The sequence below is a fragment of the Poecile atricapillus genome, chromosome 2 (assembly GCF_030490865.1).
Source record: "Poecile atricapillus isolate bPoeAtr1 chromosome 2, bPoeAtr1.hap1, whole genome shotgun sequence".
Taxonomy (NCBI): domain Eukaryota; kingdom Metazoa; phylum Chordata; class Aves; order Passeriformes; family Paridae; genus Poecile; species Poecile atricapillus.
This window is the reverse complement of record NC_081250.1, coordinates 119,885,528-120,173,885: the sequence shown is the minus strand read 5'-3', so window position 1 is coordinate 120,173,885 and position 288,358 is coordinate 119,885,528. Positions and strand designations below refer to the sequence as shown.

The 288,358-nt window shown below is 36.5% G+C and overlaps 2 protein-coding genes across 2 annotated transcripts in view; both read right to left on the bottom strand.

Moving 5' to 3' along the window:
• Positions 1–85,206, bottom strand: part of C2H8orf34 (chromosome 2 C8orf34 homolog) — a 147,693-nt gene extending 62,487 nt beyond the window's left edge. The window contains exons 1-7 of the mRNA XM_058832672.1: positions 85,138–85,206; positions 61,567–61,714; positions 60,462–60,593; positions 51,728–51,856; positions 37,837–37,865; positions 31,591–31,760; positions 27,597–27,763 (exon numbers count right to left, since the gene is read on the bottom strand). Coding sequence (XP_058688655.1) covers positions 27,597–27,763; positions 31,591–31,760; positions 37,837–37,865; positions 51,728–51,856; positions 60,462–60,593; positions 61,567–61,714; positions 85,138–85,206 — 844 coding nt within the window. The remainder of the gene's footprint in view (positions 1–27,596; positions 27,764–31,590; positions 31,761–37,836; positions 37,866–51,727; positions 51,857–60,461; positions 60,594–61,566; positions 61,715–85,137) is intronic.
• A 26,678-nt stretch (positions 85,207–111,884) lies between these two features.
• Positions 111,885–281,038, bottom strand: PREX2 (phosphatidylinositol-3,4,5-trisphosphate dependent Rac exchange factor 2). Its single transcript, XM_058832482.1, has 40 exons — positions 280,630–281,038; positions 236,509–236,580; positions 236,311–236,433; positions 234,305–234,409; positions 231,465–231,566; positions 229,582–229,743; positions 222,018–222,151; positions 219,888–219,991; positions 212,832–212,981; positions 210,063–210,207; positions 208,712–208,812; positions 204,903–205,006; positions 203,528–203,577; positions 202,928–203,003; positions 202,068–202,140; positions 200,799–200,941; positions 200,554–200,646; positions 199,178–199,326; positions 194,520–194,605; positions 192,172–192,308; positions 188,946–189,063; positions 187,912–188,096; positions 186,871–187,032; positions 182,992–183,214; positions 182,434–182,641; positions 177,292–177,471; positions 174,504–174,598; positions 172,473–172,555; positions 172,054–172,144; positions 170,686–170,814; positions 167,480–167,521; positions 164,669–164,886; positions 161,944–162,046; positions 160,239–160,382; positions 156,012–156,126; positions 143,008–143,074; positions 140,805–140,995; positions 129,197–129,299; positions 120,063–120,130; positions 111,885–117,234 (listed from the first exon to the last, which is right to left on the bottom strand). Exons 1-40 carry the CDS (start codon positions 280,768–280,770, stop codon positions 117,189–117,191), a joined length of 4,821 nt encoding a protein of 1,606 aa, XP_058688465.1. The 5' UTR covers positions 280,771–281,038; the 3' UTR covers positions 111,885–117,188.
• Positions 281,039–288,358: the final 7,320 nt, after the last annotated feature.

Sequence of the window (288,358 nt, the reverse complement as noted above, 5' to 3'; positions counted from 1 at the left end):
TTCAATATGATGTGAATTCTTGCCATACTGTTGCTCATTTACAAACTACAAATTATACCTAATCTAAAGAAATCAAATCCATATAATCCAAACAAACTAAACAACAGGCTATCAGAGAGACAATTCCCAAGTAATGTGTAGTATAACTACAATATTTATACAATTTGGAAGTTTTAACAGAGGATTTCAGGTTCTCCAAATATATTATTCAAGCCACTTCACCAATGCTTTTTAACACATCAATAGAAAATCAATATTCAAAGACAAAAAAAAATAGCAACTGCTCTGTGAGACCTTAACAATATATTTCCCCATTAACCAGACACACATTTAGAACAAATTTCACTAAAAAAGTATTGTTTTTATCAAATCATTGAGTGACTATTCCTAAAAAAACCCACAATGATAAATTCAGCCTAATTGTTTGTGACTGACATAACCCAGTTGCCACCCATTTCCTGAAAAATATCAGGAAAACAAGTTCCTCTCAGAAATATTTAAATATGTCAAAAGATTTTTCTGTACCTCTAAGGACATCCAAGTAAGCATGAAAAGCATTTCATAAAATCCCCCACATGGATACATTTCCCCATTCAGCCAAATGGAGAAACAGGTCTGGAAAGTATTGTCAGACACCTTGACATGTCTTCTCTATCCCCAACATCACTTAGAGTACTTCTGCAGCTAGGTGATACTGATTGAGCAATTAAATCTGTGACATTCTGAGGAACTGTCTCTCCACAGACCTTAACTCACATTTACTTTTAGTCATTTATACTCTAAGCAACTGACTGAGAGTCTGAAACAGGAATTAAATTATACATAAAGCTCCTTTGTATACCTAAAAATGACAATGATTCACTCAGCTTCTGAATATCCTAAATAAAAATAGAGTAATCCGCATGTCAAGAAAAAGCATTTTCCTGTGATGTGCCAAAGTAATCTTTAAGAGATGAGGCAGGTGAGCAAGAGGAAACAATTCCATGAAAGCAAGCATTAATTAGGTTGGACTGTATTCTCTACATGTAGGAGAGAAATTAGGACTTTGGTTCAAATGTGTGAAGGAAACAAATGTTTAGTCATTTCTTTGTACTATAACAGGGAACTATCACAGTGAATGGCAAGCTCTCTGTAGGTATGTGCAGGACATGAACCCAGGTCTCCTGTGTCCATGAAACCAGCTGATTTGCCTTCAGGTGCTCTGAAATCTACATGCAACAAGAGGAATATTTCTACATGAAAACTGTAAAACATGCACATGGCAAGCATAGCTTATCTTCTCAATCCCAAAGCTTCATTCTGTTCAGTTTTCAGTTTAGTTAAGCAAAAGATTACACATGAGAATAAAATTAGAGAGGACAAATATGTGACTATCATTTATTTTATTATGAATTATGAACAATTTTGTTCTTTTATAGTTTCATTTACACCTTTCACCTACACTTTTCAAGTTCTTATTCTTGTCATATTGAAAATAAAACAATCTACTTGTAACTTCTGGTTTTAATAAAATAAAGGGAGAAAATTTTTTTAAGACACAATTGGATTTGTCTCTCTGCATCTGGTTAAAAATCAAAACTGACAAATCCTATTATTCACATATTTATTTATATTTAATTATTCCCAGGACTGTAAAGTTTCTCTGAAGAGAATTAAAAACAATGGAACTACTATAATTCTTTTTATTTCTTCATTATTGGATACTTCAAAGATACATCATTTCTTCACAGCAAAGAAATTTGGGCTACATCAATATAACCTAGAAAACAGTAAGACAATAAATGAAACCCTTGTGTTCCAAACTCCTTCTGTTACAAAGGCACACTGTAACCTCTACCATTTACTCCAGGAATGTACAAACTTTATGCATTTAACATCACATACATGCACACAAAACCTATTAAATTTTAATTTCTTTTTCAGATGCTCAATATCTCAATGTTTTGCTAACTATTTCCATCCTCATTTTACATATTCTTCCAAAGGTGACTCACCATCTTTCTTGCCATGATCACACTCCCTCACAGCAAAACCTTGGCTTTATATGCATCGGTGGCTAAACTCATCTTTTACTGCAGTGGAGCCAGCACTTAACTCTTTTAAGTGTAAGCTCCCTGTGCTGCTTATTGTTCAAAGACCTCAAGGACTCAAGGAGCAGTTTCACAAGCAGTTTAAGCTAAACAAAGTCTGTGCTGCCACTGGAAGAGTCAGACCTGCTTGTCCCACAGGTCAATTTCTCCATCCTTATGCCAGCAGCCATACTTGTGTGGCCCACAAGGAGCAGGGCCAAGCAGCTCCTCTCTGAAGGTTCTCTCCTTCTTGCTGCATTGATTTTGAGCTCAGCTCAGGCTCACTCAGCAGTATCTTCTCTGATGGTTTTTCCTCAAACATGGACCCTCTTAAACAAGCAATCAGAAAAACTGAATTTAAAATACAGCTTTATATTTGTTTTCAACTCAGCATCTATGATATAATAACAGTTAACTTAAAACAGGGTAATATCTTGTTATTTAAGTTCAAACAGAAGATACCACCATAAAGCAGCTTTACAGAAAATAGCAATATTAAGTCATCTTAAAACAGAATTTTCATTTTCCTTGGAATATGAAACTGAAATCCTATAGCCAACAATTTGAGGGAATATTTGGTATATATTAGAAATTAATTTTAGGATTTAATTTTAATTTAGGATTTTATTTTTATTTATTGATTTTACTTTAACAGGTCTTGCTTTGCATTTAGTTTATGCACAAATATTGTATGTATTATCTTGAGATAATTACAGTAATAAAATACAGAGAAACATACAGAAATTGCCAAAACTTTCACAACTCCAAAGCAAAAGGTTAGAAGATAAATTTGCTTCAGAAATTGATATTCAGATTAAACCAACACACCTGACTGCAGGAAAAAAAAAAAAAGTCAAATAAGGAAAGGACCCCAAAAAAAGAATCATGTACAACAGCCTCCAGTGCCTACTTTTACTTTTTACAACTCCATTGCAAAATTATTTAATATCAAAGATAACTTGGATCCTTATATTTAAATCTAGCATATTTCCTCTTTCTTGCCTCATCTTTGCCCATGGCCATGTTTTGGTTTTGTTTTTTTTTAATAGACTTATTACTTAGTGTATTCTTATTGTACTTGTCTCTCCCTCACCCTTTTAGTCCTCACTAACTATGCACAGGGTCTGGTACCTATTTACCATAACTGACAAGAGCCTTCAGTTGAAATGCTCCTTTAGGTTATTTTTTATTTATTTTCCAGCATTACTATTTTGTGATCTTACAAAGTGATGCATTCCTATTTTGTCATGTTATAAAGTGATTGTTACCCCAATTTTTCTTTTCAATAAATGTTCTGTTTGTGAATTTCTCATATCCTGAATACTTTTTGTCTTCCAGTCTGCCACCTCTCTTGAAATATAGCATTCACTACATTTTGCCCTTCTTCATAAATGATACATTGATAGTCAAAATGTCTTAGATATAATAACACCTACTGCCAGTATATTCACATAAAAATAATGATGTCTTCATGGCTGCTGGGTCATTAAAGAAAATGCAAGAACAGGTGCCGGGAGTACTTTTGAAGTTAGCAGGTGCAGCACAGTTACTGCAGTGAACTTGCAGACCCAAGGTATTGTGTACCATGGTGACCCTGTGAACCACAGCAAAGGCTAATGAGACTCGATCTGCTCAAAATGCCTCACACTTAAAAAAGATGGCACTGACTTGGTATCTGACTTGGAGTGTTTAAAACTATCTTTCTTTTTTTTTGCAGGGCAGTCACAACTTTTACTGTAGTACTCCTAATTTTACCTGATGTTGTATGAAGTTGTATCCTGTAGTTTCTTAAGACAGCAATCAAAGCAGACAAATGGAATACTTGCAATTTCATGTGGGCTGAAGACCTGCGTTGAAGTGTAGTTATTTACTTTGTTTTCAATCTCACTCTCTTCTAATTTTTATCAAGGCTTTTCAAACTGCATTTTGAGTTCTGAAAATATCAGAGGAGTTCCCCTTCTGAAAACCCACATTCGTTCCTTTTGTACTTAGCTATAAATTACCTCCTACTTCACTCTGTTCTTTCTCTTCCATGTCTATTCTTCCTCTGTCCTCTTTTTTTATTTTAGCAATTACAACCGGTATTCCACTCCCATTTAATTTTATAAAATAGAACACTCTCATAAGTTCTTCATGTGCAATACACCAAATAAAAAGAATGTCAGGCCAAACAACAGCTTTTTAGTCTAAGTTTAATATCCTGTTTTCAAGTAAGAACAGGTAACTTAACAAATAAGTTTGCATTCTGCCATGTTATTCACTGCTTTGCATATTATTTGCTGCTTGCAGCATTTATAGTTACATTTATCTTCTAAATTTTAAAATCAGGCTTGGACTTGGTATCATGTTAAATGGCAAAAGCACACACCTTGCAATATATAATGAAATCATAATTCAGGCTGGCAGGGAAATTAAAATACACAAAAAAAAGGTAGAGTTAGTTACTCTGTAAGCCACAAACCTAATGAATCTTGAATTCTCAGGGATTTGTGTTACATCTCAATAATTCCTTCATGCTAATATCAGCTGTTTCCCTCCATATTTCTTAGAGTATCCTCTCCCTAGTAATCCTGCCCACCTTTCTTCTTTTCCTCTCTTCCATTAACTCAAACAGCTTGTCCCAAAATGCTTCAGCAAATCAGTAGATGCTTTGTTTGTTTCAGAGCCATAATAGTGATCAATCCGCAGTGGTAACTCTTTACCTTGTACTGAAGTTTCAGGATGGTACTAATGATATTGTCTTCTAGCCAGACACCAATTCCCAAGGAATTGAACGAAATTTCCTGAATTAGAAAACTGTCAGTTTCAGTTGAAATTTGACACTAGATTTAAAAGGGCTAGAACTCAAAAAGTTGCACACCTTACAAAATAATCTAAGTCCACACAAAAACAGCCCCACTGGAAAACAGGGCTTAAAAATTTATCAGGTGAAAAATAATGTACAGGGGATATCACTATCAGGTTACATCACGCTAAAATCACTTGTGTTACTGTGAACATTTTCCCCACTGAAATAAACTTTAGGTAAAACGTTTCCTTTTTCATCAGTTTTCAGTAGTTAGCAGTAAGCTTTAGTCCTTGAAAATTCGAATACATGAAGTCTCTGGCAGACTCACCCTGCCTCAAGTTGCTACCAAGAGAAACCATCTTTCCCTCCTGTGCCAGACAGTGCTGCTCTCCTAGGCAGAAACAGCTTTCCTTAATGCACTGGGCTGAAAACAACAGTGATTCACAAGCTGATTTACAAGCAGATCAGATGTCTCTGCCTTGAGGGCTTCCATATCTATTAAAGGCACAGGGCAAGGCAGATGGCTGAGGGTGGCAACAACTCCAGCCAACAATCTCCTGCGGCAAGTCTGTCAGAAGCCAGACAAGAACCAATTTATACTCACTAATAATTTTGCATGCCCTTTTTCATTCCTTCTCTAAACTGCTATCTATAAAACTCTTCAACTTCTGTCTTCAGAAGTTTCCTCTCATTTTCCTGTGTCCTTCCTTTCTGCTGTATCTGCTCTGAGATGAGGGTACCTAGAACAGAAAGGCTTTATACCAAACTGGGATGGGGATAGCTCACTGGATACGCAAAGGAACGACTGAAAGACACTTGAAAGCAGGATATCCAGCACAGATAATGTTATTATTTTGACCTAATGGCATGGGTCAAAGGTATCTGCCTCCTATTATGTTCACAGCTGTTGTGGGCCTGCAAATATATCATCACAACCATTCATTCTAATTTAGTTGTCTGAAGAATGTAGTAGTAGGACAAATCATTCTTTCTAATCTGTTCATGGACATTACTCAACCACAAAACACATCTCATATAACACTGTTAATTTTTAAAAAATTCTTTACTTGTTTTTGGCCCTGACCATCTTGGATATTTTACAATAATGCTATAAATATCACTTCTCTTATCACCTACTTTCCATTAAACATAACATTCTAATACAGGTACTCACTGCTACTGGATTGCTAAAATAATAAATATTATAACGCTTAATGTATTTATTAATTATTATTTTTTTCCACATGGGCAGCTATTAGTCCATGACAGCACTTTATTTTTCATTTTATGACTACCTTATCTCCTTAGTATGCTTTTGTTTGAGGTTTTGGCAAAAGTTTTTTATGGAAGTCCAAGTAAGTCATCCCTGCTAGTACCTACTAGCCAATATTTTGCCAACACCTTCATGAATCATAATTACACACACTCAAAAAGGGAAAGATATTTGTACTCAAGGCTAGTCACTAAGAAGATCCCCTTTTTATAGCTAAGAAGAAGAATAATAAACTTGAAATTACTATGAACACACACCTTTGAAAAGCAGAGAAAAATCCCTCATACTTAAATGGTTAATTTACTAAATATTGAGAGAAAGAGAAGCAGTATGTAAATATTTAGTGTTTAAGACCAATATCAGAAGCAATGTTATAGTTCACATCCTAACAATATATTTCTTATGAGAAGTTCTGAAATATTTATATGGAAACTCCTCTGATGTCTTCTTTCTCAGAACTGAACTTAGTAAGCAGCTAACTAAAAATTAATTATACTTCAAAGGTAAATTCATACAAAAATTTAAATGCCACTTTTAAAGTTGGTCATACTCTGAAGCAAATTTTGTAATAAATTAAATTTGTTTTAGTTTTAATGCAAAATAAGCACTTACTTAAAAAGATTATATTTTCTACTTTTACTACACAAGATGCTGGTTAATAAACAAGTACTGGGCTCCACAACTTTTCAAGTAAACGTATATGTTCAAAGATTATCAGTGTGAATTAATGACACTGGGGCATTGCATATCAGCTGACACAAAACGGTTATTTTACCTATCACGAAAGAGATGCTAGTAACACTAAAGAAAACACCTTCACTATTCTTTGAATTGCAGGGTGAAAAAAAAAAAAGGATTCTGATATACACCGACAATTATTTTTAGTTAGGGGAGCTTAATAAGCCAACAAAATAGAATTGAACTTTTCACTATGAAACACTGAATACAATTATATGTCCTTGAATTCTGCTAATCGTGATTATAACTAATCTTCATAGAGAAGTTACTTGAAATGCTGCATAAATGCAACATTACACCAACAAGTGTCAAAGTGTAACTTCTAAATTCTCAGAAATTTTATGCCATGGCAAAAATTATATTAAAGAAATGTGGTTTTGCCTTGCCTTCATAATTGTGTCAGAACCATTCCTTATATTAAATGGTTTTGTAAATGCTGGCAGCTTTCCCTTTCATGCAGCTTGACTCCACCAAGAAAACATTATCTATTTCACAGCCAAGAGCGTTCATTTGGTATTGGGCAGACTGCCTTTAAGAAATTATACATGCCTAGGGGGTACAAGCACTATTTATTCTCTAAATTTCAGCTCATTTTGTTAACCAAGCATGCAAAAGGACAATAGCTCAGAGCCCATCCTGTTAAAATATGTAAAACCACAGACAGAAGTATTTGCCATACTGTTAGTTAAGCAATGCCTTTCTGGAGGTAAAAAGACCACAAGCTTTTTCACAATTGCACAGCTGTTCAGGACCACTGGAAACAGGAATCTGCTTTGATGATCGCCAACAATATTCCAGATGCTCATTCCTTCTTTTAGGGAAGAATAATTCTGAGATGACAAAGATGACTTTGGTTTTACCTTCTCTGTATTTTGAACATGATTCATGCTAGTTCTAGTTGAACATTATCAAATATATTTCAGCAACAACTGCCTTCACACTAACAGTGGAACACTGATGTTCAGATGTCCATGTTTCAGCTATATTTGAAAGTACTACATAATTAAGTTTAAGCCTATTTAATTCAAAAAAATACCAGGTTTGCTGGTACCTACTTGGTGGTATTTCTACCCAATACAGCACAGATTTACACCAGCTTTTTTTACCCAGCACCAATGATTTTGGTAGGAATTCCTCGCAAATGATGAAACCTACTTGTTGCTATCACACCAGCCTGGGAAAGCCTACTGAACAGCAGTCAGCATCTGCTCTCAGAGTACAAGGATTGGGAATTTCCAAGGAGCTGGAAGCCTGCAGTTTAAAGAAGCTAGAGCTCTAACCAAAGATCAGGTTTACACACTGCACCATGAAGTCAACATGGCATCACAACACTGTCCCTTAACTGCAGATTTGGACATACACCATGCCTGAAAATTCTGAGCCACTCTGAGTGAGGTGGCCCAGGCCTGTAACTGCACAAGCCACAGAGGGGCTGCCCCTGAGCCACAGATCTTGCAGGTCCCAGCAGCTCCTCTGTGAAAATAACGTTCCTGTTTTTCCACCACTAACAGTTATGGATGCTAACTCTGAAACAGAGAGCACGTAGAAATTGCAGGCTGCACAGCTTCTCAGTCTTGCCTGAGAAAGTGGCCTGGGAAATCATAAGGAGGAATTAAAACAATCCTCAGAGACAGAAAACAGCCTTGCAGGTGCTGTTTGTCTGTTCCTTGTTTTCTTGCAGGAAAAGGTCGAGGGGTGGTGAGCCCCACTGACCAATGATAGTGATGTGTAAGTTTACTAACCAATAAGAGTTTCTTTTCTGTACTTTCCACATATCGGTCTATAAAAAAGACCTGAAGTAATAAAAATAAACTAAGAGAAATTCTCCTGATTGACTCCTGAGAGAGTCTGTGTCGTTCATCTCGCCGTTCCTAATAGAGCGACAAACAGTAGCTGGGAAATTGTCAAGAATGCCATTTTCAGCAGCCTGCAGCAGAGGAATCAAGCATCTTCACACAAAGAGATTTAAAAATTCCTTATTTGGAACAAAACATTTAAGAAAATAATAATGTCTGCTATTCATTCCACCTCAATATTCACACTTTTTTTTGAGGCGTGTCTAAATAGGCATGTGATTCATACATGTCAAAATTTCAAACCTAAATTGCAATTTAAAAATACTCTGCCAGTTTCAGTGACCCTCTGGGTACAGGAAAAACACAAAAGAAAGATGTGAGTGCTTCTCACAGGAAATACCCTACCCTTTTACTGGCAACAAATTATGAGAATGCTGCAACATTCATTCTTACACTGTAATTCTTGACTTCAAATTTGTAATATTGTAACAATATTCACCCTCATGGCAATGTATTATTAATACCCTATTATTTGTAACAAAAAGAAGCAAAATCCTGTAGTCACAGAAAAAACCCCAAATATTAGGTTAAGGAAATCGGGATTGTTCAGTCAGGAAAAGAGAAGGCTTTGGGGTGACCTAACTACATCATTCTAAGTACATGAAGGGAGCCTAAAAGAAAGATGGAAAGAAACTATTTACAAGAATATATAGTGACAGGACAAGAGGGAATAGATTTAAAATAAAAGAGGGTAGATTTACATTAGATATTAGGAAGAATTTATTTTATGTGAGGGTGGTGAGACACTGGCACAGGCTGCCCAGAGAAACTGTGGCTGTCCCATCCCTGGAAGTGTTCAAGGCCAGGTTGGATGGAGCTCTGAGAAACCTGGTCTAGTGGAAGGTGTCGCTGCCTACAGCATGGGGGCTGGAACTAAATGATCTTTAAGGTCCCTTCCAACCCAAATAATTTTATTATTCTATGATTACATATACATACATATATGTGCATCGCAGACTTTTGCTGGAGATTATTTTAGGTCATTCAAATAAATATATACTAAACTTCATGTGGAAAAACGGACATTTATTTTCTGAAAAATAAAGAACATGACTCTGCAGATTTACTTCACCCATCTTCCTGAAGAAGTATCTTAGGATAAAGATGCTTGTGAGAAGTAAACCTTCAACTCCTGAACAAGAGTGTAACTGTTTTTCATTTTCTTATAATAATGATGAATATATGCGAAATCTTGTTTTTTTCTTATTTTTTGTACCTCTCAAAAGATTTCCAAGGAAATATTAAGCTAAATGGTTTTATTGTTTCTAAGCATAAGGATCACAAAAGTATGTCGGCTCATGTTAAGACAATTAAGTATCTATTTTACCAAGGAGTTGTTAGACTTCAGACACTGAAGCAGGAATCCAAACTTTTGTGGCAAGTCATGAGAACTTCATTACTATCAGACATCTTATTGTAACTTCTGTGGAAAACACAATCAATGTGGCATTCTTGTAAGAGCTTTAAAACTTCAAATTTATCCAAAACAGTAAAAGCTTTTAGGGCTAGCAGCTTACTCTGCCTACCATACAGGGACAGTGACAGGTGCATCCTACCTGGTCAATACCCTACCTCCACATCATACATTTTTTTCAAAGGCTCTAGTATTGAACAGCTAATCATTTTTGTTCTACTGAACAGCATTGTTTCACCAAGCATCTGAACTCATGGCATGCAGTGCAAATGGAGAGAAAAGTGAAGGATGGACTTGGTTGGAAACAGACACAGAGAACAAGAGCAAATGCAATAATACATTAAAAAATTATATTCTAAGCATATATCCTAACAAGGAGTTCAAATGACATAAGCAATAGAAGCCTAAGCCTAGTATTTCTCAAGTTGTGATTAAATGTCCTGCCATTTTACATCTATTCATACTTTAAAAAAAAAAAAATTAGTGCAATGTTTGATAACCCACTTACTGAAGACAGAGCTTACAAAGGGATTGCTCCTTGAAAGTCTTCCAGAGTTGTCGTTTTGTCACAAAGTAAATCCCCATTAATTCACTTTATTTTTTGCCAGATAAATTACAATTATATCATTCTTTTTATCTTGCATTCTTTTCCTGCTTATTGTAACTCAGTTCAGTTAATATATGACATGCCCCAACAAAATAATCCACACTGTTTTCCATTCTGCACTCTTATCTCCCAGGAATTACAGTTCAATTGCATCACAGACTCAGGTAAATATTCTCTAGAGTAAAGTTTAAATTGAGCTAGCGATCATTTTCAATAGCAGTACCTATTTATGCAAGCCTACATCTGTTAATAATGATCATCATAGGCTTATTAGATATGATCTCTCAGGGAGAATATGAGCAATGCCTACACTCTAGGAATAGATATTATTTAAAGGCATCTGTTGAACAGCATTAGCTTGTTTTTTCCCCTAATCTTCTGTGTGGAAGTGATCACTCACACACATATATACACGCACACACAAAAAGAAGCATCTATCATCACTATATTTTACCCTGTAGACTTTTAAGCCTTTTATTTTCATAGAGCCAGGACTTTTATTAATATTTTATAGAAGAACCCCTTAAAACGTAGGTGATTATATCCCAATGCTCTGTTTCCTTTTACAAATCAATTTGCAAAACAAACTGTTTTTTCCCTTATAAGATAAAAAGAAGCATGAGTGGTTTTTTTTATTCAAACCACAAGTTCTCCCTTCTTTCAACAGACTTAAATCAGTCAATTATTTGAGACAAGCTTTTGTATAAACAAATCAAATAATAAAAAAATTTGAGTTGCTAAAATAGTCACACATTAAACAACTTGTCAGAAAAATGGTGTCAGGATTAGAACCATTTAAAATTCAATTTCCCCCCAAGATTCTAACAAAATAAAAGGTGTGCTACAAACTGAAAGTATGAATTAAAGTCTGAAAAGAGAAAGCAATACATACACAAGGAAAAATTTTCTTTGCTGAAAGCTCTTTAAACCCATTTGACCTACAACCTCTTAGAAGAAAACAAATTCTGTTTTAAGTTCAGTAGGAGGTGTTTGACAGCAGCTGTAGCACTAATTTCTGATTTTCTATACTGATCAACATACACTTCATAAATAAACTGCAAAAACTGCATGTAATTTTAATCAAAACTTAAAACAATCAAATTGTCCCTATTATTCCAATGCAATGTCTTTTGAACACACCAGCTGAGAAGAAGTTATGTTAAGAAGTTAAGATGAGCAAAACTCATCTTAAAGATAAAGTATCAAATTGGGTAAAATTTTAAACTGAAGCTGGAGATACTGAACCTGTTTTTTAGGTTCTGTGCATTTAAATTTTCTTTCCAAGAGTTTACTTTTCTGTTCCGTGCACACAAGGTATTGTTAAACCTTATTGTGTGATAAACATTTCGTATAAATAATATCAACATTATAATGAGGAAAATTATAAAAATCACTGCAACAAAAAAAGGAATAATTCTATTAATTTTGTGGCAGGAGGATGAATGAAGGATGACCATTTTGATGATGGGTTTCACGTATTTTTTGTTCCACGCTAATCAGTTATTTTAGCCTGATACAAGTAACTATAGTTTTGTACATGTGTTCAATTAAACACATTTTATGACATACACTATGTCACACTCCTGATCTATAAATCATTTTCCAGCACCACTTAAATGTCACCATTGGCAAGTCTACTCTTAACTACATGCTAAGTTAATTACAAATGTAAAAAAATTAAATTCAGTTCAAATTCATCACAGCAACAAAGTTTATTCTTGCAAAAATGTAACTCAGCAACCATAACTGAACATCAGCAGTTCTTCTCCTTCCTACACATTTATTCCCTCCCCATATCTAAATAACTGCTTTGCCAGCAGATTTACAAAAATTGGGATAAATTGCATATACAAGTGAACAGCAGTGGCAGTCTTCATGAGCAACAATTGTTGATATGTTTCTATCATATTTTGACAAGCGTTGCTCTCTGAGTTCACTTGCTTCTACATGAATCAAGATGACACAAACCAGATATTCAGAATTTGTACAATTAGATGAATCATGTGACAGGCTTACAGGACCACTGACCTAGACTGGGAAATTGGGAAAAACCCCTCACATATTGTTAAAAAGGACAAATTTGTGCAGTTTCAAATAGCCACTATAATGCAAGTTAAATGGAGGTCCGTAATGCCTAATTTTTTTAGCTGAACATTTCGGCATTTCTTGATTACACAGAAGAATAAGATGTTTGCTTTCTCCTATGAAAATGTAACTTTTTAATTCAAGGAGTAAAAACTAAATCTAATCCTCATTTTTTTCTGTGCGTTAATTCTATTTGATGTGTATTTCTATAATGATAGTTTTAAAATCCATGTTCATTGCAAAAAAAATAAACAAAATAAACAAACAAACACCAAAAAAGTTTCTGTGAACCACAGAACACTAATTAAAAATTGTTTATCAGCTCTTGCAGTCACATGCAGTCTTCACTGTGAATTTACATGCAACTCTTAGTAAAATAAAGCACCTATTTTATTTTGATAACTTCTGAATGGAAAAATAACGCTAAAGGTTTACACTGTGCCCTTTTTCGTCCCGTTTTCTTGCCCTTACGGTATTTCTCTCCTGCAACATGAAGCCCTTTGCTCGTCTTTTAAAGAGATTAAATCTCATCTAGTTTTAGATTAATCAACCCCTAAGGAAAAGCGCCAGCGCCCCCTGGTGGGCACAACTGCGCTCTGACAGCACCGGCGCCACTCCGAAACCTCAGCTCAGCGACACACACATTTAATTGCCTTGCTGCTTGCGTTCATACTTTCTAATCATCTGCGGAACTAGGCCTGTAAACTGCAGAAGCACTCTCTTGTTTACCCAAAACGTTCACTTTTATATCCGTGTTTTTACTACAAAATACATGGAAACAGGTTTATGAGGAATGCAACCTCTACGCTCTTTACTTTAGCGGCTTCTTTCGCAAAGTAATTAGAACTAGTAAATCACATTTATTATGTTGGCTTGTTATTTTAAAATAAACTGAAAGGTGTTGTAGAACACAAGAATGACAGGCTGAACCTGAATGGTCCAATCCTAGTGCAAATGGATGTAATAGTCCACACAACGTACACAAGTACAAAAATGCACTAAGGAACAGTCTCTTCATTTTAGTGAGGCTGCTTGCAGGGAAATGTCTGTTTCCAGTGCCATTCCAGTGCCATTCAGAGTTTTGCACAGTGTTTAACACTGCAGATTCCTATAAAGTCTAAAGTAATCAGACAGAATTCCCACCTGAACATAATTGCCATGCTATAATTGCAATTCCAGGGTAAACAGCAATAACAATATCCCAGTCATAATGTCTTCAGAGTCTAAATCTTTGGTGCATAATAAAGACATCGTTGTAGCACCAATGAGAAACAGTCCCAAATGTAGAGCAGTATATCTGAAACCAGTGTGCCAGAATTAGTTAATTCAGGAGCCTCCCAGTCCACTTCTGGAATTGTGTTCACCTCTGTAGGCAGAGTGTCTGAGGTCACATCTCAGGGTTTTCATTGAGGCATATGCCAGGTCATTGTACCTATTTCCAGTGTATTACAGGAAACATTTCCTTTCTGGAAATGGAAAGAAATTCTTCTGGGCTGTCACAAGTGCCAGAGTTGGTGCTGAGGAGTACTGCAGAATTTGAAGCCTATCCCAGTCATTCCCAGAGAAGACCATGACTTTCTGAGTAACTCATTTTGTCTGTCCAAATACTTGTACTAGAATAATACTCAGGATATGAGGTAACTTTGCATCCAAACAAAAACCTTTAAACAAGGTTCTACTGAATTCATTGAATTGTATAAAATTAATGGGGACCTGTTTTTTTTTTAATAAATCAGTGTAAAGCAAGCAAAATCTTAAGATTTGGCCAATACTTAAATAGAAGATAGCTTTATTGTCCCGTTTTTTAATTATTGATTTGAAAGAAATATTACTTATCCATCAGAAGTTTCTTCTGCCTTTGGATTATTTATTTTCTTAAACACCATTAATCTCATCAAATTTGACAAAAAAATTAAATGTTTGCAAAGTCTGTTTCCATTTTAAAAAAATCTAAATAAATGAATATAAGCCCTAGCAATGTTAGAACAACACTAATGAAGTTTGAAGACAACATAAAATGAGGCAGAGGCTCCAAATTATCCTAACTAGGCTGTGCAGTAGTAGAAAGGGACTAGATGTTTCTGCCTCTGGCTCCCACATGCTTTTCCTAGCACTAGTCTTACCTAGTTCTGTAGCTTCCTCTCACTTCCCAAGATGTGAATGCTGTAGTTTCTCTGCAGACTGCAGCAGTGAGCAGTGTGACTCTGTATCTCTGTAAGATACTAAGACCTCATCTCTCACCTGGCTCAATAACCAGGACTGCTTTGTGTGGGCCACTGTAACACCTCATTTGAATTTATTATATTCATTGCATTTTAATAAACACTGCCTCCTCACCCATGTCATGGTCTAATGCACAATCCATAGTCTCTGTCAGGGATTTTGGAGACATGAGGGTGTTGCTGATTGTCTGTAGAGATTCTATCTGCCTTCATGCGTGTTTTTGTGATGCTTCCTTGCACCAAATATACCTCTATTTTATCACCTTGTACACTACCAGATAAAGTTTCCAGTTGTACCAAAAATTTATTCACTCTCAGTAAATTCATTCACTCTATTGACTATTCACTTTTTTTTTAATTTTTCATTAGGATTGTTCTATCTGGAGTCATCAGTTACTTTCATCTAACCTGAAGGAACTGTTTCTTTCTTCTATTGAAATATGGGTTTCTATCACACAGTCTGGGATGCCTCCAGCTTTTGCCCAAAGGACTCATTTTTCCATCTACCTTGTCATTCTCCTATTCCACCAAAAAACTCTTAGGTGTTTTTTCAGTTAAATGGGAAAAAATTATTACTTCTACTAACTTTTACTCATAGCATTTCACCTCCTCATTTTAACTTCCTGTTACTGCTCTCACAGCTGCTAAGCTACTTATCAACCTTTAAGCCTGCTACCATTTTTTAAAATTACTTGTTCTGAAGAGAAAGCAAAAATTGGAAGCCGTGCACTACCACTTATTTAGATCATTTCAGGCAGGCATTTCAGTCCACTTCAAAGGCTCAGGAAAGGTAAACAGTGATAATGGGCTGTAATTATTTGTCTAGGTCATTTTATATTAACTTTCTATCTGTATAATTTTAACTATTTTGGTGTATCAACTTCTAAAATGTAGCACAAAAATATATTTACTTCTAAGTGGTTAACAGGACAATACCCTTCAACTCTCTCACCTGGTTTTCTTCCTAAGCAAAATCAACATTTTTTTACCCCCATGGTTCTGGAAATAACCATGAGGCTTGACAGAATTTCAGCAATACTGAGGGCTCACACAATTCTCATCAGTAAATGCATGTCCCTTCTGGATGACTGAACTGGTAATCAGCTACTGTTTAGTTAGAAGTGCAGCCTGTACTACGAATACTTTTCACCATATTTGAAATTGCCTTTTTATGTTAATACAGATGTGAGAGGAATAAGGAAATACAGCAATCATTCATCATGTTTGCATGACAGATATAATTCTTATACAGGTTATCTAAACAATCTAATATTTTAAACCCCTCTGCACGTCTTCTAATCACACATCATCCTATTTCATTAGCTATCTTACTTTCCCTCTGAAGCCTAGATATAATCACTTTGTCTCAGTCTGTGTGTTTTGTTTGGTAAAACATTTATTTGCACAGTAGTTTACTCAGATATAGATCAACATTAAGTTTCTAATGATCTCATTTTGAGTATATTACACACAGAGTACAGCAAAATTACATGTCATGGCCATCTCTACACTGGCAATTCACTGAATCGTTCGGGCTCAGAGGGGCCTCAGGATGTCTAGGGCTCCCTGTCCTGCTCTAAGTAGCATCATCCAAGATGCTTAGGGTTTTACCCAACTGAGTCTTGAAAACATTCAAGGTCAGAGACTCCACAACCTCCCTGGGCAATCTGTTTCAGCAATTATCCATACACAGATTTTTTTCCCCTTTATATTTAATCAGAATTTTGCCTGTATCAATTTCTGCCCAGAGTCACTCTCCTGCTGTGCACCTCAGTAAAGGGTGTGGCTCCTATCAGCTTCAACCCATAGATAGGATTCCTTTATAAATACTGGACAATCTTAAAAGGGATGTCTCCCGCTTCTAGCTGCTAGACTTGCTGCAGGATAACTTACTCAGTCTCTTTGCTATCACAACTTATAGCCTGTACTTAATTTTTTTTCTTTTTTTGGTCTTAAAGTAATGTATGAAAACACAAGCTGTAAGAACAAGCGAATGTGAAAGGCATGGAAAAAGCAGCACCTCTTCTTCTTTACTATTTGCTTATCTCAAAACTGTAATACCCCATCACATCAAAGTGCATAGATCTGCTGCAGAAGTTGAAGCTTCAGGAAACATGAACTTCCCATTTGACCCACATTTCTGTTCATGAGGTTCTGCCATTAAAAAAAAATAAATTAAACAGTCTCAAGGAAAAAGAAAAATAAGGCTCTATTTTTCTATTTGTCCTCCTAACTGTACTATCACTTCTTTAAATCACTTCCTCTTATTTCATTGTTTTACTCTCAGTAGACTATATTACACATACATGAGATATCAGATGTTCATTGTTATTTTTGCTGGGAATACTAGTTATACTGAAATATCCCACTTCTGAAGAAGAATGTGTTACTAAAGCTGCTATATTATTCTCCCACCCAGTTACAGTACTTGTCAACTCCAATTTCATTTTGTTAGGTTTCACACTAAAAAATGGCAGTTTTACAGTCTGAAAAAAGGTCTTACAATCCAATTACTTCTTCTCAATAAAATCATACACCTAATTCTCAGTGTCTTTCTCATACTTACAAATCCACATGGCAAATCTGTGAATCTAAGCCCAAATAATTAACTACACATTAACAACTAAGTGATCAGTTTTCTGTATTTAGTAACAATGGTAGTGTCCAGTATAACACAGACATTTCAGTCTGATTTCCAAAGTAACAACCAATCAGCACTCCCTAATTACCTCCTGCAATTCAGAAACTTGTCAGAGTTTGTCAGTATCTTTTGAATAGTCCTCCTATTAATTCTGCATCAATAAACCATATTGACAATTGTGAATTATACCAGTTGGTAAACTGGGTGTCAAGTCTCAGCACATGCTAACCTTACAAGCCAAAATTAAAAGACTTTTAGTAACCCGTTATATATAAAATGTACTGAGTACACAGCAATCATCAAAAGACATTTTTTTGAGAGAGAGACAAATGACAGCAATTAGATACCCGATTTCTCATTACTATGACGGCATGCATTAAATCCTACCCACAGCCTCATTCTAGCACTACCAGCCTTAGGACCAGCTCCATTACATACTCTGCCAGAAACTGAAACAAATTTCACTGACCTACTGAGACACAGAAAGATGTAGAAAACAGTAAAGTCTGAAGAAGTGACTCTTTCTACTGCCACTGATTGTTCTGAGCTGCTTGGGCCTTGCACTACTTTGAGTACAGCTATGTATTTGAACCACACATTTAGCTTTTATGATTTAGCTTTCACTTTTAAGTAAGAAATTGAAACATATTGAGCCTTTTCAGGGTTTGCCACCTAAATGCTGACTCTTATCTTTAAGACTAGGACACAGTTCTGTGATTCTCAATTTCTGTAATAAGTTGAGGATATTATTTCTCAAAATAATCTTTTGTTCCCTTCCAGAATCTATTCATACATGGTAGCTGTAGTTCTCATATAAGTGATATCTATCTACATTGAGATGTAACATTAATACACCTTCTCCTCTCTTTCTCCTTTTCTTTAATGGCAGAGGAAGGAACGTCATGAGCCCTCAGTTTAATATATAATTTTTTAGTTTCTCCCAAAATTCTCCTAAAAGAGTCACTGTGCTCCACTTAAGAAGCATATAAGCTTATGCCTTGACAAGTGCCAACACAATTCCACTAAATCATGTGAAATTAAGCTTCTAATGTTAGGAAGCAGCAAAAATTATAGGTTTTGATTATGAATGCTTTCTGGTGATCATTTTGCATGGCATACATTATCAGCTCTGGAAACAGACTAAATAATTTAAAATCTAATGCTTAACAGAAGCCATTAATATAAAATAACATCAACAGAGAAGCAGTAATCAAAATATACTTTAATATACTAGTTAGGAATAAAGCACAAATAACCTATGTCTCAAATGCATTTGGAGTGCCAAACTCAATGACCAAAACCAAATAAAACAGAAAACCAAAAGCAAATACAGTATAGAATATTGGGAAACAATACACGATAATACTTACATAAGTAGACAAGATATTCATAGTGTTTCAACAGAACTGTCTTTGTTTTGGGTGCATCAGATTCAACAAATAGTCTTTTTCAGAAATTTCATATACTTTCCCCCAACTGTACCAGAATGCAAAACATCTATATTCAATCAGAAATGTAAATAAATCCCTGTTTTCTGCAAATGGCATTAAATTACAGTTTCAACAATTGTAAAGGTTTCATCAAGTAATTAATGCATCAGAAAAACCTAATATGAATTGTTGAAAAAGGTGCTGTGGCGTTCTGCAGCACATGGCAATGGAATCAGTTTTTCTACATGGATTTCCGACACCTTCCCCTCAATAAATTCTAGTTTAGAAGGATGGACAAAAAAAGCACATTTTAAAGTATTTCATTCATAGTTTTGGCTTGCTTCATTTTGTTTCAATTCTTACTTTGTATTGCTACATATGCCAAATTTTGTCCATTATTGTAAACTGCATTATGATTCAGGTTGCAAAACCTAAGAAATACTCTTGCAAAAAAAATTTTATTTGGGTTTTTGGGTATTTTTTGGAATTTATGTGTGGTTGTATATACATATATATATATATGTATATCTGTATATGAAGTATATATATATATATATGTGTGTGTGTGTGTATGTATACACATATAAAAGTAGATCTCTATGGCCAACCATGAAAATGCTGCTAAATTTGTACTTCACTGAATTTTCTTGCTGGCAGTAATTATCTTATTCTAATCAAATTATCTGTATGTAAAATAAAGGACAATTATTCACAGAAGTTGATACTTTAGCAATTCAGAAAAACATGACACTAATCAGCCACATCTTAACAAGAAAAACATATTTAAGGTCTGCTGTGTTTGGATATAATTTCTTGCCTTCACACCCTTGTCTCACAATATAAATTAAATTCACAAATATCTCTTTGAATAAACCCTCTCCCTATGTATTACTTGGACAAACAATCCCCCTTCGATGAAGCAGTTTAAACACTAGCTTTATGGGGTTGTGATACCCAAAATCCAGTAATCATAGTAACCCTCTCTCTGCTGATGCCTCCCTGGATTGTCTGGAAAACTCAATCCTGCTCTCCCAGCACAAAAACAGTGATTTCAAATGTCTTTAACTGAATAGTAAAGAACCCTCACCAGAGCTCAAAGGGTTCCCCTGGTCTCTTTTGAATCTCCAAGTGAAGAAATCCTGTAATTTCTTACTAAATTACAAGTTTGACTGTTGTAACTGATTTTTTTTCTTGCTTTCTTTCCCTGCATGCCCCAGATAAGAGAATGCAATTGCTCAGGAGCTGGCAGCAGTTTAGCACACAGACTAGTCAATCAAGCAGGCCGGATCTCCCCACCCAGCTTGTGGACTCCAACATTCACATCTTGAGCTTCAGTGCAAGCTAAAGAATATGTGCTGAGTATATGAGGATGCAAGTGCCAATTTCTAATACTGGAGAGTCAGCACCTTGACTAAAACAGATCCAGGCACAAAAGTAATTACATCCATTGCTGCATTTCCTTAGACATATTGCCACAGAATGATTTCCCCAGTAAGCCTAAACTAACCTGAGTGTCCTAAAGAAGTACAAAGTAGTTTGGACATCAATTTATCTGGCATCCCAATTTTACGGATGACACAAGACCAGGGCAAGTACATAAAGATACTATATCAATATGCAAATGTGAGAGGTTAGTAAATGTGTCACACATCTACAAGAGCAGCCAGAAGGATCTGGTGAAGTACAGACCTGTTAGCCTGATCTTGGTGCCAGGGAAGGTCATGGAGCAGATCATCTCGAGTGCCACCACACAGCACATGAAGGAAAACCTCAAGTCCATGGGGATCAGGGTCACACAGTATGTTTTTATGAACAACAGTGTGTGCTTGACCAACATGATGTCCTTCCACAACAAGGTGGCCTACTTACTAAACAACAGAAATTATGTGGATGGTGTCGCCCTGGACTTCAGTACTTGACACCATTTCCTTAGTATTCTCCTGAAGAAACTGGCTGCTCACAGTTTGGGTAAGTGCACTTGTTCATTGAATAAAAAACTGGCTGAATGACTGGGACAGAGAAAGGTGGGGAATGGAGTTACAACCAGCTGGTGGCTAGTCACCAGCGGTGCTCCCCAGGGCTCAATATTGGAGCCAGCCCTGTTTAATACCTTCAGCAATAATCTGGATGAAGGGATCAAGGGCAGCCTCAGTCAGTTTGCAGATGACACCAAATTGGGCAGGAATGTTCTTCTGCCAAAGGAAGGCTCCGCAGAGGGATCTGGACAGACTGGATTGATGGCCCAAGGCCAGTGGTATGTATGGAGTTCAACAAAGCAAAGGATTGGGTGCTGCTTTTGCAGTCACAACCACCCCACTCAATGCTACAAGCTGGGGCAGTGTGGCTGGAAAGTTGCCCAGTGAAAAAGGGCCTGGGAGTTACGGTTGATAGACTGAACATGAAACAGCCGTGTGCCCAAGAAGGCTAATGGCATGCTGGCTTGGATCAAGAGTAGCACAGCTGGCAAGAACAGGGCAGTGATTCTCCCTCTGCACTCAGCACTGGTGAGGCCAACCTCACATCCTGTGTTCAGTGTAGGACCCCTCACTAAAATAAAAACATAGAGGTGCTGGAACATATCCAGAAAAGGGCATGTGAAGGGTCTGGTGTATAAGTCTAATGAGGAGTAGCTGAGGGAGATAGGGTTGTTTAGCCTGGAGAAAAGGAGGCTCAGGGTGACCTGATCACTGGTACAACTCCCTGAAAGGATGCTGTGGCCAGATGGGGGTTAGGCTCTTCTGCCACATAGCAAGTGACAGGACAAGGATCCAAGTCATGCCAGGTGACGTTTAAATTGGATATTAAGAAAAATATCTCCACTGTTGTTTAGGTAGAGGTTTAAGATAAACTCTGGTTTATTTTACAAATTATAAATTAATTATATTTTAGGCTTCTGTACATCATTAAATTCAGTACACATCTATTCCTTGATAATTAATCATTCCTTTGAAGATTTTTTTATTAGCTCATGTAACTCATTTCAACTCAAGAGAAGCTAGTATCTCTAGCTATAATTTGTTTTCTTTCTCTACTTTCCCTATAGTAATATGAAGTGCAATCAACCTCATTTTCAATCCATTTTATGCTTATCTAACCAGCAGTTGCAACAAGTGTTGCAATATGTGACTAATTAGTTTAATAATTTATTATAACATTACAAACACAGTCTTAACCAAACCATAGAACTTAGCTTACTGGAAGTTATTATGAGTAAAAATTCTCTTTAAACATCAAATACCTCTAGTATCAAGCATAGTAAAATGCAAAAGCAAGATTCTATTAGGACTTTAAACACAAAACCCCCCTTCTCTGACTAGCAAGTTAAAGCTTTGCCTGTTCTCAGATCGACAGATATTCCCACAGATGTTTCTGTCTCTTAGCAAAGGGCCATAAAATGAAGTGAAATCAATGAACTCCATGAATGACATTAAACAGACCAGTATATTTCTCTTGCTCAGTGACTTTATACATTTCCAGACAAAAAAGTCTGAATATGGTATTTGCGGAACTTTTACCTCAGAAAGATATTTAAACCCACACCTGATGGAGCCTGAGTGCTCTTCTAGAGGACATCTGTTAAACACACACCAGGGCACTGTATCTGCCATTGAAAACTTTGCAGTGTACAGCACAGACAGCCTCTACATGCAGAGAAGGCCTCCTGTCTCCCAGAGGTGTCATTTTCTGTACATTCCCTACATAGCACATGCCCATTGGTAGTTCTGCTGATTTTCCAATAGTTTTCAAAAACAGAAGACTCAGTGAAAGGGAACATTAAGAGCAATTCATATGTCTTTCTCCCACACTATCATTCTACTTAAATCATAACAGAACTGGCTACAAGCCAGAAAACTGTTCTGAAGGTGAACTACAATTCGGATTATCTTTCCCAGGGCTTTGTGGTCTCTTTCCTGAAAAATTATGTATTCTAGTCACATAATGGAGAAGGTTTTGTTCATCTGGGAAAGTGAACAAAAAGGAACAACCTTTTGCTAGTATTAATATAATTTATCATGCCTAAGAGTCAGTTTCCTGCATGTTGTCAAAGACCTTCAGGAACCAAGGAAATCAGGAACGTCTGTTAAACCAAAGAAAATGTACTGAAAGCACTGCAGATTGGACACCCTATCATTAGGGGCTCAGAGGCTCCATAGAAAAGCAATATAGATATTTAAGGGGTAGACTACCAGACACTGAGCTACAATCTCATCCTTCAGACACATGCAATATCCACTATATTCTATTTATCTCCTCATGTTATAAAATGTAAATATATCACCAGACAACATTTCAAGTGTGTAAAAATGATTAAATAATTAACATTTGAAAGCTCTTATAGAAAAAAGAAATTCAAAAGATTAGAAGAAGAGTTATTAAAGCAAAGAGAACACATCAGGTATCTTCCAAAGCAATAATCAAAAAGTTTATTACTAATTGAAGTCCATTTCTATCTTTAGCGATTCTGGTTTATTACTGTATAGAAGGAATTACACACAATAAACATGAAGCAATCACTGAACTTTCACTTAAGACTTATACATTATGGGAAAAAAAGCATTATTTCTGTGAAACCAGCTCCAAAGAAAAGAAGAGATGGTTTTACAAGTCCTGATGCTCCAAACTCTAAAGTTCTGCTCAAATATAAGATTCTTTGTATTGAAATCAGAGAGGCTCTTCAGAATCATACAGACTGGTATATGCATCAATTGCAGGAAATCAGCTCCAGTTATCACCACCTTTCACTTCAACCATAGTTGTGTGAGTGAGCTTCCTGGGTACCCTTTGCAGTGGTGCTACAGAGTTAACTACTGCATAGGATCTGTTAACACATCGTAACACTTTTAGTACTGTGAACATACAGGAAGATTGCGCAAAATCAAGAAATTGCTACTTGAGCATTATGATTCAATATCTTGGAATCATGGAATCATTTAGGCTGGGAAAGACCATTAAGATCATCAAGTTCAACCATTGCCCTACCACTGCCAAGTCCACCACTAATCCATGTCCTTGAGTGCCACATCTACATATCTTTTAAATCCCTCCAGGGCTGGTGACAGTCATTTCCTTGGGCAGCCTGTTGAAATACTTGACAAACCATTCCATGAAGAAACATTTCCTAATATTTAACCTAAATCTCTGCTGGCATGACTCTGTGGCCTTGTCCTATCACTTGTTACATGGGAGAAGACAGAAAACTCCACCTGGCCTCCTTTCAGAAAGTTAGAGAGTGCAATAAGGTCTCCTCTGAGCCTGCTTTTCTCCAGGCTAAACAACCCTTGTTCCCTGAGCTGCTCCTCACAGGACTTGTTCTCTATACTATTATGGTGTAAAACACAGAATGTCTTTCTCATCTTCCTTACTTGCAAAAACTTTAAGAATGTATATCTAAGTCCAAGTATGCTACAAAAATCCTTATACTTTTACTATGAGTATGTTTATGCACAGCAATACACTTAATAATATTCTTACACTTAGTCAAAGAATTGATTCTTTCAAAACCAAACGAGTCATGCTTTGGTGACTGTATAATCACTATTCACAGCAATTTCAGGGAAAGTAACAGTTCAGTCCTCTCCAATGTAAATCAGTGAGATATTGAGGGAATAACATCCTTCCAAAGTCTCAGTGGACTTCAGCCAAATGTGAGAGACAGCTTAAGCCCAAATGTCATAGAACTCCAAAATGGCTGCAGAATATCTGAAAGAACTACGACAGCTCCTGGTTAGATTTACAGAACACAATACTTGGCATCAGGATGTGTAAAAAAACAGTCCCTTGATATAATTTTGTCCCAAACATCAACTGCATTTACAAACACATGTGAATTAACAGTTACAGTTCTCAGCTTTTTGAAGTCAAGAAGATCCTTTCCACTATGATGTTATCTGTCACTAATCTATTTCAGCCACCTGCCTAACTGAACACACTTAAAAAGTCAGCATGGGAACAGCCCTCCTATGCATCTTATCTTATACATAAAAAGTGATAACTGAAATCAGAATATAGCCCTGTAACATTCTTTTTCTTCTTTGCACATACATTTCTTTTTAAATGGATAATAATGTAATAGTTTCTTTTATTCAGCATATGAAAGAATTCTAGCTAAAACCTTCATTGACTCACCTAGGAGATGGAGGTTTTTTTAGAGCAAATATGCAAAAAGTCAGCTTCATGCTTTTAATATCTAAATAAATCAACCAAACTCTGGAAAAGGTTCACTTGAACACACCTAAAGATGGATGTTTGTATTCTGCATTTTACATATAGTGTACACTTTAAATTATCTGCTATGAATAGTAGAACTGTTTTCCCAGAATCCTGACTTAGGAGCATGAAATTTTGTAATTTTTTAAGAAAGAGCTGAATAAACAAATAATACTGAACTCTGGAGAGAATGAATCAAAGACCTATATGCAATAATGCCATGCAATTCAGTGATGGCAGAAAGCCATGACTTGAAATTAGTTGTACTGCATATAAGTTGTGTAAAAAGCATCAAAGCAGTTAATGGGTTAATGCGGTATATAACAAAAAAATCACAGTATCAAACAGTTACTGACCTCGAAAATATAGCAATGAAAAATACCTATATTTGCTCTTAGAAACTAAATTCTTCATGTTACCTTCAAAGGAAAACTAAAACATCCTTTCCATGTAACACAGCCTCAAATTTTGAGCAGTTCTGGAGAATGTAGCCTAACCATTATATCAAATATAACACACATACTGTCAGCAAATTGCAAAATGAGAATTAAAATAAAAGCCAGTTTCTCAAAAGCTCAGCACTTTAAATACTAAGATGTGCATACTGAACTTTCTCTCAGTGATTGTTACTATAACATGGTAATATTATAACCACTACAAGCATGGCTTCTCCTCAAATATGTCAGGATTTTGCCTCAGAATCTCACATGAATTTATATAAAACCCTACCCAAACTGGAGGTCCTGTTTGTCAACTTTCTTAGTTTTAAGCTGATTTTGTATATAAACTTAGACAGTTTTGATGAACTGCAGGACAGAAAAATATTCCAGGTTTTGTATGGCACAAAACTAGAATGAATTCTTACAATCAAGTACTTATGAAAAAAACTGCAAAACACTAGTTTGTACATAGATAATTTTCTACCCAAATGTCAAGACACTAGAAAATTCCTTTATACGGTCTTCTAGGTTCCAAATACTTTCAGGGATTCAAGTGTCTGGAAGAAAAGACCTGTACATCTATTGGATACATTTTGCTCACTATCTGCACAGAAATTAACAAAATGACATATGACATAATATATGTCATAACATATGACATAAACAATGAGTGATCCAGGCCATTCTCTTATTTCTTGTAAAAAAAAATATGCATGCATCAAACTTAAAACTACTGAAAAAGAAAAGGAAACTTTTTTATTAATTCACAATTAATTAAGCAAGTTTTTTTGGTTTTTTTTACCATGTGCATGGTCAAGCACTGGAACAGGCTGCCCAGAGATGCTGTAGAATCTCCATCTTTGCAGAGAGTGAAAATGTCAAAATCCACTCAGAAGAACCTGCTATGGCTGACTTTTTTTGAGGAAAAGGTTGGGCTAGATACCTCCAGCAGTCCCCTCCAACCTCAACTATTTTGTGTTTCTTACTATAGTAAGGATGCAACAGAAATATAGAATGCAAAAATAGCAGTATGTGTTTTACTGATTTTAAGATTAAGGTCCAACCTGAAAAAAAATCATGCCATAATTCATAAATTCAGAAAGCTTAGTTATTCTGAGATCATGATTTTCCCATGCTTTGATCCCACATTAAGTTCAATAGAGCAGAAATTGTGAACAAATATTGAAACCCATGGCTGCCTTTTAAGCATCATACACTGAACTCTGAAAAATAGCAGAAAAGAAATTATTAAGTACAATTAGAACTATTATTAATTAAATACAATTAGTAATTCCAGGAAAGGGAGCCAGAAGCAAGCATCAAGTCTTCTAGAGTGCAATTTAAGATTTAAGATACAATACAGTCTAGTGGAAAATTACAATCAAATTCTCTGAAGAGGTTACAAATTCACATTACATAAGCTTTGTGTAGCTAGTAAGTAAAAAAAAATCTACTGAAGTTAAAACTGTGATACAGCTAAGAAAAAGAAGAACCAGATGAAAGACAGCGAAGCTGATTCTATTCCTTGTACAGAAATACATTCTGCAAGTAGACCCTGGGAGGGATTTATGTAGGAAACCAAATTAATTACTTTAAGCACCTGAGGTGTTTGATTTCATGGAATTTTGATGCAGCTGGGACTTTATTCACACACATTTATGGTCTTCCTTACATTTCTCCTGAAATTTTCATGTTAAGCCCTACTGAAACTTCACACAGCTGCTGAATACTTTAGCTTCAAACACAGGCAGCAGTTTCTGACTAATCTCTGTTTGATTTTTTATAATTAAAAAATTCAGAAAATACACATAATTTTTTGCAGTTACCCAGTAGTTCCATTGCATCGTCTTCATTGTCAATGTCTTCTTCCGTTACAGATGGAGCTGTACTTTGAGCAGAATCAAAGGAGTCCTGAGAAAGCATGGCAGCCAGCAGTTTCTTATGTTGCTGCTGTTGATGTTTCAATCCTTTGGTCTTTGGCTCCATTTTTAAGCTGTGAGGGAGGAAAGCACAACTTTCTCTTACGGGTGCTCTCTTCAAAATACATCACTCATTCCCAGATCATTGGACGTCCTAAGACATTTTGTGTTTTCAGTTTCTAAAGTTTTGATTGAATTCGGCAAATTTCCCATTGCCTTTATGTGCACTAATCAAGTCTAAGTAAGCTACATATACAGAACAACAAGTCAATTAGTAATCAGTAAGGCATTGATACATAGCAAAAAGCTGACAACAAAGACCTGCTCCCTTGAGTGGTTTTGATACCATTACCCCACAGGATTAAGGGGATTAATTGTTATAACAATTATCCTGATTTGTAGAGTTGTGTCTCTGACCTAAACAACAGAGAACTGGAATTGCAGAGATGTTAGAAGGGCCTAAGGCAGGACTTGCTACAGTTTGCCATTTCTGATTCCTTACTGTATCAACATAAACCAGTCAGAAGTTTGGTGCCCCACATGAGCGTACCACCAACACCTCAGTCTTTACTGTCCTTACAGTCTGTTGCAGGAAGGCAGAATTGCTGCAAATGTATGATTTTTAGTGTAATCAACAATTGTTCATTTCTCCGGCAAAGATAAACACTAACAAGACAAAGTGCACCTTGGAGATGAAGAACAGGTTTTGAGTTTAGGACATCAGGTTATGGATGGGGCCTCTGCAAGCTCAAATTAATTTCACACTCTAAGAGACAGGAGTATCATAATAAAAACCACTCAAATTCCCCATTCTGTACATACATTATGCCTGGAGGATGATTCCCAAGAGCCTTGCATCTTCTCAGAATTCCTCCAAGAAATTTTTCATATAGAAAAGTGTTAACAGTGACTTGGAAATGAGTTTAACCGTATTTTCACGGAGTTCAATTTCTGAAAGATGAGCTCGGTACCAGCAGGATTGCCATCAGCACTTTCCTATGGTCTCTTATCATTAATACCTTGCCTTTCTTCCTTACAGCAGCAACAGACAGGAAAGCCAGTGACAAACACAATCTTTCCTCTGTAGCAATCCAGAACATAAAGGACAAAAAGGTGACCCTTCGTCCATTTGAAAAGACATCACTAGTACAGCGATCTCAGACTGGCTACATTGACTTTCCCAGTCAAAGCAATAATGACACCTGTCCTTTCAGTTGCTCTTTTTTTCCCCTTTTTTTGAGTTACTGGGCTGGGCTTTCAAATACGACATGTCTGCTTCTGTTGTTCATCATCACAGGAATGCATGTTTTTCAGGAGGAAATTGTGGTTCTGTCATACCACACCAATGGCATCTACTCTACCAGTGTCAATGTCTAATCCTTTGGACATTTATATAGTGTTTCATATACGTACCTTTTCCTTATGTTTAGTGACAGGTAAAACTAAACATATGACCTGGAAATAATCGAACAATTACAGTTTTGACTTTCCAATTCTTATATTTTAACTGAGTATTATAATTATTTCTAAGAGTTTGCTGGCTTATCCCATAAATCCTGATAAATAGTGATCAATAACCTATCATTCTTTATTAGAAGTGTTGCTAAATAAAATTTACCAATATAAAATTTGAAACATTGAAGTGGATTTTTCAAACTGCCCTCTCTTTCATTTGCCAAAATGAAACTTATGTTTACAAAATGTAACTTAACTATTTAAGGCTACATTAACTATGAAGTAGATTAATGAAATATAGATGACATAGCCAAATTTCTTTACAACTGATAATGTCACTCTTTTGAGAGCAAAACATACCGTTCCCACTATTTCTAGATGTACTAGTTATTTGCTACATTAAAACTAAGTTACTATTATCCAGTACTTGCCTCATGCATTTGATTTGCGGTCAATTCCAAAATTCTGCCAATAGCACTTTAACACTAAATCAGACCTTGAAACAACTGTCAGTTATTAGTGAACTATTATTAAATATTCAGATTAACCTTGATCAACATGGGTCTTTTAAACTTCCATATATTGTTGGCATCAATTTTAGTATCACTACTGTCTTGAAGTTCTGCAACTTTATGATTCCTTTGCAAGACTGCAAACACGGTTTTTATAAATGCCATACAAAAGCTGATGAAATGCTAATGAATCAAAGAATTATCCCAGACATAAAATCAGTCATCCAAATGTAAATCCATATGCTGCATGTAATTTAGTAGTTACTCATTTCCACTGAAGATCAGTACTCCCACTTAGCAATACATATTTTTCAATAGGCCTTCAGCACTTACTGCACCTAAAAACAGAGATATCAGTACCCCACGAGTCTTTCCTGGCATCAAGTTCCCTATAGTCTCCTTATTCACACACCAGGCAACATGATTTTGTCATGATACTCAACAAGATTCCTCAAATATTATTCTCAAAGCCATTAATCACATTTTTAATTACAGCATTAGCTGTGAGGTTTCTCACAGCTTGTACCACTCTACAAAGAGAAAAATGTGCTGCTTTGAATCATCTCTGTTGCTCAGAACTAGACCTCTGCTCCCTTCTGGAAATACAAGAGAGATGCTTATTTCTTCTCTTTCCTATTGACAGACGAGATACAATATCCTCAATTTGCTCTGAAGCATGGAACAGGTCTTTATTCAATGCCTTTATTGGACTGCTGAATAAGGAAAAAGAAACTCAGGCCTACACAATCAAACTGCAGTGACAGTTGCTGACTCTGTTATTTTCCCAGGAACTGCACTGGAGAGATGCAGAGTCTGAGTTGTGTTGGTTCCCATCCAAGATCTGGCTGAGGGATCATTACTACATGCTGCTACCTCTTTGAAACAGTAATACTCACAGCCACCCCCACAATCTAATTAAATGAAGTACTCATGGATAACAAATATTCCCAAGATGTGAGGAAAGTTAATGAATGCAGTCTGTAAGAACACAGCTAGTGACACACTAGTTGCGGTGTGACCGGGACGTAAATTCCAATGTAGAAGGCTCATGGAAGAATATGAGGAAATACCTTAGACCTTTTCAAAGGGAAAGCAGAGTTTCTGCCTTCTAAAAAAAGGAAGAAAAAGGTGTCTGCTGCAATCAAAGTACTAGTTATAACCTAGGTGATCTGCTGCAAGGCTAAGGGAGAAACATTGGTGTTTAAGCCAATTAACAGAGGCAGTGCCAAAGATTTACACTTAAAAAGAAAGACATGAATCCCTTTAAAGCAAGGCTGTGAGTGTTTAACCTTCTGTGATAAACATATCTTTAAATCATGTCAAATGGGCTCCTTGTATTATAATCTCTTCCATGTATCTGAAGCACAAACTGTTTCAGTCAAGCACAATAAATCTTCAGAAATTATTTACTGCAGAGAACAAAACTGTATCTTTGAGCAAGATTTGTTATTAACACCAAAAAGCTAAGATGTGAAATGAAAATGAATTTAGGAAGTCCTGTTAAAAATAACATAGATACTATTGCCCTTGTCTATCTCTCCCTTAAATTAGAAAATCAGATCTATCACTAAAGTGTCAAGAGGATTAATAAATAGCTACTACCAGCCCTGGAAAGATGGGTATGGAGGGTATGAAGTATATGAATGAAGCTATACATCACAACATTATTACACAATGGACCCCAACAATGTCCAGATACACTTAACTTTTCACATAGGAATAAATCCAAAGGAATCCAAACGGTATTAAGTTAATCATATATAAAAGCATGAGAAGAAAAAAGTCACATATTAATAACTTGTATTTATTCTGCATGTGCCCACACTATGGCATGGGAATTCAAAAACTATGCACTCTGCCCTCAGAAATGAAATTTTTGTAAGACAGTTCTGTTTCACAAAATATAATTATTCTAGGGCAGATCAAAAACCCACCTTCCTCCAGGACTGCTGCTATCCTCACTGTCCCACTGCTCATTTTTATTTCTTGGTATTGGTGGCTGCAGCATCTCAGCAGCCAGAGGGTCTGCATCATTCTCTTCACGGCCAATCCATTCTCCAATCACACGAGGTCTGAGAAGGGGGGTGTTAAAACCTGCTGTGTCCTGAAAAGCAGTAAAAATAAAATAAAAGAAACAATGTACTATTCTCAATCATAGATGTAAACAGAGAAAGAAAAAAAAATAATTTAAAAAGTACAAAACCAATACATTGCAGTATCATTTCAGAGGACTGCAAAATTGCCAGAAACAGTAACAGACTAATGAAAAGTTCCCCATTAACAAAATTCCAATAAATAATTCTGTACCCTGATGCTCTGATGCCTCAAATCACTCATTTATTTTTTTAATTGCAACTGAAAAAAATCACTTTTTTTTAATAAATGCCCAACTCGTAAAACCTTCAGTGTGTCTGTTCTGCTAAGCAACATGAGGCCATTTGTATAAAAAAAACCAACCAAAAGACTGTTGTAGATTAATAGCATTACTCTTATTTGAATTATGAATTAATGCAAAACTAATAAATACATCTGCATTTTGCATTTTAAAAATAACCCTGCTGGGCCTTACATAATGTATCTTTCTATTCTGAAAATGGTATTAACATTTGAATAAAATGCATTTCTGAAACTATTTTTAACCACTTACTGGGGGACAATAAACTGGACAGGATTACAAGAAGCAAACAAAATGTAACTGACACATTCAAAACAATAGCAATAACTTGCACCATCATATTAGGGATTTAGATTAAAGAAACAAGTTGTCCTTAAATTGTATGAAAAAGCATGTTGATGTAGTCAATATCTCTGTTTTCAATTTTACTAGAATGGTTGTAGATAAAGGGTCATGTATAACAGCACAGTCAAACTAAAAAACACACCTGTATATCAGAAAAAAAAATAAATATGAATTTATGGGATAGGAATAATTATTTTTCTTTAATTAAATTGTCTATAGGCTACTAAAGACATCAAACACAGTGTACCTAATTAGAAGAGATATATTCCTATCATTTAATGAGTGAAAATTATAGGAAAGCAAATCCTTGGCTGTTACCTAACTTAGTGCCTCAATAAATATTCCTGACATAAAAGAATGCTTTCCAAACAAAAAGCACCTGCAAAAAGTACAGCACACTGACTACATAGCCTAGAAACCATATTTTCTCTCCTTCCTAAAACAAATCACTTTTGAAATCTCCTCCTAATTGAAACAGTAAAAGCAGTTTGAAGTAGAGCCTCTACTGAAATGAAAGTAACAAAACAAAACAAAACAAACAAACAAAAAATACCTGCAAAGTGCTTTCAATATAAATATATTTAACCTCCTCTGGCTAAATGCTGCAATTTTGCTGAGGACAAGAACCTCTATTTTGAGAGTCAAATGTAACCCAGGCTCTGGATCTGACTCATTCACCCTTGCTCTTTTGTTTTGCTTTCTGCAATGTGCCTGTGAGTGCTTTACTACACTCCACTCCCCATACATCTGCTCAGATTTGTTCATCACTTGACTAATTCACTTTTACGCAATGCTTATTTTCTGCAAGGACCACTGAAAATTGAATCCATGGCTTCAGATGTTTTAGGATACTTAACGACTGGTGTTGGGGTTTTTTTATGTACCCATAAATGATTTGTGTGTCTATTTGGAGCCGTGGCATAGTCAGGTAATGTAGACTAGAGGACAGTCACCTCTGCAGGCTTGACAAGTGTAACTTGTCACAGGAGTGACAATTCTTGTGAGCTTAGAAAAAAAGATTATCTCACTTCCCATAATGCCTTCATTACACAAGGTGCTTACATTAGTTTAAATATTAACGATCCAGCCCCTTTTGAGGTTTATTCCTGTTTTAGCTATTTTATCGCTTCTCTTTCTCCCTAGAATAATTTCTAATAATAAAAATGGTTCCTAGAACTAGTTAGTTAGAATAACTTGCACTGTCAATCTTTCTAAAAGCTTTCAGTCCCTTAAATAAAAGTGCAAAGCACCTAAAAATTTGCCTGTAAGTTTTTCCTCACACCACACGCTGCAAAATCAACACATCGATAAGTAAAACATGAATTCTGTGACTGTCCTTGCTATGCTAATTTCTTTCATAGGCATTTTAGGGATAAAGTAGCAATTTCATATTCAACAGAAGTGTAATTTACGTTACATAGTCGTGCTTTGCCTCACTGTATCATCTTGCTTTCCTTTTTGAATTGTGTTAGATTAGTTAGATTATGGTTTCAGTGACCTAATTTACTGTCCTCTTTTCAACTATATAAGCAGCCTCAGTGAAAACACTAAATGGAGAATCAGAGATAGCTCTGTTCAGAATACCAGGATGTTTATTTGGCAGTCTATTTCAAAGACTGCAAAATATTGAAATGAAGTATCCTGTTCTCAAACAAGATTTTATAGTTTTGGCTGTTTTTTTTTCAAATAAACTTTAGAATTTTAATTGATTTCAAATTTATATTCACCCATAAATAACAGAAGAGATTGACAGTAACATTAGTGTGCAAAGAAATATTTTCAGTACAGGTAGGTATTTAATCAGCACTGAAACAAAGAAGACTATTTCATACTGCAGCCCAGGTACATCAGTGACTACCAATTTGACATACTCAAACTTCCTTTATGTGGAGAAAAGGAAAAGAAGGGAAAGACTGACAGACAGCTGATTCTCCTCTTCACATTGGGCTGAGATGTGTTTGCTGGATGCAGCCTCTACCCGAGAGCACAGCATTTGTGTATCCATTTATTTATGCTTCACTTAAAAAGCTCAGTATTACTATTTTCGGATATGGAATTTGAGGGAATCTCCGTTGTGAGAATTACTTTGGGATGAGAAGAAATTTGTTTATTTTTATGACTTGAGAAGAGTTGTTTCCTCTATTTTAATTGTAACCTCTTCTCATTTTAGAGTGCTACTTTCAAGAAGAAAGTATGCCCTATACAGCATAGAAATTTTTTACTATTAACATTGAGGGTCAAAATCTATTATTAATTTTGAGATCTTCACTTGGGTCTAACTCTGGATCTCTAATACTTGTCTCCCATTATTAGTGTTTGAAGTGACTGAAAGATATTATTAGGAATTCCAGAAAAATGTCACAATGTTAGGACAAGTATCACTCTTCATTGTTTTTCTCTAGAGTTTTTTTTTCAGCCTAGAACTCTGTGAATATTAAAAAAAAAGGCAAACATCCTAGCTCTTCCTTGTTTACATTAAACCCTTCACATTATGCATGGAAGTGTGCAGTTTCCTAAAGTCCTTCAATAGTTTCTATTCAGTGGCAATGAAGGAGAATCAGTTCAGAAATTTGTATATCAACTCTGCATTTTAGTTTTAAAATATGTGACTGACAAGGCATCCTTTAATTTCTTTCCTTACACAGTGTACTTGCAGTGTCAGTTTCTGACTTTACACAGCTTCCATGGCCTAGAGACAGAGGCTGAATCATCAACAGAGACAGAACACCAAGTTCTGCAAACTTGAAGTAAATGAAAAAGAAGATAATCTCTATAATAAATCTATTTTAATTGCAGTATTTTTAGGATTCTTTTGGCTTTTTTTGCAAGGTTACTAGTGAATCAGAAATTTTAAAAGATTATGTCAAACTGAAAGATTCTATATTGACTGAAAGACTGACTTTGTGTGTTGCCTGTATTTTCTCTATCCCTGTCTTGGACAAAAGCTCTAAGTACTGACTAAAAGATAATACTAGCAGATGTTTGACAAGAATCCATTTAAATTAAACACTCTTTCACAAAAGTGATTCAGAGCAAACTGGTTTTCCAAATTCAAATGCTTGAGTAACTAAGCAACTAACTAATTAACTAGATTACTTGAAGAAGTTACATCAACCAACAACGCTGATTAAAGTACTCCCCGACAAAGGCAACTAGAGGTTAGTGAAACTGGAGAGAAATATTTTTTTTAAAAAAGACAATCAGAAACAAAAATAAACAAAAATAAAGAAACATACACATGCAGTCTCTGTTTTCTCTAGGTTCATAATCTAAACCACAGATAAAACAGTATAGTTATGAACTCTGTCATTGTCTTAGTTCCCCAAAATATTCCTGTTCATTGGGAAAATAAAGCAAGGAAACTCATACATTGTTTTATATGTCTCTCATAATATCTATGCAATGCTGATGCTTTAATGGATTCCAATGCCAAGTTTGGCCATGCTGTTCTAGACCCATGCACATGATAAGTTTAATTGTTAATTCAAACCCCAGATGAACATTATTTCAAAAATTATTCTGTGCTGCCACAGTTTAGATAAGGAAGTTCTAGTATCAGCATGTATAAGAAATTAAAACTTGACTACATTTATACCTGAAAAATAAACATCACGTGTGAACACATCCAAGTGAAATAGAAGCAAATTCTCTTTTTAATGTTAAAGCAACTATTATCAGGTTTTCTTTAGCTGCTTTTGGCCCAAGACAAATAATAAATGTAGAAACAAGTCACAGGAACATTTCAGGAACTATATTGGGAAAGGGATCACTCCTAGCAAGCAAGATTCCACAGAATGGTCCTGGCCATGTTTATATTCTTAACACAGATGAGCTTTTATTTTAATTAAAAATAATTAAAGGGTCAAACAAGAAATAGAAATTAAGTTAAGTAAAGACAATGGAGATAAAAAAATCATTCTTCTCTAAATCTATGAGGAAAGCCTGTTGAGCAGTATTACACAAATTACGCATGCTGAAGAGTTTAATTGTTTGGGATTTTATTTCTTGTACAAATAGCTTTTGACTTCAAGAACATTCAATCTATGAATGTATAATAATAATAATCTATTAATGTATATAACCTAATTCCAAGTTTTATTTCAAAAAATCTACCACCCTCCAGTTTTAAATTATAAAAAATAAAGTATATAGTAACAAAAAAACCCCGATTCTTCACTCAAGCTGGATCCTGTAGAAATTCCCCAACTCAGTTCTCTATCTCAGTTTTTCACAACGAATAACTAAATTTAAAAAACATGAATGTTTTTGGACAAGACATCATAGCTTAAAAAACCAAGCAAACCAACCAGAATTTATTTGCAAAAATGCATATGTAAAAAGTATGTGATACCAGGGTCTAGCCTAAATTGTCTTTTTCCTCCCTCCAAGAGTACCAATGACAGAAATAGAACAAACTGAGTTCTTCATAAGTATTCTTAAAGGTGAGGGTTCTAATGGAAGGATTTTCTAATTGTGTTTACCATCACTTCTGAGCCCAGTTATGGAAACAGTGGGAAGACTTAAGCCAGAGTTTGGAAACGGCAGCCACAGATGCACTTGACTGCACAGTAACATTTATCAGCCTTACCTAACTGGCCTTCCAGTTCAATGCAGTGAAGGTATTTTATATGTACCTATGCCAGAAGTATTTGTTTTCACTTTACCAGCAGAAATGAAAGTCATTTAAAAAAAAAAAAAAAGTGCTCTATATCAGGTATTATTCCTGTATCTTATATACCTTTTGAACTCATTTTTCTGACAGCAATGGTTTCTGACACCAAGAAAACAACACAAGTTTCTTGGCACTAGAAGCACACTGCTGATCACTGCTGAAAAGCAAGAGAAAAATTGGTTCTGTTTTCATAAGTACTTAAGTAAACCTAGCTTGATTACTCTTTCAATGTAGAATTTATTACATCTAGAACTAAAATTCATGTTAACTGCGTAAAGTATCAAAAATGGCCAGAACAGACCATTTTTGCATTCAGCAAGGAGGTAAAGACTGATATTTAAGCCTTGTGCATTCCTGTGTAAATCTAGGCAGTAAAAATAATTTCTAAATAGTCTCACAAATCATATCTGGGAATGCAGAACTCAATTTCATGAATAAAAGTTATTCACGGCTAAATGTTTCCCAAAGTACACAAAGTAATCCAAAAGATTGTATTAAGCAAAGATGGTGTCAAGATCAAAAGTATTTCCATGGTCTCATTAAGAGTCTCTTAAATTCAGTGACTTTTTTTTTCCATACTTGACAGCCCATCCTTGCTCAAGATTTTAATGTATCTACATATACTGTACTTACCCATATAGCTTTCCATACCCAAACTTCCTCTGAACCCAACAGAACAGATGCATGTATGCCGGGACAGTGGCATGTGCCTTATCATAATCATCTGTCTCTTTGTACTGCTCACTACACACCTTTTATCAATCTTACCTTATCGAGTTCATCAGAAATAGCAATGCCTGAAAACAAAACAGATTAAAAAAAATAAATTAGAAAAATGCTTTCTATGCATATCTTTTACTGTGGTAAGTAAAGTTAAATCTGAAAACTATACATACTGTTCTCTGCATGCTGCTGTACCATACAATGTATCATATTTTGTTCCATTAGTGAAATTGCCTGGAAAGAATAGACTCTTCATTTTCCTCAGCTGCAATATTATCAAAATGACTTTTCAAAAAACTATGGAAATGAACATGGCAGATGTGCCAGTAAAGTGACAACAAATTTAAGCATACTTCTATCTGCTTTCTAAAATTAAATCAGCAATATCAGATTTACCAATAGAAACATTGTTATGCAAATCTCACCCTGACCAGCATGCATAACACATTATGCTGCAATTACAGGGCAATATGGACATTTCTCTTCTCTCTTTCTTCACAATACAAAGTGGAAATGTTCCTTTAGAACCAGGTGGAACTTAAGAGAATAAAGTAAAATTTCTCAATAGAAAGCAAAACATTTCCTAAATCCTCTGAACAAGAACTTGTGTATTTGCTCATCTTTTCTGCAAATGCCTCCCCCAAGGCTTCCCTATGCTTTTTTCCATCATGTCACGTTTCAATTATTTCTATTCTGTAGCATATTAAATATGGAGAGTTGGTCTCAGAATTTTTAATTTTTCACAAACATCAGTATATCACATGGAGTGCTCAAGTCATCATATACATAATGCTACCATGTTGAAAATTCTGCTGGATTGGAAACAAGCCTCTCCTAGATTCTTATGAGATTTGATAGGAAACATTTCCAGATTAGAACTTCAAAAAACCAAAGAAAGGTTCTCCTGGAGGTAAAAATAAGTGAAGTACCCATACATAGGAAGAACACACACTTGAAAATTGTTTTCTATCTCATATCATGTTATCAGGACACCTCCTCTGACATAATGCAAGAGACGATATTGCAAAATATGTATTATCAGCTGAGTAGTGTGTTACTCTTTCTAAAATCATACTAAAGAGTCCAGCAGTATAAACTAATATATAAACATATACATATATAACTCTATACTATTTGGTATATCATAACTACATTAATTCTCTGGGGTTTTTTACTGTGCCTTTCATCAGTAACTCTATTTGGCTAATTCTCAGTTTAGATTAATTCCTTACAGCAATTTCTGTTTTTAAAGGAACAAAGTGCGGAACAATGTGCTAAGAGAACTGCAATTGTAATTCAAAGACCTCGTCAACACATCAGAAATATGGCAGGAGTTAAATATATATTTATAGTAATTCAATAGTACTTAAGTGGATTAAATTGAAAAAGTTCTGTTTTGACTAATCCTTCCATCCCTCACTGCAATTAACCCATTTTTAATAACTTCAGACTATTCTTTAGCCCAGACACAACATTAACACCCATAGAGTATAATAACCAGGTTGCATCAACCAGACTTGAGGGTGTTATGAATTTCTTCAATCCCAAATTAGTATGTTCTAGAGAGAAGATAACTGCACTCTTGTAGGTAGTAAGAAACTAATTCAAGCTTCTTTTCACCTAATCTTTGAAAGCCTGGCTTCCATCAACCAGCTCTCCATCATATAGATGCATTTTTCATAACCAAGGTCAATCCATTCTACAACCACATATACTGTCTAAATAGTCAAACTACTTTTTCTCAGCAATTTCCCACAATGTTAATATAGTTTATTTGGTTTTGATACAGGCTTAATTCCTCATATTGAAGATTGGTACCCTTTTCCTCTGCTTTCACATATCCCTGTGAATGGGTATTTGTAAGTTGGGAATGGATGGAAGGGCAATTTTATCTTGTATTGACTTGCCTCTTAAAAATACATTTTTTAAAGTATGGTAAAAGAAAATATAAAAGGCAATCCTGTAATTTCAAAAATCTGTTCCAAAAAATAGCAAATGCTTTTTACTACCCAATTGCCTATCAAAGATCAGCCTATCAAAAGTACAAAGTAGCAAATGGATAAAACAGTACACACTACTATATTTAACCTCTCTGATGAAATTACATATAAGACATAAAATTTTAAAACATCCATAATCAAAATGAGCATGTTTTTAGTAAAATGTTTTGTGTAAGTCCTATTGCTCCCTAGAACTTACTCTCAATTTAGAGAAGAGACTGAACTGAGTAATTGAATTGACCAGAATGCCTCAAATTTCTTCTTTACTAAATTGGAAACAGTAGCAAAACATTAAAATGAACTGTATTTTTTAGACAAGCATGTAGAGAATTAGCAGCTTCTGAGGACATGTTGCCAAAATAAAATTTTATGAATTCAGAAGTCTGTGTTCTTTGCAATCACAGAATTAAACCTGGAAACTCTTTTTAGCTCGCCTTCTCTAATGTGGGATCAAGAGAAAAGAAAAAGGATTCTGGGGAAGAAACATTTTAAGGAGCTTGATACGAAAATTTTAGCATGGTGATTCTTCTGGAGGTGGTATTTACCATGTAAACACAGACCTTTTTGTTATGTCTTGAGCCTCATTAATATTAACAGCACTCTTTTTGTCTCATAACACAACTCCATTAGCAGAAACTAGGATAAATAACCCCAAAAAATGTTGGATGTAAAAACACTTATTTCATTCTAAGACACTACTACACCGCAGTTAGTGTGTGCCCAACTCTTAACAATTTTCTTTGCAATTGTTAAACTCACAGAATGTCTTGGCTGTCTTTGAGAGGAGAGGATTTGCATCCTGTGTGCAGTAGACAGAAAATCCCAACAGCAACATCATTTTTGGGCACAGATTTCAGATGGAATAATATGCATTCCAGCCTTCACAAAATAACTCCTCAAAAAATTAAATCCCTTGCATATTTACCATAATATTTAAAAAAAAGAAAAAAAATAACCAAAGAAACCTTAATCCCATGTCCTGAGAACGCAACTAGAGATAGTCACCATTATTGTACAGAAGTATTAAGGATATCTGTTAATTTCTTAACCGTTAGCAGACTAATGACTTTTCAGTAGTCAAATACCTATTTGTATTGTCAATTACTTTATTTTTCAAGTAATACACTGACAACTTAAAATAGCTGAATTTCTATAAAGAAATGATAACAAGGGTTGCTATCTCCGGTTCATGTAATTGCTACTATTCAGACATCAGCATTTTTCAGAAAGAAAACCCTTTTGTCACTTCTTTGTACTGGTGACAAAAAGTAATTTATTATATTCTCTGCATTTTCTATAATTGTTTTCATTTACCTTTTATGTACTCTAAATAGGAAAACAGCATTATAAAATCACAGAGTACTAGAGGCAAAGGGAAAGCCCATTCCATGAAACTACTAAATGAAAATATTGCAGTTTTAAGCAAACCATTCATAGATATAGCCAAAATGTCCATACACTAAAAATTTTTAATTTGACAATTTAGTCACTTCTTCAAACCGTAACCTTTTCCATCAAAACTTAATCCTAATCACAAAAAACTCTTAACACCAGAAAAACTGCCACATTTCGCTTATTCAACCTTAAATCTATGGCTTTGTTAGAATAAAAGTTACAATGAACAACTATTTCTGACTTCCCTGAGCTCACAGCATTCAAAGCCTGACTCTGCATGATGAATGTAGAGAATGGAAGTTTTAAAGTTGCAGCATCACTGCCCTGCTGCAAGATACCAAGCAGCAGATAATAAAGTGACTGTTAAAACTGCTCTCCTGCCTTTGTTGGGAGAGGTCTTCCAATGTCAAAGGCAAATTCTCCAGAAATAAAGGAGTATGCTTTACCTTTTCTCTTATAGCAGCTGCTTCTCACAGACAATGTTTGCCATAGTTTCATATCATAATGTGATTGACAGCTATGCAATAGATCAACCTTACTAACCATTCCAGCTAAAGGGGTGAGAAGTTTGCTTCCTACCATCAGCTACGGCTCATGGACAAAGTTTAATGTGGTAATTATTTAGGTAGCTAGCTGCCAATTTCATGTCTTTAAAAAAATTCTCCCTTTTACAAGTAGTTACTGGTGCTGAAATTTGATCAGGCATCACAAGTATCCATCCCACTCAGTTGTCTGGTGAATTACTCAGACAAATTCAGGGCACTTGCTTCTACTTCAGCGTGTAACAACCCTCTATGCTGTAAGGGAGCTGAACAATGAAATAATTGGTATGAACATGTTTCCACAGTCCTTCAGAAATGCTCCACAGCCACAACTACTGCCATCTCTGATCAGCAACAAATCTGGAGAGGGGCTGTTAATGCTAGCACAGCCTCTCTCAACTGGAGCACTCATTCTGTCACTAGCTTAGGTTTTGAAGAGGACTGGAAGAACAATGTACTGTCTGATTGCAAGAAAGGTTTGGCATGCTATGATTCAATGAAATATATCTAACAAACAATGTAATAATAATGTAATTTATTAATACTTATTATGCTTCAATTACTATTAACATGTCTACTTTAGGTAGATTGCCTAAAAAGTTTATCTCACGCTGTATTAGCCATTTACCTTAGAGATTTTTATATTTAAAATACTAAATCAGCTGTTTGTCATGCCTCTTAAAACTAGCATGGATTATTAAAACCATTGCCTTACACGGCTATCCTAGATTTCTGTTCCCAGTCTTCTATTCCTATGACAACCTACAGCAGCACAATGGTAAGTATGGAGATTAAAGATGTAGATCAGTACAGTGTTGTGGCATCTTCTTTGATGTAAACACCACCTTTCAAAACATTTGTATCATATTTTAATAAAATAAATCCTTCTGAGTCTAGAACAAGTATCTTCCACAGTACAGGTTTTCTGCTTAGGATATTCTGCTTCATTTCTAGCTTACCAGGAAATGAAATACCTTTTAAATAAAACTGAACATTGTTAATAACAATTCCATGTCTTTATAATGACTACCTTTTGCATATGCCCTTCTTAGCAGTAGATTTTTATTTATCCAATAACTAATGTCTCCACTCAGTGATATTATTTCTCTCTGAAAAGTGATTTTTAGACTTTGGTGTTCTCTATTCAACAGCATAAAATTAATTTTCAAAACAAAAGGCACCACACAAGTTCAGGTCTTTTTGAAAAAGAGCAATTGATGTCATCTACATGGACTTGTGCAGGGCATTTGACACTGTCCTGTACAACATCCTTGTCTCTAATCTAGAGGGACATGGATTTAGTGGGTGGATCTTTCAGCACATTTGTTGCTGTGTGGTGCAGTTGACATGCTGGAGGGAAGAGATGTGATCCAGTGGGACCCTGACAGGCCTGAGAGGGGGGGCAGCTGTGCCAACTGCATAGAAGTTCAACCAGGCCAAAAACAAGGTCCTTTACCTGGGTGAGAGCACTCCCCAGCACAAGTACAGGCTGGGCAGAGAAAGGATTGAGAGCAGCCCTGGGAATAAGAACTTCTGAGTGTTGGTAAACAAGAAGCTTGACATTACTCTGCAATGTGCACCTGCAGCTCAGAAAACCAGCCACACCCTGGGCTGCACCAAAAGCTGTGTCGCCAGCAAGTGTTGGGAGGGCATTCTCTGGCTCTACTCCACAATTGTGAGACCCCATCTGAAGTGTGTCCAGCTCTGGAGCCTCCCAAAAAAGAAAGGTATGGACCTGCTGGAGCAAGTCCAGAGGAGGGTCATGAAAACACTCAGAGGGCTGGAGCACCTCCCCTATGAAAACAGCCTGAGAGAGTTGGGGTTTTTCAGCCTGAGAGAGTTAGGGTTTTTCAGCCTGGAAAAGAGAAGGCTCTAGGGAGACCTTATAGCACCTTGCAGTACCTAAAAAGGGGCTACAAAAAGCTGTACAGGGACTTTCCACAAGGGAATGTAGTGATAGGACAAGGCATAACAGCTTCAGACTAAAATGAAGACTATTAGGAAGAAATTATTTACTGTGAGGATGGTGAAACAGTGGAACAGGTTTCCCAGAGTTATTGTGAATATCCCATCCCTGGAAGTGTTTCCAGGTTATGCGGGGCCTGGAGCAACTTGATCTAGTGAAAGGTGTCCCAGCTCATGGAAAGGGGAAGAACAAAATAATCTTTAAGGTCCCTTCTAACTCAAATCATTCCATGATTCTATGAAATGGCATGATCAGATTTACAGTAGCTTAAAATCTGGCAATATTTTCATATGCTATACTCACGTAAAATTACAGATCTGCTGCTCTGGTAAGAATGAAAGTTTTCGGACTTCAGAGATATCTACCATTTTTGCTTTTATATGTGGTCCTTAAATAATTACAGGAAGAAATAACACAAAATAAAATTTTGTTGAGGGACTTTTTAAGACTTGCATTTATCTAAAGGCATAATGTACACCTGAGAAAACTTATGTGCATCCAACTGTAAGAAAATAAAATGCTACTACTTTAATGTATGCCAGACTACCATTATTTAACTCAATATTCAAGGAAATATTTATGCATTTTCCTAAGCATCCAGAAGATGGCCACAGAGCTCCCAATAGCCAGTTTTCCTACCTGCCAAACAAAGCTTTCTGGATTTGACACATGGCTTTTGACATTTAAAGTTTAGACATACTAAGACAACCTCAATGCAACTCTGACTAACTTGTCAAAATTCATTCTCAGGATCAGTCTAAGCCAGGGAACTTCTCGATGGCTGGACTGTCAACCTCATAGTGCATATCACAGGTTCTGTAACAAACTCCAGGACAGAATCAGCATTCTTATTCTACCATTATTAATCCTGCAGCTTTGAGCACAAACACAGAAATATTGTATCATGTATCAAGTGTCCAGCAGTCCACTGCCCCAATGCACTCTCCAAATCCAAATTCTCAAGGGAAGTTTATGTTCCTCTTACTGGTGGGACAGGCCATCTAGGTATGCTTGCATTTCCCATGGCAAAACCTTGTGCCATATTGCAACAGGCAGCACTGTATGTTCTAGTCCCTGTACCTGTATGAACCATGTATTGAAAACAATGAAAACTGAAACTATTTCACACCATTCTTGGATTATATACGACATTAAATGGTTGCACTGGTTGCGCCAAACAAAGTATTCCCCTCCTAGAAAAATTATACAAAAACCTAAAAATCTCACTCATTTCTGTGCAGGAACTCTAAAATATTTTTGTATTATGACAGTATTGACTGTCAAAATAGACATTCTTATATCATTCTTTTACCTACAGAGAGTCATTTCATCACTTTCAAAACTTATTTCCCCCACTAGTAACTCAGAGGTTTTCTGTGAAGGCATGTTGAAATGAAACCTCAGAGTACCAATGAGGAGCGTATGTCAACATATTATTAAGAAACTTTAAACTTTTTGTAGTGGTATCTATCTTGAACAAGGATAATATTCCTCCCAACACTTGGTCATATTAAAACAAGAGAAACTGTCACATCTTCAAGGCACCAACATAGGAGCACAATATACATCTTACAGTTACAATCTAGAAAACATGGATTTAACCCCTCCTCCTCATACTGGCTTTAAAAAAATAAAATTATTTATTAATTAATCCTTAACAAAATAATTTCTGCTTCAGACTTGCAGAATACCTATATCCAAATTTCTGAGCCACTCCAATGGAGAATACAGGTTTCAGGATTAGGTTTAATGACTAATGAATTATGCAAACATAGAAATAAAATGCAAAGTACCCAACAAATCTCTTGTCCCAGAAATTCTCCTAGGCCAAGGTCATCACAGAAGAGAATAATCAAAAATTAAGAACTCTTTAAGGGAAGGTGTACACTGCAATAGGTGGGTTATGACGGGCAGCCCATAGCATTCAGTAGCCAAGGACAGTCATAGCTCATGTTCTGCTGCTCAGCAAATGCCAACTCCCTTGTACTAAGAACTAGAAAGTTCCATATCTGAGATGACAGTCACACAAATCCCAATTCTGCAGTAGTATTAGAGAAACTTTTAGCAAGCCAAATACTAAAGAAAAGAACAAGGTAACTCAGAAAGAGACTCTAGTCTGAAACGTAAGGGAGGTTGGATCAGAGTGGCAAATAGCTCCACAAAGGTGATTAAAACATCTGCAAGAAAAGTAGCAGTAATCTCCTGTCCATACATGCCCCAGTTTATAATTGAAGAGTAATATTTATGCTCATATTGTTCCTCTTTCAATCTCAGAAAATATTACTTTGTATTATTATTCATACATCATACTAAAAGCAAGTGGATTTTATGAGCAAAGGCAGTATCAGATAATAGCCGTAGTACTGAGATAAAATTATCTTCCTTAAAGGTTTGATTGAGCTTATCTAAAAATGTTGATCTCAAAATAAATCACAAGCATTGATCTCATGCAAGAATAACATGATTTTAAAGTTCAAACTGAAGAGAAGAAGGGAAAAATCCTCTACGTGATGACTAGACTTGTGATTCAGTTAGCAGAACACATTTAAGGCTAGATGATCAACAGATAATAGGGAAGTCATCTTTATAGACCCTGTGTCAATTTTAGATCATCGACTATATACAACTGAAAAATAGTGACATGTTATATCCTAAAACAGTGCCCCTCATAAGGCAATTAACAAAAGTCTAGTTATGTGTCCTAAAGATATCCATTTACAGTTAAAGCATCATGATCACCACCACCAGAAATGCCTGGTTTCAATAAATTTTAGTGGCATTCAATTGAAATTCATTTTCCACAACTGGAATGTAAATCATTAATAGTTTCCTACAGTGTAGAAGCTTCTAAATGAAACCTCATTCTAATGTGTTTGTCAGAGACTGCTAAATACATTGAAGTAGCTCATGATGTATATATAAAGCATCTCACATCCCACATACTCGCAGGTTCATCCACAAAACTGAGGACATGATTTTAGCAGTTTGTTAACATATTGTGATTTTGTTTAGAACTTGTTCTACCCTTCTAGTTATGAGATTTCTACTCTTGTTGCCTATCTTTCCTGTAAAAAATAAACAGAACATACACTCTTACATTTTACTATTTTATATTTTTCTTAAAGAGGTAAGATTGTGCTTGCCTTTCTTAACACAATTCTAAACAACATTAACTGATTCTAACATTATGAAAAATAACTTTGAGATATTCTGGAGGGACTTGGAGATTTTTCATTCTTGAAGGTATTTAAGATCCTTGAAACCTGGCTCTAAGTGAGCCTGCTTGAGCAGTAGTGATGGACTGGATGCCTTTTGGAGGTGCCTTCCAACCTTAACAATTCTGTGATTCTATAATTCATTATGATTTACAGCAATATCTCCTACTAGATGGAAAACCATGGTTTTCTTGTTTACTGATTGTTTACTGATTAGTCCCCTTCAAAATTAAGAAACAGAAGAGGATTTTTCTCTTTTTTTTTTACACATAGATACCATTGTTTCTGGGATAACCGGAAACTGACTTGGATTGATTATCAAACAGTTTTGATAAATGATAACTTATTACCATTTTTTGCCTTAGAATGTCAACTGAATCCAAAGCATGACAAATTTGTTTCTTCCCCTCTGACCTGAAGTGTATACCTGACCAGAACAAGCATTCAAACACTACTAACAAAATGTCAGTTATCTTCACTAAAAGGCTATTTGTGATTATGAAAGAGTACCTATCTCATAGCAGAAGATATTTTTTCATCAAATACAGTTCCCAGCACCTTCAATACACAAACATTTTCAATATGCACCCTAATCCTTAATTGTTCATATAAAAGATGCAAAGTTGCTCATAAAGTATGCAGACTTCTCACCTAATTGCAGCATGATCTCACTAATTTAGTCCTCAATTTCCCCCTACTCAAAACTTTCATAATTCACTGTTTTCCATATCTTGTTATCTATTTTTTCATCCTCAAAAAATGGGGGAAAGACAAAGGCATATTCATTAGCAAGATCCTTAGCTGTACAGATTTTAATTCTGTTTAAAGGCAAACAGGCCAGAAGGTGAAATACAAGAGCATACATTTGAAACAGGATGGAACTTTTCTTCCTTTTGATCAGCACAGGAAGAAGCATGACAGCAATCAAGGTAGGAGACCTTGCAATAAAAGAAAATTAAACATGCACAAGGGAAATGCAGAATATTCCTGTAAATTGCTTTATAAACCAAAATCTTCCCTAAATAGATGACTTGATAGCTCCAAATCCGGTTCAATGACATACAGATGATTGAAGAAGCAAATAAAATCCAGCTCTCTCATGTGGGTAAGCCTCTGAAAAACGGTGTATTTAAATCAGCAAGCTTCCCCACAATTGGACCATAACTACAAAAATAACCTTCTCCAGACTCTCAAAACTATTAAGATACTTTTAACTCTGAGTGTGAAGTCACTTGGTTTCTAAGACCTACTAAAGCACAGAATTACTCACTCTTGATAGGGGTTGGGAGAAAGGGTCCAAATAAAACCAAGTTCAGTTTTTATCACTAGAACTGAATATAGAAGAGAGCAGACATCTAAGTGTCTGAGTGTTACCTTCCAAATCTTACAGGCAATTCTAATCTTACATGAAGTGCGCAAGTTTGTCTCAAAGCAGGTTATCTAGACTGCATAGCAAATGAAGCAATAGAAACTAGAATTTATTTCACAGGCTAATGTCAACTGCCTAACAGGCAATCAAGTCATGGAAATTCACTAAAAGATCCAAAGCTTATCTTTAAAATATAAACAAATTCCAGGACTTGATGAAAATGCATTTAACTTCAAACATTTCATCTTATGTGTCACTCTTCACTGTTAAAATACTGAAGAAAAAGAGAGAGGGTGCTGTAAAAAGCCATTAATAGTACATTTTGATTATTTGTGTACTCAGCTGTTGAGCCCATTGTCTGTCCCACACCACTTCAAAATAAGATTAGTACCAAATGCAGCACTAAACTCATGGCATGCTTGTGGAAACAAAAGCACTAATTAGACTGCCTGAAACAAGCATCAGGAGAGGTAGACATGGGATCTTGTGATGGCTTTTCTAAAATTCACCACATGGGATGTTTGTTTGGGTACAGCATAGAATGAGTTTTATGCACCTTATACTTTTAAAGTCCTAGACCTATTAATTGAAGCCCTCTAATATATTTCCTATGTGCAATCTACATTCTATCTCTGTGAGAACAATAAAATTAATTTATTTTCAAAATTCTACCTTTTCTCTATTTACAAAATTTTCACATTTTTCATTTTGATTTTTTAATACCATGCTAATATTTAAGAAATAATAGCAAAGGGGTTTTTTTAATTCTTGAAATGAAGTGAAAATCAGAAGTACAAAACTGAGAAACAAGGGCATACAGCTTAGAATTAATCTGATACGTGAATAAGTGTTTAAATTACACCAACAAGTAAAAAAGGTTAAAGTGCAGAGTAACTAACAACTATAACAGAACACAAAAAGCCATAGGAAAAGATACTATAAATACACTAGAAAAGGAGAATAAATTAAAATACTACATCATGTCATATTACAGTATTACATCAAAGAGAAGGAAAACAAGTAAGAGATGATACAAAGAATTCCCAGTGTTCAATACTTTCCCTGCTTCAATCTTTGCCAAAAAAAAAAAAAAATCAATTGCAGCCAGATGCTTAACAGTAGCGGTTTTAAGAGGAAAAACTGCAAGCCAGACAAGGGAAGCTGAAAGATATGTTGGTGATTTAAATACGTTCAAGTTAGCAGACTCTTGTGAAACTCACTCTAAAGCATTTAACTGAAGAAACCTCTAATCCATTAGCAACTGTCTCTCAGGAACATAGAGGACAGAAAAGGGCAAATACATATCTTTTAAAAAGAAAAAGAGAAGATGTGGGGAACTACCAACCACCGAGTCTAAATCAGACAACAGCAAGAATCATAGACAAAATTGTTAAATAAATTATGTATCAACATCTAATGGAATAGAAAGGTGATAAGAATGAGCTGACATGAATTTATCGAGAACGAATCATATCAAATTAGTCTAATTGCATTCTCAATTGGGAAACTTGCCTAGTGGATAAGAGGAAGAAGCAGATGCAAAATACTCCAGCTTTTAGACTCTGTTTACTATCCTAGATTATGCTTCAGTGAAAAAAAATTAGAGAATTACAATCTACGTGAAAACACTGCAAGGTAGAATAACATCTGGTGGGGAAAAAACACACTTACTGAGTATCTTTCAAGGGCTGGTTGTCAGATCTGAAATGGGATCATGAAGAGGTCTGACAATATTTCCATTAATGATCTGGATGAAGAAATAGAGAGCACATTCATGAAAGTGAATTATCACTTATTATCATGCTGCGAGTGATTTAAAGCACTCTGGGGGATGGGATTCAAATTCCATATTATCTTGACAAACCACCAGAAAGCATCAAGTACTAGCAAGAAACAGTGAAGAATGTTTCATTTATGAAGTAACTATGAAAAACAGCCTCCAACAATGGTGATCAGGTACATTCAACCAGTCCAAGTGTAGGACCCAGAAGAGCTGAAGTTTTCCACTCCAGTTAGAAAACTGTGGGGCAAGGAGAGGTACAGAATGCTGCAAAATTTATTTTAGATATAAGGAAGTATAGGTATTGTTCTAGGTAAAAGTGGAAACTTCACAATATTCTGAAGGAAAGACAAAGATGTAGGACTGAAGAGTGGATTTAGGCGTTAATTACTGAACTTTCACATCTGATTGGTTTGTGTCTCCAGAGAGTGACTAAATAACCCTTTCTGAAATTCAAAATAATTGTTTCTGTATCTGTATATACCTTCCCTACAAGTCTCTAAAGCACAAAAGCTTGAAACCTACACTCACATCCATCACAGTCAGGCAATAGTTAGGCTGCAAATAAGAGATGTTGAGCAGAGTTGGTTTAGCTTGCTACAGGCAGATAGACTAATTTACTAGAAAAGTATTTCAAAAATCTCCATAACTATACCACTATAATACAAGTTCGAAAATTGCTCAGAATATAATTGTGGTGATCAACCTAAAACATGTGGGAGAGTGTGATTTGGGAAAACTAGTTTTGGATATTTGGTACAATTTGGAAAAATGCTAAATCTCAAAATTCTTTACAAAACAAATCTTCCATTCCTCATTTAGCTCTATCTCTGACCTCACTATCTGTAAATTCTCCAGTGAATCAAGAACTGCCAGGAATAAAAACTTAATGAAAGAAGGAATAAACGTTTCTCACACAAGAATCTCCCAGATCATGCCACATCTAGTTTTCATGTACAGTTTCATACTTTAAAAATTGTTAGCAGTATTTGCTCCCACAAATGTATTTCAGAATTCTCTTCTACAGGAAAGAAAGCAAAAGGAAAAGAAAAAAAAAAGAAAAGAAAAAAAGAAAAATAAGAGCAGCTATCTCTGATTATATCCAGTAATCCTCAGAGCATTACAATACTGTTTACGGGATAATATATGGGGTTTATTATGAAATAACTGTATTTCATGTTTCTGAATATTTATTTGAGATGCTTTAAAATATTTTAATTTCTTTTGAAAACTAGAAGGTCAAAGAAATCAAGGATACAAAACAGCTAAATATTTTTCAATAACAGGTCTGAACTCCATCAATGAGGTAAAGGTCATACAAAGGTTAATCCCATTTAACTACCACACAAAGGAGCAATCTCCCTGCTGCATGTTCCCACCATTTTCATTGAACCAGCCTCTTGTGTTGATCTCTTTATAAGCTAATTCAGCTCAGTAAGCTGGCAGAAAACTAATGTAAGAAAAAAAAGTGCAGGGGGGTTGTTTCAGTTTCCAGGAGAGCTCCTGAATTATCTCAGATAATCTGTATACCTTATCAATGGGAGTGTAACTGCTGATGTCAATGACCTTGGTCTTCATTGAATAGAAGACCAATTTCCTGAAATATATACTTCCAAATTACAATTCAGGCCGCATGGTTACATTAAGAAACTAAAATCAAACAACTTACTGCGAGACAGATTCTCAAGGGCTTTTCCAAGCTTTTTGCTCTCTTGAAGAATATGATTTAGTTCATCAAAATCATGGTTCTCCGGTTTTGTCTTCCAATCCCATTTAGGATGCTCTATTGACCTTGGCACTAAATATACACAGATATATAGATGAAGTTTAGATTTGGTACTTCACACTCCTACAGTAGAAAAAAATCTGCACAGTGAATTTACAAGCTCAAGTATCTTCGGTGGAAATTATTTAACTATCCTTTACTTTAACTGCTGGAAATACTTCCTTTGGTCAATGTGAAGTAAAAGTATCTATGAACAAATGCATAACTGAATTATTCTTGCAACTGAATGAATTGGTAAACAGGATAATTAACATTTAATAATTGAATTATTACTAAGGCAATTTAAAAAATGTATTTAAACTATTGCACATGATGGTATTTCATTTACAACAAAATAGAATTGTGTGGCCTAAGGGTCAATAAGAAAAAACATCAAAACAAAAATGAGTAACTGGCTTTCCTAGTTATTTTATCAAGAATCAAAAAAAGTATTTTAGATATAGCTTCAAAACAACATTTTTCTTTTTCAAAAATATCATAAAGTGTAACACATTTCATAAAAAACAGTGAAACAAAGTAAGTCCTTATCATTCATGTTGTACAGCCTCTAATCTTCATTTCACTACCTAAACAAACTCAGCCTTTGGGAAGTACAGACCTGAGCTTATAATCTGCTGCTCATTATCTATAACCAAAGCCTTTAATTTTGAAATAACACTATCTCAATTGCTAAGTTTACCTACAACGAAGAGGAGTGTCTGAGATATGTAGAACACACAATGAACAGAGCTTCACTGAACAATGTGAACATTTTGAACAATTTGTAGAAATGAAAACAAAAACAATGCTGTTTCTAGAACTGCAGTTTAACATGTTCTTTTTGCCAGTGTTCAGAAGTAAGTGAGCTTCTGTTTTGCCATGAAATGCAACAGTTGGGTTTTCTCCAAACACAGCATTACCATACAGGTATGAAGATGATGATGTATAGTCCACCTTTTCACCAGAAAGGACGAGTTCTATTTTTACCAACCACCATTTACCACTCACTTAAAAATAACTTCAAAGAAAAGCCTAAAATATGTAATATATCCTCGCCAGCTTCTAAATTGTTGTTTACTATTTTGACAGCTGTCAACTAATGTATGCTTATAAACATCATTTTCACTACATGCTAAGAAGACAACTAACAGACTCCTACAGATTGTGCTAAAAAGGTGGTTTTGTGATAATTTGGAACTTCAGAGTGCTTTTAGACATCAAGTCTGAAAGCTATTACAAAATGTTTTAAATAACTGGATATTGAAATTTGCCTTAATGCTGACTTCTCTCTGTGTGAATATAGAATCTGCTCCACTTGGCATCAACTTCAACTTTCCCTTGTGGAGTTAAGACAATAGTCACCTTTTCCAGGTAAAGAAACGGGACAAAGTTATGTTCAAGTCTTTCTTTCAAAAATTACATGATTCTACCTCTTGCACCAACTCCATAAACCAACTCATCTTCAAAACAGGTATCTATAGAGTCTGACAATCCAGAGTATATCCTGATCTGTAGCACTCAGAACCTGGAACCTGACTATTAGGGAAGTTAATATATTAGACTGCAATTACAGACATTCTCAAAGACAGAAGACAAAAGAGACATTTAAAAAGACCTACAGAGATAAGAATTGAAGGAAAAGGACACAAGAACCCTCAATAAGGAGAAGGAAAGAGAGAAGCAAGTTGGAGTGTCAGAGTCTTGTTCTGCTCTGTGCTTAAAAAAGGCAAGTAATATATTTCCTTCTCAGGACAATGGAAATAATGAGTTACAGTGGCTCCCAGTAAATACATACAGGCTTTAAGGTATTAAAATATGTGCAGTCTCTACTCAGATGATCAGCTTGTAATTTCTGTTGATACTTAAAAATTTCAAAGATTATTTTATAATTCCCTGGTTTAAGAACTGCTAAGTCCAAAGTTACATAAATTCTTGTGCAACAAAAATTGACTCCATTCACAGACCGTAGCATGTGCAAATTAAACAGCACAACTTCAGCATTTTTCATCCTTTTTTTTCTTATTTACAGAAAACAAAATATTCCACCTAGTATTTTTCAAAACTATTGCTAACTGTGAATATAAATTTTTAATAAACTGGAAAATAAATTCTATAAAGAGTTCTATCTATTTTCACCCACCTTTGTTTTACATTGAGGTCACATGCTCCTTTTGAGGCCTTTTGCAGTCATCTTACCGTCACCCTTCTGTGTGCTAACAATATATTCTACAGCATCACTCAGTAACAGTATGACAGACTTTTCTTTCTATGTTTATGCTGAACTTAGCACATCAAAAAAATCTCACAGTACCACCAGAATACAAACAGGAAACAACTTAATATAGTAAAACCATATAAAAAGATAACTGAACCTTGGAGCTTCCAGGTTGCAGAAGATTTCCACAAGCCGGAATTTGATACCATATCAGTTTGAAACAAAACCAATTTTTCAAATTAAACCATACAATATTGAAGCAAAATTTGTCATGGGACAGAAGCTGGATGAACTAAATGTAAGTTCTACTTGACAGTTGTGGAGCTTCTAGGATCAGCAACTGCCAAGTATATGGATCAACTCACATCAGGTGAGAAAGAAAGTCTCAAGACTCTTGTTCTTGAAAAGTAGAGACACTTGCTCAAGACAGTGATCTGGTTGCTAATTTCAGAGAAATGTCTGACAAACACAGGAAGCTTGGACTGCAGCTCACTAGATGGATAGTGGGAAATCAGTCAAAACCATGATGGAAATTTACTTTTCATGCTGGTGTACAATCAGCTGTGCTCTACTGAGCCATTCTATACTTCAGTGAAAAGATATGCTTCAAAATAGATATGCTGTAATGAATTATTTCTATGTTTCAATACAGTTTGTTTCAGCAAGGATTTGTCTCATTCTGAGGAATCAAAACAGAGGGGGAAGTTCAACAGAATTTGAACTGACTAAAATTTTGTATTACTTCTAGAGAAGATGTAGTTCTTCCTACTTACCCAGTCTTTCAAATAATGAATAAAACAATAATGAACTAAAACAATATCTATTTACTAGCATCATGTGTCACACGTCTGTTCTTTCAAGTTCATTTTCTTCTTGCTTACAGATTTTTTTCAGAATATAAACTTGTATCTTCTCAGCTGTGGGATCAACAAGCACTGGTAATTTTCAAATGAATGGCTTTGTTGGACGCATTCAGAACCGTACAAATACCACATGACCCTTCGTAGGAATATTTTCAAATATGCGATCCTCCTCTATGCATGAAATCTGTCATTAATCATTTACATGCCTGTGTCACTATACACTTAGCAAAATCCTTTCATTATACTCTGACCTTAATCTTTATTATGCCCACTCATTCCACAAAATCTTATCAGTAATTTCAAATCTCTTATCACATTACTCATCTCAACCTCATCTTTGTTATTTGAAAGATTTATTTAACACTTCCTCTTGAAATTATTTGCCTACAAGTCAGATGTATTACATCTACATTGTAGCATTTGTATTGAATGATGTAGACCTTCCCGTTATGGAGCTGGGAATTCATTATCTCATTTTAGGAGACTGGACAGATACAGTTGCCAGTATTTCTGATTTTTTGGTGGTGTGCCCTGGCCATAAACGCACATTAGATTAATTCACAATCGTGTTATGAATTCTGCCATAAATCAGCACACCTTTATTTTCTACTGGATGATGGTTCAAGATCAGTACTGGTTTTGTCTACCCATACAAGACTTTTCAATGCATGATTTGCAGACAAAATCAGACAAGTTGCTCATTAAATCCAACATTTCATTAATGCATTTTATGACCATCTTACATCTCAAAGAACAAAAATATGTATAATATAATTGAGCGCAAAATTACTCATGCATTTAAATCTAGTAATAGCATTCAGATTTGAATTCTTTGGTGATAAATCCAAACTGGCTTACATATGTCTTTAGTTACTGCTTTAGATACTACAACATAGTATCTGGATATTAAAAGGCTAAAAGATTGATGGCCTACAGTCCTAGACTGACCGAGAGCAACTAGAAGCACACAACATTGTACTTGCATGTGGGATGTGATGAGAATGCTGAAATGAAGCAGCATGAAAGGATAATCTGTGATCTGATTTGATATGGAGGTGGTGAAGAGATCAACCTACTTTGCCTAAAAGTAGCTAGCTGGGAAACAAAAATCTGTTTCACAAACTAGTTTGAAATTTCCAAATTTGTTTTTCTTCAGATACAGACTGTGATTATTTAAACATTGAATTTATATACCCACAAACACCCCTAGCTCCAAGCTTCTTCCTTGCCAGACAACAGCAGCTTCTGCTTAACTCTGGTTTTGCACACACCAAACAAGTGGTCAGACGGCTTAGATATTAACACTTGTGTGCTCCAGGTGCACCTGAGATCATAACAGGCAGGTGAGAGTGCAGGAATTTTTCCAGTAAAAAAGTTGAAAGCATAAGGAAGAGACATTTGTGCAGGAATAACCTGCACACTGCAGTCAACATCACTCTACTGAAGGAGAAAATATATTTCCCAATTAAATAAATCAAATACTCCCATGTTCTCAAAGATTCATATTAAATGACAGTTCTGAATAAATGTGCAAGTACGGGATCATTCGAACCAGACAGTCACAAGACACCAAGTCTGAAACAGAACATAATAGAACTGATCGACTCCATTAAATTTTGGGTTTGTTTTGGCAGTTTGGGGGGTGCGTTTTTGGATTTTTGAGTGTGAGGATTTGTTATTTTCTTTTAAACACAAATCTGAGAGTAAATCTTTAGGTCTCAGCTGGTCCAAAACTTTCTGTTTCTCAGATGAGTCCTTACTACCTCTTTGGAGATGCTTTGGGAAAAAACAAGTGCAAGAGGTAGAAGCTGAAGACACAAAACAAATGGAATATAGTGTGCACATCTGGACATAATTCATTCTAAACACTCTTGCTCATCTGTGTAGTTGAAGGGGTACATGGTACTGCTGATTTTGGCATAAACCAAAAGGAAAGAAATGTCAAAAGAATATTTAGAAAATTAATCTATATATACAGATTATATCTATATCTATAGAGTAATATAAGAATATTAAACTATTTAGCAGAAAGTAAGAGAAACAAGATATGGTAAAAAGGCACATGTCTGAAACCAACCTCTGTGATAGCAACTAAAACAAAATGTAGTTCAAATACACAAAGTATTTTCAAAATATTGTAGACATAACTAATTGCAGGCGTAAGTAAGGAAAACAATAGGATTAATTAAAATTTAAATAAACCAGTGTTATGGAAAAAAAAATGGAAGTGCATAAACAACAAAGCATGGAAGCAGAGGATAATTAGGCCGGAAAGGACCTCTTCTAGACTGACCTGGTGCCCAAGACTGGTCCACTGAGGGCAAGTTGCTCAGACTGTTCAGTTCAGTTTTAAATATACCCTGTGATGGCAATTCCACAGGTTCTCTGGACAACCTGCTCCACTGTTTGACTGCCCTTGCAGTATAATTTTTGTTTCCTCTTATCCTTTCACTAAACACTATTGACAAATCTGACTATGCCTTCTCATCCATTCTCCAGCATATTAGTTGATGGTAATAATGAAATCTCCCCTGAGCTTTCATTTCTTCAGTATGACCAAACCAATTTCCTTCAGCCTTTTCTTGTCCATCACATGTTCCAACCCTGTCATCATCTTGGTGGACCTCCACAGGACTTGCTCCAGTACACCACTGTTTCTCACAATGTACTTCAGATGCCACCTCAAAAACAAACACTGCTGGCTCTACTCTTGCTACTGCAGTCTGGTATGCAGGTCATCTTCTGCACTGCATGAGCACATAACCACAGCTGGTTTGTATTCCAAGTCCTTGTCCATCAGCATGCCACATCTTTTTCTGAGAAGGTACTTTCTAGACACACACATCCCAGTTTATACTGTTGCTCAGGGTTATTCCATCCATGATGTAGGATTTTGAATTTGCCTGTGTTGAACTTCAAGAGGCTCCTCTCAGCCCATTCCTCGGTCCTATCCCTCTGAATAGCAGTCCTACTATCCAGAATACCAATAACTTCCCACAATTTGGTCTCACCTACAAATCTGAGAGAAATACTACCCCATCATCCAAGACATTAGGAAATTCTCCTAAATGGCATCAATCTCAGTAGTAGTACCAGTCCCTTGAGCATGCCATTAAAGACATTAAAGATATACCTTCCAATTGGACTTTGCACTGCTAGTCACAATCCCTTGAATCCACCAGCTGAGTCAACTTTACATACATCATCTTAGTCAGATCATACATCACTTAGTGAGTCCATATCTTATCAATTGAGTCATAAGGGTACTACAGGAAGCTGACAAAGGTTTTGCTAAAGTCATGGTATCAAACATCCATTGTTGTTTCTTTGGTTACAGTGCCAGTTATTTCACCTAAGAGGACAACTGTGTTGATCTGATCAGACATATAGGGTCTCATAAATCCATGCTTGGTGTTCCAAATCACATTTTCCTCCCTGTGACTAGGAACACCTTCCAGGAAAGTTTGTTCAATAATCCTTGCAGAGGGTGAGGTTAGGCTGATCAGACTGCCCTTCCTCAAAACGAATGAGGTATTTGCATTTTTCTAACCATCAGGAGCATCCCACAATCATTATGACCTTTCAATGATGACAGAATGGCCTCAAAATGATATTAGTCTCCTCTTTCAGCACACCTAGAATCAATCCCATGTAGTGCCATGTATTTATGAATACATGGCTGCACTAAGAACACCCCAATTCTACCACTTTTGTACGCAAAGCTGCACTCCCACACACTGTTTCTAGACTTGGGTAGCTTGAGAGTAAGTCTTACCAATTGAAGAGTATTATTAAGTGTCCTTCAGTCCATAAGGACAGATCCTTGACCCCAGTCATCTTATGGATGTATAAAATATTTCCTTGTTTGGCATGAGACCTGACAGTTTAGAATGCCCAACCTCCTCTTTGTCCTTCTAATGTGACAACCTAAGGACCAGCAAGCACAAAACTTGTAGTAGGCACACATTTGAGGGGAGTGATGTGATGTCACCCCCCATCTGGGATAAAGACAGAGAACTCGAGATCTTTAGGAGATGTCATGAAAGCTATTTGAGACATATCACAGAGTCTGAAAAGCAAGCACAGGGCAGAAGGAAGGAACACAGTATGATGACAGGAACATCTCACAATACCTTTTGGCCACTGTTTCTAACAGTGGATATCTATAAATTGCTGTTATCCAGCAAATCTTGAGATTTGCAGATTGAGTGACTATAAGCATTTATTTGAATGTCTCTATTCTCAAAAATAAATTAAAATCCACATGCTTCTTTTGAACAGACTTAAAAAATTCATGTGCCCATTGAGAGGTACAGTGGAATTTATGATCAAATTTGAGTGTTTTTGAAGCAGGGAATATGCTTCATGAAGATGAAACAGATAAGTGTTCCATTTCTAGAAAAAAACAATCCTGAGAAAATCCTGTACAATGGGACACATCTACCTCTAAGATCCATTTTTACTTGTTGCTGTTATTTATTCTCAGTAAAGAATGTTTCATAAACATACAAGACTATGAATCACTCAAAAGCACAGTATTTATATTGCATAAATTTATCATGATTTACTTTACCTATTGCTGTGTACTATTTTGACTTAGTGAGGTCACTAGGCAATATTCCTTTGATTCCTTTGAAGTCTAGACTTTCCCATCTTGCTTTTAGAAGAAAGACAATGAATTTTCTAATGCAGCATACTATATCTCTGTTCTCATCTGGTACACCTAGTCACACTCAGAGTTATAAAGATTTGGCTATTATAAAAATATCAAAAAGCTACAAGAGTCAATAGAAGTAAATATCATTTTTCAATTTAATTTGGAGAAAAATCTTGTACAAACAATTCCCTGCATGCATAACTATATTTATATATGTATGCATATTGTAGATAAATTTATTAGTGAAAAAAACCCAACATTAAGAATCAAGCTTAAAAATTAGATCTATTCAATAGCCAGTACCTAGGAAGCATATCTCATTAAGGCTTGTTGTCTTCATTTTCACTAATTTTTTACAGGTAGCTGACAATATTCTCTTCAGATGTTCTATTTCTACTCCACCTTTTCTTTTAGTGTACATTTAGATTCCTTCAGCAATTCTCAGAACGGCACACCTGCTCTGCTGACACTACTGCCATACCTTGAACAGTATCTGTTCATAATGCATAGTTTTGAATTGCCTGACACACACAAAAAAATCTATTAGGACTAATATCAACAGAACAGATTTTACATGTGCAAAATGGCAATGTAAACTAAAACATCAAACTATAATAAGTATCCAAACACAAAACAGTTGGTGCATGACACCCATATATTAGTCTGGTTTTTAATCAATCTATCTAGAATTCTTTTCTATCTACAGATGACAACACAGGACATTATAAAATATTCATAATTCAAGTGAGATTAAGGTAAGAATCAAACTCTTCTAACACACATATATATATAGACATTTCATCTGCTCACAGTTTGCTTTCCATTTTAAACCTTATCCAAACAAAAAACAGACCACAGGTTGGAAAGTATGCACAAATTACTAATGTAGTGAAACTTTCTTACATGACTTGGACTCCGGTGATGGTGGAGAAATGTTGGACACAGCAAGGTCGCTCTTTGACTTTTTAGGCTTTTTTGCATTTACCTGCCAAGGCTTATCATAACTTCTAAAATCTCTTCTTGCTCCTTTATTTTCTGTTAAAAGAATCAAGTTAGATAATCATAACATTTGTAGGATCATTTTTCAAAGACTTAACAAATAATTAATCAAAAAAAACCCAAGGTATATCAATCCAAATTACAGACAGCTCTTTTTTTTCCCTCTTATTTCTTATTTCTTTTATATTAATTTTATTTATTCCACTTTTTAAGTATTAAAACTTAGAAATTATTATGTTTTTAATTCAAAAAAGTATATTTTTTGTTATGAAAAGGTCGTTAAGGTCCATGTTACGTACATGTTTTACTTCCTGTGTTAAAACTGTGTACTTGATATAAAACGGTTGATTTGTCAGTAAATTAACACTTTGGCTATCAGCAACTATTTAGGCTCTATAGTCAGAAACAAATCATTAGCCAATTTGTAAACACAAAACTAATATTGTAATAGTAGCTAGTACCAGAATAAGAAAACCAAGACTTCTACTTTACAATCAGAGCAGATACTATTTCAGAATATTTTTTTAATGCTTCTGAAGATTTACAATCATAAATTATTCACACTGAAGTTTATAAAGAAGCATAGCATTTTCTCATTAAGGGTTGGGATGATAGGTATATAAAAATATGTATTATTGAAAAAAATACCTCAATAGAAGTTAATCTCAGGCACAAATACACCATGGGAGGAAAAAGGAAAACAAAGGAAAAGGACAGCAAGGGAATCTCTCTCATTGAGACTGGGACTGTTTCCACTCTATAACTCTGATCTATAACTATGATCTATATAATCCTCATCTATACTCCCATGATATATACATAGGCTGAGCTGACAGACAGCAATGTATATCAAAATTCTAATATCTGCTGGACAAACAGAATTTATTCTGCATGCTCAAAACCATAAAGCAGTACCTGTTCAGTAGGTACATGTGCATCCAGGAAATCATGGACATAAATGTGGCAAGATGATACTGGAGACCAGCCCCTTCCAGCACACAGAACATACCTGATGTTTCACTCTCTGCCCAGAGGGCAGCAGATCCAGACAATGTTCTCTGAAGCTGACCACGGTTTCCCTGCTTGGACTGAAGATGATCAATTAGAAATGGGATTGGCTGGTCAGGTGTCTCTGTTATCAGCTTGGTCATCAACTCCTTTAGAAAATTAAACCAAAACAAAAAATTAGTGAGATATTGCACCTAAACTAATCCTGTAATTACCAAAAAAAACCAAGCATTTATAATAGAAATATTTGTTTTCAAATTCGAAGTAAACAGCTGGAACATCAACCTCCTCAAACTACTGCTAGCTCTGTCCTACGAGGTGGTCATATGTGAAGTGTTCTCAGCCTATACAGGCTCTTATCCACCGGAACATAGGTTAAAAAAGCCAAACTCTACTACCTGTTCGTATTTACCCCAAACAATAATACTGTCCATTTATCCACTCAGAACCAGCACCTCTTCAGAGCTGCAAGTAGCTCTTCTCTGACCATACACCCAAGTTTCTTATTGGAAATTGGAGTGTCAGAAAAGTTTGAGATTTTTTCATCTCATCTAGACTAGATCAATTGTCTGGTTAAAATATGCATTCATATCTGGGAACTCCAATGTCTGATCAAACAGGTAGATGGTTTTTAAAGCAAGTCCTCGAAGATACTATAGTAGAAATAAACAAATTTTTTATTACACTTTTGCAGACACAGATACTAAGCCAATGTCAACAGGAAAGTGTCTTCTATGCCACCCATTGGTATTATCCAGTTGCTGGTCTGCACCTTGGCTGTGCAGGTCTGCAGAAAAAGAAACACCATTATTGCTGCTGGGGTTCTTTCTGGCTTCCTAGGTATGTAACACATTAGGAATCCAGAAAGAAGCTGCGGCTCTGCTCTGCACTTGTGCTCTGAGAGGAAATTAATGACTCAGGGCAGGTGAGGTGACCCTGAAACCCATGTAGTTCTACAGAAGATCTGTGGCTACTGCTGCAAAATGAAAAAAGCTCCACAGAGTAAAAAGCTACAGGAATGTACAGCAAAATGAGAACAAAACAGTAACAAACAAAAAAACAAACAAAAAAACCCTCCCAAAACAACTAAATTATTCAGAGCATATATTCTCTCTTCACCTATCCCCAAGCATAAACCTTAACACAATTTATACACACTTAAGTCTATCCCCACTTCATCTTTTCCACACACTTCCATTTAATAAAAAAATTTTCAAATGTCAGTAGTTACTTAGCATTACCATCAGTTAAGTGTGTTGGGAAAAGATACTTCAGAAGAAGTATACCAAATAGAAGTAAACATGAATCATTGCACACAGGATTATTAAGGCACAGCAAGTTCTCTTTGTCCACAAAATGGAAAAAATATGCCCAATACGGCTTGTGAAGTCACAATCTTCTCTGATGTAATTTTTGATACTTATCCACAGTGAAATGAAAAACCCTGTGTGCTTGGTTTTGAACTGGAACTCCATAGGGAGAAAGTAAGCTACTTACTAATCTTATAATTGTTGAAGCTATGGAGTCTAACTTCATCTAGACTGCCTCTTGCCAAGGTACGAGAAACCCTCCGATACACATCATACAATAAAAATTCAGAAATTGGAGTAATTCATATTTTAGTTGCTTGGCAACACTAATAGCAAATTTTTATTCTTTTCCCTGCCAAAATGCAGAATTAGTGACAATGGAAAGTTGTAATCTAATGCTTATAATGGACCACAATAGCTGTAGAAATTCCACTGCAGAGGATTCTATTACCAAAGGAAAAGCGCCACTCTGTTACTGTTACTTGTTACCAGGCTGACTTGAAATTTAAATAATTTCTCAGAATCACAGTTTGAATTTTTTTTGCTTAAGATACATTGTGATATTAACATAATATTGAAAAAGGTAATACAGAAAAAAGAGAAATTTTAGAATGGCTGCACATCAATATAAGAGAATTTTTGATTGTTGCCATAACTGAGTTGCCTGTAGCAGAAAGAAATGGTCTTTAAGTAAAAGAAACATATATAATAAAACAGATTACAGGACTCCTTACCTCTTCTGAGATGTAGCAATAAACCTAAAGATCAAGGTGATGTGTAATTAGATCCTATTAAAAAGGACCACTTTTTGTACCTACTGTTATACTGATAATAAGACCTGAGTGATACAGAGGTCTGTGCTGTCCCAGATAATAATCATCCTATCCTGAGACAGCAGTTAGAAAATTTAAAAGAACTGTAGAGAGAGGCTACTTTTATCTGGAATAACAAATGTGTTGTACCAATCCTGTATACCTAAAGTAAAAAAAAAAGAAAAAAATATTTAACATTGCTGAAATCCTCATAAACTGAAGAGTGTGAAGTTCAGAAAAAAAAATACTTATTTGTGTAATAAGCCTCAAACTAATTTGCCACAAGCACCCTCAGAATGTCATTAAAAGAAAATGGCAACTTAAAATTAACATAAAGGCAACTCAGGTTACAAAATCGGACATTTAAGGAAGACAAAGCACTTTGCTACAAGTATTCCACTGCAAATGAGGAGAAAATAAATTTTTAGGAATCTGCTTCTCAAGCTGCTTCAAGCACAGTTTGGAAGCAGTCTCAAATTTATCACATTCTATGGAGTTCCTGAACTGTGGACAAGGGATAAAGAACACCTCCACTCCAATAACAATAGCTTCAGACATATATTCTGTGTATATTCACATTCACATGCTGAAGGTGTTATCTCTCTTCCGTATCCTTCTGCCTCACACACTGTCAGAGACATCCCAGAAATATGATCACAGCTCCATGACACTCACTGCCTTTTCCCTACTACCAGTTTCTGACACCCAGTTCATCAAGGGACACAACTCCATCTGCTCAGCTCTCAACCTCTGCTCTTCAAGCTCATGCTTCCTTTGAGGCTTTTGTCATCCCCAGCAAATTGGCAATTACATGGAAATATGCTAGCTGCCTGTGTTCAGTTGCTTGGTTGTGCCATCAGGTGGAAGGGTTTGAAGGGCAAGAAAAGCTAAAATAAAACCAAACCCAAGCCACCCAACAAAAAAAAAGGCACAAAGCTTCACACCAACATTAACTGTACAAAGTGAGCACTCACACACACATTTCTCTGGAGGTGAAAAGATATTACAGATCAGGAATGTCATCTAAAGGGTATTCTCATTCTAGCACCATTCTCTAGCAAAACTAACTAATTTAAATTTCTGATTCAATGATCCAAAGCTTATTTGATGATCTCATCTGTTGCTCAGGTGACATCTTAATAGACAGTAGGAATAACATACTACATGGCACTCTAAATATACTTTCACACGTTTGAAATGTCTTTTTTAAAAAAAAAGATGACAAAAGTGAATGCATTAAATAAGAAAAACTGAAGCATACAAGGTACAAAAATAAAATTCCTTTTTGGTGAGCAGCAGTCTGATCTGACTCACAGTGTGCTAAGTAGGCAAGAAAAAGAAAAGGGAAAAGACCAACTAGTCTCACTGAAGACGCCTCTGCATTAACAGCACAAAATCACTGAAACTGAGATTCATTTTTTCATGAACAAATCATCAGGTAAGTTTCAACTCTTCATAAAAACAGAAATGTAGGATACATAAAGACAAGTCTCTTAAAAACATTAATTATGCTTTTCACATTTCTAGCTCAAATTTCTAAGTTTTCTAAAATTCAAATAAGGCAAGTTTTTTGTTTTGTGCACAATGTGCTTTATAACAACAAATAAAAAGCCATGGCAGATTTGGTCTCCCTGATGCCAAATGAACTGTTCACTACCTATAATCTCTCTCCTCCTATCTTTTTTCTACTGTTATGTCTTCCTTTCACTCTATGTCCTTTCGTCTCTTCTATCAGTGGACTCCACAGTCTCTTCCTCCCAGCTGTGTAACAACTGAAGAGGCCGTTCAGAAGTCAGTAATTATGAATTCCCTGTGCACCCTCAAGACACACTGGAGCACAGAGAAGGGGCCAAAGGAAACTTCCATGGTTACTACAGACTAGAGCACTCAGATGAATACATCAGTTTCTGCTGTTTCCCAACTGTATTGCCCCAAATTAGGCTCTGCCTTGTCTGAAGGCAGAATGAGAAAGAACAGCAAAGCGATATAAGCTCTTTCAGTTAACTGCTTCAAGGATTTTACCTTGCACTACACTAATCAGTTCTTCTTTCTTCATGCCCTGTAAAGGTATCTTCATATGCTTCTACATTCACTAGTTTTATTGAACTATGTTACTTAGACTCTTTAAAAAAAAAACACTTTAAAAGTTCATTTGTGGATATTTCCAAGAGAGATTCATGCACGTGTAATGAGGCTGTAAAAGATCTTGAAAAAAATACCAGGTCTAAAGTAGTAGTTTAATATATTAATTATTTATAAGAAATATACAGAATTTATAAATAATAAGAATTCTTTATATCTTTCACTATTGTGCTATCCTGAAGTCCTCTATTAGTTGTTCAATGAAGGCTCAAATTTTAATTTTCTTGTAAGTGTCCATGCATTTAATACAAATGAAACAGTCTTCACAGTCTATTAATCATAGGCCCAATTACAAGAAAGTCCTAATTAGCCCTGTCTAAATGTACCTATCAGGTTATTAAGTTAATTAAGAGACATTCTATCTTGCCCTGGTAATTGGTAACAGTAACTACACAGCAATCACATTTTAACTGTACAGACTTTCATAGATTATGGCACAGCAGGCACAGATTCTGGCTGTGTTACGCTCTTTTTTTCATGGATTAAATTAGAAGTTTAAATACAATTAAATACAGCAAGTCTTCACAGCTATGTCAGCAGTGACTTTGTCAATAAAGAAGTCATGAGAGGCTAGGTGTCTCCCAGGTGACCAGCCAGAGTATGTCCATTTAGGATAAGAATTGCTCTCCTGGCTCTACTGACTTATTGGAGATACATGCATTGACTACAGTGAAGCTTGGACACTTAGACATCTAAATTTAGACTTGCTAACCCCTTCATACAGGCTGTAAATGAACAAAGAAGATATAAAATTGAGAGAAAACTTGTGGAAGAAGAATAGGTTTAAGAAACTTTTTAATGACTGAGACTTTTTTGTTAGAATTCCATTTTGATTACTGCAGTAACAAAGCAAGGAAACAACAATAAATATTTTTAAAAGTATATTTTAATATTATTCTTATTGCCTAAATTAAGAGTCTGCAATTCTTAAATGAGAGCAGAAATGACGGCTTAAATGACTGCTTCTACCAAAAAATATTATTTTCTATGGAAATAAATGAAAAATATCAGCATCCTTCCTTTGGAAAATAACCAGGCATTAAATATTCTTGAGCAATTTTTAACTAGAAGTAGTAAAATCTCATTACAAATTATGATCAAAATGGACTTCAGCATATTTTACATTCATGAAATGATCATCACATCTGCCTATAAAATAAATTATTCAATCCTATACAAATTTCCACTTAAATAAAATTCACATGTCCGTACCATATTATTTGATTCAAACCATGGTAGAATAACAGCTGAGAACAAATAGTAGTCCTATCCATCTTGCTCATGAAAATATTCAGACTTTTACCTGGAATTGACTAAAAAATTTTCAATCAACACTCTTTTTTTCAAAACCTCACTGATACCATTTCAGACAGCTTTGCAGTTAAATTTAATACCACACGACTGTAGTACACAACATGGGAATACAACCCACAGAGAAATTCCTTTGGACGTAGAAGGAAAATGAAAGTACAAAGCTGATATGGTGGCTCTGATGCTTTGGTGCAAACAAAATTCCCCTAAAGGTGGCATTGCTGGGGAAATCTATGGTATGGGACTAGTGGCACAGGTGACATTTCATAGAATGAGAATAACAGGAGGAAGTCTGAAAACAAACAATGAATAGCTATCTTTCTTAAGTGTTCATCTACTAAATATCTGTACCAATTCAATAAGAAAAGACAAGTTTTGGGGGCTATGTTACTAACCATTTTTTTAGGGGGACTCTGGAGTGTAGAATGGAAACAGCAGACAATCCTTCACAGATCATATTATCAGTTTCCTGACTTGGATGAAGTAGCTCTACCTTAAATGATTCCAACTCATGCTTGTAATACTTAATAAAATATGCATCATTGATCTTACTTAGGAATGAATGGGGCCTGGTGGACAATTTCAAAGTTTCACTGAATAAGTTCATGACACTTTATCAAACTTCACCACACAGATTATAACATGCAATATCTATCTGAATGTCTTGCTGCATCTTTTCACTTATTAATCCTTTGAGGCTTTTTCCTATCCTAATCTTAGTATTTCAAATATCATTGTCCCAAATCTGCTTTACCACTCCTGAATTCACAAATTAGCTTCAAACACCAGTTTATGGCTTTATTGAAATATTTCCTTTCTCCCATTCAAGCATTCCAAGAATGCTATCAAGAGAGAAGTCACTGCTCCTAGGTTATTCTAAAGCATTAAATAATTCTCAGGGGAAGAAGGAAAGGTTAAAGACATGCTCACAGAGATGCTAACCATGACAACAGTTATCATGTTTTCTCCCATAGGTTAGTTTTCAAATCACAAAGATTTCTTATGATAGCTTATAGTTCTTTCTGCAATCCCGTATCTCTGCATGACAATCTCACACTTGTGGAATTATGCCTACCATATCTTTATCTGAACACAGCAAGGATTTATCAAATGAGAGTAGTTCACGTTATTGCAGAAACACTGTAAGGTTTCCCTGAAGCGTAATTCAGCAGCCTACCTCAGTTTCCATCCACTCTATCAACCTCTGAAACTCTGCCCTCAAGGCATGCACTTCACAGTTCAGCCAAAGAAAATGAAAACTGCTTGTTCTCTGAAAGGTCTGTAGGATTTACATCAAAAAAAATACTCATAGATAAAGACTAGGAAAGACTATTACAACCTGGCTTAAATTACAGCCATAAAACAACATTGACTGCACATCAGTGCCTTACCTAAAAGCTAATTCAATAGGCGGGAGCTGATCTTCCTCTGATCAGCTGAAGTAATCTTATTTCAATTTCAAGGTCTAAGTTCCACCATGTGCAATGACTCATTACTGCAACTGTTAAAAAAAAAATCTCATCATATTTCCAGTTTAAGCTTCACTGACTTAGCTTCAACCTGTTTGACATGATTTTTTTTTTTTTGAGGAAGGGTAATTCAAGAAACTAAAGTAGAAGGTATTTTTGTGGCTACCTCTGGTAAGCTGACCCCAACCAGCAGCTAAGCATGCACCAGCCACTTACTCATTCCCACCCTCAGTGGGATGGGGAAAAAAATTGAGCAAAACCAAGAAAAAATCACGGGTCAAGATAAAGACAGCTTAATAACCACAGGAAAGAGAAAAAAAAAAATAAAAATCAAAGAACAAGTGATACCGAGGCAATCACTCACCACCTCCCACTGCCTTACCAATCTGCAAGCAACAGTTATTTCAGAAAATTTACTCCCAGGTTTAATTGCTGAGCATGACATTATAAGGTAAGGAATATCTCTTTGCCCAGCTGGATCAGCTATTCCAGCTGTGTCCCCTCCCAGCCTGTCCCCACCCTGGGCCTGCTTGTTGGTGGGCAAGAGGAAAAAGCCTGTGCTCAATCACTGCTAAGCAACAGGTAGAAGACCAGTGTACCAACACTGTTTCAGTCACAAATCTGAAAAGCACCAACATACAGGCTTATTGCGAAGAAAATCCAGCCCCTGTCAGACCCAGTACAGTACTACTGTAGAAAGGGTTATTAAAGTTTTATAAGTGGTGATCAGGAAAGAGCCATATATGAAAAAAACAATTAAGGAGTTGACTCAGCAAAGCCCTAAGGCTAAGATATTCTGTATGCCTGAGAAATAAATAATTACAAAGCCATGGGCATGCTTAAAATGCCCTGATGAATTAGACCGCTGCTCTGTGACTGTAGAATTACAAACACTCCCTTCCTTCTTTTTGGAAGCCTACCAAAAAAAAAAAAAAAGTAAATTAATGTTTTGAAATTTGATGGAAATCCTTTCAATTGCATCCCATGGAAAACTTTGATAATACACATTTTAAAAATGTGTGCAGCAACCATTGCGCTTCCCAGGTGCTTTTCTTTCTCCTCCCAAACACTCCCCCAGTAACTCTGCATTACTACACAATTAGATTTATTCAAGGTATACAGAAAGATAAATGTGAGATGATGTTTTAAAACATTCTACTGCCCAGTGTGTATAGCCAAAGTTATTAAACATTCTGTGTAACTTCTATGCCTTAAAATTATTATAAAAATTGATTTCATATTTTTTCTAATCTTGACCAAGCATTTTTAAACTATTCACATGGAATTTCAAATAATAACCAGCAATTACAGTGACACAAATGGAGAATGTGAGTTACCAGAATCCAGGGTGGGGAGGTTCTAACACAGATTTAATTACCTGGACTTTAGCTGCCTAAAGAAATTAACCCCAAGTTTGCTCCAGTAATGTTCACTAAACAAATGTCAAAGAAGTTAACAAATGCTCCCTGATTGTTAGAAATTACTTAAATCCTGTCATTTGGAAAAGTTCCTTTAGTACAGCAACTAAACAACTACAAGCAATATGCAGTATAATTACAAGCTTTATTCATACACTTTGAATAGATTATTATCTATTCAGATACACATCTTAATTTCCTGTTATTTACCTGTGAGAGATTAACTTGGTCTCATAAGAGTTCATACCAATGTTGTAATCAGCTTTTTAAATAGACCTAATCTTTAATATGCAACAATACATCAGAGATTTCTGAACTGGAAAGGTCAGAATTCATTGCCATGGAAAAATCTGGAAAGGAATTTTCACCCCAGCAAAATAAAAAGAGTTTTTTTATATTTGTAAAACTTATAGACTGCAATTGTTTCCAGAACTCTTTAAATAATACTAACAAGAGCTTTTTATATAGCATTTGAAGAAGACAAAGAGGCTGTTTCACATGTAAGGTGTTGCTTGATTGACTTAAAACTACTTGTATCTTATTTTCACCCCCCACAGGAGAGGTCTAACTGAGTTGCCCATCACAGGTAGCACAGGATGTGCAGTATGGTGTCAGGAGAACCACTGCAGACTCTGCAAGCTCCCAAATGCTTCTCAGAACACTTAGTCACGTTCACTTTGGTTCCACACTGCTCATACTCAGCGCCTCTCTAACTGTAAGTGGAAAAGTTTTTTACTATTACAAGTAACACTTTTATATTATTTCGACCCATGTCCGCTTACATAGAGATGAAGCTTTTGCTTAATTAACACACTTGAATTTTGCTATTTGAAAAAAAAAGAAAAGCAAAACCCACAATGAAATTGGAATGAAGGAATCGGTCTCTTTAAATACAAGAACACAAGAATATTTTGCCATGCAGAAGCCATCAGTCCACAGATGTAACAAAACTTGATTATAAATGCATTAATAATATTCTAGTAAATATTTAAATAACCATGTTAACTAATAGAAAATAAATATTGACTAATTTGTTTTTATATTTTAGGGATCTTCCCCCATTTTGTGTACTATCATCTATTAAATGTTACCACATGATATTTGGAACTATTTCATTTCTAAAAGATATCAGTGTACCTGAATCTATCTTCAGCCCCAACCAGGAAGACACCTTAATAAATCCAGTTCAATTGAAAGCAAAATCCACCTCTGATAGCTTTCATATGGATTTTTATCATACATCAGTTAAGCCAAAACTACCTCTATGATTTTCTTCATCAGCAACCAAGATAACAAAGAAAATGCTTCAATGATTTTTTTTTTCTCTTAACATTGTTTGCAAAGTTCTGACAGATTTCTAACATTCTCTGCCTCCACAGATTATCTCTTTATTTCAAGTCAAATTAAAATGATATTTCTTCTACTTAAGGCATACAAAATTCTGAGAATGATGATCCAATCAGTCAGACTAAAAAAAGAAAAATAAAAATTGAAGATTAGAAACACATAGGGAAAAAGACATGCAGGTGTCCATTTTGACCTAAACAGTGCAGCAGGCTTGAAGTATACAGGTTTAGAACGCAATATGAACTTTGAAGAATCGGGTAGGAGACACAGCAGCAAAATTACATGGAAAAGGAAACAACACTGACTGCTGAGGTACCCGTGTTCTACATCTCCAGCCACTTCCTAGGGCTCCCAAGCTGCTTCCCACTGGCACTACCAGGTTCATTGCTCTGCCTCAGCCCTGAGAAATTAAAGTCACTGCCCGTCTCCATCTAAAAATGGCTGCAACTTGAGGAAGCACTCCCAGGCTGCGGTCCGGGATTCTCCCAGAAATCAGGTCCTTCAGGATTGGGGTTTCAAAACACACACACCTGGCAAGGCTGAGGTCTGAGCCCAGGAGATGACACTACCTGCTGAAGATGAACACCACACTGCCCAGCTGGCTACACTCTTATGACAGAAAACCTACGCTCGCAAAGCAGGCACCAAGATTACCCTGCTGAAAATGCATGGTCCAAGATCCTCTCCACAGATTTACTTGTTCACCTCATTTATTACTGGCTGTGTGCTGCCTTGGAATAAGACTCAAAACTCATCAGGCAAGTCTCTTTTGCAACATGTCCGGACAATTTCTGTCACAATAGGGTACCTTTGCCTCGCTACAGCCAGAAAATGAAAATACAATATGAAGACAATAGAGATTTGCAGCAGACAATTGATTTAGTTTCATATAGGAAAGATAATATTTTACATTCTGTTTGAACATCTTGAAAAAAGACCCAACCATATTCCAGAAAAAAGACACAACCATATTCCCCAGAAGGCATGGAAAAACAAAATGTCAGGCATAATTCAGTAGTCATAATCAGAGAAGCACAGATATCTAAGTAATATTTAGCTTTGTTCATTTAAGAAATACTACATTTTATTTTAATACAGAAGTATGCAATGTCAAAAATTCAATCTAAGCACATGTATCAGCACAGTCCTGTATTAACTTATTTCCACAACCAAAAATAAATTCCCTGTGCCTAGACACAGCTGCAACATCCTGTGTGGAACTGTTAGTTGAATGCTTTTTTTCACGAAGGTTTGGCTACTACTGCCACAAAGCAAAAAAGAAAAACTAAACCAAACCAAACAACACACCCATATATATATATATATATATATATATATATATATATATATATATATATATACACACACACACACATATATAGCTTTAACCAGTGCACAAGTACATATCCCCATACAACTTCTGCACAGAAATCCTTAGAGGAAAGATGTTCTATAATCGTGTGCAGAAAAGCATTCTTCAGCAAAAGACAACTGATGAGCAGAAGTGAATACAGTTGAACTGTATGAGGAAAAACACCAAACTTCGTTAATCATATATAGTAGATATATCATGGATTACACCCAGGCACATGTTTAACAGAAGAGGGGTCTAAGGTGATTATTTGTTTCATTAGAACTAACTTGCATGCCCAAGTTCTTAAAAAAAAACCTCACCTAAGGAAGTACTGCCAAAGAACTCACAGTAACTCCAAAGAGCAGTTGAAAATGGAGAACTGTGTCAATATCAAGCTAAAAAAAAAAAAAAAGGCACTGAAATAAGAGGATGTCAAACACCACTATTTGACCTCTGAGGCCAAGTGCATTGGTTACACAGGCTTTAGGCTGACACTTCTATGATGCCCACAAATAAAGGAGGTCTGAGATAATGGGGACAGCTAAATAAATACTAGCTTACATAAGCTGGATTCACTTTCCACTCCGTAAATTACAGATTAGCTAAACTATACATATGATGGCAATATTAAAGCCATTTTTATACAATGCAAAGCATAATTATGAAATAAGAAAAAAAAAATATTATCAGTCTCTGTGTACCAAAAATACAAACTAATGAATATGTTTTTCCTGAAAGAAAAATTAGCAAAAAAAAATATTAAAAAGACATAAAAAATTGTGAGTACTAATAATTATATCACATAGATCAACTTACTAAAGTCACTTTCTAGCTCAAACAAGGTAACTTTAACACATACACAGAACTGGTGTGTTTTCTGAAAGTGTCATTTGCTCTTTGACTATCTCCTCCATATAAACTGTCACTATGGATTTAGTCACCATGTCCTCACTAGTCTAACAGTGACATGACTGCAACATCCAGGAACTGTCCTCTGGCTCAGGTTTTCAAACAAAGGACTAAAGCACGTCTACTATGGACTAAAAGACATGAAAGCTAGAGCCTTAGGTGGACATTTAAAGAGGTACTGCTGTACTAACAATTGGAGACTTTCTATGGGTAGCAACAGTAATTCTTAAGGACAGAATTATACCTAGAACTGGAGTTAGGCCCATCATTTCTCATCAGACACTTCTACCATCAAGACTGCAATGGTTCAGGCAACTGAAAATCACTTTATTTCTAGAAGCTGAAATCTAGGTGATTTTAGATAATAGGGTTTTGGAGCTGTAGAGCTATTTTTAATAACAGCCAAAGCATTATTAATCTAATTTTCTAATGCTTTTTTATTTAGAAAACACTGTCTATGACTCACTGGTGTACATTTTTGATTGTTTCCAAGACTGCAAAGTAACTTCCCAACCCAGACAGCGATTGCCCAGTTAAAGCTTCCTGATGATTTGATTGCTCTTTATTTAACAATATACTAAATTTGCCTGGTTAGGAGTGAAGGCCTTTCTCTTGTAAATCAGGGTCTCACCAACTGCAGCAGGGCTCCCTGTGGGAATACAGTATGCTCACATGGACTGCGCTGCAGCCCTGAGACTTGTCACTGCTCTGTATTGCCACACTAAGCAGCAGAGAAGGAGGGAGAAATCAATTTTTTCTTGATTTTGTGGCACCAATTAATGGGATTAATAGCACTACCAGGCACTGAGGCAGCACAAAGAAAGAGAGAAAGTAGAAAGCCCATAATGAGCTCGGGGTCTTGCTGTGAAAACTCCTGAACCATGTGAAGACCGTAGGAACCAGAGGGGTTTGCAGCTCTATGCAGGCAAACAATACAAAGGAAGGGGAAACACAAGCACAAAATAATACATGATAATGCAGCAGGACAGCATCAGCAGAAGTAGGAATTGTAGCCAGGTAACTGACTATCATTTTAGTATCCTAACTACTATAGATTTTATTTCCTCCCCTTACTAGTTAACTTTTTTTCAGTGTTTAAGTAAATGTTAAGTGGATCTTCATTCTGGCCAACTTCATTTTTCCATTATCACAGGGAAACATAAGTTGTTTTTTTTCTCCCCTGCTGTCTTTTTCTTTCAGGTATTCCTCCTTCAGAGAAAAAGAAATCAAGATTAAATCTGTTACTCTAGTAATTTAGTCTTCTTTTTGTGTTTATCTCTCTGCACTGTTCCTTATTGTTAAGTCTACATCCAGCCTTTGTCTCCAAATAGCTTCACTGTCTTACACTTTATATTGGACTACAGGCACTATCTAATGGCATTATTCTGAACCATGACATACTTAGGAGGAGCACTGAAACACCTTTTTTAATTTTTTAACTGGAATTTCTACCTCATGCAAAACTGTGTCCTCAGCGCAATTATGGATGGTGTTTCATATGGCACACCAGAGGAATTTCAGCATCTGCAAACCTTTATCTTCTCCTCAGCCTGCATTTCCCTGGATATCTCTGCTTTTTCCTCATTACTTAGGAAGAACAAGACTCTTCAGAATCCTTAAGAGGATGAACATCCAGGTTGCATTGGGTGTACTGAGCATGTCATACCCAAATGCAATGGACAAGTGCAATTAACACAATGTGTCTGAAGAGGAACCCAAACACCTGCCGCATTTATTTGGGATCTCTGTCCAGCACAGACGGGATTCTCAGGCCTGTCCCAATGTTTCAGAGCATCTGTATGCATTTCATAGAGCATGCACACACGTTTCAGTCTGAGAAATCCCAGTTATGGGATTCCCAGGAAATTATGCCATCTCTCTTTTCTTCTCCTTCAAATGAAAACATATCCTTAACTACACAAAAGCCTCCAATTCCATCTCTACAAAACTATCACAGAGTCTGCATCATAAACCTTTTCTCCTTCTAACTGGCCTATGAATAATTGCTTCCACAGGTTCTTTTCAAAGTCACCTACAGCTGAAACTACCCTTTCTTTTCAGTTCTATGAACCATCTCTCATGTCTCCAGAAGAGACTGCTTCCACTTATTTAGGCTTCTAGGATGAATTCTGTTATCAACAACACGGAGCAGCTTTTCTGCACTAGTGCACCAAAAGGAATGTGGAACTTATGATCACTCAGAATTCCTTTCTCTGATAGACATACCTGACCAGAGGAATATTTCACAATCATCCATTTACCTCTCCACTCATTCAAATGTCGCAAAGGCAAAACGCCTGTCAAAAAAAAAAAAACGCCTGTGTAGCTCCTTCTTAATGAAGGAGTTCATGGCACAAAAGCCAGTGTTAATAGTGGTGCTACGGACACCTTTAATTCTCTGGCAAATCCATGCCGAATTAATGCATCAAGTAAAACAAAGTACTAGAGGTGTGAGTCAAACACTGCAAAACATACATGCTCTACATAATAAGTTATATTTTCTTGTATTTTCCCTGTCTTTCTCACTCTTTGGTTATACTCTTAGCAACCATGAGCACTAGAACCTTTCTTTAAAAAAAAAGTACAGATTCCAGGTAACCATTTGATGGTAGGGACTAAGATTATAAAAATAAAATAGAAAAGAAAAAGAACATGCTGGCAACGTAGCATTAATCTTCATCCCACCCTCTCCCATTTCCTATCCTTTCTCACTCTCACGCTCACTGCATTCATATCGTCTGTTTCCTCCTAATTTGTTCAGCCATCCTCCCTAATTATTCAATTCCCTCTTCTGCTCCTTAACGGAATCAACTGGGCTTCATGACATTCCCCCAGCCTATAGGAAACTGCACCTTTAAAAGACAAGATCCATATGAAGCTAACAAGTACACAAGCTTTGCAGATCTCTTATGCCCACCTAGTAGCTTGCTACTGGAGAAAAGCACCTGTTCTCCTCTCCCTCCCTTCACCCTCAAGCCATCTACATTTTCTCCCCCAAGTCAATGCCACATTCCTCATCAGACTCATGGTGACCCACTGAGCTCAGCCTACTGAACAATTTTCACTTCTTTGTAGATTTCATTTTCTTCTATTTCATCTTCCCAAACTGGGTAACTGTAACGTGACACAACCACCAGTTCTGGAACAAGGACAGCAGGAATGCACAGCCAGAAATGAAGATGAACAGGACCTGCAGCAACTCGCTATTAAATCAGCCTCATAGCCCATAGTCCTGAATACTAAACCATCAAGAGTGTCTGGAGTAAAACAAACCATAGAGGAAAGATTCAATTAAAAAGGCTCCAACACAGTTGAAAGACCCAAACCTTCACAATTCCTGCCCCAGAAAACAGCTCCTACAAAAGCCAACAAAAGGGCTATTGTATCGTAAGTATATTGTACCAGACACTATAGAGAAATATGGTTTAAGAATAGAGTGATTTAATTTATTGAATATTGCAGGGAGCTGGAAAATGATGAAGGAGAAAGGATGTTTCACACAAATACACAATTAAAAGTTTCCACCCTCTGTATGAACAGAAATTTTGTAAGACGTGGCTAATGTAAAATAGCCTTCTATTTATCATGGGTAATGCACATGCATTCTTCATTTTTTATGTGCATTTCTCATAACTGTAACACATCTCCTCATAGTACCATATACACTATACATACGCCAAAATCTGAGGTGTTTCACTGGAAACTCCACATTTAAGGCAAAGATAATACTTGAATGTTATGTGAATAAGGGAAGAAAACTGCCCAAATCAACAGAAGAGCAAAACCAGAGGGACATCATAACTACAGCCAAACAATTCTGCCTGAACATTTATAGATGGAACTAAAAATAAGTATTCAGTGAAACTGTGAAGACAAAGGAAAATTGACACAACACAGCATACAGGACCTGACTTAAAAGTTAAGGCCATCAAAAACATGTTTGTTGCAAGCTTTTTAAAAGGATATTACCCTCTATTCTAAGAGCAGATCTGGATGTTGGTTTATCTTGGCAAAGGCATAGGTGTGCATTTCAAGTGATCATGCTCTTTACCTGTGTCCTAGGATGAAAATCTGTAATCCTTGTTTCTCCTATCAGCTGTGTGCTGCTTTTTCTCACCTTTAGTAATGTGTGAGACAGCTCACTGCCCTAGTCAGGAGGCCAAGGGTTTCCTAACAATTGTACTTGAAAATGTTCCTGCTTTCACTGGTTTTTAACCACAGCTTATGGTTTCAGGCAGAGAAGACTATTAACACAGAACCTATCCTTCTGTCATATTATAGCTCATATGACATTTCTTAGGAGAAAAAGTGTGCATCTGTGCAAGGGGGATAATACCTAATAGAGGAAATAACACCTCATTTTTGTCTGAGTAATTACGGACACTAAAGTGTTTGGGTAGTGTTTGTTCCAAAAGTTGGTGAATATAAAAAATTATTCCAGCCATCTCCTGTAGCCCAGAGGTAGGAAAGCATCTCTATCCTTCTTTACTCATACAAAAGCACACATGCTTTCCCAAAAACAAAAAACATCGCCAGATTTAAAAAAGCATTTTAAAAATCACTGTACAAAAAAATCCCAAATACTTATTAGACAACTGAAAATGAGAAATTATTCCCCCGCTTCTTTATTTGCATAAATAAGACAAATGGAAAGACACAAGTGAGAATAAAAGAGATTGGGAAAAAAGAAAAGAATATTGATTAGATATTCAAAATAAGAGGCAAATTGTAAAAGAACATGATGTTAAAATACTCTCAATTATTATGTTTCTAACTCAATTTAAATATTATGTTTCTAGCTTCCATTTACTAAGTAACACTTTTAAAATAAGGAACACTAATAACAGGTGTCTGTCTAGGTGCTTTTTAGTCAATGCCATGATAAAGCAGATAACTAAGAAATCCACTTGCTCCAGAACATTAAAATAGCACATCATACGTGGCAGAAATGCTGGTTGAAGTACTAGCTGCTCCCTCTCCTCCCATAAGCTCCTAAAAAACCAGAAGGCTGAGTGTGTGCTGACTCTGGAGTATGGACAGTATCTAGCCACTTGGAAAAGCATATATAAGTAACAGCAAAGAACATGTTGGAGAAAATGACAGGCTGAGTTAAAACCATCAAAGTATTTTACTTTATATTTGCCACTTAATATTGATCTGTTGTACCAAAAAGACTGGATTAATCAAAAGAAACAAAACAATTGAAGAACTTACTTCAACACTGCTAATGTAATCTGGAATTTTGAAGATACATCATAATGTGATAAAACAAAAAGAAATAAGACCAGCAGTAATGGGCTAATTTTGATCCAGACTGATTAATTATTAAACAGGTTGCTAGAAAAAATTCTGTTAGCCTTATACCTTACCATTCAGCAGCCAGGCTTTGCTGGTACATGATGGTGAGGGCAACTCAATTGAGAACTACTTCTCATTCTCCCAGGTATTTTTTGATGCAAGATTGTTATGTCTTCTGCTCCCCCTCTCAAGAAACAAATAATTGTCATTTTGAGAGTTTAAAAACATTAAAGCTGATGTAATAAAAGGATGCTGATATGATATTTTCACTTTACTCTTCTGTATTCTAGGTACAATTCTTCCCATTTAACTACTATTTGGATTTTTATTTATTTCTGTGTCTGCTGCCAAAGATTTTTTTTTTTTTTTAAAAAGCAATTAAGAAAGCAATTAAGAGAGCCCACTTTTCCATTTCAAGCAAGTAATATTTTTGCCATTATGGAAATAAGGTTTATGTGATTATTATTTGTGTTCTTGGCCACACAAGTATATACCTCTATCTATGATCTCTTTCACTGTCCTTTTCAAGAATACTTTTAAAGTCTTCAACTAACTTTACAGTTCAAATTCCCAGAGGAATCACAAAAATGCAACTGCTTTTAAATGTGGAGAAATTAACTAGTCAGGTAGCCAGACAATGCAATTTTCCTCATTCAGGAACATTTTTTTCTTAATATTCGATTACACAGGAGAGTGGAATTATGACTGCCTCAACCACAGGGAAATTTCTGACATTTGCATCTTGTCGGTCATCACAAAAGTCAAGTAATAAGCATAAAGCCATTGCTTATGGAACTGGTTGTTAATGGAAAAGGACATGTCTGTAGTTTTAATTAGGGTCTTTCACTTGCTTTCTCTTAAAGATAACTTCATCTAAAGCAACTGTGAGATTATATGATGAATTCTGCAAAATGCAAAAGATCTCCACGCCATTTTTCCTTTTCCCTTACATTCCCCTTAAACAGGTCTTTTACTTCACATGTAGTGCACATTAAGGCGACAATAACGCCCTAGTAACAGGCACCAACAAAAATAAAAATTAGAACTTAAATGTGATTCCCTACCCCTACTGTGTAAGACTGCAGCATTTCTAGATCACTGCTGGTTTCCACACAGCCTTTGTAAAACAGCTAATACTGGCTTCCCTGCAACAGGAACTGCCAGACTGAAACAATGTCACTCAAGTTAGTGCCTAAAATGATCCTTGTGATGTCTAAGTACTGAAAAACTCAGCCTTTCAAAGGCTCCATCTAGCTGCTTGAAGTGAAATGCTTCACTAAATACATTTGTGTAATCCATAATACAGATTCTTTTACACTAGCAACAGAATCTAAACCATTAAGTAAAATACCAAAATAAAATAAAATATCTGAGCAACCTCAAAACAATTCTTTGAGGGTATCTCTATCATTCAAATTGCAGATATTGCAATTTCTTTCACACATATTTTAAACATAATTTTATACTGTGAGAAATTGTGAACTGGTTAAGTAATCATTCAAGTTGATAGTGTCTACCCTTTGCGCATTTCAGAACCAAGGGTAAACATTGCTACAGAAAACAGTCCAAAACTCCAAAATTAATCCCCAAACTTTGACTAAGTCAGTCACAAAATGCACTATTGATAGTGTTCACTACCAAACAGGCTAACGTTTAAGTGAAAAGCATAGTTATTTTATTTAAATAATGGACACCACTGCATAATACATACCAATAATGCTATTTCATTTAGGGAAAGAAAAACCTTCACAGATTTAAAATAAAATAATTTCCCATTGTCTTTGCTTCAATAATTATGTCTGTTAAGCAAAAAAAGGCTAGCAGTGGTATTATAAAGCCTTTATGTTGTTTGAAATAAAAATTACAGTTCTAACACATTACTTGGAGAAAAAAATTCTTAGGTAACCAGGGGTTTGGCATGTTTATTTTAAGAAGAATTATTCTGGCTTTTTATAACTCAAAGAAATTACAGTTCTTGGGTTTGCATAACAACAATGTACCTGCTGGATGCTTTTTAGCTGCAGTTCTAGAAATAAAAAAAAATCCAAAATACTAAATTTATCTCAGAGCTCTTGAAGATTTATTGCAATCTGTTCTTAAGAGTGCTGATCCAGCTTTGAAATCCACAGAAACTAACTGTCAGGTTGCCCAACTGAGAACACAACTGGATGCTAAAGAGATAGAGTGTTACAGAAAAATAGATGTATGGATACAGACAGCAGGATTATTCATTGAGATTATTAGCACACAAAATGAACTTGTTGGATTGGATGCTTGAAATGCAAAGTGGGTCAATACTTCACTCAGACAGAAATGAGTGGGTGCTGATTCTGAATACTCTGTCCCAGCCAATTTTAGGCACATACCTCCTGTTCACATTTTAGAAAGATGTTAAAAAAACAACAGTGAAGCTTCATCACAGAAATAATTCATATTTAGAATTCTTGTTACATTCCAAGTTAATGTGAAAAAAAATATCTAAAAAAAAACCAGGTAGTGCCATGGTATGTGTTACCATGAAAATCCTAGAAAAGAGGCATTTCTAAAGGGCATTCCTCAAATCTAAACTCGTCTAACCACAGTATTCTTAGATGCCAACAATCTCTTACAGAAAGATATCTAAGCTTTCAAAAGCAAAAGGAAAAAGAAAAGAAACCCACAACACATAGCCTACACAGAACAGGGTAAGGATGCTCATCAACCTGACAGAATATAAGGGGTTAATTTAAGACCTTATTGTCAGCACTAACAACACCTGTATGCCCTGGGGCATTTAGAAGCTGAGTTAGAGGCTTACAAGGATCTTACCTGCAAAAATCTTGGGCACCTGAAAGACAAAATGGCAGAGAAGCAACAATTTTGAAAATCCATGACTTGGGGACCCACATTCAAAAGGGAAAATGAGGCTGCAGCATCAAAGTTTCTTGCAGCCTGACTTAAATCTCAAAATTGACAGAGACTCAGATGTACACAGTAATTCCAACCCACCTTCCTTCTCACCTCTAACCCATAAACAAGAATTTACCTTGTAAAAATGTTTGGAATCAAGTGAATCCGTGCTAAGTAACTATTCATAGCTGAGTGGAAAGGGTTTTCTAGTATGTGTTAACAGATACTGGTAGTCTGTAGAAGACCAATGCCTCCTGAGTCAGCTTAAGCTCTAATTCTTTCTCCAGGAGGGTACTCCTAACTTTTATAGAGAAGGAAACAACCTTCTAACCAAGGCAGAGGTCTTCCTGCATCTCATGTGTCAGCATTTCTCTTTCACAAAAATTAGGAAGATAATTCAAGTGTCAAACAACGCAAAACTTCAGCAAAGATGTTCTGAAGTATGTACTGCTGGTTAATGAAGTAAAAAAATCCCTAACAACTGTAACAGAAGGCCACAAATACGGGACAGAATGGAGAAAAGAGACACAACCTGGATAACTGCAAGCAACTGGAACACAATGACCTACTAGCAAGAGCAACTACTGCTCTTAACTGTAATGCAGGGGAATTGTACTTCACCTTCAGTACATCGCCAACTGTTCCATCCATCAGCATTCTGTGACTCTGTAATTGTCTAAAATCAATGGTGTAAAGTCCCCTTGATCACTGATGATTCATTATGCAAGTATGAAATACAATCTGTTTATGCATCACTATCCCTGCCTTCATCTCAGAATGCTCACAAGTCCTCTCTCCACGTCCTTCTGTCCTGTGACTGCCCTTAGCTACCCAGTATGATTTCATGCACTCCCTAAAATATTGACTTAAAGCATATATTGAGATAAAAAAATACATGCATGTATATGTACAGTCTCAACCTGCTCAGCAAATAACACTGGAGAAAACTGAATCCGAGTCCACTCTGTTCTGAGTTGGTATTAGAAAATTATTAATCCCTGAATAAAAAAGATGTCTATCATTCATGACAAGTGATGGTTAATTAGCATCCAAACCAGAAGTGATAGAAGAAAATGCTAGCTGTTCCTGGATGAAAAACGAAGGACAGGTCTCCTTTTACAATGTGTCACAACTTTTAGACACACAAAAAACTGACATGTTAGTGACTATATCTGACTGTGAACACATGGTATTCTTGAAACACCACAAAGCACATCTAATAGGAATACTAGTATAGAGTAAAAGATTCATCCATGCATAGTCTTCGATCAATTCCCATCAACTTCAAATACCGGTCTTCCTTTTTCTAAAGGCTACAAGAACAAAAAGTACATCAAAAAATTAAATATGGAAGTAGATTTTAAATGGCCAATCAGGAAGCAGAGGAGATAAGAATTATGATCTTCTTCCTCCCAGTGTAATGGATAAAAATAACTGTAAACAACTGTGGGAATGCCATAACCCTAGAACTTAAAACCAATCACTAGTGTTCAGGCATAAGTGGATTTCACACCAGAAAGTCTTCCATGAATACAGGAGTGCACTAAGAACCTGTAGACAGACTGCACAGTTACAGAGAGAGCCTTTCACAGATTCCTTCTATCACAATGAAATTCCTACATTACAATGATTAGTGAAATATGTAGTGATACATTTAATGCTGAAACAAATACAACTTCTCAATCTTTCTCTCCACTATAGATAACTAAAACGTCCTACAAGAATACAAATAAAGATAAGCATCTTATACTACGGAGAAACTAGGTTAAAACACTGACTCAGAACAGCAATGTCAAGTAGTTCACTTGAATTTTAATGTGTAAACCAATGGGTTAAGCATATTTAGAAGAAACTGAGACCTGTCAAGGGACTAACTCTTGAACAACCCCAAAGCACTGAATTTCCATTGAAATAGACAAGAGTCAGTTACATAGGTACACCTAGCAACACAGCTGACTGAACACAATTTTTTTCAGAAATTGAACCACACAATTTTTTTCATGTTTATGAATTCCTTAACTAGAAAAATCACCTGCTGTTCCCTAGTACCCAGTTACTGTTCCATCAAACGGGGCTTTATTTATTGCAAAATAAAAATATCTAACACCACTAGCACTGAACCAACACAGTCTATTTCAACAGCCTATGCACACAAAAAATAAAAAACCAGACCATTTATGAACAATTTTCTAACAAAATTTTAACCTTTCTTGCGGGGAGGGGGGGGGGTGGCAAAATATACACTGAAGACAAGGCATCCAGCACACCAGAATAAAAGAGATTTCATACATAGTAAGCTTTATTGAGAACAAGTTAAATACTGAAAAAGGGAGACTTGTGCCTAGTGATAATACTGCCAGAGTGCAGTGCATAATATATGTGCATTTTGATGTTTAAAACTGCATGCGAAACAGGATGATAAAATGGTAATAATCACGATTACTCTAGTACCCTTTCAAATTCTAAGTATTCACAGCTTATGCACTGAAATAGTAAAATATGCACATCTGTGCATATACAAATCCCTGCAAGTGCATCGTTGTAAGAAAACGGAAAATCTGTAGCAAAAACACGGTGTGTGGCTGCAGATAGAAATTTCAGAAAACACCATCGACACGGACTTCTTGCAGGACAGACTTCTTTCCCAGATCCCGGTCCAGAGGGTGTGTTTGCCGATGGGAGGCACCCACCTGTCCCTCACCGCTGGCCGGTCACGGAGGGGCAGCGCCTCGGGGCTCGCCCGCGGGCCGTGCGGCACTCGGTGCCCGCTGCTCGGTGCTCAGCGCTGCCGCCCTGGAGCCGGGGGTGTTCGGAAGCGCCGCCTCCCCTCGCAGCGCAGGGCGGGTGCGCGGTCGGTCCGCGGCTCCCCGCGGCCGGACGGCGGGGCCGGGCCGCTGTCCCGCGGCCGCCGGGGCGAGGCGGCAGCGCCGCGGGGCCGGCCCCGGGGACTCGCGCCACGGGCGGGGGGCGCAGGGGCACCTGTTTGACGACCCGCGCGGGATCGTGCGAAGCTGAGGGCGGCGCGTCCGTAGCGGGGCGAAGAAGAGGGGCACATCCTCGGGATAGCCGGGAAGGGAGGGCTGCGCGGAGCTCCGGCGCTCAGAGGGGCGTGGAGGAGGGACACGAGGGCACACGCGTGCTGCGGGGCGGCAGGACAGGGCGAGGGGTGCCGGCGCTGCCCAAGCAGCGCCTCAAACTCATCCTCGCCCCTACGTTCACCTGGGCTGCGCGGGGGGCCGCGGCCATGGTGGGGACACCCCCGCCCCCACCGCTGCCCGCCGCGGAGGAGCCGGCCGGCAAGCGCGCACCTTACCTCGAAGAGGGGACCGATTTTATTCTTCTCCAGGTAGGCTTGGATCCTGGTCTGCTGGTGAGACGCCATGAAGAGCTCCGGGGGCGGGGGCTTGAGCTCGTCTCCCCCGGCGGCGGCTGCAGTCCCTCCGGCTGCTGGCGGCTCACTCCCCCGCTGCACAAGGGCTGCCACAGCGGGAGAGGGCGAAGGCGCTGCCAAAGTCGCCGGGACGGAGCTAACTCAGGTAACTGGGGGCGGGGGGAGGGAGCCGGGTGCCAGTCGCCCGCTTAGCCGGGCGCGGGGCTGGCTGCCCTCAGGGAACAGCGGGCGGGCGCTGCCTGGAGCAGAGCATGGTGCAGGGAGGAAAGGAGCTGCAAAGGCGGCCCCCGAGCTCCGCGCCGCTCCGCGCTGCGTGTGTCTGTCAGTCCGTCTCTGTGTTTCTCTGCCAGGCAGCGCCTTGGTGACGGGAGCGGCCGCGGTTCGCGCTGCCGCCCTCGCCACAGCGCCGCTGCCGAGGCCGATAGCCGCGGGCTCCTGTCAGCTCCGCGGCCGCCGGCGCCCGTTGACGCCCGGGTTCGGCGCACAAAAGGCGGGAGCGGGGGAAGGGGGAGGAGAGCGGGCGGGAGGCGGGGGCTGCTCTGCCTCCGCCGCTCCCCTGCCCGCCCGGGGACGGGCTTGCCCCCGGCGGAGCCGCGGCCCCCCCTCCCCTCGGGTTTGCGGGGCCCCCACTCGGCTCCGGCCCCCCGGGCGGGGGTGAGCGCCGTGGGCCGCCCGGCGTGAGGCACCTGAGCGGCACGCGAAAACTTCAGCGGGGGGAAGGTCGCGGAGGAGTGAAACGAGTCGCGCTACTACCAGGGAAGGGGGATGCAAGGACTACAGCCAGCGCTTTTCCTTAATTTCTGTTTAAATTATCTTTAGATCTTAAAATGCCAATGAAATTCCCAAGTAGGAACAATAAGCGTCTTAATGGAATAACTGGAGTAGCTATGCAGGTGCATCCTGGTCCCAGGTTGTGTAGAGTTCCAGCAAGTAGCCAAGGGCGCTTGGCCAAAACGTGATGGAGCAAATAAATATTCAGCTGACTTCAGAGAGTAGTGAGTTAATGAGTACATCAAAGAATTAGTATTTTTTCTGTCTTCAAGTAATTAGTATCCCACCATTTCTGGAAGCAGGATCATAACCAGCTTTTTTTCTCTCTCTCCCTCTCTCTATTTAGAGAAGAACAAACAAAAATATGCTTCTTGGGGTTTGACACTCCTGTTCTTCTGCAATAACTGATTCTGCTGTATTAACATTAACCTGTTTGGTAAAACCATATTTTTTACTTTTTTTTAATAAGGATTTTTTTAAAAATGCAAAAGAGCTTTGAAGACTTTTGAGAACATTCAGCACGTCTGCTGAATCAGGCTGCCTGTTCCCAATCAAGCAGTGTTCTGCAAATGCAAGAGTACAGGCATCTCCTGATTCAGAAACCACTAAAGGGAAGGATGAATTTTGTCAGGAGTCAAAAGATCCTGAATTCCGCTCCTATAGCCATTGACTGTTGTTTGACTTCAAAGTCCTCCGTACTGACCTAAACCTCAAGCTTCTACCTAGAAGGAGGTCAGGTGTAAGTGTAACATAAAGAGCTTGCAGTGCATCCTGTAGTGTAGGCAATATCCTGTAGAATTCTTTAATGGTTTGCTGGCATGTGCTCATCCCGGTCTTATTGAGGCAGTGTTTGTTTCCATAGTAGTCACTTAAAAATTGCACTTTTTTTAATTTGGATTCTTAGTGGGTAGTCTTCTAAAATTCATATCAGCTCAGAGTTTTAGTGTATCTTCTTCAGCAAAGTACTGCCTGGTGCCACTTAAATAATATGATGCTAAGCTAGTTTAATCAGCCTAATGAGGATCATACAATCATAAGGGTAATTGTCAGTGATGCAGGTTCTCTACAGTGGCTCCAAAGATTCCCATCAGATGAGGTTGTTTGTAAAATTTCATAAATCTCACCAGAACCCAGACTGCTCCAATAAATAAAAGTCTCCCACTTTGTAAAATGATGCCCCCTCTCATGATGCAAAAAATGAGAACATATGTTTCTATAGCCCTACACAGCCTGACTTCTCAAAGTAGCAGCACTTCCAGACCTTCTGGGACATGGCTGTATCAAGACCTGCACACTCCCACTGCTCTGTGTAGACCAGGAAGAGGACGGAAGAAAAGAAACAAGACTGACATATGAATAGAAAAGAGAATTTATTAAAGGAGGTTTTAAATATAGCATAACTGTCTATGGCTGCATACTGTTATCAGTTAGATAGATGCCAAGATCTCACTGTTAAAACCTCAGAGGTTTGAGGATTTCTGTTTTGGTTTGTTTTTCCTTTCCTCCACTGAATCACAGAATGGTTGAGGTTGGAAGGGACTGGTCCAAGCCCCCTGTTACAGTAGGAGCTTTGAATATTTACCAAAGATGCTGTATTTTTTGGTGTCTGTTGTCATTCTTGCTTCCTTTTTCCCTAGGCCATTTTCCATCTCTTAATTCTCACCCAGAAATATAATCTAGATTTTTGACTTGGTTTGGGAGACACAGTAGCAGTCCTGCTGTGGCTGGGAAAGCTTCCAAGGCCAAATGCAGAGTTAGCTTTCTAAACAGATGCATCTTGTAACCCCCACAGTTCCCATGAAACTTAAGTGACAGGTTATCCTTTGATATGGATTAGGTACTTTAGGGAGACATGAACACAGTTCCTTACCAAGAGCTTCATGCTACTGTTACCTAGGTGAAGGTCTTCAGCAGTTCCTGACAGTAAAGCCTTCTGAGAGCTAAAATATGGGAGTTCAGGTGTCTCCTGCAGAGAGCACAGGCTGAGTGACATGGTATAATAGGAAAGGAGCTTCACCGATGCACTCTTTTGTCTTTTTTTTTTTTTTCCAAAAAAGCACAAAAACTGTTGCTTGATTTAAGACATGCCACACCAATATAGCAATCAATAAATACATGTGATTTACAAATAAGCACAGGAAGCTGGATATGTCTCTGCTGTCCTCTTAGCTGTTAGGAGACAAACATTTTCAAAATTTAGTTAAGATACTCTTAAGTTTTTTAAAACTGGTTTTAATACAGTCTTTTAAAATTAACTTTCATATTAATACCAAAGGACAAGATTGCTTGGATTAAAATTATTGGTTTAGGCATGCCTGAATTTTTATTATTTTCAACAACCTTTTTGTATGAGCAACTGAACACTAAGTTACTTTACAACCTAAGTAATAAAATATAGTCTCTGTATTGCACTTTGCTATGGTCCTGGTTTAATTTCATGGATATTTTTCTTTCAGGAGCAGTATACAGCATGCACATCTACAGAACATTCAGCAGTGAACTGCAAGAACAGAAATGACTGAAAGAATTTGCACATGGGCATCAAAAAATGAAAAGTATCCCAATTTAAAAATATATTCACCTCACAAAACAAGACTCCCCAAAACAAGGAGAAAGAGTCAAAAGAACAGGTCTAATTTTAAGATGTTAGTTACCACACTATTCAGTTTTTATCCTGTGTCTGTACCTGTGATATCTGAGCTCCCTGAGCATGCCATTGTATGTTGGTAGGTTTCTCAACCTTCACTCTTTTCTTCAAGAGAACAGTGTGCATTTTTTGATAGGTCATTTCTGGTTTGGCTTACTCAGTTCAAGGACTTCGCTAGAGTAGGGACCCGTTAAATAATTCCATAGTATTCTACATCATTTCAGCCCTGCCATCCATTTTTCAACAATAAGTTTGCTGCAGTTCCAATGCTGAGCACTGAATTTTCAAAGTTACAGTCAGTTGCAGTACTCATTCATCATTGCCAAAGTTAAGTTACCTGGGCTTCACATGCAAGGGTGTTCTTCAGGAGTCAGAGCTGCCACGGCCTAGCAAAAAAGGAAACTGATGACTTGGCTGGCAGTAAAGGTACTCCATGGGTCACAAATACCAAGTGCCAAGTTAACAAATTTTTCCCTTCTGGCTAAAATTTAATCCATATGCTCTGCATGAAGTTTATTTTTTGAGATGGCATCTGGAGTACAAAAGAGACATTACAATCTAAGAGAAATATACTGGCAGTGTATGAATTTATTACAAACCTTTAAATGGCTTTCTAGTTCCCATTAAGTGCTTTATGCTTCAGTTATCAAAAATTGTCAGAAATTCCTTAAGAAACCTTTCAAAAACAATTACAGAGAGGAGAAAAAGTAGCAGGCACATCAAAGGAGGTAGTATTCATCAAAACCTGGTGATGTTTTCCTTAGAAAGCTTTCTGTTTTGTCAATGTTTCCTTTCATGTAATAACTCTATAAGAATTCTTCTTCCATTACTGTGATTGTTTCTATTGAATTTGATATTCTGTGCAGTCATTATCTGCTTCATAAAGACCTAAGAGCCATTAGTCAACAGCTGGCTAAACGCAGTTCTTACAGTATCCTTGTACTTAAAAAAAAAATGCAACTGAAGATACATCCAGGAGAATGAAAGCCCTGAGTCCCTGCACTTTATAAATGGGGCATTATTTTTTATTGCCAAAGCATGGCCTTGGAACATTATAAACCCCTGTTGTAAAATTTTCTAAAAAAACACACATGCACACACTGGCTAAATATTGCAGTGCTCCAAGCTGTTTAAAATAATGGAGGTCTAGCAGTTCCTGACCTAGAAAGCTGTCATCTTGCTTTTTATTTAGTATTCCCCTAAAAATGGATTTTCTCTGATGGCATGTTTTCAAAAGAAACTGAAGCATCTTACTGTATTATGCTGAAATACCCAATTTACCTTTTATCCCAAGTTAACTGACAGAATTGTAAATAACATCACTGGAGGGTTGATTTTGTACACCTAATTAAAAAAAAAAAAACAAAAACAATTTAAAAAACACCGGTGTTCTGGGTTTTTTTAAACGTACTCAGTAAACAATAATATATCCATGAGCTTGAGTTTAAGCAACCTCAAATATCCTTTGTATGGTTTTCCATTCATACCAAAATAGGAGCCATACAACTTTGAAACCTGGACTTGACCTAAACTTATTGTAAAGAGCAAGGATTTCTTCTCATCTTCATTCTCATAGAGGATTCAACCTGTTTTGGATATTTTGTCGTTTATACATTGTGTTCTTGACCACAAACAGCCTCTGTGGTAAAATATTTCCTATTCTCTGCAGGGCAGGAGCTCTTAGGAACTTGAAAGTTTGCATTATGCTCAAGCTCTCAATATGGACAAGAACAAATCACTGTAAAATCCAAAATTCATAAACCCCCCTTGTACTTAAGGAGGATGAGTGTCTACCTCTGACACCTCTTACTCTCAGATGTATTCTGTAATTTGTTTTCATGTATCATGTTCACTTTCCTGTTTCCAATGATTTGTTTGGGAATGCTCTCATCCTATTCAGAAAAAATAGTCCATCTCAACTTGAAGAATTTAGCTCATATCATATTAGCAATCCAACCATTAATAGAAATCACTACTCTTTCAAGACTTTAGTGCAGCTTATATCAGCTTTTAGCACCTTTATAATTGTTTTTTTTTTTTTTTAAATAATGTGTTTGGCTACGCAGTATCATAAAATATAAGTAGTAGTACTTATGAGAATATTGGTTATATCTATGTATATTAAATGCATTTTAATGACAAATATTCTCTAAGAATTTACTCTTATTTGCAGTATGGAAGACTGCAGACAGGCTTAATTCAGAAGCCAGCTGCAAAGCAGAACTCTTAGTACCCTCCTGCAGGTGGATTGGCCAGGTTCATATACGGCTTCACTGACACCCAGGGACTAAAGTAATTAAATAAAAGACTTCCAGCATGAACTTACAGTTACATTCTTCCTTTCTGAGGGATAAAACTATTAGTTTAATTACTTGGTAGTGACTAAGACCATAAAACTTCAACCCTTCAAAAAATGTTCCTTTCCCTTCCTGTATCACTGCCAGAGCAGAGACCATTTTTCTGTGCACTGTTGGCATTCTGGTAGTGTGGATGGCAGCAGGGACTGAACCAAAACCTTTTGGCATGTCCTGCTATCCCAAGAGTCTGGTGTAGTTCTTCTAGCCTCTAGTAACTAATACTATGCAGACCAGCCACTAGAGGGGAATAAAGAATCACACTGTTCTAACATAGGTTACTGCATCGTGAACTGCTTTGCAGGAACATCTCAGCCATGGCCATGAACAAGTGCTGTATCTGACACAGCTGGCAATGCTGCTTCATGCTGCAGCCACTACATTTGCATTCAGACAGCAAGTTTACTTAAGGGTCTTTAAACCTATAATATGTTTGTACACTCATTACATAATTATTATAAATGTTTGTACTGCTAATTGTATCCTAATTACTTGCAGTGGTAAAGTTATGTAGGCTCTGAACCACCAAGCATTTCAGCATGTTTTATTAGCTAAAAACATACGTTCAAGTTAGGTTTTTCAGGTGCTAAAGATAAACATACTCAAGTGTTTTGCTAGACCATGACATTTTTCAAGGACAGGGAGGTATGGCCATCAGAGGAGATCAGTCACAGCTAACTAGCCTAGGAGGACTGTCAAGCCTTAGATGTCTGTAAGACCCTCATTTGGGAAACTACTGAAAGCAGGTAATGGTACGAAAGCTACTGAAGAGTGAGTGAACCAGTGCAGAAGCCAATCTGGATAGTGGAAGTTTAGGACAACTGATTTTCAGATGGTTGTGTTAGCTTTTGTCTACACGTTAACTTCTCTGCTCTTAAAAATGCAAGTCAGAAAACATTAGTCAAGAATTCTAATTACCCATCAGAAATCCCCAAAACATAGAGGAGGCTGTTTTGCGGACTGGTTTTTATTACCAGAACAGAACTAAGAATGAACAGGATTATGTTAAATGAGTATACCAGTGGTGTCATCTTCCAACACTTAAAAACAAAACAAAAGAAGCAGTTCTAATCCAAAAGAGATCTAATCAGCAAGAGATACCTTGAGATAAATTTGAAACCTTCAAATTTCAGTTTCAAGGTCTCTGAACTCCCCTTCTCTCCTACCTGCTCTCCTGACACAAAGCTGTGATCGCTAGTAACTCTTTCTTTTAATAATGAAGGCAAGGATTCTGATGTAGCCATTTGATTGCAGGAAGTAGAGTCAGAAAGAAAAAAAAAAAAACCCACAAAAGGAGTAGTGGTAAAAAATATATGAGCTGGCAATGCCGCTGTATCTTATTTTCCAGGCTTAGTAGAGCTGGATTTGAACACAATATCCAGGGACAAGAGCTTAAAAATGGAAAATTTACTAACCTAAAGATTCTTATCTTTACACAAAAAATCCAGGCAAAGAGGTATGTATTGCTTTTTAGTAAGAGGGAGGCTAGCAATGATCCCATTTAATTTCCTGTAGTAGGAAGCTTAGCAACTATTCAGTAATAATATCTCCTTAGGTGATTGCTGCTCATACTTGGAGGGATGTGAAATTAGAGGAAGTCCTTGAAATATTAATGCCAATGCCCATTACAGTCCTTGAAGAGGAAGACAAGGACATTGGACTGAATGTGCCATTGAATGCTTGCCCTTGGCAGTGTTTCAACCATCACACACACGTCTGATTCTCTCTAAAGTGGAAAAATTCTTGGCTTGGGACGCATCCCCTTGGGTTGTTTCTCATGGAAAATACTGGACACAGGGTTACTTCATCATGACTGATTTGCTTAATTGGAAAGAAAGGATGATATTTCTGCTGTGAAAGTAATTGGTGTTTAACATTTTTGCATCTAAGCGCTTTCAGAAGGTTTCAACTGATTTTCCTAAAGCAGTGCATGCACAGGTCTTCATAGACTGATGCCCTGATAATTAGTATTTTCCAATTAATACACCAAATCTTAGCCATACAGCTGTCTCCCACTAGCAAGTATGAACTTGAAACATTTTAAATAATAAGCATTACAATAAGAACGTACATCAGACAATCAGCAAAAATGTAATTGAATTTGTCTTCTGTCTGAAAATAAAGGGAAAAGGTTGGCTTGTTATTAGTAACATGACATCCCTAATAACATTTTAAAATGTATTTTTAATCTAGGATTAATTTTCCAGCACTTGATAATGCAATTTAAATTTCATAAGCTTCATTGTCCTAAACAATTTGGAAATAAAGGATTATCTGCAGCAAAATTAAAAGGCTTGTTTGAAGACTACCTATGTGCCTATGCTATTTTATGAAAATACATAGACAGTTATTTTGCTGGAAACTTTTTTCATGCAAATAGAGGGATTTATTGTCCATTTCACAGAAATATTTTAGCTTGAGTCATGTTCTTATCACAAAACTTAAATTCCAGATTGCTTATTAAAATAGTAAGTGGGTCAGTACCAACTTTCTCTCAAAAGAGTAAAGCATGGAAATACAGACTGCACATAGATACCCTAATTCAATATTTATAAACAGTACTGCAATTAACTATTACTTGTATTTTATAAGAGTCAAGATTTTAATTTTTTGGTAATCACTGGCAGATCTGCTTTAAATCTTCTTACTTGAGTCTTTACATGAATTGGACCACAGTTTTATTTTGGTTGGATTTGTGAAGTTGGTCTTGAATGTTTATTTGAAATATTCATGCCAATTGACCCATGTAGAATTAATGTGTTTTTTTCATAATGTGCTATAGAAATTTAGCATAGTGTCTTTCTTCACATAGGAAGGGAAAAAAATATTCTAAGAGATTTGGAATCACACCTGTAAGACAGACACTATGGATCAGTATCAGGTCCACAGTAAAGATAATGGGTAAAAATAACAGATAACCTGAAGCTTTGAAAGGAATTTTTAAAATTAGGTTTCTGCCAGATTTGATGGTGCAAACTTTTTTTTTTAAGTAGCAATATGCTGCACTTGAGTTGGGGGGGGGGGTGGGAAGCATGAATGAGCAGTCTGTTCAAAGAGAAAATGTAAGAAAAATAACAGTACTGTCAGTATTATCAACACATTGTGAGCATGTACACAAGTTGCTATTACTGAGCTTTAGGAAAGTGGTGTTTGGAACATTTCAAAATGTTTGGAGAATCAATTCAGGTAGTTATCTGGACTGATACATAGATAGAGGTGGTGGTGAGCATTCTGCTAAACAATTTATCCCAAGCCCATTCAGGAATGCAGTACCCGTCTTACTCATGCTTTTTCCTCTTTCTTTTCCCCCTGTTCACTTCCTATTTAGAATTTATGACTACTATCAAGAGTTACTCAGAATAGATGAGTACATTTTCTTTCAGAGTAGATAAGTGCATTATCTTATGCTTTATTGTTTATTAGTAAGGATGCTCTTCAAATTCTGTAAGAATGTGGGAGTAAAAAAGAAATAAATATTATTAATTTTTAGAACCTAAGCACATCACACAAAATAATCCAAGATGTTCACTGACAGCAGATTTTCCTACAGTAAAATCAACATCTCTCTCTCTTTTCCTACTTTCCACTGAGTTTCTGTAAACTAGTTACAGTAAAGTACTGTACTAGTTAGTAAAGGCTTCTTACGTACCCCACTATCTCTTTTACCTTTTTGTTTGGCATATATGAAGCATTCATGCCGCTGAAAAATATTCTGTATGCCAGGATCTACCCTAACTCTTCTCAATTCAGACACTAACATGAGTTCCAAGGGTAGGAATCATAGTTTTGGTTACTTTAGGCTTCATTATGTCCTTCTCATCTGCTTTATGCTGAAATATTTTTAATGAAGATTTATCTTTACTGTTTATCTTTAAAGATAAGTCTCTTCAAAGATATTTCTGTTCTGTTTGGCACTTGCTGTAGATGTGATGTTTCAGTTCAATTATAAAGAAGTTAATGAGCTCCAGTACAACTTTTTTCCAATGACATTAGGAAATATTTTCTCTGGAAATTTTTAATTTAGTCTTCTGTCTCCGCCACTGGTAAAGTTTTGTTTCAGGGAATCACCATTTCTGACTTTCTACTCAAGGTCTTTAAGGCAGAAAAATAATTATTTGTCCCATTGGAACTCTATGGAAAGAATTCATGTATTGCAAGTGTTCTCCATCATGAAGTTCCATTCACTCCTGCACTAGTATTGAAGTTGCACTGATGTTCAAATCCTTCAACTGTCCTTTTCTCCACCATTCTCTACTACAGTGTTTCAATCTCAGTTACTGCAGTTCTTTCCTCTTTGTGTCTTCAAGTATCTGTTCCATAGTCTGCAACGATGAAAAGTTTATATTCTACCTCATTTATTGGAATATTAATATTTGGGATATTTCTCCAAATGATTTATTTTCTAGCATCACAACAAAATTTTTACTTATTTTTAGCTTATAAATGAATGTCCAGTTGTTTCATTATGCATGAACATAATGAAATTATGCAGAAATATATTTTCTTTATAGAGTTATGATTGACTGGTCCAAATTAAAGAGTTGTTTTCCACTGCAGTGCATTTTACCGGGATTTCAATATTATATACACTAGCACAAGTTAAAAGTTACAACCCATTTCATGACAAAGCCAAATCTCATGTAAACAAAATTTACTTCTTAGTTTAAAGGTAAATTAGCAAGAAGAAATATTAACCTTCTAGCTAATGTTCCTTGCTATCTGAATAAACTGCTGTTTCAGATATGAATCCCTTTTCCATTATAACTCCCATTTTATACAAGTACATTCCAGTCAAAAGCTGAATAGCATATGGACATCTCCAGAGTTTCTTTCAATATCTCAAAAAAAAAACAAAAAAAAAAACCAACAAAAAACCACAACATTATGTTTCAAAATTACCTGGTTCCAATTTCTGAAAGACATTGACATTACTTCTACCTCCTGTGGGGATAATACTCAAAAACAACGGGAGAGAAACTGCTACCTGGGAATAATTTTTAAAACATTTTTAATATATCTGAAAGTATTTATAAAGTAGTTTAAATGTTCACAGAAAATGTTGCATTTAAAATGAAGGAAGTGGAAAGAAGACATTTTCCTTTACAAGTACAAAACAGAGTGTAATTTCATTTCAGTTCACATTTGAGAAGCTTGAAAAACAACATATCAAAAATGCAAATGTATACAATAAGTTTAAAGACAAATATAATGCAATTGGTCTGTGTAGTAGCTAAATCAGGAAATTGATTATAATTGTAGTTTATTTTATGAGAACATAATATAATTACAAGACTGTTGAAAGAGAAACTTATATACATCAAAATTAGTGGATTAAGACATAATGTTCTTATATGAAATTCTGCCTCAGACTCCAAGGCAAAGGGTAAAGTGTCAGAGTATGGTAATGGACTTAAGAGTCCCACAGAGGATTAAGAAAAGCCAAACTGCCAGCAGTGCTCAGCAGGGATGCAAGGAAAAAATCAGGGTATCATTTCAAAATTAATTGACAGGAGAATATGGGATGAAGAAATTGCTTGAGCCCTAAAACGCAGCCTTTCTTTTTATAGGTTGTAGATTAACCTTGCCCTGTGTCCACACAGAAAGTCAAGAGTATAAGGACACATGAAGCCTTCAGGGTCCAGCCTGGACTGGAGGATAAAGTTCCCAATGGACAAAAAGGTCTCCAAACTGATTCAGAGATGAAAAAAATAACACTGTTTTCTTAGAGCTCAACAATTGCAGAGAATAAGATTTGCCACTAGCACTGATCACTGAGGGCAGGAGAAGCAATGCTTGTAGATTGTGTGGACATAGAATTGACCTGTAAAGGGATTAGTTCATAAGTCCTACAGAGCTTCCATTAAATGTGTAGAGTAAGTGAAATTATAGGATGACTAAAAAAATTTATGGGGAATACAACAGTGGCAATGAGCTGAGGGATAAGATCAGCTGTGTTTTCTCATATGAGCTACTGGAAAATAAGATCAGAGTCTATTTTGGATGTAGTCCAAGGTGCATGCCAAGCAGAGCAAAAAGATTACAAGCCGAAGGAACATTAAGAAATGAGTGATTACAATAAAATCAGGTATAAAATATGTGCAAAATGCATGCTGCAAGAGATAGTATGCTTTAATAAGTGGAGTGGAGCTGAGGTCTGGGAAAACATAAATTGCAGTGGTTGATCTAACCTAATGATAAAAGTAATGTCAATTTGGATAAAATAAAAATGAGAAATTGAGACATATAGATAAAAATCTCTCTAGTGGCAGACTGGGAATCAAATAGGTTTCATATACATTCTATACAATGAACTGCAATTATAATTTACAGTCTCATATTAATATGCCTCCCAAAAGATTCTTAAAATGCTACCCAACACTTTGGCAAAATGACAGCCACAGCAAAATTACATTTAAAACATGCAAAACCTTTCAAAAGTGCGAAAAGAAAATTTCTACTTGTTGCAAAGACATTTCTGTGGTGATGTATTTTCTATCAACACTTTGCATATGTTCACTGAACTTCACTCCTAGATAATGCAGGAGTGCTTTTCAGTATTTCAAGAATTTCAAATTTCTTGCGTCAAGATTCTAGAAAGAACAGTTTTCCTGTTCTGTGTTAGACTAGGCCATGAGACAGCCAGGCCTGACTTTTCTATATAAAAGTGTTACTTTCTATCAGCATTTGGAAAAAGCATTACCTTTTCCAGTTAAGAATCTCTAACACCTGTGCAAAGTAGAAATCTTCCAATAAGTTATAATGTGTTGAGGGCTAGTAAAGGTCTTTGGTATACATGTTTCTCCTCATAAGAAAAAAAAAAGTACAGCTTAATGCATTACAAAGGGTGTTGTGAACTTTCCACCCACTCTTCTGTTTTATCCCTTTTTATAAGTTAATATAGAGTAAACAACTACTAAAACTACTACAATTATGTAGACTTGGCAAAGATACAGATTGCTTGGATTGGCCTTGTCTCACCCAGTTCTGCAATGGAACACACATTTATATTTGCAATAGGAATATACAAAACCCCTTAAAGTTTCAATTAAAGAAGATCTAAGAATTTTCAGTCAGCACCTTTAACAATAACTCTTCTTTTCTATGCCTGAGGGCATTTATATATTCATTCCACAGAGCATGTCAGAAGCTAGTCACCAGGTAGGAAAGTGTTTGGTTTTCACAGGTGAAACTGTCACTGCAAAGAAAACCCAAAACCTTTCTCTGCCTTTTTTCTTTCCTGTCTGGCATTCAGAATGAACTTTCAGATTCACAGTAAAAAGCTATCGCCATAGTCTTCTACTACAAATGAGTACTTTATTTTGCAGCTTAGAGCTATTGAGATGGTATTATGCGTACGTTCATATTTAATTATTTAATGCAATTAGCAAGTCCTTATGGCTTTGCCTTGTATAAGGTCATTGTATTTTCTACGTGGTGGCAGAAAGGAACAGTAGTTCTTGTTGTTTTGTGGTCTCATCAGCTCATACAAACTAATTTAGATCAGGCTGCACCAGGTTTGGATGCTCATCCAAAATCCTTAAAGGGGCTTCAGAAGATTGAACTAGTGATTTGCAGCTTGAGAATTAATCTGACACGATATAATGCCAAATGATCTAGAAGGTACTAGATTACTGCACAAAATCTTTGTGAAGAGTGGATTCCAGCTCCTGACCAAATTCAACTTCCTTCTTCAGAAGGGTTTTATCTAAGTATTATAATCACTCATACATAAAATAAAAATTTACACTCACACATATATAAAGAATTCCTGTGGACAAAGGTGCTATCCGAGGTGAATAAAGATAGGAATTTGAGGAGTATGACAGGGAATACAGTATAAACCTAATAGCTAAACAAAAACAACTGGCCTATGGAATTTGGTAGAAGATTACCAATAAATGCCAGAACTGGAAAGATGAATCACAAGACAAAAAAATATTTTTCTTTCAAGTGGGAATAAAATTGCTAGCACAATATCTGCTAAATAGTTTCAGTGTCTCATTTGGGTAGTTATTTCAACAGATAACATAGATAAAATTTGTAACTACTTATTGCCTTCAACATCATCGGTCATGTATGCATTTTGTCTAAGGTGCATGTATATTAATTTAAAAATCTTTCAAATCTTTTAAGGCAAGTTTTCTCTATGCAAGGAAAACATATTATTAAAAAACATATGTGTACATATATGATGTTTCAACAGAACTAATGCTTATAGTGGCAGGTAAATTTTGCTTTGGTGGGGGTGTTATGTAGCAAAGCCAACCAAGTTCTGCATATGAAAAACAAGTGATAATTTGAAAAAAAAATATTTTTTGGTCAGGAAAGGATTCACTGCATAATTCAGAATGGTTAGAAAGTCCTAGATAAAGACACACAAGGCAAAATACAAAGGCACAGAGATAGAAATTGTCTACCACAGTTCAGTGGCAATCCACATTACATGTGCATATGTATATGCATAGTATTTCCAGTATCTAATAGAGGAGTCAAGGCCACTAGGATCACATAGGCAATTAGGTTAGCCTTGTTATAATAGAAGTCATAGAAATTACAAAATTAAACAGAAATAATATCCAGATGTCTACATTTAGGTGCCTAGAGACAACCAAGTCCTTGTTCTTTGGAAGTATTTATATATGTGCTTAACTTTACAGAACTTGTAGCTTCATGAGCACGGAGTTGTCAGGAGTCTGCATCTTGGGAAATGCAAGACCAAGACACAGAGACAAACAGGACAAACAGAAAATCAAAAAAGCCAAGGCAAATGCAAAAGATAATATCATATTTAAATATGTGCATACACACATACTACAGTTTATCTACGTGTGTGTACATATGTACATATGTGTCTATATATATGGCTGTATTTATGATGCCTGAGGAATGAAAAAGAAGAGATGAAAAAGTACAAGATTCCATGCCTGATTATAAATGCCTTGAAAAAATAACACCAAAGCACAGTTAATTTGAAAAATCTCCATATTTCACTGGCTAGGCCAACTATTATTAATATTTATAACAGAATGTGAGTAGCAACTTTCCCCTTCCTTTTGTTTTCAATTACAACTTTCACACAAGATAAACCTTCCATACTTTCCTTTCCCCCTAATCTACATTTGGATGTATTTAAATCTTTACATACTACACAATTTATACAAAATCCTGGTAAGTAAAACAAAAAGAATCTTCCCAAAGGCCATGGCAGACAGTATTTTTCACTCCTGCAATGCACACACAGTTGTGTTACAAAGTGCTTAAGATTAGGTAACATTTTGGAGCAGACAGAAATGGTTTCATTGATTTCAATAATGCCATTGTTACATGTAGCAGACAAAAGTGTGCATCTTCACATTTCTGTTTTGCATAACTTTAACACAAACTAAAACAAAACAAAATTACTATACTCAAGTATTTAAAAAACACCTTTGTGGTGTTTTGGAAGGAACCTTTATGGTTCCTTCTGAGGTAACTTCATGTTTGTTCTAAATGACCAGATACTGTCAGTTCCAAAATAGAACTCTGAACATTCAAAGTAAAGAATGAGCTTTCCTAATGAGGCCAACAGATGTGCAAACCCCCAAATGATTCCTTATCAAATTATTCCTGTATTTCCTTATCAGGCTGTGGGTCAGGGCAAACTCAGGTTCATGCTAGAATGTCATAACAGCTTTGAAAATTAGGGCTAAGAAGGGTTTTCAGATGTCCTTTACACCATTCTGCAGTCCAAAAGCAAACTCAGCCATATATGTAACATCTGAAATATTCCTTATGATTTGCAGGGTGAAAGACTGCACAAAAAAAAACAGCCAAAGAAAAACCAAAACCAAAACAAACAAAACCCCCCCAAACAACAATAAACAAACAAATAAAAAATATTTAACAGAAAAGTGTACTTAGAGTAAACCAACTTTTTTTAAAAGGTACATTTTTCTTTATAATATTTATACAGTCAAGAAAATAATTCTTGGCTCTCTAAGTTTCATTGAATCATTGTGCTGTCACTGGTTGCTGTACTGTTTGGATGAAAACATGTATACTTTATCATCAGTATCTCAGTCACCTATTGAAAAATTAATAATAGAATACAAAGACCCTTCCATAAAGGGAGGAAGCAGAGTCTTCCAGTCCTCATGAGGAGGCTATATTTTATCCAGATTTCCATCTCTGGATTCCCTTGAGGAATCCTGTTAACTATTTTTACTGGCAGCAAAGAAAACTATGTTTTCAAATACTTTTTATATTTATATGAATACCTTATCTTCTTTTAAAGCTCTGGTTTGGGATTCTGTTCTCCATCTCTCATCCAGGCCTAAAACTTAGAAGATTTTTTACAGTTCTTTTTTTTGTATGTTCTTGGATTGAAACTTTTTATTATAGTAAAGATATTCTGACTTCTTAGTCAAAAAGTCATGCTATATTAATTGTTCAAGTAACTACTGTAGCAAATTATTTGACGGTCCTTTACTATAGTTAATAGTCTGGAATGCCCTGTTCCTCCTACTTCTGCTCTTTGTTATGCTTTTTCTAAGTGTATTTACCACAGAAAATGAAATCTCTCAGTTCATGTAGATGTCAGGGATATTTGAGAAGGCCTGAAAATGGGTATTCATTTCAAAACGGCATTCACCTTTCTACTTTATTTGTCATCTAATAGTTTTATCCATAAACTATAATATTCATTCTTTTTGGTTTTGGTTTTGTTTTTTTTTTTACCTTTCATCTGACAGTTAAATGAAATTGCTGACACATTCACCACACATTTGAAGTGAATAGTAACAATTGGATAAGTGGCATGTATTCACATTCTTGGCATGGAAAGAGCCATAAATATGTGTCTCCATTATCTCTGAGATCCATAAAAGGGCAAAGAGCCCAACTACTTATGGGAAGGTCAAATTAAAGACTAGATCTTTGTTGAGCACTCTGGCTTCATCCACTGTGCCAGGCAGCTGCAGTGCAGCTTGGCACACCCCTTACTTGCAGCTCTTCACACCTGCACAGAGGCTGCTCGTGTGGTACCTGGTATAAACCATCAGGGAAGCAGCAAAGCAGCACTGCCAGGGGTATCCATAGCTGCCGGCTGAAGTGCAGAAGTAACTGCTGCCTGCTCCTGCCCCTCTTCCTCCTCCTGCTCAGGAGTCCATGCCATTTGAAGTCTATCATAATGAGCATATGCTGCTGTCTTGTAAGATCTCTGGTGTATATGGAGTTGCTGCATAAAAGAGTATCACCCATAAAAAAACCTGCATAAGCATTATTTTTTTTTCTCTTACTATGTATATTTTCTAGAAAATGAAGGTGGTTTTTTTTTAAATACAAACTATAAACCTTCTTCTCAATGTGAAAAATATAACACAATACTAGAGTATCAAAGAAAATCCTACCTTCTGTCTGGCAAAAAATCCTTTACAGTGAGAGCATTCAACGTGTTGTTACTTTATACATAGCAGAACACAGAGGCAAAATGTGATATTGACAGTGACTCATTTTACCAGAAAAACCTGGCAGACATAGTTGTAGCTTGGTTTTATGTTCATAGCCATCATGCTGCAAAAAGCCTTTCCTTGAGAAGCTTTTTTTGCTATAGGCCTAAATATGAAAGCTTATGGTAAAATACTCTGGACTCTTTAAAACCCAGCCCTTCAGAAACCTATGAATTCGGCTGATATGGTTTGTTTTCAGAAATAAAAGCATTCAGGGGCCTAAATCTTACTCCTTTTCACTCAAGGCTTAAGCAGCTTTTGATGGAGTTCTCCATTTAGATATGCAAAGCCATGCAAAGCGATCCTGCATCCAGTAAGTTGCCATAGACTATGCTGAAGTCCAAATTCACTTCAGTGTTATAAATTCCATCCAAAACAAACATCTTGACATTCTGGATAAGTATTTCAACGAGGTGTAATAAAACTGGAGTTACTTGAGACATTAATGAGTCAGAGCCAAGCATACCTGCTCTTTAAGCTAGCTACCCCTTTCTCTGCTGCTTCAATAGAAATATCTTTGCTAACACTTAAGCTGCACAAAAGGCAAATCCGTAGAAGGATGGTATGGTTGCCTCTGGAACCACTGGAATAGCAAACTCCCTAATCTATTGAGGCCCTTTCCTTTCCAGAAGCAATAACACCAATCTAATTCAGATGCATGTAGCTGTCTCTAAAGAACAAAGCTCTGGTATTCATTAGCCAATATTCAGCTCTAGGAGTCACTCCCAAATAGAGTCTGAAAAACTGAAATGCTTGATGCAGTTTCCAGCTTACAGCTTTATTTAAATGCTTAGCAAGTCTGCTCAAATGACAAGTTACAATGATTTTTCTACCTGTTCACAGCTTCTGAAATGCCAGCCTTGACTTTTGTTCTGAGATAGGCAGCAAGAAACTTTAACTAATACAACTTACTGGAATATAGATCCCTGTAAATTCCTCTAGGGATAATAAGATGTGACAGCTCAACTGCTTCCCTTTGTATTAGTTCCTTTTGCAACCATTGGAATAAAAAAAAACTGTAAGAAGTAAATCTTTATTCATGTGTTTATTTTAATTTAAGCTTGAGGTTTGAGCCAGGACACTTCATTCAGGGAGTAGAATCTGTAGGAGCAGACATGTCTGAGAATTTTGAAAATACTGTGCAACAATGAAAAGGTATCTTTATTGTTGTTTTTTCTAGAAGGGGTGATCTTTGATATTTTAAATGCTTCACTAAAAATATAGGAATGCACTTCAAATGAACAATGCCAGTCCTATGTAGAGTTCTTGTAATTTCAATCCCAGATACTTAGTAATTCAAGTTTTTCAGTAGTCAATAGTCCTTGCCTCATAAAGAGATTCTCAATATTTTCTTAATCACAGAAAAAAAAATGTTGTAGGATTTTGTTTCAAGCACTTAAAGTTGTTTGATATTACAAAATTCTACTGGGGAAAAAGCAGAAAAGAAACAGAAGCAAAGCAGACCCCCCTCTACCTGGCATTAAAGTTTTATTTAGTACACAAACCTTCCTGTTCTTCACATTTCTTTTTCTATCACTTCTTTTGCCTTTGTAATCCAACCATACTGAAATTTCTACCTAAGTTTTGGCTGGGTTTGCAGAATTACAAAACTACAGTTTATAAAATTTACTCAGCCCAAATCATAGCAAGACTACAAAGCTATTATCTGAGCAAATTTGTTGAGAAAAAAGTCACCCTGAATTCCATCTAAACCTTATTCAAATAAAATTTTTCCTGATTATATAGTGCTTGGTGTACTTTTTCAGGTTCCAAGCGCCATGAAATGTAAGAACTGAACTTGGAAATGTTTTATACTGCCATTCTGATCATTTTTGTAGTTTCATTTGCTAGATTGAGAGCTTTCTCTCATCTTCTCATTCAAATGAAGGCTTGTTTAGAGGCACCTGAAGCCAAAAGAGGTTTTGCCTTTGGATCTGAGTTTTGAGTGTGGCCTCTGTCTAAAGACCTTACTCATCTTACCAGCTTACTTACCTCTCCTTCCCCCTCCTCCTTAGCTGCTCTCTTCTTCCTTACCAAGTCCTAACTAATTTAATTTGGAGGTACTTGAGAAAAAAGAAGATTCTGTATTCTTGGGGAATGAGACCATGCTACATAATTAGTACATTGACGTAAAACTTTACTTCTCTTACTCACTATGTATATATTTTAACAGAAATATTGCTGAACATTTTTTTTCTTTTTTTGCACCTGACCCATTTGTTAGAACATTTAGGGCAAAGCAGAGCTAATTATCAGCAGCAGAATTATGGACTCAGCAAATTGCATAGCTTCTCCTTTGACAGCTTCAGAATAAATACTAACCTAGTAGCCTGAATATATTGACAAGTGCCTGACTTGGCAGGTCTGGTCCATGAAAGCCCTTATTACAGGAATAATCTGTAGTTATGTGGTGAAATAATTGGGGCTCAGCTGTTCCAAGAAGCCTCTGCCAAAAGCATTGAGTGATTCATTACTGCAACCCCTCTCTCAGTTGGTGCTTCTGAAAAGTTATTGATTCTACAGAGTCCAGAAGACACAGATCTTCCTCTTCCATGTTCATGGAGCTGTATATAGTGCTTAACTCATAGTAAAATCAACACATACATGTGGGCTGTACTCCCTGGAGGATGTCATGGTTATACTACCTCAATCTCAAGATTGTGTGTGAGCTCTAATATGACTTTTGTATTCTGACAAACCTCCTGCTAATGAAGTATGCAGGAGAATGTCTACTTTGTGTTTTTAAAGAAGTTAAATAGATTACTAGATTGTGGTTGAGACTTGCATAATTTTAGGCATGCCTCAAAATCAGCCAGCATGCAGACAGGCAGTTGATTAGAGAAGTTTACTGGTGAAAATATCAGGAATTTAAATGTTGGTTGGCATAAAGAGCATCATAAACTTAGATAGATATGCTTGGAAGATGCATTTGAATGCTTCCATGTAGAGGAAAGAGAAAACCCCAAAGGTCAAAGGAAAATTATTATTTATGTTTTATAGATGCTGAAGCAGAACAGATTCCATGGACTAGGGATTTACCATAAGTAAATATTTAAGTACATGTTAAGTCTGAAAAGCCTTCTTAATTCCTTTCCTAACTTAGTTACAACCCTGCAATAGGTTAAAGAAAATATATGTGATATTTCCAGGTGTATCTAAGAATGATGTAGTACCAAAAGGACTTAACAACATAAATATGACAACTGTCTAGCAATACTTTCAGATTATTATGGTGCATTTCATTATCCTCAAGGAAAACTAGTTGGGGATTTGTTCTATCTCTAATGTTTCAACAAATAACTGACTTGAGTTCTGATATTCCAGATTATGCACAGTTTTAAAAAATCTTTGGACAGTTGATATGTCTGGGAAGCTGTGGTAATGCAAATGCAGCATGAATAATAAGGTTCTCAGTGAGTGGGAGCTGGTCAGAGAGCCTGTCATTAGGTGTTTAGCTGAAACATTCATATATTCAAGGACATTTTTAAAAGAAAGAGTAGAGGAGGTTCTGAATATAAACCAGAATCTTTGAATAACTGATGATTTTGCCAGTAAGCATTTAAATATAACTTGCCTTACACTGGGATTGGCAGCTAAGGGGAAAGGTCTCTCAACAATGACTCAAGCTAAATTAGACAAATACATAGTGAATGGAGTTAAATACTGGAATTTCATGTGAGTATGAAAAATGTGCATACATAATAAATGTAAGTGAAAGATCAATAAGTGAAAGATCAAGCTTGTTTGTAAGAATTGGTATTTTATTTCTATTCTGAAGGTAATTAATGACACCATGAATATTACCTCATTCATCTTACATTTTTTAGTCATCTGGCTGAGATTCTTAAAGCTAGTCCTAAACAATGCAGATAGCCTGGTGTGATTTTTAAAAGCATTCTGATGCCTAATTACCATGGAAATATTTTGGATTAGCCTTCAGAAATTTTGACAAGTATTTGTGTTTATGATTAGGTAACCAAATACAAATGTCTCATAAAAAGGATTTAAGACTTTTCTTGCAATAAAGACGCATTTAGGTGTTCACTGTAAAATTATTGGAGTTTGCTAATGGACAGGAACATTAGCTTTGTTCCCAGTGGTGGATATATCTGGACACTAAGCATTTGTTGACACCAGTACCTAAATGAGGAAAGGACAGGTTGCACATCAGAATCCACGTCCAAAGTGTTGATCCATACCTTAACATCAGTTGGATATATATGTGTATATATATATATACACTCTGATAAACCAGCCCCAAGTAACCTCTGAAAAACATGACACAATTTCTGATTTTACTTTTAGATAACTACAATTTCAGTACCTATACCATAATGTCAATGTTGCCCAAAATGGCTTGTGAGTCTCTAAAATCTCCAGTCGCCTCCCTTCAGACTGAAAAAAAAAATCCTGAGTGACTGTAGCTTTGCTCCAGGTACACTTAAGGGGCTGGTAGGCAAATAGGTTGCAGTCTAACTCTCATCTAAGTGCTTCTGAAATCTGAAACAAAGAAGGCTTGATGCCAAGTACATACATTTGTAATATCTAACACAAATGAGGGTATAAAAATCTTAGATTTTTTTTCTGGCAACTGAAAGTTTATAGTCTGATCTAAACAACATACACTCCTGTGAGCGTACTTATTCCAGTGTACCCCAGTGGCCTGGCTGTGCTCTAGAAAAGGAGCAATTCTTTACCTCTCCTGCTGCAGATATAGGATGTATCTGCATACAGATACATCTCTGTATACAGGATACACAGCATTGGACTAACAAGAGTGCAAGGCAGAACCACCTCAACACCTCTCTGATCTGTCCTACCATACCTCCATGCTATTCTGCAGTAGCTGAAACACTGCATAGCTGGCACTGCAGTGTGCAGAAAGCAAATTTTTCTGCAGACTGTTAAAATCTAGGTTGACAAAAATTCTCACTTCCCATAGAAGCATAGTTAAACAGTCCTATATGGGAGGCAAACAGCAAATTTCACAGGAAGGGAAAAAGGGAAGCACATTTCTTCCATTTCACCCCATTACATTCAAAGCAGACCTGCTTTCATGTATCACAGCTTTAAAAATCTGTCAGGGCTTTGTATTTCCACACTGCACTGACAGCCCTGCTCCATGACACACTTCAAACCAATTCTGAATGAAACAGAAAATGGTTGTGGTTCAACACATTTGAAAAGATCTCAGCATCTGTGATTTTCTTTCCTTTGAACATGAACAGAGTCCATTTTCCATGGTGGTTTATTCTTTGTCCTTCCCATTGAGTATGTTTAAAGGAAGGTTCACAGGGATTATTAGCATTTTGAAACACAGAAATAGAACTCAGTATAAGAACAGTAGAACTTCCTCACTTTATATCAAATTTTACACTTCTTTGGAGAAAATTTTGAACTGCTTTGAAATTTACTGAAATCCTGATTATCATGAGAGATATGTCCCTAATTATTTTGATCTAATGTGGCCTAACGCAAATATAAATGTTGAGAATACCTAGGGAGAAAGCAGGAATTCCCACTGATTTTTCTGCCCTTCTCATTTGAAAACATAATATAGACAGATGTCCCACTTGTATTCTAACTGGTACAGAATATCTGTTTCCTGTTCTTCTGGCAGTCAGATGTATTAAAGACCATCAGGAAGGCTCATATTCTACTTTCATGATGCTGAACTGAGGTTTGTTTTTTTGTTATAAGGTCATTTAGATCACAGAACTTAGAACACTAATGTGCACAGGGTGCATTTTTACCACAATCTCAGCAGAAAGCACTTCAGTAACACCTCCATCTTCAGAGTCCTCTCTTTGCTGATTGCTCACCACAAGGGAAAGTGCCCATGCAGGGAGTTCCAAACATACCAGGCATCAAGAGAGGTGTTGAAGGCACAAGCTCCTATGATCAGTGCAACCGAAATATTAGCTTCTCCTGTTCCTCAGAAAGACATCTCACCTGGCTGAATAAATGAATTTATTAAATGAAAAAAAGAAAAGGATAAGAATTTCTTAAAATCTCATTTAATATATTGTTTTGTTACTGAAGAAAGTAGAGAGACATTGATTGTTTCTCATATTAGATATAAAAATAGGCATTATGATTACATAGGGGGTTTGTGTTTATTTAAAAATAAGGCCTAAGACTAAATGAGATTATCTTTCTCCTCATGACTGCTGTATGGTGAATACCCAGATAACGTAATTTCATCCTATGCTACAGTTTCAAATATTAATGCTTTCTGTCAAAGTCATGGGAATTAGTCCAGAAATGAAAGCTTACTGTCTGTTCTGTCTGTATCAGGCCCACAAATGTCCTTTAAAATTGGCACATGATTGTAATTATTTCCCTGTTTCCCAAGCTACTAATTTTCCAGGGTGTGCTGTCAAAATTCCAAACACCTACTCGACTTCTTAATTTATAAAAGCTTTATGTATTTTCCTATTTTGGAACAGCATCTAATATATTGCTAAGCATTCAATCAAGCTTCACTTTGTCTTGACTTTGAATTCAGCTGCCACTCAACATATTTTGAAATGTATTACAATATGAGCAAGTAGCACTGATTAGCATCAGACATTATTTCCGTCTTAATCTGGGTGATACTTTGTCATTAAGTTTTGTGATGTAGCACTGGCTGTAGATAATACAGTGCTGATGTTCATTTGCTTGCAGTCATGTCCTGTATTGGTTTGATTAGACCTTCTCTATGGCTGGTTGATGACAAAACCTCATTGATTACATGTGGTCTGCTTCTCATTTCCAGTCAAGCTTTCTGTCTTGAGACATGAATAGTTTCATTAATTAGGTGAACTAAACACGTTGACAGCCATTCAAGCTAGTCTGGGTCTGGCATAATAGTGCTGGTATTATGGATTCATTCTCTGCAGTCAATGAAAATTTGGTTATTCATTTAAATGAAAGCAGAATCAAAACCTATTGGTGTTCCTTTCATTTGATTATGCGCCCAGAATATATCCAGTACAATTTTCTCCTACTTTTAGAGGCTGTTATAATTCACAAGGAAAGACACTGGTTATTTACTCCAGATGTAAAAATCCCTCCTGCCCTGATAAAAAACTCTAAATAATTAATGACTAGCTAGACCTAGAGCTTAAAAAATCTAGATTTAAGCTAAAATTCTAACAATTTATATTGAGTCTTGTATAAAGCATGCAGTTGTTTATAAAACACCAACTGTATTAAATACTTGGAAAAACTAAAGCCAGATCTTCAGGACATTCCACTGCTGTGTTTACACTCCTCAGCACTTTCCTTATCTTACACTCCTCCTAAGTACCCAGTGTCTTTTCCCCCCGCTTCAATACTGACTACATTCTGGAGATCCATTTTCAAATATTTTTTCCAAATTAGGAATATAGACATTTTTGTACACTACCCTTAGTCCCAAGATTAAAATCAATGGAAGCCTCCCATCTACCTTGTGACTGGAAATGGGCATTTCCCCTTCCCCTCCTGCCTCCCCATTAATCTAACTCATTGGTCTGCTTCAAGACAACAGAAGCCAGGAGTATGTTACACATGGAAAAACCTGTACCATCACTGAATATTCCTCCTGGAAAGCAGCAAGAGCAAGTCCACTCCCTGAAGTGGAGACAAACTAGGACTTGTGGGTGAACACAGTGCAGTGACTTTCCCCTGGAAACAAAGAGCTCCACTGACAGTCCAAGGATGATCACACAGGGCAAAATATTGCAGCAGGTTCAGGGTCCATCCAGAAAGTCTTACCACACACAGCAGAAGATGAGACTAGGCACAAAGCTACCCGTAGCCCTGGTTTCAAGGTTCACCCAGGATAGGTGGGGTAGGGCTGACAGGAGGTGCACAGGCCTGATCTGAAGTGCTGCCCAGAATACATGGCTAGTGAGTGCAGGGATGAGGCTGTTTTGATCAATTAGGGCATTTTAGGGTCCTCAGAACCCTGGCAGCACCACAGAGCAAAATTAATATGGAAATAAGGAAGTGGGGGAAGGAATCAGGTACTATCTGGGAAAGTAGTTTCAGAGAATTAAGATTTTACAAGAAAGAATGAAGTAACTGCATAAGCCAAGTATGAGCTTCATCTATCCTGTTTCTGCATGACATAATGAGCTATTAAAAAACCTCCAAAACAGTCAAATGTATACTAAAAGTAAGTTTATGAGTAGCATTTAGAAGGAAGTGTCTTTCCTGTCAAAGCTTAGCAGACACATATTTTCATGGGAGACAAAGATATATTATCATTTTTGAACCATGGAATCACACCATGCTCATTTGACATGTAAGTGTATCAAGTGCCTTTGAAGACTTTTCAACTTTCAAACCATGATGATAGCAATACTTTCTCATGAAAGATGCAAAATTACTGGACACCCAAGTGCTACCATGGTGTAATTGATTATCTTTCTCAGCAGGTGTTTCAAAGCGCTATTATTCCCATTGTGTACACTGATCAAGAAAAGAATTCTTTGGAGTTTATTTCTGAGGTATTCATGGCAGCAAGACCACAGAAATGAGTAGCACAGAAAAAAGAAAGCTCACTTGTAATGGTAGAAAAGCAGACCATATTTGAAATCCTGTGGTCATTTCTGCTTTCAAAAATCACAAAATTAGAGAGAAATACATAGACAGAAGAAAAAAAAAATCTATCTTTCAAGTCTAGTTATCAGAAATACTTACATCCTCCTCCTCCTCCTCCTTGCTTGCATAAGATGGAAAACAAAAGGGATTTTACATAGTAACTGTAGTTGCTTTTGGTCCTGTCTCCACTGTTCCTTTCAGTCCTGAACATCTGTTGATCACAGCAACCATGTAGAAATCAGAAATCGCTTCATATAGAGACACCTGCTCTGCAAGGTCTAGTAGTTCATCAGCTTTCAGTCTTTCAAAAGAAGTTGCAAGTGCAATTGCAACTCCTCAACCCCCTGGCATCCCAAAAGATCCTTCTAAATGATCAGTCATTTATTGGTGTTTTTTAAGTACAAGGAGTACAACACTCCACACACTGTGCTTGTCACACAGCAGTAAGCAGGAAGTCCTCAGACAAAGAAGTGTAAAAAAGGTGGATATTTTAGAGCTTTGTGGAACAGTGATGGCACCACAGGGCCAGAAAGCAATTTTCATGCTTGTCTCTTCCAGCCTTCACAAAGTGCAACTGCCCAAATCCAGGGGCTACTACTCATGCAGGGTACAGTTTTCCAATGGTCATAAAGATGCATTTCAATTACCAGCAATGAGCCTAGGTTGGGCCTGGGCTTGCAAAAGAGATTCTTATTAAAAACATTTATTCCTAGAAGCTTAATTTCTGTTCTCCTGCAGCAGAATTCCTAGGCAGGCAGACTGAGAGGGCTAAAGACGCTCAACCCACTCCCTCCCAGCTTACTTCTTGCTTACAAATGAAGAGGTTTGCAGTGGCCATATTATGAATGGTTTTATTGCTCTCTGACATTTTGTAATACATTGTTACCATTCCAGTCTTTACTATGTAACTAAAAAAATAAACATAGATCTAAAAGTACACAGTATTAGTTTTACCCATAATCAATATAGTAACTGATTCAAAGTATGCTACAGAGGCACTTTACAAAAGCAAAGGAAAAAGTAATTTAAATCTATGTTCCAAGGATCTTTAATTCCAAAAGTTACTTCCAACAAACTTCACTACCCACAGAACTGCTAGTTCGATTGCTTTCAGACAAAAGCTGAGACATTCTGTGTATGGCTGTACTTACACATAATATTTCAAAGCAGTAATGGCCTCTTGCGCTTAATGAGACGTTACAAAATATATTCTTAATTTTAAAAATGTGTGCAATACTCAATGCAGAAATTAATTTCATTTTTAAAGTATAACACAAATATAACCAAATACATACACTATATACAGTAAAGAAGTTAATAAGGCTACTTAGTTTTTTAAATCTGGTGTATGGTACTGCAGATAGGAAACACAAACACACACAGAAGGTGTCGTGGATATTCCCATGAAAGTCCAAATCTAAGTACTTTCAGAAATGTCCCAGCTACTTTGAACACTATTGGACTTTCAAACTGAAGTAGAAATTATTTCTGAAGTAGATCTCTAGTATGGAGAGATATAATTCTAGAGAAGAACGTAAGAAAAAAAAAAAGCTTGTTTAGCCTCTGGAAAATCTGAAATTTCTCACCGGTGTAAATATCTGCATGACTGTGAGTGCTGCATATTCATTTATACATACATAACAAGAAAACCCACATCATCTAGCAGGAAAAGGGAAACATTCATAATTATAAACTTTCTTTAGGAAAACTTGGTTGATATATACAGTATATAAAAAAATCCTATGCAATTGTCAGCATACAAAAATATGAGTTCAGTATCTTTTTATACCTCAAAACCTAATGATGAAAAAGCCAGGTATCCTGAGTCAGGTATGTACAGCACATCTAATTTACCAATGCCAGAGTACTGTTGGACTATAATTAGAAAAGCACTACCTGCATTTACCAAGTACAGAGATAAAATACATAAGGCAATGCATTAGCTCTTTTCATACTGTAAAAAAAGGCACAAAATATTCTTAAAATGCTGGCAGATGTATCCATGAAGGAGCTGTAAAGTAAAGAGTATGGACCAGTATGTAGATATATACTACAGTTACTCATTTTCTCATTTAAATGAAAATAAATGAAAGACGCTTTCCTTTTTTGAGCATCATGCTAACCATGATGTGTATACTCACATTCAGGCAAGTGTCTTAAATACATACTTACATGTATATATATATATATATATATATATATATACACTACATTTGACAATGAATTAATAAAACACATTTGCACATTTGCTTGTGAATTTCTCTGGCTAAAATCAGATCAATAAAAGTGGTTCATGTTTTTTCCATTAAAGGATTCTAACAAATGAAATTAAGTATGACTACTATAAATCCTTGTTGACTGAAGTTTAATTGTTTTGGCTCTAAACCAGTAGAAGAACAGTTCTGACCACGACTGCATTAAAATAAACAAATACAAACCGATCCAAAACCCTGATACATTTGCTAAAACCCAGTGAAATCTACCCAAAAAGCCACTAAATATTCGAACTGCCTCAGTGGAAATGAAATTGGTTGGTTGCTTCAGCTGAGAGCAGGAATATTCACTTTAAAATGGATCTCTAAACACAAAGTTTGACAGTGAAAAACTGGACTATATACATTTTTATATTTATTTACATTAACAATCTACAAGGAAAATAGATATTAAAAAATAATTACTTTAGGGAACTAGACTGAATCAATGGCCATGTCATAGACTAAAGACAGTTTAACATCCTACTAGTCATAGATGATGGTTGCAAAGATAGGCCAAATATCCTCATCTCTACGTAAAAATCTATGTTTTCTCCAAGCATGGATGCTATAGCAACTCAAGGCATCTCAGCTGTTTCTTGGCCTGTAACCCTCCCTTCCCATGCTAGCATTGAATCGTGGTGGTATTTGGTAATGTATGCCTCTAGGTCCTTGAATTTATTCCCAGAAGAATTACACTTGCCTTGGGTGAAAAAGTAAAAATTACATACAGATTTTTTTCTCTAAACCAGTACAGCACTTCGTTGTAGAAAAAAGGCTACGTAACCTGTTTCTGTCAAAACAAAGATTTAAGAAGCTATAGGTGATACAATTCTTGTAAATCATCGCTCTTGGTCATCTCTTCTTGCCACCTGTGAGTTTAAATATTTATAAGAGAATAAACATACTGTGATGAGAATGGATATTTTTTTTTTACTCTGTAAGTGCACCTTGTATAAGGAGGAAATACGTCCTATACACATACCAAACAAGATAAACAGCTTTAACAATGAACATATGTGTATTTATATTTTAAGAATTGATTTACTAAAGTCCATTTAATGTTATCAGAAGTCAATAGAATGGTGTTAGAATGTGCAGTGTGCTCTGAAAGCTGAGGGACAAGAAAAGCAATCTGAATACTACACAATGTTTCGTACAGGCCATTGAAGAATGATGGCCATTTTGAGAAATCAGATCCCCACTTTTTAATAGTCAGTAAGTGGGCCATTTGTGTCCCATTTCCTCAGAAAATAGGTTGGACTCAATCTATACGTTGGAGTCAATGATCCCAGAGATCTTTTCAAACCTAATTGATTCTGTGTGTTACTGTGGAGTCATATTTTTATGTGTTATCTGTAATCCCAGAAAACAAGGGCTTAAGTTTCTCAGCTCCTTTGATACCAGGCTAAATAGATGCTTTACTTTGCAATATGTGTCACCAATAAATCTCATAATGCTGAATAACTTTTTGAAAACTGACTCAAGAGGGGGTAAAAAAGAATAAAGGACCAAAAGTTAGATACCAAAATAAGAGGTCAGGATTTCTGATGCACACTCATGAAATAACATCTAAAGAATTTTGACCAGTGACTGGCTCATAATTATTTGTCCTTTACAGATATCTATTATCCCATGATTTCAACAACAAAATGAAACAGGGAATTATGATATTATACAGGAAGACTATTTTGGAGTATTTGCACTCCTACCATTTTCAATGCTATATAAAAAAATCCACAATGACTAGTTACAATAATGCATGTACATGCAACAGATTTTGTCCTCTAGGTTATTTTATTGTCTACAGGCTCAGCAGCACCATGCAGCCAACAGCTGACTTCCCTCATAGTAAATCAAACCTCATGTGGGGAAACCTCACAGGAAGATGAGAGCTCAGAGCTGGGCTGACACCGACACACCCTTGGCTTGAGGTGCTTATGGCTTCTCTGTACTTCTGATGTCTGGACAAGCAGAAACTGAAATTACTGGTGCTTGTGCCTGGAGCACGAATTACCATAGCCAATAATGTTGCTCTGAATGAAACACATCTGAAAGTATAAGGCCCTGACTAGAACAGCAATTATAGAAAATATAACTCTTTCTTATGTGTAAGCATTATGTCACGCTAGACAAAAACCTTAAAAAATAATTATTTTTAAAATTTTTATTTTGCTTTTGTGTATTAAGTTTTTTAATCAAAAGGATCATAGTTCAATAGCTTCCAGTAACTATGAAAGAGAGTAAACTTTAAAGCACAAAGGTGAAGTTGTTACTGGACTGTTCATTACTGCATGTCTTTGTCATTGTTTAATGCAAACATTCTCTATTTATGGTAGGACCAGTAACTGATATGACTACCTAAATATATACACGTTGAAATGAATGATATCTGTGGATATATAAAAATACTTATTTTCTTAGAAAATTTAGGTCTGTGTAAAAACATTTAGAATACTGAAGAAGGTAGAAGCTCTAATTCCTCCTTTGGAGAAAAATAACAAGTTCCCTAAATATCCTCTATAAAAAAACCATTCTCTTCAAGAGTACAGATCCTTTCGAATTCTTACATATTTCACTGTAGATTGATAGATTCATAAATATTTAGATCATATGCAAAAAATTGTTGTGAGATTTGATTGCTACAGCATAACTACAGGCTGGTGTTGTACAAAAAATAAATTTTATTCAGACAGTATGTGTTTTGCTCTAATGGAACACAGAGCTACTGCTAGAAGTAGAACTATTTCAGAATACAGTTTTTGTTTTAATGTGTTCATATATAAATCCTTGTTTGGGGGCATTTTCTCTAAAAATTCTTTAGCCAAACGAACAGCCAAATGAAGATAAATTCTCCCTGGGCTCTCTAAATAGTTAGTACAATTTCAAAATAAATCTGTAACAATTACCACTCCAAAGAATTGAGATGCCATACAAAACAATTCTGACAAAATGTGGAAAATGGTAGCATAAAATATCAAAACACCAAACGATGCTTGAACTTCAACCAGTCATTTCCAGTTTAACAATACTGATTCATCTCTGCTTTATGTAGATTTCTTAGTGTAGTGTTACAGAAGAATATACAACTCTGAAAAACTCTGAAGTGCAGAGATGTAATAATATAAAACATTTGAGTCTGAAACTCAGCCTAACAATGGATAAAGATCAGACTCATCCTTTTCCTTCATTATACTGGCAGCTGCAAAAGGGCAGAACTTTACCTTAAATGCCATTTGGCGCTCCTAATGCCATGTAGGTCCTCCTTCCAAAGCAGCATGACAAGCACTGAGTTTACTGATTACAAGCACACATCTATAGCAGCTGCCTGCAGCCATTAAATACAATCCTGAAATGAGCATTCCATCTTTAAACCTCACATTATATTCTTGAAACAGTCAACATTCCATGAAATTATGATGGTGACAGGAAAGAAAGCTTTATCAAGTGCAAAGGGCCCCATATGAAGTGCATGCTCATTATCAAGCCTAGTTTATCCAGGCTTCCACAAGAACACATTCTGCATAGTGTATAAATGAAGACGTTCCCTCTGAACAAGACTTTTTTTTCAAGCTGCTGGCTATACCTATCCTGTGGCTGAACAAGACACATCAAATTAATCTGATTCCAGTGTAAAATTCCCAAGGAAGAGTACTATGCTGTGAGTGTAAGGCTGGAGTGCACGGATTTTAGAAATGCTTCTGGGAAGACATTTTTCAATGCCAGTGGGTAATATTTAGGGTATTTCTTTCTTTGTCCTGAGTAATTTTTTTTTTATTTTTTTTATTTATAAAAGCTGCAGAGACATGCTGCTGTAGTGCAGTTGGATTTTTGTCATATAGTCCCAGTATCCTAAAGGCCATTATTGGGTTGTTTTCTGGAGCAGATCTCATTCTTCTCCAACAGGTGGTGGTGGCTGGCACAGCTTGTATAATCTGACAATGACAAACAAACAAAGCAATCATTATTCTGAGAACTTTGTCATTATTAAGATGAGTAAATTTAAGGAACACAAACTAAATCTACACCTTTCTGCACTGCAAAACAAAAGGCACTGAATTCAGTTTAATATCGTCAATGTAAAACTAATAAAATCTTTGTAAGTATTGTTGTTTACATTGAAAGTGGAATAATTAAAACACATATCTATAAGCAGTCTTATAGACACATTTCATTATAGAAAATTTTCATATTTCTGCACTGAAGTTGCCTTCATTAATCCTATTAACAGTTGTTGCCCTGGATTTCTCAATTGGAAAAGCTGCATGGTGAATGTAATTGCCTCCAATTCTGTTTTGCCTTGGCCCAGTCAAACCTCACTCTAAAAATATTTACCTGAAGACCTGATGCTGTTTGAAGCACCTAAGTCAGGTGTCAGACATGTGACACTAGCATGAGATTTTAAACTCTCTCTCCCTCTGTTTCTTCATGGATGAAGTCAACAGCAGTAAGATTTGGTTCAAATGTACCTCAGTACAGATTGAAGTAGCTACTGCTCTTATAAAGGTTTTTGGCTTTCTATTAACCCCTTTTGCAAAGACTTGGTTATTAACAGGTGTCTGAAACTTTACCGTAAGAATAGATATACTGAAAATAAAAGGCAAGCATTCTAACTTCACACCCCTTGTTCTGTACCCCTATCCAGCATACAGCATCTCCTCTGAAACCACAGCAATTAGAACCAGCCATAGACATGATCTCATTTGGAGATTACACATACTCCTCTGGGAGAATGTATCACTGAAGGAATAACAAACAGAAATCTCCACCATAATATGTGTTGAAGATCACTGGGCTCTTCCACATATTCATATGGCAGATTCAGAAACACAATAATTTAAGGTCACATTGTTCAGACACCAAAACATCTATTAGTAGATATATATAAGGCATTATGCATTTATACTGATGAGAGGATAAGGTCTGATCTTTATACAGACAAGGAAGCAGAGAAGGATAAACAGGTTAAATTATTTGATTCTGCTGGCATAATGAAGCAGTAATATACAAAGCTGGCAGAAGACAGATAAAATTACAGTGAGAACCTGTAATTGTGATTGCAGTGGGGTTAATACTTGATGATGTTTTAGCAATATATAATTCCTATGGAGAAAAGTGCAGAAAATCTCAGCCCCAAGTACTAAGGTCTGTGTATTCTTGAGGTTACTGCTGTAATCACCAAGATGGTTTTCAGAGCAAGTGATATAAAGGAATATGAAGCAAACTAGCAATAAGGCTGCATAAATCCATAAGGATCTAAAGTTGCTGGAGATGCTGTAGAGCAGAAATAGCCTATTCTGGGTCAATATATATGGAACAACTATATGGTTGAGATGGTACAAAACAGAAACCATGGTAGCTGCAGACAACAAGAGAACCCTGTAAAGTGATGTTAAATTAAAACAAATATAATACTGTTTTCAAAGCAGAGAACTGAGCATTGTTTAGATATACATCAAAAGCATCCTGCTGATGACAATTCTGACTTGTGTATCTAATGGCCTGACCACGGAGGTCCGGGATATTCCTGTGACATTGCTATTGCTGCTCACAGGGAAGTGTGCTGGGTGCAAATATCTATTCTATGTTCCCATAATTCTCCTTCAGCATTTCAGTGCTACATTGTGCGAATTTCAGCTGGAAAGAGGCAGTCTTTTTTCCACAGATGCAATGCTAAAAAATCTTATTGCTAAGTTTCAGTTTTTGAGAACTTAGATTGTTCCTTTATTACAAAAGCTCTGAAACTAGATAAAGATTCTGTCGTGTTGGGATGGGAAAAGTTTGGGTTGCAAGAATTTTTTGACTGTCTCCAGAATTATGTCATGAAGGAGCTCATTTAAGGCCTAAATCATACTGTTCAAAATATGAAGAGTCTTCTCCCAGTAATGCTTAAATTGTTTTTAATGTAACAAAGTGCTACTTTATTGTCATGGTTTCCCACAAGGCAAGACAGCTGATCAGGGATCTTTGGTTCTGGACTGCCTCTAAGCTAATCGCATTCACACGGTCATCTCTATCAGGTTTTACTAATTCCCCATTTCCTTACCGAAATTTAACCACAGTGGATCTGTTATGTGTTTCACATATCTGTCTAGCTAATTCAATGTATTCTCATTAGTCAATAAAAATATTTTGTTTAAATTGGTAAAACCCATTTTAAGTTAGTTCTGGATTACTAAAACCATTTTAAAATCAAATTAAGAATATGGTTGTCTGATTATTTTTATTTATAAGTGTTGTTCTTTTAAAGAAACTTTTCAGGTACCTGCAATCCATCACGACATTAAAAAGCTGGATAAATATAGAACAGCCCATTTTTCATCGTAATGTTTGTTCCAGAAAGAGACAAAGAAAGACTGCATCATCCCCATATGCAACTAGAACATGATTTTGCTGAGATACTGCAGTACAGTATTTCATTTAAATGGGGTTATGGATCTAGTTAAGAGTATTTATCCAAATCCGCTAAATATTAGAAGTGATGAAGGGCTTACTCCAGTGTTTTCATAATTAACATGAACTAGGTTTCATTTTTCAAAAATGGGCATGCTCTGAAGTGCTACATAGCCTGGACTTCTGCAACTAATCACTTAAAGTAAAATTGTATGGCTAAGAGTGAAACTGATTTTATGTACATTAAGAGCTAAATCTTACCAGCTAGAGCATAATATAGTCAATATTTACTGTTAGCTTTTGAGCAGCTAGGACTGAATTTAACATAAAGTCAACAAAACCATGGTCTAGGACACTGAAAATCAGTTACCTTGGCACAGACTGTGGTGTTCGATCCCTCACTCCTAAATTCTTGGCTGTGTTTTGTACTCTCGCACCCTGTGGAAGAAGAACAACAATTTTACTTCATTTAACCCACAATAAATTACAAAATTTTCTGAGCTTTGCAGATGAACTTACCTACTGATTAAAATTAATTAACACATGTTTCATCTCCCAAAAAAACTACTGTCTTCTAAGGTGAGGAACAAGTTAAAGCAATAAAGAAACAAAAATCTTGACACTTCTCACCAAATAAATGCACACTTACAGATCTTGTTAATTTAAAAGAGAATCATAAAAAAACTAGCATTTAAGGTGTAAAACAATCCAAACACATCTCATTTCAATTTGTTTGATTTTTGTCACCATTCTGTGTAGAAGTCATAGATAAAGTTCTTTTCTGGCGTGTCACTTATTTTCTATGAACTTTAGAACAAATGAATATTACAGATTATTATCTATGAAAATACTAAATAAAACTAACAAAAAATGGCCTAAACTCAGGCACTAAATAAGGATTAGAAAAATGCAGGTCCTGATCTTCCTTTATAATCAGAGAATCTCAAATTTAAAAAAAAAAAACAAACAAATAGCAGGAACCCCCTAAGATTGTTTAGTGTAATATCCCTGCTTAAGGCAGGGACAAAAGAAAAGTCAGTGTTTCTCTACTTCAATTGATTCTTTCATAAAGAATAATGAAAGTACTTTTGTCTCACTGACTCATCCAGTAAGGAGGAAATGGATAAAATATGCAAAATATTCATATACCATGAACTATTGTGTGAAATACACCCTCTTCTGCAAACATACCAGCTTACACATATGAAAGAACTTAGTAAAATTTCTTCTTGATTGATGAGGTATCTCTTAAAGTTCAGTTTTATTGATGTAAAGTAGTCATAATAAAGAAATATCTGTTAGGCTTACTATGTTTTCTATCATTTTAAAGGAGATGGAAACTACTTGTTCTGACAATAAGAAATATACTGACTCTCCATTTATTTCTCCTGTACTATGTAAATTCAGGACAAAATAACAGAGAATAAAAATGTGTAACCTCAGAACTCTTACTGTGTTATCTTAGATTGATGGGCAGTATCAAAGATAATTTATATTTCTAACAGAGCTGCAATGCCAGATACACATGATGTAAAATAGGTATAATAATTGGTTCCTGACATAGCGTAAGACTAGACCTTTCATTTGACTGAAACCAGGTACTCAGGTAATTGATAAGGTATTGATCCACCATCATGAGCAGAAACAGTATATGAAAAAGGCTGGCTGTTTACACAGATAGGCTCTCAGATTGTATGTAAATCAATATGTGCCACAAAATCATACTTTGTCCCTACATTTCTTTAAGGCAAAAAAATCGTGATAAAGATAGAAAAAATAACTAGAGTACCTATAAAACTTAAGGCAGAATATAAAATTATTTTACTATAGCTGCATCTATCTCAGTAAGATTGTTTCCAACAATTGCAAAGGCACATAACTACAGACCGTGATAAACATGTCTTTCCCCAGAAACTCCTCCAGAATTCAGTCATTAGTCATATAATACTACCTCTCTTAATCAACAAGTATGTACAGAATCAACTTTAGTGATTCTTTTCTCTTCTTTCCCATCTCATCTTGTACTCAGTAATAAATACACATCACTAACCTTGTGAAAAATCCACATCTTTGGTAGAATCTTAGCTTGCTACATCAAGAATCAGAGAATGGATTTTGGAGATGATCTAGTTTCAACTTTCCGCCATGGGTGAGGACGCCTTGACCAGAATGCTCAAAGCCCCATTCATCCTGTCCCCAAATATTTCCAGGGATACGGCATCTACAGCTTCTCTGGGCAACATGTTCCAGTACCTCACCACCCTCACGGTAAATACTTTTTTCTAAACCTAATGTCTAAAATTTATTCTAAAATAAAGAATCAATCTAAGCCCACTCTCATTTTGAAGCCATTACCTCTTGGCCTATCACTACATACCCTTGTAAAAAGTCCCTCTCCAGCTTTCCACCCTTTAAATTTGGTTTAAATATGATTTCATTTGATGCCTTTAATTCTGCGCTGGTGAGGACAATGGTCAGTCCCTACCTGTGACACATGTTCTTTAGAAGCCTGTTATCCCCCATCATGAAGCTGAGCAGCCCTACATTATTTTGTCTTTCAGTCTGTTCTGTCTACAACCCTTTCCCAACCACAGCTAAGTTTTTTTCTGACCTTCCCTGAATCTTTTCCATTATACTCCCTTATGGAAGGGATAAGAACATCAGATTCCAAATGCAGGGTCATGACAGTGTGATTTCTACTTTGTCATCTATCCCTGCCTAAACCATTATAACTTCTGCTTTACTGATAACTGCTGCAAATTGAGCTAATGTTTTCTCCTCATATCCTGAAGTCTTGAACATGAAATGGAATGCCAAGCTCACAGTCAATTATTTTGAATGTGAACTTAGGGTTTGTTTTTTCCCCAGTGTCCTTTGCTTAAGTGATCTATGCTGATTTTCATCTTCTATTTTATTGCTCAATCTTAAAGTCCTGCAAGATTATTTATAATTCTTCAGAGTTGCTTCTCATCTTTAATGAAAGAATTGAAAAGAGTTCAATGGAGAATAGGAAGAATTATTAGTTAAGAAAACACAACTGAAAAATGACAGATCAGATGAACTGATTTCTTGTCTACACAAGTGATGGCTTATGAGGGAAATGATAATCAAATTTGGGACAGACTTTTTAGCAGGAGCTGTAACAATAGGAAAAGGGGTAATGGTTTTAAACTAAAAGTAGATTCAGAACAGATATAAGGAAGAAATATTTTACGATGAGGGTGGTAACACAGTCACAGGTTGGCCCCATTTCTGGAAACAATAAATATACTAAAAGTCTACTGCTAAATAGGGAAGAGAATCCAGTCACTAAGTTTATGGTATACTGGACAGAAAATAGGAATTGAAGGGGAAAAAATAGAAGAAAAAAGCCACTTAAATGAGGCATGAAGTAAAGCATACAAATGAAAAGGTTAAGAAAATGCTAGAACAGTCTGTGCAGGAGTCCTCACTACTGGAGGTCTAACAACAGATACAACAAATGTCTGTCAGGAATGACCTAGGGACAGATGTTTGTTACTGTTAGACATGTGGAGTCCATACCTTCATCACCTCCAGGGGCCTTTTCTCAGTGCCATTTTCTAAAATTTTATCGTAATAAAGAAAGCTCACCATGACAGACTGCTGAGACTGGCACTTGATTAATAGCACTGAGGTCCAGAATATACATATATTTGCAAAAACTATCTAAATGAATAACATGCTGATCCTGGACGTCAGTGCTGTGACTACCTCTGAGAACAAAACCAGCATATTTTTACTTGCATCACTCACTAGACAAACTAATTTTAGTATCTTGCTCACATAATAAATCAAATGCATTGATTTAAAAAGGATTCTTGCTTTATATAGTCATCTGATTTATTGTTTAGTTGGGGCACAAATTAGACCTTACTTAAAACCACCAAATTATTATTTCTTTTGAGGAAAAACCCCCAAGAATTATTAGCAACTTGCTATGTGACATCTTCTTGTCACCACTGAGCATGATTACACCATTTCTATTTCAATATACTGCTAGTTTAAACTTCTCCAATTCTATTCTTAATTGACATTGTCTCACATGAGCATAAAGGAGAGCTTTGCTACATGACTAGACTTCTATACTCTGCATACCAGCACTGCCAGAGCACTGGTGAAAGATGGCAGTTCTCACCATCAATCTAGACTCTTCTATATGAACTAGTATTCTTATTGCAATGTTTAAAAATTATAGGTTTATCTTTAAGCTACACACTAATTTAACGATAGCAAGAACTAATCACATAGAGAAAACAGATTCTCTTTCAAAAAGTTCTAAATCAGTACAATACTTATGAGAATTATTCACAGAATCACTAGGTTGGAAGAGACCTTCAAGATCATCCAATCCAGCCCTAACACCTCAACTAAACCATGGCACTGAGAGCCACATTCAATATTTTTTAAAACACATACAGGGATGGTGACTCCACCACTTCCCTGGGCAGACAATTCCAATACTTTATCACTCCTTATGTAAAAAACTTTTTCCTAATATCCAACCCATATTTCCCTTGGCACAGTTTAAGACTGTGTCCTCTCGTTCTGCCAGTTGCTGCCTGAAGAAAGAGACCAACCCCCACCTAACTACACCCACCCTTCAGGAAGTTGTAGAGAGTGATAAGGTCACCTCTGAGTCTCCTTTTCTCCAGGCTAAACAACCCCAGCTCCCTCAGTTGTTCCTCGCAGGATTTGTGTTCCCAGCCCCTCACCAGCCTCGTTGCCTCCTCTGGATGCGCTCAAGCGTCTCAATGTCCTTCCCAAACTGAGGGCCCAGAACTGGACACAGCAGTCCAGGTGTGGCCTCACCAGTGCCCAGTACAGGAGAAGAATGACCTCCCTGCTCCTGCTGGCCACACTACTCCTGATCCAGGCCAGGGGCCATTGGCCTTCTTGGCCCCAGGGCACAGAACTGGCTCATGTTCAGCTGCTGTCACCAGCACTCCCAGGTCCCTTTCTGCCTGGGCACTGTCCAGCCACACCGTCCCCAGCCTGTAACGTTGCAGGGGGTTATTGTGGCCAAAATGCAAGACTCAGCACTTGGATTTATTAAACTTCATCCTACTGGACTCTGCCCACCCATCCAGCCATTCCAGATCTCTGCAGAGCCCTCCTCCCTTCCAACAGACCAACACCCTCTCCCAGCTTAGTGTCATCTGCAAATTTACTAATGAAAGACTCAATACCCTCATCCATGTCATCAATAAAAATATTGAACAGGACTGGCCCCAGCACAGACCCCTGAGGGACACCACTGGTGTCTGGCCCCCAGCTGGATGCAGCACCGTTCACTACCACTCTCTGGGCCATCCAGCCAGTTCCTAACCCAGCAAAGAGTGCTCCAGTCCAAGCCATGGGGTGCCAGCTTTTCCAGGAGTTTGCTGTGGGAGACAGTGTCAAAGGCCTTGCTGAAGTCCAAATAGACAACATCCACAGCCCTTCCTGCGTCCACCAGGCAGGTAATCTGGTCATAAAAGGAGATCAGGTTGGTCAAACATGACCTACCCCTCCGGTGCTGGCTGGGTCTGATACCCTGGCCATCCTGTGTGTGCTGTGTGATGACACTCAGTATAAACTGCTCCATTACCTTACCAGGTACTGAGGTCAGTCTAACTGGCCTATAATTAACAGGATTCCTTCCTACCCTTTCTGTAAATGGGCATCACATTGGCCAGTTTACAGTCATCTAGAACCTCACCAGTGAGCCAGGACTGTTGGTAAATGATGGAGAGCGGTTTTGCAAGCTCATCTGCCAGCTCCCTCATCACCCTGGGATGGATCTCATCTGGTCCCACGGATTTATAAACATCCAAGTGGCTCAGCAGTTCTCTAACTGTCTCCTCCTGGATAACAAGGGGATCATTCTGCTCCCTGACACCATTTACCAACCTAGGAAGACAAACCATATTCCCACTAAAGACTGAGGCAAAGAAGGCATTAAGCACCTCCACCTTCTCCTCATCTGCAGTTATTAAGTTCCCTCCCTCATCCAATAAGAAGCAAAGGTTGGTCTTACCCTTCCTTTTACTATTAATATATTTGTAAAAACATTTTTTATTATGCTTCACAAAAGTTGCCAAATTAAGTTCAAACTGAGCTTTGGCTTCCCTAATTTTTTTTTCCTACATGTCCTAGCAGCTCCCTTAAATACTTTCTGAGAGACCTGACCCTCCTTCCAAAGATGATACATCTTTTTTTTTATTCCTAAGTTCCTTCAAAACCTTGTTGCACATCCAGGCTGAACATCTGCCTGTTGAGTCATCTTTCGGCACACAGGAATAGTCTGTTCCTGTGCCCTCAAGATCTCTGTTTTGAAACACACCCACCTTTCCAGGACTGCTTCATTTTTAAGGGCTGCTTCCCAAAGAGCTCTGAATCTGAATAAGTCTCCTAAATAGGCCAAAGTCTGCCCTCTGGAAGTCCAAAACTCTTATTGATGTTCCTCCTGATTTCACCAAATATCGAGAACTCTGTAATTTCATGACCACTATGCCCCAAGCAGCCTCCAATCACCACATCTCTCACCACCCAGTCTCTGTTTGCAAAGAACAGGTCTAACATAGTCTTTCCACTGGTAGGCTCAAAATATAGTGCTGCTATTATACTTTAATAAAGGCATGAACATACAGTTAGTCACTTAAAAGACAACATAAATTCTCTTCTGGTTTTTTATTCTGTTTTTCAGCCTTATAGTTACATTTTTTCCTCAGTGCCCTCTGCTCTCCTGCATGTCCTTTCCTAGGCCTCTGTCCTCTCTACTCTGCTGCATCCCAAAGTCACACTGCTGTCAGGGTGCTTTACATAGTATTTTGTGTGTGCAGATGTTTACATGAGTATATGCATAAGTAAAAAAGTTTACCAAAAGATAAGTGGGATGTTGTGACAATTTTTTCTCTACCTTATAAATAAATCAAAACTGCTTTACTAAAGCCATCCCACAGACCCAAGCTCATACCCACTCTCACAAGCTGGTCTTTTTTCTTTAGTTCTCACAGACAAGGTGCTTCTTATCTTATTATAACTGACAAGACAATTACTTTGAGCATGTTTCAACAGTAGAGTTGTAGCTATTATTAGTCTTGTTCACCACAATCTTGACCTCCTTCAATTAAAAAAAAAATCATTCCTGAGGTTATCCATTCAAACAGGTGTCTGCAGTTATTCAGTACTTGTGCACCAAGCTGGAAAACACATCAGCCTTGAGTAGAGACAATTTCCTCTTGTGGGAAGCTGATACTGACAGGAGTTAATGCTGCTGAGTAACAGATGCAATAGACGTCCTTTGAGTTGTACCTCCCTGTGGCTAATATCTTTATTCCAGAAAAAGGTTTAGTGTGTAAATGGGATAACAAGGGTTTTTGTTTCTTTTATGTGGAAAAGGCACCTGTATTGCCCTTAACTAAATGTTCTGCATTAAGCCCCAAGAAGCATTTTTATTCCTTCTTCCAAATTTTATGGCCTGCATTATGATCCTGACAGTTAAATCCTACTGATAATTTAAACATTAAATCCAAACAGGTTTCTAGAAAATACGCTGTTGAAATTACTCCAAAATATTTAGAATTTAATAGTGGGTTGTATTTCTACTACTGAGCTCCAAGACTGATTGAAAATTACAACGAAAGATTATTACTCTATTAAATGTCATAATGGTTTCCTGCAAGAGAAAGAATGTGTGAAAAAAAGTCTAGATAACTAGCACACTTTTTCACAGTGTCTGTGTGTGGTATTGAGATACTGGTATTTTTAACAGTTATTGATCACCTGTTGTTTTATTGCAAAGAATGTAACCTCACCAAAAGGCCTTTTTTCACATCTGTATTTGAGCAAGTACAGCTACAGCTGCTCAAAACCACGTCAGTTTCTTTCATTTTCATTAAATAAACTGCAAAAGATACAAAAATGAATCAGCAGGCTTTTTTAAATGGCCTAGATCTGTATTTTGAAAATGTACGATTTGACAGAACACATTCTACAAGTAAATTTATGCAAATACCTACAACCATATTTTTTGGTTGCAAAATACGCAGGTCTGCCTTTTGTCTAGAACTGCAGGAGCAGATATATCAACCTATACATGCAAGTTTATCCATATAAAGCAGTAGCATTCTTTTCAAGTCAAGTTAAAGCTGTAATTCCTGAGCAGATGTACATGACCCAATTCAAGAACCTTGAGGGTGTTTATTCACCACAGAAACTTAATTTATGCACCAAAATAAGTGAAAGCCCAATACAAAAAGGAATGAGATTAAATACTCTGATGTAGTATTTAACAGCAACAATATTTACATGCAACTGATGTGGATTTATGGAAACTATCCACAAAATTGCTTTAACAAACTAAAGGTCACACCTAGCATACACATATTTTTCTCTATAGCAAGTTAGAAGTAAAGTACAGCTTTTAAATCATTTTCGTAACTGTGATTGTTACACAAAATACATAGCAAAATTAATGAACATAATAAATTAGATGCCATCTAGAATCCAGAAATTATGAACCTTGTCTTATCTGTGATTAATTGTTGCAATATTTAATTATGGTTTTTTTCACTTCAAGACTGAGTGCATCCTGTATTTTGCTTATGATTTTGTTGTAAGGCTGAAAGCTACCACAGGCTGGGATATATGTTCCATATGCATGCAGAGTGATTAAGTCCCCCCTCAACCTCTCTTTCGTCAACCGAACAGGTTGAGCTCTTTAATCTTCAGTTTATAAGCTTTGTCTAACAACCTCTGGACCATTCATCTTCCTCCTTTGAATTCCTTCCAAGATACATCCCTTTGAAAGTATTTTCTGATAACAAGATATTCTAGAAAATGTTGTGTTAATACAGTAGAGTGTATCCCCCATTTTCAGTTGATATTAATTTTTAATCCAATATTTTTGGCATACCTCTGCACCAAGAGTTCGTGCTGAGGTGGTTAACTATCCAGTCTCTAAATCCTAATATCCTATTATGACCAAATAGTGAAAAACATTGTTTTGTAATAGGGACACTGTCCTCAGGAATCTTGCTTGGAAAGTAAAAACTGGTGGTATTTATTTCTCTCCTTCCCTTTTATACTTCCCCTTAATTCAGTGCATGAGTCACTTTTTGCTGACAATAGTTAATAATCTTAAGTTGTTTTCATTAATCATATATATTAAAATAAAGGTTGTCTTAGTCAACAGACTACTGTGATGTAAGGCGATCCCAAGGCATTTACTATATAAAAATAATTTAGTAAAATCATAAGTTACAGCAAACAACTGGTTAAAAATTGCCTGTTTCTGTATTAAAAAATAAATGAAACACCTTCAACAATAAGGGAAGAACATTAAAGAAAACCCAAATCACAAAGCACCCAAACTAAGAGGACTCGAATAGACACTGCACAGCGTTAGGATGGAGGCTAAAAGATGCTTGGTGGAGTCACTCCTGTTTGGTGGCTTCATGTGCAGTTGGAAGCACCCGGGTGTCCCCACCGTGAGCACCTCACCTGTTTGCGCATGACGTCCGTGGCCTGCATGATGTAGCGAGGGGGCAGCCCGTGGCTCCGGGCCAGCGTGATGGCCTGCTCCAGGGTGACGCTCAGAGTGCAGCTGAAATGGAGGGAAAGAGGTCAGCTGTCTGATAGCTCCTTAAAACAACTGCTTTTAAATCAATCATCATTTAAAAAAAATAAATATATATATATAAATAAAAAGACTGCATGGTAAAACATGCCCCCTATGCCTCCCTCACCCACGCAGGCATTAGCTGGAACAGTATAATGGTTCTAAGATTTTGAGTGTAACAAGTGTTCCTGCTGACTTACAATCAAATGTATTTGTTTTGTTCTTAAAGAAAAAAACCCAAACAAACAACCCCAACTCTGCAAAGAAACCAAAAACAACATGCAAAAACCCACACTAAAATTATAGATTGGTAAGTGCACAACTTGGAGAGTAACAACCCAAGATAAATTTTTTTTGCGATTGTATAAATCCCTTTTTGGCTGGTTTCTGCATGTTAGATCTCACCCTCCACTCTTAAAGCAGACCAAGACTTTATACCAGAATCCCAATCTCTTACAATTAATTTAGCTTGGTTATACTCTTGGCATATCAGTGCAGTGCAAAATTAAGAGACATTTACTCTTTCCAAAAAAGAAAATAGATGAAAACTGCATTCCTTCAAATGAAATGTTCTGTGCCGCTTTACCAATCTTTTTCAAATGAACACTTGAGAACAAAAACTGATTGTGATACCTCATCTAACAAAGGCTGTCACTGTTGTATCAGAGCAACCAGAAAAGTTTCAGAGCTAAAGACCATGCTGCTGGCACACCAGGCAAGAAGTAGCAGGGAAAGTCTTTTTAGACATGCCATCTGATATTCATTGTCATCATGAGGACAAAAAAAAATGGTTGGTTTCTCATACAAGCAAGAACAAAGCTGTGGAAAACTCATGGATAAAGACAGAACACCTGAGTACAAACATGTTTGAGGGCTGCTATCACCCAAAAAGTGAGAGTGGCTCTATTCTGCACCAGTAAGTTGCTCGGTGACTTTTCTCTTCACAACCAAAGTACTGCAATGATCAAATCTCTTGAACCAGAAAGATGGGTTGTACAGAGAATGATTCTACCTCAGCAGAACCTGCCAAAAGCTGTAATTTTCAAGTTCAAATAATAAAACTAAGACACATTATTAATATATAATTTTGAGCACCCTTTTGGCAAAATCCTGGCTGAAGTGTTCTGAATAGTTTATAATATGCACACAGAACAGACAATATGTTTCAATCAAACACTTATCTTGCTGAACAGAAGATCTGTAGGAGGAAAAATGTGTCTGTAGTTATTTTCTTAGTGAAAAAAACCCGAAACCCTGACACATTTTAAAAACTGCTTAAGGTAATTTCTGGACTGCAAAAAGTTACACAAAAGTAAGCGTAGAAGATACTAAAATTTGGTCTGTAGCTTTATTAATGGTCTTTCATAAAAAATTTATAAGCTAAGTGATTTTCCTTGGTAATGAGATAATTTTCGTTCCCCAGTTTCTTGTATACACTGACATCAGAGTTAACTTGAGGCAAAGTGTATTGATCTTTTCTGTTATGTGTTTGATTAAGGTGTAAGATAGCTAAATGTTAGATTAGAAATTCTAAACACTGTTTTCATCTTGTCTTTGAAAAGTGAAATATTGCACAAAATACATGCTCATAATATTTGCCAGCACCAAAATTTAAACATACAACGTTCAAGACCAGACTGCAAAGGAGGTTTTGTTCTACTGACAACGGAAAAAAGCAAAAGTATCTGAAATGTAGTTTGACAAGTATAATCTAAACAAAAAATAGGTATCATATATATTAATGGGCTCAAAGTACAGCTCTCAAGTAAGCAGCTCCTGATCCAAGTTTCCCAGAAATCCTGTCTTTCTGGAACCCTTAAGAGTGAAAAAACCAAAAAATAATATTCTGCATGCATGAATCAAAACTAACAAAAGAACCTTCTAAATGAAGGTCATTTTTAAGAATTAAATGCAATTTCATGATTGAAAAAGACTGACAAGCTGCTCCCTATCCAAAACCTGATGAAATGCCTGACCATCATGGACATTACGAGGCCTATATATTTGGACAATGCCAACCATGATTCAGAAATAAGGCTGCCAAGAGTGTAGATAAAGACATAACCAGAGTGGGAAAAGCAGAGACAGATCAAAACAGCATAATAAAGATTTCTTTAGAGGCTGCTATGGAGGTAGGCAACAACTACAATACAATTCTGAAGCACATATGCTAGAATTGAAGATCTCTCTTCATGGCAAGTAAGGATGGCAATTCTAAGGATAGTCTTTTTAACATATCCTATGAAATTAGTAGCAAAGACATTCATGATGACAGCAGAAATGATAATTATTATCACATCTCTTCAATAGGTCATTTTATGTTTGAGGTGAAATCCTAGAGTAATTCTGGTTATATACATCCATTTTCTCTTTTAAAAAAACCTTATTCATTAACTGATGTTAAAAATCATTAAAATAGCATCAGCAACGTGATTGCATTTGAATATACTGTTTAATTATAGGTGCAATTTAATATCATCATATTTTGTGTTCCTCCTATGGCATGTAAAAGGTCTGATGAATGGCAGAGTTAAATATAAAATATAGATTATGGCTTTTGTCCTGTGATTATGAAATAAGGTTACTACATTCTAAATAAAAAAAACAACAGCACTCAAATAGTGTCATTTTAGTTGAACACCAGATCAGTGAGATGGCATCTTCTAATAAAACTGATCATATAAACCTTCCATGAGACTATGCTGAAATGATTCACATTTACCTACACACTGTTGCTTTCTCCTAGCTCTTCAAATAGTGGGTTTTTTTAATTAGTACATATCCCTTTTCACAAATCAAACTGCCCTAGACGCCTGCTCTGAAAGATAAAATGCACACAAAAAGCATCAGATGGTTACATGGAAAAGTTGTAACTGGAAGTACCTCAACAATAGGGCTGCCAAGCACGGAAAGATTAAGAAAATGTGAATTTAAACCAATGTAACTTCTAAAATTTTATTAAACAATATCAAATCTGGTTATTCTCTATCTTGTAAGATTCTTCTGGTGGTCTGAGCAAAGTTCAATATTAAGGATTGTCAGCAAATATCTGCAGTAAGTAATAATCCACTTTCCTCCTGCATTTTGAGAGCTGATAAACAGATGGTATTTAAGTTTACAAAGCAATCTGGAAGCAGTTCTGACCTCTGAAAGTATCTGGTCATTTGGATGCAATCAACCCAGACAAGCCAAATAAGGAAAATATTTGGGGAAAAACCCTCATAACCTTCTGTTATGGGAAGCATAAGGCCCAAATCCATAGATTTCACAGTGTAAACAAATCAAAATCTGTTCTGAATCTCTCTCTTTTCTTCTCACCCTTTTTTTTTTTTTAATGTGAGAAAAACAAAAGACCCAAATTCATCATCTCAGAATTTATGTCAGTTAGAACGACAAATTCCCTGCCTTGACAGATTACAGCAGGAAGGCAGAGACATTTGGATTTCCCAGGACAACAGGGCTGAGAATTCCTCATTTCATCCATTTGGTTTCCAAGAAACAGAAGGGGCTGCAGCTGCTCCCAGCTCCTGCCTGCTATCCTGAGTCTCCCATCAGTCATGACAGTATTGATGTGAAGATTAAATACAAACTTTCAAACAACTTCTGGATCAAACCATTCTGAACATGCCTGAAAAACTAAGATTAAATGATTTTCTATCACCAATAGTCCATTTGTTTCTGACTGGATGTGATTTTCACTGAAGGGCTGCAAATCAGCTGGACAGATACATATCTATCCTGAAAAGTGGGGTTGTAAAATATGGATGCAGACTGAAATTTTCTGAGAAATTGATTATTTCACAGTAGCTTGTCTAATGTGACTTGAAAGGGAAAATAATTTGAGTTTGTGTTCACGACCTACAGAGGTGCCATGCAGCAAAGTGTATATCTAGGTTACCAGAGTAAAAAGGATCTAAATCTTCCAATTCATTCTCAGGTTTCAACTAGGCTTTTAGCCATTGTACATCCAAAAATGCACCAAAACATCCCATAGAAAAATGCCCTGAGTAGAAAAGATGAGGTGAAACAAATTGGTTTAGTAGTTACCGCAGTCAGACATGTCAAAATGAATTATGTTCTGTGTGAATAGGAAACAAATATGAAAAGGGTGCATGTATGCTTAGTCTAATTAAAACCTAAAGCTTCTACACAACATTTAATTTAAAGTCATTATTATTATTTTAATTTCTTTTGTTCCTGTACATCATAAGCTAATCATTCCTACATTTGACCACTTTTTAGACCAACTATACTACAAGCATTCTTTTTTTTTCTGCTATAATTTAAATTAATTGTAAGTAATTCATTTTAATTTAAATTAATATGTATAGAAGGAATATTATTAAAGTCAGTGAATGCAGCAATTAAAAACTTAGTGTTAAAGTAAATCACTTTGGGGTAAACATTTTTTGGGGCATTTGTCTATAATTAATAGTGGTGGCTGGGTAATAGGCATTGATTCTGATGAACAACCTGAAGAAGAAAATAGACACAATAAAGCTATAGGAAGACAAATCTTGTTCAGGACTATAAAAAAATAGGTGTACAAAGTATAGGCAAGCCTAATTCAAAATTCTCCCACAAGCTCTAAGATATTCTCATTGTGTAAATATGGCTGCATTCTCTGTGCCTATATACTGAACCTTTGCTGAACAGCACTGCTTTTCAACAGAGGTAAAATTGGCCAGCCATTAAGTGTTAGAGAAAATGAGCATGAAGTTTATACACTAAACTACAATATTTTATTTCATAATTACATAATTAAACTCTGCTGGAGTTCAGGACTTAGTTTTTATAGCTGACATATTGCCAGTGTGGAAAGGCCACTACTTTAAAATCAGTGTTGGATGGAACCCGTCCACTGAAGGCCAGTCCAACATATAGCCATTATTATGCACATGAAGTGTATTTATTCCACTCTGAATCAAAAACAGCACTTCAAGAAGTAGCTGTCTGTGGAACATACACCATCACCACACAGAATGGGCATGTGCAGCCCATGTTAAATGGATTTTCTGCCTTTTATCCATTAAGCATCAGCATGCAGGGCTTTTATTCACAAAAGGCACCACTGTGATTACATAGTTGTGCAAACCTTGGAATAAAAGTATCCCGAGTCCCTTATCAGGCATACCTCCACCATCCTACAACAGGATAATCAAACCCAGCTCTACCAGATATTTTCAGACACACACTACCAACAGATTTCTCACTTACTGAACTAGATGGTATGAACTTATCAAGCCAGAGAATTAGCCTTAGGAGATACATATCTATTAGTCATATATCAGACCTACCCTTCGTTTATTAATTCTTCTCTAGGTTACAAACATATTTTTGTCAGGGGTATTTGGTTCAATATTAGTAATTTTTAATAATGAAGTATGAAACACAAAGGAGATAATGTTGATTTGAAAGATTATTGTCATCCAATCTGTTTCCAGAAATAAATGTAACTAATCTATCTCTTTAAAACAGAGAGATTTTCAAAGAAAAATTAGGAAGAAAAAAAAAAGGCACTTCTTTTTACTGCACATCATCTGTCAGCGTTAAAAAACTGCAGGGAGCATCTTTTTTCCGATCTTTTTTCCTGTAAGATCTTTGTATCTCTAGTCAGCTGGAAATGTTGCAAGGAAGCAGTTTCACTATTAAATATTCTTTGCTTGATGAGAGAATAGCATTTCCAAAAATTTGAAGTATTCCATGCCTTTTATTTACTCATTTTCCATCATACTTGCAGAAATAAACAAGCACAATATAAATCTGAGTTTATCTGAATCCCCAGCTGAAAATCTGAAACCCCAGCTTTGGCCATTATCTCTCATTCTGTGCAGAAAGTCTTTCCATTAAAGGCTTCTTCCTCTGTACACAGGCAAGTAAATCTGGTAAAAATCTGAAATTTACTTCTTGTCATAATTCAAGCTAGTCACTTACCTCTCCTTATGCCAAAAATTAAAGAAGATCTGGTTAAGTCTTTAATTTTAGATCGTTCAAGTAGTCCTATTTTATTTTTATTATAAAATAGAAGATTTTACATGAAAAACACCAGTTTCAAAGACCTGGACTGCAGAAAAGACAATCGTGAACTGAAGCATGAAAGGATGATTCTGTAATAGCAATGTCTCGACCCTGCTACTAAACATCCTTAATGTTAAAAGAAGACCAAATAGAAAAAAGCACACATTGAAATCCATACTAGTAACAACTTAGATCCATCTTTTCTATCTCACTGCATTTAATGCACTTCTCTGCATTTTCAGATTGCATTTTAAGCAAAGTAGTGTCTCAGAATTTAAAACTTGCTAGAGAACAGTTAGACTATAACTCAGACAGTATATGTATTAGATATACTAGAAGTGACAGAGCAAAAATGTATCAGATTGCTTATGAAAGACAAATATAAAGCAAAATAAAACAATTACTACTGTAGGAACCGTATAGCACTATTTGTGCTAAATGTCTTGCTTATTTTATTTTAAGGCAAATTCTCACATATTTCAAAATTATTTAGGTGGTTTCAGGTAGTAACCAGCACAGAATGTAACACTATTATCCTAAATAATTTCACACAAAGAGAAGTTTGTTTATGCCTCAGTGGTATGGTATCATAAAAATACACTAATTTAGACAGACGTAACAGAACTACCATTTAAAAAATAGAAGACAACCTTGACTAAATGGGAAAGTAGCAGGACTAAAAGCCCAGCTGAGACCAGATGGCTGGAGAAGAGTATGGATTAGTTTTTCAGTCTGTGCTAACCTGTCACCTGAAAGTAGTCCCATTGATCCCCGAAAGCTCTCTTACCGAGGAGCTGATAGCCTAAATACAGATGCAGAACTCCAGGGATTTTCTTTGTAGCATGCACTCATTGAGCTAAGAACTAAATTCTTACAGGAAAATTTCTGAATCTAAGAGGAAGAATTCTTATGATAGAATGTCTAAAATACAGATTCAGAGTACCTCTTTTTCACCTTGTTTCATTTGATTCACGGAAAGGCAGCTGGCCGTGATGGACAGCTTATGGTGCTACTCTGCTTCGTAATGTGGAAGATGAAGCAGGTTTAGCTGGATTGCAGGATCACTGCCAGCTACAGGAGACAGCATAATCAACACTTGGCAAAACCTGCCTCATCCTTCAGCCAAGTGTCTGCCAGCCAGAACCCCATTGCTTGAAGGATGGTAACACTAAGGAGAGAATTTCTGCAGGGGAAATTAAAATTCAGAAAAGAAAATAAGACTGTGATTTTTCTGGGTTTCATCAAGATTATAGAAGATTTTTCCCTTGATCCTCCAGGAAATGCAGGAATTTAAATAAACTTGGGATTTGTTTCATTTGGATGCTTTAAATGATTCCTTTGAGCCTGCAAGGCCTATGGTCCCTGAACATTCTGCAGCTGCTGCACCTAATTTCATTTTGGAACGGAAGGAGGCTAGGACATGTCTGTGCAGTGCAGTCTTGCTCTTCTCCCTCAAGCAGGAGCTAGAATCATGATCCAATAAAATGTAAAAGTGCCTTTCATCACCTGCATTTGTACAGACTGATTGCAACTTCAAACAGAATGAACACAAGCAAAGAAAGCAGAACGTTGTTTACAGGGTGACAGCTGGCTGGCAGGCTGAAATATAATTATGAATGATAAAAAAAGGTAAAATAAAAATGCAAACTATTGATTTCTTGAACTAATTTAGAGCTCTGTCCTCTTGTTTATCAACAAGGCATGTTCATTTATGATAATCCAAGGGGAGGTTTGTAGCACTCACATATCACTTAGGACAGTGAAGGTTAAAGGGACTTATTTTCCCCCATCCTTGGTTTTCTGGTACTCAAAATGTATTTGAAAAGAACTGCTGTCTGAAATAGATATAGGATTGCAGGCTGTAATGTAAATTGGTAAACATATTGTCATAATAAAAATCAAAGAAAAGCAATCACCAGCAATTCAAAATCCCCAGCATTATCTTGGATATAGGGATGAAAGCATGAACTCTGTCAAGCTGTTTTAGCCTAGTACAGCGTAAAAAGCAATTTAATATGGATCACAGAGAAGTCAGAAACCAAGACACTGCTGATCCAGAGATCAGCAATCACTGTCAAAGCAGACAAAGCTGCTGTTTCATAGTTCTTGGCCTCTTCTGCATTGAACTGTCACCCAGCACCTCCCTCACAAGCTATCTGGGACTTCTGGTTAGTAGGAGCAGAACTTCCCCCTGCCCCCTTGTCAATCCATGACACCTAAATTGAGAGAACACAGAAAGAGCTCCCCAGTCAGTTCAGTAAGACATGAATAAGTTGAGTGAGGGAACATGTGTATGTATATATATATTTATAATTATATTAAATGTATTTCAACCGTGACAGATTAATGTCTTGCTCAGCTCCCACTCCTCATGGAAAAAAGAAAGATTCCAATGAGTAGAGCACCCTGTACTCTTCCAGAGACTCTCAGACATTCACTTCCTTAAAATCCAATCATAGAAACTGAGTCAAAATGAGGGCTTTTAAAAAGAAAGTAGGGGGGAGTCTTGCTCCAAGCTAAGCTTGATTTTTAAGCTGGCAAGACTGACAAATGAGATTTTCAAAATTAATCTGCAAGAAAAATTCACATCTTTGCCCCATATGTTTATCTAATATCATCTGTAGATAATATCAGTTTTTAACTCATTTTATATCCATGGCCTAGTGTTAAAAAAACAGTCATGAGCCATTGATCTGGGCCTCCAAAATGTAAGGTTCTGCAACTGATTGTAATCATGGACTTCACAGTATTTAGCTTCTAAGCTAGATACGCTGCTGAATACAACCAGAGATAAATATCACCTCTAACTGAAAATCGGTAGCTTGAACTCTAAAGAACTAGCTAACAAGCTAAGGAGCACTATTTTGCAACATTATCTGCCCTGATTAAATACTACTCCACCAAACAGAAGAATTTAGCCTTCAAGATTGCAGGCATAAAGCAAAATCCTCTATGTCTATGGGACTTGATCACATCCAGAATTTTACTCTTTCCTCTTCTGTCCTCCTCACAGGATTTTGTGTTGCTGCAAGACTTTCACTCTGAGTGCAAGAAGGGGAGTAGGTGCACAAAAACACTGCAAAATTTAGCAATAGAAATGCTGGGCACAAAATTCACTGAGCAAACCTACTAGCTGGAAACAAAGCAAGCTTTCTGTCTGGGCAAAGGCAATTTCAGAATGTTATAAACCAAAGCCCACTTAGTACTGGACTGTAGAAATGTGACTGGGGGAGACCAGAAAGAGAAAACTGTACATAAAGTGACTTTATATGAATCCAAATGCTAAGGAAAATCTTCATCCATCCAGTTTGCATGTGCAACAGTAATTTCAGGAAATGGCTATTAAAAAAAATTTCTTAGCTTTAACCACTTAAAGGCACTTATTTACCTTAGAAGAGTGAGTGAATCCCTTCTTGTCCCTAAATACATGAGTTTTGTTTTGAACTTCTGGGTACAAACCCCTGAGTACCTATACAGATTCTTAACTAGCTCGCTCATTTTTCCTGAAGGGCCTATCTTGAAATACCTCTGATAATGCCAAGAGTTGATGTTTCTTTCTCTGAACAGATGGTAGCCACAAAGGCAGTATTAATGCACAAATGAAGTAGCAGTATCATGTAGCAAAACTCAATTGGACTCACTGTAAAGTGGAACTAGTCATGCTTTAGAGAAAAGCATCTTGCACCTTTATGTAAATAGATGATGATGAATCTTTTAACATCTAGACAGAAACCCACACATAACACTTAAATTCCATTCCCATATTCGTAATATAGTCTTTAAAAGCAATATGTTGGTCTTCTAATTTTTTGTGGTTTTTAAATACACTTATAGAGACATTTTGGGAGTTTTTACCTTTGAATTAGCCCTAGTTTTGAGCAGAAAATTGATGACTAATTAGTTTTCACCTTAGAACAGCTAATGTTCAGATTTAAGCAAACCACATCTTATTCAATCACCAAATTATTCTGAATAATTTGTGACCCACACACTACAGGATAGTTATAGTTTATTTGGGCTGTTTTGACTTTAGTCTTAAACTATCAGAATTTTTGGCACAAATGTACTGACGAATTCATGAAATGGTGATCAAACCCAGAGGCAGTCTTTTTCAGCTAGAAAAAACCCATCAGAATTATGCCCGAAGTCTTTTCTGATCATGTAAGACATGAATCTGAAAACAGGACAAAGAGAAAAGCTGTATAGCCTCATGATCTTCTGAAGCAACAGTGTCATGACAGCCCATGCTCTATAGTATTTGCGTCTTCATCTGATACAGTGACTAGTGTTACATAACAAATCTTCTTCCTGTTATTCCCTAAAATTAAGTACAATATACAGTATGTTATGTACACCTGTATCATTGACAGAAAGTAATACAAGTACTCTGTTGCCAGCTCTCAAATGGCAAACATAGTCTTTATACAGCTCAATTTTTTTGGCTGTATATGGAGCTTTTCCTTTTTTTTATGCCTGATAATGTGCGTTACAGCTTATGTTACAATTGCCTTTATTCTTCTGCTCTCCTCAAAACTCTTTGGAAGAGAGGATATTACTTAAAATGAGGAGAAATTAATGCTCATTCTAACACAAGGTTTTGGTAACCAAGACTGCTAAAATAAGGACTTCCACAGAACAGAAATTAAGCAGCATTTTAAACATACTGCTATCCCTGATCTATTCTGATTGGAATTCTTATGAAAAGAGCGTATTTTTAGTACCAGATTATTTGTTAAGTTTTTTATTGGGGTTTTTCCCGTTCTCTAATTTTAGTCTCTGCTTTTTTGGTACACTGTCACAAAAAAATTATAATTTGGCCAGTTGGAGCATAAATATATTGCTGCCTGTGACAAATACGATTAAGTACTAGAGAGCTCTTTGATGATGCTACATATATATATATATATATGTCATATATATATTTGTCTATTAAAATCTCTAAGGATTGACGACAAAGTTCAGTGGACTATAAGTCAGTCTGTTTTTGGTATTGTATTAAACACACTGTCCTTCAGGCTGAACCTCTCATTATTGTAAGGTGTACCCGCAAAAACGCGTATGTCTTATGTTTCATCTTTTTTCCTTGAATCAGCTCTACTTTATTCCCTGTAGCATACAAAGTCAATACAAATTTCAGCATTTCTTGCCTGTATTGAGAGTTCAATATCACACATATTACTCATCTAGGTAACATTCCTCTTCCTGCTTTAGCAATTAAGATTTCTGCCTTTTACTGACTTGAACAAGGAACAATATCATTAAAACCACACAAACCAAAAAAAATTGTACAGTTCATTTCTGTCAATCACTGCAAACACAATTCTAGAATTTCACCACAAATCCTTCAAGTGCACTCGCTATTTCATGTAAGATACTCAGGGTAAGATCCATCTCTAAAAGAGCAGCAGTCTCCAGCCTGCAATAGGGGAGTGACTGACTGCAACAAAAGGAGGAAAGAAAATCCCATCATACCGGTGAACTCCGCTGTTGCACATGATGATGTGACAAGCACCAAGCCTGCTGCAGAGTTCAGAGGACACCGAGAGCAGTCCGACTCCAGAAGCGCTGCACGCAGTGTACGCACAGGCAGCCGTGCGCTTGGACCGGATAAAGGAGCCTACGAGCCGGTAAAGCTCCTCCAGGCAATTGAGAGGCCTCATCAGCTGCAAGAGAGGAAGAGACAGATATTTGAATATTTACTCCTGATAGCATGTGAAATGCTCTAACAGAATAGGTCATCAGAGGTGCAGGTAGTACACCAGGTCTGACTGAAAAAGCCAAATTCCATGACATAAATACAAACCACAGAGTCTTCTGATACACAACATATGACAACTTTCTAAAGCTTTTCAGCTTGTCCCATCACTGACTGTTTCATTCCCAATCCTATGGAAGTGTTTTTCACTTCAGTAGACTCGATTGACCCATGAGTGCTGTATCCATTAATGGACTGGGAAAAGAAGGGAAACCATAAAGAGGCAACCTACAACTGCACACTTACACAGGAAGATACCAAGACTTGTTAACTGACTTGCTGAGAAAATCAGCTTACATTTATGACAACACTGTCCTTTATTTATCAAATGTCTAGTTCCTAATCCTGACTAACAACATAAAAAAAAATAAATTAACAGATGTGACAAAAACATACTACAAAGCAAGAACAGTAAACTTTGTAGCAAAATAATCCCAGCATTACTGTATTAAGAATGAATAAAGAAGGCAGCTTTCAAGTGCAAAGCTTGTGTCAAAAGAGGAGCCTTCAAAAGTGGCCTAGCAATGAAAACCAGTATCTCATGATGCTTTATGTAAATGAGATGTTCATAATACAAATTTTCAGACCATCTAATTCCAAATTCCCACTTCTCTTTCTTCCAGAAACACTTAAAGATTCCAAAAAATCCCCATGCTGCTCAAAGAATTAATCTTTTGAAAGACAGATCGATTCCCCAAAAACAGTTTTAACTAGTTAGAGAAACGGCAGCCTCACTAGCCTAACTATCCTATGACAGTTACTTCATTGAAAAGCATAGATGTCAAAAAATCAGCTATAACAAATAGCATATTTAAACCTGGGTACAAACAGATTTAACTTGGTTTAGGTCCTACTAGTTTAACTTGCATCTGTGTGAATTGATTTTAGCTGATGTCATCTACTAATGCAGAGCTCCAGACAATAAAGTGAAAGGTGCAGCCAGAAATGGATCATGCACTCACTCTTGGCTTGCTCCAGTTGCAAAATAAATGCATTAGCTTAACCTAGCATCCCTTGGTCACCTGTGGATTATGAGATGCTTTTCTCTTGCCCTTGAACTTTTTGCTGAAATACATAGGGAACAGGTTTAGGGGTAACAAGCACTTCCCTCCCAGCTAAACATCCCCTGCTACACCTGTAACTGCTAGGAAAGTTGGTGACCCCACAAGGAAGGAGTGGCAAATGTCCTTCTTCCCTTGTGTGCAGTCGTGCATGGATCCAAGAAACAGGAACTACCAGTTTGTTAACACTGGCGCTTGATGATACTGACATAAAATTTTAGTCTGTCATAGGGCTCAGCTGATGAGCACTGTCATTTCTCAAGCCACAGTAGCTCAATCACTTTTATAGGCAAGACCTCAGGAATTTCTTTATTTCCCCTACTGGGGTGCAATATGGGAATTAACTCTCCAACAAGAGAAGTGAGCATTAAACGAATTTTTATAGCCCCTGGGATCTTTTAGCCACAGAGGTTTAAAGACAGATGAAAGCATTTGAAGAAAGCCTAAATGAGAAGATCAGCAGAAAGCCTTCTGAGCAGGATGCTGAAGAGTATTTAATTTGGAAAAGCACTTCCAGCTTTCAGAACAAAGAATTTCTGCCTGCACCTGTCCTCTCCTGTCCTATCTCACATGCTCCTAGAGCAGCTGCATTGCTCTGAAAGCACAGTGAGAAAGGAAAGTAATGATTCATCTTCTCAAACACAGATACCGTCCTGCCACACCTTTTAATACAGAACCACAAGGCACCACCTACCCCAAAAAACACAGGTGGGACAAAAAAGCTGCAAGAGAGCTCCTCCTTTCCCTGCCCCTCTCCCCCCAGCTTTAAATGATTCAATTTTTGATGGAATAAAGAAATTCTTAGTAACACAGTGTGTAACATGCAGAGTTTAATTAGACATTTAATATTTTTATTTACCTTATCTATATAAGCTCCTTTAGATGTTGAATTTGGAGGCAAGTTTGACTTGTCCAGGTAGAATGCCCTGAAAGAATAAACAGATAGAGTAAGGCAAAAACTAATTGTTTCAAGTCCTGAACAAAATTTCTACAAGGGACTATTTTTAGACATCATCATAAGGTTGGAGGGTTTTTTACCTTATGGTAAGAGAAGGTCAAGGAGTAATGCAATAATAAACAGACACTATTTCTTTTAAAGTAAAAAGGCACATTTTTTTTTTTATACTGGAGTCAAAAACTGTCCCTCTGCCCTTTGACAGCAAAGTGCAAAATTCTAACATCTAGTTAACGGAAAAAAACAGGATCTGAAAGTGATTTTCAACAAAGCTACTCATGAAAGGGTCTGTGGCAACTGTATAGATTTTAAGAGTGACTTTGGGAAAACTGGCATACAAACAGTGCCCGAGCTTCACATTCTACATGCTTTTTTTATATTTGCTGTATATAAGTGCAGGAACTTAAAAGCAGAATCCCCAACATGAAACACCGCACTGACAGAGGAAACATATACATGTTCGTAATGTAAAAAGAAATAAAAAAGCAGAAACCCTACAGGGGAAAAACATCAATTATAAATGTCTTCTTCAATTCTGGAACCCTAGAGCAATTTTTGTTTTAACTTTCCAACTTATAAGCAATTTAATTGCTCACCACAGAGGAGCTGTCATTAAACATCTCATAGGTAAATATTGTACATATCTTTGTGATAAGATCACAGATTTTATTGCCTCTACAGCACTTAAGTAAGTCTGTCCCTTCCACAACAGTGAAGTTGGACCAGGTGGTCTTTAAAGGATGTCTAACCCAAACCATTCCACATTTCTCTGATCACAAAACTCATTCTGCTGGTTGTAAAGCTCCTAAAATCTCCTTTGGCAGTGAAAAATAGAAATATTTGGTAAGCCTCCCTACCTACCAGTGAGAACCAGGCAACAGCTACTAATGCAGAAACTCTGGTCAACATTTCAATGAAACAGAACAAGAGAAACCCAACTGAACTGTGGAACACATAGGAAAAAAAGGAGAGATTTTTCCAGCGACAACTTCAAGGTATCACTGTGATCCAGCTCCACTGTGTGTGCTCAAGGCACAGACCTGACTAAAGGTCACAAGTGAGCCACAGCCCAGGCTGGAACTAAGGAGCTTGGCAGCCAAATTTCAGTTGCTCTATAATATGAAAAAAACCCAATGAAAAAAATTGTCTCCTTGTATCTTAACTTTCAAACAAGAGGATCAGCTGGATCCCCCAGTCATTAAAACACTGATTCATGTAGCACACAAGGTTAAAAATTGCTCCCCCCCTTTTTTTATGATTTAATCTAGGAGAGATTTTACATTGCTGCACACTCCCTGGGCAGGGGAGCAGACTGCAGATCTGAATACTTGTTACTCTTCAATAATCTGGAATAACTGAATTGATAAAAAAATCCATCCACCTTTTATTCATTTATAGTTTGCAGTTTTGAAACACAACTTCTCCTAAATTTAAGGTTTGAATTAATTCCCTCAAAAAGCACAGCAAAGATAATCTAGTTCTGTTATTCCATTAAGCGTGCTGCGCAATCCACAATGTACTCTGTGTCAAAGGAAGCTGGACACTAGTGAAAGGAAAAGAGCTTTGTAGAAAAAATTACTCATAAATCACTTTGAGTGGCCACAGCACATAAAAGCAACCTCAGCAGCAACAGACCAACCTTTTTACTTTGTTAGCAAAAGCTACAAAACAAGCCTCACCCTGCTCTCCACTGAACATTATCAGACTGAAAGCCTATACCGCTTTTTCCTGCCATACGATAGGAAAATCTGCTTCATTCAGAGACTGTTCAGCAATCCCACCTCTTTGGACTCTTATTCCAGCAAATTCATCTGCATTAAATGAAACCAGAAACCAAATATGGAACAGTACACTAATTAATGGAGTACATGGAAAATAATTAACTCAGTACAAAATGAGCCAACACGAACACTAGAATGGGATATATGGCTCTAGAAATTTCTCCATTAATTCAGGCAATTATACATGAACCTAAAAAAAACCCAAACAAAAAATCAACTATACACAACATTCATTTTAAATATCAAAATATCCTGTTACAAGTGAAGCTATTTCTTCCCCATCAGATAACACTCACAGATGTTTCTCAAGTGCTTTATTTTTATTGCTTTTCATAAAATCTGTCTTCAGTATTTTACAGAACATGACAACCTGTGGACAGCATATAAATTTCCAAAGCACTTCACTTAATTACTAAATGCTTGTTAAGGTCCTTAATCATATTTTATGGGAAGAGTTAATGGCAATCTTGGCATGGTGCCCAATTTGGACAATATTTTCTAATCCATTTGAAATGAACCAGGATGAAATCATAGTTCTTTGTCTCCAAATGTGATGTTAGTTTAGCTTTTAAAGCCCTGCAATTTCTCTAAGATCCAGCAGAAAAGCCTTCCTTTAAAAAAAAAATAAGGTAGATAATCCAATACACAATAAATCTACTGAGGATTATTGCTGTGTTCGACTTTTGTAAGATATCCCCTATGCTGCAATGTCAAATAATAGGGACAAGTATCTCAGGGAAAACTAACACCAGGATAAGGTAACAAACATCTTAGGGTTCAGAAAGAAAAATCTCTCACAAGATAAATGTTTTCCCAAGATGTCTTCCCAGAACCTGACTACAAAGGAAATACAAAAGCACTGATGTCTTCTTATTAAAGCATTTTACAGGGTACCCTCCAAAACTGACACAGACATGGAAAAAGTCCTGAAAATTGAAATTTTGCAAACAGTACCCTCAGAAGGTTTCAGACCTGCAGTGACACACATTCCTGAGTAACTTCAAACAGAAAGATAATTCAAGCAAATCCAAGTGTTTAGTCTTATTCTCAATTTCTTGTGCCAGTAAACTGTTACCCTTATCCTAGGTATTGCTAATCTTTTCTTCAAAATACAAGGATAGTAAATAAATAACTTGAGAGGGGGAAGTAACTGGGTTATGGCATTAAATACCACCAAGCTGATGGTTCTACTCTAGAAAGGTTTTGCTTTGATGTTATAGCACAGAAGAATTTAGTCTTTTATTTCAATATCACTGTGGCAAACATATAAATTAATTCCTATGTCCTCAACAGAAGCATGGAAATGGATCTTAATTCTACTAGATTTTTTTATCCCTCAGTCACAAGATATACAAGACAATGTAGAAAAGCACAGTCAACAACCTGAGAAAGGACACATCAGAACAGAGGTGTGGAGTAGAGAAGTGTGGGAGCCTTTTGTTTTCTTCAGCTCAAACTTAAAAGCACATATTTATGACATAGATAAACAGTATCTCTATATTTCTGCATCTATGTACGCACATATTTTGTATTTCTTTAATAACAATTCTGTCTTCTGACATGTAGTTTTTAACTACACTGGTGAAAGTGTGTATAACATGCTTATTGTACATATATGTGTATATATAAATTTATACATATACATTTGTAAATACATTTATATGCATATAATATATACATAAAAATTCAATTTTTTTGTAGTAAATGTATCCATTTTCTGTTATAGCAAATTATTTCATGTATTCTTTCCACTAAATGGCAAATCTCAATAAATTATAAATTGCCAAGTATAATTGTCTTCTCAACCCATGCTGAGTCAGCAATTTTAAATCATATCTCCTAGCATCTGTCAGTAATACAATCCTTTGTACAGTGTCACCAGTATCCTTAATAGTTACAGAAAGGTTTAATTTTGAGAACTGAAAAGCTCCATGACAGTGCCATGGTTTTAAATTGTCAAAGAGCATATACAGTAATATTTTGCCCTCTCACAACTATTATGAAAACTGAAGTGCAGAATGGAAAATGTTAGCACCATGTGGCTCTAATTGTGTGTAATTTATATTTCATGACTAAGCAATGCAGTAAACCCTACCCTTTGGTAAGGTCCTGACAGCCTTGTACTCGGCACTGGTGCAGCTACACCATGAATCTTGGGTTCGGTTTTGAGGCTCTCACTACAAGGAAGACTTTGAGGTGCTGGACCATATCAAGAGAAGGGCAATGAAGATGGAGAAAGGCCTGGAGCACAAGTCTTACAAGGAGCAACTGAGGGAGCTGGGGTTGTTTAGCCTGAAGAAAAGGAGGCTCAGGGGAGACCTTATTGTTCCTCTTGTAATGAAGTGAGGGTTGGCCTCTTCTCTCACATAAAAAGTGATAGAACAAGAAGAAATGGCCTCAATTTGTGCCAGGGAAGAATTAGATTGGTTATTAGGAAAAATTTCTTCACTGAAAGGGTTGTCAAGCACTGGGGAAGCTTGCCCAGGGATATGGCTGAGTCACTGTCCCTGGAGGTAGTCAAAAGATGTGTAGATATGGCACTCAAGGACATGGTTGAATGGTGGACTTGGCAGTGCTGGGTTAACAGTTGAGCTCAATCTCAAACGCCTTTTCCAGAGCTAAATAATTCTGTGATTCCTGGCTTACCCCATCACAAAGTGGCAAACCAGTTTTTGTCAGTCTCTACTGATGTCATGGTTTAAGAATGGTATTCTCTAATTTAGTCTTCCCTCTGAAGCCACTCCAAGCCATGCACCATTACTCACTCCTCCTTCCCCTGCAGCAGGTTGGAGAAGAATATTGGAGGCACAAAAGGTAAAGATCACAGGTTGAGATAAGAACAATTTACTAGAAACAGCAGTGGGGCAAGAAAACAAACAGTAAAATCAACAATATTAATACAACAGAGAGTGATTCCCACACAGAAGTTCTCTCTGGAGCCCACAATCCGACCACTGCCATGCCACCCTGACTGCTCCCTTTGGCTCAGGACCAGCACCACATTTACTCCAGCAGAAGGAACCTCTTCTCCTTGGAAGAGACTCCCTTCCCCTGACCCTGGCAATGATGTAAGGCGGTATAGAACAATCTCCAGGTCCTAGCCATATTGCCCCTGGCTACCGCAAAAATTAACCCTGCCCTGGCTGGACAACTATTATTTCTCTCTACTGTGGGAAATAGTGCAGGCTTTGGTGAAGGGAATGTGACTGTAAGGTGAAACAAGAGAAATACATAGAAAAGAGAAAAAAATTATCAGGTTTAGTAATGCATTTAAATATTTACAAGTGGGGAGGGATATTAAGAAAATTTCAAGAAATGAAACTTGAGGACTTCCTTGGCAACCATCTGCTTTAGTGGACTAGACTGGGAGTATAGCAGGGACACAGACTTCCAACTCTTGAAAACCAAATTCCAAAGAAACTAGACTCTTAAACTAGGGGGAGGAATCTTCATAATGCTCCTCATTTTTTTGCAAGACTGTAGCATCTGGCTAAACTACTTGTCTCCCACCAATTTAAACTATCTTCAGCCTACGGGTAAGGTTTGTTGAGCAATTGGCACCAGAATGAGCTCAAGCATCATAGGCAGAAACAGAGGAGGATGTTTGCAAAGCAGCAGCCCTGCTATTGAAGCAGGATTTCACAGCCATGCTCTTAAGGGGATTACATAAATGTGAGCATAGAAACATGGAGACAGAAAGTCATGGATGACAAAAAAAATGGAAAAGAGATCCAATTTTCTCTATGTAACACTGCCCACTTTTCACCTGTTTCCCAGAATTTAGTCTCCAGCGTCTCTACCTACATCCAAGAACTCTTGAAACCACCCTATTTGTGATGTAAAAGGAAGTTCTTCGACCACAGACCAGTTACAGTTGCCCTCCTGCTACCAAACCAGCCAAATCCACACTGAACCTAATAATGCTAAGTAATTGCTTCCACATTTCTCTTTCAGACAATGGATGTCTCCTTTTTAGCTCCTGATATCCCAGACATGGAATACTCTGTTAAAAGAGACAACATGCCAAATATTCATCATGTGGTTAGGGTTTCAACTACTGCAGGCTTGCCTGGATTCCTGTCAGTGGCCAGGAGTGAAAGAAAAGGCTCCACCTCAGATCACTGCAGATACACATTCTCTGTGCTTGCAGCAGATAAAGAAAGCAGGAGGAGCCTGATCTCCACCTCAGCGAGCAAAGAGCCAGTACATATAATCTATCAAGACTCATAATTTTCAATTACAGAACACTACCAATAAAAAATACTGATCCTATTCTGTCAAAAGTCTAAAGAAACAATTAATTTACATTCACAGAATGAACACAGCATGGAAAAAGGAAAAAAAAATCCCAAAGCTAAATTCAAGCCATCTGGTAATATCTTTTAGACCAGCTAGACAAATTTAATTTACTTTTCCTAGGATCTCTCTATTCTCTCTCTGGTCTTGCTTCACTTAGATGCAATGAATCTTAATTTCTGCTCTATCTAAAGTACTTCTCACTAAGTTCATCAGGAGACAAACTTACCTATTATTTCTTTGTTATATCCTTTAGAGTGAATGCTTAATTTCTCTTTCATAAGGACTCTGCATTTAGAGGGAGTTATGTCACAAATTTCTAAAGATTTGGAACAACATCTTAAAAATCGAAGAGTCCTTAGATTTCTAATGTTTATAATCATATAAAATACATGATAAATTTATCTATGTGGAATTGTAGTCCAACTTCACTGCTGCTGTTTTGATCACAAAGCTGTGTATCAAATAGGTAGTATTGAACACAGGAAACCCATTCCTATGGGATTTAGAAATATCTCACTAACAAAAAGAAAATATTATCACAGAATCACTCTCTGAAACCCCTAACACTCATCATATCACTCTTCTAAATTGGATGGCAATGACAGAAACTGTTAGTTGCTCCCTGAACTGAGCAGACATGAAGGAAAGGCCCACCACAGGACAAAAGTAGCACAAGGAGAAGCAACATAAGCTTCTTGACCACTTGAGCATTTGCTTTGGAAAAGCTTTCCACTGGAAACAGTGGGGCAAGGAGTCTGTTAGCCTTAAGGTGGATTTTAATGTATTTACTACAGGAATTGATATACAATCTAGCCTTTTTGATAGTGCAGGTATTGCCTTGAGGCTTCATCACTTTGTTTTAGAGACAAACAAGTTCTTTCATAGTAATTAACTACCTTTAAGTGGATATATCCTTTATGTCATCGTAACTCATTTACAGCAAAGCAACTATTAGAGAATTTTAGTTCAGCCTGAAGCCACGAGTGCCATCACATCTATTTTCTGCCTTGACTAAATTATACAGAATATGGAAAATATTGTCCTGCCAAGAAGCCTGCAGCTTGAGAGGCTGTTGTGTGTAAATAAAATGCATGTAATATAAAAAAGTATATGTAATATATAAAATATGTGTAAATAAAAAAGATGTTACATTCCTCAGAAGTTTTTGTTCCATGTTTGCAAATATTCTAGAGGCAGAAATAGTTTCCTTTTCTTATCTTTCTGAAAATTAAAAGAAACAAGAAAACACAACAACATGAAAACCTCGTGAATTGTAACATTCCTGAATAAAGAATTCAATTAAATTTGCCATTGCTTTGTGGAGGGTTACTTATGACATAAAATAAATACACAAGGCTTCAGACAGAAAAATTGTTTGAAGTTATATTGTAAATGAAACTCTTTAAAATGACAAATATTACATTCAGTGTAATCAGATGTTCAATGTAATGAGGGTAGTTAGCTAAATCATTTGTCATTAGATTCACTGATTATAATTGCTTCCTTAGCATAACAGACTTGCATTTACCTCCTAAAATGATATCCAAGAAAGCAGCAACGTAGGGAGAAAAACACAACAAAAAAACCAAGAAAACTCTTGGAAAATTCACTTTTTTTTTTTTCCCCTTTACTGCTTGCTTTAATTTTTCTTCTATTATAGCTGTACAACAGACTACAGAAGTAGCTGCCAATAACCCTGGACACAGCTGACTTCAAAGAATAGCTCCAAATCACACAGAATGGTAGGCAGGAAGGAAGGAACATTTTTTCCAGACTTTCTTTCTCTATTGATGCACAGGCGAGTTAATTACTACACAGTGGTAATTAGCACCCACACCAGTGGTGGGGATGCACAGCAACCCTCAGCTGTCTTTCCCACAGCATGATCCTATCTTTGGAGTAAAGAACTGGGTCACCATATAATCAGGGGTGTCAGAAGAAAGTGCCATGCTGAGGATGAGAGAAAATTAATGGAAAAGCAGAACTCTCCTGACCTCACCTTCATCTATTATTTTTCTCATTTCCTCTGTACATTCTCAACCCTACACACCATAACATCAGAAAACAAATTTTGAAGGTGCTTAGATGTTTAAATGTGAGCATATACTTCTGAAGCAGCATTAAATGTGTTCATCTATCTAAAAGCCATTAATTACCCTAAATTCTTATTATCTAAAAATTGTGTTAGACATTTTTATAGACATAGACAGTTTTGGAATCGAAGCACATATATGTATGTGCAGTTTTCAGCACCTATAGACCACTATAGCTTGCTCCTGCAGTCAACAATGAAAGCGAAGCACACTACAGAGACACAGAAGCTGGAAGTAGGCTTGGTACAGCCCCAGCCCTGCACCCTGCTGAATGACCTGTGCCCTGAATATCCTCTCTGCCTTTGTGATACATCCCTTATGTGCACAGACGTATCCAGGAAAAAACCTCTTAAAGCATAGATGTGCTTGGACTTTTCTGATTAAGCAGCTAACCAGAAGTGCCTGTAGAAAACTGCATTTTAATAGAAAGTCATAGGAGGGACAGCTTTCACCCAGAATGAGAATTTACACTACAAAAAAAAAGCAAAACCCATCACCACCAGCAAAAAAAAAAGATTAATCTGCTAAAATGTCAAATACAGAGACAGGAAGATTGAAAGAGCAAGCTTCCTACTCTACACTCTAATCCCCATCCTGGGCCAGCAAGTCCAAAACTATAATAACTTGAAACATTACAGAAGTTTTCATTCTGACACTGAAAGTCCATTTTCAAAAATGGCTAAGTTTTTGAAGGAAGCTAACCCCAAACCCTATTTCTGTAAGGATAAAAACAGTTCTCATATCCAACTAAATGTTTTACTTTGAAGTCATTGTTCAGTCCAAAGACTGGCCATGCAGCTAACCTGTCAGGGTCTGTCCCAGCTTCCAACAGGCTTGCATCACAACCAACCTGAGCATCACAGAAAAGACCATAAGATTTATTTCTGGGCAATGCAGTAATAGATAGCATACTGAACCTTACTGCAGGAAATAGACCTTTACCAGTTATAAAGACCATATTCAAAGGACAGAATACATTTTAAACAAATAAATCTTAAATTGTAATTTTGAAGCATTGCTGCTTCAACTTTACCCTCACATTTTTACAATTAACATGAGTCAAGACTTGCAAGCCAATACTTAAATCAACCAAGCAGTCTGAGTAAATATAGTGCATTTGTGAGATTTTGCTATTCCTATCAGCATTTGTAGTAGTAATGGATTTGAACACCATTGTGTCCTGCATCATTGAACCAAAATAATGTCTATCTGTAACAGCAAAAGGATTGATTTAGGATGAAAAAAGCTGGTTTGAAAATCAAGGAGTAACAAAGGAGGAAGATGGGGACAAGTGGGAGGAGGAAAGAGAATACAGAAAGGTCTGACTTAACCATAGTGGTCAGATACACAGGTTCTTTTTAGTCCACTTCTAAATTAGAAGACAACTGCTGAGCTATCAAGCACATAGTAATAAAGATCTTGAAAATCTCTGCTGACTTAATTACTTTCATTCAGATGTACTGAATGTTTCTCATTAGCAAACAATTTGATCAGGTTCAATTTACACTGCTGGCAACTACTAGCACCAGGTCAGTTCTCAAACAGAATTTGAACATATATTTTTAATTCACCAATTCTGTTTCTGTAACACTGATAAGGAAAATAAAGTTAAGTGCAATTTGAAAAAAAAAAAAATCCATCATGATTAAGAATAATTGTGGGTTAGATGCTGAAAATTTCTCAGCAGACTGAAATTTTGTAAACTAGGTTGTTTTGTTGGTTTTCTTTAAATAACATCTTTATTTCAATAAAGCACATCCTTCATACTGCTGGTGTAGAGGATGTTGCCTCAGGAATTGTAAAAGAACTCAACTTGAGCTTACCTTAGAATAAAAGTTCCCTTATATTACTGATATAATTCAAATAGCTAGGGTTAAGTTCATTACAGAAGATGGGGGGGATATTTCCTCCATTCCACATAAGCATGGAATTCTATAACCAATTTTCAAATGTCTTTCATGCATTCTCATAAAAATGATAATCTTATCAATGACTATTTCATAGCCAAGGTAGTATTTGCAAAAGCCCTAAAGCAAGAACCATGAAAGACAGAAGATCTCATGATGCTCAAATCAGTGTCAATGAGGACAATTTTGCACCTGGATTTATTGCATCAGTGCTGCTACTGTGGAAAAGCTGATCAGAGTTCCAGAGTTATAAATTACCTCTGCAATAAAAGCAAAGGTTCAGCTTCTTGACAAAATGGATATCCTTCCTGAAATCCACTAAAATTTTCCTAATATGTCTTTTGATTAATTCAAATAAATAATCTGTATGTTAATCCTTTAAAAACACACATCGGTATGAGATCCATCACCCAAAAATATTCCACATACTAAAACTTTAACAAGACTTTACTACAAGAAATTAAGATGCAACTGAGCAAAGATACTACTAATTTTTTAATTTACTCTCCTGCTTGGGTGCATACCAAGCTAGGCTTCCAACTGGTACCATACACAACCAAGGGGTCTCTTTTATTTAACATTATTATTGGAGCATTATTAACTCAATGCATCAGGAATAAGAGAAGCTGAAATTGTTTCCTGAGTTCTCATCAATGGATGCCTTGGCTGCAGTGTCACTGCCAAACATTGCTTTCTTTCCCACTAGTCCCCATGCTCTTCTCCCACTACTTTTTTCCATAGCTGTTTCTCCCACTTGCTTTTGGCTGCTGTAGTAATGGAGAGATTACAAAATGGTCATCAGATGTTCATCTAACAAGCAAGCAGCACATTCCTTTTCTGTGGAGAAAGAATGGCTTATGGGTTGTATCTTGAATGACTTGTTTTATTACTGATTAAGAGGGGCTGCACAGAGGATTTCTTCCACGTGAAGAGTTTTAGTACTATTACACTTGAGCATGTTTCCAGGGAATATTCAATTTAATTTTTTTGTTCTTCTTTAGAGCAATTACCCAAATGTTAATATCTTTTGCTGCTGTAGTTACTTCATTAGATTCTCCTGGCCAAACACCTACACAGGCTAGCAAAGAGCAGAACAAGAATGAAGCATCTGCTTTTCTGTTTTTCCTCTTCACATTTTGTCAGTTACTTCCTGAAGCTGTTTGTGCTGCACTTAAGAAATGGGTACAGTTCACCAGAAAGCAAACAAATCAGTTACTGAGTGTTCTAGTCAGGCATTAGAGAGCTGAAAAAACCCATCAATTCTTTTCCTGTTCTTCTGACTGGGCAGAGATACTCATGGTAATTTTTGTTAATGATAAATTTTTCATGGTAACTTCTTATAAAATTAGGCCTTGAAGCTTAGCAACTCATCAGAGCTGTGAGTCACAACACTGTAAAGAGAAATGTACCTCGTTATGGCCACAGCATGAATGGAGGACCTAACCCATGAGGTAAGCAAGGTCAAGGAACACAAGAGCTTAGAGTCGGGAAGAATTTATTTTAAGAATTTTCATGGCAGGTTAAATTAGTCCTATTCATAGAAAAAAAACAACACAAAAATCTTGCCTTGTCTAACTGACAGAGTCTCTTTCCAACACTAGCTGATTTCATTCAGGCCAAATACTGGCATGACCAAAGTTCTCTGTAAAACTGATTTAATAACATAAGCCTTGTCACATAAAATACTCAGGAGGCACTTTCTTTCACAAATTAGGAAGTGTGAACACAAGAAGAGGGAAAGCAGACTAAATAAATACATTTGTCATTGACATACAAGTGCACTGACAGATGTCACACAAAAAATCAAATATACCATACTCACTGAATATACTAGGCTTTAAAATCGCTTTTGCTATTGCAGTACTTAGATTAAAACAGAATCTAGAAATCCCACTGCTTTAATAACAAATACGATAAATAATTTTGCAAGATCTGTGAAGAAAACCTTCCAGAGAGAGGACCAACAGGTGAAGGAATTGCAAAGAGACCCTCATTTATCTTCCCCATTGTCCTTGACCTTTTTTTAACTCCTATTCTCTGCTGTTTTTAAAAACTGCCTAATTGTCCTTGTGAAATGGCATTTCCATCCAATTCAAGAATTTTAGAAGTGAATAGATGTGGTTTTACCACAGTCCTTTACATGCTTCAACTCACGTGGCAAGTAAGAATACTCAAACAGGTATTTTGCACAGACACAGTGGGACACAAGAGTGACCTGTGTACTCATTTTCCTTGTTTTACTTCATAACTAATAGATTATTTTTTTAAATAATAACAATAATAATATAAACTCTGTCTTTATGTGCAACTCCTTAATGAAATATGTACCAAAATACACAGCTGCATAATTTCTACATATACTGGCAAAGTATGCTCTCTGTAATCCATAGCCAGCACTGATGCAGGTATCCAAATATGTCTGTATTCCCATTAGTGTGGTGGGGTGTGGGAAGAAAGAGCAGAAAAAGAAAATTGTTTTTCAAGTCCTACCCTGTAGAAATTAGGTAAATATGGTCTATAAAATCAGACCATAATGTGTAGCAATTCTGTTTCTCCATTTGTGATCAAGTAGACCTTTCCTTTTCTATATGCATTAGTACAACAACCTGAAGGCAGTAACAGCTACAACTTTCTGGGGAAAACAATTTTGGTAAAATTAACTTAACAGTGCAGAAATCAGAAAAGTCAGAATCATAAATCTTGGGTCTTATTCAATCATGAAAGCCAACCACCACACAACACATTTCAGTTCAAAGCTGTGTCACAGAAACTGAATTGAAAACCAGAACTTTGTAAGTTAATTCCAGGAATGTTGGTTTATTACCCACCGTAGTTTCTGGTTATACTGCTTGACTTTTTCTAGTGAAGCAGCATTAATCTGAGCTTGAAATTCTTCCACTGAGACACTGTCTCTGTAATAGTATCCTTCCATGCTCTCCAGTGCTGTGAAAAGGGAGAGTGGAAAAGAGAAAGATCAGTATTAAATATTTACTAATTGCCTTCTTTGTAGCTTTGTTCGCACACAAGTGAATTACTTTTTAACCTTGAGGCTGTGACCCTACTGTGAATTGCTGAGCTGTTTCCATATGTCATCAAATTCGTACAGATCTCTCTTAAAGATTTCATTTACAAAAAAATTCTATTTCTTGCCCTGTGGAAAATATAAAGGAGAACACTAATTTGAGTTCCTTTGCTCTAATTAAAGTATTCCTGCCTTTTGAATGCAAATGTGAGGTTTAATTCTGATACATCCTGGAAGAAAACAGTAGAATGAACTGGAGTAGAGGAAATAAAGCAGCAACATAATTTGTACAGAGGGACACCTAATAACTCCTCATGAAGCCAAATTTTGGGAGATGTGGAGCACCTCACCTAGAGGTTCCTCTTTTTATACCCACTGATAATGTGAATACTTTCTTCTGGGTCAAGTAAAGCAAATTTTGCCAGATCTCTGAAAATGGCCTAGAAGTTCCTTTTCAAGGTAAGTGAAGTCAAATACTCATCAGTGACCACCTTTGTGTATTCCTCTCACCAAGCCAAGGATGAATATTGCTACAAGAACTCAGGAACAAAACAAATTTCAATGAAAGGATTCTCATGAAAATTTGGACTGGAAATATTAAGATCTTCACATTAAGATGTCAACCACATTATAACATAAACCCCAACTCTTGGTGAAATATGATTTTTTTGTGGAGAAGCTTTAAAGGCTTTACAATTAGGAACATTGCCACTTTAGTAATCTAAACACATTCTAAGAACTCATCACCCTACCAGAAAATGCAAGCCATAAGCAGAGTTTTCATGGAAACATGCTGCTGCCTTACAGCTTCAGCTGCACTCAGAATATTAATTCTGCTTGTATTGCTTAATATGACCAGTTAATAAATAATTCATTCATTGTGAAAGAACATGCAAATTGCACTCCCCTTCTGTGCTTTCACAGTTTGTAATTCTACTTCTGCAAAAAATATTAAGTTTCAACAGTCAGACTTGATTCTTCCTTGGTTCTAAGTCACACCAGAAAGCTCAGACAAAAATAACCATTGAACACCGTTTATAACAATATGTTAACACAAACAGAATTGATAATCCCTACTGCTTATTTTACTGGCATGAAGTTGGTTTTATTCAATTAGATTATCCAACCAGGAAACTCAGTCATCTGTGAGGACTGGCAGGAGCACAGAGTTCTGTCCCTTTGGAGCCACGCTCACAGGTGCAGGCAGGGACTCACATGCTGTGTGCTTTGTCCCTGCCCTCGCTGAAGGGTTTAACATTTTTCTACCCAGTATATTAGAAAGTTCTTTTGTAAGGAAGCTTTCCTTACAAACATGTCTTCTGTGGTATTCTTCAATGCAAGATAGGATATTATGGTCTGGAGGCACAGAATAAGTGATTGGGAAAGCAACCTGGAAGAACGGGTGGACTCAAAGGGTGGTAGCTAATGGGGCATGGTCTGCCCAGGGGCCCACTACACATCGAGCACCACAGGTATCTCTGTTGTTCAGTGTCTTTATCACTGACCTGGGGGAGGTAAGACAAGTTGGCAGCTACTGCCAAACTGGGACAAGCAGTGGATTACACCCAAGTGCAGGGCCACATAAAGAGCCAGGCCCTTCACAATGGCACAAACCAGCATAACGAGACAATCCACACAAATTGAAACAAGAAACATTTCAACTCAATAGAAAAAAAAAACTTCTTCACTATTAGGGCAGTCAAGTAGAGTAACAGGTTACCCAAGAGGCTGTACAGTTTCTGTCCCTGGGTGCTTGCAAGATTCTACTTGTTAGACACCCAAGCCACCTGGTTTCATGCCACAGCTGTTGCTGTTGAAAGTTGGAGGTTGGAATAGATGGGATGTTCGAACAGAGATCTCCTGAGGTCCCTCCCAATCTGAATTATTCTAAAACTATGAAAAACTAAAAAATAATTGTAAAACTATACATAACTGAGACTCTATGTAACAATTTCAAGTAACCAGAATTTTCATTTTAAATAGTGTCTTTAAATTTACTGCTGAGAAAGAAGGAAAGAAGAAGAAAGGAAGAAGAGAAATCTAAATGCCAATAGCACTATCTCAACATCCTCAGCCCCAGTCCTGTAAACCAGGATCCTTTTCAATGTATATACACTTGGGTATGTGGTTGAAACTGTTCTTTACAACTGGAGGGATAGATAATATAGCATGGGAAAACAACAAAAAACTTCAAAAAATATTATGGTGCCAATCATGTAAATATGTAGACTTTTAATGTTAGGCATGGAGCTATGACACAGAATAGAGAAACACAGAGATAAACACTCTGATGTTCAATGACCCTTGCCTTTGAAGAAGTATTCCAAAAATATGATTTTCTATATGTTCCATTTGAAAATACCATAAACCATTGCATTTTAAGCAGGAAACAACTTACCTATGTTTAGATTGGGGGAGAAAATATTCACAAATATTCACAAATATTCACAGAGAAACTTAAACAAGATTTCTATATTAGCAGCTAATAAATTTCAGTGAGAGATGGGAATCTACTGAGTTAGTTTGATGGCAGGTCACCCAAACCTCATAGGGAAGTAAAAAACAGAATCCCAATCCACTCATTAATGAGATAAAAAAACCCTCAAAAGAATGATTTTAACACTAGGATTTAAAGATTTATCTAGGACTTCTTGTTATTGGAGATCAATGGACTATTTAAGAGGATGATCCTTGAAAATTAAAGAAATTTGATATGATAAAGAAAGAAGAAACTTTCCTTTCTACTGAAAAATATTAAGCAGATATAAACACTTGAATGGATTCTTATTCTTTTCCTTTAGCTGTCTACAGAGATGCTTATCCTAAGAATCAAATTTTTTTGTGCTATTGGAAACTTAAGTGGAAAAATATTGCTAAATAAATCCTGTAGCACACCGAATCCCCTCCCCAATCTAAAAAAAAAATAGTATTTCCAGGAATTCGGCTGAACCAAGGTATTTTCTGTTCTCTCTCAAGTGCTTTTTTTGTCTGCTCTACTGAAATTTGCCTCCTGCTCAGTGTTCTCATTTTTCCCTATGACTGAAATCAATCTGTCCAAAAGAAAACCACCAAAGTACTCATTAGTTTGCTTAAGAATCAAACTCCAAGGATCTTATTTTTATAAAAATGGTGCATTTTAACTTTAGTTAAATAGTAAGTTCAACATAGTAAAATAGTAAGTTCAACATTCATCAATAGTTTAGTTAAACATAGTAAGTTCAGCTATTTATTTATGTTTCTGTGCACTATTTACTTTTACATCCTCTTTGTCTATCAGAAACCAAGCTCCCCTCTAAAACTTCATTTGTATGCCTGACTTCTGCCTATTCCACACAGACCCTGGAAGCCTTTCACAAGGTATGAAGTATTTTGAGCTCCCTGTGAAATCAAAGGCGGCTCAAGGCAATCAGCAGCTCACATTCACCATTTCAGTGGAGCAAACTTCACGCTCCTGATGACTGTAATGACACGGCAGCTAACGCGGGCTGCTGTAATTTATGAAGAGTCTGAGCATCAGCGCCACCGTTCCTCACTTTGTAATGTTTGCAGAGCAATAAGTACATAAGCCTGAAAATGCTATTTAACTCTTCATAACATTTTCAGGAGACAGAATTCTGAAGGGGATAGCAATTTAGTCCTCAAATATGAAGTAATGGGAAAAGATTACGATAGCAGTTGAAAAGCAAAACACTTTTAAGGGCAAGTTTCATAGTCTGACTATTGTCCATTAATGGCTAAAAAGAACACAACAATATTGATAAATGAAGATTCACTCTTTGTGGTTAGAATCATGTAACTGGCATAAATTTAGAAAATTATAACCATGCCTCTATTTTTTATTACAGACATCAGAATTTCTTCAACGTATATTTTAAAAGTTCTCAATAAATACCCACATTAAACAACAACTAAATATGAGCAGTGTACCCTTATAGCTACAGAGAATATAAATCAGAGTAAATAAGTAGGAGTTAAAAGAGAGTTAGTTATTATGTGAAAGAAGCAGGGCAAGGGGAATTTAACCTCAAGTTACCTTGTGAAAAAAGTACTGGATGGATTTTAAATCCTCCTCCATTCTTCAGCCTTTGAGGAAGCTGTTCAAAGTGGTAACCATCAAGATAGAAGTAAACCTTCAGTGTTTGTCGGCTTCCTTCTGCTTGGTATGTGATTGGTACATCTAAAAATACAGTCAGTGTTACAATTTCATTGTAAGCAATGGCACATTTTTTTCCAGAAAATGTTGCACACAAAATTCATGCAGTTAGATAAAAAAAAAATAATAAAAAAAATCACTGCAGACACAACATTCTGTATTTTTCATTATACATTGTTTCCATAGATAAGTTCCAAGTTGAAAACAGTAACAACAAAACATAGTGATTTGCATTAGTATTATTGTTGCATAGAGGTTTTTTGGTTTTTTTTACTGTGAGCATAACTCACATTGTACCTAAATGGTAAAGATTCCAAAGGAACATTTTGCACTACTTATGGTAATAAGAAAAAAGACTTATTTTCCCTTATTTTTTTTATTCATAATCAAAGCCAAAAAAAAATAATTTGCCATTTCTTGACTATTATAAGCATAGTCAGAGTGACTGTGGTGGCTTCACTTAAACCAAAAGAAAATACAGAATTCATTATAACCCTTGAACACATGGAGTTTGTTTATTAGCACAGACACCTCAGTTGAAAGATCCCGCAATATGAACAGCTCATGACAGAGGTATAGCATTAACTAACCATTAGGAGGCCCTCCTGGAACTGCATTTCCATGCTGTTACCTGGTTTAGCAGGGCTTCTTTTTAAAACACTCTGAGCAGGGGCCTTACTTGAATGAAAGCAAAATAACTGTGGTCTTACACAGGCTAAATCCTACCTGACTGTCAGCCCTGTGCTACTGAATTCTCCCAAGCACAAGCAGCTTTGTGGAGCTTTGTGTCTTCTGGTTTTGGTTATTGCAGAAGTTCTCTCCAGTGTGGTCTTAATCCAGCAAAGGAATTGTTTCAGAAGGGCTTGATGTGAAGCAGACATGCTTTCCTCCCTTCCCAGGGGACTTATGAGACAGGAAAGAAATGAGGCCTTTTTGTTCACTAAACAAAGTTCACTGCAGGAAAATATCTACTGGCCGAGCATATATATTAAAAAAAGAATGGCTGAAAATGAGCAAAGTGCATTAACAGCAGACTGCAAAGACTGTCCTTTCCTGCTGAGTTGGGCAAGTTTTGTGAGGAAGGGTTCAGGACCCTGATCATCCGCAGCAGCAGGTCTCAGAGAAAGTTTCTTGCCCAATTTTATGTGACCCTCATAGTGCCTGCCTTGTCCTTTCAAGGAACTCTTCAAAAAGTTATTTATTTTCCACACAAAAAAATGAAACATGGCTTCTGCTTCTTCATCTTGTATCGGTTGTATTTCCCTACCAAGACCTTCAAGCTATTTTTACACGTTTCTTCAACAACAGCTGGGTCTTCCAGGGACTTTCCTGATGCAGCCACATACTCCCAATGGAAAGTTCAGCTAAGCAAACAATTTTGCCCCAAGGTTACTGACACTGCCAGATAATGATTCTGCATTGTCACCGACGATAGCTGTATTTCGGTACATCTAGGAATATCAGGAGAGCAATACATCTACTTATTCTCCATTTTTCCAAGTTATATAAGATTCCCTGTGGGAGGTAACATTCTAGGAACAAAAAATGCTACAAAATCAGTAAAACCCAGATTTTAATTACTCACTTGCAACTAGTGGTTCTGGCTCTGATTGTCTGAAGTAGAAAGTAACTTTTTCCAAGTCAAACAATGCAACCAATGTATCTTCTAACATAGCTTGTTCATCAGCCTAAAAAAGGCAAAATAAAAAGTGGAAAGGTCATTTCAGCCAGATGTTTTCCCAACCAGAAATAATATTAGAGAGCAGGACATAAAATTAACTACAGTGTTGTGCAACATTTCACTGCTGCAGTGAATAACCTGTTTAATTCCTAGATGAGGTAAATATCCTTGTTTCTTTTGGCATTTTCCCTTTTATTACTAGTTCAAGGTGATTAAAATTAATGTTATCACATCACACAGTAAGTTAATAGGTAATTTATTGCTGTTATTATTTCTCTTGTCTTTTAATCAAATCATTCTGTCATTACTCTATAAGACACCAGATATTAAGACCTTGTCTTGCCATCAGGTCTATCTTGTAAAGCAATAGAAGGAAAATGTGGAAACTATATTTTTTTCTTTAGCAATCTTCTTTTAAAATTTCCATAACTTTAGGATTTCACTTATGAACAACATATAAGAGTTTATTGTGTCCACTCTAAGCACCAATAATTGAACCAGAAGCTCAGAGAAATTACAAACTCAGGATGACTTGCACTTCACCTACAGAACTCTAGGCACAAATCAAGTGCATACATGTGCCAATATTCTGATTCCCACCTATAGCTCATTCTGTGTATCCCTGAGCTTTAGGCACAGTTAAAGAGATCCAGGATTTCTCAAGATGCTTAACTGAAACATTGAAAAGGAAAATAGTAATCTACAATTATGGTTATCTTGAGTTAACTATGCAGATCAATTATAGTTTAAATCAATAATCACTATAAAGTAATTCCATTCATTATACAGCCATCCCCCGGCTCTTTAACAAGGGCCAAAAGGAAATCTGAGGCATGCATTTTTCCCCCTCTTAGAACTGAAACATTAGGATGGCAAAGAATAATAAATAGCTGCCCATAAATTGACAATAAATTATAGTTTACAGAATTATAGAACAGAAGAAAAAAAACCCACGATTTTCCCTGATCTATATAGTGAAATAGCATTCCCCCTTGTACTTATGAAAAAGCAAATCTGCTAGAAATATCTGGTCTTCTGGTTCAATTTATGAAGTCTATGGACAGAGTGATTTTGTCAGCAGAATAGTCTGAATACCATCAAGCAGCGTGGGAAACTCTTGCACAACTGCTCATTCTTTACTGAACTCTGGCCATAAAGAGTGTAATTTCCTTCAAATACCCTTGTTTAAAATAACACGGATCATTTGTAAGCCAAACAGTGCTGAGAAGGTATTGAAAAAGCTGCATTTAAATACATTTCCCTTGGTTAAGAACTGTTAGGCAGAAAAGACTGAACTTTATTTTCAATTGGACAATGCATACTGCTGATATCTGATTATGTGAAAATAGTTGAGTAGCACAAGTTTTCACTACAAAGGAAATCACTGCAATCTTGAAAGAAAAAAATATCATTATTCAGAGCTTTAAAGACAACAGTTGCTTCGTGATAACATAACAACAAAGCACATGGAAAAACATTAGACAGGCACTAATGGAATTTACTCTGGAACTCTGCACCACCTGGTAGTGTTACACATTGTCAAAATGTGTCCAGAACTCAAGACATGACTCCAAGCTTGCCAGACAGTGCTTTCTTCACATGGTCCTCATGTGAATAGAGTTCCCCTGTTTCTCTGAGGCCCCAGTTTTATCTGTCTGCAAGCTGCACACACTCATGCAAACCCAAGCACCACAACTGCCTGTGAGATAGTTGGTCACACTGGCTTAAGTCAGTAGTCTCCAACAATAGCATAGACTAAGACTTTATGACTGTGATTTAGAAATACCTTTATTTGTATTGGTTTCTTCTGCTTCTAAAGTTTCTTATGTCAAGTTGTCAGCAATTTGCTGCTGAGACAGACAAGGAGAGGAAAGAACATCTTTGATACTAAGAACATCATCTGTTATTTACACAGAGTTTTAATCTTACTGAGCAACTCCAGAGGTAGAGAAGACTGTCATGGAGCAGGCTATGCAGACTTTCACAGTTCCTCTGGTTAGCAGGAACCAGTCTAGTGTGAGAAGCATCTTAAATAGCTAAAGAAGCACTTTGGATAACTGAGGATTAAGGGACTACAAAGCCATGTCCCATTTTTAATTGTTTCTTAAACCATGGCTCTTTGCCAAGCCTTGTGAAGAAACAACCGATGTCCAATTACTCTGACAGGCTACAGGGATTTTCCATAGGACAGGAACAAAACAGACCAGCACGTTTACACCTTCAACTACTGTACACCTATAGTTTTTACTGGGAAGGGTGATAAAATTACCTAAACCTGGTATTTTATTTATCTTGTATTGTTGCTTATTGAAAAATGAAGTTCTACTTATCACCTAATAGAACATTCAACCCCAGGGAACAGCTACAACAGCAGTGGGGAGTCAAGGGTAAACTCACTATCTCAGAGCAAACAGAATTTGAGGAAAACTTATTTCCTGTATCATAATCAAGCATTTCCCAAATCTGTAATTATCTGACCGGTATCTTTTCCAAATAGCAGCTAACTAAGTAGCAAGATAAGCACAAAGGACACAGAAGATCAGATTTACATCTGAGGCTATTTAACCGTGTGCCTGGTTCAGGGAATGAAAAGGGTCTCTGACCAAGCAGGACACATGAGGAGCCTTACCAGGTTTGGAGAGAGCAGAGACTGGAAATGAAGGAGAAGACCTGCACTGGCTATCTGTTCCAACCACCTTCTGCTGGCCTCCAGGGTCTCCATTTCATATTCTTTGTTGTTGTCAAACATCTGATTTAAGGCCACCATCAGTTGCTCTGAAAACGCACAGACTGTGGCCACCAGGCTCTGACAGAAGACCATGTCTCGCCTCAGTTGTATCTCGCTATCTGTGAGGTGTAAAAGCCAAAAGAGGAAAAGCAATATTAAGCAGATTAGTTAACAGCAAACAAACAAGGCTGGAATTCTTTTCCTTTCTCTAAAAACAAGCCATTTTGATGTCAAGCAAATCATAAGTTTACAGCCTGATGTTATCTCTAGTTAATAGTACTCCATGACCCAGTTTTCCATTTTCCTCATTAAAATATTATAATTCTAAAATTGCATATGAGTGTATTTAAACTCTGGAATCTAAAGTATTTCTCCATAAACAACGTACATTTCTCTCATAGATTCTAATGTACATGCCATAAATTATATGTACTTTTGATGTCACAGGACAATGGACGCAGGTCAGATCTTTTAGCTGCAATGTGAGAGCAAGTTGGGCCCACAAACATTTACTTTCCACAGGAAGCAAGGACAGTCAGAAGCTCTTAACATGACTTCATCATCTGGTTGACTCCACAGCTACCAGCTGGGGAGGGCAAATGAAGTCTGTCTGCTGGAAGGCACAGTATTGCTACCAGAACACAATCTATCCAAATAAAATTTATATAAATGTCAATCTATCTATAAAATAAGTACAGAGCAGCATCACATATCCAGGAAACAGCAGAGATTCATGGTGCCAGGAAAGTCCAGAGCAGGTCTATAGGTAGATAGCTATGGAATATTAGCAGCTGATTTAAATTAGGGACTAGCTAACCTACCAATCTTGTCTGAAGGGCACAAGTATTAGATTAGCTAAAGGTCAAAAGAATTAGAAAGGGAAACATATTCTCAATAAAGAGCAAAACTCTGATGATAAATATTCAGTGCTTCCTTCTTGTCCTCTTTTCTGAAGGTCTTCAAATAATTTTGTCATTATAAGCTGTTAGGCAAACATCAATCACAATGGTACAGGTAGATTTAATCTTTCTCAGAGCAAGAGAAGCAGATCAGGTTATATAGAGGTCTTTCCAAAGCCTAAACTATTTGTCTTTGCTACTAGATTGCTCTGCCTCTAAGAGGCTTAGGTCCTTTTCCAACTTTTCTATGGAGCTGACAAGAATTCTGATAACTGGATAAGTCAGCAGAAATTATTCGGTGCTCACAAAATTACTACCAAATGTAAAAATGTGCTTTTTTGTAACCTCATTCTGTCTATTTTCCTCTGAGATCTTCTTCAGTCTTTTTCTCAGCTTTTGATAATTGTGAGCAGTCTTTTGCTATCATTTCCATTCTATTTGACAGTTTCTCAGAACCTTGGGAATATTTTCCATAAATGATCAAATCATACTGTTTATGCACTGTGACTCAATGCTTCTTTCTTTTTTTTTTTTCTCTTTTTTTTTTTTTTTTTTTTTTTTTGATTGTTCTCTGTGTCTCTCAAGTTGTGCAAATCTAGAACAGAGAGGATTTTCTTCTTTAAGAACTATATACAACTCCAACTCTCCGATCTTAAAAATCCCCCTGGCTTCTCCATGGTCAAAAATTTTCCAGATTTACGGGAGCACTCAGGATTTGAGCCCAACACACATTGTTTCCTCGCTTTGCTGAATTTTATCTCTTTCCCTCTAACAACAGCTGATTTCCTCTGTATTTCCTGCTTCTGAAGCAGCCCCCCTGTGACTCAAACACATTTCTAAATCTCATCTAATACTACTTGAACATCAGGTACTGAATACAAGAGCATTTTGGGGTTTTTCTACAGAAATATTTTTATAAAAAATAAACTAGAGTTTACCAGCTTATAAAACAACATAAATAGGGAAAACTGCTTTTAAAAAATCAAGTCTAGGACATTTTATCAAATCACTTCTTATTTTGAGGAATTACTAAAAACTTTTCTAATATTTCGAAGAAATCTGACAAAAAAATTATAATCTCCTATATAAAATTATTCTTGTGTGTCATAACAGAAATAATTATGTCATGCATTCATGTAGTGCTGTAAGATGGTCAAAATAATGAGCTTTTACAGTTAAATTGGACTGCCTACTTGAACACGTAGGCACCTAAAAACTGTGGGGGAACTTGTGGCAGAGATATTATTTTTTAAATACTGATTCAGTGACAGTAATTTTGTAGGCACATGTCCCTGCTTTGTGTATTTTAAGCTGTATGCTGTATGGCATCATAGTAGAATTAATACAGAGAATAACTGGACTCCTTCCAGAAAGGAGGAACTTCAATATTCTCTAAAAAGAGATAAAAGGAAAGGCATGGGTTAAAATAGCAATATAAACCTGGAAACAGATGGGAACGAAAAGAAAAACAGTAAATAAGAAAACGCCCAGAGAAGAAAGATGGCTGGGACACTGTGGAAAAGCTGAGTGTTTAGTACTTAACTTTATCTGCCAAGATCTAGAGTAAATGACCAGATAAGGTATTTTGCATTAAAATAAAAAAAAAGGAATGTGCAACGTTTGTTAAAAATATCTGAAATTGTGTTCTTCAGGACTCCTTACTCTAAACAGTGGGATGAAGTTGCTGATTATGAGGTCTTATCATATCTGAGATTTTTCCCCTTAATGTAAACACAGAATTTCCATTCAAAAGCAAAAATTATCTCAAACCGCCCATATTCACTTCTCTCCCTCCCAAAACAAGCAAAATTACCTGTATATTCAAGAAGTGCCAAGAGTATTCGTGCCTTCACCTCTTAAAGAAAAAGAAGAAAATATTTTGAGGTAATGGTTACAAGTATTTTCATCAACATAATATTACATTCACAGTTTCTCATTTCATACCAGCTTAACTCCAACTTCTTTCTAGGCAATGCTGATTCATACCTAAAAAAACAGTAATGAGTCTCAACTTCACATTGTTGTACATATGGTTTGATAAAAGCTGGTAGTAATCAAAAGCACTGAGGAAGAGACATGAAAAGGCAGCTGCTATCGCAGAGCACATGTGTAGCAGCTCTCCAGAGCAAGTCCATACATGAAGAATTCCAGTCCCAAAACTGTGGAAAACTGAGTTTTCAGCTGATTTTCCAGTTTTCATTGATTCCCACATTACCCTAATTCTTTCTTGTCCTTCTCATGTACTCTTTGTTCATACCCAAAAATCTCAAATTATCCCCATTTTAATGCAAACTAAAGCATTTAGGAAAAATACAACAGCATTTTCACTTAACTTCCAGCCTTCAGAATTTTATTTTGCTTCAAAAAAAAGTCTTTTGACTTAACAATCTATGAAGTAAAAAGTAAAAAAAATAAAAAAAAAATCTTTACACTCGCAAAAATGTGGGTTTATCTCTCTTTATACTTCCCCCCAACACCTTTTATGTTTTCCTTGGAGGGAGCTGCTTTTCAAAGGCTGCAGGCAGGCTGAAGGAAGTGTAATTTATGACCAGAGCACAAATTGAAATGTGTTAACCAGTGCTCTAAGAAGCAGGAAGGTTAAAATCCACCATAACCTTAGAGAGTGCCCAACTTTGAGCACATCACTTGTCCTACAGGTACTACTTGGAGGAACACACACATGCTTTCACATCTTTCCAAATCTTCTTTCACACACCCAAGTTTCTCTGCAGTCCTATTCAAAGCCCTGTTCAGTGCACAAGCAGGGCTGAAATTTGCTATATGGACAAGATCATTTGGTAACATTTCCCCCTATGCCGTTACTGCCGCAAATACAAACACCCAAACATTAAAAATTATTAGTTATTCCTAAAAATTCCTGGTTCTAGGCCTTTGTCTTAGCCTCTTGTCTTTTGAAAAAGAAAACAGAGATTAATAACCTGGTGTCTTGGAGTCTAAATGTAACTTAATAACTGAAAATAGAGTGTAGAGAAATAGGGCTTTTATCTGAATAACTCAGATACATCGAGGCTATTACTTGCATCTTGTTTTAGATAAGATTAGTTGGATCTCTGAATTCAAAACAATTTGAAGTATCTATAAATAATGATTTCCTGCTTCTGGGGAAATCACAGGACACTGCAACTCTCTTTTATCACTTCTATAAGTCTTCTGTGCTTCAAAATATACCTACAGGCAAAAGAGCATTTTTAGATTATTTTCTACTTACCTGGGGTTATAAGTGAACCTTGGATGTCAATCATTTGTTTTTCAACAAATACCAAATGATATGGAAGTTCTCACTCCCTCTTCATAATGTTTATGGAAAAGAATAATTCCCTAGCAGTTTCTCTTAAATTCTGATTTGCAATGCAAGATGCCTTCAGTTTCTTTTATTTTTAAATATTCTTTTGTACTTTATTTTAAAAACTCCACATTAATCTGCTATTCTGATCTTTGCCAGGAAAGGCTAGATTTTAGTTTTATTTTGTTTTTCACACCTGAAAATATTTCAAAATGATAGATTTTGCTCTGCATAGTTTATAATTTAAGTTGACACACATTTTTTTGTGCCTTCAATAACTGAAAGGCTCCATCACACCTCACTCCTAATTTAAAATAGATACAAACTTTCTCAGTTGCATCATATTTCCTGTTTAAACTTAAAATTATGCTGCTAGAAAAACAACTGCACTTCCTCATGTAATTACATGACTAGCTGGCTAGAAATCTGGCTTACTCTAGAACACCTCTTCTTTTCATCAAAAAATCTTACTTAGCTTTTCTACAGGAATATTTCTACAGAAAATTTAAGCTGAAGAAGGACCTGTAGAAAATAAGGGATTCAAAACAATTTATTAATTTTTCACTCAGTGACAGGCACCATTAAACTAAAAGGAGTATTCTTAGTATTGGAGAGCCAACCCAATGTGATTAACTCCAAAAAGAAGACATTTCTGTGGTTGATTTTATAATTTCCTAACCCGGGGTCTGAAAATATGATGTATCTCAAATCAGAAATGCCAAGTCAGAGAGGGAAGAGTTTGTTTGACTTGGCTGGCTGGTTTTTGAAATTTTATAATAATAAAACTTATCACAAAGTTCTTTCCCATTGGTCTGATACTTAACAGATTCTTTAAGGGACACTGTAACAACTAGCCCACAAGCAGAAGAAGCTAAACACAGACACATATTTAAAAATAATTTAAAGCTAATCCTAAGCTTTTGTTCCCACATAGAATCCTAGCACAGACATTTTTATAAAAATAATCTTACTCTTTATTTCTGTTTATTTATCAAGCAGCACAGGAAATAAAGCAGGAATTACAGGCAAGATATTCTGGAGGGAAAAGGCCAGTTACTTTCATATGAAGACAGGGGAAAAAGCCTAAAACCTCAGCTCACACTGTCACTTGGTTGTGAAGCAGAGCAAAGTACTTGGTAACTTCTATACAGCACTGGAAGGGAGGCAGAGGAACAGTGGAGTGATAGCATCAGTTGAGATGCATTAAATGAAAACCATGGCTTTGTAACAGAAAGAGAGAGAATGACTCCAGCAAAGCACAAAGACCAAGGTACAGAACAAAATCTGTGGAGTCTTCATCTTTCCAGTTAAACAGGGGGAAAAATAGCTAAATTTCAATAAAAACCTCATTTTGGTGTATCAGTCCCATGAAGTTTTGTGACAAATCAGTTAAGTCCACTGGACTTCAGTAGCAACTGAAAAACCTACCACATTCAACATATGGTTCCTTTGTTTTCACTTGTCAGAAGACTATTTTCTCTTCAAAAGACTGTTTTCTCTTCAGCATCTAAAGCCAATAGGGTAAGTACAAGACAGCTGAGATAAACTCCACTAACCCTGTTATTGAGAGTACAACCTATCTATAGACTACACTGTGTTCCACAAACCCTGCCTAGAAGCAGCAGGAAGCAGCTGTGTATCTCCCCCCTTCCCTTCCCTTCTCTCTGTATTATTAATGAAGTGCTTATTTATGATGGTGTTGTTTTTACACTAACCTTCTACAAATTTTCTGATATTCTGGGCAAGACTCCGGACACTGCTGGGGAGGTTCCAAGGGTCTTGCTTGATGTGGAGTCGTAGCCTCTTTGGACAGTTGAGCTTTGGTTCCATTTCTTGCTGAAACTCTAAGCAAGGACAAAAATAGTATTTTTCTGCTTAAGCCTCCTGAGAAAGTCACAGTAAGACATTGTTTTTTCTTAAATGTTTGCATTGTTCAAGGTGTTGGCAATTTATTTAACTCTAGCTAAAGCTATGGTGACAGGTCTAACAGTCATCTAAGCCCCCTGCTTAAGTCTAAGGAGAGAGTGAGCAGCATCCCCAAAAATTATTCTTTCTGAAGCAGGTGCATAATACAGAAGGTGCATGGTAAGTAGGACCCTGGAACTTTTAGAGGCAAAATGGTTTCAATCAGAAAATTAAATTTATACCAAAATAACTTACTGAAAAAAACCCCAAACAGAAAATGCAAAACCAAAAAAAACCAAAAACCCAAACAAACAAATAACAAAAACAACAAAAAAAGTAAAAAAAAAGTAAAAAGGAAGTTATGTACTCTTTTCGAGAAAATTCATTTAGCAGGTAGCAATTCAGGCTTTGTAAAACCTTGTAATCAGGGTAAAAAACACACTCTGATGACCCAAAACCAATATTCTTTGCTAAAAGATGTGTAGTGTCAATACATCTTAATACTGATATTAATAAAACTATCTGTTTCACATTGAACTTCTTTCTTTTTTTAAAAAACTCAGTCTACTGAAAGAAGTCCTTTCTGGTTTTCATCACTTATGACTACCACCAGATGCTTATTTTTACCCTTCAACTTAAGCAACCATACAAGTGGTAGTGGAATTTACATACAGGGTATTTCTTTTTAGCAATCAGTTATATATTTATATAAATATATTTGCATATATTTGGCATAAATATCGCTGTGACTATAAATCACAACTTATTTATAAATCCACTTCAAACATAATATAACCACAAAAATAAAATTAAAACAATCTGGTGTTAGTAATAAAAAAGATCAGGAATGACTTCAGTAGTTGTGACAAAAATGTATTAAAACACCTGCAATATAAAAAACTGCTTCTTGCTTCAAAAATCTCATGAATACATCAGTTCAAAATCTAAATTTTAGTTGATTTTGACATTTTTTCCTACATTATGCAATAAAATTTAAGGAGCCAGTTTGCAGCTAAGAATTAGGATCTATTTAACATGAACATCAACAATCAGTTATTGCAGAATATACCAAGATTAAGCAAAATCAGTTCTTTAACAGCAGCTCAAGGAGTGAGCAGCCATTTCCATGTACCCTTCAAGCTGCCTTTTCATTCTCAATAGTTGGAATTAAATGTTACCTTGGAGGCCTCGACCTGGTGTAAAGTATTTTGTCTGCTCAAAGGCCCTCATCACAGCTGGTCCTTTCAAAAGATTGACAATTGAATCGACCTGTTGGGATCAAGGTTCTGTGAGAAAGATGTTTTTTACAGCAACAATTACAAATTCTTTCTGTAAGAAATGTGGACTACTGACAAGAATTGGATTCTTTCTTACCTAATGGCTCTAGTTAAAGTAACAAACTAGAGAACGTTAGACTAAATTTAAGGAGCTGTTTAATTTGCAGTTTTGGACTATTTACAGAAAACTGGGGGAAAATCAGTAAATACATACCAGCCCAGTAAACAGTGGGAAGCAAAATTAAAAAGAGGTATTTTCTAAAGACATCTTAGCTCAAGCACAAACATCTGTGTCAAAGCCAAGAAAAATAATCTCATACTTGACCAAAAAGATGCTCCAAGCAGCTATGGAGCTTGTCCTGTTTATCATGGGAGATTCGAACACTTATGGGAAGCTCATCACCTGAAAAATATTTTAAAATGAGAAACTGTTTAGAAGCTTCAGCATGTTTTCCAAAACCTTTGCAACTTAGATAATCTGCTTTTCACACAGACTGATGTTTACACTGTCAGGACTATAGTAACTGTTTTCCCTACATAATTTGCATTTATTACTTACTCAATAATACAGAAATATCTCTTAAAGAAATTCATATTCAAAACCCAACTGGTCATGGTTCTGGAAGATGCTTTAGATGAGCCTACTTGAGGGGAGGACTAGACAAGATCATCCCAAAAGGTCCCTTGAAACCTCAGCCATTCTGTGACCAGAACACACAATTCTTCTCTTCTGGAGAACATACTAAACTCCAGGCTAAATGGCCAAGTGTGAACCCAATGTAGCAGGCCACAAAGTCACTGAAACCCATTCAGTGCAAAGTTTTTATAAGGACTCTACAGATAATTCACACTCCTAATGTTCTTAATAACAAAACGGTTCTGAGATTTTAGTAATTCAGCGAAAATACAGCACCCAAATCCTGTATTTGATATGAAGCTTTTAACAGCAAGTACCACATGAAAAGCGAAGCAAGTGCAAAGGAGGAGGACTCTTAGGTCACTGCCTTGTCACTTGCTGTTTCAGACAACAGGTGATACACCTCAAACTCTTTCAAAAAATGTTAAAAAATTGATCTTAAAACTGTCTTTCCTCCTTGATGTTGGTGACAGACAAGAAATAGCCACTTGATAACGTATGATCCAAATTTATTCAAGGTTAATCTAGACTCATTTTTCTTATGTCAGTGAAACACTTTAACAGCACTTTTCTTTCCTTGATTTTTTTAGCCCATTTAGACGTCCTTACAACCATTATACCTCTTCACAGGATTTTAATGGCAACACAGCATGGTACCCAAGAGCTCTGGAGTTAGCCAAGTTAACTTTGGTTAACTGAAAATTAAGTCAACCGAGAGTGTGAGTTTCACTGAGCAGCAATATTTGTCATCTAAAGCACTGTATCTGTGCTTGGCTAGCAAAGACATGTCCTTTTAGGCACCTCAGCTGGTACTTCAGCTTGATGCTGCACAACAGTGTATCAGTTCATTTTTATCTAAAGCTGAAGATACAGACCCTGGGTCTCCTTTTTTATTAACAATTCATTATGTGCTTCATCTTTTACTCTATATTAGCTTAGCTGTGTAAGTATGTATCATATCTGGAAATGAAATTCTGTCTTATTCACATTACTCTGCATTATTCACAAGGTATCTCAGATACCTTACATAATGTCTTAATACTTTCCTGTTCCAACTGAAAATATCTCTCCTGGTACAATGAGCAATAAAAGTTTGCCTTCACTATGGCCAGGCCTCACTGGTGGGCCACATTCAACTAATATGCTCAGTTTTTATTTTCCCTAAATCATTCCCAAATGATAAACTCCCAGCTTAGAGCAAATATTTTTTTATTATTAGTCCCTGAGTATATGACCTCTTTCTCCATGCAGTTAAATTCCCATTCCTATTAGCAGCTGCAATTACTTAAATCCAATTTGTCATGGCATAAACAAGAACGTGCTTCCATGTGATCTCACATTCCTTCCTACAAGAGCACACAGCCATTTCCTGCTGTCTAGGTGCTGACACTGGCTAGGACAGCATTCCACACTCACTTAAAATGCTCCTAACTCTGTGCAACACAATGCAATGTCAAGACATGAAAGACATGAAAAGCAGTGATTCCAGGAGCTCTAATACAGTCTATTCACAGAGATAATGGAATGCTGACTCTCTTTTACAGAAGGATTCCTAAGTGCAGCACTAGCTAGGCAGAAGCAAAATTATGCACTTCTATTACTAAGAAGGATGTAATTTTTAAAATAAAAACAATAAAACTGCCAGGTAAATTAAAATAATAAAATATAATAAAAGAAACAAAGACAGATTCATAGATCACTTTTCTAAACATACCTGAATCCATTTCATCACTGTGAAAATAAGAACTGCACTGACTGCTACAAATGCTGGTGAAAGAGGCAATGGAGTTCCTATTGCTGTTGCAGTCACTTGAAAATAAAACACAAAACAAAAAAAAGAAATAAAGCTATGTCCTTTAATATAGGCTCTGTAAAAAAGTTATGGAAATTATTTCCCTTTTCCCATCCTAAATTTAATGATGAGAAGGCCCGTGTAATTCTTTATACATAAAAATATCCCTTTGCTTAGGCTTTCATTTAATTTGCAGTCCTGGTAGGACTCAAAAGACTGGATTCCCAAAATAGATGCTTCAATTATCTTCCTTCCCCTTACCTGTGAACAAGTACTTGCAGAATAGTAATACAGAATAATAATACATTCAATAACAGTTGAATGCAAAACAACCAACTTTTCTTGCATGAGTGGCAGTTTTTGAATCTGTGACCACTGAGTTTTTTACAACTTGCACAACAGAGTCTCACTGAGGGTTTACAAGAGATTTGATTCATTTGAGTAGCACCAAAACTCAAACTACAAACTATTTTCCATGTCAGTCAAAACAGTTCATGATCCCATCTCTTCCAGCTGTTCCTTTTTGTTTAGACATGTATAGATATTTGCATCTTTGGCTTCAGTCAAGACTTCTATGCATACAAAATTTCATCCACATTGGTCAAATAGGGAGATTTGGGGATTTAAATTTGTCATTTCTTTCTGCTCTTTTCTCTCAAAAACAATTTTTTCTGCACAGAAAACACACAGAGAAGTACCTACTCCTGCAGCAAAACCAGAGTAAAACACAGACATTTGTACTAAAAATCCTATGAAGATATATTTGAATTCAAAGCCTTCAGTGTTATTTAGCCATATGAAAATCATTTTGTTTCAATGCAGGAAATGCTTAAGTAACTATCCAGCAGAGGGAGTCTTAAAAACCCAAGTGAATGTAAGATAATGTAAAAGTGTACCTAAGGGATGTTTATACATAATGATATGCATCTTATGATTTGGATGTACCCATTCACCAAGATTAACATATCCATTCTTTAAATAGCACTGCTGTTATACGTGTGCTCCATATTTGTTTTCTTAACTTGTGTAGATACAGAAGTGACTTTTCACTAATTTAGGCAGAGCGACTTACATTTCCTGGCTATCACCCATGTTTTGGACCTGTAGTCAACGAGGTAAGTGAATGAGTTAAACTTTTAAATGAAGCAATATGATGTAATTACAATCATAACCATTAAGTAGATGAAAAGACATCAGTAACAACATGTTCCTAATAGCGGGTGAACAGTCCCAAGGAGTATTAAAAATTTCTGGCTAGATATTAAGAAATGTTTTCTAACTAACTCTATTCACTTATTAAAGTCTCCAAAGGGGAGATGAAGGTTAATTAAAACTGGGTTGTGCAAAGCATGAGAAAATAAAACACAGGAAAATGAGAAACAGATTAGATGCATTTGCTGTATCATTCTGCATGATTTTTGTGTTGTATTGTAAGGTTTAGAAGGAGACCCTACACAAAATGAGAGCATTATAATGGCTGAAAGTAGCCAAACAGTTCCAGTAATAACCACTGTGGCATTATGAGAGCTGGAAATTTTAAGTATTGACTAATACAAATATTTAAGCAGAGAAAAAAACATTCCAATCTCACTCCAACATATGTCCTTAATGCACAAATTTTATGATTATTCTGTATACGGAACCCTAGGTTTTATTTTTCCTACAGAGTCAGAATGAACTATAAAGAACAGGAATCAGAAAAAAGAAAATGTTTTGAACGAAGAGATGCTCATGTCACACCTTCTTTCTCCACATACAAATCCTGCGCCAGCTGGGAAACCTCCCAACAGGAGCAAGCACACATCACAGGAGCAGCTCATGAACAGTCGGTTTGGCACATCACAAACATGCAGGAAACTCTAAATGCTCTTCTGCTGGACCAAGAACTTTGCCTGTGTGTTCACCATGTTAAGAACAAGACAAACTTAATCTGTGCAAATAATTTCTGCATTTATATCTGTATGGTTCTCTTTCTATTCTGATGAAGGGTTCATATCTACCAGGCTGCAGAAATCAAGTATAGCTTAGAAAGAGATCTCAGCAACACAAGGCTCAGCAGAAAAATGATGAACCTACTGAGCTTCTAATTTCTGAGCATAATAATGAACTGTGATACTGAGCAAATAATGAACATTCATTTTACTTGCAGCTAAAATTTAAATTTAGTTTTAATATCATGTAGTTAACCAATTCTCTCTAAGCAAGATAGTATAATCCATATAAGAACTATACTTGCTATAATTACTCCTTCCTTTCCAAAATTCTTTGTATTTTCATTCACAGGAAACACGATGCATTACAAATTCTAGAGGTGAGTTGATGCTACAGTATTTAGAGTGAAAGGTGAAAAATATATGTTGATAAACAGTATATTTTTCTTTAGTTCAGGAAGAATGGTGGCTGTATCACCCTGCTTTCCATGGTAGATATTTGGTTTGTTGTTGTAGACATAATAACAAGTTATTTCTGTTTTTTATAAGACAGGTAATCTAAAGTTTTACATCTCTGGTTGTGATATCCTATCCAGATTTGGGAAACTAAGACCTAATAACTAATCTGTACTCATAGAACTTTATTTTAGACATCTTGAGGCTAGTCACTCCTCCTTTAGTAATGTCAGAATCATATTACAATGGTTTTCATAACCACTTGATACTTTACAGATTTCCGTACTTGATTCAGTTGAAAAATAAAATATTAATAAAGTTACCTGTAAGAATCCCTGTTACTGATGGTATCATGACCAGAATCTTCTTGTTCATCCCCTGTTACACTGAAACAGACTTTCTTCCCGTTCCTTTCACCCTTTTCATTGTCACTGTCTGCTGGTATTAAAGGCTCAGGTGTTTTACGTTCTGATTTGGGAGAATATGTTATTGAAGAAAGAAGGCTGTGAAACACAAAAAAAAAAAAAAAAAAAAAAAAAAAGGCAAATTAATGTGAGCTAGCAACAGCATAACATTTCTCATCACCATCCTCCAACTATTATTCTATAATATGTGAAGGGAATATCTTAATTCAGTAAATATCTATTTGAAACAAGGGAAGGAAGTGACAAATTCTGTTGTTAAGAAGCCCAACAGTGAAATGCATTAACCTTACCAAATACTTAATCATGTGTGAAAGTAATGATTCCAGCTGGAGAAGAAATACAGCACATTCTTGGACACTTGGGGTCAAACTGCACATTAACATAACTATTTTTAAATATGAATCCTGCACTTCTTAGCACAAATCAAGAAAACAAACTGAAGAAACTGTATGTCTGTGAAAAGTATGTATTTTCCCAATTACTACTGTACAAGACATGCCAGTGTGCATCAGAAATTATTCTACTAGGGCATTTTAAAGATCTTTATTAACATCTCTGTGTACTTACTGACATTCAAAGTGTCTAAGCCATTGTCACTAGTAAAACTGATGATTAACATACAAGCGTCTGTGACGAGCACAAAAGTGACATCCAGCCAAGAAGAGAGAACAGTGCAGATTGCTACTTTTAGAACATGCAGAAATACTGGCAGTGAAAAATTCATGTTCTTGGATGATTAATACATACTGAGCTGCTCTAATTTATTTTCAAGATCAGAACAGCAATAATGGGCAATTGTCCTTTAATTCCTATTTCCCAAACACTCCATTAAAATCACATTTTCAAATTAATATTTGGACTTCAAAAGCAGCATTTTTCTTGCAAAAATTTCTTGCTAACTACCTGAAATCAGAAGAGACTGAACTAAGCTTTTTTCCCCCTTGAATTACTTAGAAATAGTAGCAGGGTTTTTTTATTGAAGGAGCTGTAAGAATGGTCAGCTGGCAAACTTCCAAGTACTACCAAGTACATGGCAGGATTCAAACATATGTTAGATCTTCTTCCACAAAATTCTTGCTACTGATGGGAATAGACAGATAGATTTTATCCCACATATAGTTAAAGGTACTGATCTGAACTGCAACTGGAATACAGAAAAATGATATTAAAGGTATAATTTCACTAGAATTTAAACTCACCCCTCCACTAGACAGATGTCTTTTGGGCTACATGATGCCTTAACACTTTGTATTAGTAGGAAATCACAACTCAGTTCTTTCCAGTCACTGGCAAGCATAATTCCATGAGTACGGGAAGAGAGATGGGGCCCATATTTTACATCAGTGTTCAACTGTTGATCTCATGCTAGAGATTGTGTGTTTTTGAACTTGTCTTATAATAATGTGTTATGGAAGCAGAAACCCTAAGAAACCTTTTTTTCATACCTATAAATCTTTTTTTCTTAGTAAGAAATATGTAAGGGGTTCAAAAAATGATTAGGCAAATTCATGGCAGATCATTCTAGTACTACTGCTCTTAAACCAAAAGATCCATTCCAAAAAGACTGTGTAGTTCTGCCTTCTGAAAGATGAGATGAGGACGAAGATGAATCTATACTTTTCCTTGTTCTTGTGTTCCCACTCCCATCCACTTAAAAATAAAAGTTCATTCTAGTAACTTCTTGGGGATTTTGTTGTTGCAAGAAAATAATCAAGAGTAAGAAACAAGCATAATGAACTGCAATTTCAGCTCCTGAAAATATCTTCCCCTGAGTAATTATTTGTCAAGACACAGACAGACTATTATATCCCCTTCTTTTATGTGACTGTTTAGTCACTGCTGCCAAGACCTCAGTAAAAGACTGATTAAGGTAGCTGGATCTTTTCCTAAGGGGGCTTTTCCATTTCTCTCAGCAGGCAGGCTCTTTATCTAAGGAAAATTTTTCTGTTGAACTACTGTGAACGAAAGATAGAACTTTGGATTACCAAGTTCTGGAGCAAGTAGGTACTGAGGTCACTGATGTGCTCTTAAAAACTCAGTCCAGGGAGTTTAAAATAAAAGCCTGGATACAACCCTTCCCCAATAATCATGCTTAAATTTACTATTGTTTTTCTTCTTAAACACAACACATGCACAACATATTTTCTCCAGAAATGGGCCTATCCCAAACAAAATTACCTTAGACATCTAGCTCTTAAAGGGGAAACACGTGTGAATAGTGACTAACAGCTGGAGAGTCTCTCTGAAGTATATTTAAATGAAACAGAGAAATTTAAATCTTAAAAAAAAAATAAAAAATCCTCACCTGTGGAATTATTCCTATGGGCAACCCAAGTCAACACAACTATGACAAAGAAAACCTGCTATGGTTAGTCAAAGAACTAAAAATGGCAGTAACAAAAAACCTCCTTCAACCTCTGACCTTCTCTGTCTCTTCCTCACTCCACAGAGGCTTGAGAAATGTTCAAGCCTCTTGTATACGAAAGATATCTTTCCAAAAAACAGCTGGGATCGTGGGAGAGCACTGAGTGCATGAGAACCAAGAACACAGTAGAGTCACCATATAGAAAACAATTTGAAAAATTACTTATTTCTGTGTAAATCCTAGCAGCAACATGGGGCATCTGCAGCATCACTAAAGAACCATTGGGATACTATTAAACTATTTGAGTGTGAGCACAGTGGAGCTTCGAGAGGCTGTGGAAAGGGGATACATATTCTGTGTGTATTTTTCTCTCTCTCTGTCAGTACTACATCCCTTATCCAACCAAACCTCATCAGCAAACCATCACATAAACTCTTGTGCAGACAATGCTAGGACTACAAAATCTTCTCTTAAATGTTCCCTTGCCATAATCCATAGGCTCTCACACACCTGCTCTTCAGATGAAACATTCATTTTTCAATTCACAACAGACAGCAGAGGTTGAGCAGATGACACTGCCCCAAGATTTTGTGAGCTGAAACATAGACCAATACTGACCTCAACACAGAGACCTCTAGCAACATGAATGAGCAAGTTTTTCAGCAGTAGGTATGAAGGGTACCAAAAAGTATTCAGTTGTTGAATTTTACTGTCACACAATATCAACATAAATTTAAAATTGTGACAGATAATATGCTCATATTATCTGTCCTGAGAATATCAAAATATTAAACAATATTAAAATATTGTTTAGACTAATAAGCAATTCAGTAAAGAATGACATCAATTTTACTGCTACTATGCCACAGCAGAAAAAATAAATTCTATTGTCTTTATAAAAACGAAAAATTAGTATGTTCAAGCATTTCCTCCCAGCTGTTGAAGTACAAAAATTTCTAATTCAAGGACAATTGTTGGATTATCTATTGTGTCACTCTATCTTTTGTTTCTTAAGTCCTAAAGCTCAAGAGTTAATTAGTATCTGTAACTATTTTCTAATATACCAGGTACTTCTGAACTGCTCATTCTTCCCTGTTCAGCACTTTTAAGTAGGTCTCTTTGCTATCCTGTTTCCTCTATAGAACTGCTTTCCTCTACAGTAATTACTCACTGGCAGTCCACTCAATGTCCATGAGGAATAAAGCATGAAAAGCCTCAGTCTTCCAATCAGCCAAAGGTAAAATTTGCTAAATACCTCTATGCACCTTATACAAGATCAGCTACAAGGTCAGTGTACAGGAAATTTAGGAATTAAAAAAGTGAACCCTTGCATTTACTGTCAAAACTGCATGGCTCTTAAAATGAATATATGTATAGGCATACATATATTCCTGTACACACATTTTTTTCTGTGAGTGTGTATATTTATATATATATTCATACAAAAGAAAGGCTCAGAATTTCCTGTGCTTTTGCATCACAAGCTCAAGGGAGTGGAAAGGAAAGGTGTGGCATACTGGCAAATGGAACTTCCTGAAATATTGACTAAAATTCCATATATAATTTTCTGACTTCCACAAGGAAGAGAGACAACACAGGCTCTAAAGACAGTTGTTTCTAAGTACACCCAAGCACTGAAATTATAATGGATTAAATTAATTGATTCAATCTTCAGCAAAATAATTATCAGAACTATGTAAAGGCACAGAAAACAACATTTTCTTAAAAATACTGAGTCAATTCTTGCCTTCATTCCAAGTTGCAGTATGTGATACATTGAAACTCCTTATTACTACATAACTATTACAATTACTATGAGGACAATAAAAATAAGAAATCCAATTCTTAAGTAAACATGAAAGGAGAAATCAGTCTACAATGTTCAAGATAACAGGAGAAACAAAGATACACCACTTCTCTAAACTGGAGGTCGTGACAGATTGCCTTTTAAACTCAAAAAATGTTGCTGTTTTCATTCTCAAAATTAATTTCTGACATTTGCATTGCATATGGGATCTTTCAAAACTTAAATACATCTTACCTTTCTTCATCCTTATCCCAAGACAGTAAATAGCCCAGGAGTCAACCCACTTCCTTTGCAAATGAAAAAGCAAGTTATAAATCCTTGTCCTGAATTAGGACTACCTGTGATGAGACTCTGAGTCTCCCACATTCAAGAGTCAGTGATTCTCCTAATCACTCAAAGGTGGCTCTCCCTAAATCCACAGTTCTTCCTTAAGGTCAACTTGGTTTTGAAAAATGCATAAATTAATGCTTTCCCTATAGGTGAATAATGCCTTCCTCAAAAATTCATCTGTGGGACTACGCAGCAATACCTGAAGTGTACAATAAAAGCTGTTTTTATACCTCTGCCCTTTGTTTCCATTCTTAGTGAAATTGTAGGTGACGTTGTGTGCCTCATATTTTCCCTACTTCAAATTAACTTTGCCACATTCTAAAGAAAAACTGAAAATTGGGAAAAAACTACAAACTGTAGGGAAAATAGTAAGGCATGCTGCAAAAAAAACAAAATACAGCATTACCTGCACTTAAATTCTTTATTTCAATTCTATCTGAAGTCAGCATTGACTATGCTACACAAAAACATTGCCCAAATTTGTCATTATCTTCAATAGAAAAATTAAAGGCAAGTCCAGATGGTAACATTTACTTACTCATCTATTTGGCAGACACATGTTTCCACCTCTTTCAGTGCAGCTTGTAATTTGAACAGCAATTTTTGATAGACATCTTGTGTTTCTAAGTCTTCTTCTTTTAAGAGGTACCTCAGACCGTGGCCCTCTTGCTGCCCAAGAGATTGTCCTGAAGGGGCAGCCATAGTAGTAATGGTATGTTGGACATAAATCATGGGATTCAGTTTACCTGAGAATAATCCAAAGGGATCTCATCATCATCACCTTTTTTTCAACATACATTTTGAAGTTAGTAAAATACCTAACAAACACTGAAATATTTTTCTGTTTAAAAATTCATGTCCTTCTTTAATTTTGCATTTTATTTGCATTTTAAAGTCAAGCTATTTAGCAAAAAGTTATCGTGAAATTATGACTACCCGTTATTATGCTTTAAAATAAAACTAAGACTCAAAAGCACGATAATTTCAGAAGGGCTTGTACTTAATTTTAATATTTGGACTATAAATCTAAACTGATTACCTTTTAAGACTATATCAGAAGCACTGGAAGTAGCTCTTTCAAGCTCAACTGACTTACCTTGATCGGTGTTTTTATTTTCCTTTTCATGGGAAGAATGTTTTCTGCTGTCTAGCTGTACACCAAAGGCACTACCAAGGGAAGTTGAGGTCTTAGGGTAAGACACTTCCATCACATTGATATGGCAATTGGTTGGGCAGAAATCACTGCTGTGAAGTGGTGAAATCTTTGACTTAGCTTGTTTGAAGGTAGGCCAAGCTCGGTTTTTTAATACTCTTGAAAACTAGAAGTAAGAAAGAAAACCAAATTTTGATTATGGGCTCTTCTTGTGTCTGCACTTAACAATTCTCATGTACCTAACTAGAAAATAAAAGTTTAAAATATTTCAGTCATCCTTGACTTAAGGTGTCTTGACTTTGTAATTGCCATCTTTCTCTAAAAGGGAAAGAAAAATGTTTTTCATTTTACATTTTAAAGGGCTTGTTTTTCTGAAGCAAATGATATTTTAAGAAATAAATAGCTTTGTAAAAGAGAGATAGAATTTATTTCCCGTGGAACATAGTAAAAAATTAAGTGTCTTTCTGGGGAGCAGATCTGGAACTGCTGTATGACATTTATAAACACCTGCCGATGTTTTCAAGCCCATATTTTTCAAAAAGTCATGAAACTTCTGTCTGAAGTTATAATGAAGACAAAATCAGAAGGTATGAATTCTGTATTTCATATTCAGGAAGGAGGAGGTCCTCTTTAATAATATCTTATCCTCCTGCATTAGGAGAAGCATTGCCAGGGGTTGGAAGGAGGTGATCCTGTTCTTCTCAGCACTGGTGAGGCCTCCCCTCGAGTCCTGGGTCCAAATCTGGGCTTCACAGAAACAGACATGGGAATATTGGAGAGAGCTCACTGGAGGTGAGCCCAGCGAGATGATTCAGGGACTGGAGCATCCCTCCTGTGAGGAAAGGCTGAGAGCTGGGACTTTTCGGCCTGGAGGAGAGAAAGCTCAGGGAGAAACACATCAATGTATATGAATATCTGAATGAATGGTGCAAAGAGGACAAAGTCTAGCTCTTTCCAGTGCTGTCCAGTGCCAGGACCAGAGGCAATGGGCCCAAACTTAAACACAGAAGTTTCCTCTGAATATCAGGAAACACTTTTGCACTGGGAGGGTGATCAAGCACTGGCACAAGTTGCTCAGAGAGGTTCAGGGAAGAGAGGTCAGATCTCCCTCCTCAAAGATGGTCCTGGGTCCACCATGTCTAGGTGGTCCTGCTTAAGCAGGGTTGCCTGGACAATGTCTGAGTGACATTAGGAAGCTGATGAGCACTAGTACATAAAAACTGAAAACTCCTAATTTTACAGACTTTCCTAGCCCAGCACCTCTTCTCCCTGCTATACATCAGCTCAGCAATGAGGAATGTTTTCTATGGTCTAATTCTAGTACAGTGCTTAGCCGCAGCTCCTTGACTCTAACATTCTAAATTTTGTGCAGAGTCTTGAATAGGCTCAGAGCTACTTGATTTTTAAGACGAGAAGATGTCAACCCAAAATGCTGAAGATTGAACTGGACACTCAGCAGCATCTACTTCAGAACCAAGTCATGCGACCAAGCTCTTCAACTGGAAAAGAGATTTGTCAGTCGCAAGTAGGATTTTTGTCAATATGTGTCGTTTCCAGGGCAGTTTGTTGTTAGGGAAGAGGTTTTTTCTGGCAAGATCTAATCAGTGTTTTAATCACAATATCTCTCCAGTCAAAATATTACGCAGACCTACTTCAGCTATGAACCACAGCTCATGCATAAGAATATTTTCAAAGTTAACTTGCAAAGCTTATTCACTAATAAATATCAGTAAAAATTTGAATCAGTCAACTATTTACTAACACTTCAATTGAATTAAGACACATCCCTTTTGCAAAGTAAGATGTTTCTGTACTGGGACTTAAATTTCTGTTTATTTTGATGTCATATTACTTCAGTCTGATGAACACTTGTTGGGATAATTACATTTAAATCTTTAGATCACAACAAGATCTGGAGGGTTACAATAAATCCAATTATGGAGTTGTTCAAAGGCTGAAGAATGTACAAATTGTTAAGAAGGGTACTAAGGACATTCAATGATAAAAATGTTTCTGCAAGTAGTACATATTTCACATCTCAATCTCCCACACATCCTGCTCCAGAGAGACCAAATGCTGGCTATGATTTAATCAGGTCAGAAGTCAGGACCAAAATTCTTTTCATATATGTGTTGAGAAACATCTGGGATTCATGGCACTGGAATCAAAGTCTATTAGGAGCAAAATGTTCTGATAATAATAATAGTAGGAACTGCAGAAATCTACAAGACTTGTATTTATAGAATTGAAACTTTCACAGTAAAACCAGGAGCCAAGCTGGGCTCAGGCACTCCGAAAGTCTCCTGTAACTATGGTTACCTTTACCTTGCCAAGAAAATGACACATCTATTCCTGAAATCCACTGCATTACTAATTGTCATTAAAAGCTATAACTGTGAAACTACTGATTTTTGAGCAGATGAAATTTAAAGTGTAGTCTGTATCAGGAATATCTTCTTCTAGACAGTGTAAGAACTATGAAAACTTCCCTGAGGCTGTTTGTTTTACATCCAGCAAACACAACAAAATTTGATTTACTGACTTGGCCTCCTCTGTAGAAGCTGTCTATCATAGTCAAATTTTTCAGCTACAGAAAACATATAAATCACCTGCTTGTTACTTGAACTGTCACTATCAATATGAAAACTAATTAATTTTGTTTTTAAAAATTATATTTTGAATTTTAACCAATTTGAAAACATGGAGGTTTATAATTCAGGCAAACAACGGAGAGATCAGATGTTTGCTAAAACAGTGTCAGGATTCTTTTGATGTATCCATTGATACAACTCAGTTTATTCCATCTCTTTTTAGAGAGCACCTGGAAAAATCTGACAAGTTGCTTTTTGTCTTCATCCTAATGACTACAGAAGCTACTGGTATTCCTAACAGCTCTCCCTACTTACCTTTCAAAAACTTAAAAATCATTATCTACTCTTTCAAATGCAGCTTCTGCACATGTGTGAAGCTTCTGAAATCACTTTCCTTTTCCTTTGCTTTTTTTTTACAATTTTTTACTTATAAACTCTCTGAACAGACCAGTTTGTAAATGTCATAACTCAGACCCCAAATGAGGTAAGACAGGTCAGATCCACTTTTTCTGAGCCATTTTGAGCCTACTTCAAAGTAATTCACCTCCCCACAATTAGGTGGCATGGGAGAGGAACTAGGAATCTGGATGAGAAAATTAGTTTGCATTAGCAAAATGGCAAACAGTTGATTCATTTACACCTTGCTTGGTTAAACAACTATAAAGAAATGCACTGACAGCAACTAGAGATCATAGTCGGGACTATTTATTCATTCACATATCATTAATTTAGATCTTAAGCATATGAATATCATCAGCTTCTCCATTTTTCCATGCTATTATATTTTATTAAACCAAGTGAAGCTAATAATTTAAAGAGATGTTACTATTCACAGTTATGCTAGGGCCTAAAAGTTGAATACAAGGGTTAAAATTTGATATTCAAGTTGCACTAGAAAGGAAAAAAAAACAGTTGTTATTGCTACACTTTTGGCTAACATCTGCAAATTCACTAGAGTATTGATTTAAGGCAGTTACAAGAATAATGGCCCTTTTGCAGAAATATGCAGTTGATTGTGTCCACAACTGAACACAGCAAACAAGAAAGAATACAAACTACCCAATGTCTAAAAGAGGGATAAGAAAGAGAATGGCTTGAAAAAAATTGATGTAATTATTCAATTAAGGCATTCATGCTTCAAAATAGCTAAACTTTAAGCCACATTTTTGTCACTGCCCTGTTTTCCCCTTAAAAGAAAAATATAATAAAGCTCAGTACATGCAGGTCATACCTTTTTATAACTAGAGATTCTTCTGTAGATATGCTCAATTTTCTCACTGCAAATGACACTGAATTTACTTTGAAGTTCAGTGGGGATCACGTCATTTAAGGAGTTGAGGCTGTTGCAATTCTGCACAAAATGTTCATCGCTTTTTGCCAGTGCTTCAAGAATCTAAGATAATAAAAACAAGAGAAGTATGTTATGAAATTAAGTTGACTAAAATTACCCCTTACTAATAATCTCTTATAACTAAAGCTGAAAAGCCTGATAACATTACAGCAAATGGTGCACAACAGCAATGAATAAAGCTTGGGATGCAAAGAGGTTTGCTTAAATCTATTCCCTGCTAAGTTATACCCATAAGTATTTTTGCTTGGCTTCTCATGACATTGTGTGATAATGGATTTACTACTAATTTCCTACTAATGTAACCACTATGGCTCCTCTGAAATACATTATCTTCTGTATTTACTTGATCAGCACATATTATGCAAAGCTGCTGAATTAATTCATTCATTACTTCTAGAAAACCTTTGGTTTGGCAGAATACTAACACATTGAAAAAGAATAAAAGAAAATGGAGTTCTGTCCTCTTGTATATTCTGCATAAAAGGCCAGGAAACAAGACACAGGATAAACTGTACTGCCCAGCAAAGACTGAAGCCTTGCTATAATGGTAAGAGAAAACTAAATAAAAGGCATGTTGAAGTGATGAGGGTAATTTATAGCCTTTATAGATATTTCAGTGGATCTTTGACTTTCTTTCAAGTTTTATTTGATAATTAAGAAATAAGGCAGAGGGGCAGGAGGAATGGAAGACTTTGAAGATCTTTTAACGTTTTTTTAGATTTAAAGGCTCAATTTATAATGAAAACATAACTCATTTTTCCTCCTGAGCACTCAATCGTCCTCCAAAACAATCAGAGAGATAAAGGTGACCAATTATAAGGTATCAATGTAAGATATATAATCATAAGAGTAAAAAAGGACACAAGTTTCTCCATTGGTATTAAACACAATAAGCATTAACATACAAAAAATGCTTCATACCTTTGCAGTCAAACTGAAAAATCCCTTTGGTTCAATCATTTTTTCCAAGACATGGCACTTTATTCCAGCTGTGCTGTCATACTCATAAACCACTCCATACTCCAGATGTACATTGTCAACAGTCAGACTCACGTGATCTTTCTTCCCATCAATTATTGCCATAGTGTTAAATTTGTCAATTACCTCTAGAATAAATAAAGTAACACAAATCAGTTGACAAGTCCTGGCCATTAAATGAACTATAAAGGACATAGGCAAACATGCTAGAAAGAGGTATGTTCTGATCCTTCTATTTAAAAACAGTCATTAAAAAACCTAGCTGAACAATATAAAAATCAGAACACCAGTAGATTTATAGATGTTAAAATACTGGACTGCAAAACAGGCAGTACTCTTTCTTTACAAACAGTTACTGAAGATGGCTGATTCCATTTAATTCATAATCCAGAGATATTAAGAAAGACCCAAAAAAGGGACAACTGAGAATTTCTAAATAAAGTAGAAGAAAATCACTATGAAAACTGTCAACATTCAGAAATGAAACCACAATAACTGCATTTATGAAGAGAACATAAATACAGTTCACATGTTAACTGTATCTTTAATTACAAGTTGCAGATGAATGCAGTTTTATCTAAACATTACTTGTCTGAAAATAATCCAAAGGACAGTAGGTTTGTTTTTTTTTATTTCCCATGCAGTAATGACTAATATATCTAGTTTGGCATAAATGATTTCTAGTGGTGAAAACAAATCAGGTAATGCCTAGGTTTATATTTGTAACAAATGAAAATAAACAGATCTTCCCCAAAGTGTTCACAGAAGTATTTTCTCTAAATGGGAAACATAGTAGTTTTCAAAGACTAGCATGTTAAATATATATGTTTAGAATACAGAAGAAAGCAAATCTTTATGTAAAACAAATCTTATGATCCACTCAAAATTTCCTCTCTGCAAACAAACCCACTGCCTACATTTTCCTTGTATTATAATAGCATTCTCAGCAACAACAAAACCAAACAAGCATCACATACCTTCCACTTTGCAGTCAAAGGCATCACCTCCATCATCTCCAGAGGGTTTGGTGTTTGTTTTCTGAAGATCTTCCTGTGCACTTTCAATGCTGTTGTAAACCCACTGTATAGAATCTTGCTAGAAAACAACAAAGAATAGACAGCTAAAAAAAGCTTTTCAAGTGCAACTGATAGCAGCTATTTCACTATTTTAAAGGTCTAAGTTAAAAAAACAAAACAAAACAAAACAATCCAGAGAATTTTAGCATTGTATAAAACCATCCAAAGAATTTTGGCAAGTTTTTTTTTATTTCAGCATATATTGTCATGAGACAGTACAAAATCTGTGACAGCATGGCATCCATCATTTTCATGTCTCTGCCAAAAGTAATTTAAGACATTTCAAATCAAATTGCAGATTGAAAAATATTTTTCCCCAAGAAATCATGAAGGGAAAAAAAAGAACCCATTTTTGCTTTGCTAAATCTGCTGTGCATCCACAAATCTGTTGCCAAATATTATGGAATATCAACCAAAGTCAGAGAATGTCCAGTTAATCCATCACCCATGTGTCACTGGCACAAAGAACCTATTCTACAGCCTTCATTATTTATATTTTCCTTTACTACAAATATTTTACTAGTGTAGTTATAAATGTGAGTTGTTTTTTTTTTTCCCCACAGGTCAGCACCCCCCTGCACCCCTTGATAAGAACCACAGGCTCCAAATGTCCACCATCTTCTGTGGTTGAGTGACACATGAGCACAGGGATGGTGGCTTACGTGGGTCACACAGCCTTGGGAGAAGCCATGTGTATGTCTCACATCTTGTTCTACCCAGTCTGTAACTCAGTCACATCTCCATCATACCCTTGTGGAAGGTCCTACCATGGCATCCCCAGATCACTCTTTCTCCCTTAAACTTCAAAACAAGCTTGACAGTCAGTTAATCACTCCTTCTCCAGCAGCTACAGCAGAATAAATGACATGATGTCATGATTATGACAAATCTGAATTCAGAAAGAAGTTCATGGAAGAATTCAAAGATCATGGAAGAAATTGCTGACATTTAGGCTGAATGTTAAAATCTTCACACAAAGTGCCAAATACATCTTGTTATCCTTTGCTACAATACAACATTCAGCTTCTGTCTTTACCCACTATGTACACTTTCTCTAGGTTTCCTAGATTCATCTATGCCTTGCTTTTCACTCAATGGCATGAAATATGTTAATAAGAAAGGAAGCTTAACTTTCAGAGCCCTCTGTTGATTGTTGGAAGACACCTGTACAGAATCTGAATCAACAGGAAAGCTTCTGAAACCCACATTTCTCTGAAGATTCACCACAAAGCTTGATGCTTAGTTATGGATTCTTTAAAGACTTGCTTGGCAGCATTGAGACAGCCATGCCAATCTCTAATAGGAAGTACTAACTACTTAAACTGGAAGTCCCCTTTCCAAAAGTTAACAACCAATCTAATGCAATCAGACTTGGAGCAATGTTCCTCAAAATCATTACAGGAGAACAAACTAACATAAATCTGTCACATCATGATTAGTATCACTGCAAAGAAATTGTAATGCCAAGAAGTAAAATCTGGTCTCAATTTTCTTTATTCAGACAAGATAGAATATAAACACGGTCCAACAGAAATTATATAATTACAGACTGAAAGAATCTGAAATGAAGCTTCATGCTCCAGGCAATTAGGAAGACTTTTTACCCTGAGAAGTAGAAGATATAAGAAATAGAAAAGATTCCATTTCAATTATGCAATTGGGAACCACAGGAGAGACCAATATTCCCGGTAATTGAACAATAGGCTGTATGCACTATACTTACAAGATAGGAGAAATCCATAGTCATTTTCCAAACAATAATAATAAAAAACCCTCCAAATTTCTCAATAGGAAATTTAATTTCAGCTGCCCTTGCACCAGTGGGAATACTACCATTTACTTTAGTCTAGACAATTCTCCCATAGCTTTTGATAACACTGCATCCTAAATGAAGTTTTTCTTGTCTGTCTGAGGAACTTCAGTTATCTGTCATTTGCTGAATTATGATCATCTACTTTTTAAAGTTGAAATAAAAACTATGTATAAGAAAAAACTTCAAATCATACAAGCGATTAAAAAACCCAAAGTAATTTTTTAATGTCAAGGCATTCACACCAACCAACATTAATCAACCATATTTGGATGCCACTAGTATCCATAGGAAGCCTAGAGTTATACATCAGGAACAAAACTGCTATAATGAGTTTAATTTATCTTTTATTCTAGCCAGTTTTGCTATTAGTGAACAGGACATTTTCTCTTTACTAGAGCGCATCTTCCTTTAAATTATAGGTGAGCTTGATCTCGATATGCCATGTAAAAATTCCAATTCTGTATTATCATTTAAACACAAACATCCCAAGAACATTTTCATAAAGACTGTATTTATATGATCCGGTTCTAACTATGTAATATTTATAAATATGCGGTAAGTGCTGGGAGAAGGATTCAACTCTTGATTTTAATTGGATTTTTCTTCTCAGTAAATACATACTTGAAGAGTTTGTGAAGTTAGTTAATAAAATTGCTTCACAGTTTATGAAAAATTTGCAGAGAATTGGAAAATTACATTATGGAATCCAGCTTGGTTTGTTTTTCTTCATAAATTTCTGTCTTGGAACCCTGATATTTTCTCCTCAGCTAACACGACAAAGATAACAAAATTTGCATGCATTTAAAAATGGAAATTTTGAGTCTTTGATTACATGCTTAGTCTCAAGTCTGGAATGCAATGGGAACTCTAAATTTTATGGGTGGAATATATGTGTTCCTCTCTCTGTGTACTGAAGTGTAACAAAATTCCAGAAGATCGGTTTTATGCATTTCATTCTCCTGCTGCTCAGCAGGCAGCGAGCTGTGTGATTCCCTCTCCATCAAGATGAGAATATACCTCAGGATTCTTTCTGCAAAGGACTGCAGAAATGCTTGAAATTGTCCTTTAAAAACACCATATAAAAATTATCTATGATATTAGTGCAGAAACTAAGCAGATCTTGAACATCACCATTGAGCAATCTTCAGCTTCTGTATTTCAACTGGCTTCCCTTCAGGTTTTATTCACCACCTCTTTCCTCTCACCCCACTCAAACACAACAGGTATGTGCACAGAGATAAACACTGCACTGTTTATGTCGACCAAAAAGAAAAACCTAGAAGAAAATGTGCAAAGGCACCAAATGAGTCATACCTGCATTGGCCTCCTGTACTTCCTGCAGGCTGTGACATGAGCAATAACACTTGCATGAGTCTCTTTGCTGACATTAATTCCATTCACTTTGATTATGCACTGGCCGGGGTGGAGACCTGCCGCAGCTGCCACTGTTCCTATTAATAAAAACGCACATAGTTAGCAGACTTCTTTTTCTAAACATCTCCCTTCAAGCTTACAGTCCAGAAAACCTCTTTTTTTAAAATCAGAACCTGATCTGACTGATCCTTACATACTTCCCCTGACCACAGAGTACTTCTGTAGAGCAGCTGGATGACAAGAAAATGGAGTTTGCCAGCAGATGTTTCCATAAAAGAGACCAGATTATTTTCTAAAGGCTGCTTTATAAAACAACATTGACTAGCAATATGAAAATGTAGAAAATTCACCTCTAAGAAAAGGACTTTAAAAGGATAAAATGGTTCTAGCTTGCAAGTCACTAATTATAACCTAGCCTACTATTATATGGCCCAAGCTTATGAACTTCTGGTTTAATTCAGGTGTTTCCATTTTGTACACAAAACGGAAGGTTTCTGGCAATACATAAAGAAATATAGGAGCATAGTAGAGTATCATTTTAATCATTACATGAAATACCTAAATTCCAAAGACATTTCCAAAGATATTGTTTGTATTTTCATCTTCCCTATGAACAAAATTGTAGCAGAGGGAGTTACAGCTTCAAATCAAAATCTCAATGATAATTAAGTAGAATATCTCAAATTAAATTAACAGAGGGTGGGACAGGGGTGGGATGACATGACACCAAAACAAAACATTCTTTTTAAGCAACATAAAATATTTGGTCCAGTGACTTATTTTCATAATGGAATAATCACATTGGGAAAATCTAGTGAGTGAATAGGCACTACAAAAGTAGCAGTTGTCTCCAGGTCTTTTCAGGGCAATTCAAACTCACTCCTGAAAAACAGCCTGCTGGAGTATGACCTTAGTTCCAGCTACCTGAACATTTGCCTCCTAATGTCCCTTGATACTGCCACAGAGATGCCAAGGAAGAAAAAATTTATTGCCTAGAGACCGCCAGACTGGGGTGCAGAAGCGAGGGCCCATGAAAGAAAAGGCTAGACTGAATTTGCACTGCTGACAAATACAAAGCTTGTCATGACTTCATGACTTGTCAGCTGAGCACATTTGACAAGGAAATAACTTGTAGAATATACATGAGCTTCCCTTGTTTTAGGAATTATCACTATTAGATTAAAACTGCATTTAAAATCTAATATAAAAGAAAGTCACTGGAAATTATGCTATTACCAGCTATCGCAATCTCCCTCTCCCCAAAAAAGACATTAAAATAAGCATATAAATGATCTTATTAAAAAGATCAAAAAAACCCCCATCCCAAATCTCTCTTCAGAAAACCCCAAGGTCCCAATTCAGCACATTGTTAAAATCTTCCAGGTTTAGCAAAACACAAAAGCAAGAACTTGCATATTGTTGAGGCTAATCGGAATAAAGAATGTGCTTAATGAATAATGATAGGCAGTTGAATTGAGATCCAGGTGCAGAAATAATTATCACATCAGCTACTAAGTCTGTAGTTTATTAGTCTTTCTTTTGAAAATCTAATTTCTGGCACCACAGCCTAGAAAAAAAAATCATCGAACTCTGTTCAAATCTGGATGTTTTGCAGATCCGTTCACTTTTAATTCCTCAGTTGCAAAGGCAGGAGGGGGGAAAGAGACACAACAATAACTGAAAATACAGTTAGTTTGCTCTACCATAAACAACATAAGACAGCAAGAAATAATGCTTCATCTTCTTTTAGCACAAGTGCACTACTCAAAACATTGAGCTAGGATAGAAAGCATCTGAAAATCACATCCCAAAACAGTATTTACATGAAACAGCTGCAATTACTAATAAAAAGCCACTAACACTCTTGAAAAAGTTCGTAAAAAGCACATTTTTTTGTAAAACATTTTCAGAACAATGCAGAACCACACAGCCACCTAACAAATTAACGCACAGGTTCCCAACAGCCATTCATTGGACAAAGTGATACTGCATCCTTCAGCTACTCCTTAATCTGTAAAGAATGAACAGTTTTAACTTTCCTATTTAGCTTTCCTAGCCTTCCTAACTATTTCCTACATTTGAAAAAAAGAGTTTGAAGATGTATCCAAAGCTTACAGAGTATAAGTGTACAAAACAATTCTATTTGAGTTTATTTAATATTGTTCGTTACTCTTGGAAAAATAAAAATCAAAGATGGATTACTGGACCTAATTTTGACTTATCTCAACCAAGTAATTTAGATATTAAGTGTATATTTACCAGTACCATTGATAGCTCTTATGGCTTACCTCTCCCAACAGCATGGACAACAGATGGGCCAAAACCCCGGATTTGGAATCCAAGTCCATCTGCAGAGTCAGGAATCTTCACTGTCCTGATACAAAAGCAAACATTTAACATGAATGTAGCAAAAGGTAGCATTTTGTTATCCAGCAGCATATAGGTTACAAGGGTGTAAAACTCCACACTTTTATTCAAATCAGTTCTCACATTTTGCAGCATTCCAGATACTGTGCACCACCAAGATCAGAAATAAGAGCAAGCTGAGACAGCACAAACAATCTGTTTCACAGGGGAAACTTAATATGCTGGTTATAATCAAAACACCACCATAGCTTTAAAATTCCTCCCAGGAGGACTGATATTTGGGTAAGTTGCAATAGTACCGCAGCACTGAAAGTGCTGGGAAGGCAGGCAGTGTCTCAGCCAAGAGGACAGAGCCTGGGGATCAGAGATCACAGCAGGTCTGATCAGACAAGCTGCAGAAGACTGCAGAACCCAGATCCATATTACAATGTAAGAGAATCATAGAATGTGCTGACTTGGAAGGGGCCCACAAGGATCATCATAGTCCAACTTCTGGCCTTCACAGACACCCCAAGAGTCACACCATGTGCCCAAGCACACTGTCCAAACATTTCTTGCACTCTCTCAGGCTACTGCTTTGACCACTTCTCTGAGGAGCTTCTTCCAGTACCTAACCACCCTCTGTGTGAAGAACAGTTCTGTAATATCCAACTTAAATCTCCCCTGACAGAATTACAGGCCTTTCCCTCGCATCCTGTCACTGGTCACCACAAAGAGATCAGTGTCTGTCCCTCCTTTTCTGCTCCTGAGGAACTGGCAGGCTGCAATCCATTATCCAGGCATAAAATGTAATTTTGTTTGATAAGCAGGACTTTGCTCTCATGAAGCCATGCTGGCTGTGACCAATGACTGGGTTGTCTCTCAGGTGTATTTCAATAGCTCCCAGAAGAATCTTCTCCATAACTTTACCAGGCACAGAAGTGGGGCTGACAGGCCTGTAGTTTCTTAGGTCTTCTTTCTTATCCTTCTTGAAAATTGTGATGTCTGCCAGCTTCCAGTCAGCTGGGACCCCTTCAGATTCCCAAGACAACTTAAAATCATCAAGAGAGGCTTTACAATGACATCAGCCAATTCCTTGAGGATTCTTGGATAAACCACCTCAGGCACCATAGATTTGAAGTGATCCAGCTGAGGCATCAGATCGCAAGCAGTTTCACGGTTGGCTGGGAGTTAATCATTCTTGCAGTCATGGTCCTCTAGCTCAGGGCTCTAAGACCCCTTGGGTTCACCATCCATGTCAAAGATGAAGGTGAAGAATAAATTAAAACACCTCTGCATTGTCCCGGTCCCCGTACATGAGGTGACCATCCTCATCCTGTAACAGGTCAGTGTTATTTTTACATTACCTACTGCCATTAATATACTTGAAAAAACTCTTTTTATTGTCCTCCACATTTCCAGCCAGCTTCAACTCCAGTTGACCTTTGGCCACAAGGATTTTCTCCCAGCAGTAGTGAGCAGCATTTCTGTATTCTTCCCATGTCACTTGATTTTTCTTCTATTAGGCTGACCTTGCTTCCATTGGGCATACATCCTCCTTTTTAGCTTTATTTCTAGAGAATATTCCTGTTCAACCAAGCCAGCCTTCTGCCTCACCTGGTTGACTTCTCAGTTTGGGAATTACCTGCTTCTGTGACCTTAGGAGGTGATGTTTGAAAAGTGACCAGCACTCCCTAACAACTGCAAAGACATTTTCACTCTGAAATTATGAATACCATCAGATGTCAGTAGGCAAGGTGTTGAGTAGCTCGTCCCATGGTCAACAAACTCCAAATTTTTTCTGCTGACACCAACCTTGGAGCCATGCATTGACCTGATGGATCTGCCTAATCCTATAGATATTATTCCTTGTTACTGGAAGAATCAATGAAATCAACTACTGTGCTTCTTATCCCTCTATCAATCATTCCAGGACACTGAAGTCTTTTTTTGATTGCCCTCAGACTTCCCTGTTTTATTTCATCACTGCCAGTTTGAACAATGAATAGCAGAGAGTAATCAGAGGGCCTTACTAGACTGAGGAATTTTCTAGTAATGTCCCTTATCCAAGCCCCTGGGAGACAGCAGGCTTCCCTGTGAGTTGGGTCAGGTCTGCATATCAGACTCTCCATTCCCCTTAGAAGGGAGTCTCCTGTTACCACTCCCCTTCTTTTCCTGTTTACAGAGGAGGTCTTGACACAGGGTGAAGGTGGTGGTTGTTTCAGGAGGCCCCACCATTCCAGACAGATCTTCCCTCACCTCATCAGTGTTTGGCCTTCTGGATCCAGAGCCCCGTACCTCTTGTGAAAGGTGCCAGTCCTACTTGTCAAATTCAGAGAAAGAGGAACCTTGCTGGTACGTGCTGTGATGTGCCTTCAGCCTTCAACTTTAACAGACCCTTGGCTAACAGTCCTTTGACTAATTACCCTGCAGGGTTCTGAGTCCATCTGCTTCTTCACCACAGTGGAGGTTCAGTGGACTCCTGGGAGTCTGAGACTGTAGTGTTGCAGAAAATAATTGATCTCTCTTTTGTTTGTTCACTCAAACACTGCATAGCCAATTGACTTCTTCCTGTAGCTCCACCTGCAACACAGCTCCTCAATCATGGCACATTTTCTGCAAAATAGCTCTTTGTCATCCCAGCCTTGCAAAGAGGCATTAGGCATGCCCAGCAACCTGTGTCTCTCCGTGCTGAGTTTTCATGAAATAACGTTTTGTTGCAGTTTTTCTGAGCAGCTACAGAAAGTACTGAGTTTTGTAAAGAAAGAATCATCCTTTGCTGTTTGTATGACTTGTAAGCACATTGTACTGCACTCCTTCTTGGTCTAAGAACAAGAGCAATAAACCTCCAATAAACCTAACCAACAAAAACACTATTCTGAGAATCAAAATTCACATATATTCCTTAAAATTAAGCCCTGAGCTCACCCAAAGTAAGCTAGCATACTTTGTACTAACATAGAAAAAGCAACACAGCTGCAATAGTCCTTATCGGAGCTAGTTAGGTCATGCATAACAGTGCACTGATTTAACTTTGCAGCCTTTCCATCCAGAGCCAGCTCTGCTATTATTTCAGAGATCTTTGCCCCAAGCTCCATTTCACATTGCAAAAGAAAACAAATTCAAATTGATGCTGAAAAGTGATTTTAAAATACATTTAGAATGTAGCAAACTTGATTTACAGGCAGTCTTGAATAATAGAATTGCATCATTTCTTGTCTTTTTTTTTTTTTTCTAGTATACATTATGTTAGGCATTTGGAGATGATTATCGTCAGAGGTGAGATCCAAACCTCACTGAAGTCTGTATTTTTTTAAAATATATATTAATATATAATTATAAATTTTCACTTGAAATATTTTTAAGTATAACATCAGTTAATGTACTCATATATTAACAATTGATACCATCTATATGATTGCATGCTGAAACTACTTTGAGAAAATGCTAATGAGCTATGAAAAACCATCACTGGCAATTCAGGCTAAGAACTCAGGAGAGAACTATCCTGTGTGTGCTAGCAGCAGCTGCTGACAAAAAGCAGGGAACATGGAGAAACAAATTTGAGTCCTGTGAACTCTGTATTCACTAGATCATCCCTCTCAACCTTGAAATTCACCCACGAGTCAGAAATCAAACCAAGATTTGCATTAAAGAAAGACCAAGATATGCCTTTTATGCTTTCTACAATCTTGTGGTCTGGGGGATTTTTTAATTATTTTTGTTTGTTTGGGAGTGGGAGCAGGTGTTGGAGTATCAGTCCAGATAAGCATCATTATGCCTTATTTATTTCTTTGCTCTTTGTCCTGTTCTGGGTGCCATTTTACTTCTCAAGACACACATGCTTATTAAGAGGAGAAATAGGTCTTCAATCTACCACTAAACCAGAGCCGTTTCTGAGTGAGGCACTCTGTATACTGTATGGTAATAGAGGATGGCACCTCTTTTTCCTGGAAATTTTGAATAAAAAATTACTCCTGATGAGTTTTTCTTGGTCTCCTTCTTATTTCTTACGTATAACCTAGCAAAAACTGCATTAACTTTACTAATATGCTCATTTACATATTTACTGAACCCACCTATTAGGCCTCGCTTTGTATTTCTTTTACATAACAAAACTTGTGTTTAGGTAGGAATGGTCAAAACTGTGTACAGAAATGGAATACATAACATCATCAGCTACATAAAGATGAGGAGTGGTTTATTTCCTCCTGCTGTTTACACAACCAACACACAAGCTGAAGGGATCCATGAGACCACAGAGTCTGACAATGCCAAACCAGCAACTAATCCCCAGACACAGGAATTTGTTTAATACACACAATGATAAGCAGTCAAAACTGTCCACATAGTCAACAAAACTGCATTTAAACTTGCAGTACCTGCATGCATTCAAAGCAGCAAAGCTGAAGATCTAAAGTACTCATGTGATTCTTTTGCTGACTCACAATAGGATAGGATAAAACAAAATCAAGGCAAATCAAATTGCTTGACTGTGCAAAGTCAGATCAGATACAGAATTTTAAAAACCCAGTTCCACTGGTCTTAAAATTCACTTCAATTGTTGTTTGTAAAATTTTCCAAAGAAATGATAACTTACTCCCGAGGTTTAGTGCTCACAAGAACCCGCAGGGGCTTTCTGCTGTTTAAACAGGCTTTCAGGAAGCAATCCACTTCACTGAAGGGTCGCAAAAAAACCAGGTCACCGTTAATGGCAAAGATTTTCTTCCCAACTTCCAAGCCTGCCATCTAGAAAATAACAACAGTTGTGTATATATTTGCATTTTATAATCACTAACATGTTGTTTTCTTCTGCTGTCATGCAACCCCAATAGAAAAAATGACATTCATATTTTCTTTACATTCTTTATGACTCCTTCACATACCATGCACAAGGGACTTACACCACAAAATGCTTCTGAAACTGGTTAAACTCATGTGAAGGGTAAATACTCATTCCAAAGAGAACTAAATACAAGACCTAGTCTTAATGAAGATTTTGTGACAGTGTTAAAATATCAGTTAATTTTTTTAGTAATTAATGCAACAGCTTTGATTGAGCCATTTATTTTATGACAGTACTTGATTTTTCATCCACCATTTTCCAAAGGAAGCTTCTTTTCATAAATAAAGACACGATTCATATTTAAGTGAATATTTGGTAAGTTCCAAAACAAAAGAGATTTTAGACTTTGGACTAACAAGAAAAGCATCATAACAGCTGAACTGCAGGAGTACAAGGAGTGGCTCAGGGTATGGGCAAAGCTCTAGTGTCATCTGAGAATATGGCAGAACCTGACTGCTAAAAACCACCCTATTTAGCTCTGTGGCTGAATTATATTATTGATTTCCTGTGTCTATTTGTAATTTAAATTTGTACTCCACCATGAGATTTAGAAAGCCTTGAAATCTAAGTTGAAGTTTTTTCTCTCATGAAAGAGCATCGTACTTTATCTTTACATGCTGCTCAGTAGAATATTAATTAACCAAAAGAGAATCTAAAGCAATGCTACCAAACAGGTAATTTATTCATTGAGATTCTCAAATTCCAGATTTGATCTAAAGCTTGATAGATCCTTACTGTGAAATATATCAAATGCAACTCACAGACTAGCTCTATACAAATTTCATATTCTATCAATAATGTTTATTTCAATTATGATTAAATGTCAACACTGGAATATTATAAAATGCATAAAAATAAAATGACAACATTTATGTCATCTCTCCATATGACAATTTAGCTGAGCAGAAAGTAAGTGTAAGACAATGGTCAAAACAATATTTAATACAAAACAAAAAATGAAAAAGAAAACAAAACAAAAACAACAAAAAAGAGAAAAAGATACATAGGCACAGCTTTCTTGGTAAGTGTTCACTGTCACCTTCTACTATAGACTTTCCTAAACTATGTACAAAACACACATCTATGATCAAATAAATAAAACAGGGAAGATCATTTATAGTATTAGATACCTCAGCATTTGATCCTTTCTCCACCACTTTAATGATTGGCACTTTATTTTTATCTTCTAAACCAAAACCATATGTTCCTTCATTAGATTTAATCTGTAAAATAAATGTTTTAAAATATTGTTCAGAAAGGCATTCATAAAAATTGAAGTATGCCTTCATTAAATAACAATAAACTGTCCAAATATATTGTCACTATGACCAATTGTTTTACTCATCAAGGCATACAATGATGGTGTTTCACTCACCAGTAATGACTTGGCTATGACATTTTCCACTACTTTCAGATCATGTTTCATGAGTCTGTGCTTCATATTTGATCCTTCCATTTCTTCATCCGCATAAAAACGGAACAGCAGTGGTTCATCTTTAAATTCACTTTTCTCTAACACTGTATGACAGAAACCCACATGTATCAATCTTAATTTTCTTTTGAACATTTGAATATCATGTCTTTCACGAACCATAAAATACTGAACATGCATATACATACTGAATGCTAGCAAACCACTTTTGCGTGTGTGAATCTGGGGAAATCTTTTAGCATACAACAATTGTTATTTGGATTCATTATAGGGGGATAGCTCATTTTTTCAACTACAACATCTGGATTCCACCAAGGTGAGAAAGATATATTAGCCTGAAATAGTTTCAGTGAAAATACCAAGAATAAGGTTTCTTCCTAAAAGGGATTTTAAAATATGATTTTTAAAAGTACTGGGTAGCTGCTGAAGATGCTCACCACCAAGTTCTGGCACTGTCCAGATGGTTTAGAATTAGAAACATGTTTGCTGGGATGTGGAAGCAAGCAGAACAGCCAATGGATGCAGTTTGTGTGTTCAAAAGTCAAAGGAAAAAGAATGAACAACACTGGAGAGTATGTTATCAACCCCTTGTCTAAACAAGCTGATAAAAAAAAAAATTCTTCCTCTTTTCATTTCAGTAAATGACCTACTACTGCAATCCTTTCACTGAAATCTTCCCTCTGATGGGTCCTTGTTCACCTTAATTTTGATGCTGCAGACTCTGGTCTCCTCTCCCTTCTTTGTTCTTTGCTGTCCTTATAATTTTCTCATTTTTCTCCAATCTACTTTCTCCCATTTTCACCAGTTCACTTTTTTGAAGTCATGCTCTTCCATACTTCATTAATTCCCCCCAAAATTTCTTTCCTACATTTTTTTTTACAATATTTTTTATTGTCTCATTGGTGCCAACATACCTTACTTTCTTAAGACATTTCTTGCAAAGTGACTAATAAAACTGCCCCCACTAAATCCTTTAGCGGATTAACTCCTCAGCATGTGCTATAAAATTGGATATGATTTTCAGAGTATACAATAGATATTTTTTCCTTGAAGATTGTAGCATCAATCTCTTTAGTGATAGAAGAATGTTCCATCTGTTCTGTAATATCTTTATCAGCCCCTGCATTTCCTTCCAACTGTGCAGATAACATTAAACAGAAAGTAAGCATAAGTAAACATACAAGTAAGCTTATACAGAATGTGTTTACTTACCATGGTGCATAAACCCATTATCACAAAGAGCTACACCAAATATCATGGCTTCCTCCCTTGTCCGGCAATCCCCCTGTTAAAACACAGTACATTTTTAAACATATTTTAACACATTAGCAACATGGAAACTGTGCACAATGGCATAATCTCACGGGGATGGCAATCGCTGTAGATTACATTCACTACCTCTACCATTAAGTATACATTTCTAGAATATATATATATACAAAACAGCAGTATATACATGTTTATCATAGTCAGAGAGTAGTTTGGGTTGGAAGGAACCTTTATATGCCATAACACTCTATTACAAATAAATAACTACTCTAACACTATATTACAAATAAATAGGAAAATACTTCAGTAAGACTGCATTCTCCATAAAAATTGAACATAATAGAATCTATAAGCATGGAAGTTTTAAACTTTTATTTTATGGAACTAGTGCATGTTGGCAGAGTGAACAGGATACCATGTTGTTTTTTCTCGTTTATTTAAAATGAAACAGAATTGATGGCAGCAAATTGGTATTGACTTTTGCTCATCTAGTTAGTAATTTAGAGTTTCTCATTTCATTTCATTTTAAGCCAAGGACAGTGTTATATGCTGAATCACAAAGCTAAGTGTCATCAAAACATTTCAATTAAATTTCAAATAAGGAAGTTGAGCACAACAGGGATGAAAAGCATAGCTGATGAAAGCTGATTTCTGTTACTTTACTAGTTTAAGAGGATTACACTTACACACACTGTTCTCATAACCCCTACACAAAGTCTCTGTATGTTGTTCTTGATATATCTCTAGCTTTCAAATCAGAATTTAAATACAAAACATACATAAATCCAAACATGTCTACTTGCCTGGGCAATCAACCAATCTATGAATTTGTTAGCCATAACCACAGATTTGTAAGTTCTCAAGTGATAGTCTTTATCCCTGTTCAAAATAACACAAAACAATTTTTAAAAATCAAACAAAGGATAGGAAGAGAGAGGAAAATACTTGTAGCTTATAGTGTAAGCATGAATTAAGCACTTAATAATGATTGAGAAATTTTCTCTGGAGGAAAAATATAGCAAATTAAGCCTTGTAGACAGAAAGGAGGAGGCTGATCACATCTTATTTGGGTGATACTGTCACTGAAGTATAAAGGCAGGTGTGTTGTTACAGCAGGGACTCTTCAAAAGAAATAATGGTGTGTTAGTAAAGGAGTGCACTAATATATACAGTGAGCACATAAGCATATCCATCAGGACCTAGAAGTACATTAAAAAAGTTATATTGAGCAGAGTTGGCAGAGTGGTTCAGTTATGTTTTTTGTCTTGATAACATTTCAATCTTATTTGATTACTCTCGAAAGACTAATCTTGAAAGGATGAGTTAGGTTCCTACATTAAAACACAACTTCTTCCATGCACTTCTTCCGAATGACTCCCTCAGGATTTCCCAATTGGACTCACCTAATTACTGGGGTAAAGAGACTGTGAAGGCGACAGTACAGTCGTACACCCTGTTAAAGAGAAGGAGGTGTTGAGTTAACCACACATTCACATCACAGACAAGAGGCTGGGACAACGTAAGGAAGCCTGTATGCTGTCAGTGGATTTCATATACATAGTAAAAATGTCTGTTCAAATTTCTATGTATTTTCATGTGCCAAAACAATGTTTCCCAATATTATGATATTATTCATAATATTTATGAATAAATTATGAGAACGAAATCATTTCCAATCTAACCTAAGCTTACTGAGATACATGCAAAACAGATTAGCCTTAAGGTAGCATTAAAAAATTCTGAAGGTTTGAAATACCAAGAAAGAAAAGCAGACAAAAAATAAATCAATGTTTCCATGCATTAAGGTTGTCCCAAACAGTGGTTGCTATTCTACACACGACTGAGTAATTAAAGTAAAAATTACTGCATTTCATTATATGCATCAATACTTTGCTTACAAATTAGAATTATAACTAATCAATTTTAAAAATGTAAAAAAGATTCAAAGATTAGAAATGTTTTCTATTAAAAACAAATAAATTATACATCTGGAGTAGTTTAAGAAACTACCATCAGGAAATTGTATTTTAAAAAAGAAAAACACATTAGTATTACTTAGGAAACTATCAAAAAGCAATTATGTTTACAATATGCAAGTATAATGACTAAAAGTTGTGTCAAATTAGATACTTTGCTCTGCCTGGGAGTTCAGTATTGTAGATTCCTCTAGACAGACTTTGCATCAACAAGTGGAGCAAAAATTAAATTATACTGCAGCAAAAATTAAATTACACTGCAGTGGAATATCCAAATTCAGACATTTTCTACTGACTCCAAATCAAGAAAAAATTGAATATTAATGAGTTTAAAGGCAACTTTGATCAATCTTTTCATTGTTGTCAGTAACGTAGATGGTTTAAACATCTATGTGACTATAGGTTTACTGCCTTGTTAGGGCTCTAATAAAGGACACTCAGATCTTAGAGAAATTTGAAGGCAGTTTCCTACATATATCTTCATATTTATGAGAAGGGACTGAAAAATACAATAGACTGAATCTCAGCTTCAGGATCACCCAGAAACACAGGCAATGCATCCTGCATAGGAAACCACTGAATAGCAACTCTAACTACATAATAGTAAACTGTCGTTTTGTATTTAAAATGTGTAAAAACTAACCAAAAGCTTACAAATGGAAAACTGAATTTGATTCACATTAATATAGAGTGGCAACTGCGAGGGGATGTTGTTTATCCAGCAAATCTTACATTACTTTTCAAGCAGAATCTCAGTTTCTGATGTGTTCTTCCTAATAATAGCAACTATTTTATTCTGTACCTTGGAGATCACATCCTGCATCTCATTTCTGGGATAGTATGTTCCATCATCATATCGGAATCTGTACAGCATGTGTTCGGGTTTGAATTGGTGCTTATCTGTAACTAAATTAAAAAAATCCAAAAAACAGGCATTGTTAGATGACTTTTTGAGGAAACCAAAGAGAGAGAAGGTCAGCATCATTTCTTCTAATAAGAGCCCTAAACACAGCAACAGTTAGATTTCAAACAGGGAGGCCAGGAAGTCAAATTAGATCATCTGTCCTAAGATCCTTTATGCCACTGGTGACAGTATTTCTTACATCATTTAAGTAGCTCAGAAGAAAATAAACAATTTCAAGTCACAGGGCAAAGAATAAGGAAGACAGGCAGGGGACAGTATGAAAAATTAGGCACTCAAATCTTTTTAGTCTTCAGCGCTTTTGCAAAGCTTATTAAGTAAATAGCCAAATAAGACTTATTTTGCAAGTATTCATATTATTCATCCACGTTATTTTCTGTCCTTATTCTTATGAGGCCAATCTCAGATGATTCAGTAAATATACAAACACTTCACAAGACATTTGACCAGTCTTGCTGTGGGAGCAAAGAAGAGAGGAACATCTTCCTCTATATACAGCCACTTAAACATCCTAAGTGCAAGAGACTGGCAATTATTACAAAGATGTTGATAATCTAGTTCCCAAAAGACCTGGGAAAAAGGGTCTTAACAGGTGGACTTCCAAAGTTTCACAAGATTCCAGCAACTAACCTCACAATTTAAACAGTTTTGTCAAAACAAGTCATGTCATAGGATACAAAGATTCTCCTGGAAACTGTTCTGCTGCAAATCTGTCTGAAAAACAGCTGATCCATTTGATGGTTGAGGACAGGCTTAGGCATTATCTCCATCCTAAGATAACTACTTTATTAATTACAGCTTTGCTTGCAGTTGTAAGCTTTAATTTTGAAAGTCAATTTACATGTCATCAACTGATAAAGGAGGTGCTGTAATGTCTTCATTTATCAGAGTAACACACCTGACAGAGTTCGGTAATTCTGTGCATGCCTTCCTACAGCAAGTGATTAAGTCATCATACATAATCCTCTTCCAAAAATTTAGTTAGGCATCATAAACTTTGTCTAGTGAGGTGCCTTCTGTCTGTCATTTTTCATGCCACTTCAAGCTCCTCAGTATTTCCACACAGCATCTGATCCACAGATATAAAATCTGAACTTCATATATTAAGTGGTTTCACCAGTGTCATGTGCAAGAGCAAAACAACATCTCTACCTGCATTTGATATATCTACTAATAGTAAAGCCCAGGACACTATTCCAGTTGCCTTGAATTGATGGTTTACACTGAGATAATTATTCAGAATAATTCCTAAGCTCTTTTATGTATCATTGCTTCTAAATACATGAAATTTTCACATATAATGCTTAATGTAAGTATTGAAGTGACTTTTAATTGATTGTGATCATTTAACTATGAAAAAAATATGTCTTCTAGCTTTATAATTAAAAGATATTCCTGCTGTTGAAGAAAAATAATGTATTCAAATAGATTAACATATAAAAAGAGTTCTTTATGACCAGCAAGTTCCAAAAATTAAAAATCACCATCAAGAGAGTTTTGCCTAAAAGCAATTTATTCTTCACTCTTACAGGGATGCACTGGTAGGGAACCAGGATGACAAAGCTTTCCTTTCTTGCATGCCCATGCCAAACAGAGCAGGCTATGCCCTCTGCGGAACATGAGTACCACTTGGTCTCTGCAGTCCCAACTTAACACAGTGCACCAGAAACTGAGACAGTAACTCCACAGAGCTGGAACATGATGGGTTTCAAACACTTAAGCTCACAAAAAAGCTGCATTACCACAAAAATAAGAAAGGCCGAGTTGTTTTGTGTGTCATTTCCTACACTGTAGTCACATTTATGCTGGGATAGATATTTATATGGCACATGCTATGGAAAGGGAACTGATCAGATCATTCCATCAGCCCAAGAAACTGCACAGCCACATAAATACCTATTCATTTTAAAACTATCTGATATTCAGATTGTTTGTAACTACAAAGCTCCTTAATCCATTGAGACAAGGCTTCCACCTCTAATCAGCTGCAGCAAGTGGACAAAGTACCTCACTCCATTGACTGGTATCAGTCATTCCAGATATCAGAGAATTCCACCAGATAGATTTAAAATAGCAGCATACAAACAGATTTTTTCCTCTTATATAAAAGTGTAAGGGGGAAAAAGGAAAAACAGTAACTTTTCTACTTGCCAGGGTTCACACATTAGGAAGTACAACAATGTCCATCACAACATGGTTCTGTCATTGCTAGAATGAGCTCCAGCACAGTGACAATAATGGCCAGCCTAGTGAATATGCAAACTCTCAACAAAGGCCTCTACAATATTTGCAATGTAAATAACAGCCAAACGTTCTTCCTCCCTTGCTCCCTCTGTGAAAACAGATGGTTCATTCAACTTTATTTTAGGAATGCTATTTTCAGTGAACCACAGCTGGATTCACTATTCAAAGTAGCATGTCTGGCTCACATTTCTATGCTCTAATATAATTACCCTTTTATCTCATGAAGTTACACAATATTCATTTAACTTTGCATTGAGAAAATCTATGGGTGTATTTAGGATATAAATTACAAGATGAGGAGAAGAATCTCTAGCAACAGAATCATTCCATTGAAAACAATTCAGTGTGTGTAGTAAACATAATAGCATCTGACTTTTGAATGATGGTGGAGGAAAATCATGGAGACTGACATTAAAGAAATAAAGACTGATGAATAACCTTAATATTTTTCCTGCTACTTCTTGTATGTTTAAAACACAGACAGCTCGGTGGCACTGTTTCTCCCACTTTCTTTCCAGTCAAGGACATGAAAATCGTTGCAAATAACTTAAGTATTAAATTCATTGCTGGATGGAGTACAAAAGTACTAAAATTTATATTATCAAAGATTCCATTTGAATTCACACCCTGGATCTATGATTAAATGGTAACTAACTTGACAGCTTTGTTTCAAGTGACTGTAGCTGTCATATATGATTCTGTAAAATATGGCTTCAAAACCAGAAGTTTCTCCAGTTTACTAATATGGTCCTGTTGGACTATACCTTGTAATAATGACAGAGATAAGGACATGTCCTGGTTAGAGAAAAATATTGCCAAAGCAAATTACCTGCAGAAATCAAACCTTCTTACTGGCTAAAAAAATGAACCCTTTCAGTGATACGTCTCTCAACAATGAGCTAAATGCAGAGAGTTGACTGCAAATTTCAGCATAAAAAAATATCGATTTTAGTAATGATAAAATGTAGTGAAGGCCTTAAAATTCAAAAGACTAAACTGTTGGGTTACAGATTCATCAGCTCCACTTGTAAGATCTAACAGATGAGCAGCCACATTTATCAAAACAGTCTGCTGTGACTCACTGTCATGTAAAATTCTTAGCTGAACACCTATCCCTAAAATAATAGGGCCTTAACAAAGATTAGAATCCTTACAAGAAGTGTACCATTCTGTGTTTCCCCAGAATTTCTTTTTGCCTACAAGAGAATGTTTCTCTAGGTTCCTTTTCCTGATGTTGTGATCCCAACAGCACAGAGGAAATCTGATTCAATCAGTGGAGCCTTTCCCAGTAACTCTGCTATGGACATGGGCAACATCCCCATGAGGCCCCTGCAAGGATATAATGCAGATTCAACAAGCTGTCTTGTGTTTTGAAATAAAATTAAGTCCATTCTAGTTACAAAAATTACTTTGAAAACAAGTAAGTTAAAACTAACTATATTTACCATGGTGAATAATGCCATTCTCTAGTAAAGCTTGGCCAAGATGAACACCTTCTTCAGATTTGTGTATTTCTCCAATTTCCAACAGCCAGGACACAAATTCACTGAAAAGCAGATACAGAAAACAAACTTTACATCTCATATCACCAGGTCAACTGCATGTCCCTCTCCATGACTAGTGCTTCTTACTAGTCTCCTAAATGATTCTTTAGCCCAATGTTCCTCTAAATGTCATGCCGCCTTTGAAAACACTCAGTCTTTACAGCTTGTCTATTATTTTAACATAACCACACATGGTTTCCCATGAGACCTTTTCTGCTCAGAAATGAATCCATAGCACATAAGATGTGCACGTTATAAATCAAAAGAAAAGTGCAACAAGGTAGTGCAGCCTTCACATTCATGGGTTTTAACTGGTGACCCTGGGGCCAGCAGAAGCATTCTTCAAAACAGTTCAGTCCAAAGTTGGCACTGAAAAGAAGCCATTTGATGGTAGATTTAAATGGCTCCTCACCATGACTGTGTTCTTCATCTGCATCCAGCAACTTCACTGAGGAAACATGATTCCACCATAATTAATTATCTAATAATTAATCTTAATTCTGATTTCACTTCTCTTCAACTGTGTCACTTTTGACAGTGCATAAGAATTTCCCAAGTTTTATTTCCCTTTTTGAACCCAGTGGTATTTTCTCAACAACTTTTTTGTGCAAAACACTCTATTTTATAAAAATGCTTTTCACACTTAACTTAGGGTCATAAGTTTTCATACTTCTTATTTCATGGCCAAATGAAATAAGTGATAACCCTTCTGTCTCTCAAAAAAAAAAAAATTTTTCATATACACATTTTTAGGGCACCCATTTCTCTTTCAGTCTTCTGAAGCCATAGGTATAATAAGGCATTTTGAAGATCCTCCTGATAATTTAAATGTGTAAACCTTATTCAGTAACTCTGCTCCTGACCTTCAAGCAAGAGGAAGACAGGGACTGTTTTAAGAGACAAAGATTACTTAGGTGTAATAAATAAAATTTTACACTCCAAACTAGTCATTATAGAGACAAAATACATTAAACCAGCTGAGAATTATTTCTTGAGAGAAACTAATTCACTTGATGCATTTCCATATTTTCATCATGCCCTTTGCAGCCTTGTCTCTTTAATAGAACTACTTTGCAAGATGAGTACACATTCATAAATTTCAGGCAGACCATTTTACATTCTGGCTAAGTTGTGTGCAGCAAATAGGCCTAACAGACATTACAAATGAAATGCGGTTTCTACAGAATCCCAAAGAAGATTTAAAATGTGGGTTTAGATGGCAAGAATTCATGCTATCAAATGCATATAATACCTTCCAAGAAAGCATTTGGGAAAAGTGGTTAATTTCCTCTTCCTGTCTTTGATGAGATTCCCTTGTTTGCACATCATTTTGTACAATCTTTCTCCTTGCTCAGAGATCATCACCCAAGTGTCCTGTTCCATGCCCAATTTTAAACCTGCCAAAAATGCATTAACATTTTATGAAGTGATATTGCCATTATATTTCAGTACCTTCCCTGAAATGGAGAAACAATACTGATACTTTACATACAAAAAAAAAGTTAAAGAACCATTTTTCATTATTTTCTCACGATTGAGTTAAACCATGAACATCTGATCTTCATAAAGCATAACCAAAAGATATTTTTCTCACAGGGAAGTGAGAAAATTGTTACTCCATCAACATCACCATTTATTTTGTAAAAATAACTGACTTCAGTATATGAACATTTGCAAGGGACAAGTCATGTCTTCACAAGTTTAAAACAAAGGGCCTTGGTTTTGATCTTACCATATGATAATAAAAAGATCTTCACATAAAGTAATATTTTTCAAATTTCCAGTTAATAGTAGTAACAAGTTATCTGGTATACATGTGCTAGGTTCACATAGTTAATTCACCCCTTTTCCACAAAAGCATTTAGGCTTGGCAGGGGAGTTGGAACTAAAAGATCTTTGTGGCCCACTTCACCCCAAGTCATTCTATGATAATCCATCTGAGTAAGGGCCTGGTATTTCTTTAGTTCTGAAAATAAAGCCTGTAGGAATATGTCTGTCATGAGAAGAAGCTAACAGTAGTACTGGGCACTAAGTATTGAATAAGGATTGTCTCTCATTATCCATGAACCAGATAGCAGTGATGTCACACAAATAAATTAAACTTGGAGTACCCCAGGGAAAAAAAATTTAACTAATATAATACTTCTGTAGCTTATAGGATGTTGATGCTGTTATTTGTATCTACTTTTCAAATAAGGTCATCACACCATCATCAGTCTTAAAGATGACCACCTTTGAAATAAATTTCTAACTTGCTGAATACCTCAGGTGTTAACAGGAAAGCCACCAAACTGACAGAAAATTTCTGCAAAAAGTTTCCAATACATCTTGATTTCCCCTAGCAAGCAAATACCATCTCTGAAGTGGTCCTAGTTTATAATTTTATTATAAAAGCTGAAAACTCTGCTAAGTCACTTAATTCAGGGCATTGTCTCCATTTTGTTCAGCTTCTGCTGCATGGATTCCAAGTAAAAGTACAGGTTTTGTTTCTCTCAGTCCACTGAATCTCTGAGTCCTCCAACTCATTTGGTTTTTGATAAAGCTGTGTTGCAATCTGAATCTTGGTGTGTTTTATCTCCTCCTCATTTCATCATTGTCTCCTTGGTGGCAAACCCACTGTGAGCATCAGGACCTGAAAGCTTCCACAAATCATAGGATGCTAAAATCCTAAGACATGCATTGGCTTTGGGATGGCTACCTCACATCTCCAACTTGCCAAAGTTTAGCTCCAACTCATTTCAACTACCAGCTGCTCAGTTGATTAGTGTGAAATAGTAAGAATTCATCAACATAAAATACTACTTACTCTTTGTACTTCTTACCTAAGGCATCAAAAACCTAAGGGAGACATGAAACTAAACAGAGAAGTAAGATTTACTGAAAACATTTTAGTCAGTTCCACACAAGGTCCTATTCAGAAACAGACAAATCTGAGGGTTTTTTTTGCATTTGGTACCAAGTCGACCACATTGCTTTTTCATTTTTTAAACATTTTTCATATTTTAAGTGTCGAGAGTTTAGACCTCTAGAGTATCTTTTTAGTCTTTCTGCTACAAATTTGATGACACTACTGATTAGCCTGTCCTAAGACACCCTCCTCAAAACTCTGGTCCTACAACAGATTCTAGAAAATACAGTATTCAGCTTTAAAAGAAAATATTTTTAGTGCCCATCTACAACAGAGGCACAAACCAACAGTTACTCCAACAGGCATGGAAAATCTACAAAAATCAGGAAAAGAATCACAGACCTAAATACAAGGTCATGTTTTCCTTCAATCTCAAGGCTCCAAAAAACATTACTAATTAGGATATTTGAGCTTGCAAATGAAATTAGCTCCAGCAAATGATGATGCAACAACTTTCCCTGCTTCTACTTTGTGCTGGTTTCACCTTGAACACATGAAGTTTTTTGTGGTCACATTTGAGATCAGGATTACATTTCAACCAAGTACTCTTCCACCTTAATTCAGCTACTCAGAAAGAGAGTGGTTTTCCAAAGGTGATTGGAAATGGTGATTACTTTCTTGGATAGGAGACAATACATCCACGGTGGAATTGTGAATGTGTTGTGTACCATTTCACAATTTGGATCATCTGCATTAAGACCCAACACAGAAAGCCTGCTCATTTTGATGATTCAAATGGCCAGTCACAAAGGAAATCAGTGCATACAAGTCCCACAAGACATTTAGGATAGACCCTCAGAGACCACAAACCATGATAATACACAGGTATCAATGAATTTATGACAATTTGTACTGGTTGAGGATAAGCTGTAAAATCAGAGATTAAATCATCTCCCCATTTCCCAAACAGCACTTACCACCAGCATATATGATCCAAGACATTATGCCCTTGCCAGTACAAGTTTGATTTTTTTTTCCCAGACTGGTATTCATAAATCTTCAGCTGAACCTGACACCACAAGTTTGCCTACCAGCTGGTTTTGCTTTATATCTGAACATAAAAATACAGTATGGCTTTCTGGCAGAGCAACACAAGGAAGTTTATTAACCTACCTTTTCTTCTCTCTCGCTCTTTCAAAATAGCTTCCAGCCATTCTTGCTTCTCTTCAGGGGTCTTTGCCATGCATACAAACCATTTATTCTTTGCTGTGTTGTGGATCTTCCAGCCATTAATAACAGTGTGGCCACTGCTGTGGTAGTCAGCTGGGAATAGATAAAATTGCTTAAAGAGCACCAACTCTCAAGAAAAGCAATAGCAATAGTTGTCACAATTACTAAAAACTTATCACCACACATAAAAGCCCAGAAAATACAGAAAAATAAAGATTAATTTAAAGTTATCTGTGCCACTGTGAACTATGTTATAACTTAATAATACTTTCAGTAAATAGTATCCTTTGTAAAGTGTAACAGAGATTTGCCTAGCATATGGAAGAAGGTATAAAGTCGACACTAAAACAGGCAGAGTCCGGTTAAAAAAAAGATAATGCTACTCGGAGTACTTTTGTGTTAAACTGTAATAATTCCTTAAACAAGCAGTATTATGCTTTTTCCCCTTAAATTTCTCAGAGTACCTGTGTTGATTGACTGATTTACTATTAAGTGTAAAAAAGGACTAAATATAACAGTGGGGGGGGAATACAATTTCAATTTCACAATTAATCAAAACAGAGATATTTGGTGTATCTTTATTGGTTACCTGAATAAGCAAATATTCACCCTTACTAGTTTAAACAAACTGAAATATAATAAAGATCTTTCTGATTTAAATCCAAATGCATAATTCCTGAAATATGTTCCTAACAGCTTTATGTTCAATGTGCAAATTATGAAAGGTAAGGGTTGATAATGTTCTTAGAGAACTAGACCTGACACTTGACATGTAAAAATATCTATGCTATAGAAATCAAACTATTTACTACTTATTACTCTGTATTTACTTCCATAGCAATTGATTTTACCATGCTAGTCCATAAATGTCATTCAGAAATCCCTAACCTAACCCCCTAACTAACCTTCACTAGGATTACATGAATTTCCTGGGAAAATTAGTGAGGCATAAATGCCTTCTGATAAGAAATAATCTTTTTTTCATAAAACACAGACTAAAAAACTAGAGCTAGCAACTACAATACAAAACATTAAGAAAAATCAAAGGTCAATATTTTCTCACCACCGACTTTCATTAAGCAGCAAAAAAGTCCTAAGGCCAACCCTGAACTAGTTCAATAACTATGCAGCTTTTCATTTAGTAGACAGTTGTTCAGCCCTATTTTTTATGATGAGATGAGATTTTCTGAAACTGAAACCCTTGCTGAAATGCTTGCTAAGATTTATCATAAATCTCAGCAGACATGCTAGTATCCTTTCAATAACTTTGCATTTTAATTAGATGGAAAGCAGCCAAGCTTTGTGTACTGGGCTGGGAAATGTCAGGAACTACTAGAAAATCATGAGACTGATGGCTAATTCTAAACCAACAGAAGTTTCTAGTACTCAAAGTACGTAAAAAAGTGCAAGAAAGTCTATGACAGGGGAAAAAATTAAGTCATTTTTCCAACATCATGTTTATGCCACTTAGCTATTTATCATATTTTTATAGCCTATGCATAGTACCCTTTGTTTCTTTAAAAACATTGTTTCTTGAAAATTACCCATCATACTATTCATGTACTCTTAGAAAATCAGACCCAAAAGTCAAGGACAAGAAATAAGTCTCAGACAGAAACTCTCAACTGACAGGCTGCAGACCCTTGGAGATCAGAGGCAGAAGCATTACTGGAGGAAGTTCCTTTGTTCATTTATTAAGTTAGAGGTGTATACATATAAAACTACAGGATCATCATTTTCCTGTGGTCTTTGTTACTGTATGTCTACCATCACAAGACACATTGTGTAGGGAAATGATTACTGGTGCACTGAACCATAGCAGTTCAAACTGTGGCCAAAAACAAAATCAAAAATGAGGGCTCAAACTCATAAATGGATTTAGATCCTCCCACTTTGGACAAAAATTTGATATTGACTTAGTAGCTTAATTCATAAAAAAATGATGTGTCCAGACACTTGAACCTCTCAATGTAGAGATGACTTATTAAATATGCAGCTTCCTTGGCATCTGAGGATTTGTAACTGCAGGGCCAGGAGTACCCTGGCTGTTTGACCACACTCACCTCATTCCACCACAAACTCACAGAATCCTGGGAAAAGCCCCATCACTAAGCTAGGTAGTGTGACTGCCTTACGAGAGTACTGAGCTCAGGTGGATGAAAATGTGCAGCAGTTGCCCAGCTTTGTGCTAGTAACACACTGCTGTGATGCCTACTCTGACTTCAGCCCCCATTTCTAACTGCAACACATCTGCTTTCTGCTTTGCTCTTCACACTCTCCAAGAAGGGGAGCAACCCCCACAATTCTCCAAGGCTGCCATGAGCACTCTGTTCTCCCCATACACCTATGTCCATAGGCAAGAGCAGCTCAGCATTACACTGTCATCCCATATAAACTCCTGCCTTCTTTGGACTGGATGTTGGGCAAAAATTGGTCAAGAGCTGCTGGCCAGCCAGGAGGTGTGCATGTCTGGAGTGACCAGCTGCTCTGCACATATGCACACTCTTCACATCAATGTAATCACAGCTGCCAGTCTGGCTAAACAAATAACTTGCAAACCTGACATAATGGTTACAGAAGGAAGAAGAGCACGAGACTGCTGTTTGCTCCATGCAAAGTCTGAACAAGCAGGATCAACAAATCATTAAAACTACAACTTCCCTAGGAAAGGTGTTGAAAGATTACATCATCTTTTAACGTGACTACATTAAAGCTTGTAATTTGAACTACAATATATTGTTCAAAGAGTGATGCATAAGAAGCAATTTGTTGCAGCTATACACAAAAGAATTTTTTTCTTCCCTTGTAAAGGTCTCTATTGAAGTTCTTTTAAGTTTCTTAGAGGTTCTTAGGACCATCAGTGCTCAGAAATACCAAGGAAATAATTGCTGCACAATATCATCTGCCATCCTCCATGTATACTTTTTGAAGTAGTTTCCAGCTACTTTTATCATGTTGTGTTTTTTTTTATATCATGCCTCATTCCAAGACTAGAGAGGACAGAACTACTATACTAGAGGCAAACATAAATCTGGTATTTCCTAAGTCTCAAGTGCTTTTCTTCATAAACTAAGTACCATTCACTTAATAACTGGTGAATCCTCTTAGAAAAGTATTTTTCTCTCAAAACTGAATTTAGAAACTGGTACTGAATAAAGAATACGATAACCATAAAATCAATTTTCTAATACTTGCAGGTGATTGTGTAGCCACATTATTTTAAGATCATGAATAATCTGCCCTGATAAGTAATATGCATTCCACTTTAATCAGTGCAATCAAGAAAAAGCAGAGTGCTTCATGGTGCTGAAACAAAAAAAGGAAAGCTTACACCAACTGTACTGTTCAGCCAAGGCCTAATTTCATCAAAGAAAAATTGCTTTTCAGAAAAAGCTTTGTTAATTTCTGTAGGCATGTCATTAGCATGATAATAAACTACACTGGGAATCTGTTTTGCTAGTTCTATGCTCTACTCACAAACAACGAAGACTACATTCCTACATCTACCAATGCTGAGAGCAAATACTCTCAGTTGCCCTGTTCCCTGGAGCCCCATGGCTCCTTATATAACGTGAGCAGGGGATCCCAAAATCTGCAGTGAGGAACTGTGGATGTATCATCTAAACTCAATAGTCTTTAATGTCTATAAAGAGATCCACCCGGGGTGCATGACAAAGAGTCCTGCAGAGATATGAAAATATGTTGAAAATATGAAAATAAACTCTGCACCCAAAGCTTCCACTCTAAATTAGGAGTTACATAAATTGATAGGTAATAGATGATTAAAGAGAATAAAATAATACAATACCAAAAAAAGCACATGCAAAGCCAATGTGAGTGACACTAGGATAACCATACTACTCCTCTCGGGAATGCAATGACACAAAAAGGAAGCAGCAGAACAGTACTGGGTTACAGTTCAAACACAGATGACTACAGGGGACGAGAACAAGACATCAGGGTGTAACAAATGAGAACAGTAAAGAAAGCAGAACAGATGAAGGTTAGAGAAGAACATCATGATCTGAGTGAAAGAAAAAATACCTGTGTGAGGAGAGGGAATATAGAAGGCTCGCAAGGAAGGAAAAGAGCAGGTAGAGTTAAATAAAAAATAGGGAAGGATGACAAGAAAAAGGCAGAAAGACGTCATAGTCCAGGAAATTAACACAGGAATTTCCATATTTCAAAGAGCCAAAGGAGAGAGGGAAGAAATAGCAATAATTACAAGGAAAAATAAATTTTGGGATATTGGATAAACTGAAATGGAAAAACCAGAAAATATGGTGATAGGGAAAAAATGTAGGTAAGAAGAATCATAGCACGGTTTGGGTTGGAAAGGCCCTTAGAAATAGCCTGCAATGAACATTTTCAGCTAGATCAGATCACTCAGAGCTCCATCCAATCCTACCTCAAATGCTTGCAGGGATTAAGAATCCACCAACTCTAATAAGTTAGAAATCAGACTAACCAAACTATTAATGATGTCGCAGAAGTGTGGAAAGGAGTATGGAGCTTGGAAATAATGTGTATATAAAAGTGACAAGATCTGATATGGCTCACAGAACAAGGGGAAAGGAATCATGAATCCTCCAGGACTGGGCGCAAGGCTATAGGAAATGGGGACAGTAGCAAAATTTCCTGTGGCTGAAGGAAATTAGACAACTGGTGTCTGGAGCATAGAGGAAGACTATTTGTGCTTAGCCACATTATAAATGAAGATTCATTAAGGAAGAAAACAAACAGGCAGGAAGGAAAATGAACAGCGTGAAAAAGACCAAGGGTGAATAGCTAGAACAAGTAAATGAAGACATGTAGGACAGATAGAGGATCAAAGAAACATTTTCTAAATCCAGCACTAAACACATGGCAATATGTGAGGAGGAATCAGCTAAAGATGAATAGTATAGCATAAAGATGAATAGCATTCTTGGAATATTCATCAGGAAGAAGATGGTGGGTATAATCCTCTGGGTACTCACAAGCAAAGAGATGCTGTCTTAGAAAGTGACATGATGCAAACAGGGAAACTTCCTTTTATTTCTAAAGCATATTTAAGAAGATGAAAGAAAATAAATGAAAGTCCAAACAGTACATGACAGTAAAGACTGAAATAATCAACTGTCTTTTTTGCATAAACAAAATACTGAGATTTTATACAAATAAAGCTAAGCATTGGGCAGGGATACAGGCTGGAAAAGGGGAATAGCAGGGTAAAGAATATTGAGTAAAATATATTTAAGTCAGAGAGGCTTGAAGAAATTCACTGCAGTGTACCCATGGATAGCTTGAAATCACTAACTAGATCAGTGGCCCTGGTGAAGGACATAACCCAAAACAGATGTCAAGGAGTTCTTACAAAAAAATGTCTGGTAAGCAAAGACAATGAATCAAGTCTGACACCACAGTTCTCTACCTTATGTTCAGCATTTTTCACCACTTTTATCAATAGCTTAAATGGTTCACTGGTAACATTGTTCATGGAACCAAGTCAAGAAGCATTGCAAGAGCTTAGGGGAACAAGATGTGAATTCTGAATTCTTAACAAATTGCAGAAATGATAAGATAAAATTCACTGCAGGAAAGAAAGTAATTATCAGGCCTACTTTCAGACATTAATACAGTATATAAATATATGAATATATAAATATATATAAATATTTAATTATATAATACATATATATATATATATATATCTGGAACACAAATGAAAGGACTGAAAAATAATGCTCTCAGAAAATTCTGGGATTAGAAGCAGACATCCCATGTTGCAGCACTACAGTAATTTGTCTGGCAGCAGTAAAATTCCAGCTCTAGACACTTCAGTTGTGAATTTCAGGCATTTATTAATGTAATTTCTTTATAAAATTGAATGTGAAGGACAAGAGACGGAAGCAAACTGATCAAAAAACAAAATCCAAAGGACAAAAAAAAAATTATAAAATAAGAAATAAAATAAAAACACAACACATGAAGAAAGGTTGAAAGACTTTAAAATTTGAGATGGAGGAAAAGACAAAAGTCTTCCAAAAAACTATTTTGTTGCAATAAGAGCAATAGTCAATTTGTTATCCAAGTCAATTCTACTGTAAAACAAGAAGTGAGCAAACTATTTTGAACACAAGGAACTCAAGAATAGAAGAAAAAAAATCTTAATTAAAAATAAATATTCAATTCCTATGAATCTTACTTAAAAGTAAAATCATTGTTATTAATTCTTAATTTTAGAACAAAACTGCATTGAGAAATGCTTGGAATCCATAGTAGGGGAAAAACCTAACACTATTTTAAAATATCAGGAGAAGCAATATATAACTCACAGAAATCCCCTCCAGACTTACATATTTGCAATGCCACTGCAAGTTTCACATACTGCTATTTTTCTTTAGCTTTACACTGAAAAAGACCAAAATACTATAATTTCAAGGAAAAGTAATTACTGTTAAGCTCAAAGGTTAAACTCAAATTTCTAAAATAAAAATTGACATGTCTAGGAATACTTTGGGTTTTCACTTTACTGATGTATATCAGGAAAATTTCAAGTAATCTTACAGCTTATATCCCTAAAGATATTTTTTAAAAACCTTTCTTATGTTACAATTTTAGCATTTATAGTGTTTCATCTCAAAAGAGGTAGGTTTTCCACTTGCTGCTATAAATATACCATGTACCTAGGGATAAGTTCTTTAAGAGTGCTGGAATGCTTTAAAGTGAAGTTAAATATGCAATTTCAGTTGAGCAATAAATGTCACCTTATTTTACTACTGTTCATATAAGCATAAAATAGTCGTCTATGGCTGCCCAGCTAATAATGGATGAAAGCAAAGATGTGTCTCAGAAGCAGAACTTTGTTATTAATAGATAGTGCTTTTAAAGCAGCATCTTCCTCTTTCTTTCTAAATATAAAGGAGCATTCTCCACTCTCAAAGAAATTATGAAGCTGCATTTGATATGAGCACCTCAAAAGACAGCTCAGTAAATGAGCCAGACAAATATACTCACCTGTTCCATCATCTACGTTCTCTACTTCCATCACTTCCGTGTTTATTCTGCCCCGGAAAAGGTAACGGTGGCCATCAGTAGATGCTTTGCTGTTCTTCAGTCTCCTGAAAAAAGAAAGAGCAGATGAGCACGTCATCCACTCCCCTCTTCTACACTTCTACACTGCTACCTGTACATGCAGCATTTAGAGACCACAGTGAGGATCACAGTGCCTTTACACCTGTGCAACTGAACTGTGGAAGCCGCTGCTGAATGGGGACACTGCTGATGGAAGTGCAAAGGTGCTACGGCTGATACGAGCAAGCTGCAAATTCCTGCCTGAATGAGAGCTCATCGGGAAAGTCTCACTCTGTAAAAGCTCTGTTCCAACACTTGGGTACCTACATGCTGTTTGCCATCAAAGACAAAAAAAAGGAGAGCCTTTCCTCCTAGCTGATGTGGTCTCCCTATGTTAGTCTAGAAATTCAGCATGGGGCTCATGTGACTGAAAAGAATTATATGAGAACATCTTTGGATACAAATCTTGACCTACGTACATTAGCATCATAAATGGGATTTATGTAGGGAAGAATGAAGACAACATTTTTCCTTCTTAATATAAGGGTTAACCAAGAATTGTAATTAAGGATTGCTGGGGTTTTGTGGCACTTTCACTGCAATATATTCTAAAAGACTTTGCATTGCTGTAACTGTTCCCAGTGAAGCAAATGCCTTTGGAGAACCCCTAGACAGCTTTTCAGATAAGCCAGGGATTATTGTCTATCCATTTTTGCCTATGATGATAATTAATACTGTATATCAAACAAAGGTCAGTTCCTAAGAATAAAGGATCTCCTGGATTTTGACCTTCATTCATTCCAAAGAGGTACTAATTTCAGGAAATTACCTGCCTCTCAATCATTACTTCTTTACTGTCTTATGAGTAATACTACACAGTAAATTTTTTATTCAAAAAATTGATTCATTCATTAAAAATACAAAGAAAGAAAAAAAGCAAAACCAGTATAAAGCATAAAGTATTACATATTTTATTCTTTCCAAAGTGAGTAAATCAAATAGCTCTACTAAATTTTAAAACTGTAAACCCAAATATGGCATTCCATGTCTATACAACTCTGCCACAAAAGGATGGTTAATAATTACATAAAATATCTCAGACCATAAAGGCAAGACAATTTTTGTAAAATTAACAAAATGGAATTTCTCTCTTTACATACTCGCCAATCAATATTTAAAGTATCTTACCAGAAATAATCGATCAATTTCCCATCTTAAACTTTGAAATTATATTCTAAATTGAGTTACTCCTATATCTGCAGAGATGCCACCATGGTACCAGCAAAGGACTTGATTGTTCAAAACTAAAGAAACCACAGACAACCTTCCTTGCATTTTGAGATTTTCATCCATTAGTGCATTTTAGTGAGAATATGGCTACAAAAATATGCAACATAGTGGAGGACAACTGAAAACATACTATGTAACCAGCAACTTATTTGTCACTGCTGGACAATAAACTTCAACAAATATCAGAAATTTCTGAAAGAAGATGTATCCTGGAATCTATCAAATACCTACCCAGTAATATGTATTTAGTGGCTACTTTAAAACAACTTCCTCATTAAAGAGACAAATTTGAGCATCAAGAGGAATATACGTACATAGGAGAACCCGTATTTTTCACAACATTATCTACAGAAGTTCATTGCTGTACTAAGGAATTGCCCTTTGGAATGCAGCAAGCAACAGCTTTCTGGCTGTTTTCCCTGATTATAAATATAGGGCATGAAACTCTTGAATCTGTAGAGACTTATTTCATTGCACAAGCTACAATACTAATTTGTTTGAACTAAAAATTCAGACTCTTTACACTTCCTAGGAGAGAGGGAGGCCATCACATATAACCTGCTGTGGAAGGCTGACAAAACAGATTCTTCTTCCCCCACATTTCACCACTAGGAGTCTGCATCCATATAATTTTTCTTTCCAATTGCTTGAATTAAATACAATTCTCTTTGGTTGATAAGTTTAAATGCAAACTTTTATGCTGTGGTTCCCATAGAACAGCATACTCATGATCAGTACTACTGATGTGAGAAAAACACCTTATTTTTGAAAGTAATCATTTACCTGTGCTTTTTTTTGCAGTAGACCAGAAGATTATCAAACAGAAAAAATATCCTCTCTTGGATATTTCCTGCTGAAATTTTCAGTAGTAGTCCACTTCGCAGCATTTCTGTACACGTGTCTGTGATGTTGGACCCCTAAAATTGAGCAGAAAGAGATTACTCTTTTAGTGAGAACTGAAGTACTTTGCATCAACTAAGGAAAAGTTTCTTATACAAACTCACAAGCATAATGATTCTCTGGAAAGACTGAAAAAACAAGTCATGGTAATTTATTGCATTGTAATTATGTAATTATCTGTAATAATGCTTAACACCAGCTTTGTGAATAGTTTAATCACAAAAAGTTTCCAAACTATATTACTTTTGTGCAAAAATGTCTCCTGAAAATCAGGCCAACTTTATCCAATAACTCCTATCCTCAGCAACTTTATACAGAAATGTCTGAAAATGGGGAATTTACAAGACATAATCTATGCCATGATAAAATTGAAAGCTGAAGCAACCTGTGACTTGAACATCACTAAGGGTAGATACTTCTACACTAGATTAAACTAAGCACAAAAACAAAAATTAAAAACCAGCAAGACATAAAACTTGGGCAAAACTAAGAGTGGTATGTGCAGCTGGAATTGTCTAGTATACTTCCTCCTAACCTACTCCAAAGACATCAGAATTTTGGTGAGGTTTAGATGTTTGGGATGAAATTTCCCATGCCTCATTTTTGCTTCAAGACAGATTCATGGGAAAAGGCATCAGGCATTTTCATAAAAGTTAATGTAAGAGAAGCAACTTTAACCAAGGAAAATATTTTTTTAAAAAAAAAGTTACATGAAAAATTTGCAGCACTTCTATGCCTTGTAAAGAGAAATTTATCTCGCAAGAAAGCCTACCTTAAATTCTGAGGTGAATTTTGCTAGTCTGAAAAATCATGCTCCTGTGGGACACAGCTGCTGTCCACGTGCATGTCCACCCAGACATGCAATCCTATTGATAATTATCTATTGTGCTGGCTGCACCAAGCATACACCCAGGGTCTGACGAGTTTCCTGACTTGAGGGAGTCAAAGTCAACTTGGAAAACCAGCAAAAGCCAGGACTCTCCTGTCATCTACACATGTTCTGAATGGTTTCAGCATGCGACAGCAGCAGTTACTTCCTCTTCTTGATCTAACCACAGTAGTCCAAAGAAAAATGGATTCAATTAAGAGCCAAGAAGCGATCACGCGTTCTGCTCTCACAGTTCTTCATCCTACTGCTCATCCTTTGTATGTCACAGCTGTGAATATTGAGCAATAGCTCAGACTGTCCTAAGGAGAATGCAGTATGTTTACAGAGATGAGATTGCACAACCATCACGCTGGAACACAGTCCAGGTCTCTAAGTAAAGCCACTTCAGATCTGTATTAACTAACCACCCCAGTTCCTTTCAGGATCAAGTGATCAAACAAGCTAAAGATGAATGTCACCTACAGCCACTACAACATATTTCCCTTCTAAGACAGCATCAGTACCAGCATACTAATTTTACAGTTTTATTCAAAATTGAACATTGAAACATTTAAAAGTGCACTCAGTGATATAAATTAGGCATAAATTAGGGCTGTGTGTAATGCTTGTTGACCATAACTGCAGAAAAACAGGTCACTTTTTTCCATTTCATTGTTTTTGTGTATTAAAGAGTAAACAATATCTTATTCTGTGTTTCATATTTGCTGGAATAGTACTTACTAACAATTTGCATTGTAAAAGATACTTTTAGATACTTTCTAAGGGTCTTAGTTTGTTTTTACACAAAACTTCAACTTTGCAGAAAAACAGTAGTTTTTTGTGAGGAAGCCAAAAAATATCAGCCTAAAGCTTCAGAATTTTACAAGAAGTTTCAGCTTTCTAAAAAAGGATGGGATTTTTTTCATAGAAAGGATTTTATATGAAACTTTGTCTTTTCCTATTGAAGAATTTCATTTTCAGTATAGAAAAACACAACCTTTTCCCAACAGTCCTAACAAAATCTGCTACTGTGCCAGCATCCTGTCATAAACTAACACATTTAATACATATTTTAAGTATATATAATTCAGGCTACCTGACTTACTTACAATTGCCTCATTCACGATTCAAGTTCAGTGTGACTATGGCAGTGAGGATTATCTGTCTCACATTACTACCCTTTGGTAATGTTATCCTCCTAATTTTCTTCCCTTTCTAAAATATATTGCTAGATGATGAAAACAAGGTTCTAAAGATACTTTTTTTTTTCCCTCTGAGACATTTCATCCAAAGACTGAACAGTGTTAATGTCACTTCTCAGACACCTTCTGACAAGATCACAATCCATGCTGGTGTGATCAGAGGTCAGTGAATTTTGTTAGTGCTGTTCTATTTGCTGAAGTCCAAGAGAATAAGAAAACAAGATCAGAAGTCACATTTTGCTGTCCTACATAACACTGCTACTGCAGAAAAATCCCGTCACTCCCCTGCCCATGTAATACTCAGGATTTGCCTGTTCCTAGACTTTGGAGCTGAAAGGGAGAAAAATGGAAGGGCATATTAGAGATGAAAAACATGCCTGAGGAAGGACAAAGCAGAAAACACACACAAGCACTGCCATATCTACCATGCAATTCAAAGGGCTGACAACCATAACAAGTTTTTATGAAGGGTGGAGCTATACCTTAAACCTTCCCATGGGCTCTCAGCAGGAACACCAAGCTACAGTTGATATCCAGCCCAGTAGGAAAATTCCCTTATCCAGCTACAAGCTGTCCCCCTCATGGGGGAAGGCTCAATTCTGCAGTATCATATGAGGGGTCACTCACATCCAAGAAGCAGGTGAGACTTTCTGCTGCACAGCTAAAACTGAACTACACTACCTACAATATTTTTGAACCAGTATTACCAAAACCTTCTGTCACAAACATCTTTTCATTAAGTGTGTGCACTGAAACTACCACAGGGATTTCCAATATGAGCAACTTGAACTTGAAAAGCAATTTGCTATTTCAAAGTTTTCACAGACATTTAAACTCAGTGCTTGTAAGAGGAGATGATAGAGTTGCTCAACCTAAATGTAAAATCACTACTACTATGCTATTCATGCTTCTGTATATTTACAGTACTTGCAAGTAGAAATCACATGCTATTTTCAGTGAAACCAGCATTTTTGTAATCTGTCAATTTAAAAATGCCATGTATTGTAGAAACAAACCTATTTTAATCATCTTCCAACAAATCATATAAATTATTCAGTTGAGGGGGAAACTACCTGCAAAGCAGGCTTATATCTAGTTCTAGTTCTATATATATATCTAGAATCTAGTTCTAGTTCTGCCTCCATCTGTCCTACTGGGTCACTAAAGACTGTACAGCAATCCTCTTCTGTGGGTAGCGCCCCAACCAAATACTCTGTGCCTTTTGAGGATAGCTGGTATGGAAATTAAAATCCCGTAAAGTCTCGGAGCCTGCAGGCCACTTAGGTATAAATGGCTTCTGATAACCTTTGACACCAATGATTCTAAGGAAAGAGCTCAGGTGAGAGGCCTGAAATGTGGGCTACTATGACCATATAGAAAAATAAAAGGACTTCAAGGAGAAAGACTATACACAAGAAATTTAAAACAAAACCTCCCTCATCCTCATTTCATTATATATCCCTCTTTGACATTAAAAAAATTACTTTTATTACCTTGAAACAAAAAGCAGCATTGGTTGGTATTTTTTTTTACAAAAATAAGGTACTTATCTGCATATTCTGGGAAAACTTCTGTCAAGTACAGAGGTTTGACTGTACTGAGTCATTGGCAAGTAAGTTAACAGTGGTAAAAGTCAGAACTTATTCTTCTGTACTTGCATATGGACATAGGGAACAAATAAAACATGGAAGGGCTAGAAATTCCAGAGTTTAAGACAGAAATCGATAAAATATTACCTGGTATGTTGGAATGGAAAGGAACAGAATACCCCATGCTACTGTCACTAAGTCGGCCTATGACTCAGATTGGGTTGTTTAGCCTCCAGCTTACAAAAAATGCAACAGTTTTTGTTTTTCTTCTCTCACTGAGACATGCACACAAATTTTACTGAGAAACTCCTTCAGCTGCTGAGCCATTCTCCAATTGAGACAGACACCTACACAAGTTCTGAATTTAGGCCAATAAATTTAACCACGTAGGAAATTGACTGAGAAAGTCATTATATTCAAAATCATCTTTCTTGAAACAGATGTTCCATTTTTCCATGAATCTGTATTTTTATCATAATAAACACAAGTTTCATTTTATGACACTTAAGTATAGGAATTCAAGTCATGCTTTGATCAGATTCTAAAAATAGTCTTTATTTTTTTCCCTTTCCTTCTAGTTGGGGCCAAGCAATGTGCTAAGCATTTCCTTCTGGAAGGAAATCTCCAACAAGTTTGCCTCTTTATTTTCAGCATTGCAGAAAACCAGATGTTTATTTAATTAAATCCACCCTCAAACATTGCATTCAGGAACATTTTTTTTGTAGTTGTCGGGAATCCTTCAAAATACTGTTAGCTCATATACTTGCTCTGGAATTCTTACCATTTCAAGAACTAACCTTAGTTTTTTTTTATTTCTGAAAAAGACGTACATGTTAAGATCAAGGCAATTTTGCCAGATTGCGCACCCTGTGGTTGACATTTGATATCAAACCTGATCAGCTAAAATATAATAAACACCACATAACTCTACTGGAAACATTCTGTTTTAAGACAATGGCACTCTGAAAGAGTTCAAGCACAGGTGAAATCCTAAAATGAAATCTAGGAAGAGAGAAGGTGAAAAAAAACCCCACAAGAAAATAACCCACCAAGGTTAGCGGGAAATTACTTGGTTACAGAGTAGAGAATACATTCTGTGCACAGGGAGAATAAGTCTGTTTCAAATGTATATGTCCATACTGCTATCATTCCTTCTTTATTGTTACCTTTGCCCATTCACACATTTCCAAAAGCAACCGCACTTCCTACCAGATGTTGCACCAAGAATTCAGAAGAAACTTAATGCAGGAAAGTGGATTCCCTATTCAGGGATAGAGGTTTGAGAACAGTAAGTTCTCAACCAACTTATATGACTAATAATGCATTGAGTTAATAATACTGTAACTTTATACTTGAGTGTGTTCATTAAGAAGGATTTGACAAATATCTATGACTCAGACATTGGAGGCAAGTAGAAGAATTTTAATCACTGTAGTGCAGTAGATAATTTAATTGAAAAGTTAAAAATAATAGAAGGAATAAAGTGGTGATAGGCAATAAGGATTATTTAGCAAATTTCCTTGCCATAAAGTATTCGGCACTTGACTTGCTTCTATCATGAGGTTATCACACAAATATTTCCAATGCATTTAGATGTTTAGAGACACTAACCTTCCCAAATTATTGTTGATGACAGCAACTTCAAGCTAATTACAAGAAGAAATACATTTTCACCTAAAGAAGCAGCTCTTAAGTGACATGACATCAACTAGACCTCCTCTCAATTTGATCATTTAGAATTTTACTTTATATTACTCCTTTCTTTCCTAAAATCCCATAAACAATACAATGGCATTTGTTTTGGATTTTTTTATTTCAGAGGGTTACAAATAAGTGTAGAAAATTTTGTCTGAACATGGACCAGGAATTCAATCACTTTTCTACTTGCTAAAATTCCTTCTGATGATGCACAGTGAATTTTAGTGGTATTTCATAGTGACTATCCTTTACCAAAACAATACAGTGTGCTGAGCTCCAGGATGAGATGATTTACCAAAAATGGAAAATCACTTTTGAAAATGCTGCTACACAAGGAAAAAAATACCTGAAGTGAAACATTTCAAATCACACAATGCACTGAAGAAACATGAAGAATTTTGATAAAAGTAAAATTAGTCACTTAACCCACATTTAGAATGAACCAAGTCTTCCCACACTACTCAATTAACAACAAAGCAAAAGTTTGCAAAAGTCCACTGATCAGGAGATTTCACATGGAGCATACAGGAAATAATTATGTGGTGTCATGAGTAGTATTTAGGGGGGGTCTTTGTTCAGATCTGTGCTCCTTTCAGACAGTGGCTTGTCCTGCTGAATCCTTCTGGATGACAGGGGAAAGCTAAATCCACTACAGCAGAACCAGAGCACATCCTTAGGCACAGCAAAGTTCAAGAAACAGCAGGTACAGTAAAATCAGGAGGTGTAGGGAGGGAACAGAGCCATGTAGAAACTATTTCTTATTTCTGCTTTTTTACCTATTACTACAAATAGCTACTTAAAAGTTGTCCACTCTAGTCAAAGTTCTAATTGTTTTTTGTCAGACTTTGTGGGGAGCTCAGAGTTCAGGCAAGTCTGTCTTGAGGCTTTCTTTGCTTCAGTGTCCCACCCACATCCCTAACCCTTTCTTTTCTTGACACCGTGCAACGGAAATTTTCCACTATATAGACTGAGATCTTTCACTACCTGACTAGCATGCAACAAACATATCTTTCTGGCTACATCTCCCAGTCTGCAAGCCTTCCACAAAGCTTAAAGAGATAAAATCACTTCCTCCAGTTCTTAAGCAGCTTTATCAGGGAGAGAAGAAGCATATTTGAGCAATATATTTAATATATTTGAGCAAAGTATTCAAAAAAGCAAAGGACTGCTTCCATGTTGAAATCTTCCTCTTAAAAAAAACCTGTGTCTTTTTGTTTTTTTAAAGTGAACTTTGAATATGGTTACACTGCTTTATATTTCTTTCATTGAAACTTCACTTGTGTTTGCCTTCCACCTCAGTACAGTCAGCTCAGACACGTCAACACAAAACACCCAAGGCAATTTAAAGATACACTCTTATCTGCACCTGTCTTTCCATATGAACTAATTATAGTGCTCAGAATAATTCAAAAGAAAGATTTTGGTGCTACAACTGCTTGATCTTGTTTTCTTTCAGAAAGGGTGGCTCTGCTGGTTACTACTTAAAATTCTAACTCAGAACCAGATCTATGGTTACTTCAAAAAACCTGGTGGGAACACTAAAATCCTTCCATTTGCAAACCATTTAAAAGCCCCAAAAATCTCACACAGATTTAAACAAATGAATATGTTTAAATTAGTTTAGCTCACCCAATATTAAGAGTCTACCAACAAGCTGACAAAAACTTATAGACTCAATGCTTAAGCAATAATAAACAAAACCTTTTTTCAACCAGACAAAGTACTGCTAGGCCAGAATAGACAGCAGTAAAATAAAATCAGCATTTAAATTAGGGTTTATAGATGTGTCTGTGTGCACAGATACATGTTAATACAAATGCTAAATAACTATCCTCCCTTGAAGTCTGCTATTTCATACAGCATTGCTCAGTCATGGACAATTTAATTTACAGAGTAGAACTCAAAAGCTGTGATTTCACAGAACTGTGGACTTGACAGAACCTCAGGATGTCAAAAGACCTCAAAAGCTGTGATTTCACAGAACTGTGGACTTGACATAATCTCAGGATCAGAAAAACAGTGCAATACATACTTGTTGAAAACTATTACTCCCTCCTCAATACAGAAAGCAACAAATCTTTTGACAGTACCTCCCATCCTTCAACATGAGACTGCCATTCTTCCAAAAATTCTAATTTTTCCATTTGTCTCTTGGCCTCATTTATGTTGGAACAGACAGCTTTCATGGCCTGGAGAGCTTCCATTAGAGCTGCATAGTCACTGTGCTTCCTTGGAGTCCGCTTCAGTAATTCCTATTTAGACATAGAAAAAGGGGGAAAAAAAGAGAAAAAAAAAAAAAAAACCAAAGAAAATAAAAGCAAAAAAGAAAACAGTCTTTGATCTCTAAAGGTCTCCATTACAGGAGTCTAAGACCAAACCAGCATACAAAAATAAAGTAGCCAGTCTTCTCTTTTCCTAAGCAGAAAAGTAGTAACCCTCCTAAAATTGTGTCCTAGTAGGACACTAAAACTCAAGAGTAACTAATTGCTAACAATAAATAATCATCATGATTTAGGAACAAGTTTTTATTTCAGCTACTTTCTCCTCCAGCGTTTCCTCATGTTAAGCTTTGGGGTTTAGGTTTGTTTGTTTATTATATTCTGCAGGATACAACCGTTCAAGAGCAAGTATAACAATTCTGCTTAAAAAAACAGTAGTTCACTCATGGCAAAATTAGCACCTGCCTTTCCTGCAAATCAGGGCAGAAAACACATTTCTTTAGCTCCACACTATTGTTTAACCTCGTGCAATGCAGCAAAGCACTGAACAATACTTAGGTGACTCACTGATTTCAGATGGAACTGGCAGCCATGCTGATAAACAAAAGTGGAGTCACCAGCATTTGTTTGAGACTTCCTATTTCAAGCTACCAGCTACCCATTAACAGCTGGGCTGACTGAGAACAGCCTTCAGCAAAGCTCTAACCCTGCTGCCACCACACCCTGCACTTAAATTTTCTTAATATATTTGTTTCATTGCTCTAATGTAATTCATTAGTCATTTTTCCCTGTTTTATCTGTATGCCCTTCAAAAATAGAATGGTAAAATAATTTCAAAATAGACCAAGGGAACTGTAAAGTCACAGCTATCTGGGCTGACTCACGCCTCATTGCAATGATTATATTTTTAATTTGTTTTAAAAACTTTTATTCTAAGCTGTTTCTTTTTAGATTATTTTTTATGTCATATGCCTCACAACTAGCAATCTTGCAGATCAAAACTCACACATGCATTGTGAAAAATACTGTTCAATAATCATTTTTCAGGTAGCTTTTGGAGAAGAATCAGCTCTGGTTTTCCTCCCAGAGTTTGGAACAATAAGCAATACAAGACCTTAATTTGTTAAGCAATGATTTTCTTAAAATACTTATTTTCTTGTATTTTATTTCCTAACACGGTAAATTACAAATTCAGAGGTTAGAATATCTAATGTTGATCACCACATTAACATTTAAAATTTATTTAAGTTGTCACAATATGATAAAAATTAACATATAATTGTACATAAAACCATTTACAACACCTTATTCTTACTCCACAGTTTTTCTTGTGGAAAAAAATCCATTAATACTTTTCATTTTCTATTTGTTGATGGTAAATTAGCATCATCAAAGTATGTCATCAACAAACTCTTCTATCCCAAGCATTTTAAGCAAGGGGATGATTAAACCCAGCTGAAATTAGACTCATTAAAGTCTCCCAAATGGCTCACTTCTGTCCAACAATGGAGAGGCAACCTTACAAGTACAAGCAGAACAGAGCTAATCATCTCGATCCAGCCAAGCTCCTCAGTTCTTTTAATACCGATGTCAGAAGACTTGCCACCAGCTTTAATGAGAGCAAGGCTGGCTCCAATATCTTAATAAAGAGATAATTCACTGCGTAGAAAGATTGTTCCTGGAGTTCAGAAACATGCTTAGCAACCAGTTTTATATAGGAAGTATAAAGTCCTCAATAAAAAACTTGTAAGTACCTTCAAAAGAAGGGGATACTTGCATATTCTCTGTATTGGAGTCACTAGGTATCCCTCCAGGGGTACATCTGTGTTCTTGCGTCCCCCAAGAAGCATGCAATTCTGCAGTGGGAACAGGTTCACAAATTATTGAAAAATCCCAAGAAAATTATCAGAAATGAAGACAAGGGCATAGGTACACAGCAGAGTTTGGTTACAATACACAGAAACTGTAAATATATATATTTCAGTGTAAGGAGGGAGGTTTGCAAGAGTGTCAAAAGTACAGTCTTGAACACATGCACAGGCTATCACACATGACAAGGAAGGCACAAAGGCAGAATGCAGGCTTCTCATTTAAGCACCTTCTTTATCCAGCTTGATGAAGAGGACTTTTTCTTAAAGTTTGAAACTAAAAGTAAATAAAATGCTCAAAATATGCTTTTAGACTTCAACAAACAGAAATAAAAATATTTCAGGGAGACCACTATAGCTGTTGTTGTTTCTAAAAAGTGTGTCCAGCATTAAGTAGTATCAAAGATGGTTTGAATGTTTGCACATGGCCATCCTAATACACACCTCAAAAAAAAACATGTTCTGTTTTCATGGTCCTATATTTAAATTTGATGTGCAATGAATAAAATATCCTTTAGTCATAGACAAAAGGGTATTAAAAAGTTTCAACAAGACATCTAATTATGGAAGTAGAGAGTAAATTAAACATTGGGTGGAAGTGCCACATAAAAGCAGCTGAGAGAGAGAAAAGAGTAAGGACTTTTGGGGATAAGAAAAGACACAAAGGACATCACAGCAAATATTTGGAATAGCTGGAATTAAAGTGTAAGTACCTAAAGACCAAAAGTAATGGTGACAATTATTTTATGGAGAGATCAGAAGGAATTGTGATGCAATGGTATGAGATAATCTCAGCTTCAAAGATCAAGTTGTCTAAACTGAGGACACTAAACAAAAGCAGTTTAAGACAGCCAGATGAGATGTCAACACAGGCCACAGATCTGGATGCAGACACATTGTTGATGGAACAGAGGCTGCACAACTGGGTGGCAACCCCACACGTATCCTACAACCAGCACTGCTATGGGGATCTCCACACCCACTCTTAAGTCTTTGTACTCATGCTTTACCAGCTTCTGTTTTATCCTAAAGGATTTTTCATCCTAAAGGATTTCACTTAACCTGCCAACACAAAAGCTTTACTGATAAAGACAAAGTAAGATAATGGCAATCCAGAGCATAGTTATTATAACAATTGCATCTATACTCAAAGGCTCAAAACTTCTGGTTTCTTCTCCCAGTTATTTATAGATAACCACAGCTTTAATGACCTGAACCCTCTGGTGTGCCTGGAAGGCTTTGACTGTGCTTTCAAATCATACAGTCTTATGTCTTGCTCTCTAGGTTAGACTGCTGCTACTGAATCCTACAGACATGCCCCAAAACTATGAGGAACCCAAACCAGATGAGAAAGCCCTCTGCATGTGCCCCAGAGCACGTAACACTGACACATCATGAACTGCCACAATGGCACACTTGGCTTTCTTCGTCACAAAACAAGATCTCTGCAATCTTTCTACAGAGTATTTTGCTTTTTGCCTCTGTAGTCAGCATTCACTCTTTCCTGTTGAGTATGGCCATGCTGCTTCCAATACAAGAACCATGTGTATGAAGCTCCTCAGTCTGGGAGGTGAAGGATTCTGTTTCAACCACTAAGAGAAAATAGGACAACTCTGAAGCAGTTTTTAACTTTGAATAACCATTTCTGTATAAGAGATTCTTAGCAAAAAGGTGGATGGTGCCTCATGTCACACAGAATTTCCCACAATAAAATTCCCACACTGCACATTAACTTGGCTGTAAGTAAGTGCAGCTGGGGAGTCAGATCTGGTATCTTTCAAACCGTCAGTGAGCTGCAATAGGACTTCAGCAAGAGCTCTGTCAACAGCAGTGGTGAAACCCTACTGCATGCTAAAAATAATTAATAAAATTAAATAAGACTTGTGATACTATCAGCATTGGCAGAATCTTTTTTTCCTCAAACACATCTGTGATGCTTTGCTGATAGGGTAATTTGGTCTCCAGTCCCAAAACACACTCACCAAATCTGATTGCCCCAAAATTTGATAGCGTATCCATGGACACCTCCTCAGGTATTTAAGCTCCAATATAGTAGGCTACAAATTTCCATGGAGGAAGCACAAAAATCATTCCACACTGAATCCTGTTTTTAACAACTAAAGTCAACTATTTGCAAACTCAATATTTACATGGAAATTGGTTTTGCTGTTGAAAAACCACAAGGACTATCACACTTAACATTTTCAAATCCCACCTTACTTGTCTTATAAAGTGAAAGACTATTTGTGGAGCTGTTTCTTTCAACTTAGATTAAGTCAGTGTCTAAGATTAGAATGGTTATTCTATGATCCATAGATCACAAAATATTTTCTGTCTACAACAGTGCTGGCTACAGTACCAGAACATGGACCTCCCCCTTCAGAAGTTCTGCTGAGTCCTTCAATTCCTTTCTGCAACTTCTTTCCCTGTCTTACCTCATCTATTTTATCCTATTCTTCATCCTTTCTAGAGATTCACACCTTTGTCTCCTGCCCAGAATGTTCAAGACACTCTGCCTAATGCTGTATTATCCACAGATCCAAGCACAGCAGTGAAAATATGATTTATACACCTCCTTCCTCTGGGAACACCGACCCCAGCTAAAACAGTTTACTGATCACTTACAGGGGTGCTTGTATTTGTTACACGGTGGAGGTGACAGTGCTGAAAATTCACTGGTCTGTCAAAAAATATGAAGTTAAAACACCAGTTCTAAGTTTATTTACCAAAAGAAACGTCCGCACTGTTCTTATTTTGTTCAGGTCAAGAAGAACTTTCTGTGCCTTCTCGTGGTTGCTACAGTATTCATCATAGATACGGAATTTCTCTTTCTGCAGAAACAAAGAGAAACATTGTTTTGCACTTGTCATTTTGATTTTTTTTCTTTAATTAATAAAACATGGAATGAACACTTTGCAAAGCTGAATAGCTAATATAGCCTTCATTCTGGAAACTCAGCTCTTCTTCATACATTTATTATTTGAGGTCTAGCCTCAAATTATGAACAGTCTGGGAGCACCACTTGGGAATTTCAAACACAGATTCATAGAAAACAAGGTTGAAAGGGAGCTCAAGGACCATCTGGTCCAACCTTTCTTGGCAAAAGCATGGTCTAGACAAGATGGCCCAGAACCCTGTCCAGTGGAATCTTAAATGTGTCCAATGTTGACAAATCCATCGCTTCCCTGGGGAGATTATTTCAATGGCTGATTGTTCTCACTGAATTTTTTTTTATGGTGTCCTATTGGAATTTCCCCAGGAGAAACTTGTACCAATTATTGTACAATTGTACCCTCATATTATCCATGTGGTTCTATAAAATGGGAATCTCCATCGTTGCAGTCACCCTTTAAATACTGGAACATAGTGATAAAGTCCCATTTAAGCCTTCTTTTCTCAAGTCTGAACCAACCCAATTCTTTCAGGAAGCCACATGGAACACTTCCCAGGATCATCCTTGTGGTGCTTGTCTCAAACCTGTCCAGACTATCCACACCTCTTTTGTATAGCAGGGACCACAACTGAACACAGAATTTCAGCTGTGGCCTAACAAGTGCTGAGCAGACAGTGATAATGTCTTTATCTCTGCGGGTGATACCCTTACTGATGCAACCCAGCATGCTCTTGGCTTTATTTTTTTTTGTCTCAGGGGCACACTGTTCACTCATAATGAGATGATTGTCCACCAGGACATTGAGGTCCCCTTACACAGAGCTGATCCCCAGCTAGGTAGATCCCAGCCTGTGCTGTACTTCTGGATTATGTTTTCCCAGATGCAAGACCTTACATTTGCCTTTGATGAACTTTCTAAGGTTTTGCTGAAATATTTCAGAGCTTGAAATACCACAAACATACAGGACAAAAACATATATGAAGAAAATGCAAAATGAGTAGCTGATTTATTTACATTATTACCCAATTTGTCTAACACTTGGTTTCAAATATGATCCATTTTTCTGCGGAGTTAAAAACTGATGTTACTCAACTTCTGTAAATTGTTTCCACTATCAATTAATAGATTTCTCCTGCCACAATGAATAATCAAAGACTTAACAAACAAATGGGATTCTAACCATGAATTTCTAAGAATGAAACCTAGACCTTTGGTTAGGTCTACAACTGAAAGTAAACTAATTTGCCCTCATTTTGCAAAGCTCTGTAACAGTGACATCCTTGTTTTGCTCCAACAGGAAAAATAATACTCCTAGATAGCAACTACTACAGGATATGTAAACAGACTTGTGGGAGTACTGCAGTTATTGGAAATAAAATACCTTCACAATCCAGAACCATGGACATTTTATCCAGTATATACAATTCTTCACTAAATATTCATCTTTTTGCACTAAAGGGGAATAAAAAGATAGTACTACTCTTGTTGTTGCAAGCAACCTTGTACCTCTGCCTAACACACAGGCACAGCTTCACCCAAGTAGCAAGGCTCAGTTGGTCAGCCTGAGATAATTTGGTAAATATGAAAATTATGAAATAACAGAAGTTTGTCATTTATTATGTTCATTCTTCACTCTCATCCCATCTATTTTTTTTTTAATATTTTTTTTTCCCCAGACATGACAATAACCAAGAGATGAACTTCAAAGTACTCTTCATTACGCAATCAAGTCATATTTAGGCTTCATGACTATGCACACTTATCATCATAACAGTAATTAATAAAGGCAAAAAATAAAAGAAAGATATGAAAAAAAGTCTGAAATAAAAAATTTCATACATAATTCAGAAAGCAGGTTCCAACTTCATGCTGTGCATTAGGTTCTGGCTGTAAACAATCCTCCACAAGGGACAGGAAGTTTTTGTGAACTGCAAGAATATCTTCAATATTTGAAAACAACATCTGCAAAAGAATAAAACATACATAAGCAAAATATCAGATACAAAAAAAGAAGAAAAATTCAATTAAGGGACTAACCTTAACTGTTTCTTCTGTGACATTTTTATCCACTTTGGCTGCAGCACACTGGATCATTCGGTGAAGAAAAGCCTGCATGAAACAAGACAAATAAGGAAAAAGTTATTTCAGGAAGACTTGAACAACTTCTGGCATGTTATGCTTTAATTTGTTTCCCAAACTAGATATAGAGCCACATCAGAATATTATTCAGAATCTAAAACAAGCACTTTATTTATAAATAATTCAGTAGCCCTATTATTCTAACATTGTAGGAAAACCTATCTACATAGTGTTAAAAAGAGTAAAATATTAATGAAGCTGAGAAACTGAACATTCTCTGAAGTACCACTTCCATCCTGCACTCATATTATAAACAAGCAAGAGGAAAATGTATTAATTTTCAAAATCTCACTCTATTACTTTACAATTTGAACACAAGACAATCCAAAATAGGTTGCTAATTTCCAAATTAAACTAATTGGGAGATATTATTATTTCATGTGACTTTTACCATAGCAACCAAAAGTCAGATTTCCGATATATTAATAATCAAACTTATTGTAAATTAAATTGGCTTAAACAACAGTCAACTGCACCTGGTTTTTCTTAATGAAAACTCTTCCTTCTTCCCTCCCCAAGAACCCAGTCCCCAGGGATCAAATGAGAAGTTAGTAATACCACCAATGAAATACCAAAATTGTAAGTTTTCTTTTATTTTACATTCAAGAACTGGACACAAAAAGAAGTTGTGTACAGCAATTCCTAAAGAAATAATATCTCAAGTACAAAGAACAGAATTAATTTTTTATTAATTCATCTCATTACAAAGATATTGATACATTCTAAAAAATATCTACACACTGTAGACTAAAATCTTGCATTGATAATTCTTCACACAGACATGCATATTCTTCAGTCATTAAAACCTGGCACCACAAGTGCACAAATGTCATGTCTTTCATAACGATTTAGCTCCAAGTCACTGTGCATTGTACACTGTACATGAGCTCATCTAAATTCTGGCGTGGCACAAATTCCATAAAAGGGGCCATAAATAACCCCTGTGTGGAAAGATAGCAGTCACAGCAAGCCTTTTTGCCCTCTGCTGGGACTGAAACATTTTCATTCCCAAGCAATGCTCCTTTCTCTGATGAAGAGCACTACGTAACTGGCATTACACATTTTTATTACTGAAGAGTCAAATCTAGTTATCCAGGACATAAACTGAATTAGGTTTGGAATACTGCCAGCACGCTGTATGTTTCCTATCACTCTCTACAACGATGTAGATTTTCTAGTTCATTAAACCTGTCTTTTTCCTGACTATTTGTGCTTTCTTTTTAATGTTTTACTGGTGCTAAAAAAATGCCATTAACTCATTTGCAGCAGTTAACTGATGGTGGACGACAGCCCTTTTTACATCATTCCTCACTACGAATATCCCCAGGGGTTATGACAAATTTGCTGCATGCATTATCTGCACAACCAATCCCACAAAGAGAGAAAGCCTACATGACTCAGTTAAATTTTGGAAGTTTTCACTAAACTATGAAACACCATTAAATATGCTTTAGAATCTAAGAGAAAAAAATAATTCTAAGAACTACCTCTGAAACTCACATCTAGTTTTACTATCTGTAATTTCTCTCTGTTCACATTATTTCCCCATAGACCAAACATACTGCTCATCTCCACTTCTGTTATCACAAAAGACCTTCATTTCCTGTAACTGTGAAGGAAGGTGAACATTAAGTTGGCTGATGGTGAAACTAAGAAGGAACTGAGAGCTGAGGCATTAGTTATTCCCAAGTGACTCAAGACACTTAGATGGGAGTCATGAGGTCAAGAAGAGAATATATCAGCTGCAATAAACAATTGTCCAAGCAGCAATGTCCCAGACATCACATCTGCAGAGGTTATCAGAAAATAAATCCACTAAAATCTAAACTTTTGCAGAACCCAGACACAAATCACTAATTAAGGTTGATCGGGACAACTTCAGTCCCTTCCTGCAGCTTCTTGTAAGCCCCTGTAATATTTTGCTGTACTCATTTTGCAGGGATAGTGTAGTCATGAGGCTGTTTTTTTCCTAAGATTTGCCACCTGTTCACAGCATCATGGAATCACAGAAGGGCCCATGGATTGCAAGGGACCTTAAAAACCATCTAGTCCCAATAGGGACGCTTTCCACTAAACCAGGTTTCTCAGCATTCCATTGTTCTTCCTATCAATGCAGATTTGCTTCCTGGAAAAAATTATAATGCTGTGTCTCAAAAATCAATGCATGTGACCATTTGAATTTTTCGAGCACCTACATGAAGTTCTACAAACTTCACATGTTGCAAAACAATTGGAATAATCTCACATTTTCTAGAAGAGTAGTGCTAAGAGAGTTCAGGGGAGTGCAGGTAGAGACGGATGTGTCTACCTCCAAGGCTGATCCCTTGTGGGACCCATTGTGGAGTGAATAATGCAAAGTATTGATGAAACCCAGGTTTCCAGGACATAAATCCCCTTATCAACTCCCTTCCTGGAGCACAGAGACGCCACAGACTCCACACACACAACATCTCTGAACTAGTACTTTTCTAGGGAGAGTGGACAGCCATCATCAGGCAAGAGGATGAAGTAATTGCTTTTTTTAACAGTGTAAAATAACCTCAATCCAGCACTGAAACTATGAAAAGACTAATGTCTCTGAACTTATATAAACACACAGGTCTCAGAGAGGGCTGACTACTCAAAAAATCTCCAGAATTTTTTAAGCATCAACTGAGGACAATCATGAGCATTTCTTCAAAAATTAGTAGACAGAGAAAAAGCAGATAGTTTGTAGAAACAAATGTAAGGAGGATGCCAGCACAGAAATTGCAGACTTTAAAAAGAAAATATATAAGGATGGACAAACACTACTCAGGAGCTGTTAGCTCTTTAGTTAATGGAAAAAAATATATATGTAAGCTTTTGAAAACATACTGCATAAACTCTAATTAACCATAGAAAAAACACACCTGTAAAAAATATGAAAGTAAAATAGACATCTCAGCCAATTTACAATTCACTAAAGAAATGACCACATAAAAACAAGAAATAAAAAAACAAGCAAAGCAGTCTGGAACTCCTCTGAAATAGCACTGAGTTCCCTCTAAAACTTTTACCATTACTTCAAGAATGAGACTCCAAGTCCACACTCGTTACTGAGCACCACGTTATATAAGAAGCAAAGCAAATTGCAAGGCAACAATAGAATAGATCCTGCTCCTGGACTGATCAAACAGCTGTAGGAATCAATTGTCATACATGATTCCCATGCTTACAAAAAAGCAAAAAACCAATAAAAATAACCAAAGTGTAAAATCATTTCAAACTTACTAAAATTTCATCAAACATACATGTCAGTAAATCATGACTCATGTGTGTTTACTGGAATATACATTACATGTTGCTGAAGTTACTTCAATATTCATCCACATTAGAGTAGAAGTTTCACAGCATTACATCAAACACAGAGAATAACAAATATCTCTGTTACAGCACTGCAGGATCCCAGAGCAATGTCACCTAGAAAGGGATCCTCAACATTCTCAAAGCTTTTCGAGCGGATGCCAGAGTTTCCCTTAGCTTCCTTTCAGTTCTTAATTTTCTCAAATAACAGCAAAGACATATGGTAAAAACAGATTGTAATTCTCTAGATTTTCACCTTGTGCCACCAGCATTTTATCCACCTTGCTATAGTACAGGGGTTTAACCCTGCAGCACAGCAGTGATTCCTGGCACTCTCTGTCAGCTGGACTATTGATGATTTTTCTTTTAAGAGATCTCCACACAACACTTCAGAGCAGCAACTTGGCTTGGTACCATAAAGAGCAGTCTGAATTTCAAAGACCAAATGAAAAGCAAACATAAAGAAGGATGCTTTTTACCCACATTAAAAAACAACTCCCAGCCTTGTTTGTCAGGTTTTAGAACTGTTTATGGAAAACTCTGTCACTCTAGGAATATTCTTGAGTCACTCAGAGTGCCACAACTCCTGCCTCCATAAAGCTTGGCATTCAAATTACAAACATAAATTTTCTAAAGCATCCTTCTGGAAACTTTATTAACATGAAAGCGTCTGCAAGATCACTGAATATCTGCTTTGGAGAAGAAATGCCCCAAAATGCAGATGAAATTCTAAATATGGAGAGTCACATTGTAAGAAATTTTATGATCTTTACAAGTCTAACAAACTTGCAGACCAAAATATGGGGTTCCAACTAAGTCCTTTGGAATAGGGGAACAACTACATAAGAAATATATAAGATAACAGTTTAGTGCTAATGTTCCCTGACTCCATTCAGGTCCTATTGGGAGCATAAAAACGTCTCTATTTTTGGCTGTTACTCAGGGTCCCACTACCATGGTGGCATATTCACCTCTACCTTTGAGAAATGTGGTAAAGAACCATTTGGAGATGATTCCATGCTAATAATAGCAATGAAGCTAATTACACACTTTGTTCATATTACCTGCAAACTGTTTCATTCTTTCTGTACTATTCCCTACTCTAATTCTTTTACCCTTTGCCTGACATTGCAGTAACACAATACAGAAAGCAATGGGCATGAATATTAACCATAAATTGCTGAAAATCCAAATTCAAAGAATTATAAAGGAATTTGTTCATTATGACATATAAACACTAATGTTTTTGCCTGTCTGCTGATCAGCTGCCATTTTGTGAAGCAGCATTTTTTTACAGAGAACAGACACTGGGTTCCTGTTACAGGGATTTTGACTTATGGTCTGATCAAAATAAGAGTTGCATTGTTTGTTGTTTGGTGGAGTTTTCTTCTTGATAGTTGCTCTGTGTGTTGTTGAAAAAGAACAAAAACAAAAACCTACCACTGCTACAGATAGCACAAGGGGCTGCCAACAGCACAAACGACTTCTCTGACATCTGGAATGAAATCAGGGAAAACAAAGAGGTCTGCCTGCAGAAGACTCCCAGGGCAGAATTTTCGCCTTCTTTACAGATAAAAAGTCCAGAAATTATGTCAGAGCTCCTGGATCACAAAAGATATGTAACTGTCTTTCTGAAAGTAATAATCCTACTTAGGATTAAGCCTATAAATAAATACTGGGTTTTATCTGAAAAAACAAAAACCAAATTAAATAGTTACTTATTTTCCCCCTCAGAATTCATTTAACAGTGTTTCTACCCTTAAATCTACACTGTCATAAACAAAACCAAGGTGAACTGCAAAAACATGTATTTTTAATAAGGTAACTTCCTGCACATTTTCACTTTAGGAAAAGCAGTTCGAGTGAAGTGCCCAACCTATCATAAAGCCTTCTGAGTAAAGCTAGCTAGTTGTTATGGACATTAAAATTGAATACCATTTTATTTTGCACAGTTTCGAAGACAAAATCCTATAAAGGGACCCACTATAAGGAAATGTTTATATCTTTATACAACCTTTTTGTGTCTATGATAATAACCTCATCTTCACAAATTTAGAAATGCAAATATGAAATACTTTACATTCTTAGTGTAACTAGAGGCATCTGGATGGTGGAAAATATTTTGGTCTTTTCACAATATTCCAAATTATCCTAGAGAGAACATGAAGATCTATCCTTGCAAAAAAACCTGCTCTCTACCATAGCTGACTAGCCTGTTGTGGCTAATTTAGTTCACAGGCATCGAGGTAGTATTTAGCACAGCAGTTTTGCACACTATAATTAATGCACATCAGATTCCAAGTCCCAGAAGAACACCAAGCCAGTTTTGTTGAAACACTTTTGTTTGATTTTGCCACAAGGAGGAAAAACACAAAAATCAATAGAGAAGACTCCAGCAGCAGCAGCAGCTGTGGCAAACACTGTGTTCTTACCCTCCTCTTCCCATTAACCTGTGCCAGCAGCAGTGGCAGTAGCTGCTCAGGCTGGCTTCTGCTACTGAACAAAAGACTCTTCTTCTCTCTCCAGTGATTCACCAGCTGAGGCACCACCTGTTTCTCCCATCTTGCCTGCAGGACTGGATGAATCACAACCAGCAGCAAGAGCATCAGCCAAGGTCAGATACATTCTTTCTCCCTGCTGTACCTAGAGCTACTTTGAAAGCTGGCTTCATATTCTGATGCCTGTAAGTACAGAGGGAATAGATGGACAACATCTGCAATGTTTTCCAGTCTAGAGATAATTTCTTTTCACAACCTACCAAACGATCCACTTCTCCATTCATCTGATCCTAAGGGGCATCAGTCTGTCTGAAAGAGCATCCCTGACTTCTTTCCTTAAAGTAAACATAAATTCATAAGTACACACACACATACAGATTTTACTGCTTTGAAAAAATATGTATCTTCATAATCTTCTCATACATGATTATATGATGACATATTTTGGGGTAGTCTTAACCCATTCTCCATCACGTATAATTTTTTTTTCTCTATTATATCAGAAAGCTTCTAAGAGTAGAGCAAAAAACCTTTCCTCATTCTCTTCTGTATATCAGACACCTTTTCTGCATTTTGTGGTCACTGACAACATTTTTCAACTTTTCGCTGGACATCTTGTTCTTTCTTTCATGCCTTGGGAAACTTTTAAGTCAGTTCCCTGCTTTGATGAGGAAGTGGCCCTAAACTCATGTTCCCCACCTCTAAAATCACCTGAGCTTTCACTTCTGATCCCTTCTTTCCTTTCATCTCCATTGCAGATGAAAGTAAGAGATTTATAGCTAAAGTCCAGTTCCACACAGCCAGGCAGGATGTCCGATGTCTCCACCCTCTTCCTTGCACTGAAGCCATTCTCAAAAAGATTTAGTACAACCTTTTCCTGGCCCAGTTCAGAAGACATCTATTCCTTTTCTTCCCAGATGTCAAGAATCCTGTCACCCTTATCTAGCATCCTTATTTTGGGAATCTGTTCTTCTGAGGACTGGCTGTGCACTTGCTGGTCCGCACAAGTTTGGTTGATGAGTAACGACAGAGGTACTCACAGCTGAGATCATTCCAAATCTCACCAAACCAGAGGCTGGATGTCTGGCTGGCTCACATATGCTGCTGTCATCTGATGCCAAATACAGAAAAATTCTAGAAAACCACCTAAATTTTTGCTTAATTAAAATGTAGCTTAACCAGAGCTTCAGTAAAAGACCGTATATCAGCATAAGTGATGTACCCCCACCTGCAAGATAAACAGAAGGCAGTTTGTCTAATATTTTTGGCGAGTATTCTATGTAACATGGGTTGCTGCTAACCAAGCCTTTATCCCATTAAAAATACAAACAGGTTACATTCCAGTCTCAGCAACACCAAGAGAGATTCTGGAAGGCAAAAAAAGAGTTTGGCCTGGCGACCCCTGTGAATTTCAGAACAGTCTGATGGGATTGCAACAAACTGACCAAACAAGAGGCATCCAGATCAATAAACAAAATGCTTCCAGCATGTCAAGATTCCTCTTAATTACATTTTGACGATTTTCTGAAGAAAAAGATGGTTTTTTAATACATCTTTTTGAAGAAAAAGATGTGTTAAAAACATTCACATGTATGTGGAATTCCCTGTGGCAATGCATCATATGGTCCCGTTGGTGTCTGTCATGAAGTGAATAATGTACTGCTAATCACGTACCTGATCTTGTATCACTCAAGTTGAAATGGAAAAGAAATTACATCTGCCATTACAGCTTACTTCTCATAAAAGTCAGCTGTTTCCTGAATTTATAGAACACTAGGTTCTTGTTAGGAAATCTCAGTGAATTCAGCTGTGTCCACTACTAGCAAACTAAAACAAGAATCTAGGAAACCTCAGAACAAGTGTACATCTGGAAGTAACAGTATGTTCCCATTAGACTGCAATCATAATTAGAAAAGAATTCGTATGTTTGAAACCTTTATACTTCATATTACTGCATCTGCTTCTTTTATGAAAACATTTCATAAGTTATTCTGTTCAATTTGGGAAAAAGTCTTGAATTTTGATTCAATTTTTACTCTCAAAATTAGGATTTTCCTAAACTATTTTTTTTTTTAAGTAGGAAAAGACCAATTAGGAAGAATTAAACATTCCCAGAATATTTCTGAGACAAATCTTTAATTCTACACACCAAATTTTATTGCTTTAAGCAAACCACTAATTTCAGGAAGTGTAAAAGATGAGAAATACATAAGAGGACAAAATGAGAAACATACTTGTCACAAATGACCCCTCTAAAAGAATTATTTAACTTTTCTGATTCAATTTGAGAAATACTAGTTTGAAATCTCAAAAATATTACAAGAAAGTCATCCTCTGTACATCCCATATCTTTCTAAAGTCCATTAACACATTTGAAGACAAGTGTGAGTCTTTTCTGACTCAAAAATATCCACCAGAATTAAGAAAGTCATGATCTTTATCAATTATTATGATGAGAAAACCTGAAATAACATATCACATCTCCACATTCAGAATTAAAATATTAATTCCTATTGCATCTGAATAAGGGAGGAAAGTTGACTCAGCACCAATGAAAACAAATTATTTGGTCCTTCATGTTTAAGGCAGCTTATTAAAAAACAATCAAAAGAACAAACAGTTTTACCCATCAACTGAGAAAACTTGAAACTACAGACAGCCAATCATAATGGAAGCCCACCAACCCCTTTTATGTGCTCAGTTTTCAACAACTCATTTTTTTCTAATATTGGAATGCACAGTCCTTAGTTATGAATTTATTTGATGTCTAATATGGCTAGATGAAAATTAGGAACTAGAATGCTAGAGAGATCTACAATTTTTATTTTCAGAGTTGTATAAACAACATGTACTCTCAAACAGTATTCAGGGCCAATTCTGGCTGCCATTTGCACATGCACTCTTGTGCCAAGGAAAACACGAAGGAAGGAGGAATATGAAACAGCAGTTTTCTTACCCAATTTCTTTGCAAAGCCTTCAGGGAAGCTGCAGGGAGTATAAAACTTCTATAAAGTGCTCTCTCCTGATCACAGAAAAAAAGCTGAAACATCCCATTTAAATTCTTTCCCAATCAGTAGTAATCAGAATGCTTTCCTACACAAGGAAACTTATGTCTCGGATAATTCCTATCGCTTGCCATTTAAACAGGTCCACATTTAGATAGACTCATGTGCAATGATGCCTTATTTCATGTAACCATCATTTAATATACACTGCAGTATGTCCTGTTTATTAAGTATTATTATGCTTATTAAGTATTATTAAGTATTTAATGTTTTTAAATTTGAACCAAAAAGTTTTATTTATTTTACAAATAATAAAAATAAATAAAGGGGAAAGCTACTGGTTTCTGAAAATTAGAGATGCCAGTGTTAGTTGTCTTAACTTCATTTTAAAAAAGAACATCATAGTATAAAAATTCAAATTATTTTACACACAGCTTCATACAAACAAAAGATGGTTATATACCTCTATCCCCTCCCCTGAGTTGGTCTCATGAATTTCCATCTGCCTATAGGGTTTTGAGCCAATTTCCATTTCAAAGTTATAATTAATAATATTGTTTTAGACTGTATTTGATTCATGGGATGCTTCAACTGTGCAAATTCCAAGAATAGTTCATAATTTAATTTTTATTGATTTGATAACTATTAAAAGGAGTAGATGATAAAAAAATTCTCTCTTTTTCCTTTATGCTATACATAAAGGAAATATCTACACATCTGCATCTGTACATCTGCTACATATTAATTATGCCACAGGATATTTACATGCTAATCACCATTTATATCCACTGAAGAGGTTCCATATCTTAATGGATACAATGATCACCGAGTACATGATTTTAGAAAACCAAACTGAGCAACTTGACATCCAGAAAAGAACTGTAGGTGTAAAGCCACACCATTTGAATTTATCCACATTTGCTGGATTGCCCTACTGTCAAATAAATTCCTAATTTCAAGAAATATGGACCAATATTCTACATGCATGCTAGGGAAAAATAATCCCTTACTCATTCACAGGCTGTCCTCTCACTGGTCCTTTCTTTTCTCCTTTTGCTATTCAAGCACGGACTCTTTTTTTGTCTTATGTAGATCTATGACCTGTCTTTGGCTTTGATGAGCATAATTGCACAACACACTGCCCTGTCTGTGAAGTATGTGTTGCTCAGGAACACAGACTGCATGGCTGTTCTTGCTCTTTTCATTCATTTTTATAGGGAAACAGAAGACAAAACCTGATTACAACATCATTTTCTTTGCTTCCTTACTGAAATTTTTTGTTCGAATGCTGGGACCCTAAGATGACACAGTTTATTATTATATTTTCCTGAAAATAAGAGCTTCATTCATTTAGGCTGTAATCAAAAGCTTTAAACCATCCTCTGGTTGAAGCAGAGAGAATTAGGGACTTTTTTTAGATATTAAACCTGTAAAAAAAACAGTACAAGGAGACTGTCACTCCCAGTCAGCCCATGGCGACAGTCTGGAGGGCCACTATTTAAATTAAAAAGAGAATATTCAGCAGTCACAGCATCATGCAAATCACCCTCCTCACCAAACCACCTGCACCATAACTGCAGACAAGCACAAACAGAACACATTGGTGGCAGATGCCATCTGTAAACACTCAACCAGAGTCTGACAGCACTGAATACTACTCATACCAGGACACACTGCTGCTTACCAAAACACCCACGTTGATTCCACAGACTGATGTCTCACTGAGTCTTTCCACATAAGGTTAAATAAGGATATGGAACATTTTTTTATTAATAATTTTTTACCTCATTCATTAATTTTCTGTGAGCAACAGTTCCTATTCTCCAAAGTAAAAAAAAAGAATTGTCTGAACCATTCAAAGCTTCAGATGCCAGATTTCTAAGAACAACACAAGGGAACAATGGTGTTAGTCGGACCAGGAAATCAAGAAACCATAAATAAATAGCAAATATTGTTTTCCAGCATGTTCAGTAGTTCTGGATCCTGCAGTCCATGCTTCCTCTGGATGAGGAAATGATGCCTCTGCAGGTTCTCATTGTTTCCATAACAGACCACTACAATGGGGTCAGCCAGTGGCATTGCACTTGCAGACAGTGAGCCATGCAGAGGCTCATCTTTTGGGCAATAATAAAAGCTACTGTGATCACAGACTCATTTCTTGACTACAAGGTGCTACTTCTCCACTAGGAAGCCTGATTTATCTCTTTCAAGGAACAGGTTATGGGTGGCACAGGTTATGGATGCCACTACTCATCTGAGCCATGGGGCTACATGAATGTATTGGTAGAGATTACTTGGAAATGAAGGCAAAATAGCTTCAGGAGCAGATCCACAGCTATGGAGTAGCTTTAAGAAGAGACGAAACATCAAGATCAAGATTGAAAGTCCTCAGTCTCTACACAATCCTGATAGAAACATTGTCATCTTTCTTCCCTTAGATCCTGCATGCAGGAATGATCAGCAGCAGGAGCCAAGCAAGCAGTGAGGTCAGGGCAAGATGCTCTCTCTCCTAACACTATTCCAGATGTTCAGTTTTCACAATTATATCAAAATTTAAGGAAGAAAAAATTGCAGGAACATGGGTTTGCTTTAAATTATGAAATGCAAACCCAGAAGAGTAACTAATACTTCACACACACAAACGGAGCAGACGCTAAGCTAACAGGATGAAATTTTGTCAGAAGAAAGACAAAAGAAAAGCAGATTGCTTGGTCTTTCAGGTTTTATCTCACTTTCTCCAAACTGCCTGTTAAAAATTACTAATTGCTAAACTTTGATTTTTTTCCAGCAGCTTGTGAGAGAAACTGGGATAAGAACAGAGGGAGGTTGCCAAACCTACAGTTAGAAACTTTCCACAGACTTTTTTTTAGAAGAAACAGAATTTCATTTCAAAATATTTTTCTAGCCTCTTTTACTGTGAAGACTGCAGTGCAATAATTTACAGAATGGATGCTATCTCTATAGATAAACAAAACCATCATTCACAAGAGATTTGACCTTAACCTTCTGTCCTAAAATAGTATGGCCAATTACACAGCAGCAGCAGCCCACATCCTTAAAATATCTTTGACTGAATTATGGAACTAAGTGCTAGTCTTGACTTCTCAAGTTTGCTACAGACTGCAACTAACTAAAAGAATAAAATATACAACTAAAACAGCTATGTTTGTCAGAAAATAAATTCCAGCAAATAAATGGTGAAGCAGAAGTATGTACTGTTGAATTTGTTGCTCTTGTTAAAAAGAAGAGCTTGAAAAAATGTACAAACTGAACTTTATCATTACATCAACTTAAGCAATAAACTAAAAGCTTCCAGGAAGTTTATCATCCTGTTTGCTGACTATAATTTGGCTTGTTTTGTTTTGATACCATGTTCCTGTTCCTTCCACTCATGTCCTCCAAATCAGGCAAAAGCACTGGAACCTCACTGCCTATACTCCACACACCCAACCATATACTTTGTGTTGTAGGGCAGAAAGAACTTCCTATCTTCCCTCATATCTGAGGGAAAGAGCAAAACTGTGGCTCATTTGGCTAGAAAGGGGTAACAAAAACATATGTCAAAAAGTATCCTAAACATACTGGGCATTTACTGACCAAAGCCAGTGCAAACATTTAGGTAACAGGATGTTAATCTGATACATTTTCATTTAAAGAGAAAATCACTGTGGGTCCAACAAACAAAAAGATTTAATGTTTACAAGAAGACCACCATTTGTCGGATGTTATGATATATTTTAATCCTATTTTTAGCATCATTTTTATGGAATTTCCTTTCCATTAATACTCCACCAGACTTTCCAGCAACAAATGCGCAGAAGAGCACAAACCAAAATACAGCATCAGCACTAATATCATCACTATTCTGTGACATAAAAATAACTCATTGATGACCAACATGGGATACTGCTCTCTACATAACTGGTATTTTCCTAAAACTTAAGCATTGTTGTTAAAAATCTGTTCTAAGTCTGGAACAGACCTATAGCAGGTTATACCTATCACACAAAACTGCAGAAAAACTTCAGCCTTACCCATGATTTTATAAGCCCTTTCTCAATGTCCACAATGTAACAACTTCTGAAATACAATAGTCATCAAAGAAAACTGCTCTCCCGGTTGTAATACATAAATCAGCTGAACAACGTGAGTTCAAACGTTAGCATGAGACAAAAACTAATTTGGTGTTAGGGAACATTTCCTTTTCCCCTTTCCAGTTTCTGTCATTATCTACAAAGTATGGTAAGCACACACCACATTTTACTCTCTGTGTGATGGAATTCAGCATCCAGGACTAGTATGGGTGCACAGAAGTGTGATAACATGCAAATATTGCACACTATCCTTCTGATCCCTGAGTGGACAGGTATCCATATAAAACAGAAATACAACACCCATTGCAACAGAAAAGCCTTCTAGAGATGCCTTCAGTCAGTATTAATGACAATACGACAAGGCCTTAGAGCACAGAACTGTCCCACATGAGGGTGAAAACTTTCCAGATTCAAAAAGTTCCAAGGAGGAACACAGGACACAGGATCCCTACTGGAAGCACCATAAAACTTGTCTCATTTTCCAAAAGGATGGCTGACATCCAGATATTGTTTTTCAACTATCCTTTCAGACAGCAAGGACACTTCTTTTTCACTGTCATTCAAAGAAATAAACCAAAGGAAAAGAGCACAATTTCCTGTCTATTTTTAAAAATCAGAGTTCACCTAAGGAACAAAGGTGGGTGGAGGCTCCAACACTACTGAGTCCTTCTGGACAAGAGTAAGTGCAAGGAAGTAGGCAAGATTTAGATGAACCAGATCATGCTCAAATAAATAAGCCTGACAGCAAAAAAAAAAGTCTCCATGTGCAGAAAAGGTGGGCCGAACTGAAGCCAAATCCCCAGTGAAGATAGAGCTGCTCTTGACTAAGCTATGCCTTAGGACCTCAATACATCAACACATTTTGCAAGGCCAGAGCAAGGAGTATTTAATGGCCAAAGGAGTTTTCCTGGTCATGTTATATTATCAACATATTTTGGTGCATTTTCAAACAGAAAGGGGTCTTAGCCATGAGCCTTTTTCGGAAGCTGAAGCGTGAAAAGGATCAGATCAGCAGCAAGATCAGACTGAGACATCAACTAGAAATACACACCCTGTCTGTCATATAGCCTGTATATAAACAGGTAAAAATGAATGGCATGGCTTTATACAAATACCTACCTATGCAACAAACTATGTTCAAGGAAGCAGGACTAAGTCATTCTCTAAATACCCCATAATAATCTATATTTTTATTTTATCTTCCCAAATCAGAAATTAATTTGAAAAGATTTCATAATATGCTCCCTTTTCAGTAAATGGATAAGTATATTATAACTGCACAGTATCTATTTTTGTCAAGTTTTTTCTGCACATGAAAAATTCCAGCAGCAAAATTCTGGATTACAGAATACTGTGAAACTAGAAGAGTTTCTGAATGTACCTTGCACAAGTCTCGATGCAGCGTTGTCAGTCTGGCAGCTATCACAAAGCTACTTGACATTCTCCATTTAAGCAGCATGCAAAGACCTGGAAATTTCTCAAACTAAGGAGCAAGCAAAGTTGTCAATTGACATGAACCTCCTGCTCCTACACAATCAGATTCTTACATGATCACCCCAAACTATTATATCAGGGAATTATATGAGAACAAATAATAAAACAAATCTCTCCCTGAAGTGTTCAGCATTTATTGGAACTGAATATGTGCTTCCCTTCCCCCTACAGCAAAGGAGGAAAAAAACCAAAACAAACCTGATTGCATTTGCCCTGTTCCTCATTAATGTAGGAGCTAAGGCAAAGTTTTGCTCTTATGACTGAAAGACCAAGAATTCCATGATCTAGATCTAACTCTTAAAGCTCATATCTTATGTCCCACAGCCTTCTTTTTAGGAACAAATCAGACTACTGTTTTTTTCCATGTAGAGGACAGGCAGATTGGGCCTCCTTTGGTCCAAAACCTCTTCTGTTTTCAGTGGGAAGTCATTACATAAGGCTGCTCCTGGTAATTCACAGAATTTGAGCTTGCTGAACTATGGGCTATTTAAAGTTTTATAGATTGATCAGTAGAATTTTGTAATTCTGATAAATTAATGGTGTCTGAATGAGCTTGACCCACAGTACTGAACCAGTGGGTTCAGTGTTCCTGTGAAAGGTCCTATGATCTCTGGAAGAAAACTTATCAGCAGTTCCTTCAGGCTATTCGGTCTCAAAATTTCCAGTGCTGTAAAATCTGCCCAAAGGTCTGATGTGTCTAGGTTTTGAGATTCCTGAGCACTAGAGACAAGCCAAGTAGACACAATCCTTCCAGCTCCTATGTTTAGACTATGTATGTTCTTTTCAATCCCCATGAACGCCAAAGGATTAATTTCTGACCACAGGAAAACATCCGCAGCTTTACTGTTTGTGTCTGTTTGGAGAGAATGCTGCAACAGCTTTGATAGGCAGGAGGACCTACATGTCTGCTTTTGCCTTACTGCCATGAAGCAAGTCTAGCTCTCAGATAGGAACTGCATGCCTAGTCACTGATTTTGGCCAAAAATTGACTTAGCAAACTGATAACGGTCTTTTCAATGTTTATTCTGCAATGAAATTTGTTTATTGACCACTCTTTGAATAAATCAAATCAGATTTTGCCAAAGCTGACTTTTTGCTGTGTGTATGCATACAGGATTACCAGTGCAAAGTGCTCTGTCAGCAGTCTTCACACTCACAGTAGATGATAGAGTCAAATACATCGACTGTTATCAGATCCACTACCATGCTAAATAAAATCAACACTCTAAGTAAAAAATAACAACAGGAATTCTAGCAACTTAAAAGTGACCTGGAACTTCCAAGAAACATAAATACCTGGGTAACAACAACAAAGCCTTCTGAAGCCCACAGCAGACTTCCTACCTAGTCAGATATTTAAGTCCTAGAAATAATAACCATTAAGCACTTTCTTTAGAATTCCCTTAATAACATATAAAGAGTTCTTCATCAATCAGTTGGAAGAAGCCTTCCAAAGAAGTAAACCGTAGAAGGAGGCAGCAAAAAAGGCTGATGGACATCAGTATAATACCCTCTGTTACAAAACCAAAATGCCAAAACTTGAGAAGTGGAATATTTTCTCACTGACTAAATCTAACCTGCATGGAGGCTAGATTGTCAGATTATATGGATTACAAATGCACAGTTTCAAATGAGGAGGACCTATAAGTAAAAATAATCAGTCTATGATTCAACTAATGCATAATTGAGAGGGTATTTTGTTCCAGGTTTTTGATTTCCTAGTACAGTCACCATTGAATATAGCAGGTTTGTTCCTTTGTTTGGCCTTCCCAACAAATTATATATTCCATCTGCATGGTCTAGTCCTACTCCTGTAGATCTCCTACTATCAGAAGAACCTCAGGTGAAAATAACTGAATTCAGACACATATTTTCAGTAAGTTCCATGTTAACCATTTAAAATGTTATACATATGATGTCACACCAGACTATTGTAACTAAAAAGTAAAGTAAAATGTCTCTCAGTGCTAGATTTTGTTAGAATATTGACACTCCCTCACACATGAACTAAACAGTAATACTTTTTTGGAATTTGTTTATTTATGGTGTATAATTGTATTTATGGTGACAATAATTTTGTAACACATTTTAAAGCTCTGTTAACATGATTCCAAGAACCTGACTATGTTCTTACTGTTTTTGAACTTCATGATCAAGCTACTCTGCTAATTTGGTATACTGGTCATTCTCTTCTAGAAAGGATAGAAACTCTTACTGAAATATATTCTTCAAACATGAATTGTCAGCCAAGTTTGCAAGGCAAAATCCAGCATCAACATTTTACTCTTTTTTCCTTTCCATAGGAGTGTATGCTAAAGATATCAGATTCAAGTCTCAGCAGCTCATAAAAATGCTGGTTAATTAGTTATTTGGGATGCACAAAGAACTGTTTTTTCCATAGAACTGAATGCAGTTTTCTGGAAACAGAGTAATCCTCAGTAGACTATATTACTAACTAGCCTGTTCCTACCTTTCCACCCCCTTCAAATTAGACTGTATAAACTTTCAAGGTCCAACACTTTCTTCTACGCTCTATAAAAACAAAACCATGACAAGCATTTCACTCAATTTCACTCACAGAGTTAAAAAAAAAAAAAAAGAAAAAAAAAAAGAAAAAAAAAAGACCTGGAGAAAGCAGCCAGAACAATAAGGATGTGCTGATGCAAGCAGGAACTCAACCTCTTTTTTCCATGTTAGAAGAACAAGATCACTCCTCTCAAAGAGGCATTAGGTCAGAGACCTCAAAAGCAAGAAGCTGGTAGCTAAGACTCGTGGCTGAAGCAATGTCAAGGACACACTAGAGCACACCCAATGTTTGTGATGCAATGTCAGGGAATTAATCAGTATTTCTATCCCTTTTCCTGCATTAGTCAATTATGTTTGCAGTTTGAAAACAATGTAATGTTCTGGGTTATATTTGAAAGATTATCCAGGTTACATGTTAAAAGTAAAATACCAGGTCATGGCGGGGGGGGGGGGGGGGGGGAACCCACAAAACAGTCCTTAAATCATTTAAGGCTTACAAGCTGTGCCTTCAGAAGCATGTGCAAAGCCCCAGAGGGCTAAACCTTAGACGGTGCTTTTCCTGATTTATGCTCACCCCTCCTTTTTCAGGTTGTTGTTGTTGTTGGGGGGGTTCTGTTTAGTTTTGGCTTTGGTTTTTTTTAAGTTTATTGGCAAAACGAGTGCAAAAAACATCAGCATCTGCATAACTGTAAAGCGGCAATCATGCCATTCATCCAGGCATATGGAAGCACATTAGTAACAATACAATGAGATCCACGACTTATTTGCAACATTCAGTAACTTTTTCTACATATTGTAGCTGGAGAAACTAGAAGTGAAAAGGAGGTGTTGCAACACATTTGAAAAAAAGGCACAACTATATACATAAAATCAACTGGCTTTCTTTGCAAAGAAAAGCGAGTTCTGAAAAGATGTAATTAAAAGGCTTAATTTTCCATGAAGGAGAATCAAAACTGAGAGGACTAAAGCTACAAAATCATCAAATCCACTTATGTGAACTTATGTTCATCTGGAATACTTATTAAGGCCCATATTCCCATAACAGACCCACGTAAAGGTAAATATACTCTGGTATGAAGCCCTTGGTGCCTAATAATCCCAGTTTGGGCAGAACACAGACAGAGATCTGCAGCAAAATAAACTGGAAACATCACACATACTCACCTACTCTACAGAATTTTAATATGGCTTCACAGGCACACAGACAGGGACTTGATAATGTAACAGATTGTTAAACCTCAGCACAATGGCTACTTTGGACATTTCTGTTCCCTAGGTTCCACACAGCTCTCTGCAAGTAATGACCTTATAGACTCATATTTTTTATAAAATAAAAGCCAAAACATAACAAACAAGCAAAAAAAAATCTTAATGCATAATCAGTGGCTGTACAAGAAGCATTTCCTGATATTCTTGCAGGAAATAAGGCACATTGCTGCCTCGGCTACCCTCTACCTCAAGTACAGAACTCATTCTTTCAGTTTGTCGTTCCTTAACAAAAACAAAGGAAGAAGAGTATTTAAACAAAACAACAAAATAAAATACACCAAAAAAATCAAACTAAACAAACAAAAACAAAATAACACCGAAAAAACCCAACAACCTAGCCTTCCTGAAAAAAACAACTACACATGGTCTTCCCCTCGTGCAGAAAAGATGAAAAAGCAAAAATCACATGACAACTGTTATTATTATTGCTTAGTATGTAAATGGAAGAAAACCATCATAATGTCCACAATGCAAGAATTTACTTGGGGCTAGAAACTCGACAGCACTCTTACTATCCTAGGTAAATAATTTTTAGCAAATTGTTTTAAAACCCATGCACAACTGAATTTCCATTAGTGTCCAAGTCATTCAGAAGCATACAACTTGGAAACTTTCTTTTTACACTTATGTTTCAGTGTGCCTGCATTAGGTGCAGGAAAAAGCCCATTTTGGAAATTAATTAATTCTTGCATCATGATTAAGTTAATTGTATGTGATTTTTTTTACAAAATTTGCAGCAAGTCTGAACTGCAGAACTTGCCAGTCTGCTTCTTACCAATTGTATTTTTTTCCTTTAAAGTACATGAAATGCACAAAAGATAGAGTATCACACATTTCTCAGATACTTCTGTAAGGTTTTGAAGTGAATTTTATATGCAGTTCTTTGCTTTAGAAACAAAGAGATCATTAAGCAAGGTTTTGAGATATGGCAATTCTTATCACTTGGAAATATCGTGGGTTTCCTTTTTTTCTTTAACAACTACTAAGAATTTACAATAAAAACAAGTCAGGGTCTTGAACCTTTATCACAGTACCAATTAACTTCTTCCACAGAACTGTGGGAGAACTAGCTAGAATGGTGGGCCATTCCTAAATTTACAGATCACAATCCAGACCATTGTGGGTTACATTTAGTATATGGATATAGCAGAAAGAGATGCTCTGTAAATCTTAAAAAAACAAAACAAAACAAAAAACAAACAAACAAAAAAAAACCCGTGGTAATAATTTTCTCCAAGTTACAACACAGACTCATAGAATCATAAAATTTGGAAAAGAACTCCCAGATCATCAAGTCCAGCCTTTGAACAAACACCAATTAACCACATCACTAATGCCACATCCAGTTGTTTCTTGAACATTTCCAGAAATGGTGACTACACCATTTACCTGGGCAATCCATTTCAGTGCTTAACCACCCCTTTAGTGAAGAAATTCTTCCTGAAAAAGCATATTTGATCTAACAAGATATGTAATTTCCTTCCATTTTTCTCCATGCATTCCTAGTCTCAAGATTTAAAGATCAATAAGGCTGTGAAGTACAACTTTTTGGTGATAACTGTGAGAAGCCATTTTGAGACTACTGCTGGATCTGTCTTTCTTAGAACAACTCAAGCAAAGTCCCCAGGAAAAATATCATTTATTACAATTGCAAATGAAATTGAGATGTGAAGGTTTTCTTCAAGACAGTTAAAAATCTGAAGCAAAACAGACATCTATTCATTCCATAAACAGTACCCCAGGTAAGAACATACAGGAAAGAGCTGCCTTTGCAACAGGAAGATTCACCATTTGCCCTCTCCACAAAATTGTGGAATCCAATGCCCTGAGAAAAAATTCAGTTTAGGCTTGAAATCACCACTCACAGCAGCTCTGTGATCATATCCAGGGAGCCAGGCATCAGTTCAGACACACGATCTATATAAAAATCAGGGGAACTCTAGAGAGAATTATTATTGCTTGTATCTTCTTTTTCATTCCACTTTCAAAACATCTGTATGAATGAAATGAAAACTTATCAAATATAAGATCTGGCTTTCTATGACCTTCTTAACCAGTACATAGCTGTGCTTCTAAGAGCAATGATAAATGATGACTACAATCCTCATCTGTCCTACAAAGGGCCAGTATTTGAGAATTCTGTCAATATGTTTCACAGAAGATTTCTGACCCACATACACCAATCCCTTCAACAGATGATCTCTGAAGTTTGAAGCTGTGTGTTTTCTCAAGACCAACACAGCCAGTGCCTATCTTTGACTTTTTATACCATTTATTAACATATTCTCAAGTACTAATTGTTCCTATTTCCTTCTGATAATAATAATATCTCTTGCTAGATGGTATAATCTCACAAAGACTCCTTTGCAGGAGGACTCACTGGCTGACACAGGAAGACACTGCTCCCAAGAGACACACACAAATATATATATGTGTGTGTGTGTGTGTGTGTGTGTACGTATATGTATATATATGTACATGTATATATATATGTATACGTATATATATATGTGTATATATACATATATATGTTTGTGTGTATATACATATGGTTGGTTTTCTGTTTTGTTTGGGTTTTTCTGTGAAGGAGGATTAGTATAGTAAATGAAGGAGATGAAGATATATTACTGTCACTTGCTTATAATATCAGTAAGAGAAGTTGCCATTACTTTCCTTATTAAAAAATCATTTTTATGCTCCTTTGCAAGCTAAAGAAGAAAAACTATTATAAATTATTACCAGCCGAGAACCAAGAGAATTTGTAGCAGGTATGTTCAAAAAGCATTTGTATCGATATCTATTATGTAAATAACTTATATCCTAAGGTCACCATCATCTGCAATACCTACAATTAATTATTAATTAGTAAGTAAATACAAACCAGATATATCAGAGTTAGAAATGTATTGCACATTCCTAGAAATGTTCTATCAGTAAGCAAATCACTCAATTTAATGAACTATGTGGAGAAATTTACCCACTGAACAATATATTTAAGAGTGCTTTTAGTCAAAAAGGCCAAGAGAAATTACAGAAAGGTTAGGAGAGGAAACACCTACTTACAAATGCTAATAATCTGCCCATGGACCAAATTTCAAAAACATTAATTTTAAGCATAAATTTGGACTTCCTTCATTTACTGTAGCATGAACTGTATCCCAGCCCTCTAAGGTTTGGTGCTTGCAAAGAGCACGATGATCAGGAACAGACAACATTCCTCATTACCTGCAGAGCACAGGAATTCTATGCTGGAGACATTTGTTAACAGCTTTCTTTGGATAAGACACGTGCACCTGAAAGTCTGTCTGTTAGCAGTGCCTGACACATATGGGTATTATCTCTAATTCACATTTAATTTTAAAGTCATAGTCATCAGAGTTTCAGGACCATCTTAAAAACCCCAAGGCTTCATTCAAAAGCAATGAAACTAAATTTGGGGAAAAAAAGTATTCCTTTAATGAAATTCTGTCATCATCAAGAATAAGCAATATATTCTTTCTCTCAAATTCTTGGGTGGTACGTTGAAAAAAAGTTCAAGAGGTTGAAAAATTTCAAAAATACGAAACTAGAAAATTTTGCTCCCCATACTATATGTGCAAAACCAGGTAATCTGTGTAGCACTGCAAGGAGTTACAACTTTTGGAAGCATCAAGAGGAAAATAAATGTTGCATCAGAATTTGTCCTTTACTTTACATTTATAAGTATCAAATCATACAGGAATGAAACAAAGAAAATAATTTTTCAAGTGCCATGAAGCACTTGAAAATTATATACCCCAAACAATTCTGGGTATACAGAGCCTGATTTTTTGAAAATGCAAAAAAAACCTGTGGAATTCTGTAACTGCCACTGGATTTTGTGGGAATAAAAAATTCAGGTAATTTTTTGTAAATTAACATATTCCAAGAATCCCTGACATTCAATTCAAAACTCAAGGCACATGAGGTGCAACATATTGCATTTGAAATATATTAACATGTTTGAGACAACTTTAATGCAACACATCTGGAGGAAAAAAACTGAAACAAACCTAACAAAAACCTGTTGCTAAACTCCAAAAAAACACTCCTGAACTTTAAGGGAGAGCATGGGGAACCACTACAGCCCAAACTGTATCAGAAAGGAAAATGCCAGGGCATAATTATTTTTAATTAGTTTCCACAAACAATGAGAACACTTCTTAGCACTTGAAAACCCACAAAAATAATACTCTAATCATCATCATCCAGGGCACTGTGGTAAGCACTGCTTTGTTTTCATACACTTTTTGGGGTCCTTTTTACTAAGTATCTTTTCTATTGGTTACAAGTAATTTAAATAGCACCTCTCAATTGTGTTTTAGTACATCTGTAGTACATTCAAGGACTAAACAAAACAGCTACACAAATATTTTAATTATGAAGGCTTGTTTCCATTTTTAAGCATCATAAGAAACTGCAGACAGCTTAGTGCAACAGAGGGGAAGAAGAATGTCCTCAGACAGCAATAACAAACAAACACCCTTTTATTCTGGTCAGACCTAGTAACAATTGGGCACGACAGTACTTAGCTCATCCTATGAATTTAGATCACTAAGATCTTTTCTTCTAATTCATCATCATCTTTAATTCCTTGAAATACTTATTTTTTTCTCATGCACTGAACCCATAACTGTATCACCCCTTGAATGTTTCTGACTGCAGTTTGGAAGAAGTTTTGAGACCCTTTACCTACTAGCCAGTGGGATGTCAGGTTCAGAAGATAAAAATGAATCTGTTGTGGCTTTAATTTCATTTTACAAAACGACTGAGACCTAAATTAACCCACAATTTGACTGTATACATCACAGTGATCATGCAAAACAAGCCACAATACTAGAGAAAAGCAGCATTTCAAAAGTGACTGTTACTCAAACATCTAAGTTAAGTAGAGAAAAAATCTGCTCACTTTCCTGTTTTAACAAAACCCATTCAAACCCAGCAAAGCAATGACAGTACCGGAGAGGATTATTTACTCCACATATATAAAGAGCTAGTAAGGAAATTAATTTTCTAAGTCATACAGACTACATTCATCTTTAGAGCATGAGTATCTAGAAAGTGGGAAGGCCTCTTCTAATATTTTCAACTACCCACAGAATTCTTTCCTTACTGGAAACAGTTGTCTTCCAATTAAGTTTTCAGTAATTAACATAATTTGGAGTGGGGGAAAACAGCCAGCCCACAAATTAAAAATTTCACTGTTCTAATTAGAGGTGGAGACAAAAATGTTACATGTAAAAACAGGTATGGATAGTTTTCAAGGTTAAAAAACCTTGACAAAAAGCTGATTACAGTCATGTTGATCATTACAGCTTTATTCTAAACTCTCCATAGTTTTTTCTTTAGAGAAAAAACAGTGACACAGCCCATACTTCAAACTGAAATCACATTAATTAGCTAGGCAGCAAAGTTTCAAAGCATACCAAATGCTTACTAGAGCCCACTCTGCTATTGTGTATAACTTTGAAAACAAGTCATGATGAGGGAAATCTACATGATAAGCATACTTCAGCTACAGCAAAAAGGTTTTAGTCTGCCTAGAAACTGGCAACCGCTGGCTGTGTTTTCTATACTTTATGTTATGTTTCTCTGCTCGCTGGAACGAATTGGCTGCTATGAATGAAAAGAAACTTTGCATCTAATCAGTGGCATGAATTTAGACTGAAAGCTGCTGTGCAGGACTTCTATGAAGAGTCTGGGCCCTCTGCCATCCTTGTGCTTGTGAATGAAACGGCATGAGCCACATGCCCTACTCCTCCTCCCCCCCAGCTGGGGCCTTCGCCCTTCCCTTTGCTGGGGGGACTGGGGAACCAACCCCTCACTGGTGAAACGACCATGACCCAGAAAGGCATTCAGTGCCATCAATGCACTGCTTGAGAGACCTCAGCTGCGCTTTCCATCCGCTGCTTTCACTCCTGGTTTCTAAATCAACTCATGAACCAATGGTGAGGGAGCCCCCCGTGTTCATTCCCTTGATAAATGGGCCCCTAAAATGATCTCTGACCTCACTGCATACTTTTTCTAAGTTACTGCTGACCCCAGAGGCTTTGCAGCCCACTGTCCTTAAAGGTTTGACTTCGGTTTTGTGTCAGAACACACTGATCAAGAAGAAAAAACAAACCCACAGCTTTATTACCATACAATTACTCTAACAGCAAAATCCCATACAATTACTCTAGCAGCAAAATCCCTATTCTTCTGCTCACTCGTAAGGACTACCATATGCTTTTGGTTAAACAACTATATGCAATGAGTTTTAAGGACATACAAAACAATACAAAATCTATTTAGGCTAATAGAATTTCACATTTCCTTCAAAATTAGTAATAGATGTCCTACTTACCAAAAAAAGTTCAGAACACACTCAATTTAAAATGTTAATTATTGCTGAATATGGAAAAGGAACCAGCTGCTATTAAGTAATTAGTTTAATTAACTTCAGAGCTGAGTCAGACTTGGAATACATGCTATTAAAAATTTCAAAGACCAATCACAATGTCTGTTTCAGATGTGTATTTGTTTAGTTCTCTCTACACTTTAACTATGTTCAAATAGTGCTTAAATTGACTTCAATAATGCAACTCTCAAAACAGTTTTAAATATGTATTTAAAAGAGCTGCAAAATGACATATTTTTCTGTGGAATACTATATCAATGGTTTTCTTTCATTTAAAATATTAATGTACTAATGTGTCTAGCACATAATTCAAGTTTACCACTTCAGTTTTCAGACTTCTCTATATAATATCCAAGTTTTCCCTTTCCAGAACTGTTATTTTTATGTCTACCCAAAGAATGTATCCAGATATGTTTCCATTCAAACTGTAAATATTATTAAACCCCCAGGGTTTTCACATTTTTCATTAATGAACATTTCTCTTTTCCTAAATTACTTTTAAAATCATCCAATTTTACTAAAAATATACTGTAGTGCATCTCAAGTAACCTACAGCTACCTCAACAGAAGAGCTCAACAGATCAATCTCAAACTGTGAAGGAAACTTCTGACTTTCAGCAGGAGGAAGGTTAGTGATCTCTACTTCACACAAGGAACCCTCTGCAAGCAGGGGACCAGTAGGACTCCAGAAGCAGCTTCCCTCATCACCTCTCTCCATCCAACACAAAAGGCATCTCTTTGTCCCATAGTCAAAGATAAAATAGACAGCAAAACTACAGATGAAGTGTGAAGTGCTTTGCCAAAAGCTGAGAGAGAGGATACACTGGAAAAGCAATGGATTTCAAGTGTGATCACTCCCATTGCACATCACATGGCAGATCCTCAGTAAAACATATTCCCTGGCTGCTGCAAAAAAATGGTGTTGGTCAAACAGAGACAACCATGGAAGCAGAGTAAGGATTAGGGTATTGGTTAACTGAAAGAACAGGGACTGGCCATCTTGTCCCTGATCTCATAACACTGTTGCACAAATTATGTCTTTATCTACAACACTGAGTAGATATTCTTCAGCAGAAAAAGAGCTGTCCATATGATGACAATGAAATCACCCAAAAAGAGTAACAGCAGAAGTTCAACAAATACCAGTCCCTAGCACTGCAAAGAAGACTAATCTTTCCCTGCTCTTCTCTGTCCAACAGAACTGCATTAACATGAGCAGTGAAGTAATTGTGTTTAAGCTGAAAAACATACATTCTGACATGTAAATTGATACTCATCTCTGCATAAGTCATTAGCCTTTACATTCAAAGCAGAAGTCTCTGCTGCTGCAGAAGACCAGCTGGTAATAGTAATAGATTAAGTAAACCTTGGAGTTTACCAGAGCAAGGAATTTCACTTTCCTAGTGTTTCATGACTGTTTCTAAACAACCACGAACAAACAAGAAGACCTAGAAACCCAGAATTTCAGTGGAAGCTTTTTATGCAGAGTGCACTCAAGTGTTTTTACCTATTGATTTCTGCTTAAAATTCATTGGCTTTTTTTGCCTGTTCTTGTTTGCTCACCATTTCCACTGCTATCATCCACTCCCAGCTCATAATTCTGTTGATTTATGCCATTATAACCTTTTTCCCTGTTCCTGCATTTATGAACATATTCATCATCTGGAAAAAGAGTCAAATTCTTTCCCAATCCAACTTGAAGGTTTGGTACTGAAAGGGTGCAGGCTATCAGAGATGCAACTGCTTGGAAAATCCTGCTCAAGCCAGTGGCTCTGGAGTGGAACGGGCTCAGCGGCTGTAGAAAGGTGGCAGATGAAGAGTGAAATCAGTGCAGCGGTGTGCAGGGTGCCAAGAACACTGAGTGCAAACAGATTCTGCGGGCAGTGATGGTGGAGGCTTCTAATTAGCCTCCACTGAGGGCTTCCGAGCTTTTCACTTGGTTGAGCTGACTGGATTCGCACACAAGAGTAAAAGCCTATTCTCTGACATTAGAAAATTAACCGCACTGCATCCTCTGCTTTGCCTCTCCCTCATGTTTAATGAAATTCTATGAAATATGAAGGTGTCAGTTTCCTGACCAAACACACAGAAAACTCTATTCTTGCATCATATCTGTTTATTTAAAGCAAATGTACTGTGCTTTACTGACCAGGCCATGAAACAGTAAAGATAAGCATTTCATTTGCACTGAGTGCTTAAATACATACAGAACGATGTTACCACTCGGTGTGCTGTGCAACATCAGCATTATGATATTTTCTCAATATGATAAAATTATTATAGTATGGAACTTCAAAAAACATTTTTGGCCTTAAAAAATTTGACTACACCATGAGATGAAATGAGTGAGATTTTTATAAATTAAATCAATAAAGCACTCACTACCAGAGAGCACATGCATATCTCTGAAAGGCAGAAGTTCATATTTAAAATATTGTTAATACCTGAAGCACTGTTTTCTCCTGTCATATTGTTGCATTTTCTCTGCGATGTCTTAAAATTAACCAGATCTCTCCTTCATCTGCCTCAAAAAACAATTATCTCCTCCAGATCCTCAAAGTCTGCTACTCTTTTCCCCCACCAGTGCTGCTGGCTACTTTTTCATATCAGTGATCCTGCTCAACTGAATGGTGGAGCAGCCATTCACATCATGTCTTCTTGCACTATGACAGGCCACTCTCTGCTAGAAAAAAATAGCTAGAGGTTCAGACATGTCACTAGGAGACAATTAAATTTACCCCTCATGCTGTTTCCCTAACCAAGTCCAGGAGACCCATAGAAAACCTCCAGCATCTGTAAACTTTGTTACCCATAATTTTTAAAATGCTTGGGCCAAGAAAATAAGATTCCAGACACTCAAGTCTCCTACTTGCAATTTGTTATTGGCAGGGCTAGCAGTTCTTGTAGCTGTCCTGGGCTAGTACTAGGACACTAGCATTCCTCAATCTCTGTCTCTGCTCCCTCCCATCTTTGATTCAGCAATGACTCTAGATGCCAGTTGTCAGAATACCCACCCCACGGCAAGTGGCACCTCTGACAGGAACAGTATGGACTGAGTTCCAGTTGGTCCAAACAATGGAATTCTGAATGCAGTATAAACAACAGGCAAATCTCAGAATAACTCTGCCATTTTGAGAACACCTATCCATTATGTGTTATCCAGCACTATTATCAGAATACACAATCTACAATACGCATTAAGAGTCTTAGCAAATGTAAATTTGGACGTTCAAAGTAAATATTTATTTAAACTAAGACAAAGCACTTCCATTATGACACTAGAGTTCCAGGATAATGTTAACTTCTTTTTGCTTTTTTGAGCATGTACAGTAGCTCCAGTAAAAGCCTTTACAAACACAAACATGAGGTAGGCTTCTGGAAACAAGTATTTTATGCATGGTCATTTAATGAATTAATTTTTTTGGTTTCCAAAGAGAGGTGACAAAAGCTGTGATCTTTTATTCATAGTAGAGGCAGGCAGAAAAGACTGCAAGTAAAAAAACTGAATATGAATAAAGGAATTCTTCACAGCACAAGGAACAGTTTTCAGTGGAAGCCTAAAGCTGAAAATTTATAGATAAATCTGTCGGAAGTCTTCTGAAGTAACAGGAAATCAGGAAAGAATGCCGGGAGGTCTCAATGGATGAACAAGTAGCCCCTGGGCAAACTTAAATGATCAGGTAGCTTAAAAAGGTTGGAAGCAGGGAAAGGTAGCCCAAGAAGAATAGAGAGAAATTGTCCAAACAGCCAGGGAGATAGTTAGGAAAATTATAGTGGCACAAGTAAATCTGGTGAAGGACATCAAGGGTAACAAAACAATCTTCCTTAGGTACATAAGCAACAGAAGATGTGGGGATATGTGGGTCCACTCAGGAAGGTAACTGGCAACCTGGCTAGCAGGACATGGAGTAGGCTGAGGCACTCAATGCCATTTTTTACCTCTGTCTTCACCAGCAAGTATCCCAGCCACATTACCCAAGCTGCAAAAGGTGAAAGCAGGAGCTGGAAGAGTGAAGAACTACTCACTGTAGGAGACTGGATTTGAGAAGACCTAAGAAACTTCGCACTGGAACAGGTTGTCCAGAGATGTTGTGGACTCCACCTGCTGAAGGCGGACTAAATGAGGCTTTGAGGAATGTGATCTAGAGGAAGGTTCCCTGCCCATGGCAGGGGGGCTGGAGATAGATGATTTTTAAGATTCCTTCCAATCCAAGCCATTCTATGATAACACAAAGAAAAAATGGACAAATCTATTAGTCAGCTTTTAGGAAGGGTATTTAACTTAATTCAGTAACTGAGCAAAACTCCTACTTGAGTTTGTCTTCATCCATTAAGTACCTAGATAAACAACTCCTGACATAGGCGTCTCAGATTAGGACTGACCCCCAAACACATATGATTTTTTATATATTGCCCAGCCATAATTATTTTATTATTCATATTTAACACAGCTTTATTTGCCTCTGAAACAAACCTGAAAAGAAAATTAGTGTTAGAATGGCACCAGCAGCTCATTCCTTACCTCACCCTAAAATCTAAGGAAAGTTTGTTTTTCCCAAAATTTCCAGTTAAGCGGACATACATGAGTGTATAAATTTAGAAGTCTGTTGTGTAAAAGTTTGTTTACAGAAAATTGTGAGCAACGTAAATATATTTTCATTCTTCGATTACCAAAGTACTTATCACTGAAGACATTCTCTCTCAGTAAGGGAAAAACCAGACAGACTTTATAATTAAAAAATCAAAGCCTCTGTTGGGCAGGAGCAGCAGTAACTAATTCTCCAAGGCCAAGTGGCAAAGTCTTGAGCGGTAGTTGTTAAATGAGCAGTAAAAAAAGTATAAGATTATCAAGTCAAAGTACATGCAGAGGCTGAGACAAAGTGCCCTGCCTAAGTCCCGTCTCCACGTGAATAGGTGAGGGTAGCAGAGTGCTATCAGCTGAACTGTTTGTTCTCATCATGCACCAGAAGCACTGGAGATCTGAGGAGAATCTGAAATTTAACCAGCAGTCTAGTTCCTCAGGTCTTCATCTTAGCCTGGGCACAAAATCAGGCTACCTCAAAATTTATGTTAACCATATTGACATCTTGGGTCTGATCATGACTCATCATGGCTTTAAAATCCATCTAATATTTGGTGTATGCATGTAAATCAGAATTAAAGATAGACTAGGAACAGTGGGCTAGATGTATCTGTATATGACGACCTGATTTAGTAGAATTTATAAAGTGATTTATAATATATAAAGTGGTTTAGTAATTTATAATGTATTTATTACTTTATAAAGTAATTTATAAAGTGATGTGATAGTAATTAATAATGTGAAGTTCTATGATACATAGAAAGGAAATATTTACTAGTACCTTATGTAGCCACTTTTTCTAAATTCAAAAATTCGTGAAAACAGTAGTCCCCTAAAATATAGGGATTTATTGTAATAGCAGAAGCTTTCTAAAGGCCAAAAATATTATTTTAAGATGTTTCATTAACTCTTAAAACCTTAGAAGTGCAATTTGGTTGCATGTGAAAAATCTGTAGTTCATGTACATTCTTTTCATTAACCAGAAAAATACCTCAGATCTTTCACTGTACAAGACTTCATATCACAATAAGAATATTTAATATCCTAATATTTGCTTCCCATCTGTAGTTCACAGTAAAGCTACAGCTGCCCTATTGACAAGGAATGTTGCATCTATCTCAAGTCCAGTTATCTATCAATAACCATCCATCATCTCCTGGAAGACAAAGCCAAGTAAATAAATTTGCAGAAATGGAAGAATAAAGGGTCAACAACCAGAGTTTCTGTGATACACTAGTAAATTCCTTTTGGAAGTCAGTGGCATAACTGTAGTAAGTGCTTTACTTGTTACCACTAGTCAGAATATGAGAAACATTTTCTCTTAAAAGTTATTAAAAGAGTTTCTTTAATTTTAATTTTTTAGTAAAAAGTGAAATTAAAAGTTTTAGAAATAAATAGGAAAGTCAGAGCACTGCATTATCCCAGAGCTGTTTACAGTGACTAGAAAACAACAGGAAAAGCACTGAAATAGCCATTACAGCCTTTACTGCCATGATACATTAAGAAAGACAACAGCATACAAAGAACAAACATTTTAGACACAAAATAACATTTTGCCAAAGCCCTGTTTTACATCTAACAGTTCTTGCAGTCAAAAGCCAAATTGCACTTGGCAAGTAAATATGGGGATTTTTTCATTACGAAGATATGCAATATGCAAATGGATAATGGTTGTCATGGTGGTCATATTTTAATCTTTTATTTTTTCTTCTAGTAATAAGAATATCTCATTTGGTCCAAGCACCAAGCTTTTTTATTAGCAAAATCTACAAGTGCAAATATTTTTACATCCTGTGCTGGATGCTGCTGCAATAGAGATGAAAACTAATTAATCCAGTGTATTTCCAGTACACATTTCCCACAGGATGCCCAAATAAACTTCAGTTGGTCCTTCATTTTTCATGATACAACAACTGCCAGCATCACTTGCTCACACATACCATATAGTAATCTACATAAAATCAATTTAAATGTCAGGGAAACTGAGTATTTTATGTAATATTGCATTGATAACCATTTAAAAGTTGCATTTGTATACAAATAAGTTTGACAGAGAAACAAGAGAAGCTTTGTTAACCAATTCACCTGAAAATTTTGACTCAGACCCAAAAAGTATGTGAAGGAATCAAAAATATTTTTCAGTGAAGAAGTAGCCTGAAAACTAATTTAGAAAACCTATGTTTTACTGGATTGTATGTGTTGAAAAGTGCATTACAAAATCAAAGTTAAGAACTTAATGAGATTGAGTTGTAACTAGTCAAGTTAATAACCTATAGATTGATAGTATAACAGAAGATTAACTACTATAACTATATAATACAATTTTACTTTTTAAAAAAAAACATTTTTTAACTTGGAAGAAGTTTCTTCACTTGGTCTACTGAATGAAATTATGAAGGAATTCTACCAGTAGTACAGCTCCTGTTCAACTTTTATCTTCAATGTATTTTAATTTAAATAATCTTCAAACATGGCTGATAGTCATCTCCCACAGCTCATGGGAATGTTCTATAACACAAGTATGTGAAATTTAAAGACAAGCAATATCTTTTGAATTTATAGGTTGAATATTGACTAAAAAGATTTTCACAGTATTTTTGAGCGGGGCTAGTCTCAATCTTTGTCTTTCCCTACCTATGGAAAACTACACATTATATTGTAGCACTATCAGCAAAATTTCAGCTTCACATGAAAATTTCATCAGAGTATTTGCCGAGATGTTGATTTATCAGCCTTCCCCAATTTTGTCCTGGCACAGTAGACTAAAAACAAAGCATGATTCATTTTTACAGTTCAAATCCTTACTAGTATGAGAAGTCTACTATATTTGTATTATCCTCTGCTTTTCTTTTGAGGATATCAGTAAGGCCCAAGCTTTATTTCATCACCTATCCAAAACTATTCTAAACACAGCATAATATATCTGAGTGTTTATGAAGAGGCAACTTGAAGCATTCCCTGGTGTCAATTTGCTACTTCTAAGTGCAAATACTGAGATGTAATTCAGATGGATAGAATGGGCAGTAAATTGCCTTAAAACATTTAAGAGTAAAGCATTGTTTTTCAAGAGAGATCACAGCATCTTCATACAGTAATGACAATCAGTTCTCTTTGCAGTCTCAGTGGGACTGAAGATCTTCCTTGCTAAGGGTCGAAGACCACTTCAATATCTGCAGAAAACAGGAACTTTTCTTTCCCATTGTTTCTGTCCAGTCTGACTATTGTAACAGTTCTGTATAACTGAACATGGGAAAAAGTCCCTTTATTTCCTGTGAGGACAACCTCATAGCATATGGGAAGAAATTAACACACTCATACAGAATATAACTGCCAACTTCCAGGCATTATTCTTAATAAACAGGATCTCATGCAGTGTCAAAGAGATAAATGAGCCCTTAAGTAACTGAAAAGTTTTTCCTACCAGCTCTTCACTTTTCTGCCCCTGCCCACATAAAGAATCCTTCCAGGTATATTACAAGATATTTAAAAGTGGTCTACAACCAATTAATTTTGTAATTTCCATTCATTAATTCCAGTATCATTATTAATGGTGTTTATGTGTTGTTCTGTGTAACTGAACTACAGAACCAACATCTTAATAGAAAATGAACCTTTCCACTTAGAGAAAACAACAGATACAATCCTTCTGCAAAATAAGTCTCTGCTGTAACTCTAAGCCACAGAAAGACTTCAGTTCTGCCAAAAATATTTCCAACATTATGGAAGCAATCTACAACTTAGCACTTTTGAAATGTTCAATCAGTCACACTCTCCTGAAAACTCGGAGGTCTCTTTTACTGATTAAAATATTAACTAAAGACAGCTCACATGATGCTCTCTTCAATAAAAAATTCTCAGCTGTCTCCTGATAATTATTGAAATTTCATATTTTATCATAAAATAAAAGCAAATTAGCACACAATAACCAAATTCAAAGAAAATGGTATTTTCACACCTCCAGCTGACTGTATTTGAAGATGTCTAAGAAACACTGGACTTGTCCTGCTTCATACTCACAGCAAACATCCAATAACACTGTTAACTTCTGGGACCATGAGCAGCATCAATAATTTAACGCAGCAAAAGCTAGAGATGCCCGTCCTATTAACACACACACTACAGTATGAGGAAATCTCATCACACACTTGCCATGTTTCGAAGGGGATTTTTGTGCGAATTTTCATTTTTAGAACTAATTTTAGTAACCCTTTCCTCTTCCTTTTCTACCTTGCTAGTGTGTTTTTCCTTAATATTTTCTCCTTCTTATTTCCAGAGCACAGAAATGTAATCTCATAGCTCTTACTGCTCATATTCCTGGTAGGATACCTAATCCTTCACTGAGACCTCTTTCTAGATCTTTTCCCCGTTCACATAGCAAAATAGAATGGTAATAAAAAGCAAGTAGCAGCTACAAGTCATACTTCAAGAATCTTGCCCAATCTCTAAAAATACCTCATTTGCTATTTAAGGATTAGTAAAGAGGCAAAAAAAGGGCGTAAGTAAGGTGCTAACTACACACTGCAGAATGATAAACAGAATTCTAACATATTTCAGTCAAGAAAGATGTTATTGTGACAAGTATGAGGTATCGAATTATGACAAGAAAAGTCATAATTTAATACCTCAAACACTTATTACACGTTTGAGGATGTTAGGTTTTGCCCTCTGAAAACTGTATGCAAAAGCCTAAGAACAAAACTAGGCAGAAGATCAATGATACTGACACTAGAAGAATTCATCACAAAGGATTTTTAAAGATGATTGAAAGTACGAAAGGGATTTCATAAAAAGAATAATTATATTTCAAACAAGAAAAATAGTGATGCAAGTACTTAGCAAAACTTTTAGACAGGGTACTTAAAATGCATAAAAGTACTTATTTTATGTGCTATAAAATTCCAGAAGTTACAGATGACAAAAAAATATGCAAATAAAAAAATAATCAAACTCAGAAATCACTTAGATTGCAACCAGGTACTACACCTACACTCTTCAGGAGAGACAGCCTCCAGTCATGAAGCACAAATTCCCTAAGTAATGCTACTTTACTATTATAAAAAAATTACTATTATGAAAAAAAACTACTGTATGTTGTAATTTAGTAATGGTATTCCCCAATTTAGTGTTCCCACTGAAACCACACATCACTGATTCACTCTGCCCCTGCTGTCCTAAACTGAGACACCCTGCTCACCCCTCCCCTTGTGGTGGGCTGGAGAGGAGAATTTGAGGCTCAAAAGGTAAAGATCACAGGTTGAGATAAGAACAATTTACTGGAAACAGAAATGAGATAAGAAAACAAACAGGAACATTACTAATGGCAGAGGGCACAAGAAAGAGGGGAATGATTCAGATGGAAACAGCAATACCTGACCACTGCCTCCACCATGCTACCCCAACCAGAAGGGACCCCTTTCTCCCCAAAAGAGATTTCCTTTTCCCCGATCCCACCAATAATGTGAAATGGTATAGAATAATCTCCAAGCCCTAGCCATGCCCCCTCCTGTCTACTGCCAGAAATCAACCCTGTCCTGGCCAGAATCATGGCAGTGGGATAGACCTTTTCTTAAATCTGTCACAGCAATTCACAGGTTCCTTCCAGCACGTCTCATTTTAGGTCTTTTATCATATTCTGCAAGTTCATTTTTAAGTAGTGTTTTATCATACCTTTTGTGAACAAAACCCAGCAGCCACTAGATGGAAGGAAGCAGCTCTCATTAAAAATGTAGGATGGCCATTTTTACAAAGGCATTCTATGAATCGGGACTTACTTATCGCCTTCCTGCTTCCTATGGCGTCTGCAAAATAGCTCTCCCTCCCAGACAACAAAGAGATAAATACAAACTATTCAGCCACAAACATTTTACAAATGACACAACGCTACAGGTGTGTGCCACTTTTTCTTCCCTCCACCTTGTCAAGCTGTGGTGTCTTTTAATGACAGTGGTGCTTACACATTGCAGAGCTTCAGTTGCTGCCACATCTGTTTAAGTCTCAAATGCTTCTGTGACTCGTAAAGCAAGACCACACTCACACTACAGACTCAGAGGATGTTGTCTCAAAGCACGCCATCGCATGCTATTTCTTCTAGGAATCCAGATACCTTACCCAAGGAATTTAAGGATAGGGTGTAACTTAGCACACACCAAGCAATAAAATGAAGTGGTTTTCCAGCCCTGTTGCACAAATCCATAGCATCCCAGACATCAATCACTCTGTCAAAACACATTTGATTTAGGCATAAAGAGGCTGGGATTAATTAAGTCAACACGTAGGAACACATTTATCCCTCACTCTAGGAATGGTTCCTTTTAGACAGCATTAGAAAATTAACAATTTATTTCACACATGCAATTATTAAACACTTTTTAAACGTAAATTCACCATCATATTAATTGATATTGGTCACTTGTTCTAATTATTATAATAGGCAAAAATATATTTAGAAAGTAAACATTTAAATGTATATAAAATATTTTAAATTCAGGCACAAGTATCAGCACCCACAGACAAATTTTACTTTGAAGTGAGAATTCATATAAAACTTCCCTAGGAAGGTCAAGGATTAGATTACTTATTCTGCCTCACTCATCAAGATATTATCAATTTGTCAAGGGGGCTGCATCACACAAATTACACTATAATAAAGCAAGCCACCTTACAACAATGTATTACAATTTTTTCCAGTACTCACTTCAGTTCTATCTGTTTCTCCTACACATTACCCTCATGTTCTTCAGCCTTGAACTTGAAAGCTCATCAGGGATGCCAGATGACTTGGCAGCCAGACTGCCAAAAGCACAAAGGACAATCTGGAGGTCTCATGGGACCTAAAATAAGTATCAACCCTTAATTTCTCAGTTCTGTCCCCACAACAGGATAAATTCAACTGTGAGCCGCCTATGAGACAATCCCAGGAGCAATCAAGCTTGCACAAAACTAAGCTGGCTTTGAACAGTTATCCTTGCGGCTTCTCAGACATTTTAAGTAGACAACCATTCTTTTAGCATCAATTATATATGAAGGGAAAGGGTTGCTTTGCTGTCAGAGTAGTGAACTGGGAATCAAGACATCAGATTATATTTCTGGTTCTGGAACAAACTTCCACAGGGATCCAAAAATCAAAACCTAAGTTTCCCATTGTAGAACTACACAGGTTTGATTTATTAATGACAGAAAAGCACTGAGACACCTCTGAATACAAAATAGTACAAAAATGTCAGATTATCTGTTTCCTGAGCAAACATAATACAGTTGAAATTAAAAATAAATTAATAAATAAAACTGTGTACCTGTACATTTTCTTGAATTTTAAATAACTATTTGCTGAACAGTACAGCCTGGCCATTTGCACTGCAATTTCAGAGTATAAAGGAAACAAACTAGAGATGCAACCCTGAAAATTCTGCTCTCCTGAAACTGGCTGAAATTTCAAGACAGTCAGCCTTTTTTTTCTGTCATAGCAATAAATTGCAATTTGATGAGTCATGGAGGTTGGAAAGGAGGCCATCTAGCCCAATTGCTTGAACAGAACAGTGTCAACTAGAACAGGTAGTCCAGTCTTGCCTAGATGACCTTTAAGCAAAATAAAAAACTGCCTCTGAGCAACTTATATCAGTTTTTGACCAGTTTTATTGTAAGCAATATTTTTTCCCTTCACATTTCATTGGAATTCCCATCTTCCATGGCCTCTCCTTCTTCCACTGTGCACCTCTGAGAGGAATGAGGCTGCATCTTGCCCACATCTATCCATCAGGGAATTGTAGACAATAATAAAAATTCCACCAAGCCTTCTCAAGGCCAAAGAAACCTTGCTCTCTCAGCCTCTTTGCAGCAATATGCTCCTGGTCCCTCCTCACCTTGCTGGTTGGTCCCAGCACCAGAATTGTGTCAGCAGGTAAAATTATTTCTTCAATTAAGGAGCCAAAAATTTGAGTTTCAGAAGTCTCAGAGCTGTAGAGCAGAGGGTAAAGAATCACCTCCCTTCACCTCCTGGCAACACCCTTGCTAGAACAGTCACAGGATGCTGAGTTTTTTCTGCACTGCAAGGGTGAAATGCTAACTCATATTCCAGTTCTTGTCCACAAGTACTCCCAGAGTTACCTCTGTAAAGCTGCTTTCTAGCCCCCAGCCTGTACAGGTGAACAGGGTTATTCCATCCCAGGCACCGGACTCTACCACTCAAATATATCGCCTGGCACCAGATTCAGACAGCTCTTGAGCACCTCCAGGAGTGGTGACTCCACTTTGCTATCTTCATTCCTGCATTCCTCCTGAGTAGCCAGTCCCACACCAATCCACATGTTCACCAAAGACAGTGATAATCCTGCTCAATCCCAAACAGAAAACCAAATCAATACGCATGAAGTTGAGTTCTAAAGCAAAAATAGTTAGAAAAAATCCCTGAAAAAGAACATGCATGAGTGTGTGATTGCAAGAAGTTCTTCAAGACACTTGTATAAAAAGGTACAGTCTTAAATAAAATTCATTACCTTGCTCAAGCCTATATTTCATTCATGGATAATCCAATTTCTTTCCAAACAGGGACATATACTTTACTGAGATACATGGTTACAGCCTTCTACAGATAAGCAAATCATGCCAACCAGTATCTTCGGTCAACTACAGCCAGTTTGGATTTATTTTGGCCGAAAAACACTTCCTTTTGGTTACCAATGCAAAGAACTTTTCAATTTCTCACATGTTGTAATATTGTTAGAATGACTTCAACTTCGTCTAATTGACAAAATTGCTCTTCATGCTAACCTTACCAAACTTTGAGATACCTAGTTTTAAAGGTTGGTGTTTATAAAATGGTGACAGAAAATTACTACCGAAAGGGGGCTGAAAAATATGTCTCCATAAATATTTGAAATCACTGCAAATAGCACACTATTCAATAGCATTAGGCTGCATGGAATAACTTAAACCTGGACGTTTTGATGGACAACGTCCTCCAAGTAGCGTCTTCTAAATTAGCAGCTCACACTACAAATTTGGGAAATACATGTGTCAAGAGAGTTAGGACTGAGCTATAAGGCAGAGCAAAGAAATAACTGGAACACTGCAAATATTATTTATAAATACAGATAAATCATGAAATTGTACAACACTTCTAAGAATATTATAGCCTTCAAAAGATTAAGTCTAAGTCTACAATAAGTCTTAAGAACAGAAAAGTTTCTTAAATGCTATGGAACAAAGACAGATTTCTCCTTTCAATATTCTAAACTTTTCAATGAACAGCTCAACAAACCACCTTTCTTCCTAAAGAAGAGTTTTTCACGATATAAGTGCATCTGAGAGCAGTAAGAGGAAATATCTTGAAAAGTATGAAACATTTGTCATTGTCTAGCATAAATCCCTCCAGTTCCAAACAAGGTAAGATATGTACTTTAAAATTCTTCAGAAAAAACTCTGCTTTTTGCCATTGTCTTACATTGCATGAACTCTGCACTCACCTAGTAAAGTCACACACACACAAAAAAACCAAAATCTTTCTTGCTAATCCAATCCATAAAGCAGAATGTTCAACCTTGGGGCAGGAGTTACAAAGAAATAAGCAGCTTTTGAGCAGTTACCCTTACTCTGATAGGGACCACAGGTGGTGCCACTGATACAGACAAGCAAAGTCAAATAAAAATAGAATGCCACACTCACATTTTTTGTTAACACTTAAGCAAGTTAGAAAGAGCAGAAATTGGAAGTGAATGGAAAAGATATTGACTTTCTATGGTAATTGTGTTTGCACTTCCTTTTGACTTTTTCTGATGAAGTAGCCATAGAATGTTGTTTTTCTTTTCCTGAAGAGAAAGGAAATCACATAACCTTATCAAAAAATGCAGCCAGCTAAAACCCTTCCCTTCCATTCATTTAAATCCCTTTTATAAAATATAAATGCAATTACAAAAAGCACTATGAAGTCACTAATCATCACTGTAATTGAGATATACATATAACATATTCAGTAAATGGGACTAGATGATCCTTATGGGACCTACCCAATTTAAGGTATTCTGTGATATATATACACATGCACACAAAAAAAACCACACACAGACACATTGTTTTTGTATCAAACCACAACCATAAAAGATCATTTATAAATTGTTCTTTTTTGTGGAAAGCCCAACATCTAACTTTATTATACAGTATAAACTTTTGAGGAGTTTTCCATCCATGATATAAACTGTCTATTTCTAGTCAGGCTTAGTAACAATGAATTTGACTATAAAGATTACCTGAAGTCTCAATTACTATAATCACTTCTCCAAAATAACTTGTCTGCTCAACAATCAGAGAAATATGTATGGAGCCAAGAGACAAGGAATGTTCAGCAGGGGAATACAGATCCTGAGGAGTCACACAGACACTGAAAAGGCTGCACAATAGACCTTATAAACAATATCTCTTTATACCAATTGAAAAGCAAGGATCCAGTTTCCCTTAGCAGGGCACATTTAAAGAAAACTAACCATTTTTTCACTTTAGTGCAAGCAGAAGACAGTACAGTAGGATGTAATAAAATCAAACTGATACTTGAGAGTTAACTGGCAGAAACATATATTGACTGAGAGACTCTGTAAACCATACTATAGTCTACATAATAAACTAGCTTTGTTTTCTCCCCCAGCTGCTTCAAGATCTAACTAGCTACCCCAGCTGAGGCTGTGGGGAAGGCTTACAGGAGTGCCAACATCTGCTTCTATTCCCATCAATGTCAAATTTGTCAGAACACGAAACTGCGCCAGAGAAACAATCTCTGCCATGGAAAATTAAACTCTACTTCCATGGATATCCCCTGAAGTACCAAGTGTAGCAGATCGATTACATTTTCTATTTTTATTCCAAAATAAAATTTCTTTCCAAAAGATACATATGTACATTTTATATATGTATATATGCATACATATATGTACATGCATCCTAAAATTCTTTATGGCCTGGTTTGCCTTTACTGACCAGTCAATTAGTGTAAATCACAAACATGAGAACTAAGCCTTATATCAGGTAATAAAGTGACAAATTAAACTAGCCACATTTTAGTAACTCTTTACTATTAAATACTTTTTAATGTTTCATCAACTTCTACCCACAGTTTTACCAGTCTCTTTACTACTGCTGTGTTGAGGATTCAAGTGAGTACTCTGATTACACAGTAAATGAAACCTCACATGAAAACATTCAACATATTACGAAAAAAACCCAAAAAACTATTTTTCTAAAACCCTCATAAAAAAACATGTATTCCTCAGCATAAAATCACAGACCAGTGAGAATCTTAAAAAAGTTTATGTAGTTTTGCTCTAGTTAGCTAGTAATAGAATAGAATCACTAATGTTGGAAAAGACCTCCAAGATCATCAGGTTCAACCAGTAACCCAGCACTGCCATGTTCACCACTAAACCATGTCCCCAAGTGCCACATCTACATGTTTTTTGAACACCTACAGGGATGGCGATTCCACCACTTGCCTGGGCAGCCAACTCAAATGCCTAAACACCCATTCAGTGAAACAATTTTTCCTAATATCCAATCTATACCTCCCCTAGTGAAGCCTGGGGTCATTTCCTCTTGTCCTGGCACCTGTTAGCAGGAGAAAAAAGACTGATTATTACCTCACTACAGCCTCCTTTCAGGTACTTGTAAAGAGTGATGAAGTTTTCCCTCAGTCTCATTTTCTCCGGTCTAATTATGTTTATACAACAACATAGGAAATCTTCCTTATGTTTACACAGATCACAGTAAATATAGACATTTGGTCATTTGCTGTGAAGAATGAAAGAGGTAAGGTACATATTGATAATGTCACAATCTTTTTTTTTTTTTTTTAAGTATCTTTACCATAAGTACTCAAGGTAATTATTAATTATTCAGTCACACAGTTGGATGACACAGAATTATTTTAGACTGCAAATATTCACCAACTGTTGCTTTCTCTCCCTTCCATAAAGTGCATCTTGCTAAGAAAAAAGATTTTCCCCTGTTCTTGCAAGTAAAGCTTCTCTTTCATTGGGAAACAAAGATTTTACCGCAGGAAAATGGTATGATCACCAGCAAGAGCATCCAGAAGCAGAAAAAATCCAATTGCTAATTTAGCCAGTAAAGTATCAATTGTTTGTAATAGAAACTTAATAAGCTTATTAAAAAAACCCCTCCATTTACAGATGTAGTTTTAAAAGGCATTTTAGTGTCTTAAGTCAATTCTTCCATCACTTGTTACTTTTAAGAAATGATAGAAGGAACAAAAACTCTGGTATTGCAATGACACTCTAGATGTTATAATGAAACATCTGAAGGAAAAGTATAAGCATTTATTCATAATTTCCTGTGCATGCCTCCTCCCTCCAAACATTGTTGCAACTACTGGGCGACTTATATTTATCCACCTCACATGTTTACATACCTCACTGCAATTGGCCAAAATTGTTATTGCTCTGTAATCACTGAAATCTCAACAGACTACACTACTACAGTTTATTACTGGAAGATTCAGGAGATACGAAAGAATAATATTAATACAACCAGACCTTTCCACTCAGATTTGTGATGAGTGCAGATGTAAAACAATATACTGTATTTACACAGCATGAAGCCAAAAAAGAAGAGGTGAAAGAATTCACATGGGAATAACTACTCAGCTACTATCTAATGAAGTAACAAATATATCAAATCTGCTTTGCACCTTACAGTGTTACAGACTTTTGACAGAACATGCAAACCAAGCTACTCCTCTGATGATAAGTGAAGGATGAGCAATCATAGAGGAGTACAAGGAAAAGAAGACTTTAAATAACCAACCAGAAATCTGTTCTTAGCAATACTATTTCATTCCAATGTAAACAAAGGAACCTAAATAAATCTAGCATATAACAGGTATGTTTCCAGTGTTGGGAAACCAGCAAAGCATTCCCCATGCTGACACACACCAGCAAATCACTTCCTCCTTATAACCTCTTCATTATCTAGCCATGCACAGGGTTTTTTTTCATTTATCTAAGTGAATATCCTATTTCCTATTAACTACAGTGAAAACTGCAGGTACTCTGAGAAAACTCTTAGGGAGACTATAACTGGTTTCAGCTTCTCAGCCATAAAGGAAACATGGTTTCTACCACCATGAGCTCCACTGACGACACTGAGATGACCTGGGAGCCTAACTGTTAGCTTTGACTGGAACATAAACCCTTCACACAGTGAAGGTTTTGATGGCTTATGTAAAATCAGTGTGATGTTCTCCATACTGGCCACTGGGCCCTCACAGTTCCACAACCACAGCTGACCTCAACAGCAGTCCTAGCAGGTAGACCAAAGAAAATCTCAGAAGTTGTTTCCTCAAATAAAACTGAGGTATAATTAGAACATGTGATATTTCTGTGAAGGATTTACATTGCTGAACTGCCACTTGTCCACCATCATTAATGAATCTGAAAAGCTGATGTAGAACTAAGTACTTAACACCAACCCTTCTCCCCTTCTCCATATGATTTATATAGATCATCTTGATCCAAACTGCAAAAAGACTTATTATTGAATTCAGTGGCTGGATAGAATTTGAAACACATACAGATTCTGATCCTTGGGAGAATTTGAGCACTTAGTACTTGAACTCAAATATCTTGTGTCTAAAACTTTAGAATTCAAAATTAAAGATAATAAAAATTCTTCAAATCTGCTGAAATCCAAGACTCTGGCATACACCAAATTTGTGCCATAAGGTAAAATATGAAAGAACATTTCCAAGAGGTTTTTTTTTTGTTGTTTTTTTAAATAGGTAAAACCTGATCATTAAATGGAAGCAAGTAAAGTAATCACACACCTTTTTCAAATATACATCCTATACTTAAAAACAAAAAACAAAAACAAAAAAAACCCCATATTGGACCATTTACCATTTTTCATGGTTCTGCTGAGGATAAACATATGGAGAAAATAAGCTACTCCATAGATCTTATTTCACTCCAATGTCTGTGCTTTTATTCTCCCTGTCACAGCCAACTTAAGAATTTCCTCTTTCATGGTAATAAGCAGAAAGTCCACAATTCTCAAGGCAGCAAAGCAGGAAGTTTGCAGTTGGAAGGATTTCCCCTCTTCAATGGGACAGGAGGAGAGAAATGTATGATGGGGCTACTGTGAAAACTTTTGCAATCTGAAGCAGCTGATTTGGATGTATTTATCACATCAGAGCCCTAAAGTGATGCTACCAAGATCAGGCACAAATGAAACACTGCCCGCATCTCTTCTGCAATAATTCGTCACTTTGGCTTTTTTGAGAGAGTGAGAACTCCTGCCCTTCTGACTAGGGTAACACCTGGCACCAATAATCCTATCAACAGTGATACTGAAATGTAGAAGGAAGCTAAAAGCTCAAGCTGTCACAACACAGCTACACAGCAGAATGAGCTACCTTCCCAGCTGACCCTGTATCACAAGACAGGAGCGAATGCCACATGTGGCTATAATGCCAAGCAGCTGCTGCACACCAGCACCCCCTGTGTCCTGCTCCCTCCCCCCTGCACCGCTGGGTTTCCAAGACCATGGCAAGTAGTGGAACTGCGGCGCCCTAAAATGAACACAAGCCCCCACACCCGCTAGGTTTGGGGGTACCCAGACACATCACCCCCATCCCGCTTCCACGCGCGGAGATCCGAGATCATCAGAGCCAAAGTGCGCCCGGGAGCCTGGGGGAGGGACAGCGAGCGACCCCTCTTCGGCTGTTTCCAAACCTGTTACTCTCCCTCCCCTTCAGGCAAAAGCCCGGGGTGCAGCCCTTTCCCCGCGGCCGCGGGGCCCCGGCCCCGCCGCTCACCGACACCAGGAACTCCAGCGTGCCCACGTAGTCCCGCTCCGTCTTGAGCAGCTCGTTGAGGACGCACACGCGTAAGCGAAGCTGCTTCTCCAAGTCCTTCCCGCTTTCCCCCTTGCCTTCCCCCTTGCTTTCTTCTGTCATGGTGCAGCGAGGAGGATCGGTGCTCCCAGCCCGCCGCCTTCCCCCGAGCGCCCCGGCGCTGCGCTGCGGACAAGGACAACAAAAGACCCCGGCAAGTTACGGAGCGGGGCCGGGCTCGGGCCGGTCCCCAGCCCCCGCTCTCTCCGCTCCGCTCCCGCGGCCGCCCGAGCTCCGGAGGCGACGAGCCGCCCCGCAGAGCGCTCCTTTCCCGTCAGGAAGGGGACACAGCCTGGAGGAAACGAGCGGTCACTGGTTCCCAGCTCGCCCTGCTAGCTGAGAGGTTGGAAAGCCTCCGCAGCAGCACAGACTTGGACATTAATCAAAAGCTTTGTATCCATGTGACTCCAACCCCTTCCCCCCCTTCGCTAAATCTCAGGAAAAAGGAAAGGAAACAACTTCGGGGAGGATTGCGTGCCAGCAGCTGCCTGTTTCACACACAAGCTGCGAGCTCCAGTTTGAGGCTAATTGGAGACCTCCAACAACAGAGTAAAAGAATTATAAAAATGTCCCAGCAAGCTGGCTGTCCAGGGAATGGGCAGTTGTTTTTGTTTTGATTTTATCATCAGCAAAGAGCCATTTCAACTTCCCCTTCCACGCCTTCCCACGAGATGTGTGTTACAATATGTATTAAAAATACGAGCTGTGATATTCCCCCAAACAAGCATACACAGCTAAGCTTGTGCTGAGCAGGTACAGAGAAGTTCTTTGAAGATACTGAGGGGATTTAGGTTGGCTGGTTTGTTTGTTTATTGAAACAAAGTGCTATGTCCTAGGGAACACAGCTCACCTCTCCACATTATACAGTTTTCCTACCTGCCTAACAGATTTGCATGATACATTAAAAGAATAAAAAATAATTCAGTACGTATTTCAAACAGCTAGCAAAAAGTATACAGCTACTTTAGACAAGGGGAACAGATTTCTTGAAGACTGAAATATGTCAGGACACCATCGTGAATTTTAAGACCACTGATGAAAGCTGAAGTTTTCTCTCGCTAGCTCTTCAGTTTGTGACTAGAAAGAAAATACAGGTCTTCAAACCTACATGTTCCATATCAACTATTTTTCTAAACCTGCAGCATTCTAAAGGGACAGAATAAAATGAAAACCTGAAAGTAAAACTCTTCCACAGCTGCAGAACTAGTTGAGGCACTGAGAGGAGTCCTTTAGTGGGAAAAAATAAGCAAACACATTTGTGTTCTGATAACTAGGCATCATCAGGCTGTCTGCCTCAGACATTTTTTGTGAAACAGAGGATACGCTTCCCACAATAAGTTTCCCAAAGAGCAGAGGGGAAAAAAAAGAAGCCTATTTCTTTGAATGTGACCTACTTCCTTGCATCCTCCCCTTCCCAAACACAAACAGCTCCTGTGCATAAAGCCAAGGCAAGGAGCAGCAGTTGCTGAGACAAATTCTACCATATGTATCCTGCTCAGCCATTTATGCATGTGCAGATAAGCCTGGAACTTGCCTGCTGACCTCAACATAGCTCCTTCCTCAATATGGTGCTAGTCCACTTCAAAAACAGACACTGATTTTCATGAAAATCAAAACTTCAGTTTTTGAGTACCTCATGGCCCTGCTAAATTTGGACTGTTGGATTGAAAAGCCAAACACAGTTCACTGAAGCTTTTTTCTTTAGAAAACCTATTTAAAATAGAAAAAATGTCTGATTATTAGCTCAAAACTTTTTCACCCTCTTGGTGGGCTTCTTCAGTGAGACACTGTCCCAAAGTCCTGAGATGCTGTGGCATCTGCCCTGATCCTATGGAGGAGAATAGGTGTTTCACAATTGCTTGCATTAGCATCAAGAAGGCTACTTCTAATCACCCACTGAGCCCCGTGATGAAATTCTCAAGTGATACCAGAAAAAAGGATCCAAAGTCACTGGAGTAGAACACGCTGTTGTTTTGTACTCCTGAATGTATGTGGGGGCCCTTCTTCAGGGGCGCCCTACCCTCAGCCATAGCCTAATGCCTCAAACTAGTTAAATTTCCCATCAAAAAGCACTCTCTCCTTCTTTTGGGAAAGCAGAAATAAGGGTCCACTACATTTTTTGATTTCAGACATTTCCCAGTGCTCTCGGCTCCAGCCGTGTGCCATTGATTTTCACACTCCCCACTCACACTCGCAGACCAAGATGACAGCTAAAAGAGTCAGGAGCAGCAGCTTCATCTTTCTTTCCCATCATCTATAGAAGTAAAAATCAAGAATCCCTTCCCTTTACATGTTTCTATCTCACTTCCAGGAGACCTTAAAGCCAAAGTGATTCTTGTCCTATTTTACGCTCCTGCTGCCCTCACACAATGCTCCTTCATTGAAACAAGCAGCTCCAGCTATCTGGGCCAGCAAAAGCATTAGGGACAGCACACAAGAGATTTTTATGACTCATCTAAAGTCACTGAACCCAGCAAAACCCACAGCAGATGTGCAATGATAGAAAAAGTCATTCCAAGTACCAGACACAATCTATGGAAAACATACGTGCCTACAGGCTCAGCCAATTTTCCTGACAACCTGCTTGAAGTAATAAAGACATGGGGCAAATTACTCTTTTCCCCTAGTTTCAGGAAAAAGCTAAATTGCTCCAATTGTAGTTTTCACTACACCAAAATCAAGCAAAAAAGAATGAAGTAGAAGAAAGGTAGAATATAGAGACAAACAATTAAAAAAATTACCCTGAACAAGACATTTTAAGCAACTAAACAGCCAATTTTACAGTGTGAGGTACCAGGAAACTTGACTAGTAGATAACTTGCTTCTGTATTTTAGACAGGTAGTGCTATGTAAAACAGTGTATTGATTCTGCTAGCATGTGGGAGACAACAATGCTTGTTCCCTATGTGGAAAGACACTGATTTAGAGAAACTGGAAAAATCATACCCATCCCATGGCATGTTATAACTCTGGAATGCAGGAATTATTTTGGTCCAAGAGTATTTGAGGGAAAAGTTGGATTTCTACATAGAATCCTGTTGAAAAAATATGGCAACACATATGGCCTATAACTAAGGATGGATGTGGCCTCTTCAGATCTCGTCCAACCCTCCTGCAGCAGAGTGCCCAGGGCAGCAGGATAGGCTGTCCAGCCAGGTTTTGAGTAACTCCACAGATGGAGCTCCACAGTCTCTACAGGAAATATGTGCCAGTGTTTGACCATTATTCTACAGTAAAAAAAAACCAAAAAAAATCTTGTGTTCAATCATGATTTCATGGTTTTAATTTGTACCCATAGCTTCTCATACAGCCAGCTGGCACTACTGAGAAAAGTCTGGCTCCCTCTTCATCATTCCCTCCCACCAAGAATTTAGAAACTAGGATAAGGTTGCCCATGAACCTTCTTGCTTCCAGGCTGAATAGTCCCATCTCCCTCAGCCTCTCCATGTATGTAAGATCCTCCATTTCCTTAGTCATCTTTGTGGGCCTATCTGATGACCTGGACCAAGATTCCTTATTAAATATCTTATTCATGAGAGTTGATAGCAATTAAACTTCAGTGATCTGCCATGACACTTACAGTGTCTATGGGAAAACTCCATGGATTTGTTCCTGCGTTGACAATGACTGATGGATATCAATGCAAGACAGCTCCAGCATCACACAAGAATGAAGTCAAGTGTTCTGCAGGGCACATTTTTTACAGCACTGTAAAGGATTCCTTAGTCCAGCTTGGAATTTAAAATTACCTTCTTTTCAGAGAGAGCTGAAATAAATTTTTATATTAAAAAAAGGGAAAAAACCCAAAACTCCTTAAGAATTACTAAGAGGACCATGAAAAAAAAAAAAAGTGATAACAAACAGTAAAAGAGTTGACCAGAAAAGAAAAACAGTTTCCTTACAGGTGACTCTAGCACCATATTGTGTCATTAAAAGGTTAATATGCATGGGACTAACTATAAAGTGTCATGAAGTAAGTGTTGGAGAGTAAATAAACTGCAAAGTTCACTTTTGACATATTACTGTCTGTTCATTCACCACAGAATTTACACCAAACCAACTTTGCAACCACAGGTTTTAAAGAGAAGTCATTGTATGTACAGAATGAACCAAAATAATCAGTTCTATAACCTTCCTTTGTGGCATTTTGGAGGAAAGGTAAAGGTACTTTAACCACAAAGACATGCAAATGGTCCCAAGCATAGTAAATTATAATCTTCATTATAGAATAATAATCAATGTAATGAGTGAACTCATATAATCAGAAGCTTTCTGCAGGTATTCTGAATACAAGATGATCTCCTTCCCAAAACCAGATTTTTTTACCCCATGCTGCCACAACATTGCTCTCCCAAATATGAATGCACAGGACTTCACCAAGAAAGCTTTTCCAGAAGCTTCTTGCAGTGTATGTATATAGCTTCTTATAGACAATGTGTATGTATGTATCCACAAGGCTTTTAATAACTTTATTCCCACCAACATAAGAGACACAGCAAATATCTGTACCAAACAAAATCTTAACATTCAGCTTTATTTAACATGGAAAGAACTAATGATGCATGATCAAAACCTGATTCATCAAAAAATAAATCTAAAATTATATATAGAAATTCTAGCTCTGAATGAAAAGGGTGATTTTCATTTCACTTAAATGAACATATTTGATTTCCCCAGTGGGGATAAATAAATAACTAAAACCTCACCTGGTGTAATGTCTAAGCAGAAGAACAGAAAGAACAGCTGCAGAAAATTACTTCGCCTCAATTTAAGGACATCTGATTGCAGCTTCTTCACATTAGCTATTTAGAATCTTTTTAAAGCTAGTAATAAGTTGAAATAAAAATCATTATAAACCATGCAAGCTGAAATAAGAGGAATACCATTTATAAAACTAATGTCAAAAAACCCATCTCGGTAAGAAATAAAAGGTCTTTTATGCTGCTAGTTATCTTTATCTCTACATGCAAGAGAAGCCATAGCTGATCAATTAAAACACTTTTTTTGATTTGCACATGGGATCTCTGCAGGGCAACCAAAGAGAGATTGAACAACGGGTTTATGTGGAAACAACGATAGAAAAAAGACTCAACCACTTCTTTGGCTTTTAGCTAAAGTATGACACAAAGAAAACTGTAATGAATTTCCATTCAGTTTACTTTAGGGTAAAAATAATAACAAGCTTATAATAATAAGAAATTAAATAAGAGCTTTCAGGAATTGTGTTGGCTGATATACAGAAAGTTCTCTAAAGAGTGTAGCACGTTTGTTCACTTATATTTAATCACGGGGCAGTAACTCATCAATAAGTTTCCAACACTAGTTGTTGAACTGATAGATAAACATATGCAATTATTTTGAAGGACTTAGAAGGTGGAAAGAACATGACATTCATCAGCTGGTACAAGCCATAAGACAGATCTGTATCTGACTTTTACAGGCATCCATTGCATTTTAGCAAGTACATTACATCTAAACCCACTTGAAGGCTCTCCTTCAGCTTGAAATACCTTTGATACAAGAGATATTTTTACCACATCTTACTAAGGAACTTTTGTCCCTCAGAGAGCAAAGACTTACTATTGTTATTCAGAGGTTAATACATTAAATATTTTATTTAACAAAAATCTTTGTTTTGATGTTCAAAAATGTGTGAGGGTTTCTCAAGTATTTTAATATTCTTACTCTTGGAAAATTATTTAAGTATTTTTTTCTTTTTCTTTAAGTGTAAAATTGATCAGTAATCTCTCTAGTCACTGCATGTGCAGTGTAAGATACTGTCAATATTTGCTGAAAATCTTAAATTAATCTTAAACTAAACAAGGCTCTAATTGGATTTAAAGGTTTTGTATTTTGCTATCATTGCTGGATTTATTGATACAGGATCCTCAAAAATCAATTTACTTAAAGCTCAAGACCGAAAAAAAAAAATACTCACCTCAATTCATACTTTGTCAGAAATGATTTTTATGCTCCCAAAAATGTGTTTGAGAGAGAGGGTGGGGAGCAGGCAAGGAGAGGTAACATAAAGCAGATGTCCAGAAGCAAGCTAGACATGCGTGTAAGCAGAACACAAGTCACACTGGCAATACCAGAACAAAACAAAAAACATTTGACTGGTCTCAAGATTTCCATTTTCTTTTAAGTAACCAATACTTGCACCATCTCTCTGTCTCTGGCAAACCAAGGGTAAATACAGACTGTTCAAGTTATGACGTGCTATAAGGTAAGTGACAGCTAAGCTACTCTTTTCTCTGAGCTCCTTTTGCCATGCAGCAACTTCCACAGATAATAAAAAACAGCTGAGATACTGAGTTCATTGGTTAAAGCTGAAAGTACAGAACAAACTGCGGTTATACTCCAGAGATTTAATGTTGATGATACCCAAAGCAGATATTTTGCATCTCCAGCCCTTCAGAGAGTATAAGACCAGAGAAATATTTTGAAACTATTCCAAACTAAGGGCTCTAGCAAGACCTATCAATCAAAAAAAGACAACTTTAAGCTGAAAAATTAATTTGGATTTTATTATGGTTGATGCATTTTCATTATTAAAGAGCTGAAAGAATGATAACTACTACAGAGAAACCTGAATTTTTTCTTCCCTAGGTAGGGTTGCTGCTGTCAAAAGATGAAGCCTCTGCCAAAATGAAGGCTTTAAAAACTTAGAGCTTATCAGCAGAAAAGCAGAGTAAGACTGGACATGCCCAGAGATAAAGGCCAAGTACAGCAGAGGGTTCCAGTATTCATTTACTAGATTTTTGTATGAAGAACTAAAACCTTCTGTTTTTAAAAGCAGAGTTAATAAGAAAAAAATCTGAATTATAGATTTGTGAAAATGGTGCTAAATTTATTATTTAATAGTAAGATAATTCACAGACAAACTATGATTTTTATATTTGGATGTTCTTCGTTCATTTGTCCAAACAGGGAACAAGACAAGGCCCTGCAGGCCAAGCCATGTGCTTCAACCACAAAACAACACTATACAAGGTTAGATCATCAGCTGACATAAATCATCATAACTCTATTAGCTTCACTGACCATTAAAGACTCAGAAGAAATATGGACTAACAGTATAACCCTACTTGAACTATCACCCATCTTCTTTAGCTGTGTATGAGAAAAAGACATTTTGCTGCATGTTTTAATGCACTTTTCTTCCCTAGAAGGGTAGAAAAAGGAAAGAAAATATTAAAAATAAACCAAAAAATCACTGCCAAAAAAATCTATGAACTAAACAAAAACACAAAGATTTCTTCATAAGTATACATAGCTCGTCAATCATAAAATGATTACATATTAATAATAAATGTCTGTAGAATACTTCTAATAAAACATGGTAATTTGCTCTGAGTCACTTTCTTGTTAACCTTCCCTTTTACTTCTACCCATCATGATAACATATATGACTTTATTAATACATTCACATGGTTTGTCCCCAATGAATTATGAAATGTCAACCCTAGCAGTAAAAATTTCTTTCAGGCAACACTGATTGGACAAGTTTGGTTTTTTTTTTGAAAAGACAAACTTATTCATTCAGCTCCTCTAACTTCCAGGATTTAGTTAAAACAACCACTTTGATGTATCAATTTTAATAATAATCTTTTCTTTTTGGTATGATCCAAATGACTACCATTCAGGCATT

Coding starts and splice junctions, on each gene's coding strand:
- PREX2 (XM_058832482.1), bottom strand. CDS start 280,770: ATGACAGAAGAAAGCAAGGGGGAAGGCAAGGGGGAAAGCGGGAAGGAC. Junction 234,410..236,310: donor GAACCTGCTTTCTGAATTAT/GTATGAAATTTT, acceptor TTGTTTCTGCAG/AAAGAGAAATTCCGTATCTA. Junction 202,141..202,927: donor TAGATTGGTTGATTGCCCAG/GCAAGTAGACAT, acceptor GTGTTTTAACAG/GGGGATTGCCGGACAAGGGA.